The following is a 288358-nucleotide window of genomic DNA, read 5'->3' as shown; positions in this document are numbered from 1 at the left end:
TGGAAAGGCAAATCACATTTTTCAGTTAGGATAGAACAGGTTATAGTGAAGCAACAAATACACTCCCAAATCTCATTGTGTTGACACAATAAAAGTTTTCTCACTCATGTCAAAGTCCTATAAGGGTCATGCAGCTCTCGGTGACATTCCTAGTGGTGACTGGGGCACAGGCTGCTTCCTTCCTTTACCTATAACCTCCAAGACACATGTCTTCCAAGGAGACTGTAGACAAGAGAGTGAGGGCTGAAGGATCTGCAGAATGAGTTTAAGGGCCAACCTCAGACCTTGCTTATACTATATCTGCCTACGTCTAACCAGCGAGAACCTAGACATATTGCCCCAGTGCAACCATAAGTGTGGCGGGGAGATAGAGAGATACTCATGGGTATTCAGGGAATGTCGAGTCTTGCCACATCCATGGTCCAGGAGTCTGACCCAAACCTTTCCCTCATCCTCTGACTTTTGTAACAGTAGCCCCACCCTTGGCACCCTCTGTGTGAACTACACTTGCACAGAAGGCTTCCGTGAGAAGGCGCTGGCGCACACCCGACCTCTAACACTTCACGTCGCATCTCTGAAAAGAGGCAGCACGAAGTGGTTTAGTGCTGGCCTGGGACTACCACCAATCTCCCCCACCTGTCCATGACATACCCTTGAGCACGCCTCTCAATTTCTTTGAGGATCATTTTTGTCCTCTACAAAATAGCAATGATCATGCCTCCTTCGAAGGCGTTACTAAGGATAATTGAGACAATACAAGTAAATGGCTCCTTGAGGAGTTTTACACCGATTGCTAATGATGTTTGTTGTTACCTGTAACAGGTTCCTACTCTTCTACATGGATCTCACCCTCACCGTCTTCACACACCAAGAGTGAACGCCCAAAGCAAAGAGAGGATTTGCCATTGCTCCCTTGGTTGACAGAATGATACACTTTCATCGTATGTATCCATCAGCAGCACAGCAGTGAGCTTTCATTCTCAGGCCCAGGTCAGCAGAATGGTTGGAAATACTCTACTATAAATGTGTTCACGCTGGGGTCTCGACTGAAGGGGTGGTAGTTCTGTCCAAGAGCATGTTCTCTCCAGTGCGGAGGCTGGAAGCACTAGACCGTCCTCCTTATGGTCTAGGCTTGGAACTGGCCCACCGTCCATCCACCCACATCTCGGATGCCAAGGCAAACAGCAGGGTCATGTCCGTCACCAATGGGGTCGGGGGATGGAAGGGCAGGCTTGTAAGGCAAAGGCACAGGAAGGAAAATCAGAAATAATAACACAATCTACCACATACTATCATCTATTTCACCCCCAATTCCTCCTAAAAATCATTCCCAAATTTGGGAAACAATGGAAAAGCTGGAAATAATTTTAACTAAAAACTCCGTTTTATAGATAAGCAATTAAAGGCCCAGAGAAGGCATCGACCCACTCAGTCCAGTGTCTGGTCGAAAATGCCAGCTCTTGATTGTGAAAGGGCCCTAGAAGGGATAAGATGGTTGAAATCATTCCATGAAGCCTCCGAGACCATCTGTGCCAGGTGTATTGTGATCTGACAGAACAACTTTGCCATATAAGTCTTATTTTCTCCACTTTACAAACAAGGCAGGAGAATCAAATTACATGAAAAAAGTATCTGAAAGCCACTCTTTTTTTGAAAGAGAAACTGTGTTCAAACTGTATTTGCTAGTTTGCAGCACTTAGATTACAGGTTTATCTCAAATGTGTAGAATAATATATTTAATTAACACTTAAAAGTGAAGTGAAACGTGGGAGAATGACCAATAGGGACTTCTGCGGCAGGAGCCAGGCTTGGGAAGGCGTTGACAAGAAGGAAGGCAAAATGCTTTTTCCACTAACATAACAATTGGAGAGCATTTAATTATGACTTGATTTTGGTGACTGCAATTAAAACACTTTCTCTGTTTGGGGAACAGCATGTCAGAATCCCAATCTAGGTTAAGTAGACACTGTCTTTAATAAGAAGTCTGATGAAAGATAAGAATAAGATAAGAACCACCCCTACATTATAAGGAGAAGAGGCTGGAGCGGGGGGCAGTGCTATATAATCTCCTTGAGACAAAAGCTAAACCGTCTCAGTCAGCAGACTTCAATGAACAAATCTTCCCCGCTGGACAGATGAAGAAACGGGAGACCCAGAGAGGCTAAATAACTAGAATTCAGGTCACTTGAGCTCGATGCTCATTCCTCTGTTGAACAATTACTCATTGGAATTTATCTGTGCCAAGCAGTTCACTTGTCTCTAGGGCAGAGAGAAATAAACCAGAAGTCTCTGCACTCAAGGAGTTCATGGTTCCAAGAAACAGACCATCAAAATGATAGATGGTCAAAAAATACAAACACACACACATAATATTATACATAATATGTTAATATATTATATGTAATATACAAATGTTCTTCCCACTAATATAAATATCACACGGCTGTGAAGACACTCTGGCTACACAGGTGCATACGCTAAGCCACAGGCATCCCATGCCGACATAGACCCACAGACGCCACGACAGACTCAACAAAAGGCATGCTCACAGCAGCATGATTCACAGCAGCTCCAAATATAAAACTGTCCAAATACCTGTGAGCCAAAAGATACGTAAGTAAATTATAGCATCTTCACCCAACGGAACACAACACAGCAGGAAGAGTGGACAAATTACAGCACACGCAGCAACGTGGTTGAACCTCTCAAAGCCCGCTGAGTGAAAGAAGCCAGGCACAAAAGTGTGGAGGCTGCACAATGCCATTCAGAGGAAGCAGGGGACACCAACCTCTGCTGGGAGAAGCCAGGACCGCAATTACCCCTGGGGTGGCGAGAAAAGGGAAGGATGGAAAGTAAGCATTAGGATTCTGGACAGGCGGTAATGCTTGTTTTCTTGATCTGATGGTGCTGGTGACAAGGGTGACTGTAGTTTACGGAAATTTATGAAGCCAGGCCCTTAGGATATGTGTGCTTTTCGCTGTGCGTATTGTAAATTACTTGGAAGTATTTTTAGAAATGCAGTAAACGATGGCCCCATCCACTTCATCTCTTTAGTAATTCTCTGATTTGCTTTCTTTGTCCTGGGCACAGCCAGAGCTTGGATTGCTATAATATACAGTATCCTGGGTTAACAGAGCAAGTAGACATCTTTATCCCCGTAACAAATCAGCAGGCTGATAAACAAGTGTATTATCAAATGTGTGTCTGTCTTTCTGACTCTTTGATTTTTCACTCCTTTAGCATAAAGACCAACACACCCTGGGTCTTCAGATTCTGCTCCAAAGAAAGCCATCAAGTTCTGATTAGCTGCAATCCAGAATGAATCTTTTCAATGAATGAAAATGAGGTAAGATTTTATGGGCCTATTACCCGAGGGCTTCTAGTGGTATTTTTATTCTCCATATTTGACCTTAAAAATGTTTTGTAGTTTGCCAAGGATATAATTCTCACCCAGTCAGGCTGCAGGGGCAGCTAATTAAGTGGTGTTTAATGACATTTGTTCCTTAAACGAGGCCTGATTAAATGTACCATGTAATTTTTTACCAAATCAAGCAATTCACCCAATTTCCAAATGTGCTTAATAATCCAGGCCCAAGTCATTACAGCCCGCCGGCTGGGTGACTGATGTGCTCTGGCTGGAAGGACTCTCAAACGTATTTTGACTTCCTCCCTCCTTGCCTCTGTCCAGGCCATTCCTTCCACGCGGACATCCTTCTCCATTCCCCCTTACCTCTGCCAGTCTGACTCATTCTGGAGACTCCAACTGAAACCTGGCTCTTTCCCTTGGAATTTTCTCCGTCTGGAATTCTCTCCAGTGTAGCTGAGATCAGCTCTCCCTCTTCCCAACTCCTGTACCTCGTGGTATTTGCCCCTTATCTTTGAATTTGCGCCCACATCTCACACTGTTTGGTCCTCTTTCATCCATGTGCCTCTAACGCCCCCAATTAAATTATAACCAATGTGAGTTCAGAATCCATTATTCTACTTCTTCCCAGTCTCAGAGCTTTACCCGGTCCTAAGGACACAGTCAGCTCAAATTTGGGAAGAGCAGGGCAGCTGCTTTAGGAGGACATGCAGATGTCACAATCTGGCCACTGTGTGTCTATGTGGCCTTGGGCAGTTAAAGATTCTCCTCTCCCAGTCTGAGTTCCCTCACCTGTAAAAGAATATACATAAATCTCCCTAGTGCGACTCAAGTGGGAGTTAAATAAGAAAAGGCAGTGGCTCTCGGGACTTCCCTGGTGGCGCAGTGGTTAAGAATCCGCCTGCCAATGCAGGGGCACGGGTTTGAGCCCTGGTCCGGGAAGATGACACATGCCGCGGAGCAACTAAGCCGGTGCACCACAACTACTGAACCTGCGCTCTAGAGCCCGCGAGCCACAACTACTGAGCCCGTGTGCCACAACTACCGAGCCCACGCACCTAGAGCCCGTGCTCCGCAACAAGAGAAGCCACTGCAATGAGAAGCCCATGCACTGCAACGAAGAGTAGCCCCCGCTCACCGCAACAAGAGAAAGCCCGTATGCAGTAACGAAGACCCAACGCAGTCAAAAATAAACAAATTACTTACTTGCTTAATTTTTTTTTAAAAAGGCAGCGGCTTTCAAACTCTGCTTGGCCTAAGAATTATCAGAGTGGTTGTTAAAAATGAAAAATCCTAGGCCACTCTCCTTTTCCCCCCCAGAAATTCTCACTAGGGCTAGAAAAATGCTCAGGAATCTGTAAGCATCCGTACGTGCCGCTAGTGCAGGTGTTCAGAGGTATCGGCCTTTGAGAAACACTGAGATGTGAAATAATAGTAACAGTAACAATAATAATATTTACTATTATTATTATAAAGCAAGTTAATGTCAAAATTTAAAGAGCTAATCAACAGCTCTTCAACTCTCCACCCAATTTAAGGACAAATTAAGAGATAAAGAAGCAATAAATTCCTCATATAAGTGATATCATATGAGTATTTGTCCGACTTAGTTCACTCAGTATGACAATCTCTAGGTCCATCCATGTTGCTGCAAATGACATTATTTCATTCTCTTTTATGGCTGAGTGACATTCCATTGTATACAATGTACCACATCTGCTTCATCCATTCCTCTGCTGATGGACATTTGGGTTGCTTCCATGTCCCGACTAATAAGGACCTACTGTAGAGCACACGGAACTCTTACTCAATACTCTGTAATGGCCTATACAGGAAAAGAAGTGAAAACAAAAGAGTGGATATATGTATATGTATAACAGATTCACTTTGCTGTACACCTGAAACTAACACAACATTGTAAATCAACTAAATTCCAATACAAATTTTAAAAAAGAAGCAATAAAATGGATAGAGACTGCAATGCCACCCACATTTTGTGGCTTCTATCTGTGAGCAAGTGGACTAAGACTAAAGTCAGGGCTTAGAAAGTTCCTGCTTTGCCACTTTGGTTGGGCTTCTTTGGTTGCAACAGAAAAAGCCCTTGAGAAACAGCACCTTTCCAGCCCTCTCTGCCATTCACATCCCACCCTAGCACACAGGCATGACCCACCTGCCCCGTCCTGTCCTTGGCCACTATTGGCACTTGGTGCAGCCCAGCTCATCGTGCACGTGCTGTAAGCCTTAGAAATACAACAGGGAACAAGAAAGAGCCAGGCCCCAGGCCCTGCCTTGGAGCTGTCAGAGTCTGGGAGGGCTCAGAGGAGGAAGCAGTTCATGGAGGGACGTGCTCAGGGCTATGGCAGAGGCCTATACACGCCCCCTTGATGCCACAGTGTGTCAGCCTAGGCCCCGAAAGGCCTTTGTCCACTTTCATCAGAGTCTGCACGTTCAGTGCTGCTGAGGCCCCTTCCCCGGTCTGTCCTGTTCTTTGCATCCATCTCTCCTCTCCCTTTTACCCAGGATTGCACGTCCTCCTCCAGGCAACACCCTATTTTTTGTGTTTAAGGGACATGTGAGGCAGAAGCTAAAGTTTAAAAAAAAAAAAACTTAATGTTTGTTTGTTTGCTGAACAAAAGGTAAGAAAGGTGCCCCCACCTAAGACTGGGAAAGTGAAACCACCAGGACCTGGAAAGGCCTTTTGTCACGTTATCAAAAAAGCCCAGGCCAAGGCCTGTCTCTGCCGGGACCCCTCTGAGCTCTCTGATCTCCCCATCCTTTCCACCCTTCATATGGGGGCAGGAGCCTGGAACAGCTCTTTCCTTTACTGAGCAAGAAAGAGTCAAGAAAGGAAAGGGGAACACGGTGAAGGGGCGCCCTGAGCCACCCTAACCTGATGGAGGCTCGAATTTCCCACTTACTAGCTGGTAACTTAGAACAAGTCACTAACTTTTCTAAGCCTCAGTTTGCAAAGCAGGAACAATGGTCATGAGTTTAATTCAGACAAAACCATTAAAACAGGCGCTGGTATGCAGCAGGGGCTTTAAATGTGAGTTCTTGCTGCACGAGGCTTGTACCCAACTCTTTCTGAAGATGGGAGGACAGGGTGTGCCCAGGCAGACAGGCTAGGGCCTTTTGAAGTGGCTCATGGGCTCGTAGCAGAAATCAAAAAACTTTTAAGACACCATTGCATCCCTGGATGCAGAATAAAAGCTAGCCAAGCAAGAAGACATACTCGCTTCAGCGGCTCAAACACCCACTGTCGCTTTGCTTTTTACCTTTAAGAAAAAAAAAAAAAATCAACCAAACAGAACCTTTCTTCTCATTTCTTTTTTTTCATGCCTGGGTCTTTGTTCCATGCCTCCCACACCCTAAATCTCTCTCCCTCAAGATCTGTTTTCATCACCACTTGCCCCAAGAAGTACCCTCACTGGAGCGGCCGCTGGCTTCCTGACTATGACACAGAAGTGCAGCTTCCCAGCTCAGCCAGGACCACCGTGTGGGACCACCGTGTGGGAGAGCCCTGGAGGGCAGGGACTTTCTTGGGGGCAGGTGATGCCTGAGTGGACGGCTGGCAGAGGACTAAGCATTAACCAGGTCAAAGGCGGTGATGCAAGGGGGCACTCACCAGCCTGTCGTGTTCGTGGCAGGCTTCCTAGAAGAGGTGTCCATGCTTGTTAGTGAGCAGTAGCAGTGAATCAGGAGGTATTTATTGAGCACCGACTTTGTGCCAAGCCCTAGGTTCTCAAGAAGAGTTGAACATGTGAGCCTACAGCAACTGGAAGAGTGCAGGTGCGGGGGACTAAGTGACAGGTACGGGGAGCACAAGTCACTGCTGGAGCACTGCAGGCAAAAGGGGAGAAAACATGGGGGACGTGGCTGGACCAGAGCACAGAGGGCCTAGAGGTCAAGCTCGTGTCCTAAAAGAACTCAGTCCCTGTACGTACAGAGAGCCCAGGGTCACACACCCTGGATGGCAGAGCTGGGATTGAAACCCAGGTGGCCCAGCTCCCCAGCCAGAGCTTCCGGCACAGCGCACGATGGCTTCCCCGACCACTTCTTTCCGTCCTGGCAAATAACATCAACAGTAATAATAAGAACAGCACCAATTAAATATTCTGTAATAACCTAAACGGGAAAAGCATTTGGAAAAGAATAGATACATGTATATGTATAACTGAGTCGCTTTGCTGTACACCTGAAACTAACACACACTGTAAATCAGTTATACTCCAACATAAAATAAAAATTAAAAAAGAACAGCAGCACTTAATGTTTACTGGGTATTCACTGTATGCCAAGTGCTATTCTAAGCGCCTTACATGTTTTTATTTCTTGCAACAATCCTGTGAAATAGATGTTACCATTAACCCTCATTTCACAGAGGAGTCTCTGCAGGCACAGAAAGGTTAAGTAACTCAGTCAAAGCCGCACAGTTAGTAAGAGGTAGTGCTGGATTCAAACCCCAGCATTCTGGCTCCCAAATCCATGTGCTGACTGCCTATGCTCTGCCGGCAGGCGAAGCCCATGGTCCCATGGCTGCACTGATCTCAGGGCGGCTGGGGGCCATCCTGGCTCCAGACCGATCTCTGAACTTCCCATCCGCCCTTTCCTTCAAAGCCATCAGGGACACTGACTTGAGACTGGTAGCTCTGACCTCCTCCAAGACACAAGGACGATGCTCACTACAGACCTGGCCCCATGCCTGGGCAGGCGAGTTGGAAGTGATGCTCGGCTCTGGGCTGGGGGCCGCCACCTTTTGACCCCTGCATGCCTACACCACGCACCTTTCTCTCTACTGTAATCCCCAGCCGGAAACTCCTAGGCCGGTAGAAAACCATGCAAGCCATGGTGTGGGAGCGAAGGGAGAAATGGCAGGAAGATGAAAAACTCTCATGGAAAGGCAGTAGGGGCCCAAACAGCAGTCTGAGCTGTCCGTCTAGGGGCAGCACGCTGTCCTGTTATTTTGCAGGACAGACAGTACATTAGTTTCTTAAATGTGTTAATAAGCCTTTGCTTCCTGGCCTTCACAGGGGAAGAACCGAACTAAATCCCTTCCTTTCAAAGAAGGCTGTGTACAATGTCTGTGCCGGCCAGTCCAAGTGCTGAGGATGGAGAACAGGGAGTGAAAAGGGGCGCTTGCTGAGCGGGTACTGCGTGCCAGGCACCTCTCGAAGGGTCTCATGTACATTATCTTTTTTCCATCTTCTGACGTGGGTGCAATGAGTGTGCCTATTTCACAGACGAGGAAGCCAAGGCACAGGATGGTTCGGGAACTAGTGCCAGGGCACACGCTCACAGAGGTGGTGTCAGGTCGGCCCCAGAGCCCTGCTCCTACCCGCCACACCCCAGCTCTGAGCCAAGCAGGGCTTGGGTCCAGAATCTGAGAAGCTTCACTACTGTCGTGTGCTGTGACTCTGAGCCTCGTGCAGAGGTGGCCCATCTGTGTGTTCAGCACCCGTGGAGCGATGGTGGAGCACATGCCCGGGCTTGGAAATAGACAAGCGAGAGGCCCGGTTCCCACCGCGAGGAAATCACGCCAGTGGGACTACAACACAGACGTGGACAAGGGCAGCTCAGAGCAACACGTGCTGGCCAAGTCCACCCGGCCATCCCACTGACCCCCTGATGAGGCATGTCTCAGTTTACTGTCATCCCCTCCCCTGGATTCCATATTTCCAATCAATCACGACTAAACACTGAGACCAAAAAGCCAGAAAGCTAACAGCCACTCACCTCTCCCTGGACCCTCCTCTCTCAGGTGCCACCAGGGCTGCTGTTTCCAGAGCTTCCACATCTCTGCAGGGCGACCTGGCCACGCACAGAGGTGGCACCCCCACCTCTGCAGGCCCCCCACCTGCACCAATGAACTTTCCTCCACTCTGACCCAGCTTCCCTCCTACCGCCAGGACCCCTGCATCGCCCTCTGTAAAGCCCTTGGCTGGTTCTCCATCACCTACCACAGGAGGTCCACTATGATGGCAGATGTGAGACCCCTCCTTACCTCTCCGGACTCCCTCCAGGCGTCTGCCCCCGACCACCCCAGGCTGTCCACAGACAGTGCCGTCTTCCTGAAATAACGACGATACAGGTAATATCAGTAGCCGCAAGAGCGGCTCCTGACTCTGCACTGCATGCTGCAAAGGAATTACCTTGTTTAATCCTCCCCGCCACCCGACAAGGTGCATTATGCTTTGAGACCTATTCTACAGTCAAAAACGAAAGGCTCCGAGAAGTCAAATAACGTTAAGTCCACAGAGCTGTGAGAGGTGATGATGGGTCTGACCCCAGATGGTCTGCCTACAGAGCCACGTTCCTAACACAGCGACACACCCATCCAGTACTTTCTGAGCCAAGCCCGCCTCATCCTGCAGCCTCAGCTTCAATACTGCCTCTGTTTAGGAGGATCCTCTGATCCCAAGGGGACACGCACCTTCTCCACGATGGTCCTGTGCTCCATCACAGTGTCCATGAGGGAACCGAATACTCCACGGAACTGAACTCTGTGCACAGCTCTTCCTGGAGCCAGTCCCCACTAGTCTCTGAGCTCCTCGGGGACCACCCTTCTCCCATGTGCCTCATCCAATGCCAGCCAGGGCCCCGGGGCCAAATTAATTCATATTTGACAAAGGCATACATGAGCCGGGACGCCCTCTGGGCTGGTGGGGTTTGGGGGAATTCATTTCTTGCTCTCCCTCTTTCTCCTTTCTGGTTTTAGTTGTGGGTGCTTTTTCTTTGGCAGAGGGAGCAGGGACATTAGTTAAGAGGTGACCCAGAGCAAAGGAAACAGAGAAGCCGCTGCTGAGCCCTGTATGGGGCTCTGGGCTTTAAGAGAGAGAGGGAGATTCATCAAACAAGGAGACCCCTACAGCGCAGGCTGCACCGTAGCGTGGGACCCAGACTCAGAAGCCAGACTGCCTGCTTTCAGGAGGCTTGACCACGCTCACCAGCTGTGTGATCTGAAGCAGGGCAACTAACCTCAACAAGCCTCCTTTCCTGATGCATGGAACAGGGGCAGTAAAAGTACTGCCCTCATTAGGGTTGCTGCGAGGGTGAGATGAGTTAATATATGAAGCGGTCTTAGAAATATGTCTAGCTTTATTATTATTTTGAAAGTGTAGTCTCAACTCTCAAGGGCTGTAGAAAATTTGATAGCGTTTTCTCCATCCATTTAAAATAATTTCTCTACATTTTAAATAATGCAGGATGGTTTATAATAAAATAGTCATTCAGCTGGATGGATGTAACTCACATAACAGAATAACAAAGTAGGAATCAGGAGAACCGGATTTTCAACCCAATTCTGTCTCTAACCAGCCACATAACTTTAGGGCGAGTTTCTTAACCTCTCCATCTGCATCTTCTTCAACTGTAACATAGAGATCATGGTAATGGCTGGGATGCTTTTGGTAAGAATTAGAATAAAGATAGCTTAGTCGATTTTTTAGTACTTAACCCAGTTGAAGAGTGCCAAGATTATTCAATAGAGAAAAAACAAACTTTTCAACAAATGATGTTGAGACAGCTGGATACTGACGTGCAAAAAATAAAGATGAACTCTTACACCATATACAGAAAATTAACTCAACTACCATAGGACCCAGCAATTCCACTACTGGGTACAAATCCAAAAAAACCAAAACACTAATTTGAAAAGATACATGTGCGACTTCCCTGGTGACGCAGTGGTTAAGAATCTGCCTGCCATTGCAGGGGACACGGGTTCAATCCCTGGTCCGAGAAGATCCCACATGCTGTGGAGCAACTAAGCCCGTGTGCCACAACTCCTGAGCCTGCACTCTAGAGCCTGCGAGCCACAACTACTGAGCCCATGTGCCACAACTACTGAGCCCGCGCACCTACAGCCCGTGCTCCGCAACAAGAGAAGCCACCACAATGAGAAGCCTGCACACTGCAACGAAGAGTAGCCCCTGCTCACCACAACTAGAGAAAGCCCGCGTGCAGCAACGAAGTCCCAACACAGCCAAAAATAAATAAATAAATTTATTTATTTTTTAAAAAAAGAAAAGATACATTTCTATGTGTTGATTTGATACATTTACGTATTTCAATACGATCAGCACTGTAGCGTTCCCTAACACCTCTATCATGTCATATAACTATAATTTCTTTCCTGTGGTAAGAAAATGTAAGGTCTAGTCTCTGAGCAACTCCGAAGTATAAAATACAGAATTGTTGATTATAACCACTATTCTGTGCACTCCATCTCCAGAACCTATTTTTCTTCTAACTGCAAGTTTGTACCCTGTGACCGACACCTCCCCAGGTCCCCTCCAGACCCCCGGTAACCACCATTCTATCTATTCTCTGTTTCTCCAAGACTGTCTTTGTTAGATTCCACATATAAGTGATATCGGACAGTATTTGTCTATCTCTGTCTGACTTATCTTACTTAGCATCATTTCCTCGAGGTCCAGGCACACTGTCACATGCAGCAGGATTTCCTTCTTTCTCATGGCTGAATAATAGTCCAGTGTGTGCGTGTGTGTGTGTGTGTGTGTGTGTGTGTGTGTGTGTGTGTGTGTGTCCTACATCTTATTTATCCATTGGTCCATTCATCCATCGACAGACTTTTAGGTTGTTTCCATCTTATGGCTTGTGGGTGATGCCACCACGAACATGGGCGTGAGTGATGCAATTTTAAACCTAAGGGGCCACTGCTGATAGAAGGAGAAAGGCATTCACTGTTAGGGATGCCTTGGGGATCCAGTAAGGGAGTTTTCGGATGAAAGTAACACGGTACGGTACACGCTTTCTCAATAAAGATCACTGTGGTGGAGGGTGGAAAATGGGACGCAGGCTGATTGACTCTAAGCCAGGAGGCCACCAAGCAGGAGCCTACCAGCAGAGTCCAAAGACAAGCAAGAGTGAATTAAATCAGAGGCACAGCGGAGGAAGTGGACAAACACAGATGGATGCAGAAACCAGAGCGGCCAAGGACGCTTGGGTGGCATTTGTGAGTCTGCCACGTGCCAGCTGCGGGATTCTAGGACAAGCATCATTTCAACTCTCTGCTCAGTATCAACTGTTGGATCCACTCCCAAGGTGAGGTCAGGATTAAATGAGAGAGTGGATACCTCCCTGCTTTATTTTCATTGGGGTAAAATTCACCGAACATAAAATTCACCATGCCGAGGTATACAATTCAGTGTCTTCTGGTATACTCATAACGCCGTGCAAGCATTGGCACTATCTAATTCCAGAACATTCTCACTGCCCTGAACTGAAACTTTGCACCCATAACCATCACTGCCCCTTCCTTTATGCCCCTCCCCCCCAGCCCCTGGCAACCACTAAGCCACTCCCTGTCTCTACGGACTTGCCTATTCTGGACATTTCATTTGAACGTAAACATCCGATATGTGGCCTTTTATGTCTGACTTCTTTCACCTAGCATGATGTTTTCAAGGTTCCTCCACATTGCAGCGTGTATCAAGACTTCATTCCTTTTCATGTCTTGATAACAACCCATCGTGTGCCTATCCTACATGCTGTTTAGCCAGGCATCGGTTGATGGACATTTTGGGTTGTTTCCACTTTGGGGCTATTAGGAATAATGCTGCGATGAACATTTGTGTACAAGTTTTTGTTCCAATGCCTCTTTTTGAGCTAAAAGACTGCATTCACTTCACTTAATTATTCACTCAGCACGGTTCGTGTGCCAGAGGGTGTGCTAGGCTCTGGGGTTTAGAACCATGCACAGGACAGGTCAGGTGCCTGACCTTGGGGTATGTACACTTTCTTGGGGGAGAGAAGCAGTAAATGAGGAGGCAAACAAATAGACAAGATAATTGCAGGTGGTGAGAAGCCTTTTGAATGGAAACAGGGCAATGATAAAGCAGAGCAACTTGTGGAGGAAGGAGACGTGAGACCTTGGGCGGGACGGTCGGGGTATCAGTCAGGGTTCTCCAGAGAAAGAAGACCAGGAGGACGCGAAGAGAGAGAGAGAGATTTATTTTAAGAAATTGGTTCATGCCACTGTCATGCTTGGCAAGTCCAAAATCTTCAGGGAGGGCCAGCAGGCTGAAGACCCAGGGGAGAGCCCATGTTGCAGTTCAGCTCTGAAGGTTATCTACTGGCAAAACACCCCCTTGCTTTGGGAGGCCAGTCTTTGTTCCAGCAAGACCTTCGACGAATTAGATGAGGCCCACCCACATTACGGAGGGCAATCTGCTTCACTCAAAGTTCACCCATTTACGTGTTACTCTCATCCACAGAAACACCATCACAGAAACATCCAGGATAATGTTTACCACATCATCTGGGCCCCACGGCCCCACCAAGTTGACCCAGGAAATTAGCTGTCATAATCAAGAAAGGTGTCCACGGTCAATTCCGGCTGTGATGTGAGAACGAGCAGGTGCCTTCTGTGCAAAAACCTAGGGGAAAAGCGTGCCAAGAAGAGGAGCAGCAAGGGCCTCGGGTAGGCAAAGCGTGCACATTAGCTGAGGCTTGAGGGGGATGGATCGGAGGGGTGACGTCCAGAGGTGAGCAGGGCAGGTGTAAATGCTAGGACATACTTTTTAGAGAAGGAGAAGAGCCACTTTCCACTCATGGCCCCCTCCTCCATACCGCACTGCCCCTGGCAACCAAGCCACAAAGCCTCGTTCTGCTGTGGGAGATGGGCTGGAAACAATATCCCCAGGCAGCCACACGAAAAGAAATCATCAGGACTTTTGAAAGAAAACCCAGGGAAAGGTAACATCTAACATAAATATCATTTCTCATGGCTCTCTCCCGTGCTTCCAGAAACAGACAAATTTACTTCTAAGTCGTCCTGCTGAGCCGGCCTTTATTACCCGCCTTAGGAAGGCTGCATCTGGGCCAGCTGGGATGTGGGCCGCCTTCAGTAACGCTCGCGCCTCTCAGCTTACATGGCGCCAAGGCCAGCGGAAGCTTGATTTCCCCACAGATCCCAGCAGCGGCCCCGTCGCCTTGATTGCTTCTGATCAAGGCAAACTGAGAAAAACGAAACAGGGACATCTGTTCTCTTTCTGTCACTTGAAGCCGGCAAAAACCTGCAGTCAATGCGGCCACTCAAAACCAACGCAAAAGCAAATTCCCAATACAAGAAGCCCTGGTCGCAGCATTAGGAATTAAAACTTTGCTCCATCCTCTATTCAGAGGGAAAACCACAGGCTGCTTTTAGTCAGAATCCAATGCCTAGGACTTCCCTGGTGGCACAGTGGTTAAGAATCCGCCTGCCAATGCAGGGGACACGGGTTCGAGCCCTGGTCCGGGAAGACCCCACATGCCGCGGAGCAACTAAGCCCGCGAGCCACAACTACTGAGCGCACGTGCCACAACTACTGAAGTCCGTGCGCCTAGAGCCCGTGCTCCACAACAAGAGAAGCCACCACAATGAGAAGCCCGCGCACCGCAATGAAGAGCAGCCCCCGCTCGCCACAACTAGAGAAAGCCCGTGCACAGCAATGAAGACCTAACACAGCCAAAAATAAATCAATAAAAATAAATAAATTTTAAAAAAACCCACAGAATCCGATGCCTATGTGTCTTAGTCACACCCGTCTGCCAGGAGAAGCACCGGCTTGTCCTACATCCTGACCTCGTCTTTAACACTTGGCACCTGCTAACACCTTTGACAAACGCGTATCAACACCGTCTGAGCTCAGAAGCACTCTGTGCCATCACCTGTCAGCCGAGCCACCGCAGAGCCTCCTGATGGGCTCCCTGGGTGTTCCCCGGCCCCTCCATCCACTCCCCATGCTGCCCGCGGCCGTGGTCCTCTCCCGCCTCCTTTCTCTGCAGACCCCACCTCAAACACGAGGTCAATGAGGTCAAGCCTCGGGGCTGCTTTCTCTTCTTCCAGCAGGTCATACTCCCCTTCACCTCTGCACCTTTGCACGGGTGTTCCTTCTACCTGGAACATCCCTCCTCTTCAGCCCCCTACCCTAAGGGCATCGACGAGCTAACCCCGATCCCTCATCTGGTCTCAGCTTTGGGAAACCTTCCCCGACCACGCTGCCTGCATTGGAACCAAAGTCCCAGCTACGCTTTACCAGACACGAGTCCCAGGATGCTGTGACCTTCGTGTGTGTCCCCACCCCACTGGTCACCGCAGACCCCCGGGGCCCAGGAAGGTACCTAGTGAAGGCAGGTGCGTCCCGTTACTTGTTGGTTGAATGAATGAATGAATGAATGGCACAGTGACAGACTCTGAGTGTACAAGGTTATAGACAAGAAAGCTGGCGCCTTCCGGAAGCCTCCAGACAAAAGGGAAGAAACAAGAGGCAACCACAGGAAGCGATGCCACCAGAGTGGGGATACGCGTGGGGAGGACGGACGTTATCTGGTCCCTGCCAGAGGCTCAGGAGGTGTCCAGGAGGAGCCGACGCCTGACCTGAGTCTTGAAGGATGAGTACTGATGAGCAAGTGTGGGGAGACAGCCTAGGCTTTGGCATGAATCGGAGGCAGAGGGAACCCCGGAACCCTGGCGTTTGCGGGAAGCCAGTTCTGTACAAACAGAGCTTCGCGTGCGTGGGGAGTGTCAGGGGATGAGGCTGGCGTGGTCGGTGCACAGAGATCAGGGCTAGAAACACAGCTCTGACGGTCACCTGCTCATGATGAAGGCTAAATCCAGGAGAGAAGATGAGCGTGTTCAGCCAGGACATATGGCAGGAAGGACAGACTCAGAGGAACATCGACATTTCATTAAGAGACAGAATGGGGAAAGGAGGACAAACAGGGGAGAGAGAAGAGTCAATCAGAGGAAAGGAGGAGAACAAGGGCGAGGGTGTTGATGTGGACGCCAAGAGCAAAAGAAGCTGCAGGAAGAAGTGGGCACGGTTAACCGGGTCACTTGCAGCACAGAAGCCTTGCCCTAGGTGTCAGCGAAGTGCAGAGGTGAGCGGGATGGGAAGTCAGCAGATCAGACCTCAAGGCACCAAAGAAGAGATGGGAGATGAGGACACAGAAGCAGAAAGAATTCACCACTCATTCAAGAACCACCATTGCGAAGGTCAAGAGGGAGAGAGAAACTCAAAGCAAAACCTGGAAAATGTAGGGGCAAGAGAGAACATGTTTTTAGAATTGGAAATGCTTAGCCATCTTTGCAATCTAAAAAGAAAAAGGTAGGGCTTCCCTGGTGGCGCAGTGGTTGAGAGTCCGCCTGCCGATGCAGGGGACACGGGTTCGTGCCCCGGTCCGGGAAGATTCCACATGCCGCGGAGTGGCTGGGCCCATGAGCCATGGCCGCTGAGCCTGCGCATCCGGAGCCTGTGCTCCACAACGGGAAAAGTCACAACAGTGAGAGGCCCGCGTACCGCAAAAAAAAAAAGAAAATAAAAAAAGAAAAAGGTCAGGAGGAAGCAAAAGGTCAAGGACAAGGGGAGGAAGTGATTGATGAGTGATGCTGAGAACAGGCAGAACGGGCTGGGGTTAAGCCCACTGGTGAGTGGCTGGCCTTGTACAGGAGGAAAAGTGACTCAGGCTTGAAAAGAGAAAGCGTGCAGGGGTAGACAGAGGTAAGCTTTCAGGAAGGAACCAAGGTCATTCATTCCCACCTCAAGCCCTGGCTACTAATCTCCTTTGGCTCTGATTTATTTTCTCCTTTGCCAAGTGCAGAGGACGTATTCCCAGCTTGCAGTGGGTCCGGGACGGAAGAGCACCATGGGATCCTTGAGGCTCTCCTTTGCCGTGAGGATGTGAGACGCTAGTCTGTGAAGCTCGAACACACCTAGAGAAATTCCGACGCTTCACATTAACTCAAGGAAATGGGGAGACTCCATGAGACTTAATGTGGTTTTTTTTTTTTGCGGTACGCGGGCCTCTCACTGCCGTGGCCTCTTCCGTTACGGAGCACAGGCTCCGGACGCGCAGGCTCAACGGCCATGGCTCACGGGCCCAGCCGCTCCGTGGCATGTGGGATCTTCCCGGACCTGGGCACGAACCCGCGTCCCCTGCATCGGCAGGCGGACTCTCAACCACTGCGCCACCAGGGAAGCCCCCTTAATGGTTTTTAAGTCAAAAAAACCCACATTCCGTGAATCAAGTGAGTGTGAACAGGAACTCCTTCAAAGATGAAGCTCTGGCAGCACTAGGCTGCTTATAATAGGTCAGTCCTAATGAAAGTGGCATTTTTGCAAATTGAAACGCGTCAACTAGCAGCAATGTTTGACCGTTCTACCTAATGGGCCCCCTTACCACCCTGGCCTTTTCTTGCCCCAAACCTTCATCCATGCTGTGTCCCCGCTCCTTTCAATATCCTTCTCCCCAGGGCACCCCACTCACTCCTCCCTATGTGGATGGTCCCCAATATTCAATGGTTCAACGGAGGGTTTTTCGACTTTACAGTGGTGTGAGGACAATTCGCATTCAGTAGAAACCAGACCTCAAATTTTGCATTTTGAGCTTTTCCCAGGCTAACTATGCAGTAAGCTCCTCTCTCGTGATGCTGAGCAGTGGCAGGGAGCCACAGCTCCCAGGCAGCCCTGCGATCACATGGGTAAAAGACCAGCACACTGGCGACCATTCTGTACCCGGACAGCCGTCCTGTTTTCACTTTCAGTACAGTGTTCAACTGCATGCAGCAGTCAACATCGTATCATAAAACAGACTTTGTGTCAGATGATTATGCCCTACTGTAGCCTAACGTATGTGTTCCGAGCACGTTTAAGGTGGGCTGGGCTAAGCTGCGATGTTGCGTGGGTCAGGGGTAGCAGATGCATTTTTATTTTTTTTTTTTTTTTAAAGAGAGGAAAGTTGCTTTAATCAGAAAAGCTGGCAACCTGGGGAGAAGGAGCATTTACGCCCTGAGACCAACCTGGAAGATTCTGCGCAGCCGTGACGATTTTTAAAGGGAATAAGGGAAAGAAGCTCGGTGAAGCATCAGGCGGGAGGGTGGGTTCTGTATCACTGTCCACTGCACGCAGCCTGGCTGACTCTTCCTTCACACGTCATCTTGCCCATGTGACGGGAGGAGGGTGGGTTCTGTATCACTGTCCACTGCACGCAGCCTGGCTGACTCCTCCTTCACATGTTATCTTGCCCGTGTGACGGGAGGAGGGTGGGTTCTGTATCACTGTCCACTGCACGCAGTCTGGCTGACTTCTCCTTCACGTGTCATCTTGCCCGTGTGACGGGAGGAGGGTGGGTTCTGTATCACTGTCCACTGCACGCAGCCTGGCTGACTCTTCCTTCACATGTTATCTTGCCCGTGTGACGGGCCTGCGGATGGCTAAGGAAGCTGCTGAAGGTGGAGAGCTAGTCATTCGTAACTGATCAGGACCTGACCCCACCGTCAGCCAGGGGAGATCTGAGGCACCTGGCTGACTCCTACTCACCCTTCAAGGCACAGTTCAGGCGTCACTTCCTGCAGGAAGTTTTCCTCAAACACTGTGTCAGTTATCTATTGCTACATAATGGTATTACCACAACCTTAGGGGGTTAAACCGGTACACACTGTATTGCCTTACAGCTCCTGCGGGTCAGGAGCCCAGCCACAGCTTAGCTGTCTTCTACGAGGCTGCAAGTGAAGTACCTGTCGGGGCTGGGTTCTCATGCCAGCCATTCATGCGGTTGCTGGCAGAAATTCCTGACTCTGTAGGTCCATCCGTAGGGCAGTTCACATGGCCACTTCCTTCATCAAAGCCAGCAAAGGCCAGGAAGGTAGCACGATGGGCATTATACCCTTGTTTAACCTAATCAAGTGGCATCAGTCACCTTTGCTGTTTTCTACCGGATAGATGGAAATCACAGGTCCTTTGGGGGAAGGTAACTCCATAAGGACGTACGCACCAGAAGGCGGGATGACTGGGGCCATCTCAGAGTTTATCTACTACAGCCAGTAAGACTTAATCCTGGATCCTCTTGTAAGCACCCACTGCCTCAGGCATGTCTATACCGTTAGCTTTGCTACATAAACACGATGATTTTCTGTTCGTGTGCCTCCCCCGCCCCCGATAACTTGGGAGCTTTTTGCTGGACAGCATTGTGTCCTTCTTATTACATCCCTGTAAGCAGCACAACGCCTGGCGCACAGCAGATACTCAGTACACACGTGACAAGCTCACGAATTGATGCTAAACTGACAAGTCGCTGGACAACCCAGGCCAAAAGTATACTCTAGGCTGTATCCATTTTCAGTCAAGACTGGATACGCTAAACCCAATTCTTGTATTCCGCAGTTACGTTACAAAATTAAAATTGGATGAATGAAATCATTAAAGGAAATTGCTGTACGCTAATGAGCAGAGACACTAAATGAGATTGCACGACGCCACATCGAAGACTCGTTCTGGCTGCACCTGAGGTGAGTGTTGCAGAACTACATGACCCAGCAACAAGCCACTCCTCAGATGCGAGTTCTGGAGTCGGTACTTCTTTGTCATGATCATTGAAACAGAGAAAGAGCAAACACCAGGAGAAAGAGGGGATGGAAAGGGAGAACAAGAGAGGGCATAAGGGCAAGAACAAGGGAGAGAGATAGAAAAAGATTAAGGTATTTAGTGTGCAGACGCCCAAGATACTCCAAAGAAATGGGTGGGGCTTACGGAGGTAAGAAGATGGGGGAGGGTCAAAGCCTGTAAAACAAAGTGACTAAACCAGGGAGAAGCTGAAACTCACATCTCTGCCTGGGATCCAGGGTGTCCAGACCTCTGATCATTAAAACTTCTTGTTTACAGAATACCAGTAACAGGGCAGGCTCAGGCTTAGGTGCTATGGATAGAGTGGTATCAAGACATGCCCGGTCCCTGCACTCCTAGGGCGTACATGCCCCCACTGGGGAAGCCTGGTCAGAGATAACAAATGAGTGAATGACCACAACAATTTCAGCCTGGGATCTTCTACCCGATAAACGGGTATGGTGAGAAGGATAAAGGTTATGCGCTATAATCACTAGTTTTACTATCTCAGCTAGTTAGTTAATCTTCGTGACCATCAATGTTTTCATCTATAAGTTGTGGCTACCAATCCTACCTGCCAAATAAGTACTGGGATTCAGTCGGTTAATGAAGATACAAACAGCACAGCACACGGCACTGAGAAGACCTTTAACGCCACTGCTATTACCATCCAAGTTCATCGTCCACCTGCATTTCCAATTTAATTCCTACCGTTACGCTGGACTATTAGCGGGTGCTCAGTTTGCACGGGCTGAGCTCTGAGGCTGGGCTTTTTGACAGAGGATGCAGGCAGCACTGCTATTTAAACACAGATGCATGCTCCCATGAAGAAAACCATCCTATTTTTTTTATTTTACAAGCCTGGGTCGGGGGAGGAGTCATTCAAGTAAATAGTTCCCTTGCTGACAGCCGACCATGGTATCACTACCCACCAGCCAGCCGAGCTAAAATTAGTAACAACCTGATTCAGAAACCCAAACGGGTATATGGATAAATCAACAAAATAACATGTCTACATGATATTATGGTCCAAAAAGGAAAAACCAAAATCATGTCAGCAGACCTGGTTTCTAGGAATAATAATGTGCCGTTGGCTCAGTGTACGATCTTGAGAAAATCACTTTCCCTAATTAGGTCAAAGTTTGCTCCTTTTATTTATTTTATCTTTTGCTCCTTTTAAATTAAGTAAATTGGAAGACAGGATTAGATAGCTTCTTTTCTTTAACAGAAGGTTTATAGAATTCTTGCCTCTCTGGAAAGAGAAAGAAAGCTGGTGTGGTAAGAATCGCTAGGGTGTCTACCAAGTATTCCTGGCTCTTTGCTTGCAGACCTGTAGTGGGATTGCTATTCCCACCCCTGATGAAGTTAGATACATCCGTGTGCCTTGCTTTGGCCCATGAGAAGTGAGCAGAAGTGACATGTGTCACCACTAGTCGTAAGGTTCAATGACTCACACGATTCACCCCAGTCTCTTTTCCCCTCTGACAGCAACTAGCAATATTTGAGATGGTGGCTGTTCCGTCAGCCTGGCCCCTGAATGCCCACAGTGAGCAGAACCCTCCCTGCTGACCAATGAGATTGTGGAGCTGTTGTTACTGCAGCACGACCCAGCCTATCCTGACCGATAGAGGGGACTCTAATGAGGGAGGGAAGGATAATCCAATTGCAAAGCAAAGGATTCTGGTCAGAGGAGGAACCAACAAAATCAAGAGCTGAAACTGTCCTTGAATTGCATGCAGGGCCAGCTTTCAGAGCAGGTCACCAGAGAATTACCACGGGGCTGTGGAATATCTCTAGAACGTACACGAAGACCCTCATTCCCCAGGAACTTCCAGACCTGGAATATTCGGTGATGTGGTTGGTGTTTGGGGGGAATCTGGGAAGAGCTGGTAATTACCAAGGACAGGGGCTGTGGAGTATCTAAATCACGTGTGTCTCTAGTATACGGGGCAGCTGTATGTGCTCCTGGCTACACCACGCAAAGGGACAGACAGAGCTGACCGGTGGCATCTTGGTTCGTTAGAGGGAGGCCAAGACCATCTGGACTGGGGGTCCTGGCACACTTCTCTAATTCTGGCAGCCTATGAATCTGAGATTCAGTTGTGCTTGGAAAAGACAATGCAACAAAAGCCGCATGTCTGGACATCTCTCTAAACAACAAACACCACCAGGCAGAAAGGTGACTCTTTAACAAAGGAGAGGGTGACTGTGAGCGAGTTACTCATCTTTCCTCGAATGAGGCTGGTGCCGTGAGCCTGGAGGGAGTGGGCTTAACAAATGGCAGTGGGTGGAATGTAGGTTAACCCGAGAAGGAGAGCATGTCGGCAAGGGTTACGAAACACCAGAAGGAGTGACGGATGAGGTCGTGTCATCTGCTCTCCTTGAAGATGCCCGGGAAGGAGATGGAAGGCTCTCCTCCAAGTCAGATGTTGACGAACAAGCCCAGGCCCAGGCTAGTGGGAACTGGGGTTGGAGGCCTCTGACGGGGGCAGGGCACATGGTGGTTGCGAGGGGGGCATGTGGTACTAAGTCGCACTCCTGTTTCCTACCCAGGTCCTCAACAAACTGAGAAATCGGATGAATAGCAAGGCAGATGGAGGTTAGCATATCACCTGGGAGTCAGGGCCTAAGGGGCCTGTGCGATGAGCCGCAGGAGGCGGCCAGCCAGTGGAGGCCCAGGCAGCCCTCGTGCCGCGCACCAGGACAGAGTCCTGGACGGGCCCTCAGCCTTGTGTCTCTGCGTGCACAGCACCCTCTAAAGGAGAGTAAGGGCCAAGCTGAGCTGAGCATGCCCAGCGTGACCTGGTCGGTCCTCCAGTCAGAGAGGCCACTCCTGTGCCTGGGACGGAGGAAGGAAAGAAGCAAAGGGATCACGTCCAGTGGGCTCCCCAGCAAGGAAGGGGGCCCCTAGGGGAACAGGGATACCCCTTCCTGGTACCGGTCACTCCCTGCCTCTCTCCACCTCGTGACGTCCAAGTGGTGTCCAAGACCTTCGTGTTCCTGATTGCATTGAGTCTTCTGGAAACCCTGGGAGGAAGGTATCAACACCACACACAACTCACAGACGAGGAGACTGAAGCTCTGAGAGGGTATCAGCCAGTGGAGACAGGCCGGGAGCTGTACCAAAGGCTTGTGATCCCACTTTCTCTGTGATCTGTATTTTTTTTAATGCGTAAGTCCCAGCAAAGAGCAGTCCCAGATTACTCTGGGAAAATCTTACCAATAACTGGTCAGAACGTAGGCATCCATAATGATGTTAAATTTCTCTTCACCCCTAAAAGCCACCCTAACCATGAGACCCCGCCATGGTTTTATGGGGAATGGTACACAAAAGTGTCAGAGAGACACAAGAGGAGAGGAGAGGAAAGAATCTCGGATGCCCACGGTTCGGACCCCATCACTTTACAGACCAAAGACCTGCTGCTGAGAAAGGGGAAGAGACCAGCTCAGGGCCATCCAGCTGGTGAGTCTCAGAGCTGGGAGCTGGGAATCCCAGTCCTCGCTGGCTTCCTCTGCCAGCACACAGGCATCCGTGGACCCAACATGCACTCAAACGCACAAGGATGTGGTCTGAGCCACAGCTTATGGGCCCGTCACCACGTGACTTTAGGCAGATCACCTAAACCCTTTGAGTCTCGTTTCTTATACCAAAGCAAGGAACCATCCTAATACCAGGTCCACCTGCTCACGAATTCCCTTGTGAGTGAACAGCCACGAGAGGGTGTTATACAAGTAACTAAAAGATGGAAAGTAAAATTTTAAACTTGGGACTGGCTCCTGCAGAGTGGAGCAGGACCAAGGGGCTGGCACTGATTCTGCATATAGTTCTATCATCCGCGCTCCGGACCAGGGCTGAAGTGGACCAGGCCTTTGTTCCCTGTGGCCGTGTTCAGGGTTAGGGCTTGACAGCTTCTTTCCAGTTCCTTTTACTTAAAACCCCTTCTATTTTGTGACAAGATGACTTAAGCTTTAAACCCAGGCCGAGGGCTCTGGAGAGCACCTCCTCCACCTGCCTGCGGGAAAGGCCCCAGGGCCAACGAAATGGAGACAAGCGATGAAGCCTGGTGATGACTGACCTACCCTCCGCAGTCCACGTTTTGAAAACATGACTAAATACTTTTCACAGGGGGAGGGTTTCCATTTTAGGTTAATAAATCCCCTCAAGGAAGAAAATGTAGCGAAGCATACAAACAGCTCACAACTGAAACATTTTCTTCCAGAATATTTTTTTCCCCCAAACTTGGTGATAATGCAGCAGGAGGAAAAGAAAGTGTTCTTAAAGTTTATGTCACTTCTGTGAGTGGAAGATTCTATATAACACTTTCAGGCATCATCACTGGTGCTTGAAAATTCTGTAGATTCCCCCCAAGCCAGCAAATGTCCACCTACTGTGTGCATAACACCATGGGGGAAAAAGGACAATGGGAAACACAGGAATGGATAAAGAGGGAGGGAGGTCAGTGATACTGCCAGGTGGGCAGCCTGGGTATCTGACAGAAGAAATCAACCAGTCGTAAATATTTATGAAGACCCGTGAGAGGCAATGACCTCATCCGAGAGCTCATGCCTGACCCAAAGAACGAGCCCCTCTCTCACGGAGCACGTGGTCCATCTCATTCCACAAGGATGTGCTCCTCTCATTATCCGAGTTGTGTAAACAAGGAAAACTGAGAATCAAAGAAGTTAATCAACTTGTCTAACAGCTTAGAAGAAAGGGAGCCAGGACCCAATCCAGACAGTCTAACAAAAATACTACTCTCTCCACTGCACAAGACTCCCTGTGCTTTGACTGGACCCCAAAGTAAAGTCCATCCTCAAGGTTAGACTGTTTCTCATCCTTAGGCCAGATCACTTCTCTTAACATGACAGACCAGCTTCTTTGGTTTCTACAAATCCAGTTAATCTCTCATCACACAACACTGTCCTAAAGAGATTTCAAGGGAATGCTTCAAATTAAAAACAAGCTCCGCGCTTCCAGTGCAGGGGGCACAGGTTCAGTCCTGGCGGGGGAACTAAGATCCCACATACCTCGCAGCAGGGCAAAAAACAAAAACAAACAAACAAAAACAATTTAAAAAGAAATCAAACTCACAGAAACAGAGAGCAGAAAAGTGGCTGGTTGCCAGGAACTGAGGAGTGGGGGAAATAGAGAGAGGTTGGTAAAAGGGTGCATCTTTCAGCTGGAAGATGAATAAGATCAACGGATCTAACGTATAACATGGGGACCAGGGTTGGTAACACTGTATCGTGTAACTGAGATTCACCAGGAAAGGAGAACTTAAATGTTCTCACTAAAAAAAAAAAACAAAAAAAAAACAATTTAAGTAAATCAATATGTGAGGTGATGGATGTGAAAATTAACTGGATGGAGGGAATCCTTTCACAGTGTAAGAAGATATCAAATCATCATGACGTACACTTTAAATATCTTCTAATATATACCTCAATAACATTAAAGAAAAAAGAAAAAAAAAAGAACCAAGCAAACCTTGGAGAATAGTAGCAAGGGAAAAATATGAAGTCAACCACCGGGAAGCCACATCTTCTCTCTGTGTCAGCAACTCGGCATCCCTAACACATCTGCAGGGCGAGCTCATTAACCATGCCTGGAGATGAGCGCGCTCCTGGCACGGAGCATAATTTATTTCACTTCGGTTTCTTGTCTCCTGCAGATTGAGGCTTTCTTTACATATTATATTTTGCAGTTAAAAAAATATGCAAGATGATGATGGCTTTTGTGAGACTTTTTTTTTTTTTTTTCCATCAGGCTAATGTTGAGAAAACCAATCTGACTCCCTGGCCCTCTCCTCCACGGCTGTGAAATCACAAATCAGGCATAATAATAGTGTTCTCCTTAAGGATTCACCCAAGCGTTGCCGCCAGCTCGGTGTACCAATAATGAAATTTGCATTGTGCTTACAGGACTGTTTTATTGATACAAATGGACTTTTGTACCCAAATGACTGAACAGCTGGTTCCTGTGCCTTGGTGTGTATGGGATCTCTTGTTCTCTTCCTGGATCCCTGGAAGAGGCCAGCCGTGAGTGACCATGATAGCATGAGAGGACAGAGGCGGTGGGTGATGCTGTCCGTTCCAGCGAGAAAGTCATCTGGCTCTCCAGCCATGTCCTTCTTCTCTATCCTCTCTGCCTGCCCCTTTCCTTGGAGTCCACAGGCCTCAAGACATGAATTTATCCATGCTTCCCAGAGGCCTGCAATGGCTGAGCAAGTGCGAAGATGGGCCCCTGGGCACGTGGCCAGCCACGGGGGCTGGGTGGGGAGACGGTGTAGCCACAGCATATGTGGTCAAATATTCCGATGTTTCGGTCAACGGGAAGCTCAAAATTGTAAAGTCTAAAAATTCCATGTGCAGCTGCCTTGACATCTTTGAGCCCCACAGAGCCCCAAAGACCTAACCACGAGCGCCCCTGCTCTCCCCAGACATGCTCCCACCCGGCAGGAAGGCTCCCTACCCAGCGAGTCCCCCTTACTAGCCGGACCAGCTGCACCCCACCCAGTCCTCAGCACAGCAGCTCTCCCCTCCCTGCCAGCCCACGGAATCATTCCAACAAGCCGGCCACATCCTCCCTCGGGGACGAGGGGCCGGCCACCCCACCCTCTTGTCACTACAAAGCCTGTCTCCCACTGCCCCTGCCAGTTCACCTCGTCCCCAAGGTGTCCCCAAGGACACCTTGTCCCCAAGGTGTCCCCAAGGACAACCTCTGGGTGGCCCTGTGTGGCTCGAGGTATGCTCCTCTGCTGGCCTCTGAGTACACGACTCATAAACTGCTGTCAATCTCATCCGTCCGGCGTCCTGTGTTTGACCATCATGTACTATTTAGGGCAGGAAATCCATCCCTCCCCAGTGGTGTGAAGAGGAGACCATCAAAACATCTTTTCCCAAATTAAAAAAAAAAAAAACCACCCACAATTCCATTTTAGTTGCATTAACGGATGGAGAGGAAGTGGGATTATTCTGCCCTGAAGTCAACCTGATCAAAGGGCATCCCGAGCCCTCTTCAGCCCTAGGAAGCATGTGTTTAGGGAAAGCCATGAGCAAACTGGCGCATGCTCAGAGCACCCTGATCAGCTGGATGAGAGGGGACCAGGGGCCAGACTCAGACTGGCTCCTTTGCTCAGCAGTGAGACAGGCAGGATGAGGCCAGGCTGCAGATTAGGAAACTGAGGCACATTCCACGGAGGAGCTGTAGCAGAGGCTGCCAGCACTCTGCCCAGCCCCTCCCGCCCCAGCCCCCAGCTTCTACGGGCTTCTTTCCAAACGACTCGTCCCGAAACCTTATTGAAAAGACCATCTTTGTGGTCCCGGAGCTACTTCCTTTGGGCAAACTGTGAGCCAAAGCTTACAACCCTGGAGCCGTCCAATGACTGACCGGTACGGGAGTGTGGAGGATCCCCTGCCTCAAGGACGGACACACTCTGTGCAGTGCAGCTTACACTCCAGAGCTCCCCTCGGGATCCAGCCCAGGTCAGGGATGCACGGAAGTTGTTTGGCTTCTTCCCTCTCCTATCCTGTTACCCTGCTTTTATGCAGGTCCTCCCCAAAGCACTTCCTTCACGAATCTTCACCTCAGAGAGCCTGGGGGGCCTGAACTAAGTCAGCATCCAAGGGCCACGCCTCAACCAGGTAAAGAGGTAATGCATCAGAGGCTACAGGTGGCCGTGGGCAGACAGAAAGGCAGAACTCAGCGAAGATATGCCGGACAGGAAGAACAGACAGGTGACAGTCCAAATGGGTGCGTCACCAAGGATTTATGGCCCAAGGAGCTAACGCATCATCATCACAGGGAATCGGTACATCGAAGGGCCACCAGGACCCTGGGGTAGGAAACAGGCAATGACAGAAAGAGCCGTCAAAGTGGAGAAGGTAATCAGCTTGACTCATTCAAATGTATTTCCTGGGAATCCAAGCTGATTACCTTAGAAAAGAAGCAGGATAACCAACTTCTGATACTTGAATAACACCCACGAAGAAGAAATTTGAAATGTTCTCTGGGGTTCCACAGGGGTAATTTGGATCCATTACGTGGAATGAGGTAGAGATGGATTTGGGCTCGGTTTAAGGAAGATCATTCTAAGAGCCGTAACGGTTCAAAGGTGGCACGGTCCTCCCAGGAGTTAATGAGTATTTGGCCACTGGAAGCGCACCACACTTTTTAGGGACATACTTGAGCACATCAAAGCATCTCTTAGAGGGGATGTGGAATTAGATGACTTATAAGGTCCATTCCAGCCAGAACCCCCAAAATCATAGTTTGTTTCTCTACTCCCAGCCTCGCAAAGAGCCTGAGCAAACAGACCAATGTTTCCAGCTCCATTTGTTTCCCTCAGGGTTTCTTCAGCACTTACCAAAAGTTCAATAGGTTAAAAAAAAAAAATCTCCAAAAGGAAGAGTACCCTAAAACAATGGTTACGACTATTGTATATTTCAGATTTCTAAAAAATAGTAACTGAGTGATCAAGGTCAGGCAACTTAACTGACTTTGCAGTACAGATCATTAAAAACAAAACCTAAAATCAATTTTAAAAAAAGGGTTGTCTTTCCCCAAAATAGGTAAGTTGGCGATATTACACTGGCAGATACACTGTGAACAGGTGAAAACTTCATTACATACTAGTTTTGTTCCACAGACCAGTATTTGGGAACCTTTGCCCTGAAAATATATGTCTGCTAGAGTCTCACCATATCGCTGTTTCCAGTTTTCACGATTTAGAGGATATGTTTAAGTAACGCAGTCAGGTAATAAAAGGTCTCTTTCAAACTTCCATAACTGAATTCAACATTCCAGCAATAACAGAGTCAAGACTGCTAGGATTCTACGTTGTTTCATGCGACACCTCACAAATCACTTGTGCTATTGAGTTTATAAAACACTTGCACGTCCGTTATTTCACTGGGCGCGCTCAGCAGCTGCGTGTCGCTAGGTAGAACGGTGTCATTCCTGCTCAGAAATGTGCACCTGGGGTCCAGGCTGGCTATGAGCTGGGCACAGGTGTGCCACTGTGAGGGGGTGGGTTTCTCTCCTCCTGCCTAGCTGCCCGCGCTGGTGCACGGGGTGCGCTCACCCTGGAGAAGCGTCTTTACAGTGAGAACACAGCACCTGCCTGAGGAGTGGAGGGAGGGGTCCAGGAGGGAGAGGATGCTGGCGGGGGCAGGGGGCACTCCTGCTTCCTAGGCAGAGGAGTGGGGCAGTCAGGCAAGGCTTCTCTGAGGCCCCGTTAGGGAAGGAAAAACACACCAAGGATTCCGCACCAAAGGGGCAGCAGCGGGGAGGCCTACAGACAAGTGGGCCTGGGGGCTTCTGGAGTAAGAGCTGGAGAAAAGGAGAAAAAGCCGGAGGAGAGTCCTGGGAGACGAGGGAGCTCACGCTGAACACAGCGGTTCCCCCCCCTGCCGCCCCCGTCTCCATCTCCTCCGTCCCAGTGAAGGGGGTCAACCTCCCGTTTCTCAGTCAGAAGCCGGGGAGTCACCCCGACACCTCCCTTCCCGTAGCCTCTCCCTGCACCACCCTTCCAGGTCCGGTCAGTTCCAGTTCTGGTCCCACCCTGGGTGGAGCTGCCATCACCTCCCACAACTTCAGGGGCCTCCTAACTGGCTGTCCCCAGGCCAACGATCGCCCTTTTCCACAGAGCAGCCTACATGCTACTCTAAAGACACATCTGACCAGTTCACTCCCCACATAAAACCCTTCAATAGCTTCTCTTTTCATTTAGAATAAAATCCAGGTCCCTTATCGTGACCCCCAGGCGTCCGCATGGCCGACCCCTTCCCGCCCTCCCGCGTGCCTCGCGAGGTCTCTGTCCCCACGGCTCACTCACCTCCCCACAGGCTCCCCGCACCCCACACTGCATCCCATCCCAGGTCACATGGCTCCTGGTCCATCCCTCCTCTGATAGCTCTTCCCCCAGCTTCCTCAGGGGAAGCTTCTTCTGCCCCTAAACTAGGTTAGCAATCGAGTAATCCCACCCGCATCGGTCACTCTCGTAACACGGATCACTTCTCATCCTTCACTTCTATTGGAACGAAATCACTCTCTGCGTCTTTTGCCCCAACTCAGGCACGCACTCGGTTTTGTTCATTCGTCTATGCCCAGGGCTAAGCACAAGGACCGGCGCATTGTAGCAGTTTAATTAAATGTTCTCTATTAACCTTAAAAATGAGTCGAAAAATAAAATCAAGAAGAGGATGATGAAGAAAGACAGGTATGCTGAAGTGTCCAAATGGCTCACAGCTGCGAGGAGGAGGTGCTGCAGAGTTTTCAGGAGATCTGCTCAGCTTTGCCTCTCGGAGCAGAAGGCCGGGGGCAGACTGGCCGGGCGGGGAGAGAGCAGGCGGGCTGTGGTCAAGCTGCTGCAGTGAACCGGGTGGTCATTACTGAGACCTCAAACTGGACAGTGGCAACGTGCAGTAGGTGGAGGGGAAAGAGTGAAGAGCTACGAGGGGGTGGATTGGGGAGAACGCATTAGCTGGCTGGGTACCTCGGGTCCAACGGGAGCGAAGGAGTCAGGACATGGCTCGGGCTTGAACAACTGGCCAGCCGATGATGCCGTCCGAGGAGATGGGACCCAGGAGCGTGACGGGGGATGCACTTGTATTAGCTTCCTACGGCTGCTGTAACAAGTTACCACACACTAGCTGACTTACAACAACAGAGACTTATTCTTGCACAGTTCTGGAGGTCAGAAGTGTGAAAGCAAGTTGTCATCAGGGTTGGTTCTTTCTGAAGGCTCTGAGGGTTCTCCAGAGAAACAGAACCGACTAGATGAATAGAATAGAATAGAATAGGATAGAATAGTAGAAAAAAAAAGATTAAAATATACATATAAAATAGATACATGATATATCTATGGAGAATATATCTCTCTATATAGCTGACCATTGATCAACAGGAGTTTGAACAGCATGGGTCCACTTATACGCAGATTGTTTTTCCCTATAAATACGTCCTATGGTACTCTGTCCACGGTTGGTTGAATCCCGATGCAGAACCTCGGGTACCGACGCAACTGTAAAGTGATACACAGGTTTCTCTGCTGCACAGGGGTTGACACCCTTAACCCCTATGTCATTCAAGGGTCAACTATAATATTTTTATAAGTATAATATAAATAGATTTATTATGAAGAATTGGCTCACATGATTACAGAAGCTAAAAGTTCCACAGTCTCCCATCTGCAAGCTGGTGACCCAAGAAAGCCAGTGGTGTAGGTCAACCTTAGTCCAAAGGCCTGAGAACCAGGTGAGATAAGTCTCAGTCCAAGGCAGGAGAAAACCACTGTCCTGGCTCGTACAGTCAGGCAGAAGGGGTGAATCTTCCTGTCCTCTGCTTTTTGCTCTATTCAGACCCTCCGTGGATTGGCTGGTACCCACCCACACTGGGGAGGGCCGTCTGCTTTACTGAGTCAACTCTTCCAGAACCTGTCTCACGGACACACCCAGAAATAATGTTTAACCAGATATCTGGGAACCCCATAGCCTAGTCGACATGACACACAAAACCAACCATCCCAGGGAGGAGCCGTGCCATAGCGCTCTCCTAGTTTCCAGCGGCTTCTGGAAATCTTTGGCATTTCGTGCCCTGTGGACACATCTCTCCAATCTCCGCCTCTACTCTCCTCCTCTCTTCTCTCTGCTGTCTCTGTGTCCCGAACCTCCCTCGACCTTTCTCTTATTAGGCCTCATCTCATTGGACTTAGGGGCTACCCTAAATCCAGGAAGATCTTATCTCGAGATTCCTGCCTTAATTACTGATACATCTGCAAAGACCCTTTTTTCAAATAAGACCACAGTCACAGGTACCGGGAGCTGAGGATTTGGACGGATCTTTTAGGGGGGTGGGAGCCACTGCTCAACTCACTACACAGGAAATGTGGAAATGTTGACTCTCATAGGCCTGTTTTGCCACATTTTAAAGACACGAGAGAAAGAGCAAATGGTCTGGAGTCACTCACAGGGGTAGACTGACACCAAAGACGTCCTTAGCAATACATGGGGTTCAACAAAACAGATCCGGCGCTGTTTAAAATGCAGGGATCGGCACTGCGCCCATCTCTCTTTGTCCTTTTCATTTCCTAAATCACTTGATTTAATACCCAGCTTTTGCACTAACTCGCCAGAATAACTGGCATCTCAGTGCCCTCCTCTCTTTGTCGCCCGTTACTAAATGTACATTCTCTTCAGCAAAGTTTTCAGAGTGACGCTCCTGACGGGAAACACAGATTGCAACATTTACACAGAAGTTGTCTGTCAAAAAGAGAAAAAAAAAGGAATGGAAAAAAATGCCCTATTTTAGGATGTCTCTTTGCTTAAAACGCAGGAGAGAGAAGAGGGAGAAACCTCTCCCGGTGCAGAACACCAATTTATGCCAGGATGCTCAGTCTGGCTGGAGAGGTTGCTAGGCAACCACCTGGCGGTATGTCAGGGGGGCAAAGGAAGATGGAAGGTAAAAAGGCACCAAGGCCTGGGTACTACGGGACACGCAGAGACCCGCTTGGGACAACTCTCTGCCCCCTCCACTGATGGCGAGGGCGACTGGATGCGTGAGTTTGCAGCTCTGTGGCCTGGAAGCCAATAAGCTAGATTCCACACTCAAAGCCCAGCCTGGAACACAGCCACTGTCACTGGCCATCTCTTGTGCAGTGGAACAAGCTTGGGAGTCCAGCAAAGCCTGGTTTCTCCATCTGTAAAGTGGTGATTGTAACTGTAGCTGCATCACAGTACTGTGGTGAGAATCTTCCTGTACTTTCCAGGCCCCCGTACTTACCTGCCTGGCAGGATCCACTGCGTTACGTTGAGATCTCTGTTCCTGTCTGCTGTTCCCAGTGGGACTGTGGGGACCGCATCTTCCTCATCCATCATTGTCTGGTGACAAGGACATTGCCTGGAATACAACAGGGCATCATTAAATAATTTTATTTTCTCTGATCTGAATCAAGGCCTCCTAGAGTGTCTTGTAGGAGCATTCATGCTCTAGCTTCACTTAAATCTCTGCCCGCATCACAGACTGTCCTTGAATCTTCAACACACCCTCCCAACCCCAGCTTGACCTTCATTTTATCATCACACGTCTCCCTATTTCCTGAGTGAACCTTGATCTCTGAACCATGGTTCCCTCTCCCCCATTACCTTCTGGTCAACTCCTACTCATCCTCTGAAACCCAACTCACGCATGGCCTCCTCCATGAATGCCACGTGTGAATTTACTTAAGCATCTAAGCTGCAGGTGGAGAGTATGACAATAGGGAATAGAGTAGACTGTGGCACATCAGAAACCCATTCAGAGATAGACAGATAGGTAGACAGACAGATGGATAGATCTATATCTATGTAGCTATAGAGAGAGAGCTGTCCATTTTGTGATCTCTGCTATTCCAAGTCTTGGGGTTGTAATCAATATTTGACTTGCTGAAGGTCACACAGATAGTTAAGGGGTAGTCACATCTAAGACAAAACCCAATTCTATCTGGTCCCAAATGTCCTGCACACCTCTTTAAATCATGAAGTGCCTATTACATGTAATGTGAACCATCCCTTCACTGATTCAAATATGTAATCAGTTATTACGCACATATTTTGGACTAGGTGCCATGGAGGCTGCCACAATATTGTGTATTCATTTACTCATTCAATTCAGTCATTCACGCTTTCATTCAGCAAAAGGCACCATGCCAGTCCCCGGACATTCAAAGGTGAATACCGCTGCCCTCAGGCTGCAGGTGAACACTGTAACACAATTCCGGGCTGGTGTGTTTCATGTGTGTGATGGGTCTTCTCTCCATACTTGGACAGTCAGCACCTTAATGGATTCCCAGGTCTCACATCCTGCCTTCCCGCAGCTGCCGGCTTGGGGCTTGGGACGTAGGAGATGGTTTATATCTTCTTGTTGGTAGAAATGGAGCTCCTGGTATGTTTCCTTCATCTAATTTATGCAATTTGATTCCACAAAGGAAGTGAGGGAAGTAGCAACTATGGAGTACCCACCATGTGTCTCATCTTGTGAGTTCCCTACATTTAATCCTTGCAACAGCTCTTTGAACCAGGGGTCATGACTCCTGTCTTCGTCCGTGAGAAAGCTGAACTCGGGGGCAATAAACAACGTGGCCACGGCTGGTCACTGGTGGAGCCAATGCTAAAGACAGGGTTTTTCTCGAAAGTCTCTATTTCTTCCATGACAGCATGTTGCTTCACATAGGCCTCGGAAGATGGCTGAGAATTCCACAGACACAGACTAGGAAGAGGGGGATGTCAGTGGAAGAAACAAGGGCAGAGGCACGAAGGTGCATTGAGTTAGAAAATCGTGGAATGCTTGGGACAGCCAAAGCAGAGTGGGGCCACAGACGGACATGGAAAACGTGGCTGAGATCTGGGACAGAACGTGAAATGCCCCAAGAATCCTTTGCGTGCTGCCTCATGGTCGCATCCCCCCAGAAGTATTCAATGATAACAATTCCGTCTTTTCCCCGTTAAAGCCAGGCCTCATTTGCAGAGGTGGACCTAGGAAAGCGTACTTATTCTGCCGTGTTCACGAATGTTACCCTTATCAGGCCCACGGCAGAAGCTCCCTAGTTCTCAAGGCAGTGATCTCACTGCACCCCGATCGCTTTTGAATCCATCTCCCTCGGATTGAACGTGAGCTCCCTGAACGGAGACTTTATTTTGGTCGCAACTCTGTGAAGCCACCACCTTGCAGGATGCTAACCCCATGACAGGGGCTAACCCTGTGCTCTATTTAGAAGCGAGACCCGGAATCAGCGACCAAGTGAAACAAACCATTTCTCATTTCCATGTCAATAACAGCAACTCAAAATCTTGTGAGAAAGCTACCTCATACTTGAATAAGTACTTAGTACCTGGGGCTCCAGTACTTGATCAACCCCCTTTGCAAATACATGACAGAGCGCATGCGGCACTTTACTGAGTCCCACCGCGCCGGCAGCGATTTGCAGCGCACGTCTGATCTGGCTCCTCGGGAGGGATCTCCACTCCAGATCTCATGGCAAAGAGCAGGTACTCCTGCCGAGCCTGGGGATGGACAGACCCGGAGCTCTGGTTGTTAACTGGGCTGGTCTTAATCACAGTCATTCTTCATGCGAGGGAGTGGGAAGGGGAGGGAGGAAAAGCAAGGGTTTTATTTTTAATGATGCACTTTTTGTGAGGAGCGTGGCCCCCACTGACAGCAACGAATGGACGGGGCTGAATTATTAAGTGCATATAATTAGGCCCTTGGTTCCTGGAGCTGGGAAGCGAAGCGCTCTGTGCAGTGCAGGGGTGGGGAAAGGCCCATCCATTTTGAGTTTCTCATCATTTAAAAGGATAATTAGTGAGAGATAATATGCCTCCGTAGCCAATTTCGCCTCTGATTATTTACTTGAATATGGTAATTGTGTGGTTTTGTTTTGTTCCCTCTTCGACACGCTTCCTAAACTCCTTGTGATGTTTTAGGGGGCTGCGGGTTTCATTATTATCTCTGAAAGGAACCATGGAAATATATAATTAGACATTATTCAGGGTAGAATGACCCAGGGTGCAGGAAGTCTCCGTGGGCCCGTGCATTTAAGTGTGCAAGGACGCTCCTAACAGCAGCTGGGGATTCTTTTCCCGAAGCTTCAATAGTCCCAGCTCGTAGGGCTGCGGAAGGCGTCTACATCCAGGCGACAGGAGACATGCTTTCCGGTACTGGCTCTGCCCCTTTCCACAAATGGTTTTAACGTCTCTGGAAACTGGGGGGAGGGGGCCCTGCATGATTTCAAATTCAACACTAAGTACTTGCGTCTGTGTTGTTTTGTACTGCGTTTCTTTATTTCAAGTGGTAGGTCCCTGTCAGATTTCTTCTTTACATTAGAATGGTTGAGTCCATCAAATAGGGGTGGGGGGGAGTTCTGGTTTTGTTAAAATATAAATATTTATTTGGAATATCATGGATACATAAGGAGATGAAAAGGGTTAGGTTATGTCATCTGTTTGGAAATCTGAAAAGCAGCACTCAATCTAGAAAGATGGGAATTAAGAAGCTACCAAAAGGGACTTCCCTGGCGGCGCGGTGGATAAGACGTCACGCTCCCGACGCAGGGGGCGTGGGTTCGATCCCTGGTCAGAGAACTAGATCCCGAACGCACGCCGCAACTGAAGATCCCACATGCCGCGATGAATATCCCGCATGCCGCAACTAAGACCCGGAGCAGCCTAAATAAATAAATAAAAGCAGCGGCTACCAAAAGATGGGGGAGGGAGGGGCGCAGAGGAGGCAGACTGCAAGTGAGGGCTGGAACACCTGGCCAAAGTATAGTACGGACAGGGCCTGTAAGGTTTCATCGAAGGTTCAGTGTGTCACCGGGGGTGCCATTTGTGAGCGTAAGGCAAGGAATCCGTTTCAGAAGCTCAGCTCCTTTGCAGGTGAATGCCAGACCCCTGAGCACGGCACAGAGAGCTGTCTGTGACAGGAGCATGACCCACCTTCCCAAGGTCCCTGCCTCGTCCCCTCCACACCAGCCCCATGGCCGCTCCCCCCCTGCATTCCAGTCACATTAAACTTCTTGAAATTTCTAGAATGTCCTACACTTTGTATCACCTCTGAGACTTGGTCTGTGTCCTTCCTTCTGTCCAGAACGTCTGTGTTCCCTCTTTGCCTAGATAAGTATGAATCACCCTTTAAAACAAAACTCAAATATCAATTGCTCTAAGAAACCTCCCCAGTCTGGGTCAAAGGTACTCCCTCAGTACCTCCTTAATATCCTGCATCTATTCCAATATTGTCCATGCCTAGCACACAGTAGGTGCTCAGTAAGTGTTTGACTGATTAGAATTGATTAACGTAGTTCTCGGAAGACTTGTGCACGCGTGTGTGCACACATCTTGGCACCATCTGGCTCGGGCACCATTATGCTTGCAAAGCACTCTAAAAGCGGCATCAGTTGGAGGCTCGACAGACCAAAGAACTGTGCCGAGAAGGCCTTGCTCTCCAGAAACCATCCTTAGGAGAGGAATTGAAAGGGCAAAGGCAGCAGTGGAGAAAGTTAAGCGACAGGTGTGTGGAGCAAGATGGTGGAGTGGAAGGACCCTGGGCTTCTCTCCTATGACTTACGTAGGATCTCATCTCTTCACGGTGTCGGCTGAGTTGGCTACGTTGGGACTGGAATAAGAAGGAGACGAGCAGAGCGAGATCATAGGATCTGATGATGAATATTTTTTTTCTAAGGTGAAGGTGGGGAAGGTACTAATATTCTCTTTGGTGCCATGGTTTTCACAGGCTGTTTCGTTTACTTCCCACAACACTCTGATGGCAGGCAGTGCTATTCCCATTTTACGGACAGGGAAACAGAGACCTGTTTTAATTAAAAGAATCGCTTTCCACCCAGCTGCCACAGATGGAAACCTATGGTGCCGACACTTAAATCCACGTCTCCAGCCCAGATCTGTCCTGCAAGCTCCCACTTGTCTCTCGGCAAGGACGTCCCAAACATAACATGTAACAGAACTCACCGTTTCCTGCCAACCAAGCCCCCAACTCGTGCAGAAATCATGGTCATCCAGGCTACGCAACCATGAGCCAATCCTGCTGAAGCTCCGGATTGCCCCTTCTTACCACCCTCGCCCTGGGTCACATCTTCCGCAGTCCCCACCTGGACTCATTCAAGGCCTCCTACCCCCCCCCCCCCACTGTCCACCACACACTGTGGAAAGCTCTCCTACAATCGCTACCAGCTTTCTGGTAGGTGTTTTCCATCATTTATCATCTTCCCCACTGGGCTGTAAATTTCCAGAGGCAGAATCGGTGATGTCTACTCCTCTGCACCAGCTTCCTACCCAGACCTTGGTGTAGAGAAGCACCTTAACAGCGTTAGGTAAATTGAAAATGGATTGATCTGACCTCTGCTCCCTGTTTTCTCAGGTCCAGAAATAACCTTATTTTAGTGGTGGCCGTGAAAAGCTGGCAGAAAAGTCACATTAGACAGGATTAATGAGAAACAATGAACAATAATGTTGACTTGCGCACAGCTCTACCCTGCTTCTCTTTTTCCTAATCCAGTGTTCTAAGTGATCTCAAGCAACCACCTGGCAAGTGTCTTAGACGAAAACCCCAGCGTACCTGTTCAGAGTAAGGTCAGTACGATAATAACCAGTTTCCCAATTCTATTTGTAGCAAAGCCCCAAGAGAACAAATCAATTCTGTTCCTAAACAGCAGCCTATGCAAGACCTAATTCTCTCTCTCTAGCAACCATGGCTGTGTTACGTCCACTGTATTTAAATGCTTTCCATCTGGGGGAAAGAAATGTGCATCCCCCTCCCTGATTGAACTGTTAAATGCCTCTCCTGCCCCCGTATGCCCTTCTTCACCAGTTTTCCCATCTCTGGCCCACAGGGGTCTTGTGGGGTGGCAAAGGTAGACAAGGAACATTGCCATGATTGCAACAACAGAACAAGAAGAATTCTGATAGCTTCTTGATAGTTATTAGCACGAAAAAAACAATGAGGTAGCATCACCCGGGAAAGTAAGAAAGAACTGACACCCTGCCATGGAAGCCGGCACCGTGTGTATTAAACGTGGAGATGTGTCTTGTATTCGAAGGTCATGGCCTCGTTAGAGGAAGTACCTCCCTCTTCCCGAATCAGACTTCTGCCCAACATGCAGTCAGTTGGCCACTCACATCTGCCCCTTCCAAGGATGCCCTGATGTTTCCCTGGGACCACTGCAAGTCCAGGCTTGTGTGGAAGCAGCCCTGAGGCAGACACTATTTGGGGACCCCGCCCTGAACCGCTACACAGGGAGGGCTCTTCCTGGACACCCGTGACTCTGCCTGCACACAGGCAAGCTGGACAACCCTGAAAGTGGCTCTCGGCAAAGACAGAAGCAGAGAGGGTGGCTAAAACCCCAGCCCCTCACAGCCCAGGTGGATAACTCAGAAGTGTGTATTCCACCCTGGCTCCCAGAGCTCTTCAGAAGGACTGAGTTCCTGCAGCCACAGAGGTCATTTTCATGGCAACATACACTTTGCTGGCTTCCTTCTCTCCCTATATTACTCCGCCCCTCTTTTGCTAGTGTTTCTGGGAAGCATCTTTTAAGTAAGTCACCAGCACTAAAATTCTGATCTCAGGATCAGCTTCTGGGGGAGCCCAACGATGGCAGGCCCCTGCCCTGATCTGGACGAGAGTCTTGCTTCAGAGCTTCTCTCCAGAGATCTCCCTGCCCGATGGGCAAGGTCTTGGTGATCTGAGGTCTTGGTCGGTACCATTAACCTGCACAGTTAATCCGGGCATGGGACAGTTTCTCTTGCCTTCAGGGGCAGAGTTAGGAGCTGAGGAAGGGGACAATTTGTAAAAGAATGACATAGGGAAATGTCAAATCAACTTGAGGCACACATAGTAACCAAAGCATCAGCATCCACTGGGGGTGAAAACAGAATGGGGCGCTGACACCTCAAACTCAAATGCCCTAGAGGCATCTCATTCCACAGATATGTAACGAGTACCTTCTACGGGCCAAGGGTGGTACCAGCTACGTTCTGTCCTATACGAGACTCCTCCTATATGAGAGTTCTCACTACCATCTTCTTCTTTAACTGTGATCTCGTATTTTTAAAAATGAAAATAAGAAAGGCAACATTTTATACTCTTCCAGTGAAATGTAGGTAATAAGCTAAGAGAAGGCTCTCCCTTGGATAAGGTATACAGAACAGAACAGGCACCTAGGCCTTTCAAAGGAGCCTATGGTACCTGCCTTGGGAATCCAATGCCGTTGGCATGGAAACAACATCTCTCTAAAGTTCTGAAATGCCTTCAGGTCATTAACACGAGGATATAATCCAGCAGCCCATAGAGGTGACTCAGAGTCAACACATAATCCGTATGGTGCTGGAAAAAGAAAACATCCAGAAGACTCTAGAACTAAGCAAAGGGTGGAGGGAGAGTGGCTCTCACCTCCTTCTTTATCTCCTCAGCTCTGGCGTGCTTTCTCCACCACGGGGATGCTGTATACACTACTCCCACTCTTGCTGTTCCCCAGTCTAATCTACTCACCTCCTATTTACTCTCCAGATCTCAAATATTTTGTCCCTCTTTCCAGGATGTTCTCCTAGACTTTCAAGAACAAATCCTACGCCCTCTTTATGAGGGTCTCCCTGGTGCTCTATACTTTTATGTTATGCCGTCTATCATAACTGATAACCACCCATCTATCTGACGCGACTATCTTTTCTGTGAGCTCCGTGAAAGCAGGAACAAGGTCTGCTTCTGCTTGCTGTTAAATCCTCAGCATCTAGTTTAGGGTTCGACCCGTAACTGGGCTCCACAACAATCACTACATAATGAATGAAGTGAAAACGCTGCTGTTTTTTTCCCAACACCAGGGTGGGCTGCCGAGCCAGACCAGATGCATTCCTAGCTCAGGGCTCCTCGGAGTGTACTCTACAACAGGGGTCTCCAGCCCCCAGGTCCGCGGCCCGCTGGGAACCGGGCGGCACAGCAGGAGGTGAGCTGCGGGCCGGCGAGCGAAGCTTCATCTGCCGCCCCCCATCGCCCCCCATCACTCGCATCACCGCCTGAACCATCACTGCCCCTCCCCGCCCTGTCCGTGGAAAAACTGTCTTCCACGAAACCGGTCCCTGGTGCCAAGAAAAGGTTGGGGACCGCTGGTCTACAAAACACTAGCTCCAGGGGACTTCGCTGGCGGTCCAGTGGTTGGGACTTCGCCCTTCAATGCAGGAGGTGTGGGTTCGATCCCTGGTCAGGGAGCTAAGATCCTACATGCCTCTCGGCCAAAAAACCAAAACATAAAAAAAAACCTGAAGCAATACTGTAACAAATTCAATAAAGACTTTAAAAATGGTCCACACCAAAAAAAAGTCTTGAAACAAAACAAAACGTTAGCTCCAGGTTTTATGCCAAAAGGAAAAAAACTTCTTTTCAATGTGGATGAAATAAGTTCAGGAACTCAGGCTTTAACGAAACTGTGCAGGTGTCTTTAGTTCTCAGCGCACTTAAAACAGCAAGGTGCGTGGCGACCGCCAAGATGCAAGCACACTAAGGGACACGTCCCAGCCTGTCTTCTCCAGCTCCACCTGCCCTGTGTGCTCGCCCAAGGCATTTGCATCACCTGTGTCAGAGCACCTCTAGCAGAGTGTGGGCAGGAAATATGTAAGTGATAAAGGAAAAGAATGGTGGGAACAGGGAGCCTGGGAACAGGCACAGTTGACGCTTTGCCAAAACAAAAGCTTATACAATTTGGGAAACTAAGAAAAATACGGAAAAATCTTAATTGTGTGCATTTTACAAAAATATATGATTATGGGAATACATAAATAGAGATCTGCTTTGAAATCATACCCAAGCTGCCTGACCACCTCTGTGTTCTCTGGCAAGACATGCCCTCGTAAGTATTCCCAATTTACTCAAGGTGAACAGCTTCTGGAGGTAAGAACTATGCTGTTTTTTCCCCAGCTCTCTGTATGCACTGCTCTCTTCATTAACCACTTTTTTTTTTTTTTTTTTTTTTTTTGCGGTACGCGGGCCTCTCACCGTTGTGGCCTCTCCCGTTGCGGAGCACAGGCTCCGGACGCGCAGGCTCATTGGTCATGGCTCACGGGCCCAGTCGCTCCGCGGCATGTGGGATCTTCCCGGACCGGGGCACGAACCTGTGTCCCCTGCATCGGCAGGCGGACTCTCAACCACTGCGCCACCAGGGAAGCCCCACCACTTTTTTATTTGAGCAACATCCTAATATACAGTAGGCACCCAATTAATGGCTGATTGATGATAAACTGGAAGGAGGGAGGGAGGGGAGAGAGGGAGGGAAGGGAGGGAGAAACCTGACTTGGTTTATTCTCTAAGCACCAGAATCTTTAGAGTTTCTCATCACAGGAAGTTTACTTAACTTAAGCATAGAAGATTGATGAAGAATTTCTTTTTAAATTAACCAGAGCACAGCATAAAGGTCAGGAGTAAGTTACATTCTTCAAAACGCCATGATGTGCAAGAGAGATTCCAGCTTCTCTTCTTCAATGCGTCAAATCCACTCTCTTTCCCCTGCACCTTCAGGAACTCTTAACTTCTTCTGGTTCCTGCCCTGTCATGGAAAGCTAGGAAGACTCTACACTGGGGACTCACATCGGAGCCTGAAACAACCCTACCTTGACTGTTTGTTCCATCTGTGGATAATCCAACCCACAGGAGGCCTAACCGGGAAAACATGGGCTTGAGAGTCACTAGTTGCACACAGTTGGGTCACCTGGGAAGCTCATTAAAGACACATCCCCAAATCCCAGTCCAGACCAATTAAATCATACTACCTGGCAGCAAGGCCCGGGCATAAATATGTTTTAAAAGCTCCTTATGGGGCTTCCCTGGTGGCGCAGTGGTTAAGAGTCCGCCTGCCAATGAAGGGGGCACAGGTTCGAGCCCTGGTCTGGGAAGATCCCACATGCCGCGGAGCAACTAAGCCCGTGAGCCATAACTACTGAGCCTGCACTCTAGAGCCTGAGAGCCAAAGCAACTGAAGCCCACGCTCCTAGAGCCCATGCTCCACAACAAGAAAAGCCCGCGCACCGCAATGAAGACCCAGTGAAACCAAAAATAAACACAGATAAAATAAATTTATTAAAAAATAAATAAAGGGCTTCCCTGGTGGCTCAGTGGTTGAGAGTACGCCTGCCAATGCAGGGGACACGGGTTCGTGCCCCGGTCCGGGGAGATCCCACATGCCGCGGAGCGGCTAGGCCCGTGAGCCATGGCCACTGAGCCTGCGCGTCCGGAGCCTGTGCTCCGCGACGGGAGAGGCCACAACAGTGAGAGGCCCGTGTACTGCAAAATAAATAAATAAATAAATAATAAAAAAAATAAAAGCTCCTTATGTGAGTATGAAGTGTAGTCACGTTGGAAAACTTCTGGGCTACCGAAATGAATGCTGCTTCCAAAAGCTGCCCTTAATTCCTTATGTGAGCATGGGTAAATTCATTACATTTTCTACACCTCAGTTCTCTCATCTGTGAAATATGTGGGATGAATGTTATCCCTAATATCCTGTTTAGAGAGAAAATGGTTAAAGTTCCATACTTGGTGTATAACAAACACTTTTGTAGCTACAACAAAGGCAAGACGCTGGAGAGTGCAAAGATACAGGTGTGGGGCTTCCCTGGTGGCGCAGTGGTTGGGGGTCTGCCTGCCGATGCAGGGGACGCGGGTTCGTGCCCCGGTCCGGGAAGATCCCACATGCCGCGGAGTGGCTGGGCCCGTGAGCCATGGCCGCTGAGCCTGCACGTCCAGAGCCTGTGCTCCGCAACGGGAGAGGCCACAGCAGTGAGAGGCCCGCGTACCCTCCCCCCAAAAAACCAAACAAACAAACAAAAAAGATACAGGTGTGGCCCCTGCCCTCAGGCAGTTTACAAGCAAGTTTCAAATCCCTTGGTTACCTTAGAGTAAAAGGCAGAATGGCACTTGTTGGCTTGATGGATGGGTGGATAGACAGGAGAGAGAAAGGGAGGGAGGGAGGGAGGGAGGGAGGGAGGGAGGGGAAAATGTGTTTTCCTTCTGAAATATCCTACGTAGCATTTTGATTCCTTACATCCCCTTCTAAATCCCAGCACTATCCTGATGTGGATCAGAGAGAAATAAAACACACTGTCATGTAGCTTACAGGAAAATGTAAATCAAAATTTTATACTTGTGTTGTTTACTTTATGAACCTAAAGCACACAAAAGTTGTAATTCTTGGCTCAAGAAACACTATCACCAGTGGTCCATGCCTTCTATTATTTCTTAGGGTTTGATAAAATCATACCTGTTAGGTAAAGAGCATCTATATATCCATCGCCTAACCATGAAGAAGAACGTTAGTACCTAAGCCTTAATCTAAGGCTCTTCTCATCCCAGTCCCTTGCCTTCACCACCCACCCAAGTCCAGAGATAAAAATGACTTTAAATTTTGTATCTTTCAAAGTATTGTTTTAGAAAAATTTTCATCATAACAATGCCGATTGCCAGGAGGAAGTCCAGAAAGGGTCCTTTGGAATTACCAACAAAGACAATATTGGAGACCTTGGGAAATGCAATGTCAGTGGAGCAGTGAGGGCCAGGGTCTGCACATCCCAGGTTGTATAGTGAGTGATAGGTAAGGGAGAGAAAAGAATTGGTGCTAGAGACAGATGAGGGGAAGAGAGATAACCAGAGGAAGCATGGGCACAAATTAATAATCTACTTTAAAGATGCAGAGACTTAACATATTAAGATGGTGAGGGGAAGAAGCCAATGGAAAGAAAATCCGAAAACCTAAGAGCACCTTGCTGTACGGCAAGAAACTAACGCCACACTTTAAAGCAGCTATACTCCAATAAAAATTAATGAAAAACAAGAAAAGAAAATATAAGACCAGCCCTTAATTGATCAACAAAAACTTCTGATTGGGGAGAATCTGAGCCCTCCTCCCTTATAGCTGGAAGTTGGGTAATCTTTGCTTTGGAGTTAATTGGTAGTTTCCTTTGGCCCCCAGCCTATTCAAAGGAGTTATTCTAAATAATCAAGTATGATTTCTGAGCCTTTCAGATCCAATACTTATAAGTTTTACTAACACAGTCTTCCCCATTATTTCATAGAACCTGAGAATTAGAATCATCTGGTGTCCAACCATCTCATTTTACTGGAGAAAACTGCCATCTCAGAACTTTATTCCACTTAACCAAGGTGATAATAAATACTATAACGAACTAGTGATGGAAGGCTCATGAACTCTAGTTTAAAAGTAGTCCATTCAGGGAGTTCGCTGGTGGCCCTAGTGGTTAGGATTCCGGGCCTTCACTGCCATGGCCCAGATTCAATCCCTGGTCAGGGAACTGAGATCACGCAAACCGCACAGCACGGCCAGTAAAGTAAGTAAGTAAGTAAATAAATAAATAAATAAATAAATAAAAATAGGCCATTCACTCAGTACAGTCAGTACAGTTCAACATGTACTGACCACATGCAACTCAGACAAAATCTCTGTCCTGTGGCTAATACAAGATGATTTCCACTACACCAACCTGTCCTTACAGGTTTATATATACATCTCTACGAAAAATAAAACAGCACATTTCCTGGACTTCTTTAATGAAGACTAGAGTCAATTCTCACCTCTTGAAGGCACTGAGGTCTTCTGGCCCCCTTTTGCTTAAGTGGTCTCAGCTTAGTAAGACTCATAACACTGACCACTGGGCAGAGCGAAAGAGGGCACCAAGATCACCAGAACCCTTACTCCATCACAGTTCTGCCCTGTGCAGCTGTGTGACCTTGGATCTCTGCTTCCTTTCCTCTGACATATAAATATTTGTTGTAATTATACGAAGAGCCAAAAGAATAATGTACTGTCATTTTCTGGCATATAGCATACCTCCAGCACATACTGGTAGGAGATAAGTTTGAAAATTTCAGACAGAGATACAGAATGTTCAAACAAAAACAAAGAATTAAAATAGAATTTAGAGATTATTTTCCCCAACAAAACTGCTTTATGGAGGTCTGAACCCCAGGGAGGCACGGAGATCCTTCCAGAGCAGCATGACCAGTCAGTAGCCTCACTGCACCTGATCCTGGACCTTCCAGTTACTAGCCCAGAGATTTTGTTGCTGCCAAATGGTATCGTACCATGAAGGCATCTAAGTTTTGTCCTATGAACGATGGAAACTTATCAAAGATTACCAAGAAGTGACATGATGAATCACCCATCAGGGCTGGACACCAAAAGTGTGTAATAATTGGCAAGGACCAGAACTGGGAAAAGAGTTCCTGCCCTCCAGATGAGAGTCTCCATTTATCTGGTGAGCTCTATTTCTAAATTTAATAAACTGTGAAAACTCTGACTTCCAACAGACACGTTAAAATAATCAGAGTCCACAAAAATGCCAAGAGATGCACAGATTCAGTTTCCACAGGCCTGCCCACCTCCAGCGGGATCCTGAGTCCTTGAAAGCACTTGGTATGCATTGAGTTGATCAAAAACCATCAGGGAAAACATATTTCATCTATGGACATCATTTTTCTTTGGTACAGAGTGACTTTTTCACTCCTGACCAAAAAAAAAAAAAAGAAAGAAAGAAAAGCAAAGTCTTCATATCAAAGCCTTATTGATTTTTTTTTTCATTTACAAAAACTCAACCATGCCTGTCTATTAAAAATAGAATGTCTAAGGGCCTGAACTTACATCATGCCAAGATCCCAAACTTTCTGCTGACTTCAAGGAGGGTTTCTGGGTTGGAACAAAAGCAGAAGAGGCCAAAAGAGGGCTAGGAAATCAAATCCCAAACCCAGGTCTTCAAAACCTTACTTTCTTATTCTCTCCCCACACTCCACAAAGTTTTGAGTTGAAACATCACACAGGAGGTATCAAAGGGCTTTATATGAGGTGCCACGTTGTGAGTGAAAGCGAGACAGTCAACAGACATTTGAGGACCTATATTGTGCTGCACCAGCAGAGTCACAAAATATGACTTTCAAGCTACCTTTCTAGACTCATGGCCCATCACTCCCCCCATCTGCCCTCTACTCCAACCGTCCAAAGTGCGATCTGCAGTCCAGATGCAAACATGGCATTGACCATAACACCTCCAAACCTTTGCCTGTACTTTACCATCTCGTGCTTCGACGCCCAGCCTAAACATCTGAGATCAGTCTGCGCACACTGAAATTATGTTTAAAAGTCTGCTTCTTCCATAAGAATGGGAACTAACGCCACAAAGACACCAGGCCTCATTCACTTTGTACTTCCTGTACCGATCAATTGCCTTGAAAAAGTAGATGGATAATAGGTGTTTCTTAAAGAACACATGGGCAAATGAAGAAAGGAGGAGTTAAACGCAGATTCTGCCATCAATGAAGAGTCTAGAAGGGGAAGCAGTAATGGAATAATATTAACAGAAATCGTAATCAAAGTGAAAAACATGATGAGAGATGCTCAAGAAAGCCTTTAGAAGCATGAACTAGACAGTAGCTACTGCTGGGGAAGAGGGGAGGTGTGGTCAGGGTAGGCTTCATGGAGGAAGTGGCATGTGAACCAAAACTTGGAGGATGGCTGGAGACTGAACCAATTAAGCCAAGCAGGGCACTTGTAAGAATTACAGGCAGCATAAGCAAAACACCAGGTCCACAGTGAGAGCTAAATAAATGGCAGCTTATAATAATAATAATGATGATACTCTAGCTAGTCTCAAATGGGTATGTCAGTTGTTAGTGTTTCCATTTTATTTCTTTTATACTTTATCCTGACTGCAGTCTCAGGATGTATGAGTTTGAAATTGGTATGTCTTACCTATGAGGAAGTCTTCGTGTTAACGGCTTTTGCGCAGTCATGGAGGATATCGAGCTCCTGGTTCGTTCAGCCTTGAGCCTAGCGTTACTTCCTAGAATTTGGTTGAACTGGCAAGGCCACTGCCTGTGCTCATAGTCTACTCTTTATAGTCAAGAGTCAGCTCAGATTTCTATTCGCCCATCTAGATGGCCCCAAGTCGGGGCAGGCATCCCTCCTTTCAACAAAATGCTCTTGCCTCTAAAGGAGGACACCAAGGCTCAACCTTGAACTTTCATCTTGATGACCTTGATAATTAACAAACAGTGATGGAGGGCTCTTGTTCTTCAACTGAGATACATAACAGGTGTTCCGCCTGCTGCTAAAATGGTTATGGATTTTTTTCAACCCACGTATATTTCCATATATTTACAAGGGACCCGTACCGTGCTCGGTTCTGAATGCGGTTGCAGTAAACATGTACACAATTCTCCTAAACGCTCCCTGGCTCCTTCCTGCAGTCCAGCCTCACATGACACCGGTGTGGTCTTGCTGACACACAGACCTCCTCAGGCCACTCCTCTGTTCCAAAGCCCTCAGTGGCATCCTGTCCTCTGTTGCAATGGCTTTCAATATGGGCTCCACCAAGTCTTAAAATTCCTCAGTCAGCCTACGAATGACTTTTTTGAGGGAGTAAAACAGAAGGTACAGCAGAGATATGGACTCTGAAATGGCAGGTTTGCAGTTTAAAACCAGTAGCCTACTGCTAAAAAAAAAAAAGAAGTCAACAAAACTCATTCAAGATCACTCAAGACCTTCCCAACCTCGCTGCTCTTTCCTCACTGACCCGACCCGTGGCCATGCCCCGTGTATGCACTTAATGTTTCCACAAACAACTCTGTATCTTAAATGCACTCACCCAGATGCATGTCAGCAACATCTGCTAACATACATCCACCCTGCACCCTAACCCCGTCCTCCCCGGGACACTCACATTCACCCTTTAACACCCAACTCAAATGCCTCGTCCTCTGTTCATCGTTCCTTAGCTCTCCCAGCAGAGATCAGATGCTCCCTCCTCTCGACCCTCCCAGTGACCTTTATACTCATACAATAAAGAGCCTCCTCTGAGTACTGATGGCTACTCTCCACGGTTGAATAGAGAAGCACAACAATCTGAACACAAAAATAATCATGATCAGGCTTCCCTGGTGGCGCAGTGGTTGGGAGTCCACCTGCCGATGCAGGGGACACGGGTTCGTGCCCCGGTCCGGGAAGATCCCACATGCCGCGGAGCGGCTGGGCCCGTGAGACATGGCCGCTGAGCCTGCGCGTCCGGAGCCTGTGCTCCGCAATGGGAGAGGCCACAACAGTGAGAGGCCGCGAACCACAAAGAAAAAATAAATAATAATCATGATCAACTGTGGAAAAGAAAGCAGTTCTTGTGACAACACTCGCGTCTACTCCTATCATCAGCTCTGTGTTCTCGTTGATTATGCCATGCCTGGCAAACATTTCAGATGTTGTACAAACACTGTGGAAACGGTCTGCAAAATTAAATTGTAATTCTTACAAAGATACAGAATTCCATGAACTTAACAAAAGCGATACTGGAGAACTACTCAAAGCATAGGATACCCGTTGACAAGTGACGATCTGAGAGACAGTTGTCAGGTAAAAAGATAAAATCTGTAGATAAGCAACAAGGATGTACTGTAGAGCACAGGGAACTACAGTCAATATCTTGTAATAACCTATAATGGGAAAGAATCTGAAAAAGAATATATGTATGTATAACAATCACTTTGCTGTATGCTCCAAACACACACAATACTGTAAATCAACTATACTCCAATTAAAAAAAAAAAGATAAAATACGCAACCTGAACAGGCAGTTCACAAGAGATTTATGTGAGTATTACAGGACTACAAGTAGCCGCTGGTAAAACTGGTGAATCCCTTAGAAAATTGGACACTTTAAATTCATAAAGGTAAGCTAACTATTGTAACAAACAACCTCAAAATTCTCAGAGGGTTAATATGAATGCAAGTATGTTTCTCACTCAAGATGTGGTCTGATGTGGGTGGATTGGCGTGGCGTGGCGTGGCGTGGCGCGGGGTGGGATGGGATGGGAGGGAAGTTCTCCTCCAATCAGACTCCTTCCATCCATGTAGATCTGCCAACTTCTTGACCAGAGGTTGGCAATCTTTTCCCGTAAAAACTAGACAGTAAATCTTTTCAGCTTGCAGGTCACCTGGTCTCTGTCACAGCTACTTAACTCTACCATTGTAGCACAAAAACAGCCACAGACAATGCATAAATGAATGGGTTTGACTGTATTCCAATAAAAGGACATTTACAAAAATAAGCGGTGAGCCAGTTATGGCCTGCTGGCTGTGGTTTGCCGAATTCTGTTCTAGACCTTCATCCTTCTCTTTCTTCAAAAGGTAGAGAGGAAAGACAGAAGGACAAGACACACCTCATGAGGTTATTAGTGCTTATACAGTCCATGCTAGAATATCAACTCTACTAGAGATTTTTCCCGTTTTTCACCACTGATCTAAATACACCTTTGTAGGTGATTGACAAATATCTATTAAGTGAAATTACTGAATGTATTTATTACAACACAAATATTTATTTTGCTTTTCAAAATTAACCATTTTGTGCGTTCTAAAAATTAAAAATAGTAGCTAATGTTTATTGTTTAATATATGCCAGGCACTGTTCTAAATCCATTATGTGTAATATGCCATGAAGTTTCTCCCAATGGCCCTAATAAGTTCCATTATTGTAAACTTTCTTTTTCCAGATGTGAGAACTAAGGCACAGGACGGTTATCATAGTTTTAATTATAACCTAACTATGATTCATTATAAGTAAAATGCACTCACTTTCAAATTTTGAATTTTATGTTTCTAAATTAAAATATCACCATTTACTACGACATTTTCTTCTTTTAAAAGGAAAGTCTCCTAGGGTGTCTTTTTCTTGGTATTAACTATTCTCCCTTACTGAGTGCCTCCTGTGATGGTTTATAAGTGTGTCCATTATCAATTTATTGCCTCTCGACTGAAAATTAATCCTTCAATGTCAGTTCTGCAAAAAAATGGAGCTGGGCCCTCTAAACATTTTTTCCATTGTGAACTTTGCCAACAGAGGGCGCTGAAGAGACCTAGCAGAGACCTAGTAACTCCTCAGCCGGCTCCTGCAGCAAGGTGGCTGCGGGCATCACAGGGTTGTTCACAGAAGAGTCAAAAGAAAAAAAGGAATATAAACTACCTGGCACACAATTCATGCACAAGCAATCTCGTGTCCCTTTCTTAATGAGTAATTATATCTGATTTCAATACTGTGGAGGATTAGCCACAGAATGTGGGGATGAAAGAGGCATAGAAATTTTTTTCTCTCCCTTCTGTTATTTTAGGAGGAAAAATACCACTGTCTCACAAAGCAAATATTTATTTTATTTGTTAAGATCATAAGTTTACAGGTCAATGAACAAACATTCCCTATTTAGTCCTTCTGTTGGGAGAGCAAAAATAGAAACAGTATCATGTATCAGAGGCATTTTGTCCTGGAACCTTAGTTTGCTAGACCTCCATTCATCCCTGGGAAAGAAGATTCTGAGGTTGAATGTTTCTATTTTTGTTTCATTTGTTCTTTTGTTTGTTTTTATTAAGTGAACTGCTTTTATGGAATAAGAAAAACTAATGAGGTATTCAAAATATGTAACAATTATTTATCAAGCTTGCGAAGCAAATCATTTCTGATCATCAAAGTAACTACAAAAGTTAAAAGGTATAATTTACACATTACATTGAGAAAACATAGTTCAAAGAATTTATGAAATTTGCCCAACAGCACAAAGATTAAAAGTGACGTATCCAGGATTTGAACCCTAGATGTGATTGGCCCAAAACATACCTTTTACTCTGACATTGTCATACTTCTCTCAGAAACTGTCAGTGACAATAACATTTGATAAAACCAGGTTATAAGCCCAGGTCTGCCTGAGTCCATAGCAAACACATTCTCCCCTAGAAAGGGCAAGGGGATAGGAGAGGGGGGTGGGCAGGAAGTCAGAACCAAGCACAGATATTTACCATGCACCAAGTCAAGAATTTTGGTGAGGAGTGACAGAATTCTAAGGCCAACTAGTTCAGCAAGTTGCAATAAAGAGAATTTATAGACGCATGCAACTGGCAAGTCCTGAGACAAAGCTGCCTTCAGGCACAGCTCTGGATAAGGGCTCAGCAATGACAGTAGCTCTCCACCTTTCTGTCCGCTCAACGTCCTTCTCTGGTTCCCTTTGTTAACTGGATTTTCTTCCTGTAGTCAAGCTTTCTCCACATAGCAGTCGAAACAGCCATCACCAGCCCCACGCCTACATGTTTACCACCCTTGATTCAAAAGAAAAAGACAACTTCTCATCTACTGCCAATAATGGAAAATTCCAGGAAGGTCCCCAACTGGCTGAAAATCACTAGACTCTTGTAATAACTTGGAAGTGGGAGGTATCCCCAGAGTCACTTGGAGGGGGGAGGGGTACCCCAAACCATGAGATGTTGACAAGAAGTTGTCACCACCTCCCTAATACACACATGCATACAAGCCAGCATTACGCTATAATTCTAATATCCCCCAAATTGGATATTCTAAGTGATAAAACATGGCACATTTTAATATAGCACAACAGATAAAATCAGCTAAATTACAATCACATTGTTTTGTTGTAGAATAGACATCATAAATTTTTCATCAAATGAGAAATCAAATAAAATGAGAAATCAAATAAAATATAAAGTATGAACTCTATCTCATGGAGAGATCTATCATCTCTACATCAGACTGAGCCTGGCGAATAGCGATGCCTTGGCCTGTTGTGTGAGCTTGGATATTATAAAGCGTGTGAAATATTGAGGCATCTTGATGTGATGATACTTTTGCCCAACCCCCAGAGGACTTTGCTCCTATCCTGGGGAGGCTATATGCCTTTAATGCCGGATGACTCTTACCTCACGTTAACTGGCACCTAAAAGGATATCCTAAGCTCGGGTAGGTATTTGTATACGTTAAACCAACACTTCTAAAAGCATGTTCATATTCCATGGGGCACATACCCTCAGTTGATAAATTTTTAAAGGTTCAATGGCTAAAGGCATACCATAACCTTCTCTTAGATAATGATAATCTGAAATAGTGGATAAAATTCTCTGAGAACTGTAATAGAGAGGAACTATTTAGCTTTTCCTGAAACCACATCTCTTCATTTCGATTTCCCTACAGGCAAAGTCTGAGACATAGATTTGCACAGAGTTATAAAGGTGATCACAGGAATCAGGATAGAAGGAACGGCGAGACAGGGAAGGAGGAAAAGGTAATAAACGCTACACTATGGAGGTGGCCACCACTATGGTTACCTGGCGGTTGGTCTCCGGAGGGTCCCTACATGGAATAGAGGGAAATGCCCTCAGAGTTTTCTCTCCAACTTCACGAAGCTTGCATTTAACCACCACTTCTGATCCTCTATTTGTTGAGGGCTGACCCCCAAAGCATTAACTCTCTTACACCCCTGGACACCTTCACACAGGCCAAGAGATCTGCTGCAGCTTAGGGGAAACAATGAGACAAAACCACAGAGGAATATAGCATGAGATGCTACTGCAGCGGCAGAAGGTAGGACCCCAGCGGGCATGGAACCAGGTACCAAGGCTGTGTTGGGATCAAAGGTGGAGAAGAGCACGTAACACAGGAGATGTTTTTAATCTGCTTATGTATTACTTCTCAATTTTTTTTGAGCATAGAATCCTTGCTGTATGAAACAACTTTTAACATCACACACGATGTGGAAAATACTCAGTCCATTATGCAGAAAAGAACCAATGAGGACAGACTTCCAGAAGAGCAGAGGAAGAACCTCTGAAGATCTACTCCTCCACAAAGACAACAAGAGCACTGGCAAAAGAAAAAAGAAAAAAAAAAAGGTCTAATCACATTTTCCAAAATTCTGGAAATTAACAAATATCTTGCAATAATCCAAGGAGCATTTATTCAAGAAAAAAATAGCTGAATCTTGGTAAGAATCGGGAGTGTTGTGATGTTTTAACTTGCCCTATTTCCATCTCTTCCTTCCCAGCTCCATAGGGACCTTGAAAACCAGCTGCCTTGCAATCTTGATTGCTGGGCAAACAAGCAGCCTCGCAGTCACTGAAGGGTCTGGGGCTCTTCAAAAGTCCCACCCCCATCACACTGCACTATTTCTCTCGTCTGGCAACTCCCTGGAAAAGCCCCATTATTTGACCTGATTCAGAGCTCACACAATGAGAAAAGTTCTATCCCCAGGGTGTTTGTCAAAAACAATCAGTGGTCAAGAGGATGAGAAAACAAGCCACAGACTAGGGGAAAATATTTGTCAAAGACATATCTGATAAAGGACTGTTATCCAAAATACACAAAGAATACTTAAAACTCAACAGTAAAAAAAAAAAAGAATAACCCAGTTAAAAAATGGGCAACAGGAACTCTCATTCACTGCTGCTAGGAAAGCACAATGCTAGTGCCACCTTGGAAGACAGTTTGGCAGTTTCTTACAAAACTAAACCTACTCTCAGCATATCATCCAGCAGTTGTGCTCCTCCTTCCTAGGGTTCCTGTTGCTCTACACCCTCACCAACATCTGATGTTGTCAGTGCTCTGGGTTTTGCCCATTCTAATGGGTGTGCAATGGCATCTCACTGTGGCTTTAATTTGCAGTTCCCTAATGACATACGATGTTGAGCATCTTTTCACATGCTTATTTTCCATCTGTATATCTTCTTTGATGAGGTGTCTGCTCAGATCTTTTGCCCAGTTTTTAATGGGGTTATTCATTTTTTTTACTGTTGAGTTTTAAGTATTCTTTATATATTTTGGATAACAGTCCTTTATCAGATACGTCTTTGACAAATATTTTCCCCTAGTCTGTGGCTTGTTTTCTCATCCTCTTGACCACTAATTGTTTTTGACAAACACCCTGGGGATAGAACTTTTCTCATTGTGTGAGCTCTGAATCAGGTCAAATAATGGGGCTTTTCCAGGGAGTTGCCAGACGAGAGAAATAGTGCAGTGTGATGGGGGTGGGACTTTTGAAGAGCCCCAGACCCCTCAGTGTCTGCAAGGCTGCTTGTTTGCCCAGCAATCAAGATTGCAAGGCAGCTGGTTTTCAAGGTCCCTATGGAGCTGGGAAGGAAGGGATGTTGAAAGGAGTTGAAAACTTATGGTCACACAAAAACCTGCACACATACGTTTAGAGCAGCTGAAATCATAACTGCCAAAACCTAGAAGCAAACTAAGATGTCCTTCAGCAGGTCAACAGATACATAAACTGTGGTCCATCCAGACAATGGAATACCATTCAGCTCTAAAAAGAAATGAGCTATCAAGCCATGGAAAGACACGGAGGAACCTTAAATGCAATTACTACGTGAAAGAAGCCAATCTGAAAAGGCTATGGACTGTTACGATTCCAGCTACATGACATTCTGGAATCGGCAAAATATAGAAACAATAAAAAAGATCGATGGTTGCCAGGGGTCAGGGAGGAGGGGAGGAGGAACAGACGGAGCCCTGAGGACTTTTAGGGCACTGAAACTATTCTGTATGCAACTACAGCAGTAGATGCATGTCGTTATATGTTCGTGAAATCCACAGACTGTCCACCACCCAGAGTGGGCCCTAACGTAAACTCCGGACTTCGGGTGATGCGGCATCGGGGTACCACTCGGGTGGGATGCTGATGCTGAGGAAGCCTGTGTGTTCGTGGGGCCTGGGGACATACAGGGACTCCCTGTGCTTTTTGCTCAATTTTACTGTGCGCACCTAACACTGCTCTGAAGAGAAGTACACTTAAAACTGAGCGGCAACTGTCTCATACTGTGGTGCGACAGCTTGAGGTGGTGATGCTATTGGGGGCAAAAAAGAGGCGAGCCAAAACCTCTGAAAGATCTGAGGAACGCGAGGTTCACAGGGGACTTTGGAAAGCTGCAACGCATCCCTGGGATCTCACGGGCCACACACACGTGCACGGGTGTGCACGTTCCCAGGAAGGACCACTTCTGGCTCCCCTTGAGACTCTGTGCAAACAGGAAGTAATGATTAAGGCAAAGTTACAAACTGCTAGAGTAGCGAAAAGGTGTCCAAACACACTCACACAAACACAGCTCCTTGGCAAAGCAGGAGACTTATTGGTTCAAGGATTTGAGGACATCTCTGTCCAGTCTCCAACTGACCATGGAGCTAAGTGGGCACAGACCTCAGTGGCGGCACAGGACAGGACATACAGGTGTTAGAAGATTAGTCCAGAAAAGTCACGAAATAAACAAGGAGCGTCAATAACAGCAACAAAGAGTAACAACAGTCAACCCTAGCGAGAGGGGAGTCACATTTCCAGAGTAGCCACATTATATTGTTGAAACTGTACAGCTTTCAACAAAAGTGATTTCACCTGCAAAGAAAAATGTCCCATACCCAGGAAAGAAAAGAGTCAAGAGAAGCTGTCCACGCAGAAGCAGGGACATGCGTGCTGGGTCTTTCCATCAGCTCTGTAGATCGGTTATCAGACTATGTTCCGTGTGCACCGATGTAAAGCAGATCTGCGGCTGCTGGTGGATGGCAGGGTGGCAAGGAAGGATTACCAGGGAATGGGAAGACGCTCTGGAGGTGATGGATGTGTTCACAATGCCAGTCGTGGTGATGGTTTCATGGGTGTACGTGTAACAGAGAGCTTACAAACTGTTAATGTGTGCGGCTTATTAAATGTCACTATTACTCCTACACGGGGGCTGGGTTGTGTGGATGCTACTGAGTGTTAAGTCAACATTCCGAGGCCCCAAACGGATGAATCCAGGTGAGGCAGTCCCCTTCGGAGCCCCGAACGACCGTCCCCGCTCTCTCTCCCTTTGCTGCCCTGCACACAGTCCACGGCGGAACTGTGCAGGGAGCCACGCCCACTCTGGACCCCTCAGCCCCCCGAGCAGGTGAGTCTGAAGTTCTGATGCTCGGCTCCCTCCCCGCCCGCCACGAGGAGAGCCAGGCGAGGCTCTGGGCTTTTCAGCTCCTCGGAGCCCCCGGCAGGCGGGGGCGCACCCCGCCCACTCCTTCCCTGCAGCCGCAACTCCAATCTGCCGCCTCGGAAGCCTGTAACTAAAAATATACCTCGGCCTGGCTCTGGACTCTGAAACTCTGCCCCCAGGAGCTTCTATTACTTTCCTTGCTTCCTCTTGAAAAAGACAGGATGCGCCATTTCACAGTTCTGTAGAGGCCAGCAATGAGAAGACACTGGCTAAGCTGTCACCTGGAGGACCTGAGTAAGATGTGAGGAAGGTTTCCTTTCCCGGTGGCTCCGGTCAGCAACGATGTTCTCTGCACCTGCGGTGAGCCAGGCCCGCGGTGAGCCAGGCCCTTGGTCAGGCTCTGGAAGGGAAGCGTGAGCAGGGAGCCTTCCTGCCCCCTGGGAATGTGTAAAGTCGTCTCTGAAAAAATATATTGTTAAAAACGGAGGGCAGGGCTTCCCTGGTGGCGCAGTGGTTGAGAGTCCGCCTGCCGATGCAGGGGACGCGGGTTCGGGCCCGGGTCCGGGAAGATCCCACATGCCGCGGAGCGGCTGGGCCCGTGAGCCATGGCCGCTGCGCCTGCGCGTCCGGAGCCTGTGCTCCGCCACACGAGAGGCCGCAACAGTGAGGCCCACGTACCACAAAAAAAAAAAAAAAACAACCAAAAAAAAACGGAGGGCAGAGTAATATTCCATTGTATATATGTGCCACATCTTCTTTATCCATTCATCCGACGATGGACACTTAGGTTGCTTCCATCTCCTGGCTATTGTAAATAGAGCTGCAATGAACATTGTGGTACATGAGTCTTTTTGAATTATGGTTTTCTCAGGGTATATGCCCAGTAGTGGGATTGCTGGGTCGTATGGTAGTTCTATTTGTAGTTTTTTAAGGAACCTCCATACTGTTCTCCATAGTGGCTGTATCAACTTACATCCCCACCAGCAGTACAAGAGGGTTCCCTTTTCTCCACACCCTCTCCAGCATTTATTGTTTCTAGATTTTTTGATGAAACTGAGTTATTTGCAGTGAGGTGGATGGACCTAGAGTCTGTCATACAGAGTGAAATAAGTCAGAAAGAGAAAGACAAATACCGTATGCTAACACATATATATGGAATCTAAGAAAAAAAAATGTCAGGAAGAACCTAGGGGTAAGACGGGAATAAAGACACAGACCTATTAGAGAATGGACTTGAGGATATGGGGAGGGGGAAGGGTAAGCTGGGATGAAGTGAGAGAGTGGCATGGACATATATACACTACCAAATGTAAAATAGATAGCTAGTGGGAAGCAGCCGCATAGCACAGGGAGATCAGCTCTGTGCTTTGTGACCACCTAGAGGGGTGGGATAGGGAGGTTGGGGGGGAGACGCAAGAGGGAGGAGATATGGGGATATACGTATATGTACAGCTGATTCACTTTGTTATAAGGCAGAAACTAACACACCATTGTAAAGCAATTACACTCCAATAAAGATGTTAAAAACAAAAACAAAAAAAAAACAGAGGGCGAAAGTAGTGCTTCGATGGCCCAGAGCAGGAGTAGAATGCATTCTGGCTTTGCAGTTAAAAGCAGCCACGTCCCCAAACGCTGAAAGAATGACAGTAAGGGAATTCATTAAATCAAAACCTATAAAGACAAGAGAGGTGAGAGAAGAGAGGACAGCCAATGAGAGGCGCACACTGAATTTTAGACAATGGAAAGCAAGCATCTTAACCCTAACCCGCCCAGAGGGGCGCCAGCAGGAAACAAGCTGTGCTAGCTGGCCATCCAAATTCCCGCCCCCTCCGTGCTCGACAAAGAAGACAGTCTGGCTTGGAGCAGCCAAACACCCAACCCAAGGAACAGATCGTGACTGACCCCGGCCATCAGGGTACCCGTGGTCTCTCGTTTCCCAGCCTCTCTCCTAGAGAAGTATGGACATGTTCTGGTCTCTGAGGCTGAAGCAGACGTCTTCTGGGGCTGGTCCTGAGAATTGTTTGGCTTTCTTAATAAAAAAAGATGTACACATCTCTCCCCCTTCTTTCTGCCTGGAATGCAGCTGTGATGACTAGAGTTGCAACAGCTATTTTATAGCCCTGAGGGTAAGATCAAAAGGATTGCAGAGACACTGACCTGGCAGCAAGTGCCGACTTCAGATTTCCTGCCACATGATCCAGCATATATCCCACTCCTGGGCATACATCCAGAGAAAACTCTAATTCGAAAAGATACACGCACCCCGATGTTCACAGCAGTACTATTTACAATAGCCAAGACACGTACAACCTAAATGTACATCAGCAGATGTACATCAACGGATAAAGAAGATGTTGTGTATAGATACAATCGAATATTACTCAGCCATAAAAAAGAATGAAATAATGCCATTTGCAGCAACACGGATGGACCTAGAGATTGTCCTGCTGAGTGAAGTAAGTCAAACAGAGAAAGACAAATATATGGTATCACTCATACATGGAATCTAAAACAATGATACAAATGAACTTATTTACAAAACAGAAATAGACTCACAGACATAGAAAAGAAACCTATGGTTGCCAAAGGTGATAGCAGTGGGAGGGGAAGAGATAAATTAGGAGTCTGGGATTAACATATACACACTACTATATATAAAATAGATAAGCAGCAAGGACCTACTGTAGAGCACAGGGAACTATATTCACTATCTCGTAATAACCTATAATGGAAAAGAATCTGAAAAAGAATGTATATATAACTGAATCACTTTGCTGTACACCTGAAACTAACATATTGTAAATTAACTCTACTTCAATTTTTTTTAATGGTTTAAAAAAGGAATTGGCAAGGTTAACGTAAATGGACAGTAAATGATCAACCTGGCCAGTAAGTGAAGAGACAGAAACTAAAACAAGAAAATACCTTCAGCTATTACACCTGAAGGAATGGAAAAGAACGATAAAAATGAGGGTGAAACTGAAAAGAAATCAGCACTCTTACGGAGTGTTGGCGGGTGTGTAAAAAGCAAAACATTTCTGGAGACAAATTTGGCCACAGCCATAAAAACACTTTATTTTAAAAGTCAGCCCAGGAATTCTAGTTCTAGGAATGGATCATAAGGGAATCATTGGCTCGGCACAAAAGGATGTATGTGCAAAACCATTTGTTTCTGAATTGCTTGTGGTGTAAAAATTGGAGACAAACATATAACCAGTTAAGAATTATAGAACACAAAAGGAGATTCATAATATACTACTGACAGAAAAAGCATGCTGTAAATTCCTGATATGAGATTCCATTTTTGTTTTCAAAATTTTCTATTTTCTACCATATATACACATACAAAAATTAATACAAAGTTATGTATATAATTAGAGAGAGAAAGTCTCAGAAAGTTCTGGAAAGTTACACACCCAAATGTTAACAATGGATATGTTTTGACGGTGGTTCTTGCAAGAAAAATTTTAAGCCATTATTTCTGTCTTCAAATATATCCCAAATTTCACTTTTATCCTTCTGTGATCATGATGAATCTTATTATATAATCAAAAATAGTATTTTAAAAATGAAAACAAGCATTACGTTTAAAACACTCACTACAGTGTTTAGGCTGTAACGGGTGCTCGTTAAACGGCTGTTACTCTTAACAGACATTTGAAGCAAGAACACAAAACAAAATTAAGTGATTCATCTTCAGCTCAAATTTATGAACTTGATCCTATTCCCTCCATTCTCTGATCAACTTAACTAGAACCTACTAAAGAAAATATGCATTTTAATGATCTCTGAATCTCATGTAGCCCAGTACCTGGCCCACAGTCAGTACTATGTAAACACAGCGGGGAAAATGAGTAAGTGAATGAATATCCTCATAGAGAAAGAGGTCTTCACAGGAATCTAGAAAGTGAGGGGCAAAGAGATGGAGACTGTCCTGAGTACTATTCCAGGTGCTTTGTTTATGTGTCTCATTTGATCTCACAGACCTTGATGTCATCACCTCCCTCTTACAGATGAGAAAATGGGGCTCAAAGAGGTTAAGCCGCTTACAGAAGTTCATACAGCCAGCCAGTGGTGGAGAAGGGCTGCCAGCAGCTCCGTCTGACTTTCAACATCCGTTCTTTCCTCCACCCCACCAAGCTTCGTCTGCAAACGCATGCACTAGTGGGGGTTAAAAATCAGACTGGTCATCCACACGCTACTGCCTTCACGGTATCAAGCAGTACAGGTGTGGGTCCCGATGGTTCAGAGGCTCGCTGATCAGGAAACGAGCCTGCAGACACACAAACCCCTGGGTGATGGGATGGAGCGGCAGCCCTCCTCCACCGAAGAAACTGAGTGAATTTCCATCCAATCCCCTAAATTATCCTTTTCCCCTCTCAGGAGACATAGCAATTGAAGAGACGATGCAAAGAGAAGCAGTGCGCTTGGAAAGGTCAGTGGTACTAAAATGCCCAGAATCTTCCTCCATTAATGCCCTTAATTGTTTTTATCACCTAGTTTTCACTCAAACATCAAACTTAATCTCTGCCTTTCTCCTCCCCCGGGTCACAGATGTTTAATACTCCTAACCAAGACATAATGAACCTTTTTATGTCACTGTAATATTCAGTCTCTTTAAAACATGATTAGCTTCATCCATTGTGCAACGCAGGGATGACTGGAAATTTTGGAGATGGGATTCCATTAGGCGGATATTATTACCAAGTCAAGCTGAAAGGGAAATTAAGCCAGGTGGCAAAGTTCAGCGGTGATAAACTGCACTGCCAGCCTGGGTTGATTGTCTGTGAAACTCAGGTCAAAAAAAGTTGAGGACTGGGGTATTAAGGACTTGACAAGTTATGATTTTCTAATTTTGTGAAAGTCTGCTTCCCAAATGAATATATATTTTTTAATGTTGCCGTGTAGCAAGACTTTTTAAAGGATAACTTCAGTCTATGTTCTTCTGAATTGCAGTGCTCATCTTGAATGGCTCATTGGGCAAAAATAAGCTCACAAGTCAATGGGTAGGCAGTTGCTCATAAAATATCACTGAAAAATGTAGAAGTGCAAAAAAGCATGAGGATGCACCTACCATTTTCTTTTCCTTTTTCTCATTGCTCAGAATAACATGTAGCCACACGCTCACGAAAAAACACACACTATCTTTAAAGCACCCCAACGGATCACGCAATAAACTAATAAAACTGAGCCGAACGAACTCCAGGGCTCTTTGTGGCAATTACTCCAATTCTAAACATTTCATCCCAGACTTGTCACTTCAATTTCTACCTAGGAATTCACTCTTTATTTTTGTCTCCCAGTTTTCTATTCCATCAATGACCTGAAACTTGAAACACCTCTGGGAAGAAGAATTAGGATGGTATAGGACATTTCTTGTGAATTATAAGTAGTAGTAAAAGCTACAGAAACAGGGGCCACAGTTACAGAGAGGGGATCTGGGAAGCATTTTTATAATGATCAAGATACAAACACTGGCTTCTGATTTCTGTCAATTTACTAAAATAATAATAATAATTAAAATTCTAATAACCATATTAGAAGGATGAATTCTAAAGACATAGCACCAATTAGATTCTGCCCTCCAACATGGGCCAAACCAACTATCCAAACCTGGCCAACTTCACTTCTTAAATATTTTGTATCCATCTGTTCTCTATCTCTGTCATGGCTACAAGAGATGAGCCCCTCATCAGCTCTCAGCTGGACCGTTTCTACAGGAGCCTTTGAACTCGTCTCTCTGCCTCCACATTTGCCCCCAGCTCACTCGATGGCTTTATTGCCTTCAGCCCAGGGTCTTCACCCTGATGTTCAAAACCCTCCTTGAACTGGCCTTTTGCAGCCCTTTCCTCTATGTCTCCACTTCCAAGCGGGAAGCTTTCTTCTCCGCTCCGGATTTTCTACTGCTGCGCGGGCACAGACCTGCAACCTGGAAGGATGCAGGCGTGGAGTTTCATCTGAGGGGAATCTGGCCTCCTGCAGATACAGAACCTTTGGTTCCCTGCTGACATGGTTTCTGAGAAAGTGGCAGAAGGAATGCACTCGGAAACATGGAATGTAAACGAAGCTATTCACAGTCCACTGATAATTTTCTTCCTTCGTATATATCACAAGGTAATAAACAGCTTTTGGTACATAGCAGTGTATGTATGTGTATGTATATATATGCAATTAGTTTATTGATTTCTAGATATTAATTTTGAATCACACTATTTTATTAAATTATTTTTAATATTTTTGTTAATTGCCTTGTATTTTTCAGGTATATAATCATATATTTAATTATTGACTGTTTCACCTCCTCCTTCCAAGTTTGTACATATAATTTCTTTATCTTATTAACACGTCTGGTATGATGAGAAATTACGGGAGTGATGGCATCCTTGTCTTTTTCCTGAATTTAGTGGGAATGTTTCACATTCATCCTGAAAATGCCTTTGGGACAAAAGAAATACCGTTTACCAAGTTAGGAAAATATCATGAAATCCTCTTTAAGTTTTTTAAAGTTAAAAATGGATTTTCAGTGTTATCTAATGCCTACTCAGCAGCTATGAAGATTATCATAAGTTGTTTTCCTTAGAATTACCAATATGATGAATTAAACATATTGACTTATAACATACCACACTTGATTACTGGAATAAATGCCATATTGTCATGCTGTGCTTTTTTTTTTTTTTAATGTGCTGCTGAATTGTTTGTTAAGTTTTTATTTAGGATTTTCTATTATCACGTATGTCACAATTCATTGCTGGAGGATTTAAGCACATCCCGTGTGACTCCATTAGGAAAGGATGCTAGGAAGCTTGTTCCTGGTTTCCTCTGAATTTTCCCCGGGTCCCCTTTTCTTTGACTGATTGGGCCTTTTATCATTTTGCTGTGATAAATTACCCCAAGTGCTTTGGAGGTCTGGCTAAAGGGAGGTTGAGTTGGGGATATATTTAGTGGGGACTTGTTGATATTATTTATGTGATTTGCTGTCACTACCATTTATAGTTGAGTTATTGCTAGCCATCCTGGTAGAGGAAGAACTTCTAGAAGTCTCCACCTCCCTCTGTGCCAAATTACCCTGCACGGTGACTTGAAGATTCAGGGTTTGACCCTGATAGGAATCTGTGCTCTATTCCCTGGCACTGGGTCTGTGTAGCTAGTGGGAGAGAAACAAGGTTTGAAATGTACACAGCCAGAAGCCAGAATTTTCCAAGGGCTGAAAGTATTTCCAGTCATCAACTGTGAACAATTATAAGTTTGTTTCTCCTTGTCTCGTCAAAACAGAGGCCCTCTCCTGTCAGCAATATGCTCAAATATGCTCAAAATCTCAGAAGTTATGATTATAAATGGACCGTATGCGTTTTTCTTTGAAACAAAATAGAATTTATCAGAATCCCTGTGTTTGTAGAGTGGAAACCAGTATGAGAACAATAAATAGAACAATCACAGCAAGTGTGTCTGTGTGAGAAGCTGTGTGTTTCATGTATTCTAACATGTTGGATTGCATCTACCACAGCCAACACATCTTGTCCTGAGGAAGTCTGCTGGTTCCAGATTAAAGAGAACACAACATTGTCAGCGACACAGAAAAACAGCCTGAAGTAACAAGTGACAAACAAGTGACAATCTCCTACACATTCATCAGTAAGTCAATGGATGAGGAAGAAGAATAATTGGATTACACTATTAAGTAGCTCAATACAAAGTGAAAAGGCAGTTTTTAAAAGCATTTGAATTGCTCTTGTTTATGCTTTAATTTCAGAATAATTGTATACATTTTAAGAAGTATTGATCAAAGCAAAATGAAAATCTGATGGGAAATATCTTAGTAGACGTAAAAAAAAAAAATTAAGCCAAGACTGGCAGAATCTTCATGTCAAATACTCTATTGTTATATCACAACAGGAATTAAAATTCTGATGGACAAAATGAGAAAGATGCAGAAAAGGATCCTGGTAACCAAAAGGATAAAATTAAAATGACAATTGAGGGCTTCCCTGGTGGCGCAGTGGTTGAGAGTCCACCTGCCGATGCAGGGGACATGGGTTCGTGCCCTGGTCCAGGAAGATCCCACATGCCGCAGAGCGGCTAGGCCCATAAGCCATGGCCGCTGAGCCAGCATGTCCGGAGCCTGTGCTCTGCAACGAGAGAGGCCACGACAGTGAGAGGCCCACATAACGCAAAAAAAAAAAAAAAAAAAAAAAAAAAAAAATGACAATTGAAAGATAACAAAAACAGGAAAATCAGGACACTCCCAAAGAGAAAACAAAGTCAGGAGGGAGATGAAAATAAAAGCAAAGTAAGACACAAGTTGTACAAGTGACAAAACTGGCATGAAGGTCAGCAGTAGCTCCCCTTTGCTGAATTCATCAACTTCAGTAACTTCTGTGATATTTCGTGATAGACTATTACAGTGAGTGGTATTTTTATTCATATAGGTTTAACTAAAAATAACTTTTTTCTAATATCATGATCACAGTAATATGAAGCATCGTATTACAAAGAAATACAAAGAATCCAACAGAACAAAAATGGACATAAAAATGTTTCTGAAACAAGTACTTAAAAAATTAATGACCAGACTTCTGAGATCCTGGCTGTCCTATAGGATGTCCTACAGGTGTGTCCTGTATGGCTTGGTGCTGTTTTGGTTATAAATCATGTTCCATTAAGAGAGGTATTGAACATTTTGCTTTTTTGTTTATTCATTTTTTATATTCCACATTTGAGTGGGAAAAAAATAAGTGAACAAACCAAACCAAGCATAAACAAACACATAGTTACAGAGAACAGAGTAGTGGTTATGGGGGGGAGGGGCTGGGGGAGGACCATATGGGTAGGGGGGTCAACTGTATGGTGAGAGATGGAAACTAAAATTTTGGTGGTGAACACATTCTAGGGTTTATAGGAGTAGAAATATAATGCTGTACACATGAAATTTATATAATGTAATAAATCAGTGTAACTACTGAGACAATCAAAATTAATTAACATCCAGGTGGGGAAAAAGAGAGCTATATCAAATAAACCGCCCCCTAAATATTATACTACTCCATTACTGTAGGTCCTCCTTGGGATGTAACCAACACTGAGCTGGGGCTAGTACTGCGTGCTAGTTTTTTACCAAAAATCCTATGAGAAAATTTTAACTTTTTTGCAGACGGACAACTATCTATCGATGACTTCATTCAACCAAGGGAAACAAGTTTGGGACTACTGTAGCCCGCCCTTGAATGCTATTCATGGTCAGTCACATGAAAACACGGCTACTATGGAGAACAAAGGACTCCACATGCGCTTTTAAAACATTTTAAAATGGCACAATGTGTGCAGTGAGCATGTCATTGCCTTAAACCTACTGAAGAGAAAGCTGCCTCCCCGGTGCTGAGGTTGTTGATGCCTTTGGTATTTTGCTACACTAAATGTTTTCTTTTCAGATTTGAATTGTAGATGTGTTATTTTATCCACACATGCCAAGTCGGATTTTTCTTTAAAGATTTTAAGGGTGATAAAATGGCCTGGCCATTATAAAGCTATTCAAGTCTTGCACATGGACTTAAAGACATTAAAAAGACTCTGACATACACTTCTGAAGACTCAGAAGAGAAATCTGAGCACAAAGAAAATGTAAAAAAAAAAAAAAAAAAAAGAATGTATTCAAAAAGTTGATAAGGCTTCAATACACCATTTCCACTGCAATTTGAAAAGGCATTCTGGAATGTTTCAATAAAACAAATAAGAAATACAGGCTCCTGAAGTGGATGTTTATGAACATCCCATTTATCATCTTTATTTGTTAAGGAGAGGAGAGGAAATTCGATTAAAAATTAATGGAAACAAAATGAAGGAAGAAAAGCAATAGAAGTTAATCTGGCATTTAGGAGTGAATTATAACAAAAACTAAATGTGGTCATTCATTAGAAGGAAGAGTGACTCTCACAGACATAATGCATAGGCTCTTAAATTGTTTAATATTTTGATCAACCTAAAGGAAAGGATCATCTGAATATACTGGGGAGATATTCAAATGCCTGGCTGATCTGAAACAAAATGCTGACATCAATAAGGTCACACAAAACTCAAAATATACCATTACAAGAGGAAATCACTGAACCTCAGTCATTCAAAGGTGATTCAGTATTTAGTTGTTACACAAGAAAACTTCAAATGCTCTTACATGTTATAGCCCATCTAGGGAAGAAGTTAAATAGAGTTTTCCCTAAAGTTGGTAACAATCCTAAAATCTTACATGACAGGACCACCAGTAGATTGGGATACTGAAAAGAAATTTTCTAAATTATGAATAAAACTATTTTAGTCTACCATGCTAGAAGAAACACTGAATAAGCTTTCTATTCTCTCATTAAAAATTATTATGGGGCTTCCCTGGTGGCGCAGTGGTTGAGAGTCTGCCTGCCGATGCAGGGGACACGGGTTCGTGCCCCTGTCTGGGAAGATCCCACATGCCGCGGAGCGGCTAGGCCCGTGAGCCATGGCCGCTGAGCCTGTGCGTCCGGAGCCTGTGCTCCGCAACGGGAGAGGCCACAACAGTGAGAGGCCCACATACCGCAAAAAAAAAGAAAAAAAAAAGAAAAAAGAAAATTATGCAGATGTCATCCTGTGAAGAGACAATAAAAGAGTATGCGCCCAAAATCTTAGGGAAAACTTGTTATAGATGTGTGCCTGGAAGTTATTAATATCTTTTTTTAATTTAGGCTAGATTTTGTGAGATTACATTGAATTTTATAGATTTTCAATCTGTATAACTTATTTCCTTTCCAGCTCTAAATAAATATTTATTTTATATCTAATTTTCTGTTCCCAATCCTGTGGTATTTTTCTTAAAGAGAGCCCCTGTAGTTGTGCAATCTGCAGGCCTCACAAAATGTTAAGAGCAGTAATAATATCTTGTATATAAAAACAAGACCTGAGGGCTTTCCTGGTGGTGCAGTGGTTAACAATCCGCCTGCCAATGCAGGGGACACGGATTCGAGCCCTGGTCCCAGATCCCACATGCTGCGGAGCAACTAAGCCCATGTGCCACAACTACTGAGCCTGCACTCTAAAGCCCGCGAGCCACAACTACTGAGCCCACGTGCCACAACTACTGAAGCCCGCGCATCTAGAGCCCGTGCTCCGCAACAAGAGAAGCCACCACGATGAGAGGCCTGTGCACCGCAACCAAGAGTAGCCCCCGCTTGACACAACTAGAGAAAACCCACACACAGCAACAAAGACCCAATGCAGCCAAAAAAAAAAAAACAAGACCTAAGGAGAGCATTAGTGAAGATGTAAATCTGGGGTAAAAATGTTGAGCCAAAAAAAAAAAAAAAAAAAAAAAAAAAATGTTGAGCCATTATTAAACTTTAATACCTTACAAAATGCCTCTCCCATTGCTCCACTGTTCAGAATCTCTCTCCTTCCCAGATAATTTGCAATCATTGACCTACACAGGTTCTGATAGATGCTAGGTGTTGGTCAGTGGAAAAACAAGAAAAAGACAAACTGACTTCTCAGAGCTGGTTAACAAGAAAACACAATGATAAACTATGCTTTCTAATACAAGGACCACCAGAAAACACTGCATTCCTGGAGTAATGCCAAGATCTTTGTCCATCATTCAGGACCCTGAAGAGTCTGACAAGACCAGAAGAACCACCCGGCTGAGCCCAGCCACAATTGCTGACCTATGCGAGTAAAAGCACATGAAATATGTGTTGTCTTAAATCATTATATTATGAGGTGGTTTGTTACACAGCGAAGGCTGACACGCTAACAAAGCTGCCCATTTAAAAGACAGCCAGCTATAATGTTTATCAAGTTCTGCCTTCTGTCTGCTCTGAACATAACCCCGAGTCATCTAGCTGTTTTGAATGTGCTATCCCCTCTGTCTTAGATGCCTTTTTACTCCACTTTGCTGATGAACTCAAACATTTAAAATCCTTGCTAATATTGCTGTCTGCAATTTCCTTCTGTGAACCCGATAGCTAGCCATCCTCTCTATCATGTGCCTCTAGCATATGTCATCATTCAAATATCAGGTGGTTTTATTTATTTTGGTGTCTTTAGTAGCTGGCACAGTGACAGTCATGTAATGTTTTCCAAGAGAACAAACGGCATTGTGATTAATAAAATGAGCTTTCACCTAAGAAAGACCTCACTTCACATCCCAGTTCTACCACTTACTAGCAGTGGGACCTTAGGAAATCATCTTGGCTGTGCAGAACAGAAAACCTATATGATGTAGTAAATGAAACAGTAATTATTTTCCTTTCATTAAAATAAGCCTGGGGTAGGCAATCCCAGGCTGGGCTGGTGGCTCCCTAGTAATCAAGGGCTCAGACTTATTCTATCATTTTCCCCATCGCTCTTCACTTGTGATTTCCACTCTCAAGTTCCCCTCATGGTGCAAGAAGTCTGTAAGTGCTCCAGCTATCACATCCTTGTCCCAAGCAAGGAGGAAAAACAGGGAAAAGGATGCTGCTCTGAGCCAAATTATCTCCTTTTAAAGAGCTCCCCCCAAAAGTCTCAAGCAACAACTTCTTGCCACATCTCATTGGCCGTTCTCATCAGCAAGAGAGAATGTAAAATACACTTTTATAATCTGACACATTGCCACGTCCAGATATATACAGATATACAGATATATATGGCTTCTGTCATTAAAGAAGAAAGGAGAATGGATATTGAGTAGGAAACATGAAGTCTCTGTAACATTTTAAACCAATCAGTTCAAAATTCTTGAGCCTAAATTTCCTCATATGTACAATGGGACTAAGACTCTTTCTAGGTGGCTGTGAGGATTTTGTGAGCTACCTCATGTGAAGTACCTAGCAGAGAGTCTGTCCCATAGTAGATGCTCAATAAGAGGTCCTAGCACAGACACCAGTTGAACCTGACCAAGTTACAATATTCTAAGCCTAAGCTGCCCCTAGTAGGGCACCAGAAAAGTGCAGGAGACACGTTCCCAGCCTGCGAGGGACTCACCGTCCACTTGCAGAAAGAAGATGCACATCTAACAACAATCGACAAGCCACTGCCCCCACTCTGCCTTGTGTATATTTTAAAAACTGTCAGATGAAATAATGGTTACTTATTAGTGTGGTTCAAGCACTAAATTGGGAGCTCCGTGAGGACAGGACCAGGTCTAGTTTCTCCACGGACCCCCAACAGGCTCACGTGCTAATGGAGTGAGTGGTTCAGATAAGATGGGATCAGGAAGTTCAGCAGGTGGGTGGCACATACTGAGGGCCCATAACTTCATTAGATGAATGAATGAATGAATGAATATGTCACGCATTACGGTTAGGTATTATCTATCCATCTGCATGAACAGCGGTGACAGAGTCTGCGCCATGATCTAATCCCACCCCTCACTGACCATATACACTTGGGTTCAAGCACCCTGTTCTCATTTGCCTCAGTTTCCTCACTATGAAATGAGATGTTAAGTCAGAGGATTCCCACAAGAATCAGATGCCATCACTGTTCCCTCTATGAAACAAGCCACAGTCAAGCACCACAGGGCACTCACCCTGGTGACACAGGGACGGGAAGGCACTGCCCACAGCAGTAAGTGGCTCCAAGCCCAGGGCGGGTCATCTTCGTAGGTGAGACGATGACCCTGTGAGCCACACACAGCACACCCTGAGGAAGGGGGCACAGCCACAGCCAGTGGACAGGCCACAGCTGGCCAAACGCTCAACAGGGCAGACTCAAAGCGCACAGAGAATAAGGAACACTGACCTTGGTCTCCAGCTAAGCCCGCTGGGTGCCAGTGTATTTCTCCTATATTGGTTCTCATGTCTTATTTTCCACCTTTCTCTCTGTGTGCTTCTCATTTACCCTGTTCACAGTCCATGGTGTTTTCCCATTATCTTGTTTCGCAGGGCCGCCCCGAATGTTCTAACCCGTGACCCCCAGTGACCCTGACTGGATAAGGTAGTGCGTGCGAGCCTCAGACTCCAGCCGCCTGCAAATGCTGTGGGCAGAAAGTGTGGCACAGCGGACACGCAGGACAGCCACGTGTGTGCTCCCTGAGTTTTTCCATCAGCGCTGAAAGCAGGTCTAACAGTGACTGAACCTCAGCTCTGCCACTCACCTAGCTGTGTGAACGTGGACCATGTAACCTCCCCGATTCAATTTCCTCATTTGAAAAATAGAGACAGCAACACCTACATCACTGAGTTTAAGAATTAAAACCAAGTTTTACGAGTACTTCTTATAGGCCCAGTATTGTTCTAAACATTTCTAATGTTTTAACTGTTTAATTCTTATAACATCAACTATTAGCACTCCCATTTTATGGATGGAGAAAGCAAGGCAGAAGAGAGGATCATGAGAATGCAGAGCCAGCAGTGGCAAGCCAGGAGGTAACCCCAGACAGAAGATGCCAGAGCCCACACTATTAACCCCTCTTCATACATCCCGGCCTTCTGTATCAGGACTCAGCGAGCTAAGGGTATGCAGAGAGCACAGTATGTGTCCAGCACATAGTAAGTGCCCTAAAAATAGTGGTCGTTATTCAATTCCCAGGGCACATGGAAAAAAAACTGCCTGGATTCAATTTGGGTAAATCTCCAGTTTATGAACGAGTGACATGAGAAAGAAGACCAAAGATTGTGATGACCCAGGGAGCTAACTTCTAGAGCACTGGTTCTCAACTAGGGGTGTTTTTCCACAGCAGGGGACATCTGGCTATGTCTGGGGACATTCTGGTTGTCACAACTGGGATGAGGATGCTCCTGGCAGCTAATACATGTGAACCAGGTATTCTGCTAAACATCCTACAATGCACAGGACAGCCTCTCACAATCCCCCACTAGAAAAAAAAAAAAAAAAAAAAGAATTATCCAGCCTCAAATGTCAATCATGCCAAGGTTGAGGAACTCTGTCCTCAAGCATTGAGTCTGCACCATGCTCACTGATGGGGGCTCACTTCCCAGTATCCAGCCTCGCACGGAGTGTGTATGGATACATATTCCTCAGCGCTAAGATGCTGCCAGTTGAAGAATGTACTACCAGCTTAACAGACGTGGTTCAGGGGGAGAGGAAACAGCACCACAATGACTGTAAAATACACCACAGGTCAGAAATGTTCAAATGAGTGGGAGGTGGGGGAGATGTGCATCTTAGAAGTGAGTAAACGGAGAATATTTCTTATGTTTAAAAATAAACTGATCAAAGAAGAGACAATCTTTCCAATGTGGAAAGGACCACCAAAATATAACCCAAGATACCTTCTGGGCCTTGCTCAGCCCCCAGAAAGACAACACACAGACTACCAGGGTGGCGAGAAAATGTTATCTTGAGCCTCAAGTGTTTGGTAGAGGGCTGGGTTGAGAAGGATTATGAGCCAATGTCTCAATTCAGCAGGACAGACATCCATGATTGATTAGTGATGTCTGTGCAGACATGGGAGGGGAAGCAATATTATGTATGACACCAACCTGCTGTCAAAAGAAATCTACTATAGTCAAACCTACTATAGTCAAAAGAACAGTGGATTTTGAATCACACTATCTGGATGTGAACCTCAGCTCAGCCACGGAAGAGCTACTCCTTGGGGAGATCCGTCTCCTTCTCTGAAACTCCAACTATCCTTGTATAAAATGTGTATAATACATCTTAGTTCCGTTACATGGTTGTTTTGATGAGCTCCGTTGGGTATAATGAAAATGCTAATTATCCGAGATTCAAATGAGGTAATCTATTCTGGTGCTTCTTAACCTGAAGTTCCCAGGTACTATCTGGGAGCTATTCTATTTTCTGTATTTCAAAGTGTACACTGGATATCATTCTTTTTTTTTTTTTTTTTTTTTTTTTTTTGTGGTACACGGGCCTCTCACTGTTGTGGCCTCTCCCGTTGCGGAGCACAGGCTCCGGACGCACAGGCTCAGCGGCCATGGCTCACGGGCCCAGCCATTCCGCGGCATGTGGGATCTTCCCGGACCGGGGCACAAACCCGTGTCCCCTGCATCGGCAGGCGGACTCTCAACCACTGCGCCACCAGAGAAGCCCCTGGATATCATTCTTGATACAGCCTCACAGGTCATTAGTTACTCAGTGCAGTGCGTTATATAGCAGTTTGTGAGACACGTCTATATTGTTGAGGTTACGTGATTTGAAGGAATTGTTTTAGGCCATCCTTTAGGCTCATTTATGTCCTTTTTTAATCTAAATAAGATATCAGGGCTTGGCATGCTTTATGTAATAGGAAATCGACTGCAAAATAAATTACTACTCTAATAAATGCCCTTTCCTGACTCAGATTAGAGCCTTCCAGGGACAAAAGATATTCTGTCCACAGCTAAGGAGGATACACAAAGGAGCTATCATAACTAGTCTCCCCACAGGCCCTACTTAGCCAGGTCTCCCAGTACTGACACTCTTGCATAATGCTTGCCACTTGAATCTAGTCTGGTCCTTTTGCTTTAACAAATAGAATGTTTAGGAAGTGACTTTTCAGGCTGGGTCAGAAGAACACTCGCAACTTCCTCCTTGATCTCTTGGTACATTCATTCTCAGGGAAACCAGATTCCATGTAAGCAGTATGATAACCTTAATACTGCCATGATGTGAGGAAGCCCACGCTAGCCAAGAGCAGCTACGTGAAGAGAGAGACCAGCCAGCCCCCAGGATTCTATACAGCCAACCACGGCACCAGACACTGGTGAAGACATCGCCTTGGTTGTCTAGCCCAGCTGAGTCTTCAAATGACTCCACCCACAGCTGTCATCTGACTTCAACCATATGGAAGACCAAGCAAGAACCACCCAGTGAAGACCTGTGAACCCACAGAACCTAGAGAGATTGTAATAAATTATCATCTTAAGTCACTAACTTTGGGGATAGTTTGTTACCCGGTGTTAGAGACCCGAACCAGGAGCCATCTTGGATGTGGCCGGTAGGAGACAGATTGCCGTAGGAAACTACTTATCCTCTGCCCTGGAGCAGGTCACATTCTGAGGTACTGAGGGTCAGAACTTCAATATTTCTTTTTTGATTTTTTCAGGTGGGGGGACACAATTCAACCCACAAAGCAGATATTTAGATTTTTTGTGGCTGGAGTATAATATCCATTAATTATACTTAACAGGCGATGAAACTAGAAAGATAAGTATCTGTCTGATCCTGAAAGGCACGGCATGCCATGCTAAGGACTTTAGACTTTACAGTCAAAGAAACACAAAACAGCTTTAAGCAGAAAAGTCATGTGATCAGACCTGGCTTTGGAATAGACAACCGTGACTGGAGCAAAAAGTAGGATAGTTCATAATAGGAAGCCGGGGTGGGTACCAAGCAAGAGGCTATTTCAAAGTCAAGGTGAACCTCACACAGTACATAAAAAATTAATTTGACATGGTTCATAAACCTGAATGTGAAAGGTAAAGCAATGAAGCTTCTAGAAGAAAACATAAGAGAACATCTTCACGACCTTTGGGTAGGCAAAGATTTCTTAAACATGCCACAGAAAAAGCACCAGCCATAGAAAAAAAAGACTGACGAACTGGACTTCACTAAATGAAGAACTTCTGTTCATCAAAAGATACTGTTAAGAGAGTGATGAAACAAGCCACGGAGTGGGAAAAGATACCTGTCGCACATATATATGAAAAAAGACTCATATCCAGAATATATAATTCCTACAATGCAGAGACTTATAACTCAATTTCTTTAAATGGACCAAACATACACATGCACGTGTGCGTGCGCGCGCACACACACACACACACACACACACACACGAGTCTAAAGGCAAAAACAAAGTGTAGAAAATATGGAATAATTTCTACTCTCCTACATTGCTAGTGGGAGTGTAAACTGGTTCAACCACTTTGGCCAACTATTTGGCAAAATCAACTAAAGCTAAACACAGATATTCTATGACCTGGAAACTCCACTCTGGGCTTCGTCCCTAAGAGAAATGAAAACTTCTTTCCACCAAGACAGGCACAAAAATGTTCATAGCACTATTCATAGTAACAGAAAGATGGAAATTACTAAACGCCCATTAACAGCAGAAGGGATAGGGCTTCCCTGGTGGCGCAGTGGTTGAGAGTCCGCCTGCCGATGCAGGGGACACAGGTTCGTGCCCCGGTCCGGAAAGATCCCACATGCCGCGAAGTGGCTGGGCCCGTGAGCCATGGCCGCTGAGCCTGCGCGTCCGGAGCCTGTGCTCCGCAACGGCAGAGGCCACAACAGTGAGAGGCCCGCGTACCGCAAAAAAAAAAAAAAGAGTAGAAAGGATAAATCATTTGTGATATAGAGATATAAATACAGATAGATTTTCTTCCTTAGCAGATGCTACAGACTGTGTCCCTCTGAAATTCATATACTGAAATCTAAACCCCAATGTGATGGTATCAGGAGGTGGGGGGCCTTTGAAGGGGTGATTAGGAAATGAGGGTGAAGCCCTCATGAATGGTATTAGTACCCTTTATAAAAGAGACCCCTTGCTCCCTCCACCATGTGAGGTTACAGCAAAAAGACAAAAACATGGATATGAACTAGGAAGCTTCCCTTCACAAGACATTGAATCTGCTGGCACCTTGATCTTAGACTTCCAGTCCCCAGAACCGTGAGAAATACATTTCTCTTGTTTACAAGGCCCCCGGGTCTACAGTATTTTGTTAAAGCAACCCAAAAAACAAAGACAGTGGAACCCTTCGTCATAACGAAAAAAAATCTACTTCTAAATACAGTAAGTTGGATTTATCTCATGGACATAATGGTGAGAAGAAAAAAAAAACTAGACACAAAAAAGTGCATTCTGATTCTATTTAGAAGTTCAAGAACAGGTGAAAGTAACCTTGATGTAAGTGAGAAAGATAATTGAGCCTTTGGTTACCAACAAGAGGGCCCAAGGGAGCTGCAGGGGTGCTGGAAATCTGTCTCGAGCTGGAGGTTCCACAGGTGTAGACATATGTAAAAATTCATTGGAGGTTGGGGCTTCCCTGGTGGCGCAGTGGTTGAGAGTCCGCCTGCCGATGCAGGGGATGCGGGTTTGTGCCCCAGTCCGGGAAGATCCCACATGCCGCGGAGCGGCTGGGCCCGTGAGCCATAGCCGCTGAGCCTGCGTGTCCGGAGCCTGTGCTCCGCAACGGGAGAGGCCACAACAGTGAGAGGCCCGCGTACCGCAAAAAAAAAAAAAAAAAAAACACAAAAAAAATTCATTGGAGGTAGAGCCGGGGTTTGTGCACTTTGCTTATGCAGGTAATGGCTGAATGAAGAAGAAAGCAAGCGCACGTGAGCCAGGATGGAAGTGTGAGGCGACGGGGGGAGGGGCGGGGAAGCACTGGAGATGGAGAGGAAAGGCACCTGACACCTACTGGGTGCGGTGGTGACGCGCGGACATGAAACCCATTTCCCCTGCCTTCCCTAATCAAAGTGGTCTGCAAAAGACTTGCACGTCCTCCACGCCGCAAGTAAAGTAAACCAGAAGACACTTACCCGAGTGGTTTCGCGGGAACTTGGACTCAAGCTGCGTTTTGTTGGAGCTGAGCTGGTTAAGACTGAACGGGACCACGCACCCTCCCACTGGGCATGCGCGAGTGCCCCGAGTGACCTTTTGACGTCAGAGGGCAGAAAACTCCACCCTCCACTCGTGCCAAGCGCCTCCATTTTTGAACGTGCAGAGGCCCGTGGCTTAGTTACGCCTGCGCAGAAAAACGACTGCCGCACCTTTTTGCAATCCCCTCCCCCACGCGCCCCACGCGCCCCACGCAGGGACCTCCCTGCTGCGCCGGGACCTCCCTGCTGCGTTAGTCCTCAACCCATAAATACCTCAGCCCCTGGCCTGTGGGAGACTGGTTTCAGATCTATCCTCCGGTCTTCTTGTCTCTCTGTCCGTCTGTCTCAGGAAAACCTCTGTTTTGGCTTGCTGAGCTTGGGGCTAAAGCCACCCTGGGTGGGTAACAGTGGGAGAAGCAAGAGTGGGAACCAGCTGGGTGGAAAGCAGGGAAGATGAGAAAAGATTCGTCTCGTTAGTCGGGAGCGAAGGGAGGGAACAGGGAATAGCGCTCAGAGAGGCGTGCAAGAAGCCAGAGCCTGATCTGGGCCCTCAGCGAGGGGCTGGGTTTTGTCGGCGGGGATCGGTGGGCAGACGAGGGGGCTGGTCCCCGCAGCGTGAAGACCACGCACAAGGGTCACTGGAGGGGGTCGATCACAGCCTGCCCCCTGCGGGGAGCCTGTCCTTCTTGCTGGATAGAATTTTTCTAGGTTTTTGTGGTAAGGGTCGAATTTTTTTTAAGTCAGTGTTTTGGCAGAAAAAGTGACAGGAGGCCCCAGGGTAGAAAACCTCTAGTCAAGTCTTCCTCCTAGACAGGAAAAGGTGGGGGGTGACTGTACGTGAAACGCGCAGTGCTGCAGCCTTTCAGGAGAAATGCTCTCCGAATCTGAAGCCCACTTCATCACAGGTGTCGAAACGGACTCGGGCAGTACATAATGCATGATTCTGGGGTGGCAGTTGAGGGGAGGAAGCCTAAAAGATTAAATTATTTTTCTTATTAATATTTATTGGCTAAGAAACATCTCTGTCCCCACTAGACCAGAATATGGGCTTAATTTGAAGCGGACGTAACTTGATTTGCATTTCTGAACCCCCGTGGCTTGGTCCTCCAGGCTGCCTGGAGCAGAGATGGGTGGGCAACGCCACCTTCTTCACTCTGCTGCCCCGTGGCGGTGGGGACTTGAGAACACATTAGAAGTGGGTCCCTCTGATGGAGCTTGTCCACCGCAGGGACAAAGATGGGTGGAGCTGAGACTGATGCAGACAGGAAATGAAAGCCCCCAGCACAGAGCTTGGAAGAAGCAGGGAGGCCACAGCCAGCCCAGGGGTGCAGAGGAAAGCGACATGAGCTACAGGTTGGAGGGCGGGTAGGACCTAAGTGAAGTATGGGGGAAGGGTGCTCCAGGCAGAGAGAACAGCATGTGCAAAGGTCCAGCGGCATGAAGGACTGCATCTTTTCTTGGGGGCAGGGGGGCGGTTCTCTCTCCCTTTAGGAACACTAAGTGAGAAAAACTAAAGATTTCATTGATAACTGGTGTTGGAGGAGAAGGAAGCAGACAAGAAAAATTGGCAATACCTCCTTTCTAGAGAGCAGAGTGCTGAGTCAGGAATGAGGGTTTGGAAAACTGCCTGCAGGTGGGAGCCATCTCCAGCCTCCTAGTGATGGGCAAGGTATGTTGATGACACCTGGGCTTGAAATGAGGCAGGCAGACTGTAAGGCTCTGTGACTCACCTACAGCAGCCTGCACAGAGCAGGGCACAAACCCCCTGCATGATCTCACTGCAGCCCAAGAGGTGGCCAGGGCGGGTGGTCCTATCACAGCTGGTCACAGGGGAGGAAAAGAGAGCCGGACAGGGAGGCACTGCCCAGGTTTCACTCCACGCAGAGTCTGGACTTGGACTCTCGGCTCCTGACTGCAAATCCGGCGCTTTCTGCACAACGTGACCTCTGTCCATCTCTGCTCCGATCCCGAGCATAAACTCGGGTTTTACAGAGACAGGGAAGGGCTGAGGAAAAGGAGGATAGAGGAAGAAGGGGATGAGAGGGCAGGGGTGAAGCGATCAGGAACTGGGTTCTCTCCCGCCCGGCTGGGCGAGCTTGGACTAGTGACGTAACATTTGTGAGACATGTTCAAATCTGTGGAAAAGAGAATTACACCCCTTTCATCAAGCGCTCATGAAATTAAAAGGTTGCAATAAATACAACTGAGCACTTCTTATGCGCCAGGCACTGTGCTGGACACTCCTGCAACCTTATTTACTCTCTAGACCATTCTGCAGAGCGAGTGTTATTACTTCCATTTTCTGGAAGAGGAGACTGCGGCCCCAGTGACTTCGCAACTTTGCCCAAAGCCAGTGGCACAGGGTTAATAATACTCTCCCTCTCTTTAAAAAAATAGAGAAAAACCAGTCCAGACAAAAACAGAAGGGGGAGAAGTCTGCATGCCCCCCACCAGACAAGCCCTGGCCCCTCGAATCCAGCAGTTAGAATCCACCCCCAAGTGCTTCCTTCTCGGTTTATGCTCTTTCCTTTGCCTTTTTAGTTTCTTTGCCAGGAGTCAAGATGGCTAGAGGGAAGCCTTCTGTCTTTAGGTGTGGTTTTTGAGAAGAGCTTTTAGGCTGTTTTAAAAAATCTTTTCTGGGGGCTTCCCTGGCGGTGCAGTGGTTGAGCGTCTGCCTGCCGATGCAGGGGACACGGGTTCATGCCCCGGTCTGGGAAGATCCCACATGCCGCGGAGCGGCTGGGCCCGTGAGCCATGGCCGCTGAGCCTGCGCGTCCAGAGCCTGTGCTCCGCAACGGGAGAGGCCACAACAGTGAGAGGCCCGTGTACCGCAAAAAAAAAAAAAAAATCTTTTCTGGGAAAACTCACTCCCAGAGAAAAGTCTTTCCTCGGAACAAGAAAATTACAAGGGAGGTAACGGATTCTGATCTCATCAGCCTCCCCGAGAGGCTCATCAGGTGGCCTCCCAGATGGTCTCTCATCCCCTAAGCCTCAATAAAAGCCCAGCCCAGCCCCAGGACACTGTGCTGTGGCTACCAGACTAATGGGATGTCTTTCCCAGCAGAGACCCATGCAGGAAGACCCCAAAAGAAGTACCAAAGGGAGAATTAGAGTCAGGCCTGGGGTGTTTCTGGAGAGAGGGGGATATCCAGAGGACACCTGGAGGGATTCAAGGGGAGGAGGCGGGAAAGACGGGGGATGGAGGGTGTCTTCATGATGACACACACCCACAGCAGTGGGTTGAATTGTGTCCCCAAAAGAAAGAGGTCCAAGTCCCAACTCGCGACCTGTGCATTCACCTTATTTGAAAATAGAGTCTTTGTAAAAGTTTTTTTGAGATGAGATCATCCTGGATTTAAGGTGGGCCAGAAATCCAATAACTGATCCTTATAAGACAAAGCACGGGGAGATTTGAGGCAGAGAGAGACACAGGGAGAATCCACGTGAAGTTAGTGGCACTGGTTGGAGTGATGTATCTACAAGCCAAGAACACCAAGGCTTGCCAGCGGCAAGCGGAAGCCAGAGAGAGGCCTGGCGTGAGCCTCAGAGCATCCAGGAGGAGCCAAGCCTGTCGGCACCTTGATCTCAGACCGCTGGCCTCCAGAGCCGCGAGACAGATTGAATTTCTCTTGTTTTAAGATACCCAACTTTGTGGTAACTTGTTACATCTGCCCTAGGAAACTAATACACCCACCTAAGGGCCAGAGCCGCATAGCTCCCAGATTTGTAGCTGGTTTCTGACTGGCTTCCCCGGGCCTCACAGTCAGAGGGAATGATGAGGCAGTTGGGTCCTTTAGCTGTAAACTTCCCGGGCTCATTGGCCCCACGTCTCCGTGTTACATGGGGCTGCAGGAGCCAACACTCTGGGTCATGTTCTCCGCTAGCAAAGACGTGCGAGGCCAGGCCGGGCCCTCCTGCTGGTGTAGGAGCAGAGCCCAGCTACACGGCCTCTCCTGCCCCTGCATGCAGGCTGCGGGCCTTCCATCCTGTCTCCAGGGCCCGTCCCTCCCCGCTGGACTCGGCCCTGGTCCACAGCTGGGAGGAGAGCCCAGGCCTCAGGGCAAAAACCTCCATCCCCGCCCCCTTCCCCAGGCAAATTACTCCAGCAAGTCAAACACCTGAAGGGCTAAGAGCTCGTGGACTCAGCAAACCACCACATGCTGACTCCCAGCTTCTGCTTACCTTCCCCTGGGTCCCAGCTGTACGTGCTTTCCCTTGTAGGGGCCTCACGAGTCCCTTGAAGTGGGCAGGTGCTGATGGGCAAGTATCCGTGCAAGAGGTTCTCTCTTTTTTCTTCTTTTTTTAAACGTTCCATAAAGGCAGTCTCCAGCAAAGCTGATGCCACCCAGCCTGTGCCCACGCTGGTCCCTCTGCCTGGAGCCGCCTCCCTCCGTATTCACATGAGCCCCTCGACGTCAGCTCAGCCACCGCGTCCCCTCCCCCCATGCCCCGCGCTGGTTCCGGCACCTCTTTTTTCTCCGTGCTTTCTGCTGGCAGAGGAGCCCAGCTCAGAGGCTGAGGCCCTTGGCTAAAGGCACGCAGTCGAGAGTGCAGGGCCAGGAATGGAAATGCACGGCCCACGGGACAGGGTCCTGCCCTCACAGGGCTCGTGCTCTGGTGCCGTAGGAAAGGAGCGCAGACAAGTTCAGGCGACCCTTCAGACCGGGGGCCACTGCCCCAGCCCAGGTCAGAGTCCAGCCCTCCCGCAAGCTGCGCGTGAGCGCGTCCTGGGGCGGCAGGTCACACCTGCCCACCCATCAGAGGGGCCGGGGTGGGAGTCCTGAGATGCCTGGAACAGGGGGCGGCAGGGTGAGGCCCGTGGACCCGGTCTGCTCGCTCGCGAAAGAAGTTTGATTGGGAGAGAGCCACACGCACTCGCTGATGGCTTGTCGTTGCTTTCTTGCTCCAGTGGCTGAGCTGAGTAGATAGGAGGAGATCTTCTGGCCCGGCTCACAAAGTTTGAAACAGTTACTACCTGGCCCTTTACAGAAAAGGGTTTGCAACCTCTGCTTTAAAGAGCAGAGGCCCCCCGGGCACTCGGCGTCCTCGAGGTAGGGCGTTCCAGCCCCGGAGGGGGACGAGAGCCACCCAGGTGTGTGAGCCACCCAGGTGTGTGCATTTTGTTCTCTCCGGGATCAGGCAGAATGTGTTAGTCCCTGCAGGTGGAGGCTGTGGTTGGTTTTGCTCTGTATTTCGGCTTGTTTATTCCTCCTGTTTGTGTTACCGAGTCCAAGCTCGCTCTGCTCGCCGCATGACAGGCCAATGAGTCGGAGACGAGGTGTTGAGGCAGGGAAGAAGCCGGCAGACCGAGAAGCCGGCAGACTAAAATCTCAAAATAACCATCGTGTCAGGGTTTGGATGCCAGTTTCTTTTATAGCACAGAGAGGGGGAGGAGATGAGGAAGTAAAGTAAAAAGGCCCTAAGTTTTGCAAATTTCCCCTGGAATGGCCAGCCTCGGGGAGGGGATGTGCTAATTTCTTCTTTCTTGCAGCCACCTACAGGTGGACAGGGTCCGGATGTTTCCCTGAACAAAGGCACTTTGGTTTAACATTCAGGCAGAGGGGCAGGGTTCCCTGAGGCAGGCCATTGTGTATAGACAGTATCCTTTTAGTGCAGCGGGAAGCAAAGGTTAAAGTAAAAGAAACATATCCAGACTTCCCTGGTGGCCCAGTGGTTAAGCATCCACCTGCCAATGCAGGGGACACGGGTTCGAGCCCTGGTCCGCGAAGATCCCACATGCCGCGGAGCAACTAAGCCTGTGCACCACAACTACTGAGCCTGTGTTCTAGAGCCCGTGAGCCATAACTACTGAAGCTTACACACCTAGAGCCCGTGCTCTGCAACAAGAGAAGCCACTGCAATGAGAAGTCCACGCACCGCAACGAAGAGTAGCCCCTACTCGCCACAATTAGAGAAAGCCTGCGTGCAGCAATGAAGACCCAATGCAGCCAAAACAAAAAAAACCACACCACTCCAGCCCTCCTTTCTGGCTCCCTGCAGGTCACGAACTCTTGGAGTCAAGGAGGCTTCTCCTTGGAGGTGATTCAGTCTGAACTCGGCCAAGGTGGTAGATACCAGATGTGAAGACGGTGGGTGCTCTCAGGGGCAGGGCTGCCTGTGTCCAAGCATAGACCTCCTCTCTCACTGAGGTGCAGGGGTGGCCATGAGACACAGACTACCTTGCTCCAAGCTGTGTGGGTCTGCTCGTGGCCCAGTCAGTCCCTGGTAGGGAGTAGCCAGACAATTTAGACCAAGCTTCCTCTTGCAGAAAGAACCCAGTCCACTGGGAGGAAATTCATCACCAAGTGGAGAGTCTGGAATGTTATATGGATTTATTGAGCACCGACTATGTTCAGGACTATGTTCAGGATACGGTGATGGGCAAAGCAGACCCACGGAGCCCCCAAGGAGCTCATGGACTCATGGAACAAACATGCATTTGACAAGGCAGCCCCTACGTGTAAAATCATACCATGAGAATAGTGCTGTCTTTTGATTTCCCCAAAAGTAGAGCTGAGACTAGGCCTCGGGTGCACAGACTTTATTTGGGATGTGATCCCAGGAAGCAGAAGGAGGGAGGGTGGGCAGGCAGGGAAAGAAAGGAGGAGAGGACACACACAGGGATGCCTCTGGGAGGTCAGTGCAGACGAGCAGGGGCCAGTGCTCCTGGGACCCCTGAGAAGTAGGCAGAAACCCTCCTGGAAGGTCAGCCGGAGAGACGCGGTGGGAGGGAGACCGGAGCACTGTCCGCAGCTCCAGGGTGCCCCCCGCTATGAACTCGATCCCACTTCTCCAATGTGGCTGCTCTCGGGGGAGCCCTTGAGGAGAGAGACCGAGACCCCAGCCCTGGACTCAGCGCCGTGCACCAAGACCCACCTGAGTTCTGTGAACTGACGCCCAGGCTGGCGGAGGGAGGTGGGGGAGGGCAAGGAGGATGTGACATGGGCCCCAGATGTGTCGCTGTAGGTGCTCTAAAGGCAAAAGCGGGAGACAGGGAGACCCGTCCAGCTGGGGGCAGACAAGACGCGCCTGAGGAAGGGCCCAGCGGGACCGGCCCGGGAGGATCACGGGACGCAATGCAAGGATGGCTGGGGGAGGGGACAGGAGATGGGCTGGTGAGGGAGGGGGCATGGGTCCACATTCCTGCAGAGAAGATTACAAGGAAGGGAAGAACAGGAATTCGTGATTTTTGTCTCTCAAAGCTCAGATCCTCAGGCTCTGGTCTGCCTTCCTCCCTCCCTGCCACCTTCCCTTCCCTCCTTATTTTACCTTTCTCCTTCCCCCAGTGGCTTCCCCACATAAAATTAGTACCTGTGTGTTTTATAAAAGTTACGGGTGGCACGTTGTGCTGAGTACCATATCCGCTCTTTCCGAGATGGTGTAGTCAATTCATGGGCAGCCCCCGCGGAGCCGGGAGGAAGGGCAGAGTCCAGACTTGACACACACACACACACACACACACACACACACACACACACACCCCACCACCACCACCACCACCCCCCACCCCCGTGACCAGAGGGCTCTGCAGAGGCCCGGAGACCCACCTGGGGGTGGGGGTGGAGGGAGAATTCTGCCATGCTGGGTGATCTAGAACGAGATGACGATCGTCTAGGTAAGAAGAGAGAGATTCTCCTGAAAATCGTGCCTCGTCAGTCAGGATTCCAGGGGTCTTCAGTAGTCTAGTCTCATGTCCATGTGTTTTTTTATCTGTAAACATGTGAGTACTACGGATACAGATGGCTTCACATTCTGCTGACCCACAAGTCCAAAGTAAATCATTTTCTTAACATCGGTCACCAGAGAAGAAAACTATAGAGGGTGAAATATAAAAATATAAATATTTTTATACCCTACAGGCAGGTTGAAAATGAGGTAGAACAAAGGAAAATGCAGCTCCTGTGTATAAAAAGCCAAAATAAATTAAAGCAATAAATCTGGAACAGTGACAGAAGGCAATTTAATAAGGCTTTCCAACAAAAGCACAATTTGAACAAGAACACACATCACTACCACCACTGTCCCCATCACCACCATCCCCACGACTTCAGGAAGCCAGATGTGGAATGACGAGAAGCTGAGTGAGAACTCTGCGAGTTGATATGGTACTTTTGGTTTTCCTGATGGCCTCATCCTAAATCATGAAATAATGCATGGGTCGATTTTCTGACCTGTCAAATGCAGATAATAATGATTGCTTTGTGACTGTGACTGTGCAGTTAGAAAATTTGGAAGGAACCCCACTGGAAAAGCATAAATCCTCTATAAATACCAGTGTCTTCATCAGCATCTTAATCATTTTTATCAGAATTGAAGTCATAACAGCAATAATAATATATCAGTTAATTCTTAACCAATTTCTCTCGGGACTATAAAACCCCACTTTATGGGTGAAGATAACAAGGCTCAAAAACATTGCAACTCGTCAGGGTCAGAGCTGCCATACACAGTTGCACAGGTTGTGCACTGCACAGCTCTAGGCTCTAGGGATGCTGTTTTTGTTATCACAGTTTGGGACACTCTCAGCAAAGGGCAGTGAGAAGGCTTGAGCAACAGGCAACCTTTGTTAATTCTCAAAAAGGTTTAGCAGAAGGGCTGGTCAGGAGTTCGGTTTAATTGTCTGACTCGAAGATGACATCTGAAACTTAAAAGAAAGTGTGATCTTTTTTCCAAACTAAATGGTGTAGAATCTCAACATAAAGCCTTCCTTGCCCCATTCCCTGCTGTCCCCAGCTAGGGCCACCCTTGTACTGCAGCCTGGATTCTGGGACTGGGGAGAAAGTTGTGGGTCCTCCCTACCCACCATGCCACCATGGATGGGGGCAATAACAGATGTCAGCAACAGCCATCTGGGGGGGAGGTTGGAAGATAGCCACGCATGAGACACCAAACCGGAGGGTCAGCAGTCGATAACAGCAGAGGGAGGTGGGGCAGTGTTGTGCCCTGAAGGAAAGTTTGAAGAGAACTGAAACCCAGGCCCCAGTCCCCACTGCCCAAGCCATGCACCATGTGGTGAGAGGTGCACCTGCCCAACAGAAGGGCACCTTTGCTGGTTCACAAAAAGGCCTCCTGTAGGGAGCTGAGTACCCAAGGGGAAGGGAGGGGAGGGAAGGAGGAAGGGAAGTTGAGGACAGGAGAGGGGAAAGGGGAGAGGGATCCTGTATTCATCTGACAAGCATGGCTTGGTGGTTAAGAGCTTGGGCCCTGTGGTCACACTGCCTGGGGCTAAATCCTGGCCCCAACACCTACCAAGTGCATGACCTTGACAGTTACCTCCACAACTCAGTTTCCTTCTCTGTAAAGTGGGATTGATAGCTCCTTGAGGCTTAAGTGAGTTAAGCGGGGGGCAGGGAGGGTGCTGGTAGATACCCCGCATGTACTCGGTGACTGTCCACTGTTGTGATGGGCGTGCGCTGGGCTCTGGGCGCCCACGGATGAACCAAACAGATCCTGGGAGGCAGATTCATAAACGAAGATGGATCTCAGCTGTTTCCAGGGGCTGTGATCAAAGACCAGGAAGTCAGGTCAGCCTGGCAGCCAGGCCCCTCAGGACAGAGCAGATCCAAAGAACAGCAAGCTGACAATGAGGGTTGTGTTTAACTCCTGCACATTCAGGGGCAGAGACTTTACCAAGAGGAGACAGAATAAAACCCAGCTGCTCACCAAGATCTCCCCAACCCAGGCCCAAGGGAGCACCTCCCGGTCAGCGCCCTGCCCCCTCCACGTCCCCTGCCCCACCCAGCACAGCCCCTCAGAGCACTGCACTCTGCACCTCCTCTCCTCAGGGACCTCTCCCCCTCATTCTGCGCCCACCCCCAACTCGGCAGGGTTTTGAAAACAAAGAAACCAGCTCGAATCCTGGTTCCACCCTGTTCTAGTTGGTGAGCTAGAGCATTTACTGGGAAGATTCTGTCCCAGCAGGTGGGGCAGGCCAGTCCTTACTGTACACACGAAAGGAAGGATGCTCAGCTAGGAGCCGGAAGGCATGGGCCTTCCTTCGCCTAGTGGTCACTCACCGCAGGCAAACCCCGTAACTTCACTGAGCCTCAGCTTCCTCGCCTGAAAAGCAAACAAGGGTAATGATGGTTGAATGAGAAAATAGATTTAAAAACATTAGAACACTACGAGGCACACAGCTAGTGCTCAATAAATACTGTTGTAATTGTTACACCTGTTGTATAAACAATGCAACCCTCCCCAAGGTATTTCTCCTTTCTTGGTTTGCCTCTCACATGGTTATTTCAGTTCTACAAGCAAATTCTGAGCTCCGTTGTATAGCAGACCCTGGGCTGTATTCGGGGTGAGGAAGAGTATGGTCCTTGCCTTCAATATCTGTCTTAGAAGGGAAACAAACTCATAAATAACCATATTGCAATGGGGTCATTACCTCTCAGCTATTGTTACACACTGCTGTGTAACAAGCACTCCCTAAACTCTGTGGCTTACAGCAACAGTCACCTTCTCACACTGCTCAGTCCTGCAGCGTGGCCTACAGTGCTGTGTGTTTAGCCGATGTACCCTGTGCTCAGCTCCGCCACATGTCTCTCCTCCCCCCGGACCTGCAGCCACCCAGGGCACGCTCTTCTCTGCAGACACAACCTCAAGAGGCAAGTCCAACCACGCAAGCACGTTTCAAGCCTCTATCTGAGATGCGCTCACTAGCATCCCATTGGCTAAAGAAATTCACACAGGCAAGCCCAGAGTCAAGGTGTAATGATATCCACTCTGCATCCACATGGTTCTGGGCAGGGGGTGTGGGTGTAGAATGCGCGGGTGCAAAGAACTGGGCCCAATCTCCACGGGAGCCTGGACTTCAGTTCATTCTGAACACAACGGAGGTGTGAAAGAGGAATAAAGGCCCCGGGAAGATCATGCTGGTTACAGAGAGAAGGCTGCCTTAGAGGAGAGAGGGACTCGAAGCAGAAAGACCTCTTACAAGGGACCCCCTAGGAGTTCCACAACCTGACCCCTGTGAGTGACCGAGGGATGAATCTGAGAAACAGACCACACTCCCCAGTGCTGTGCGCCAGCCCCAGGCGTTTTCCAGGAAATGAAAATCACTCCCCTCGGTCACTTGATAACTTGGGGAAGATCGGTCAGGCAGGCAAGAGGATTTTTCTAAGGCTCCATTAGCGAGGATCAGACGAACGCCAGGTCCAGCTTTTGCTTTCACGTCCACCAGCGTGGGTTGCCCACACTGCATTGCCAATTTTTGGTCGCCCTTTGAGAAGTCTTAATTATCTGGACCCATTGGAAACTGTGTCAGTTATTTGAAACCAAGAGATCGATAGCTCCAATCAATGCCGGGCCATCAAGGCACAGAGAGGTCGATAGAAACAGCCCCAGCTCACACGTCAAACTCGCGGTGCCCGAGGCACCTTCATTTTCTGAAATAAGAACAGAAAACTCTTCAAGTCGGACAGTGTGGTCACTGACTCTCTGACGAGGCCATCACCGCAGCTCTCCGGAGGATACAGAATTAGATTGAGATCTTTTATTTTAGGTGGTTGAAAAGTTTTTGCCATTTTCCCCTTAGGAAACTGGTTATTTATTTTCAAATTGAGCCAGACCTGCCTGAGAAGGTTTTCTTCTCTCCTTCTCTTTCTTGTCTCCCCTGGGGTCCCACCTGATTCCAAAGGCCTCACCAGGCAGAGAAGAGCTGGGCTCCACTCATGATGCCATCATGGCTTTGCCGGGTGACCCCCGTGCCCAGAGGCACACTTGGCCTTCCCCTTGGGTGTCCTAACTTAGACATGGCATGACCAAGCCTGTGTCTCTGCGTCTCCTCTGTCTCAGAAAGTGGCATGTTGTGGGTACCATCCACAACTAAAACAGGGGGCTTCCCTGGTGGCGCAGTGGTTAAGAATCCGCCTGCAAATGCAGGGGATGCAGGTTCGAGCCCTGGTCCGGGAAGCTCCCACATGCCGGAGCAACTAAACCCGTGCACCACAACTACTGAGCCACACGCTGCAACTACTGAAGCCCTTGCGCCTAGAGCCCGTGCTCTGCAACGAGAGGCCACCGCAGTAAGAAGCCCGCGCACTGCAACAAAGAGTAGCCCCTGCTCGCCGCAACTGGAGAAAGCCCGCACGCAGCAACGAAGACCCAAAGCAACCGTAAACAAAAAAATTTTTCTTTAAAATACAGTTTTTGGTGCAAATAATTACTGAGTGAACAAATGAAGGACACTGGGGAAGTTATATAATCTCCTGGAGGCCACTTTCCCACCAGTAAAGAAATGCAACTATTTCTTATCCCTAGGAGCAGTTTAATGATTGGCCCCAAATAGGTGAGAACTTTAGCACCATGCCTGGCACACCTGGGCCTGCTCCTTCTGCCAGTGGAGACAGGAGGCAGCCATCTGTGGGCCACAGGGAGAACTGGGGCTGGGTGTTCCCAGAGCAAAGGGAGAGCAGGGAATTGAGAGGCCCAAAGTTTCTCGTGCAGGTTCAGAACCAGCCAAGGATCCTGTGGAGAGAGAAATGAGATTCTCTCGTGGAGAAAAGCCCCAGAAAAACACCAAGTTGTCAAGACTGAATGTAAGAGACCCACATGAGCAGCTAGTGATGTCAAAAAGTAAGGGGACAGCACTGCAGCTGGTGGGGGGGGGTCACAAATCGCTTATTTGCTCCATACAACATGGCTGCGGGGTTCCGGCCACTGCATCCTCATTCCAGGTAGCAGGAAGGGAAATGGGGAATGCAAGGAGCACTTCTAGAAACCTGTCCATTGGTTGAACTCAGTCCCATGGACAAACTCGTCTGCAGGGGGCGGTGAGCAAGGTAACCTCTCAGCAGGGCAGGGCTCCCTCTAACAAAATGAGAGTTTTCTTATTTTGTTGGCAGTGAGGAAGAGCAGAATACACATGGGTAGGGGACCAGTTGACTCTGCCTCAGGCGGCTTCTGCCCAGATAGCCAACATCATGCTGGGGGGTAAGGGGGGCTGAGCATCTGGGCCACCCTGGGCCAGAGAGGACTCCAGGAGGGCCTGAGCTGCAGGCTGACGGAGGAGACAGGACTCACTGTCTGCTCCCCCCGGCTGGCCCATCTCCTTAAAACAGGGCGTAGGGGGCGAGGACCAAGAGACAGCATAGAGGCCAAGAGGAGAGAGGTCTGGGAGGCCTGGGTCCCAAACAAGGGAGCTGGGTTCAGGGTCAGGGTTCCAATCCCACAGCTGGGGTCTTGGACCTTGTGTGAGCCCCCAGGGCTGGGGTGTGGAGAGCATCTGCATGGATTTATACTCCACTGTTTTCAACATAATGGAGTTCTTTCCATTTTATTAATTTTTTTTAGTTCTTTCCATTTTAAAATTAATCACAAGCACTGAAAAGTGATGTCAATGCCACTAAACACTAATTTTTAAGAATGGTGAAGAAGATGTGTTGTATATATACAATGGAATATTACTCAGCCATAAAAAAGAATGAAATAATGCCATCTGCAGCAACGAGGATGGACCTAGAGATCATTATACTGAGTGAAGTAAGTCAGACACAGAAATAGCTATGATATCGCTTGCATGCGGAACCTAAAAAGAAATTATACAAATGAACTTATTTACAAAACAGAAACAGACTGAGAAGGAACTTATGGTTACCGGGGTAGGGGGGAGGGTGGGGAAAGGGATAGTTGGGGAGTTTGGGATTGACATGAGCACCCTGCTGCTGTATTTAAAATGGATAACCAACAAGGACCTACTGTAGAGCACAGGGAACTCTGCTCAATGTTACGTGGCAGCCTGGATGGGAGGGGAGTCTGGGGGAGAATGGATACATGGATATGTATGGCTGAGCCGCTTCGCTGTGCACCTGAAACTATCATGGCGTTGTTAATCGGCTGTACTCCAATATAAAATAAAATTTTAAAAATGCAAGAACCGGCAACTCAGACACTGATACAACCAGCAACGCGGACACTGACACACTGAGCAACTCCCTTTTCCTCCTGATGGCCACTGAGTCCTGCTGGCCTGCCCTCCAAGCGTCAGCGCTCAGCCCCTCCTTCCATCCCCACAGCTCTGCCTCCATCTGACCCTCATCTCTTTGGTCCTGGACCATCTCCATCACCTCCTCACTGGTGTCCCTGCATCCCCCTTCCTTGCTCTCCGGGCCATCCTCCACCAGCTGCCAGGAGGGATGATTCTAGAGCTGTGGTCCTCGGTGCTTGTTACAAGCACAGAACCTCAGGCCCCACTGTGGACCTACAGGACACCGTCTGAACTGTCACGCTATCCCCTGGGGATTCTCACGTACAATAAGGCGTGAGAAGCCGTATTGTAACCCACACCCCAACCGTGCCACGTCACCCCGGCGTCAAGGGCACCTTCACAAGACCCTGAAAGACAGTGTTCTTAGCCCTCCCAGCTGCCTCTCCTGCAGCTCCCCTCCCTCCATGCGCCCCTAGAACCTTCCACTCCAAATACAGCGAGCTACTTACCATCCCCCAGACGCTACTGTTGTGTGTCCCCATATCTGGCCCTTTCATTCATTCATTCAGCTATCATTCATTCACTCCTTCCACAAAGATACACCGATGCTCAGGGCAAGGGACTGGGGGGCGCTCGTCCTCAGGGAGGTTAGTGTCTCCATAAGGAAGACACTAATGGGGAGAGCAGTCACTAAACATTAAGTGACTGATTATGCGACGATTAATTACGTCCATGTGAGGGCCTCGCCTGAGACGTTCTGGGTGATGCGAGCACACAACAGGGGTCTAACCTAGAAGATGCCTCTCAGAGTATGAAGACAGGCCAGACAGAGGAAGCGTGTGTATGAGGCCACGAGAAGTCCAGAGCTCCCGGAGTATGGAAGCAAAGAGGAGAGTGGCCCCAGGAGGCTCACTGGACGGTCCTATGTGTCCTCAGAGGCCACGGTAAGGGATTGGCCAGATGGAGAGATGAAGTGTGCTTAAAGAGGCCCCAGCGTCAGTTTTCCCATCTTTGGAGTGACCGGGCCAAGCTTTCTAAAGTGCCTCTCCCCAGGAAAATGTTGCAATCCTACACTATTCACAGAGGAGGTTCCAAATGCCTTGGAAGTTATCCCTGTTTTCCTACGGTGACTACAAACAGCAGCCGTTGCTCCCTGTCACTTGGGCGAAAATATGGCCACATGTGTGAAATGGATTTACTGCCAGAGAAGGGGGTATTAATCCAGCTGCAAGTTTGCTCTGCTACAACCCAAGGCAGTAAATTCCAGCTAGCCGGCAGCAGCTCTGATACAGCATGAAATACGGTGCTTATGGTGTGTGTGTGTGTGTGTGTGTGTGTGTGTGTGTGTGTTTAACAAAGGGAACTCTTTTTCAGATTCTTAATTGACAATCACATGTTCCCATCTAAAAACCAGAGCAGATGATGAGATCATAAAAACATGAGGCAAAAAAATGCCCGTTCCCTGCCCTTATTGACTCTTCAACGTACAGAGTTCATTGAGGGAGCCTTCTTGTCTGCGGTAGGGACTTTCCTGTGCTTTTGAGTATCAAAAGGAAATTAAACCAGCCAGAATAATTCATTGAACACGCAGTAAATGCAAATTGGCTTTTAAGAACAATAATAGCGAGTATTAATATTCCTGGTTATTATTGTCACTAACATTTACTGAAAGATCCCAGGACATGGTGATTATTCTAGAGCTCCCTCCTGTAGATTCTGAAATAGCCAGGAAAGGCAGGCTGCTATTATCCCCTGTTTCTGTTGACTGACGAGCACTAAGATCAGAGAGGGTAAGTGTCTGTTCCAGGCTTGCACGGGTGGGTAAGGAGCCAAATGTGAACCCAAGCTTGTACGTTTCCCACCACATCACAGAAATTAGACCCAGATCCCCAAGGTTGACACACTTCCTCATGCTCTAAAGTGGGAAGCCCCTCCACTCTCCCCAGCTGCACCTGCACCCCACCAATCCCCTATTTCCACGGGTTCCAGGGAAGATTTGATAAAAGTCCCAAATCCCCAGCTACTCCCTTGGGCTGGTTATCTGAACTGGACCTTATGGCAAATTTCTCCCCAGAACAAAGTCTGCTTCAAAAGGCATTTTCCTGGCAATGTCTGATGCTAACAGGGTTTTTCCCAGATAGCTGTCGTTTTCAGCCTCAGTTTTGTTCATTTCATCAACGTTTATTGAGCACCTACTGCATGCGATGATCTCAACCCTGGGGAGGCAATCATGTGGCTCGCACTCTAGCGAGAGGGAAGAGAGGGAACCAAGGCAGGGAGGAGCGCTCACCCATCCCCAGCCAGTGGCCCCATCAAGTGTACTTCCTTGGAGAGCCTTTCCCACGATGGGTGGAAGGGGGGTTGGCCAGCGAGCGCCGGGCACAGGAAGCTACTTGCGTCCAATAGCTACCTTTCTCACCCTCCTTCTTGACCAGCAAAACCTGCCTCTCAATGACAGAGGTTCCAAAGGCAGGTCCTCAAGTTCCCAGGCTCCCTTGCCACTAAGAGTGGTCATGTGATCAATGCCAGCCAGTGAGAGTGGAGGGCAAACCTGTGAGGCTTCCGAGGAACATTTCTCTCTGATAAGATACAGATGCAGAAATAGAAAGCCTCAGCCCTGTTTTTTCTCATCTTGACTTTTTTTTTTTTTTTTTTTTGTGGTACGCGGGCCTCTCACTGTCGTGGCCTCTCCCGTTGCGGAGCACAGGCTCCGGATGCGCAGGCTCAGCGGCCATGGCTCACGGGCCTAGTTGCTCCACGGCATGTGGGATCTTCCCGGACCGGGGCACGAACCCGCGTCCCCTGCATCAGCAGGCGGACTCTCAACCACTGCGCCACCAGGGAAGCCCCTAGTCTTGATTTTTTATTTGGCTATGTGAGGAGGTCAGAAATCCTGTGACATGGAGGACTTCAAAACGCACTAAGGAGACAGAGTAGAAAGAAGGAAAGGACCTGGGTTCTTGACAGCATCCTTAAGCTGCCTCTGGTCTGTAAAAGGAAGATGTGTCTATAAATGAAAGAATGGCAGCCTGAGCAACCTAGACGTCAAGGCAAAAATGGAGAACAGCCAAGTCAATAATAACCGTTTCTCTCCAGAAGAAAGCAAATGGATTTATCAGAGCAGAGACAATGGCCATAGGACGTAGCACCCAGTAACTGTTTGTCCTATCCCTGAGTTTTCTTTTTAAGAGATATATATATATATATATATATATATATATATATATATATATATATAATGCTTTTCTTTTTTAAAAAAAGTTTATTTATTTAATTTATTTTTGGCTGCATTGGGTCTTCGTTGCTGTGCGTGGGCTTTCTCTAGTTGTGGTGAGAGGGGGTTACTCTTTGTTGCGGTGTGTGGGCTTCTCACTGCGATGACTTCTCTTGGTGTGGAGCACGGGCTCTAGAGAGCAGGCTCAGTAGTTGTGGCGCACGGGCTTAGTTGCTCCGGGGCATGTGGGATCTTCCCGGACCAGGGCTCGAACCCGTGTCCCCTGCATTGGCAGGCGGATTCCCAACCACTGCACCACCAAGGAAGCCCCCTGAGTTTTCTTTTAAAGTGTCCACAGTCAGCCCCAAACCAGGCGGGGGCAGGATGCTGTGTAGGGTCTGAAAACAAATCCCAGGCTGTGGATCCCACCTTCACTGAACCCTACCAAGATTCCCCAGCTACTTCTAAGATTGAAAAAGAACAAAAAGAAAACCCGGCCCTGAAGAGCTTTCCTTCAGCAGCAAGTCGGTCAGGATGGAATCAAGCAATCCATCAAGGAGGAAATGAGGACACTCGGGTAGGGAATTGGAAATGAAGCCGAGACTGTACAGGAAAGTAGACGAAGTATGAAAAGCAGCTTTCCTTTTAATGCATTTATACATGAGAACATCAAAAATACCACATCTGAGAGGGCCTGCATTCCCATTTGCAGAAGGAACCTTGGGACTACAAGTCTGGGTGGAAGGGAGCAGTGGCATCGCTACTGGGCCACCTGGAGGCCCTTGGGTTTTCCGCTCTGTCCCAGCCAGTGCATCCTCGGGATCAGGGGGGCAGGGAGGCAGCCAGAGGGCTGCTTCCAGAGCGCAGAGCCGACCTGTCCCTTTCAGACCAAAAGATGCCCATGAACTCTGTTGTCCCGAGGCCTGGGAATGGCTTCTTTCCACAGAGTCCTGAGCTCTCTGTAATCTGACCTCGGCCCCCTTCCCCTGCTGCCTGTTTCTGGCTCTGCTCCCTCGGTACCGATCCACTCACTTCTTCCCTCCTTCACGCCTCTGAGCCTTGACCCATGTTCTCCTTCCTTCGTGCACCCAACAAGCATTTGCGGAGTGCCTTCTGTGTACCTGGCATTGGAACAAGTGACAGCGTATAAGGATGCATTGGATATATTCCAAGCTTTGAAGACCTGCTGAGCCCAGTGGGGAAGACAGATACATAAAAAGATCATCAAAAAGCAGTGTGCACAGGACGACCTGCACATTTGAGAGGGGAGCCTTGTGTGAGGTGTCAGAGCCCGAAAGGGGTGAGGAGGGCAGCCTGGCATGGACACGGCCAGCGTGGCGTGGAACCCAAGCTGGGGGAAGAGGACAGCCTCATGGTGGGGCAGCTTGACAGGAGAAGTCAGAGCCTGGGGGAGGTGGTGGGAATGAATAGAGGAGCTTTCACATACAGGAGGGTTGATAAATAAATGAATACGTTAAGGAGGATGGAGGGAAGTCAGGTTTCTCACCACTGGACTTACAAATACAGGAAGAGTGAAAGCTAGAATAAACTCTCTGGGGTTGGATTGGAATTGAATGTCTTGTGGGATCTTAGTTCTTAGTTCCCCGACCAGGGACTGAACCCAGGTCCTCAGCAGTGAAAGCGCTGAGTCCTAACCACTGGACCGCCAGGGAATTCCCAACTCACGGTTTTCAGTACATACAGACAGAATTAGAAATAAACATCCATGTAAATGTCTGATGCCACCAGGCAGCCATACTCCATTAACACCAGGCGCACCTCTCACCCAGCCCTTGGCTTCTAGATACCCTTGTCTTAAAGGAATCGGGCCTTCCTGAGCAACGGCTATTGACATATTTTGAATGTAATCTCCTCACAGAATTTGCTCGAAATGGGAAGTAAAGGAGACCTGGACATCCCGTCCTACCCAGATGTTCAAAATGATGGGACAAGTTGAAGCCACAAGTACGGCACCGCTTCTGTGACATTCCCGTCAAAGGGGCCTGACCCAGCCTTGAGGGAACGTCAGCCTGAAGTGAGGGATACTGACAAAATAACTGGCCTGACGTTTTCAAAGGTGTCAAGGCCATCAAAGTCAGGGAGAGATTCAGATCTGGGTCCCCCCCCATCCCCGGGGGCCCTTGGAACCCCTTGGCCTGCCCTTCCTTCTCAGCAGTTTCATGGAGAGCTCGGCTGTGGTCCCACACATCTCCCCAGAGCCCCTGAGATGCAGAATTTCATATTACTGTGGGTCACCTCATCTCCTTCTCTTATAAGTTCACCAGGGGAACAGGAGAAATTAAAGAGAGCAGCAAGGAAAATAATTACTGGGCTGAAAGACTTGATAATTGCCAAATGATTGAAGTTCGCAGAGAGCTGGAACCATGGAGACCAGCCAATTGATCTTCTTGACGAGAGTTCAGAAACGACGGCACTACCTGTAGCAATAATTGCAGAGTTTGCTAGTCCCAGGAGGGAAAAGCAAGGCCTACTTCCAAGAAAGTGATCTATATAGTTATGGAGATGTATTTATCGTGTCCCCACTCCCAGTCGGCAGCAGACCGGTGAGGAGATACGAGTCCAAGCTTGGGGTCAGGCTTTTCAGTTGTCACAGCATTCACTGGATGAGCCCTGGACAAGTTCTTATTCTATCTGAGCCCCAGTTTTCTCTTCTATAAAATGGGTTTAACAATACAAATATCATAAGGTCGTGGAAGTGCTAAATCCTACGGAAGTTGATTATCACAGTGAGAGCTCGGTGAGGGCCGGCACCTGCTGCTGTGGCTGCACTTTGCACCTCTATCTCTTTACTTTATAAGCAGCGGCGATGAGAAACAAAAACAAGGGCCAGTGAGTCCAGAGAGGAAAGAAAAGCCAACTCAACTCATAAAAGAAGGGCTTCCCTGGTGGCGCAGTGGTTGAGAGGTCCACCTGCTGATGCAGGGGACGCGGGTTCGTGCCCTGGTCTGGGAAGATCCCACATGCCACGGAGCGGCTGGGCCGCTGAGCCTGCGCGTCTGGAGCCCTGGTGAATGAGATTAGTGCCCGGTATAAAAAAGACCCCAGGGCTTCCCTGGTGGCGCAGTGGTTGGGAGTCCGCCTGCCGATGCAGGGGACGCGGGTTCGTGCCCTGGTCTGGGAAGATCCCACATGCCGCGGAGCGGCTGGGCCCGTGAGCCATGGCCGCTGAGCCTGCGCGTCCGGAGCCTGTGCTCCGCAACGGGAGAAGCCACGACAGTGAGAGGCCCGCGTACCGCAAAAAAAAAAAACAAAAAAAAAACAAAAAAATACAAAAATAAAAAACTCACAAAAGAAATCTTGCTTCCTCCAGGAAGACTTCCCAGGCTTCTCAGGGACAGGTCACTGATCCCTTCCCTCCAGGCTTGATGCAGCCAAGAAGGTCTGAGTCAGACCACACAGAACCACGCCTGCAACACAACATGAGGGGCTCCTCCAGCCCAGCACTAGCCGGGGACCCTCCCCTGGTGCCCATGCTCGCTCCAATCTGCCATCTATGCCTCCTGAGCCTGACCCTGGCCTTGCTCTTTGGACTACTAACAGGTATGGCTTCTCCAGGTTAGACTTTTGGCTCTCTCTGTCTCTTTTTGTGTCTCTGCTCCTGTGTGTGTCTCTCTCTGAGAGACCTTGCCTCTACTCCCTAGCGCTCACGACCCCCCAGCCTGAGTGCCCCCCCCTCAGTGGCGGAACAGTGGGATTGGTGGGATTCTATACCCAGGCCCCAGCGCCAGCCCGGTTCGCCTGGAAACCGCCCCTCCCCACCGCAGCTGCAGCTCCAGGGCTATCCTCAGCCCCCCTCCCTCTTCTAGGGCTGGGAAGCCAACTGGACCCAGGCCCAGCAGAGCTGTTACCCAGGAACTTCCAGCTACAGTGGACACTTCACCTGCCTCTGATGATGCAGGCCACGGGGTATGAAGCTCAGAAGCTGAAAGTGAACAGAAGCCCCCGTGTGAAGGAAGCTAACTTGCAGCAAATGAAAATTAAGCCAGAGGCCCAGGTGAGCCCTCTCGTCTGTGGTCGTCTGGCCCCTCGATCCCAGTGCCCATTCTCGCCTCCCAAAAGCCTGTGTCTACACAGCAGTCACCAGTGATCTCCTAAAGCAGAAGACAAACCATGACCCTCTTCGTTGCTTTCTCGTCACCGTCGAGGAAGGTGCCTGACTCTTCCCGTGGCCTCGAAGGCCGTCCGTGCCATGGGCCCTGCTGCCACTCTGACCTGTCCTCCCGCCACAAGCCATGCTTCCCTTCCTGCTCTCCTCTCAGGCCCTGTGCTGGGGCAAACTTCCCGGCGTTCAAGGGTCAGCTGCCCTCACACTTTGATCTCAGCTGCAAAGCCCCTGCCCTGGTGCCCTCTGTGCGGAGGCCCTACCCGTCCACTGGCCTGGCTGGGGGAAAAGGCAGCAGAACCTCCCAAGAGGGCGTAGGGCTCCCTGCTGCCCCCATGAGTCTCTGGTCAGTGCCTGCCCGAGGCGTGTTCCAGTCACGGCTGGGACCAAACTCACAAGGCCAGGGTGGCACTTTTGATTTCTGTTCTTAGCTCCCTGAGGTCCTAGTAAGATGGGAAACACCGGAGGCTGGGTTTGCAAAGGACCCGAGGAACTCGGAGAAGAACCAGTGGTCTAAGCCTTTGTGTCTGAATGAAGAAAAGGAGGCAGAGGGGAGACACTGCCGACTTAAGTCCCCAGTGAGTGAGAGACGAAGCTGTCACGCATCCCTAAAACCTGCGGATGTGAGGGCAATAGCCAAGAGAAGAGTTCCCCCACCAGCCTCTCCTTTAATCCTCCGACATGTGTGCCCTGCGCTCCGAGGAGACAGGAGACGGAGGTCAGTTCTCATCGACTAGGTCACCTGTCCAGCAGAGCGCCCTCCCCAGAGCTCAGTGGCTGAAAACATGTTTACTGTTTCTCCTCATTCTCCCTCAGCAACCAAACACACATGCACTGCAGGCCTCCTCGCCCGGGCCCGGGCCCGGGTTGGCACTTGGAACACAGAGGTCGGGGAGAAAGGGGTTCTGCTTCTGGGTTGGTGGAGCAGCTCACGCCGCTGCCTTCAGCTGAGAGCTTAGCTGGGGAGCCCTGGCTCTCCTCCACGTGGCCCGACTCTCTGTGTGCTGTCTCAACTCCTGTGGCCTCTGGGTGAATCCTTGTGTCCACCAGCCGATAGCCCGGACTTCTTAGAGCATGGCAACTGGATTCTCGGGGGCAGCCTTCCAAGAGGACAAGCCCCAACACGGAGGCAGATTTAAAGCCTTTGCTGGCATCACAGGGGCTAATGTGACCATTGGCCAAACCAAGTCATGCGGCCAAACTCAGAGTCAATGTCAGAGGGGCAGGGGATGCCAGGAAGTGGGGTTCCCTGGGGGCACTCAGGCACCTGTCTGCAACACTCATCCTCCCCGCAGACAGACATGCAGCTTCCCCAGGAGAAGGAAAATGTAGGGCCAGCCGGCGGAAAGTCTGACAGGAGAGTCTAAATGAAGCTGGAATCCCAAAGCGCTAGAATGTGTTCCATATGTGTGAAACGGGGAAAAAGAAAAAGCACACACTGCAGAGAGACAGCAGGAAACTCTGCCCACTGCTACCTGCCTCAGCACGGGGTAGAGAAAAACCTCCCCTGAGGATCCGTAGCCACCAACCAGCTCTCACACATATTTGCAGACCAAACTATTACTCCACCTGTAGTTCCAAGACCCTTTGTCTGCAAGAGCGGCCATAACAAAATGCCACAGAGCAGGGTCTTAAACAGTGGAAATTGTTTTCTCATAGTTCTGGAAGCTAGAAGCCCAAGATCAAGGTTCCTGGAGGGTTGGTTTCTGGTGAGAGGTCTCTTCTCTCTGCCTCACATGGACTTTCCTCTGTGTACACGTAGAGAGAGAGAGAGAGAGAGAGAGAGAGAGAGAGAGAGAGAGAGAGAGAGAGCGCTCTGGTGTCTCTTCCTGTTCTTATAAGGACACCAGTCCTACTGGATTCGGCGCCACACTTATGACCTCATTTCACCTTATCTCCCTAAAGACCTTATCTCCAAATATAGTCGCACTGGGGGTTAGGGCCTCAACATATGAATTTGAGGGGGACACAGTTTAGTCCATAACCAATCACAAGCTTAGAATTCATTTTAAAGTAAAGCAAATATGAACCATTTCTAGAAGAATGCAACTTCATTCCAGTACTGGAAGAATTTCTACAGATAAATATCCAAGGAACATGAATTCACAATTAAAGAAAAATCTGAAAACACTTAAGGAAACAAAACACTGTTAATGTGGAACCAGACCCACAAATAATTAGGCACAGTATCATTTATACATTTACTGTTTAAAGGAATAAAAGAAACTATCCACAGGAACATGAGATAGTAAAATTGACAAGCAGATCTAAAAAGCAGTGCTTCTCTAAATCGAAAAAATAATCACTGAAATTTAAAACTCAGCAGGTCAAATTGCAGATTGGCTACAGACGATGGGAGAATTCATGAACAGGAAGATAATTCTGAAGAAGTTGCCTCAAAATGTAGCATAAAGAGACCAAGCTGAAAAATATAAAAGCAAGATTAAAAAAACGAGAAGACGCACGTGAAAAGGCTTTTTACAACCTTATGATCAAATTTCCAGAACAGTGAATATGGGGAAGAAGAAATTTTGAAGAGAAAATCTAAGAATTTTCTAGAAATGATGAAAGACAGGTCAGGATTCAGGAAGCTCAGCCTACCACAAGAAAACACCCAGGCTGAAAGTGAAGAACACTGAAAACAAAGATTCTAGAAGCTTCCAGAGACGGAAGACAGATTCCCTCTCACGGAACCAGCACAGATTGAGAGCTGACTTCCGGGTAGCAACAGTGAAATGCAGAGGACAATAAGATAATATCACAAATGTCCTGAGAGAAAACGTTTGTCAACCTAAAACCATATTCAGCGAAAATCTTTTAAAACGGAGCATGCAGTCAAGACATTTTCCAGACAAGCGCAAACCAGGAGCATTTATGACCAGTGGCCCTTCGCTGAAGGAAATTCTGAAGGAAGAGTTTCAGGAAAAAAAAAAAAAATCCTCTGAAAGCAGAAAGTCCCTCAGAAGAGACAGTGAGCAAATAAGTTGATAAATATATAAGCAAATCTGGGCTTTCCGGGTGGTGCAGTGGTTGAGAGTCTGCCTGCTAATGCAGGGGACACGGGTTCGAGCCCTGGTCTGGGAGGATCCCACATGCCGCAGAGCAACTAGGCCCGTGAGCCACAACTACTGAGCCCCAGTAGTGGCCCTGCCGCTGCCCCTCACTTGTCATCAGCGAGAGCCAGATGCCAGGAGTGCCGCTGTGCGGCCCGCCAAGAGCGGGAGGGGACCTGCTGTCCCAGAGGTGCCCCGGCCTGACCGGATCTCGGGCCAGTCAGCATGGGGGGGGGGAGGGGAGGGAAGATCCCCCAGGAGTGGAGAGGGGACACTGTAGGGTTATGGGTGACCGAACACACCACTGTCCCAGTCGCCCAGCGCCGCCCCCAGCCCCGGGAAGTGGCCCCGAGATGAAGTCCCTTCCTTCCTCCTGGATCTCGGTCTGACCCTCTTTTCGTCAGGCTGGGCTGGCCGTGACCAGCGGACCCCTCTTCTCTACCTTTCTGGCTGAGTTTACTACAATGCTAATAAAACCGAACAAACAACTTTTACGCACCCAGTGCCCTCAAAGTGGCCCCAGAAGAGAGGGTGAGGCCCCGGAGACCGCTTGGTCCTCTCCCCACTCACTGATTTTCTTGCAGCTTTTCACTCAAGGAGAGTTTCTATCTTGGAGGCGGAGGGAGGCCCCCTCCCATCAGCCCCGCCCCCGCGCCCCGCCCACCCCGCGCCCCGCCCACCCTGCCCACCCCCGGCCCCAGCGCGGCCCATCTCTTCTGTGAAGCGTCTATTTACAAAGCAGGTCACGATCGGAGAAGCACGCTGCCGTCTAAAAATAGAAAGTCATTACGCAGCAGACAAGCGCCAGCTCCGGCCTGCAGAGCTGCGAGCTGGGGCAGCGCTGTTCCCTCCTCTTCTCCCCTTTTGCTCCTTCAGCCCCTCCTGGCCCAGCACCGCCCGCAGCTGCAGGTCACAGGCCACCTGGCCGCCCACGCGCCGCGCCACCTCCACCTGGGTCCTGGCTCAGCCCCAGAACCCAGCCCGGGCAGGACCTGGTTTCCCTTTGATTCTTTCGACAATCCCCCCGAGGCTAGTGTTCTCGTCCATTCGTCCACTGAAGGACCCGAGGCTCTGGGCGGCAGGGGACTGTCCCCAGATCAGGAGGCCAGCGGGTGGCAGAGCTGGGAGGAGTGGCAGGTCAGTCTCAGGGGATTTGTCCATCACGCCAGGGGCTCCACCTCACGTCCCCAAGGACCATTCTCTCTGGGACGAGCGCCGTGGGCCCTGACACCATGAAGAGACCCTGGGAAGTGCGGGGCCCCTCTCTGCCCGCCCCCTCCTGGGGGGCCTGCCTGGGAGGCGGGATAGGGGACCCTGATGCACCTCTTTGCCTGGGATCCACGCCGCAGGGTACCGAGTGTGCCTGCCCTGTGCCTGGGAGAGCCTTGCGGCCGCGGATCAAGGGGACAGCTCTCCAGATGGGGGATGGCCTCTGACGCCGAAGGAAAGGAGACGGGAGCCTTGGGCATGAACAAGGGCGAAGAGGAGCCCGAGACCCCGGGGCCGCTGTCTCCACGGAGGCTCTGCGCGGCGCAACCTTAAAGCAAAGTAGTAGAACGAGAGCCTGCGCGGTTGAGAGAAGCCCCCCCCCCCCCCCCGGGTGTGGGAGTGTCTGGACGTGCGGAGGCCGGTGCTGCGCGCGGCCCTGCTCGGTGGGGGGCAGGGTCAGCTTTGTGCGTTAGGCTCCTGCTCAGGTGGGGGCATGTCTCCTGGCATCTCTGGCCAGTGTGGCAGGGCCCCTCCCTTCTCACCTGCAGGGGCTGCTGCAGCCGAGGGCGGGTGGAGGATGCCCCTGACAGTCTCGCGCGCTGGGTGCCGTCTGCTCGGGGGATCCTCTCCCCTTGACCCACGGGGAACCCGGACAAGGCACTGCTTGTTTCTTGAGTCCTGCCCCTGCTGAGCTCACAGTGAGCCAGGAGGTGTAAGGAGTATGTTTTGCTTAACGGTGCAAGTCACCATCCTATTGTGACACAGAGGGAGGACTGGGTTGTGACTTTTCCGGCTAACTTGATTCCTTCATAGCACGCAGAAGAAAGAATGGAACAAAACCTTATTGCTTGGGCCATGGACTTCAAATGCAAATAGCAAATGAGGCCAAATAGTTACCAGCAAATGCCTGCAGCGGCCTGGGTGGGAGGCGATAAAGAACCGTGGGGACTGGGGCAAACCCCGGGGCCTGTGCCTCGGTTCCACGGCTCCACGCCCCAGCAGACCCAGGGCACGCGGAGCGCGGGCTGAGGTTGCAGGTCCCCTGCTTATCGTGCAATCAGAAATGTAGATAATCGTGTAGCGTTATTTGGTAGCAGATGAAAATAACCTAAAACACTGGGAAAATAATCTAACAACACTTGCTGTTGGCAAGTCAGAAGCAGAGAAAATAGGCACACCGCTTGATAGTTAATGCAAATGTGTTTCTCAGGTATCTACAGCTTGACCTAAATTATTCAGTATAATAGACGTGTAGGAAAAAAGTATCTAGGGAGGTGAATATTCTGTGATACAGTTGCACCATTTGGTTTAAGATGGAGAAGTTAAGCAAGGGAAGGACCAGCTCTCCTGGATCAAGCCTGCACAGCCTTAGGAACGACGGATAGAGCATGTGTGTTCATTATGAAAATAGTCTGTGGTTTCCCATTATGAACTCGGAATCCCTTTCAATCCAGAGAATCCAGGCGGAGAGGCCTACACAGGGCCCACGCTCCTGGGAGCTTCTTGGGCTTGGGGCTTCCCCTGCAGCTGCTCTGCAGACGGCACCGCGGCGACCACGGGGGGCCCGAGTGGCTCTGGACTCAGCTGCCCGGTGGACTTGCCCTTCGCGCCCCTCTTTGGAAGGTTTTGGATCTTGCCCCCTGCATCATCATCTTTGGAAATCATGAACTTCCTGCCCGCAAAGGGAAGCAGATCCAATCCCCTCTGCCTGCACCGTTGCGTTATGACTCGCTTTGGGTGTTGACGTTGATGTCCCCTCGACAGCCGCCGGCGGCTTCCCCAGGGGCCCGGCCTTGGGCGAGGGAATGAGCACAGCATAGCATTTTGTTTGGGGAGATCGTCCTACATTTTGCTGAGCAGAAATACCACGTGAGGCTAGCCCGGAGAGCTAAAGGGGCTCTGGTTTTTAGAAGCCCTGTGTGATCTTCCCGCCCACGTGAGGGTGGGTGCGTCCTCCCCACACCCCCGCACAGTGCAGGTACTCACCCCGCCCCCGGCCCCACCCTATCACCCCAACTGCTGGCTTCTGAGAGTCCCTCCACCGCACCCCGAGGTGGCGACAGAGAATCTCCGTCTTAGCGATGGAAGAACCGAGGCTCAGAGAGCTTCTACATGGCTCAGCTGATGGGGAAGGACAGGAACGGGGGAGCCTGGGCCTGGCTCTGGAGAAGCAGCCAGGGGTTAAGGGTGATAGGACATCGGGGGTTAACACGACACCCACGGGGCCGGGCGCCTCTGTCTGGAACCGCGGTGGTCTGCTACTGGGAGAAGTGGGTGACGAGTCACTCGGTGGGCAGCCTCTCGCTCCCGGCTGGTTAGACCGGTCGAGGCAGGGCCCAGCCGGCGGCCAGGGGGCTGGGGTCCTGGGGCGGAGGAGGCCAGGGCCTCTGGGAGTGATGGCTCTGGAACCAGCGGGGAAGCTGGGCTGAAGCCCCCTCGGGGGCCTTGAGGGTCAAGGGAAGGCTGTGACCCACACCTGAGGACTGCAGGGGCTGCACCCGGCGCGCCGAGTGCGTGCCCGGCAGCTGGGGGACCACTCGCTGGTGGGTGGAAGGGGCCCTTGCACCTGGCGGGCACTTCACGGGAGCCTGCTGTCGTGGTGAGTGTCGTGGGGAGGGCGAGTCCTTGTCCTGCCCTCAGGAGGTCACTGTCATGGAAATGAAGGCTGAGGCTCTTCACCTGGGGAGGGGCGGAGAGTGGCGTCCACGGTCCCCCTGGGAAGTGCCTCTGTGCAGGCGCGCACGTCAGTCAGGGTTCTTCCCGTCCTAGTGCACAGCTGACAGCTGCCGAGAGCTTACCACGTGCCAGGCCTCCTCCTGACGACCCGGGAGGGGGGCACGACTCTCCCCATTTTGTGCAGGAGGACACAGAGGTGTCAAGTGGCCCCCCTGGGGATGGGGGAGCCCGGAGCAGTCCCCCGGCCACACTATCCCGCGGGGGGGGGGGGGGCGGGCCAGGGTGGGGGGTAAGGACCACAAGCCTGTGGAGGAAGCGACGTGATGTGACTTCTGAAATCAGGGCCGAGCCTGTGGCCCCCTCGCTTGGGGACTCTCTCTCTTGGACCTATTGCTCTGCGGGAAGCTGGCCACCGTGTTGTGAGGACCCTCGGGCGGCCTGTGGAGGGGCCCGTGGGACAAGGGCCAGAGCCTCCCACCAGCAGCCCCGTTGAGTGAGTCGGTGAGTGGATTCTCCAGCCTCCAGGGACCGCAGCCCCTGCTGACGGTTCGCACCCTCCTGAGACTCTGAGCCAGAAACAGTCCCTGATTCTCGACCCTCAGGGAATGTGTGACATTGTAAATGTTTGTTCTGTTAAGCTGCTAAGTCCTGGGGTGGTCGGTTACACGGCAGTTGATAACAAGTGCACCCAGGTATGGGCTGCAGGGACTGCGCTGTTGCCTCCAGAGGATGCCCTGTGCTGGGTCACCTCCATGAGCCAAAGTGAGGGACAATTTGGAGGAAGAGCGTTTGGGGTGAGGGCAGAGCAAGGACAGCAAGCCATCTGGGACAGGCTGCTGGGGAAGGTGCTGTCTAAAGGCAGGAAGATGGGCGCGGATATGGGCACCGGGAGAGAGGCCAGAGCCAGGCGGCCCGGGGAGGGACTCGAAATCACCACGGAGCCGGAACACGGACAAGAAGCTCTCAGCTTCTGCACAGAAGCATCCATTTGTCGGAGCTTCCCATAATGCAATGCAAATGCACCAGGCCTGGGCCACTTTGCAAGATTTAAGTCGCACCGAAGGCAGGGCCGTCGGACTAGCAGAAAGCAGAGGTCCTTCGGCGTCGTGGTCGTGATTTTCACAACTCCACCAAAGCATCCCTTTAAAAAGCTAGCTCTAAGGGTTGAAGACAGTTAAATACACATTGAAGACACCATCAGCTGTTATTTTTAAAGCCACGGGAAGTCGCTCAGATCCTTTAAAAATCAAACACTAGAATGGCTATCTCAGCCTGCCATGCTTGAAAGCTGCTGCTGACAGACGGGCCAAGGAGGAAGCCCCGCTGAGACGGACCAAAACCAGCTTAGCTGGAGAAAAGTAAAGTGGAATTTCAAATCGAAAGACTTTTGTCCAGTTGTTCAGGGCTAGCCGCACCCTCTCACACCTCCTCCCCAGCCCGTTAGGAGCCTGGCCCGGGGCTGAGCTGGGGACACTGTCACCTGGGATGCAGTGGGGCCTGCAGAGCCCTGAAGCCAGCGCAGGACCCACGAGGAGGCCAGTGACTCTAACACAGTGTGACAACGAGTCGGGGTCTCTGGGGCAGAGCTTCCGGCACCAAGTCTTAAAGGAGGCACACGAGTTGGCAGAATCTCAGCGCTTCCAGATCCCTGTGATGCAAACGGGTCCCAGATCTCCCTCCCCGGGGGCCACGCAGTGAGGCCCTGGGGCTCTGAGCTGTGTGTATGTCATCATTTCCTTTTCCCTGCCACGTCCTGAAATGGCAGGGAGCACGGAGCAAGCAGAGAGGTGACCAGGCCGACAGGACGCGTGTGCTGAGGTGAAACGCAATGAACAGGTACCGACGGTCCGGGCGAAGGGCCTCGAGCAACCCCCCGTGAGGGGGACGCACGGGGGCACACGGTGCGCAGCGTCAGGGCGGCCGAGTGGGGAGCTAGGCCCTGCCCCCAGCTGGCGTACAGAATTAGAGCCACCTGAGGATGGTCGTCGCAGGGGGGATTTCAGGCTGGAGGGGTCGGTAGGGGCCAAATCGCGGAGGGCCTGGGCAACAATCGGAGAAGCCGCGGGCACCCAAGGGTGCTGGCCGCGCCTCTGAAAGGCGATGTCACGCAGCCCTGGCAGCAGGCGCCCCGGTGCGCGTACATGCCGAGCCGTCCCCACCTCCCCGCCCGGCCCCAGCCCTACCATCTGGCTGCTGTCGGCCACGCCCGCTCCTGTGCTCCTGTCGGGGCATCTCCCCAGCACCCTCACTCTCTCCCACGCTCTCAAATTTCTCATCTCGAGGCCACAGCCCTCTCCAGCGATACTTTAAAGCAAACTCCTTGGAAGAGTTGACTATACAGGCGGACCTTGTTTTACTACGCTTCGCAGATACTGCGCTTCTTACAGATTGAAGGTTTGTGGTAACCCTGCGTTGTCAGGTGATGGTTAGCATTTTTCAGCAATAAAGTCTTTTTAAATTAAAGTATGTATCTTGTTTTTTTAGACATGATGCTGTTGCCCACTTAACATGTTTCCGTAGTCTAACTTTTATACGCACTGGGAAGCCAAAACCTTTGTGACTCACTTTACTACTGCAGTGTTTGTTGCCTTTACTGCATGGTGTGGAAGCAAACCCCCAGTACCTCCGAGGTCTGCCTGCTCCATTCTCTCCTGAATCTGCCTAGGCCTCACTCTGAAGCAAAGCATGGTCAGCACGGCCTCTACGCAGCTACCGTGTCCAGTCTTCCTCATGTCACCTGCCCCCTGCAGCAGAGGGTCACGGCCCTCCTCCGGAAAACCCTCTCTACACATGCCGTTGAGGGCAGGACTCTTGGTTCTCTTCTTACCTCCCGGCAGCTCCTTCCTGGGCTCTGGTTCTTCGCCATCTCACTGACTTGTACGTGTCGTATGTTCCCTGGGCCTGTTCTCTCATGTCCACACTCAGGCTATACCTTTACAAGACATCTATATTCTAACGGCTCTCAAATTCCCATCTCCAGCTGAGATCTCCCCTCAAACTTCAGATCTATATCTTAAACAGTCCCTTCTGCAATCTTCCCATCTCAGAAAGAAGTTTCTATTTTCCCAATGGCTCTAGATCAAAATCTTTGCATCATCCAACCCCTTCTTTTCTGTACCTCACATCCAACCTGTAGACTAAGTGTTATCGGCTCTACTTTCTAAGTGCGTCTCAAGTCTGGCCAGTCCTCAGGACTTGCAGGGCGGCCACCCCGGGCCATGCCAGCATTCCCTCTGACCTTCACCGCAGGGGCTTCTAACAGGTCCCCCCTACCTTGCCCCACCATCGCCGCTTCTCCACATGGTTGCCGAAGTGATTCTGTTGAGATATACATCGGATGGACAGCGTTCCTCTTGGGCTCAGTGTGCCTGATAGTCCCTCTGAAGTAAAGCTCCGGACGGCCCTCCACACCCAGGCCCCGCCCCCACCCTGACTTCCTTCCTGCATCCTCGGGGCTCCTCCAGCCCTCCTGTTCCCACCTCAGGATCCTGGCACCTGTTAGCGTCTTGATGTAGCTCATTTCTTTACTTTTCTAGGTCACGGCTGAAACATCACCTTATTATTCCCCTGTGGCCCAAAGTCCAGTCTAACCCCTCTTCCCGTGACTGTGCTCTGTCGCCCCCAGCTCTGTCACTGCCTGGCGTCCTCTGGTTTGCGGGTGATGGCCTGGATCTCCCCACTGGGATGTAAGCTCCTCGAGGCAGGAGCCCCTGTGCTCTGTCCCGTGCTCTCCCACGCAGGGCGGTGCCCAGCATGCAGCAGGCTCTCAGTAAATGTGTGCTCAGGGAATTTAAGTGGTACAGGCGGCAGAGTATGAGGCCAAGACCAAGGCAGCGAGAGCGAGGCTGGGAGAAGCAGGACAGACAGGAGGTGAGGTGGACAGTTCGAATCCCTGGGATTTCACTTGCAGCTTTGTGACTGTGTCCGCAGCTCAGGAGGGGAAAAGGCTGCAAGCAGAAAGGGAGCTCAAATTCCTCCCCACTTACGACAGTCTGGCTCCCATCCTAAAGTTCCTGCTTGTTTAGGATTAATTCCACACAGGGGCACTGCTGACCGTGCTCTGGTGAGCACCCACACCCACTCACTGCAGCACTGCCGTGGCCCTCTGGGACGCGGGCCTTTATTCCTTGCACTTCTGAGAGGGAGAAACACGTATCTGACAAACGCAAAAGTGCCAACTGCAGGAGTAGAAGATCATGTCTTTAGGGTGCATCACGAGAGGATAAGGAAAAGCAAACCTATCAGAAGTTGTTCTGTGCTTTTAACACAATGCTCCCAACACGGTACCCTGTAAAAAGTGAACGCCTTGAGGGAATGTGTCTTTGAGGTAAGAAAGTGACAACTTAATGATGCACAAGACTGTTTCCGAAATTCCAAGACTAGGAAGCGTGTTGTGTGGGCTTCTAGCAGAAGGAATAAAACGCATCCTCCCGGGGCGTACTGAATTAAAATCACAAAGCACCAGTAAGTGATGAAAAGAGAAGGAACTGAATAATACTGTCCATGGGGATGATGACCTTTATGTTCCACAACAAAGTACAGAGGCATGAAAATCGGGTTTCTATTCTGACAGTGCCACTGCTTCCCGCAGAAGCCTTCATAATTAACCTTTTACGTGGCCGCTTACTTTTGGCATAACATGTTCATATTTATTGGTCCATAATTGAGTTGGATAACTCATTTTCAAAGCTGGAATTTGTGCTGAGGCTTGACTTCTTGTGAGCTGTGAGTTGCAGCCATATATGGTTCTCAAGTGTGCAGAATTTAGAGCTGGGCTGAAATAACGAGCCTTTGTTTTTCTAGGTTTATATTAAAGTAGAAGAGATTGAAATGGGCAGCCTTTGTTAAGCAATACACAAATCATTTGTTTTCTGTTATGAGGAGACAAAGAGATTGACTTTCTTTCCCTTTCTCAAACAGATTTTCCAAATTAAAAAGCATACCATTTTATAAAACATTTCATGAAACAGAGTTGTACAAAAAAAAAAAAGTGATTATTTTCAAGTTCTCAAGTGAATTCATTTACTGACTAGGCACGTTGGTGAGTTGATTATTCTTAAGCAGTCCATAATTGCAAGGAAAGTTCCTGAAAGAGAGGAAAATGATATATATTTGTATACTTCAAGTAACAAATTATTTACACTCTGGTGGGAATGGCAGGATTTAGGCAGAGGAAGCAGGCAAACTGAAATTGGACAGAAATGAGAACAACAATGCAAAAGAGAATTGTAGAGATTAAGGACATAAAATATTTGTGTTCAGTAAGGCAGATGAGTGATGAAACAGAATGGTGATGACCAGACTCCTCCCTGCTATGACATGCATGGGTAGGAGGCTTTTCACACGGAACTTCCTGTACTAAAATGTGCAGCGACTTCCTATGGATACACACTGGCACTGTCCTTGCCTTCCTGTCACCGGAGACGAGACTCAGCGTTCAGGTATATTTAAACAAAATTTTATTTACTAACACCAAACAATATATTCTGACGTGCTAATTACAACAAAAACTGTTGTTTCAAAACCCAAGGGGCAACCAGAAGGAAACAAAACACAAAACAGAACCTAATCACAAGAGAAGACGCGGCCTTCGCCATGCTTGCTCCTCACTGCTCTGGTCACAGATGCGTGGAGGAGGGGGGAGGGGGAGGGGAGGGGGACCATCCTCCAGGCTCCCTGTGATGTGACCCAGCCCCGCCCACCCCTCCCGCCTCCCCCCCCCCGCCCCCCACCGGCACCTGCCCCTCAGTTCCCAGCAACTGCTTACTCGTCCCCAGACACATGAGGCCCCTCCCTTCCTCCCCCACGACCTGCACCAGCCTGGCAACTCTGACATCTCCTCCTCCAGTGTCTGCTTCAAGATTTTGACTTTACTCTAAACCCCGCTTCAGGTTTCTCCTCCTCTGTGAAGCCTTTCCCTCCTCGCCCTTCCTCGGCCAAAGATCGTGACCTGTGCCTCTGCACCCTCTGCCTTCACCTTGCCTGTCACGACCGCTCGCGGAGCCAGGGACAGTGAGCCTTGGCCCCCGCACACGGCACCGGTGTGCCAGGACGAACCAGACACAGACAGTTATTTTAAAGGCTAATACTTAAAAAAAGGAAACAGCTAATACAGTGCATCTATTCATTAGGGTACTGTTTAATTCATCAGTGCCTGTTTCTTGAATGGCTAGATGACTGCGTGCTCTTAAGTTACACATGACGGGCTTGCTCCTGGCCCCCGAGGACTTCTCAGGGCTGCAGGACAACCCACACATCAATCAACAGATCAGAATCAGGGGTTCGCCACTTGGGTGTTACTGGCCAGTACTCTCAGAGTGAAGAGAGACAAGGGTTCTCTGGGCAGAAGGAGAGAGAGAAGATCTTGAGGAACTGGCAGGCTCTGGATACCCAGAGGAGAGGAGAAGGTGGGCAAAGATACGGCGGACGGAAGGGCCAGCTGGGGGCCGGCTTCCTCAGAAAGACCGTGGGCCCCTTAAGAGCAGAGGCCTCCCCTTCCCCGGGTACGTCCACAGTGCTGAGCACAGGGCCCGCCACTGCAGGTCGGCCTTAGAATCCATCGGCTCGTGAAAGGAGGCTCCAGGAGTGAGGAGACCAGCGGGAGCCTGAGGAAGGCTGGTCTTTCACCATCCCTGTAGGACACAGCCGAGCGCCCAGAGCTGTCCTCACTCACTTGCTCACACGGGGATCCAGCCCACCACGTGCCCACCTCCGTGGGAAGGAAAGACCACTGTGAACCCACTCTGCGCGGGTGAGTTTTGTGTGGCCGCCCCCCCCCCCAGCAGGTGCTAACAGTTGTACGTGGTGATGGAGAGTATAGCACTGAGGGTTCAAGTTTCCTTCAGAAAAGCATATTAAGATACACCATTACCTCTACGGGGAGCAATACAGTAATAACTCTAAGAAAATGTAATGACTCAATAAATCTACCTTAGAAACTTATTCTACAGATGTAAGAGAACGTGCACAAGAACAGAGATGAAGGGCTGTGCTTTCTAGCACTGTCTTTAATGAATGCAAAACACTGGAAGCAAAACTACTTGTCAACAGTTGTTTAAATTATGATGTGTTCATATAAATATTATTCAGCCAATAAAAAGAAAAACATACCTTTAGAATTTAAAATGATAGAAAACGAACTCAAAGGTATACTCTAAAGTGAAACAAGGCAGGTATAAAACAGTGTACTGTTCTGTATGTTAAAAACAGTAACCATTAGTCTGTGAAGAAGCAAAGCACATGTTTTTCTATCTCTGAAAAAAAACAAAAAAACCCCCCCAAAAAGCCAAGACCAACAGCTGCCTCTGGGTGCTTGAGGGCAGGGGTGGGAATTAAGACCAACTTTTCATTGTACCCTTTTTCCAAAGTTTTGGATTTTGTACCGAGCACATGCTATCACCTACTAAATATAGGGCATGTTTTTGTTTTCCAACTTCTCCTTTTCCACTGAAAAAGCCAATGGTTACAGAAGTCAATTATCTCATTTCCACTGATAAACCAAACTAACACTGAGAAGGGCTCAGTGTCAGTATTTTAAGAATTACAGCATCGTTTGCTCATTAATTCATTCAGTCATTCGCCCCTCAATGAGCACTGTCAGCCCCCGCTTTGCGCCAGGCACCTCGCTGGGATCTGGACGGAAAGTCAAATGAGACGTGGTTCCGTCTTTAAAGAACCTGAAGTGGTGCCGCTGGTGAGAAAGACAAACGCGTCAACAAGTGAGCAGAGATCGGCTTCAGGAGGGCACCTCCAGCCCCGCGCCCGCCACAGCGGCGTCTGCTCATCTGTTCCACCTCCGTGCTGTGAGAGCCTGTTAGGTGCTAGGAAGTGTGGCAGTGAGCAGACGTGGGGAGGTGAGGAAAGGCGTGCATCTTGCCGTGGTGGTCGGGTGAGCTCTTACATACGTCACATGCAAACAGCAACATTTAACAACCTGGTAAATTCTCTTCCAGTGGAAGAATGACTCTAACTTGACCCGATGAAGCCGGTGAAGTCCTAATCTACACTGTCCCGTACCAGGAGACACCACGCCACCTTGTTCATTTCACTCACCACCTACATGACGGCTGTGCTAAGCCATGGTACCTGCACTGAAGATGTTCACATTCGGGGGGGGGTGGGGGGTGGGGATGGAGAGGAGAGTAAACAGTCAATCGTAGGACCCCATTCTGCAGATGAGGGCCCTCCAGTAGGGATTCTGCACCCAGGGAGATGTGGAGACACGGGCCAAGGAAGACTTCCTGAGCGAGGTGACGCTTCAAGTCTCACTCCAAAGTTGGACAGACCAGTACTGACCAGCTATATCGAGAGCTGGGGAGAAGAGTAAGGAAATGTGATTTCAGGCAGACAATGGCACAGATATCCAAACACCGCGAAGGGTATTCGAGAGCAAGGCTGCAGCAGAGCAAGGCTGAGAGCGGCACGGCGGGTGGGGGAGCGGCTGGAGGCGCAGGCTGGACCAGGATGGTGCGCTGGGAGCCACGGAAGGACTCACACTAAGACGAGAAAAACAGGCACAGCAGTGGGTGCTGCTTCCTGAAAGATAACCGGATTCCTGGAACAAGAATCCCATCCAGAATCAGCTTCAACCGGAAAGGATTTTCCATTAGATAAGCGGAGGATGGAATTCAGATTTTAAAATGTTCCACAGCCTTCCTCAAAGACGGAAACAGAATCAAGCATAAAGTAGATTTTGTTATTTTAAACATAATGATGGATTTTTTCTTTTCTATTCCTACAATATAAATCAATATAAATAGTACATCACTATAAATAGTAGATATGATTTGCATATAAAATAACTAACTTTATTATTTATACTTATCACATATAACCTGTAAAGCAGCTTAATTTGGTTTATTAGATTTTTGACTACGTTTTAATTTTGTTCATCAAATCATCTGTTTTAAATTCTGGGACCTGTCTCTCTGTACACAGTGACTAGAGTCACTGTCTAATTTTGAGTTAGACTATTACTATTTACATGAGTGATTTTTTTTCTTCCTTCTTTTGGGTCTCTGTGAACTATTCCTAACCACTCCTAACACGGCCTATTAACGAATCATATTGATCGCACCGACAATGTCATTCTTTCACAGTCACTCTCTTGCTCAACGCTTTCGGCTGCCAAATCCTGTGCTAAGAGATGGAACAAAAGGATGGAAAGGTTAGGCCCCCCCCTTTTTAAGGCTCTCACCATCTGGCTATCAGATCAATAACCAGTGCAAACAGAGGTCTGTACAAAGTTCCTGCTGGAACACAGGCTGAAAAAGGCACCACCTCTGCCTAGGGGATATTTATTACATTTCAACGTGGGCTCACCGTATTTAAGCTTCTTAGCAGGACTTGCAAGATCCTTCATTATGTGTCCCTTTGCCCACACAGACAGCATCATCTACAGCTTTCTCTAATTACCTAAACAATCGAAATTTCCTAGATAACTGTGTTTTCTTATAATCCAAGTATCTGCATAAAGCAACAAGCAAGAGCACGTACCTAGCTTTGTGCCAGGCATGCTTCTAATCCTCACAGCTATACTGAGCTAGATTCCACGACTGTGTCCACTGTATGGATGGGGAAACTGCAGTGGAGACTGAAGTTCAGTAAGGTTAAGTGACAAAGCTGGTAAATGACAGAGCTGGGTACGACTGCTCCCAAGAAGACCTTCCCTACATGGTTGCCTTCTACTGGTCCTTACAGCCCTGCTGGCACCCGTCCCCCCTCTGCCACCCTGCCTGGCGTCCATGTCTCTCCCACGCTACATCTGTCGCCGCCCAGTCACTGGCGCCTGACTGGCCCACTTCACCAGCAGACTGTTGTCACCACTGCGTCTCCACTGCCTGCAGCATAGCAGATGCCCAGCCAACGTGTCTGCATGAACGCTGATACTTACTCAACTTGCAATGTCTTGAACAAAGCAAGATTCAGAACCTAACTACAGCCAAAGAATCTCTCCAGGGAGGAATGTGGGGCAGGGTGGGACAGAAGCAGAGGGGCGTCTGCCAACACTCAGTGCTGTGAGGCTTACTTCTAGGAATACAAGGCGACATAAGAATTAGCCCCTGCCCTCAAGGAGCCTTTAATCTAATGGGAGAGCGAGTGCTAGCCCAGAGAGCGGACAGTGTAACGGCACGGTTAGGACAAAGACTCTGGATCAGAGTGGATGGTCCAAAACTGTCTCTACCAGTCACAGGGCCTGGGGTCCCACACGGTGATCTCACCCCTTGAAGCCTAAGCATCCTCCTCCGCAAAATGGAGATGACACGCACCTTCTTAGCGTTGTGAGGATTCAATGAAGTCATTTACAGAAAGCGATTAAGCACAGACTTGGTCATAATGGCAACTTATAACCAATCTAAGTCATATGGTATCAATACTAAAACGCAGAAGTATAAACCAAGCACACTATTGCAGAGAGCACGGAGGGATCGTGGTTTCACTGCTAAAGACACGGAAGGGAGGGTGTGGGGCCGAGTCCTGAAGGATGGGCACGGTTTCTAGGGGCAAAGGCCCAGGGGCAGCAAGTGCTGGTGTGTCCTCTACCACCTCCATCCATGCTGAACTACTTGAGCGTAAGGTCCATGTCCTATAGATCTTTGTGTTCCTGGTGCCTCCTTTGCATCTGGGGAAGAACTCGCGCTCAGTAAACGCTGTCAAATGAAAAGATACACGAATCCCAAGGGGGTAGACAAAGGCCAGGGGAAAGATCTGGGAAGGATGCAGGGTGCGCTCAGGGACAGGAGAAGGCTGCTTGTCTGCAAGTCCTCCTACTGAAACAGGGAGAAATGAGGCTCAGTAGAGTATTTGCCGAATAAGGGAAGCCTTAGAAAGCCAAGCGGAAGAACTCCTGTCCAAGAGCATTCCTGGTGGTTCCTGACCTTTCTGGCTCACAACCCCTTTTTACAGTCCAATGGAGCTGTGGATTATTTAATAAAATGAAAATAAACATAAAATTGAACAAGTCCCATGAATTAGCTCTGAAGACTATCTGGGGATTTACCCTCCAGGGACCTGTCCAAAATTTCTGATTAAAGAAACCTACACTTACTATTCAATATGCCAATTGCTAAAAAAAAAAAAAAAAAAATTATTTATTAAATAGTGAAAAAATTTCAATATAACATCGCGAATTGAAAAAATATGTGACATACCACATTCCCTTTCTGTACAAGAAGAGAAGCACCAAAAAAAAAAAAAACCAAACCCCCAAAAACAAACAAACAAAAAAGAAACAAAAAAAACCAGAACGCTTATTTTGACTTATGAGAGTGAAGAGAACTATTTTCTTCCTAAGAGTAATTTAATTATCTCAGGTTAATTTTGGTGATTAAGGAAAAAAAAAGCTCATATATTTCCCCTTCATACGAAACATGCATGTTCAACTTCAACAATTAAACTCTGCGTTACTGTTATCACCTTCCAGGTTACAACACACTCTCACAACACTGCCTCACTTAATGCTCAGAGCAACTGCGAGAGATAAGCGAGGGCCTCCCTGGGTTGAGTCCAAAGGGGGTCTTGGCCAGCGTCACCCAGTGAGGGGCAGGGCTCAGATACACACACTCTTAAGTAAGATTCTCTGGAACGTCGGGGCCTAAGCAGTGTTTCTGACGGTGTAGGAAAAAGCAAGAATATCTAAAAAGTGAGACCTGATTAAGGACACCTTTCCTTCACAGATCCCTATTTTTAAAATTTTATGAAACAATTTTATAAAATACACCTCATCATATATATCTTATTAAAAGCAATAATCTGTTTTGCAAAACTCAAAGTAGAAAAGGACACATACACAAATCATACTTTCACAAGCTTAAGATGATTACTGTCAAAAATTTCCAGCATATCCATGTAATATTTTGCCTATGAATATATATAGAGAGAATATATACAGTCTATTTTTTAAAAATAAAATTGGGGGCTTCCCTGGTGGCACAGTGGTTGAGAATCTGCCTGCCAATGCAGGGGACACGGGTTCGAGCCTTGGTCTGGGAAGATCCCACATGCTGCAGAGCAACTAGGCCCGTGAGCCACAACTACTGAGCCTGCGTGTCTGGAGCTTGTGCTCTGCAACGAGAGGCCGTGACAGTGAGAGGCCCGTGCACCGCGATGAAGAGCGGCCCCCGCTCGCCGCAACTAGAGAAAGCCCTTGCACAGAAACAAAGACCCAAAACACAGTCAAAATTAAATAAATAAATAAAATTTAAAAAATAAAAAAATAAAATAAAATAAAATAAAATAAAATTGGGACGACAGTATTGCTAGCGGTAAACTGCTTTTTCACTTGATACTTTCGAAAAACTTTTCATGCTACCGACTAGCCTGTTACGTTTTTACTGAGGAAAGTAACGGAGTTACTTACACAGTGTGACCGGCCGAGCCTCCCACCTCTGCAGCTTACGCAGAGCTCCCTGGGTCTGACTTGCTTACATTCAGGAAGTTAGTTAGCCACGGTCACTAGTGCTGGTGGTGGGAACAGTGTGGGAAATGTTCCGCGCGACTTCAGAGAAGCACATCAAATGACTGGAACAGAGGCACTCACCTGTGTCTGCTGGACGGACACAACCTTCCTTTCACTTTCCAAGATGGCCAACACTTCCTAACAAAAGAAAAGACCTTTTTACTCAAAGAGAAGGAAACCCCTCAGGAAATAAAAATCAAACATTTTACATAATCTACAATTAAAAAAAAACTTAGCCAAATGATTAAAGAAAAACTTTATTAAATATTTGTCAGTTTTAAGAAGTGCCCTCAATTACTAACCAAAGAATGTATATTACAAACAACTAGTTATGAGGTTTTACATTTGTTTAATAGGGAATAATTGGCCCCAATTAAACTGACTAAACTAAGGCTTTTTAGATTACTAAAACAAATTAAACTTTTTAAAATGAGAATTTAGGTGATCTTAAAACCTTTCTAAAATGGATAATGAAACTTGCTAAGTTGTAACCTCCCTGGTTTTATTAGTTATATTAAGATAAATTAAGTGAGATTAAAATCTTATTTGATTTATTTACCTTTGAAAATGAAGACCGTTTAAGGGTTACACATCCTCAGCCTTGGCGAGTGCGACCTCAATTAGTCAAGTCAGAATGTCTTTAAAAGCTTTGTGCTTATTGCTTCCAGCATGGAGCGAGGTGTTCATTAAGGTACCAAAATTCTCATAAAAAATCCAAAGTTGCACTAGTGAAAAAACGCTCAACAAGATGAAAACTGATCACATCTTTTTCAGAAAATCAGTAGTTATTTTAAAACCAGTTTTTAAACAAGATTTGGTTTTGCGTAGTTTTTAACGTGCCACTCAAGCAGCTTGATACCATTTGGACTCTTTAAACAGCATTTAAATCTACGGTGAGTATATAATGGTACATTTAATTTTATACCATGTTTTAAATAAGTTGTACAATGTTTAGTGTGACCCTTTTTTGACAAGCGTTGTTAAATGAATCCTTTCCCTGTTTACGACTATTTATGAAGGCCTTTTTAAATAAGAGAGACATGAAACTGTTAGCTCACACACACAAAATTTCTTTCAAAAGTTTATTTAGTATCAAGCAAGAGGAGACTTTGCTTAACACTACAGAACATTTCAAGACTTGAGTTACAAAAGAATACCACATTATTTGCACTTGTAATTGGCTTCCCTTTTTACGCATGTTGGCAAGAGAAAAAAAAAAACTAGCATATGGCTGAAAGATAAAATAACTAAATTTCTATGGAAACCTTTAAAATGAAAGGTGAGGCTTATGTTAAAAGGATGGATTAACATATTTAGTAAACCTATCTTTTTTGTTTAACACTAGTTAATCAAAGTTATTTTTGTTCCTTTTGATGACCTATTTTTTCATATACAGACTGGAAATAACAAAATTTTACATGTCTTTTTTTTTTTCTTTTTTCTGCCCAGGTTGATGTTTCAACAAAGTAATTTTAAATTCCATCCATTCAGATGTTAAGCACTTTGATTTATTTAAAAAGGGATTGTTCATAGAAAACCATTACTTTGAACAGTATACAGGACTGGTGGAGCCTGGCTATGTCACAACATCAGACAGTACAATCAGTATCTGCTGTATGGCTGGTCTCTGTAGACGCCCTTTGCTGTCCTCGCCGAGGGTGCCTTGTGTCTTGAGTTTGTCCACTCCTCTTGCCCTAAAGTCAGTCAGATCAATCACAGTTAGACCATTGCCAGGGATCCCACTGGCTTCATTTTTCAGAATCTAACTTAGCCCTGAACCAGCGGTAGATGCCATATTGAAGGTATGTATCCCCCAAGGTCCTAAAAAAACCCAAGGGAATTCGCTTTAAAAAAAAAAAAAAAAATTACGAACACAATGGAAAATGGTCCTCTCACTAGCAAAACCTACCAGCCTGGGAAGACAAATAATTTTTGTATCTTAAATGGCAACCAACTTTGCAGGAAATTCCTTTCGGCCACTCATTTAACAAATGTAAACTCAAGCAGCAAATTGAACTGCCTCTTGCTAAACGTGAAGACATCTATGGATGGGAAAGAGAATGGGAAAAGGGTCACTTGGATTTCTTCTTCAAAAACAAAGAAAACACAGATAAAAATTTGTGAAGGCAAAAGGAGAGCAAACTGGAGCGCAAAATGGAAACGGGCAGCTTGGGAGGGGTAAATGATGCCTCGTTCTCCACAGGTCCTTCAAAGAGTCAATGAAGGTTGTACTGGGTGGAGAGTTATGCCTCAAAAATACTTCCTGGACATGAAATAATCTCAATGACAATGTCAAATTGCTTTCATCCTAGTACTAAATCCATACCGAACGATGTTATTTGTAACAGGGGGACATTCAATCAGCCCCCATCTCTGGGCCGTCAGTGAGTGATCTGCGGGTCTTTGACAACAAGCAGTTAACATGCATGCTGCAACACACTGCGCTTTAAAAGCCATGCCTCCGTGGAGACCAATTTAAAAAAGCTGTGAAGGAAAAAACGCTGAAAATGACCTCTTATTTGATACAAACATGCAATCAACGTCATTCCCTCCAGCTAACTTGCATCAATTTAAGTAGACAGCATTCAGCAAGCCAAGGTATTTCTCTGAAGCGTCTGTTACGAATAACAACAACAAAAAAAACCAAGGTGCGCTCATCAAGGCTTGGGGCAGGTGATACAACAAAATGCACTTCAAAGGGAACACTGGCAAATGGTTTTTCAGTTATGTTCAGAGAAATGTCATAACATCCATTTAACGAGAATCCTGATTCACTCGCACTGGGCACTAAGCATTCATCAGAGCTTTGCAACTGACTGAGGCTTCACATTCTCTGATCTCTGCCCCGTGGCAAAGGAGCTTCTTAGTATGGTTAAGTTGCTGCCGCCAATGCTTTTAATTAAACCTGTCGTCCTTCTGCATGTTGAGACTCTGGACATGGGTTCCCCGGCATCTCGGCCAGCTCCCACTGAAATGAGTGGGGTTTCGATGTCTCCCCGTAAGCCTGAGAGAGCGGTGCATCTCCTTCCCAGCTCAGTGCTTCCGTAACCTTTACTGAATGATTCTCACCGTAATGTTTTTAGAGGATTTGAGATTGCGAATAAATTAAAATATAAAGATGGGGGTGGTGGAATCACTGTAGGGCTGTAGTCTCAATTGCTTCATTTTCTTTACTGTCAAGAAGCAAAGACACTTCAAAGAGATCCATTCTATCAAGTGTCTGCCGTTTGGCACACTGTTCAATAGTGAGAAAATCAGCACATGGCAATCATCCCAAACAGAAAATCTAAGTTTAGAATCTGAATTCCTGTAATCTTCTGCAAGTCTTCAGTCCTCTTTAAAAATTAAATTTAAACCTTAAGGAGCTCCTGAAGATAGCTAGATAAGCACAGATGAACTGAGAGGGAGCTGCTGTCTCAGTTTCGGTCTGTATGAGATTTCCCCTGAGTTAAGATCTTCAAGCTGTTTCTATGACCTTTTCTATTTACGGCTCCACTCTGGCCATTTACTCACCGTAGGAATCGTAAGTCTCTTCACTGAGTCCGTGTCCATAATCATAGTAATCAGCACCACTGTATTGAACAAAACAAAACAAGCAGAGAAAGACGAAAACATAGTTAGGACAAACTGACTTGCCTGTGAGTTTAAATCATACTCGAGGAAGAATTCTAAAACTTAAAGATAACTAATAAAGGGCAGGGATAAACACTGAAAGGAATTCCCACAGAGAAGACAGAGGCCTGTGGCCTGAGAGGAGACGCATGCACGGTGGACAATCACAGCCTGTGCACCCGGAACCTGGGCTGGGCTCGTGTGAGGGACAGGGGACAGGAGGAAGGACAGCCACGGCTTCTTTCCAACTGATGCAAAGTCCACGGAAGGCACAAACCTACGGACCAGACAACTCAATGCTGTGTGACCCGTGGGCAGTTCACTTTACAATAAAGTAACACCATTACGGGATGAAACGTTTTACTTGCCCAGCACCATCCCGTTCCCATGGGGAGTGGCTGCCCAGCAGGAGGACTGTGTGTGACAGGGGCGGGAAAGGCCCCTGCGGTCCAGTCACCAGCCCTGGCCAAGTCTGTGAGGACAGAGGCCAGGAATCTTTCCAAAGCACAGGCACAGCTGTATTCCAAGGCACAACATCCCTGAGACACCGGGAGGGAGGGGGTCTGGCACCACGGCCATTCTGTAGACGATGCAAAACAGGCTACACACACACACACACACACACACACACACGAAGGATGTGAACTAGGCATAACCTTTCACAGGAACGAATCTGTGGAAAATCTGGATGACTCGACCACGGCGGGTATGATCCAGTTTCTAATGCTATTCTGAGCATCGGAGGAGAGCTTTCACACACTCTCTCCTGCTCTCCCCTTTCCCCCTCTTCTTAATTTTGTAGGGAAACAATCATCCTGAATTTGTTATCTTGGATTGTCCTGGAAATAAACATTCCCATTATTCCAACTTGATGCAATCAAGTAAGAAATTCTAATCAAAACGGAAAATGATCAGCTCAGCTCAGCAACACCCTAGGACGACACGGAGTGAGTAATAAAATCCATGCTGTGGGCGTCGCCTTGCACCAGCTCCGAGCAGCCGTCACCTCAGCTCCTGAGGTGAGAAAGCAGGGCTGCCATGCCCATCTTACAGGCAAGGATACTGCAGATCACAACAGCTGGGAGGCCAGCCTAAAATCTCACAGGGAACATACAGGCGACACAACCGGCGAGACCCGCACCTGGTCCTCTCCTCCCACCTTTGGTTTCTCAGGTAAATATCACCAGAGGCTAATCATCAACTCCACTGACTGCAGCCCAAGGAGGCAGGTCCTATGAGGGAAAGGGCCCGAGGCGGGGAGCTGCGAGCCCGTCTGCCTCAAGCCTGTGGGGATGGCGCCTCCTTCTGCTGGAAATGTGCCCCTTCCCTCTCCTTCCAAGCGCCTCCCACCCACTCTTTAGCCTAACTGCCACTTCCTCAGAGCACACTGCCACCTCCCAGGGTTGGGTGTGTCCCCGTCACAGCCCTTCCTCCGTGTCTCACCCCTCTCCTGGCCCCCACGGGCCCTCGCTCTCCAGGAACTGAGTGCCTGGGTACAGAGGAAGGGGCACCTCCGCCCTCTGCTGTGTCTGGACAAGACGGCGATGCCTGAGCACGTTCTGAGAGCCCCGGTGAAGCTGAAGACGGGGTGAGCGGTGGGCGTGGCGTGCCGGGCACAGAGGCGGAAGCGGGCTGCAAGCTGAGCGTCTGTAAGGAGTCGTGTTAAGCAGGGTGAATAAGCATTGATAAAAGGCCTGCGCTGGGATGTTCCTCAGCACAGAATGCTTCCTCCACGCGCAAACACAGGCCAGATTCTTGTTATCCTGGTTTCATCACGTCCTCAAAAGCTAATCAATACACTGCACCAGGCCGGTGACGGTGTGAGCTTTCTGGCCTGGAGTGTGCTGCGGGCTCCGCTGGCTGCTTTAACTGGAGCCCAGGAACAGAGCAGTCCCTCCCACGGCTGACCTATTACACAAGGCAGCGATCCGCAATTTTTCCGAGGACAGCTGAGAGCTGGCACTCACTCCTAGAGAACCCCGGGAAAAGGAAGGGAGCCTGAGAGGAGTGGACTTTCCTGAGCTGGACCCCTGCCGTCCTGACGGCTTCTCCACAGGCACGAGCCCACGGGTCTACGTGGAATCGCTGTGCTTCTACAGACGAGGCTCGGTGAGGGCGCCCCCATCCCAGAGTCACACAGCTCATGGGGCAGCAGCTGTGCTCAAGGCTCAGGACGCGCCTCTGCCCCGTGCTGAGCACCTACCCACGCTAGAAGCGGACGGCGCGCGCCGTGCCCGGCCCCCTTAATCCGGTGGTTCCTGCTTGACTCCCACCTGCTCTGCCACTCTTCCAGAATGTCCTATTCGCTCCCCTGGGGCTTACGTGATCCCTCTTCATGCTTGGAGACAGAAGTCAGGGTCCACGCGAAACCCAATGCCATACGATCACGGCAAATTCTAACTGCCTAGTTCTCTCTCTGGTCTCAAATTCCTCCTCTCCCTTTCTGTAGTCCTAATTTTCCATCCAAGTATTATACATATTTATGGCGAGAAGAAAAGAGGGACTAGCTGAAAAAGGAACAGAGAGACCTTCATATTCAAGAAGGAAAAAAATCCAGCAAAAACAAGCAACAGCAAAAAAATACGGCATCCCTACCTCTTAAGATTAAATAGCTTTCAATACGAGAACCGCTATTAAAGTAGAAGGTTTTTCTCGTCTTGCGGATAGAAATTTAGAAGCGGAACTTTTGATAAAATGTCATTGCCAAATACGGGTCAAGACATCTGAGTCTAAAACCTGGGCCTCCCAGGGCTGGGCGGACTTGGGGCAGCTGCCCACCCTCCCGCTGAGTCTGCGTGCCCCTCCCCCTGCCGAATCCCCCTGCGCTGGGCTGCCCAGACTCTGGCCAGAGCAGCCCTAACGTTCTCCATGGCTCATGTACAGCATCTGGACACAAGCAGTCAACATAAATTCTCATTTTGTTGAAAATAAATTGGCTATTGCTTCTGGAAAACTCAGCACTAAATTAAGTGAACCTCAGTCTTCTTTCCAAAGGTCAGAAGTTACATCATAATGGCTCCTTAGACAAATAAAGCTGCGATGCTCTTTAAAATTTTCTCTTCGTTGCACAGAAACAATGAGAGTGACCTCTTCATAAAGCTGAAAAGAATTCTCTTTACTGAGACAGGTCCCCACTGTTTAACTTGGAACCGTCAGTGACAGGTACTGAGACCCACAAACAGGAATCAAACAACTGCCTCCTGCCCAAACCAAGTCCTCTCTATTAAACGGAGTGAGCAGGAACGAAGAGCAGTGTCGACCGGAAATCCATCCGCGGAGTGCTCTAACGTGGTTCAGCATAAAAAAATCAGGGGTGAAGAATGTTTCCCGATGAACAGGAGAATAAAAGGTAGCATAATTTGGTCCTGCAATGGTTTGGTGATAAGACAATCTTAGTTTTGACAAGTGAAAACTTTAAACTGACATTTGCTAACATTTCACCCAGTTTCTGATTATTTATTTCAAGACTGTCATCAAACCAAGAAGCTGGGAGCAGCTGAGCCCCATTCTCGTACCTGTCAGTTCCATGTGAATTGCTTCTGCAGGATTTCATTTAGTGCACCTCAAATGTCTATTAACCAAAGACGTGTCCTATTTCCCAAGGATAAACTAAAAAACCAACATATGGCAAAGGGGAAAAATTCTAAAAATTTCTTCATTTATGTGTACAACACTTACAATATTAATAATATGCAAGAAGACACGTTAGGCTGACCATGCCTCAACTTCATCACAAGGGGTCAAGGGAAGCCCCCTCCCTCAATAGATCAAGAATGGGCTCCCCTCACTGGCACCAGGGCCACGTCTCCCCAGGCCTTCTATCTGTCCTCTGCGTTCTACCCCATATCAGGGGGTGAAGGAAGTCCAAACGTTCAGCATAATTCCTGGCTTTCCTGGAGGTTCTCGATCCCATCAACCAGAGTCAAGAAATAGGCCCGGCAGTGGACGGAAACACGGGGGGTCAAGGAGCAAACGGCAGCACTGGGACCAAGTCCACGTCTCCCCAGGCCATCATCGACAGGCGTTCAAGAGGAGGACAGAGACTCCGGGTTCCCACATCACCCTGTCTCCACGAACGGGATTAAGAAGGAACTCCTGACACGAATCTGTCCCATATCCCTTCAACCTCTTCACGCCTCTCCAGAATTTCTAGTTTGGAGTCGCTGGAACTCATCTCATTAGGCCCTTTGCTTGTATTTGTGCAGCTCAGGGAACTCTAGACCACTAGTTACTCTTTTTTTTTTTTTTTTTTAAATAAATTTATTTATTTATTTATTTATGGCTGTGTTGGGTCTTCGTTTCTGTGTGAGGGCTTTCTCCAGTTGCGGAGAGCCGGGGGCCATTCTTCATCGCCATGCGCAGGCCTCTTACTGTCGTGGCCTCTCTTGTTGCAGACCACAGGCTCCAGACGCGCAGGCTCAGTAGTTGTGGCTCACGGACCTAGTTGCTCCGCGGCATGTGGGATCTTCCCAGACCAGGGCTCGAACCCGTGTCCTTTGCATTAGCAGGCGGATTCTCAACCACTGCGCCACCAGGGAAGCCCACTAGTTACTCTTTACTTCCAGTGCTTGTAAAGTTCTGCCCACCCCCATCTGTCCTCATCTCCATCCCGACCGTGCCCTCTGGAATTCCTTCATGGCTCATCGTGGGCAAAACACTTTACATATTCTCAGCCTCCTCTTTGGACATTCTCTTACCTTCTTCCTCAATGGAAACTTGCTTCTCCTCTAATGACAGCTCTTACCTGGCAGCCCTGCCCTCTTCTTTTATGCCCCACAGCCCACATACCACTGGGAGCGCAGGAAGGGTGAGTATTCTCTTTGCGACCACCGCCGCCCTACAGACACACCACTGCCACTTCTAACCACGATGCTCCACACCTCCGCACAAACACCCAGCTCTGAACCTCCCGACAGTATCGCTGTCCTAAGTCCTGGTGCCTTCCATATGCAGGCAATCCTTCAGACAAGCTGGTCTCTCGAGCCCCTGGACCGCTCGTGTCCACTGATCCTGTCTCGAGTCTCCTTTAGCCACCACCTCCCAGGTCACATCCTAGACCTTGTCACACTGATAACGTCAGTCTTCCCCCACCTCGCTCCAATTTCGTATATTCCACTCTGACTACAATTTCCTCTCTCTAGTCTCACTCCCTCCCTCAAAAGGATTATGCTGACCATGCTTTCCAATATACTGCAATCATCCCCACTACTGTTCTTAAAATTTTCATCCCTTGTCAAGGTAACCAATGAACTCCAAGTTGCTAAATTCAATGGTCAGTTCTCAGGCCTGTCATGTGACTGGTCAGTAGATGTAACACAGCTGACCACACACAGCAGACGCCGTCTGAGGGACTGCATCCTGGGCTGGGGACTACCAAGTGCCAGGGTCCTAAGGAGGCACGTTCTTGGTCCATCTGGGACCAGGAAGGCAGCACAGCTGGAGCAGAGGGGATGAGGGGGAGGCAGGGGTGAGTCATGTAGGGTCACGCAGGCCACTGAAAGGCTTTGGTTTCTTTATCCTGAGTAAGATGGGAAGTTACTGGACGTTTCCACGGCTCCAGGGAGAAACGATGTTGCCACTTCCTGAGATGGGGAAGACTGAGGCAGAAAGCGCTCTGGGTGGGAAGCCATCAGAAGTCTGGCCTGGGAGAGGCCAGGTTTGACGGGCCTCCCAGACCTCCCAGAGGAGGCCACCGGGAGGCAGCTGGGAAGAGGAAAGGAGAGGTCAGGGGAGAGGTCTGAACTGGAAACGTGAATCTGCAGTCATCACCATATAGAAGGTACTCCAAACCATGAGGCAGGATGCGATCCCTTAGGGAACACGTGCAAAGGGACAGAGAGCTCGGATCCCGGATTAAAGGTTCACTTAGTTTTGAATCTGTTCTTCCATTTGGAAGTAGTGTGATCTTGGACAGGCGGCTTAGTCTTTTTGAGTGGCTGCTGCTACAAGCGTCTGAAACGTAAAAGGTGCTCAAGAAGAGGAGTGACAGGGACGAGTGAATGAAGTGTGTGCTGCCCGGGAGGTGAGGAGTGCAGCGGCGCCTCCCGTGACAGGGCGACAGGGAGTGAGCTGTGACTCAGTGGGCTCGCACACAGCGCCCCTCGCCGCCGGCCACTTCCTCTGCACAGAATAAACGGCGGCGACTGTTCTTAACCCTGGGGTTGTAATTCAGTTTGCAAAGCCTCATTTCAGATGGAACAATTACTTTGTCAAATAAAGAGATTTTAAATGTTAATGTAGGTCTGCCAGAGAATCAGAGACACGCGGTACGGTAGATCTTCCACCTCTACCGTGAAAAACTTCTCAATCTGACCTCACTATAAAGTGCAGGAACTTCCTGGTACTTGCCTGATCAAGGGGAGAAATCGGCCTTGAGAAGTCATGTGATCCATCCTCCGGGCTTCAGGCCAAACTGTCTCAACCATCTGAGAGAATGATTCCCTCGCGCTTTCAAAGACTTCAGAAATAGAGTCTGAATAACCTGTCACAGTAACACACGTGGACCGGCCTGCCAGAAAGTTCCATGTTTAACCTTAATCTCTCATGAGACACTCAGAATCCTTTTCTCGTATTCTGTTCTCCTCAGAGCTCGAGAGTACCACCTCCTGTGAGAGACCACTCAGGAAGACATCACACAGCAGTTTGAAGCACGTGCCTCGGTAGCGACTGGTAACTTAAAGGACCTACGTCAACTACTAGCATCGGGTGGTGGGCAGATGCATGCAAGCAAGAGCTAGCTAACATAACACTAATAACAGACACTATCAAATAGTATCTATTAGATATTATCAAATGCCTAGTAGGAGCCTTGTATTGTGCGAGGTACTCCACACAAATTCTCTCACATTTAAAACAAACTTGCAATCTGGTATCATCTCTATTTCATAAATTTAGGTTAAAACCAACATTTTCCCACCATTTAAGAGAGAAAACTCTCGCTTCTTACACTCTCTTGAGAAGGATGCTCTTGGCAGGAATTTACGAAGTTCAGATATCACCTTGTTTCAACATCCGTTCAGCAGATATTTCTGGAACACCTACCACGTGCTGGGCACTGGGGCTGCAACAGTGAACAGGATCCGGTCTTTGTGATAAAACATGTTTGGTCTAGTGGGCAAGTCAGACAACCGTCAATAGGCCAGTGGAGTGCTGTGACCCCGAGAAGCCCAGAGTTCTGGGGGAACTCGGGGTGGGGTGCCTGAACCTGTTTTGGGGTCTAAACCGCCACCTAAGAGAAGAGCCAGACAATAAGGAAGAGAAAAGCATCCCAAACAGAACAACACTTGGTCTGCCTCGGGAACGGGAAAGCAGTGCTGGCCACAGTGCCGGGGAGTCAGGATGCGAGGCTAGTTTCTCCCACTCCCCCAGGTGACTTTCACCACTGTCTAACTTAACTACCAATCACTACACTCGCCACTGTCTAACTTAACTACCAATCACTACACTCGCCACTGTCTAACTTAACTACCAATCACTACACTCGCTGGAATCGCTCTCTTGGTGACGTGGGTGTATACTCTGGAAACATTCACTCAGCTATGTGCATGCTTCAGATAAGTGTGAATTTATGCTCTTTGCTCTATGTACATCATATTTCAAAAAAGGAAAATGAATCTAAAAGAAGCAATCTAACATACATGTTAAAAGGGAAGGATCACTGTGCGGTTGTTGCCTGTTTAGTGTGCACTTTCCCTTTCTTTCTTACCAAAAGACTCCTTGTAAGACTGAGGGTGAAGTGCTAGTGATAACATATCAATCCACAAAGCCCCGTTTCTCGCCCATTTCTGCAGATGAGGCCACCAACGAGATAGGAGTGAGCTTCAGGAAGTGAAGCTTCCAGGAAACTCCCTAACAGAAGGCTGACCCGCCCAGGAGGTATGGCTTCCTCTTCCTCTTTCTTCCTGCCTGAACCCCAGCCTGGTGGCTGGGGCCGTGACAGCCACCCTGAGACCGAGGTGAGCCTAAGGACACGAGGCAAGGGTGAGGATAGTGAAAACAGAGGGAGAGGCCTGGGTCCTTAGTAACTACAAAGAGTTCTCCATTAGTCTGCAGCTGCTAACATTCTCGCACGAGAGACAAAACCTCTAATTCCTTTGAATTTATGGTTAATTCAGAGCTTATCCCAGTCCTAAAAGGTGGTGCAAGAATTCTGAAATGAGGGATGTTGAGTATCTGTATTTTTTTGCTGCAGAGATATCCAGTTATGCTTATTTTAACAGCACTCTGTAAGCTACTCTTTTCTAGCTGCAGCACTCTGTTGTGCTATTTCTATCGAAAGTTGCTTAGAAGATTGCAGATGGTTCTATACAATTTTAAAAAACTATGAATTTTGATTATATTCCAAGAAAAATGAAAGAGTAAAAGGAAAAGAGTTTTGTCTACACAAGTCTCTTCAGTTCACTCTGTGTCTTTTTCTTCTTCCCGCACACCTGAGGCAGGCACGCACGCAAAGAGGCTTCAGTGACACTCAGAGTGTGTGTTTCACAGCAACACGTACCGAGGCTGTGATGTGATGTGCATGCAATGCTAAATTGACTCTGTATACTCATCTTCACTTTTCAGCAGGTTTCTTGTCTTATTATAATAATTTTGGAAGACGATATAGAATTAATAGTTAAGAATCAGGCTCTGGAGTCAAGCAAACACATTGTCAGAATCTAGGCTCCAGCATGTACCTCTGTGCGTTAAGCTTGGGCAACGTCAACTCAGTTTTCTCATCTGTAAAACAGGTTTAAAAATAAATCTTTCATGAGATTGTTGTGAGCTTTAAATAAGATAATGTGTTACATACATATATTAAGCTCTTATTCACGGACAGCTGTTACCAATATTATTGAAGTAGAGGTTCTTTCTAAATGAGTAATATTTGTCCCACAGTCTTATTTGGATGTTATACCATCTATTTCTGCTTATTTGCTAGAGTGAGGAATGTACCTTCAGTGATACAAGTCTAACAAAAATACCAACAGGAACTAATAATTTCCTTCTATTTGCACAGTTCTCTGCAATTTCATAATTTTAACTTTCAGGAAAGTAAGTGCTATTTCGTCCACTCACTTTATTAATTAAACACAAGGACCCACTGGGTTCACTGGTGGCTGGCTCCAGTCACACGCTAAGTGACCGAGCTGCGATTCCAGGTTAGACCTGCCTTTGAGTCAAGCTTCAGTATTTCTACTATAGCTGTTACTTTCAACAATGATTTAATTTCTCTGAAACACCAACATTTAGAACAAAAATTTCTTATGAAAAACCCAGAAAGGAACAGACTTGTTTTTTATAACACTTTTCTGGCAAAAAGATCATTTAAAAATTTCCCAGTAACATATATCATCACTAGACATCCCAAGAAATTTTATTGAGAATTCTTTGCGTGAAGTATCAAAACTGCAAATTGGAACGTGACAGAACATGACTGCCACCACAGACTGCAGGGCAAGTCTTGAGAGTGGGAAGGGGGTCAGGGATGAGTCACCATTCAGAAGGAGGCTGGGAAGGCTGCTGAGAATTAATCTCTAACCAATGAAATATGTACCTACAAGTTTAAAAAACATAAAAAGATTTTTGGACAGAGAACAAAATGGACATTGGGTTCACTGGCCTATTTACTAGTACTTCTCTCTGTCAGTACTCAAGTCCAACTACACGGGGTGCCAAGGCATGTCAGCTTTCAATACTGGATTCTTAGTCCAACGACGCTGAGTGCCAAGGCGTGTCAGCTTTCAATACTGGATTCTTTGGCTCTTTGGAGAGCATTTGAAAACAGCCCATCAACACTTTATGAGCAGTTTACAGTATTTCATGGGATCATTTGTTAATGAGATTCATTTGTGGCATCTTGAATTTGTTTTTTCAGTCAACTTCTCCACCTGCTACATTGAGGTATCCTTTCTGGGAGATTTCCGATCGATCGGTTAGCTCCATTTTCAATAGTTAGATTTCAAAGCCATTGTCTATTACTCTTTAAGGATATATGACTGTGATCTACACTATTTATGTATGTGAAATACATATATGAGTGTGGAAGGAACCCATGTGACTTTGTAGGGGACGGTCAGCACCCTTGTTTCAGTGTTTCTGGAGACCCCAGTAGCACAGTAACTTGCATCAGTTTGCATATCAAATTATTCAGTCTCACTCTTCAAATAAGTAGAATTAAAACAATTTAAACTATACTACCTATAGCAACTGTATTTAAATTCCAATTCAACACTAGGAAATTCAGATAGGAACACCTACTTTGTTTTAAAATCGCTGATGTGAAGTAAAATTCTACCTCCCCATATTTATTCAACAAATATTTATTAAGCTTTTTCTATGTTTCAAGCCCTGGGATAGGAACCGAGGGTTATGACAGTAAAGAAATTTAAAGTAGACAGACATTGATCAGAGAATTACTTCAATATAAAATTGCAGTTATGAAGGGAAGTTGCTTGGTATTATGACAGCACAGAATCATAACACATTTGGGGGAAAAAATCATTCTGGCTACAGTATGAAGAAATGATAGGAAACGGCTCCAAGTGGAGATGGGGCAGGCTGCAAGCAGACTACTGGCGCTCCACGAGTTAAGGGGGTGTTGGGTGGGGCCCCATGGTGGTGGAGGGTACGGAGAGCACCCTGGTCTGTAAGGACAAACTGGCTTAGGAAACTCTTGAGCCTGGTATCAGGCTCACCCTCCTCAGGCAACCCAGACTGAGGCTATGGCCTGCGCAGGGACTAGCTAGTACCAGCACATACCAAGTCAGTTCCCTTCATAGGACCGTTCCACGTTGTTTGTTCCCTTCTCTTCCTCCTGTTTCGCCTACTAAAACGTTCATGTACTATTAGCGACAGTTACGTGGGTAACTACGAAACGATAACTCACTCACACTGAAAGCCTCGTAGGAAGTATGTTTTAAAAGTTTTCTTATGGTTTCATCTATGTTACTGCAGCGACCACGACTTTATTCATTTTTATTGCTGAGTAGCATTCCCTCACATGAATACATCACAGTTCATTCCTCTGTGGAAGGGCATCTGGGCTGTTTCCAGCTTTGGGCGGTTACACATAAAGCTACGCTGAACACTGTTACATAAAGCTTTTCCTGGATTCACAGTCTCATTTCTCCAGGATAAAATTATTAGGAGTGGAATTACTGGTTTACAGGGTAGATATATGTTTAACTTTTTTAGAGAAACTGCCAAGTTTTCCACAGTTGTGGCATTTCACGCACGTATGAGAGTTCTAGTTGCCCTGTAACTATGCCAACGTTTGGTGCTGTCGACAATTTTGTTTCAGCCATTCTAGTGGGAGGGCAGCGTGTCCTGATGAGGTTTCAACTTGCATTTGCGCTTCCTTGGTGACCAGTAATTTTGAGCACTTCTGCATATTCTTCTTGGCCGTTTGAATATATACGCTTTTATGCGTTTCTTATTGAGCTGTACAGTTTCCTTATATAGTTTACATGAAGATCATCTGTCAGATATGTGTGTCTGTGTCTGCTGCAAATATATTTTCCCTGGCTGTGGCTTATCTACGTATTTTTTCATGACGTCCTCTGATTACATGATGTTTTAACTTTTTCTTTTTTTTGAGATGTTTTAACTTTTGATGAAGTTAAATTTGTAAATTTTTTTCTTCTGTGATTTGTGTCTTTTTCAATATGTTCTTCTTGGAGCTTTATAAATTTAACTTTTAACCTGAAGTCATGAACCACCTAAATCGTGTGAGGGTGGTGCGTGTATTTGGCGGGGGGCAATCAAAGCTAACCTCACCTACACATACATCTAATTGTTACAGCATTACTTATGGAAGAGACAATTCTTCCCCCACTGAACTGCTCTGGAGCCCTTGAAAGCAATTAAGTGTGAGTCCATTTGTGGATATTCATTGACCTGTGACCTATCCTTTCATAGTACCGCAGCGTGTTGATTCCTGTGGTTTTATAAATCTGGAAGTCAGTATAGTATTCCAAATTTGTCCTTCGTCATCAAGGTTGTTTTGGCTATTCCAGGTCCTCTGAAGTTCCACATATTTTAGAACCATCTTGTCATTTTGCACCAAAAAAAAAAAGCGCGGGTGTGGGGTGGGGTGGGGGAGGGAGAGAGGGAGAGAGGGAAAGAGGGAGAGGGGGAGAGGGGGAGAGGGGGAGAGGGGGAGAGGGGGAGAGGGGGAGAGGGGGAGAGGGGGAGAGGGGGAGAGGGGGAGAGGGGGAGGGGGGGAGAGAGAGAGAGAGAGAGAGAGAGAGAGAGAGAGAGAGAGAGAGAGAGAGAGAGAGAGAGAGAGAGAAGCCTGCATGGGTCTTGATTAGAATTGTACTGAATTTACAGATAATTTTAGGGAGCATTGATATCTTTATGAATATTGAGTCTTCCAATTCAAAAACATGGGGTATTCTCCATTTAGTTTGGTCTTCACTACTTTCTATAAGCAACTTTCTTTTTTTTTAAAATTATTTATTTTTGGCTGTGTTGGGTCTTTGTTGCTGCACGTGGGCTTTCTCTAGCTGTGGTGAGTGGGGGCTACTCTTCGTTGCGGTGTGCGGGCTTCTCATTGCGGTGGCTTCTCTTGTTGTGGAGCACAGGCTCTAGGCACGTGGGCTTCGGTAGTTGTGGCTTGCACGCCGTAGAGCACAGGTTCAGTAGTTGTGGCTTGTGGGCTGTAGAGTGGAGGCTCAGTAGTTGTGGCACATGGGCTTAGCTGCTCCGCGGCATGTGGGATCTTCCCGGACCAGGGCTCGAACCCGTGTCCCCTGTGCTGGCAGGCGGATTCTTAACCACTGCGTCACCAGGGAAGCCCGCAATGTTTTATTAATAGTTGTCAATATAGAGGTCTTGAACATTTTGGTTAAAATTATCCTTAAGAATCCTCGTGCACCACTGGTGGGAATTTAAAATGGTAGAACGACTTCGAAAACCAGTTTGGGCAGTTTCTTAAAAAGTTAAACATACAATTAATATTTGACTGAGCCATTCCACTCCTAAATATCTATCTAAGGGAAGCTAAAACAAGTCCACATGAAGATCTGCACATAAATGTTCAAAGCAGCACTATTCACAATAGCCAAGCAGTGAAAAAAAAACACATACTGAACATACCAATTTTAAGACCCTGTCTGACAATTCTAATATCTGGGTTGTTTCTCTTGACTCTGGGTCATATTTTCTAACTGCATAATTTTTATTCCTAATTGAATGCTGGCTGTTCATGAAAAAGAAGAGAGAGAGAGAGAGTTAGATAAATAAGATTTACACCTGTAAAGGACATCTCTCTTCTTCTGTCAGGCTGCTGGTTGCCTATTAGTTTTCTCTTTCTGCTGTCACAGATGACCACAAACGTAGCAACTTAGGCAGCACATACTTCATAATGCTATAGTTCTATAGGACAGAGGTTGCACACAGGTCTTCCTGGGTTAAATCAAGGTACTGGCGGGCCCACATTCCCTTCTGGAGGCTACAGGGGAGAATGTGTTTTCTTACCCATCTTGGCTTCTGAAGGCGGCCCCCAGTCTTTGGCTTATGGCCCTCATCCTTCATCATCAAAGTCAGCAACACTGCATCTTTCTGTACCTTTCTTCCATAGCCACCTCTTCCTCTGACACTTCTGCCTTCCTCCCACCTCCATTTTTAAAGACCCTCGTGATTACCATGGGCCCGCTCAAAAAAGAACCTGGAGGTCCTTAACTTAATCATACCTGCAAGTCCCTTCTGCCATGTAAGAGAACATATCCACGGGTCTGGAAGATTAGTCCATGGATATTTTTGAGAGCCATTATTTTGCCTACCAAAGTTGCCACAGGCCAAGATATCAGCATGTACAGGCCACAGTCTTCTCCTGTAACTTCACAGTTTTAAGTTTGCAAGCTCCCTTAATCATACTGGGATTAACTTTAGATAGGAAAAAGTTATTACAACACATTCCTGAAATGCTAAAACATTTTCTTCCAAATTGTTCAAAAATACCTTACTCCAAAGGGAAATCTCAAGTTTTCTGTTAGGAGAAGTTGAAATTACAAATTCAAATGGAAGAAAATGGTAACTTCAAGGATTTCAGAATACACGAGACACACGCCCACCTGAGGGCTTTTGCACAGACCACTGCTCCCACAGATACACCCTTAGGCAAACTCTTTCACCTCCCGCAAGTCTTAAATCATCCTCTCAGAAGGCTGAACACGCCTGCCATATTCAAACATGACCACCACTAGAACGTAAGCTCTACAGGGGCACATTCTTTATCTGTTTTTGTTCACTGGTACTTATCAAGCACCTAGGATGGTTGCTGGCACACAGTAGGTACTCAATAGTTTGCTGAATGAACGAATGGAAGACATGTCAATAAGTTATTTATTGGGGAAACAAATATTTACTTAGCGATTATCTGCTAGGCACTCTGAAAAGTGCTTTATATATAATATCTCATTTGCATAGTACTTACTAGTCAAGAAGAGTAGTTCTCAACCTTGGTTGCTCATAAAAACTGACTGTAGAGTTTAAAAATTTTCAGATAGCTGTGCTATACAAAGACTCAGATTAAAAACAATAAACAGGAGACTGGCTTGGGCACCTACTTTTTTTTTTTTTTTTTTTTAGGCTGTATAAGTGACGCTTCCATACAGCCCAAGTTGAAGGAGGGCTACCTGCATTTTCACATTAGATGTTCAATGGTATCAGGCTTCTTTTTAGAACAGATGCAGGATTCTTGAATGCTATCAATTTAAGTGAAAAACACAGACAGGTCACTTCTCTGATTGGCACTACACTAGGTACTGGGGATAAAAGGATAAATACAAGCGGGTTTCTGCCACTGAGGGCCTCTCTGTATGAAAAGGAGAGAGAGGTTCTCCAGTCCAGCAGGTACTAGTGGCCAGCAGAGGCAAGCATACAGTATTGTGGAAACACAGAAGCCTGGCTGAGTACTTAGTAAACAAGGGAGGGGATGGGAGGGGCAGAGAGAGCATCAAGGAAGCTTGTGGGATGAGGTTAACGACCGAGCCAAGGAACCTCTGCTCTGCTGCAAGCAATCTAGCAAGCACTAAAATGGAAAGAAAAGCCAATTATCCTGTTTGCACCATTGTGGAAAAGTCTAAAAAACACTGCGTGTAATTTTTATAGAAATGTGCCGAACAACTGCAATGTCTTTAAAAGGTGTAAGTGAAGAAAATGATTGAAGGAGCCAGGAAGAATCTGACGAAATTAAATTTACTCTCATAGTTATGCCTTGAGATCTACTTTGTGTGTAACTGAGCACATTATAAATGAGTCATGACTGAACAATTCAATGTAAGGTTAGACTGTATGAGTCGGTGACTTGACATGAGGTTAGGGAAAGATCAGGGCCAGATCAACAGAGGCCCTGCTAATGGGATGGCTTCTAATAGAAGGGAGAGTCCTGTTATTAATCCTTAAATCTGTACTGTCTAAAAATTAATTGCTAGCACTAACCATTTGTTATACTTGGTAGGATTACAAACTGCAAAGGCTGAACACCAACCACCCTCCCCTTCAGAAATCCCCTTGCTTTTCAATTTGCCATATATGCTTTCCATCCCTCTGTAATCACGTTTTCCTTGATCATAAATGTCAAATAATCCAAGGGGCAATCACTGTCCTGGAGAACCACAAATAGACACCCACCCCCCGCCCAGAGTTGTATAACACGTGGAATGTAACACACTATCTTTCCAAAATTCAAAAGTTCTACGTCTAAGACACTTATAGCCCCAAGGCTTTTAGATAATATATTATAGAATTTTAATGATAGCGTATACAAAGTGCCAGGTGCTTTCCGCATATTGAATATTAACTCATTTAACATGACAACAACCTAACAGGTGGTTACTATTCTCATCATCCCCATTTTACAGATGAACAACCTGAAGCACAGGTAGAGTAACTTGACCGCAGCTGCACTGTTAGCAAGTGGCAGAGCTGTGATGCAAACCCAGGTCTTCCCGCCCATTTAACCAAGTCTGGATTCAGCCTTAATTGAGGTGCTGTTTTATCTACATTACTTTGGCCAAGATGATACGCATAGGTTGTTGTTTTTCCCCCATATCTAAAGAGCCATATTACTTTCCCTGAACTTTGCCAGAAACTGCTTATTCTTTTTAAAGAGGTCTTAAATATGTTTACACTGTCAAACACTCGTCATATACTAAGTTCAGGCACTTATTGTGCAAATATTGGGTCAAAGGTTACGAACACTTTCAAGGGTCTTGATGGACACTTGTAAATTACTTTCCAAAAGAACACATCCCTTCATGATGTCAAATAAAAGGGAAAAACACCATCCACATCACGTGCGAATTACTTCTGCTTCTGGAGTTGTGAGTCCAGCAAATGAGGTTTGACTAGATTCTGAGAAATTCAAGCACACTGACGTTCTCTACTATAAATCATTCTTCACAAGTTACTTCAAGCTTTGACCTCAAGTCTGTGCCTCCAAACATCTTAGAACTCTAAACAATCTAAATTAAAATGAAGCCTTTAATACGTTATTTCACAAATGGGGAATCAAAGTGGCATGTATAATTTTATGCAGGTTGTTTCTTTGTTGAGATTTTATTGACTGCAGTCTTCCTCAGGAAAAGACTGTACAAGTTGCTAGATGGGATAACTAAACTGATAAGAACAGGTTACACAGAGAGGCAGTACCGCAGAGGGCTTAGACTGCCCGCGTTCAATGCCAGCCCCAGCATTTACTCTCCAGTAACCTTAGGGAAATTCCATAATCTTTGTGCCTCAATTTCCTCATCTATAACGTGGGATGATAATAATAGTAACCTACTCATAAGGAAGGCTGTAAAATGCTTAGAACAGCGTGCGGCCCCCAGTACGTTATCTTTCCAAGTTTACTGAACTTCCACTATGTACATTACATCTGCTATCTCATTTAATCACAATCTCACAAGTCAAATATTCTTGCCGTCATTTTACAGATGAGAAATGAAGACTCGAAGAAGTAACCCGGCCAAAATAATACGGGTGAGAAAGCGACGCAGCTGGGATTCAAATCCAGGTTTGTGTGGTTTCATAGCCCACAAGCCTTTTTAACTACATCACGTGACTAACTGTAAGAGTCAAGAATTATACAAAAGTTCTATCATTTTCTTTCACTAGAAAGAGGGCAGAATTCGTCAGGAAAATTATTCTAGAACTAATAAAAACGCGTTTCAAGAATGTATGAAACATGGGGAAAGAAAACACAGGAGATTCACCAAGTAGATCCTTATCTAACAGAACTTAAAATTCTATAGTGAAGATTTTAAACTCGTGGTGTGATAACCAACAATCGCACTTTTTAGGAAGCCTGCCACACAATCTACACTTTGGCGAGGAGCCTCGTTTCCGGGACTGCTTACTCTACTCCCCGCAGCATCTGTCACCGCCATGAGTGGGTGATCATGAGCACCACTGTCGTCTTCTTGACAGTGGCAATTGATTTACTGCCATTAGCACGCCTTGGCCCTGCTGCTGTTTCATCCACTTGCGGAGATCATGTCTGAAGATTCCACGTGGCCAATTCAGGCGTTCTGGTATTCTCTGTATTTGTAGGGACCCCCCCACCCCCCATCTTAGTTGCCTTCAGGTTAAGCAAAAGAACTTGATCTTAAAGAGAATTGGATGTGAGGCCTGACTGCTACTTATTAGCGATGTGACTTTGGTCAAGCTCAAACTCTCTGAGCATTAGTTTCCTTATTTGTAAAACTAAAAACTGATAATCTTGCAGTTAAATAAAATGATAGGCATGAGAGCATTTAATACAGTAACTAACACTTGATGAGCACTCAATAGATATCTCATTCCTTCAAAATTTGTTAATGAATCTTAAAAACAGAAAAGTGCTGAGGGCGGTGTTTGCCCAACTTCAGCCCTTCATGGACCACTTCTGGGACTTTTCCCATCCATGTCCAGCACTCAGCCTGTTAGTGACTTCATATTACTCCCTAGACTGATTTTATTTTAACTTAAACCTACTGTAATTTATTTATAGCAATACTATTCATAAAATCACGTGCTTGATATGGTAATCGTACTTTTCCAGAAACTTTAAAATCTAATTGTTGAAACTGTAAAAAAAACAGTCGGCCATGTACCACCTGAAATCATGCTGTGAAGCCTCAGTGACAGGTGTACAACTCTTTGAGAAGCACGACAACAGGAGAAACAAAATGGACTGAGATGAGTAATGTCACTAAGTGTGTAACTCAGACCACTTACTAAACCTCTCTCTGTGTCTCAGTTTTCTCAAGAAAAAAACGGGGATGAGAACATCCACCTTTTAAAGTTAAAATTAAGACCAGAGGGGATGATACATGCTCGTGTGCACGTGCGCTCACACATACACACAGAGACATGTGCACACACACACTTATCTAGATACAACCAATGCTGCAGTAGATGTGGTCAATGCACAGTAATTATTATTAACAGCAATACTTACACATGTTAAAACTTTGGCCCTTGGGCTTTTCCCTCCCTTTTCCCTTTTAGGTTGTAGCTTCGTTTTCACTATAGCCATCTCCTCGTTTTTTCTTAGCATATGGTCCTTGACTGAGAATTTAGATATTTACAGTGTTACAGTATAATCTGGGTTGGTGTCTCTGTTATTTGGTCAATGTCTATATAATACTGTGTTAGAAGTATCTGTCTGTCAATAGCGATACGGCTTAGTTTGTGCTAAGAGACTCCTTCAGTACTTGTGCTGCAAGTAGCCAAAAACCCAGGCTAGGCAAAAGTATATTTCACAAAAATATTGCAAGGCATGGTTAATCCAGGCCAGACCATTACTGCTTTTAAAAATCCAAAACAGCCAACCCTGATACAACACAGCAATATCTTCCAAAAGACAGTTTTACTGATGTTTCAATGTTACATCCTAAACTAAACACCAGGTCATCATTTCCAAAGTGAAAATTCCAAACTATATTCAGACCTCTACAAGTCAGCTTTTGAGAAGACATTACTGCACATACAGTGCTAAGGCTGCCAACAGAAGCAACAGCAAACTAGACAGCTGGGCATACGGCAACACTAATTTCTGTCTCATTGCCTTCCTTGGAACTGGCATCTGAAAACACACCAAGAGTACTCGTAGCTTCTGACAGCTTCCATTACTCTGCCTATTTGGATGAAGGGGCTGAGGTGTTGTTTTGTCACAAAAACAAGTCAATGATTTTACATTTAAAATTTTTTTAGCTGGATAATGGTTTTTAGTGTCAGACAAAAACCTAAGCTTCAGTATTCTTCAGCAGCGTACTCTTGGGAAAGTCGCTAAACATCACATCTTCAACTTCTGTACATGGAAAAGCTTAGCACGTCGGGCCACTGTGAAAACTGGAGATAATGTATAGAAAGGATGCAGATGGCTGAGTGCTAGACTTAACAGGCTCTCCAACACCAGCAGCTATTATTTCTAATTCCCTTTTTCAGTATTTCTAAGTGTTTTCAGGAAAATCATAGAGATTCTGGAGGATGAAAGGAAATAGGCACTCAAAAATACCGTCAAGCCACAAAGTGCTATGGGAAATTAGCATGTCAACATTAAACCCGCAAGAAAATAAACTTTTTATTACAGAGTCATCCACTTATGCTCAGGGGGTTATTAGCACTTTTTGGAAACCCTTTTTTGTTCTACCTTCTTTATGACTGATCATCGGAGGAATCAAATATCTCCTTGGAGAATTTACAATTATTTGGAAACACAGATTAAAATATTGTGAAATTTGGGGGCTTCCCTGGTGGCGCAGTGGTTGAGAGTCCGCCTACCGATGCAGGGGACACGGGCTCGTGCCCCGGTCCGGGAAGATCCCACATGCCGCGGAGCGGCTGGGCCCGTGAGCCATGGCCGCTGAGCCTGCGCGTCCAGAGCCTGTGCTCCGCGACGGGAGAGGCCACAACAGTGAGAGGCCCGCGTACCGCAAAAAAAAAAAAAAAATAAGTGAAATTTGAAATAAAAGTTGTACATAAGGTACAAAAACATAGTGAAATGATTATTACAGTCAAGATAACTAACAGATTTTCTCACAGTTACCATTTTCTCGTGTGATGAGAGCACCTGAAATTTACTCTTAGCAAATTTCCAGAACTCAATACTGTATTATTAAGTATAGTCATCATGCTATGAATATCAAATGAAAACTAATTCCACTTAGTTTAGAATGAAATAGATACATTTACAAAGGGTTTCCAGGAGTCAGACTATGATTTCTGTGAAGGCTCCAGTCATGTCAGGGCAGGTGCAGGTCCCTGAGGACTGAGGCCATTCATCCCCTGCTCTTTTTTAATTCACCGCAGCTACTCCAGAGCGGTGTGCCCACAGGAATGAATCAATAACTATTTGAGCCAATGTATATTAGAATAACTCCAGTATTGTAAAGAATAGCTCATATTTCTCTTCACAGTAATAGATGACAGCTTGTTACTCATTAAATGTGTGAAGTTAGATAAACAATGCTTTGTTTTACATTTTGTTTTACATTATGTTTTACGCTTGTTACTCATTAAATGTGTGAAGTTAGATAAACAATGCTTTGTTTTACATTTTGTTTTACGCTATGGGGGCCATCACAAACATGGATGGGGAAACGTAGCTGAACTATGCTGAATTTTCTGTTTTCTATGTAGGGCGGGCACTGGGGCTCCCTCAGCGCTACGCTAACCACCTGGTGGAATGTGGAACTACGCCGGGGAAGGTCTCATTTAGTCCCTCACAGAGAAGACGCTGGGCAGCCCACCTACCTCCACGTGGTTCACTAGGGCTGTGTGTTTTCCTGTCTCGTTCAACCTTCAGGTCGATCCTCCAAAGAAAAAACCAAGTTACACATTTTACAAATGGAGGCTTAGAGAGGTGAAATGACTTGCCCACAGTCACGTAACCAGTAAGCGTTAAAAGTGGGACCTAAACCCAGCTCCGTCAGACTTACACCGTGGCCTGGGTCTGCAGACGTTTCTGGTAACACATCTGCATCACAAAGAAATGGTTTCTGAGCTTGTAACTGAAACTATTTATGGGTAACGTGTGCTACAGTGGGAGTAACATAGTACAAAACTTTAAAATAGAAGTTTCAAAAGGATCAACGTGACTGGACACTCTCTACTTCTCTTTCTGCTCCTGGTGAGCTGACCTGCTTGCCCCGAGGGTGCATCGCCCTGAACCCGAGACACAGCTCCTCTGTGCTGGTGCCAGAGACACCGCCGTCTTTTAACTCTGCGCTGTCCAAGGGAAATTTGTAATTTGGAGTTTTCTAGTAGCCACGTTTAAACAAAAAGCAAAAAGAAACAGGTGATGCTGATCTTAATCGTGTATTTATTTTGCATCCTTTATTTCCTCCACACCGCCTTTGGAATCGGGTATGTGCCTGACACCCCCAACACATCCCCCTTTGGACTAGACACCTTTCAAGTGTTCAACAGGCGCATGTGCTGGAGGCTGCCAGGGTGGACAGTGCGGTCCTAAGGACTTCTGCTCTGTGCTCTTTTCACTACGTCTTGACGTGTCAAAGAACATTTTCAGAACAGCTTGTAATCTAAAAGGAGACCAAGTAAAGAATTCGGCAGTAATGCTGAGCTATATAACTACAGCACAGACTGTACTTTCAAATTCTGAATTGAGAGAATTATTGAAGTCTGAAATAAATTTTATAGAACCTGGAGTGTAAAAACCAAGAAAATTTAGACCCCAGAATATCAAGTGTTACATGGTATTATCTGTTAGTGGATACTAGGTTGTTTGCTCCTTGAAAGTAGTGGCCGTGAATGTTCTTTGCTGAAAGGATCTCACGTAAAATTGGAAAAACCAGGTTCTTAACTTCATTCGTCTTAGCCCGCAACATTAATATGCAGGATAAATGAAATTCTTAGGTTTGATTAAGGCATTCCAGTCTGATAAGGCAACAGTTCCAGTTCAGATGAAAGCATGATTCCTACGGGATTTAAAAGCATCACAAAATATCAGATTTTTGAATACTGTATATGGAAAATATTAATAGGAACCAGTTTCAGTGACTGAAATCAAAACCATGACAAAAGGAGAGTTGAGAGGCAATGGAAGTACAAACGAGGGTGCTCGGGGCCAATGTGGATCTACCACTGCTCAGCCTTCTGAGCTTGGATAAGCGATTTAACCTCTCTGAACCTGTATGCAAGGGAATGACATGTTTAGACTTGAATTTTGCAATAGTTCAGGGCATGCTGAGAGGGGAAAGAGTCTGTGTGAAGCCCATGGTATAGTACACCAAGCACACAGCCAACATTCACTGCTGAAGATGATGTGATGGTGATTTCCTGGTCAACACCCACCACTCAATCCTGGGGATGATTTCAAAAAAATCTGCTCTCCTACCTGGTTTATACTAGATTTCTAATTATGAGATACACAGTGTTGTACTTACACCGATGTTACAATATGTGCATGTTATGGGCTGAACTGTGTTTCCCCCCAAATCAGATGTTGAAGCCCTGACCCCCAGTACCTCATAATGTGTATCTGGAGACACTCAATCATCTTTAAAGAGGTGATTAAGTTAAAATGGGGCCTTTTGTGGGCCCTAGTCCAATCTGACTGCTGTCATTACAAGGAAGGGAATTTGGACACAAAGGGAAAGCAGGGATGCACGCGCACAGAGGACACAGTGAGAAGGCGGCCAGCTGCGAGTCAAGGAGAGGGGCCTCAGAAGAAGGCAGATCTGCCAACGCCTTGATCTTGGACCTCCAGCCTCTGTAACCTTGAGAAAACAAATTTCTGTTGCTTTAAATACAGTCTGTGGTATTTTGTTATGGTAACTCTAGCAAACTAATACAGCGCCTGGAACCATTTCTTCACGCTGCTCCATAATACAGCTGCTTCACTGTGATTTACAGTAGACGGTGAAGAGGGAGACAGACAGACAGACAGACCGAGGTGCTCAGTCGAGCCCCTTCGCTTGTAAGTTGCATGATCTTAGGCAAGTTACCTAATTTTTGTAAACCAGTTTTTCTTCTTTAAAAGGACTGACACTTATTTCACAGGTTATGAGGATTAAATGAATATTAAGAGTAACCGACCAACAGTGACTCCCGCACTTGCCAGCGTGTGGCATTCTCATGCAATTCTCTGTAACTCCTTCAGGTAGCACTGAAAAGATCACTCCCGGGCAGGTGGGCTGGCTGTCATGAAAGGTGTTTCTTTCACGTGAGTCTTCCCGACATTTAAAGGGCTTATAATTCGGAACGTGCCAGCCTCCTAATGGGTCTCTGCCTCCAGGCTCGCCATCTGCCAATCTGGCCTCTCTACCGCCTTCTAATCCATTTCTCCGAATCCAGGTGTGAACACACTGCTCCCTTGGCTCCCTGCTGCTGCCCACGGTCCGGAGCCTGCACCCTGAGACTGGGGAGGATGCGGTCACTCCCTCTCCTGCCTCATCTGTCCCGTGCGGCACGTCCTCCAGCTCAGGCAGCACTTCTTGTGTCAGGCTCTGTGCCTTGCTCTGGCTTTGGGAAATGTCCTTCTCTGTTTGTACCCTGGTGACCCCTACTTGCCCTTCACTTTCTCAGTGAAATGTCCCCAGTGTTCCCAACCAGACTTGAGCACTGTCTTCTTATGGAAATACTGTGTTTTTCCTCAGACTCTCACGTGGTTACCACATTACATTGCTTTTAAATATTTGTATTTCATCCTAGCCTGTGAACTTCCCAAGGTGAGGGTCTCTGTCTCAATAATCTTTGTAATCCAACATCGAGCACAGTGCCCACATTTAATACACGTAGTGGACATTTAATACATGTTGGCTGAATGAATAAATGACCAGAGGAACGAATGCGTGTGATCAATCATATTAATACGTTATCACAGCTTAAAGTGGGAAGACTACAAGCTTTCCAAGTCTGGTTCACATTCTGGGTTAGTTATTTACTTCTCTGAGCCTCAGTTTCATCATCTGTAAAACAGGCACATTAACTCCGGCTGTTGCCGTTCAGATTAAATGAGACGTGTGAGTCTTTAAAGGATTGCACTCCATGTGTGATTTCCGGCTAATTACTTAATCTTATGCTCTGTGCTCCTTCCCTTCATCTGTATAACGGGAACAGCCCCACATACTTCGTGACATTGCCGGGACACCTGTACAGGGTGAGACACGTAAAGTCCTGTCTAACGTCCACTGTGTGCCAGTCACCCCCGGGCGTGCCAAAACCCGCAAGGATGCGAACACCATGCACAAGGCTTCCCGTAAAGAAGACCAGCTGGGAGTCAAAGTTTAAAGGCTACTTAATTGTTATAAATTATATAAGTAAAAAATCTGGCATGAACAAAAAGAGAAAAAATTATATCCCTGTCAACCTCAGTACCAGGGTGCTTGTCTGTTCAAAGCTTGCCTGGCCCCGAATGAGTTCAAAAGTGAATTTATGCTTCATCGAAATAACCATGTAGTCCATATTTATTTATGCTTCATAAAGCCAGTATTTTGGTTTGCGTCTGTCTGTCTTTGTCTACCACTCAGAATTTTAAACATAAAGCAAGAGGTTTCTAGGCATTTAGGAAAACATTCTGAACAGAACACGGATTTCATATATCAATGGACATCAAGGTCTACTATCAGAAGACGTAACTATGAAGCTGTGTTTCCCTCTAATAACCCTCATTTCTAAGTCAACACTTCTTTAGGAAACAATTAGAACTCACTCATTTTTCACAAATAGGAACTTCAAGTTGTTAGAAAACAGAAGCACTGCTGCGAAGAAACAGAAATGATCTATGAACACTGAAAAAAACTTCTGTCACTTCCATCCCCAGGCACTGACAATGCGGGATATTTACACATTTCTGATATGACTTTGGGCCTTAGGACTTGAAGAGCCACAGACTTGGTAGACACTGTTCTTCCTTAGAATATACTGAATGCTTAAGTTAAATTTTTAGAGCAAATAAAATTTCAACTTTTATTTTCCAAGACTCATTGCTTTAGCACTACAGTAAAGTTGAGAGCAATACATGCTATTCGGTAGGATAGACAGTGCTTCTCCGATTAAAACAAACAAAACCAAGCAGGCCGAGTCAAATCTCACCGTCACTGGCCAATCATCACCCTGTTCCCAGAGTACAGCAACTGTGGAAGGGCACAAGTGTCTGCTATGGGGTCTGGTCATAAAGATTGACTCTTACCTTTGGGCTGGGGCGCTATAGCTGTTATCATAGGAATCATAACTCTGTTCATCATAAGCAGCGCCATATCCATCATCATAGTCCTAAAATATAACAGGAGAAGTACAAAAAGGTTCAGAGAAATTTCTGGAAAGGAAGACGCATTCTGCTTTCAGTGAATTAATTCGGCGACCATTTAACTATATATCTAATTATAATGTAAGGAAAAATATAACAGTGACATCAGTGAAAATGATAGGGTAAGAACCTCCAAAAATTCTCCTGAAAAAGCAGAGAGAAACTGGCAAAAATTGTTAGAATCAACATTTTTAGATGCCTGGAAGTTAACCAAAGGCTTGCAGAGATCTAGGGAGCATTTGTATTTAAAAAAATTGGCGCACCTTGGAATGAAGGGTGACCTCGGTCCTATTCCCACCCCTCACCCCCGGCTGCAGAGCCGCAATCCAGCATGCAGGAAGCCAGCAGGCTGGAGGTCACTGGAGGGGGCAGGGCAGGGTGGAGGCTTTCAAAACCCCATCCCCAGAGGACTGCCTTTATTTGACCTGACCGGGAGCTCATCCAGTGCACAAAGTCTTTTCCCTCAGGGTATTTGAAGAAAATAATTAGAGGCAAATGTTTATGAGATTAGCTGCTTGAAGTGGTGGAGAAAGACTGGAGCAAATAACAGGCTAACCACAAAGCTTACAAGGAAAAGTGGGGGAATGAGATGTCCCTAGGAGCTCTGCAAAGTTCTGACATATTTCTGGAATCTCAAAGGCTACAGTGTCAGGTACTTGCCCAGGACAGACCTGAGAAGGCCCTGAGCTCTCCTCTGGCTGACCTTGAGGTTCAGTATAAGAAGGAAAGTCAAGGCTAAGCGAGTTAGTTGTAAACTGATTGGCTCAGTGTTGAAGACAAGCTCCAGCAGGTACCCACAGCCTCTTGGTAAAGACTACAGATTTCATTTCCAAGCATTTGACAAAATCTCTGTCCAATCATTAGCTGACCACTAAGGTAAGAGAGAAAAGACACTTCTGTGGCAACGCATGATAAATATCGACTTTATAATATTAGTTTGGAAAAGTAATTAAACCAAGAAAAAAAAAATCCTAGGGAGGAAGGAGAATTTGATTTTCACACGGACACACTATAGTAAATGTCCAGTTTTAAACAAACGAAAACCATTATGCAACATGCAAAGAAAAAACAAAAGTAGAGTCTGTACACGAGAAAAAAAAAGTAGTCAGTAGAAAAATACCCCTGATGAAGCTGAGACACTGAACTTACTGGACAAAGACTTTATTTATTTTTATTTTTTATTGGGGTAGAGTTGTTTTACAATGTTGTGTTAGTTTCTACCGTACAGTGGAGTTCCCTGTGCTAATACGGCAGGTTCTTATTAGTTATCTATTTTATACATATTAGTGTATATAGGTGGATCCCAATCTCCCAATTCATCCCACTAGACAAAGACTTTAAATCAGTTATTTGAAATATATTCAAGGAACTAAATGACAGCCTGTATCTAAAAAGCTAAAGAAGGGTCTTAGAACAATGCCTCACCAAAATCAAGAATATTAACGTAGATATAAGAAATACAGAAAAGAATCCAAAGAAATTCTTGAGGTGCAAAGTGTAACAACTCCAGTGAAAAATTCACTAGCCAGGTTGAACAGCAGAAACACAGGTGTAACTCTTTGTGACCTTAGTTATTAATTTCTTAGATATGCTAACAAAAGCAGGAACAACCAAAAAAATATATAAATAAAACAGACTCCAGCAAAATTAAAAACTTCTGTGTCAAAGGACATCAGCAAGAAAGTGAAAAGACAATCTACAGTACGGGAGAAAATATTTGCAAATCACATATCTGACAATGGTCTAGTGTCCAGAATATATGAAGAACTCTCATTACTCAACAATAAAAAACAACCCCAAAAGAGCTAAAGCCATTCTCCTAGTTCTATGAGGACATTTTGCAGATGTGATAACAAGTACACTATGGTTACTTTAAAGGTATTTTGAAACTGAAAAAGGTCCAGAGAGATGATCGTTCTGTAAGATCAAAGTAGATACGTTGCTCAATGACATTTATATCTATGAAAGTGTGAAGCCTACCCTACAACTGATTTCTAAGTTTCTGGGGATAATCAATTACATAGTGACTTTGGACTTACTGGTATTTACTTAATATTTAAAAGAGCCAGGAAATAATCTAAGTATTTTGGAACATCAGTTTTATCAATGGTCATCAATTTAATGATCATCACCAGAGCTTTTGAAGTGGAGAAATGTGGTCAAGGGGTAAGAGAAAAGATGTGGAGTCAGATGGGCTTCTGTGTTTTACTGTCACAGATCTCAGTCAAGGTCATCCACTTCCCCAGAACCTGTTTCTTTACCTGTAAAATGTGAATCCTTAATAAGTATCCTGAAAGGATGAGAAATTACATATACATACGTATGTATTCCAGCAAAATGCCAGATATGTATTAAGAACTTTATAAAGAATAGCTTACATTGTTAACTATCCTAGTAAAGCATTACCCTTGCCGACCTCTCTCCTGGATTTCTAAAATGATGAGACTCACAGGTGATGAACGTCAGCAGCCACTACACACAAGGGGAGGAGCCAAGTGACTGATTTTAAAGTGCTGACCTTAGTTACTCTCTTTTAAGAAGCATCTACTAAATAGTATACCTCAATTTATTTGATTTAGAAAAGCAAAAGTATCTGAATGGCAAGGTATATTGTAATGTGCTCCATTTTGTAAGACAACTATTAATCTGAAGGGATGATACTATCTTTGCAGGGGTAAGGCTTATACAATTTGTACGTGACCACCTTAAATTTTTAAAAATGTTTTCTCATAAAGGAGGAACTGAATATTTGCTGAAGAGCTATGTGTTCAGAACTTTGAACGTGGATAGAATCTAAAAGGAATACTCATTAAATAGGGGCAGAGGAAGAATAAAGGTCAAGAATATCCTTAGAACATATTGGTAAGCCATGGTGTCCCTTGCAGTAGCTGAAGGCAGGTTGCTAATATAGCTATGATCTTCCAGTGACCAACGCGAGGAGGAGAAAGCTCTCAGATAAGATTCAAACAAACAAAAATATTTGAGATGATTTTAGTTACAAGTAGCAAACTGCAGATATTACAATTCTGGTGAATTAACAAAAGCAGCTAGCATCTCAACAAAAAGAAAGTAATCTTACCGCGTTAAAAAAAAAAAAACAACCCAAAAAACAAAACCCCAAAAAAATCCTTTACTTAGCCCCTACCCTGTGGCTGGCACTCCTGCTAGACACCGTGGCGGGAAAGGGGTGTCCTGTCTAGTGAGGTCGCTGGCGGGATGGAGATGACAGGCGACTGAAGAGATCAGGCAACATGTCACACGCTGTGGCGAAGGGAAGCACCCGGCGTGGCACCGGGTAAGGGAAAGGGGAAGAAAATGTCCCAGAAGTGTTGAAAGCAGAGAAAAGCAAAAGCAGCTGGGAAAATTTATTAAAAATTCGGCGGAATGAACAGCAGGTGCAAAACAATGGAGGTACAGACACAAGAACCCTTCTCACCCAGGGTCCAGGTGAGCACCCTGTGGAATGCACACGAAAGGGGAGAGCAATGAGCCGGAGACACCCATATACCAGACCACGTGTGGCCAAGTTACGGAGTGTGGATTTAGATTCCGCACTTCGGGACTCTCTCTGGAAACTGTGTGGGCGTGGAGCCGGGAAGGTCAGTCTGGAGGGCGGGACTTGCAACTAGGTCACTGCCTTGAGCACGTGGCTTGGCGAAATGCAGAGCCCACGGCTGCTTCAGTCATTTGTTAGTAGCTTAAAAAGACTATGGCTTCACCCATGCAGAGTTCTCTTTCTCTGCTTATTTAAAAGAATCAAGATTCTTTAAACTCCAGTAAATGACTGGAATCTTCTTAAGTAACTGAAATGTAAAGTAGTAGACTATTTAAAACCTACACTTATGTCATTCATTCCTTGTTCAATTATTCTGTCAGATATTACAATGTTAGTTTATTTGAATTTTCAAATTGTTTAGGTCACTGAATTACTGACTTTCATATTTTACAGTGAAGATTAAAAATGCAATTTTCACAATATTTCTTTCATGACGATGATTTCACAGTTGGATTTGGCCTTGGGGGTGCAGCCTCTTCCATCACAAGTATTGTCTGTTCAATGGACAGGACGTGAAAAATGTAGGAAAGCATAAAAGCAGATTGGGACCGACAAAAGAAGAAAAAGGAGTGTGACTGCAGACGAATGTGTACGTTTCTGGGAGGGAGTGGAGGGGATTCTTGTTGATTACCTGCTATTTTATTTCAAGAAGGAGATGAGGTCATTGGCTAAGAACAGCTGGGGAGGTCAGCCAGCAAAGGATCAACAAATGGTTACTACAGGGAAGGACGAGGGTGGCGGGCTGCCTGAGGGCTTCTGTCTGAGGGCTGGGGGATCTGAGGCAGAGCAACCCTGTCTCTCTGTCCCTCTTCTCCTAATGCTCTTATCTTCCAGTGTCCCCAACAACTGGCTCCTTCCCTTTAAATAATTTGACATTATGAAATTCCTCTTCAGATTTTTCTGAGGCTAGTTAGAAATTTTAAACGAGAGTGAGTGCATTCTTTGTCACAAGTTCACAAATAATCGAGTGGAATCATCCATCTAGAGCAGCTCAGAATCCACCTTAAAAGGCGCCAGGACCTGGGATGGGGACTCAGGACTCCACTGTCGGCAGAGCTCAGATGTGCGGAACGATTTCTTTTTACACTTGACGTCTTTGCGTAACTTCTCGTATTTCCATTTTCTCCTAGAGAACGTTCCCCTTCACGACATGCCGCAAAGTCTCTGTGTCAGCCCCCTGCTCTGCAGTGAGTCCGGCGCTTCACGTGCAAGTTCCTTCCAGTTCACATGCTGTTCCCTGTGAGTCTCTGCACCTGCCTTCTCTGCCTAGTCAATTTTTCACGATGAGGCTCCAGTGAACCTCCTCCTCTGTTTCTCCCACAAACGCAGAGTCCACCACACCTGTTATGCCAACAATGGACCAACATATGCCGCTGTTACTGTACAGAAACGACTGACTGGCTCTGGCCTCACCTACTGTTTTTTATGAGCACGGACTGTGGGGTACTGATTCTTTTGCACAGAGTAATGGCAGGGCTGGAGCATAAGGAGGACCACTCAGCAAGTGCTCGTTAGACGGCTGGGCTGAACGCTCCTGAGGAAAGCGCGCCAAATCCCTCCTGCACCGGGTCCTCTCAGCTGCCCCGAGTTTGCCTCCGCCTGTCTACACATCTCTGGAGCCATTCCTCAGACGACCCAGAGTGAGGACGCTGGGCATGATAAACTCCTTGATTCTAAGCAACTTAACTGAATTTCCTCTGGAAGAAGCTTAACAGAGCTCCTTTATGTTGTTAAAATGCACTGCAAAGATCCCCCTTCTTTGCACTTTAAAAACAGGGTCCTGTACCTGTGAGTGAGGCAGTTCTGCAGGCACGCCTCTCTAACCAAGTGCTAGGAGACCATCAGTCTGCACGAACCTCTGAAGGACTCCTGTCCTAGACAGAATCCATGCCTCCACTTTCCCATCTCACCACCATTCCACCTGCCAATCTTTCTTTATCTCCTATTTCTCTCTCGTATCTTTCCTCTACATTCCCAACGTGACTACATTAGAATCACCCAGAAGCTGCCTAGTGCTTCTTTATCTAATCCTTTCTCCAGAATTATCTGCTAAAATGCAAACCTAAGCTTGTTGCTTCCTTGCTTACAAATCTCCACTCCTCTCTCCTGGTTCCTACGAGAGAGACAGTGCACCGTAAGCTTCATCAACACGTTAAGGACCCTGAGGAAGCCTGTCTGTTTCATGCTGCAATTTCTCCGCACATGCTGTTCCCTCTTTAGGTCTTTCGCTGGGAGACTCCAGGCTGAATTATCACTCCCTTCTCTGTGCTTCCCTGATAACTGATAACTTGCACGTACTCAGTGCCCACAATTATTTCTCTGCCTCCTTTCTCTCCCCCTGGTCTACAAGGTCCTTAAGAGGAAGGAACAGACCTTGTTCTCCTGTATTCTCAATGTCGGGAACACAGTAATGAATAAAGAAAGGAGCTAATTAAAGACCAAGTGGCAGGAAACATAGCAATAGCTTCTCTCAGGTGAATGCGACTGGAGGAGATGTGCTAGAGTAAACTGCATATTTACTCAAATGGTGTAAAAATCTGATAGGGAGACCTCGCCGGAATTCTTTTTTCAAATGTTACCTATCAATCTTACATTCCCTGCCCTCAGGAAAAAAATTCCCCCGTAAAACTCTGTATTCGGGACTTCCCTGGTGGTGCAGTGGCTAAGACCCGCGCTCCCAATGCAGGGGACCTGGGTTCGATCCCTGGTCCAGGAACTAGAGCCCACGTACGTGTCTCAAGTAAGACCTGGCACATCCAAATAGATAAATATTAAAAAAAAAAACCCTCTGTATTCTATTCCTGAAAGTCAGAACATTATTAAAAAGAGTGAACAAAGATGGACAAGAAATAAATGTATATTAATAAACATTCTTGAATCATTATAAGAGACTTATTCATCAAGATCCACTTCTGAGTTTTTGTCTTCGATAAGGAAGATGTCTAAATGGAACTGACAGGGTGACCTGGACACTCGATAGGTGTCAAGGGGGGTCACATTATGGCAAAACATGCCCTAACACAGGCAGAGGTCCTTCATCTGCCATTCCCGACCTGAAAACTCCACCGACATATGGCCCAACACCAGAGAAATCTTGCTCTGAAGAGAAAAGATTTTCTAGGATAAAGGAAACAGCGTTTAATTCTATTTCTGTCACAAGTAAAATCAAGCATAAAATTTAAGCTGGGAAAAACCATTTTAAACAGAGAATTTACAAAAGTGATTTGAAAATAATGTTTAGGTTTTGAGTCCTTTTAAAAGGAGACAATTATGCTGACTACACACCACCCCACCAGGGTGAAACCTGGTCATTTCAAAATGTAAAAAGTTTTCACATAAAATAGAGTGTTAAAAGATTATTTAAGTTTATTCTTACCATGATTATTTTGAGTTTATAAAACACACACATTAGCTAAAAATAGTCTTTTGAGAAATTCATTCTTGCTGGGGTTCTGAATAATACTAATTTCCTTGTTGAGTATCAGCAACAAGGTTGTGATGAACACATCACATAACCAAGTTATTTTATAATTAAGGACAAAACCACAACATTAATAACAATGCTAAATAAGAATCTGTCCCCCATAATCACTTAAATAAGACATCATTAATTCAACAATCAAATTGCATCCCCACGTGCTGATCTATGGCTGTGAGGAGTATATTATGCAGCTTCTAGACTCATACAACTTCTTCATCTCAGTCTTTGGAGTCTGATGCCCATGTTCAAATTCCAGCTCTGCCTCTTAACTGGCTATGTGGCTTCGGGGAAATCACCTACCCTCCTTCCCCCTCAATTTTATAATCATAATCCACATCCTGGCTGTTTCCAATGGTTGTGGGAGGATTAACCAAAAAAAAAATGTCTATGAAAGCTGTTTGGCACAGTTCTTGCCCAATAAAGCTAGTTCCATTTTGTTGAAGACCCGTTCCCTTTAACACTCTCAAGCTATTAGGCCAGAGAAACATCAGAGCTATCCAGGTATTTTTCTTTTGTTGAATGTGATAAATTCTTAAAATGTTGTCTAAACTGTGATGTCTACATTTTCATTCTGCAAATACTAGTATTAACGACCACTGTGGTTTTTAGATAAAGGAACGGCTGACCAACAGTAGTTGTAATTCTATCCACATCTGAACACAGCTTTTAAAAACACATCTACATCAATTATTCAAAGTCTTCTCTTCTCTCAGTTTGTATCTGAGATAGAACTAGATTTATCTAGATTTGACAAGAAATACAATATAATACAATACAGAAAATAACAAAGAGGTTAACCCAGAAATCCCACAAAGGGAAGGGAAAACTTGTAAATAGAAAATTAAAGAAAATAAAATTAAACCAGAAATTCCACAAAGATGAGAAAAAGGGGGATAACTAAATTTTATTAAGCTCACATTATGTAACTCGTGCTAGGGATTTTGGTATCGGTTTTGCCATCTTCCCCAGGAAGCAGGCATTTGTTGAATGCCTACTGTTCCGAGCCCTTGGGGATATCGTGTTGAACAAACAAAACAAAACGAACACCTCTGTCCTCATGGGGCTTACATTCCAGCGGGGAAGCAGACAAACATCAATGCTCACATACACAGCGCGTGACACAGGGAGAGCAAGGAGGAGCTGGAGATCTCGGACAGGCGTCCTCACAGAAAGGACCGCAGACAAACGTGAGCCAACGGAGCAGCGAGCTATGCTGGCATCTCAGGCAGAAGGAACAGCGGACACAGAGGCCTGAGCGGGGGAGCGGGGGGAGAAGTGCAGGCGCCGCATCACACCTTTGGGGCTTGAAGGGAATGAGGTGCTGCTGGAGGCTCTTGTGCCTCATGCGACCTTCTGTGTCGTCCAGGTTTCTGTTTCATTGGTTTAACCTCCAGTACACTATTTCTTCCCTTAACTGTGTCTAGTCTGCAACTAAAATCATTCCGTTTTTTTTTTCAGTTCTAAAATAGCTGTTTTCTATATTTTCCAGTTGTCTGCTTAAATCATCAACTTTATCTTCTAATTCCATGATTATAAAGAGCACAGTTATTTTAAAGTTTGCGTCTGCTCTATGAATCTATCGTGGTCTGTTTTTTACTGTCTCCTCATCTTGTATGCCTGTAATTTTTGATTAATTGCAATTACATATGAAAAATTAAGAGAAATAATTTAAGGCCTACACTGTTCTATTTCTCTAGAGAGACTGTGTATCTGCTCTTGGTGGAGGACAGAAGAATTAGCAACCTGCACCCCACACAGGACTGAGATGATAAGCCTTCCTCTGGGAGTATAGCTTTTCTGGGTTCTGATCCAAAGCCTAGGGGATTAATCAGCCCCCTAAACCCAAACTTGGGGAGCCTTAAACTCCAACTATTTTGTTTTATCCTTCCCAAATTCTGGATTTCTTTAAAGGCTCAATTCAGCTTCTCAGCTACCTCTTCAGGAATTGGTAGAAGCGTTCACAGCCTTTCTCAACCAGGGTTCCACCAGAGAGTGCAGCCCGGTGCCCTAAGGTGTCCACTCTGTATAAGGTGAGTTCACGTCTCTCCTGTGCATCTAGAACAGCAGTCGTTTGTACCACCCCTGGGAAGCTCAGGAAATAATTATGCACATCATTTTCTATGTTCTGTGGGCTCTGGAACCCCAGTTGAGAAAGGCTGCCCCAAGGGAAAATCAGCCAGAAATGCTAAAAGGGTCTGACCGCTGATTCCCATCAATACCCAATATATTTGATTATTACCTATGTCCTCCACTGGAAATGCAGTCTCCCTGAGAACAGGGGCTTCGCCTACCTTGTTTACTACTGTGTCCCCAGTGCCTGGCACAAGAAAGCATTCAATAAGCACTTCCTGAATGGATGCCTGGCTGGCAGTGACGGATTTATATGGGTTCACTCATTCTTCCAAGTGTCCTTATGTGACTGGCCAGGAGAGAGGTAGCAAGTGCTTCCAGTCCCGTGACGAAAGGGAAGGGGCTCCTGGCCCACCTAGGTGCACACCTAATTCATGGTGCAGAGGTTTCTCCACAATGAAAACATCAACTATCAGGGTTTCATAATGTTAGTATTAAGATTACTCCTTGCTCAGCTTTGAGACTCACCCAGAAACCTTCAGATTCTCATCTGGTTTAACAGCAGAGGGACCAGATGTGCTGAAGGTTTGTTCGGCTTGAACAAATCTGCTTGAAGGAAGACGTGCTGTTCTGTTATAAACAAGAGTATCTGGTCTGTCTAATACAATGTTTTTAATACACAGACCGATCACATTTTTAAACTTTTTATTCAAGCATAAAATAATTCATAGAAAGGTACAAATCCTAAGTGCACAGCTTAGTGAATTTTCACCAAGTGAGCACAACTATGTAACCAGCACCCGGATCAAGAAAGGCAACATCAACAGCCCCCAGCAGCTCCCCTTGTGCTCACCCTCAGTTATTATTATCTCCCCCACAAAGGAACGCCATCCTGACTTTCAACACCACCAGGGAGGTTAACTTGCTTTCGAGCTTCACAGAGATGGAATCAGAGTGGCTACCCCTTCGTGCCAGGTTTCTTTCCGTGAACTGCGTGCCCGTGAGATCTGTCCACGGTGCCGCAGGCAGCAACCCCTGGTTCCTTCTCGCTGTGTGAAAACTTGGTCTGTATGGTTGTACTACCACTTCTTTATCCACCCCAGTTATGAACACTTTGCTTCTCTCTAGTTTTGCCTGCATGTCTCTTCGGCACGTCTTGTCTCTGTTGAGTGGTTCCCAGAGCAGAATCCCTGGCTCTTGGGGAGGCATGTTTTCAGCTTTAACACGTGGTACAAACATTCTTCCAAAGCAGTTGTATCGACTTACATTCCCACAACAGTGGATGAGAATTCCTATAGCACCCCATTCCAGCTAACACTTGAAACTATCTTTTTAACTTTAATCTTCCTGGTGGGTGTGAATAGTACTGTATATTTTGTCTTTCATATATTAATGTTTGGCGTACAGTTAGCAAGAGTTGGCCCTGAAAGATGGAGCAATACTGGTAAACTGAAGAACTAAATATTACTTTTAATGTGCCAGGCACTATTCTAAATACTTTCCATATGTTAATTTACCTAATCTTCCTAACAACCCCATGTGATAAGCACTAATATTTCCATTTACAGATTAGGAATCGAGGCACAGAGCAGTTAAGCAATTTGCCTAAGGTCACACAGCAATTAAAGGCACAGCAAGGATTTCAAACTAGTGAGTTCGGCTCCTGACTTTGCTTTTAACCATGGATATTCTGCCTGACCCTATAAAACGGAGGGTCAGACCCTGTACCTTAATGAACTTCCCAAGATAATGTCACACTATGAGGACATATCGAGATGGCCAGCTGGTCCTCCACTTGTATCACCCAACCTGATGATGTGGCTTTGCTTTAAACTGCTTTAGTCCTAAAGTATCGTTCAAGATTCCATGTACTGTTATGTACCTCAGCTCTATTCTACCTATGAACAAACTGAATAGAATAAAAATAAAGGTATAAATAAAAAGACGCTAGTAAACCTCATCAGTACTGTACCAGCAATGTTCCGGCTGTCCCTGCACACGCCTGCACCTGCATGTGCCTATGCCTTTGAATGTCACGTGAGCCTTCATGCAAAGTGTCCCCCCCCCCCCGCCCCAGCTCTCCCTGTCTGAGTGCTGCCAGCCCCTTTTTCTGTTTGGTTTACACAGTTTCCTCTGGAAAGTCTTCCCATGTTCCATCAAGCAGTTAGCCTTCCTTCCTCCGTCCTCCCTAAACGCTCTGTATGTAAGTCAATCGCAGGTGTTCCTCTCCTGAATAATCACTGGGCTTTGTTTCTGAATCAAGAAATCAAACATTGATTACTTACTCAATTCTGGGCTCTGTGGATAAAAAGGGATGGCCTCTATCATCAGCTTAAAATATAATGGGAAACAGTAAGACAAATAAAGGTGCGATCACATCACTCTAAGGTAAGTACCCTAAATAGGATGTACACACGTGGGTCCAAATAATGACCACCTGACGTTTCCAGGGGATTGTGAAAGGCTTCAAAGTGAGGGTGATAACTGTTCCTTCGTAGACTCTGGTCTGCTTGCAGGCGAGGACTGAGTTCTACACATGCTGGTGAAAAGCTCAAGGAACACAATAAAACGAAGATGGCAGGTTCTTGTGGGAAATCCACTGTAACAGAGGACTAGTCTAGTGGTTCTCAAGTTCCTCCCGGCCTCTGCCCTGATCCACCCAAGGGATGTGACACGCCCCTCACATTAGCTCAACTACGATCGCTCGCTCACCTTACTTGGATGGGCAAGCCTAGTTAGGGAGGCAGAATCTGCTTTCCATGCCTTAGAGACATTGCCACTTCAGAGTCCTCTACTCCCTTATTAATAAAGCACATTTTGGGGGGTTGTTTTTGCTTAAAGGAGGAAAAACAAAAACAAAATCCCTTCATATTCACAACTTTAAAATCTGAAATTATTTCCTAAAGTTTTACATTTCTATAAAAGAGGTCAACTTTTCAAGAGATAGACTCGTGAAGCTCCTGATAGACATTTCAAGTAAATTGCACACTGCTCTTATTCTTGCTTCTGGTAAAATGGATACAAAAAATTACAGAACCTTCATCTTTTTATCTAAAATAAAAATTTTAGATAAATTTTTATCTAGGCTTTTCAATCCACATTTAAAATGCATTTTCATAAATAACCTTTTCACAATCTGTAACTCTGTTTTAATTAAATTTCTCACTGTGGAAAACAAGATAATTGAAGCAGTTTAGAGATTACTTGTCAAAAAAATTACGCCAGCAGTCACTGCAATGGGAAAATTTGCCGTTAGTACAACTCTCATCTGGACCGAAACTCCCAGACTAGTCATACAATTAAAACTTCAGGTGAGCTCTCAGAAGAATGACAAGGAACGTGACTTCCCTGAGTCTTTAAGCAAAGTCTACATTACAGAATTACGTGTACATTTTAAAGATATATTTTCCCCTACAGGCTTTCACTGATGTTCCTAGTTGACAAAATTTCAGAAGAGTTTATTCTTAGCGCTGACGGAGAAATGGTGGTCCCCGCGGAGCCATTTTATAGACAAGGACACTGTTGATGGTGGTAGCAGCGTTTTTCTTGAGACAAGTTTCTTTTCCTACAGCTTTAATGAGTCTGATGCTAGAGAACAGGCAGGAAAGGCATGTCTTTGTGTACAAACACAAGGTACAGATTTCTGCTCCCATTTAAACTGTCTCTTTGACCCTTCACACTTGCGTTAGGTTAACCAATGGCAGAAGTCCTATGAGGACACACCCTCCAGTAGTTGCAGAAGGACTAGTAAAACCAGCTACTAACCAATCATGGGCCTCGTGCTCTAAGTTTCGCATAGGAACCCTCATGTCTGAAGTGATTAAATAATTTTTCCCATTCACCTGTCAGTTTCTCTGTCCACAAACAGAGTTTTAAATTAGATGAAACTGACTTGTCCAGGAAGCACCAGATCTTGGTTAAGAGCGTGGGCTCTGGAGCCAGACTGCTGGGCCTTAAATCCTAGCTCTGCCCCAATCAGTTGTATGACTTCTAGAAAGTATTGATATCTCATGTGGTGTTTTAAGGATATGACAGATCCACGTAAAGCGCTGAGGAAAGTGCTGGTTAAGAAAAATAAGGGCATGTGGGTTTCATTACTTACTAGAAGTGTGATTTGGGAAAAATTAGTTCATCTCTCTAAACGGTCTGGTGATCATGTTTACCTCACAGGACTGAAGTGAGGATTAAATAAGATGATACAGGAGGAGTGCGCGGCACACTAATATGTTCTATAAAGTAAATACCCAACAAGCGGCAGCTGCCTTTTCTTCCATCAGCTTCTAGAAGTTGCAGAGTGCACTGTTTTCCTGTGGTTACGGAATCAGAAAAATATGAGAGGACTAAAACAGTCAGGAGAACACTGCCCTACACTCTTGTGATCGCTTCCAAATGAAGCCATCTCCTTCAGATACTGTCCTTCCAAACATATAATAAATTAAAGCAGCAACTTCTGACCTTAAGACTGAAGTTGATGATTTTACAAAGAAGCACCTAGAAAGCTCAGGATCCTCTTCAGTCAGTCAGACAGACCAGATAAGGGCATCAACCTGGAAGAAAGGTCCATGGCTAGGGATGCCTCCGCTATACGGTTATGATTGTGTCTCCGGCTCTGGTTCTTATACTCTTTCCTCACTTATTTTCTCACTTCTTCTAGGTCATAAACACTACACAAGCTAGAATATTGTGAATAAAAGCTTTAGACCCCGGGTTAGGGAACCTGGGATCCAATCTCAGTTCACCCACTTCTCATCCCGCAGGCCACTGGACGGGATGTCCACCCTTGCACAGTGCAGGCTGGGTCATCCCGTGTGTCTGTGGCTTACTGACCTTCCTTCCTTCCTCCTGTCTGGGAGAAGACACCACCCAGCAGCACTGTGAGGGCTGGGGCAGCAGCGTATGGGGGACCACGTGCTCCACTGCACACCACATCCCCCGTGGGGAGGCCCTGATCAGAGGATCTGAAGAGAAAAGCGCCTGGTGCTCTAGTCAGATGTACTTGGCTCTGCTTCTTCCTACGGCCCAGCAGCCTCAAGGAGCCTGCACATCCTTCTCTAAAACGTGTAAAAGTCCTTCGTGTGCCCAGCCATCCCCTGCCTCGCTCAAGTAGGCACTGCCACACCAGATGGGGTGGTTTCAGGACAATTCCACATTCTGTTCAGTAAACATCATACAGCTGGATAATCAGAGCATTTTAAGTACCTGAGAGAGCTTTCATATTCTGATGAACTCCTACGACTTCATCTAGAACGCCCCACTGTACATATGTTTAAAGGTGATTAACCCATCAGCTCAGGCTCAAAAGCTTAGAATGATTACACAATATTAAGATATCAAGGGATATTAGTGAATGGTAAATACCTCCCATGAATAGAAGGCTGATGCAACCATAATTAAATGAGTTAAAAAATAATATGATTAAAATTTCTAAGACAATTCTAGTTTATACATCTTGAAAGGTGAGTTTGCATTTAAAAAAGGATCTCACTTTTAAAATTATTTTTCAAAACTTGTTTCAGAATTCAAAACATTCAGAGCCACTCACCTTTAGCTTGTTTCTCTCATTAGAATGTTTGCTTTGTTTATATTGTGACTTTCCTTTCAATATCAAGATTTCTATTTGATGAAAATACAATTTCTTATTAAAAGAACATGTTTAGGGAGAGTGGAAACTAGGTAAGTTTCAGAAAACAACCAATTATAGAATTTTAAAGTTGGAAAAGAGGTTAGAACAGCATCTGGTCTAACCTGCTGATTTATAGGTAAAGTACCATCACCTGCACTTTGCAGATGAAGAAACTAAAAAGGTTAAATAGTTTACAAAAGAAAAAAAGTAGACATCACACAGACAATAAGGAGGATTAGAAACCAAGTATTTTACATCTCAGAATAATAACCTCTTTATTAAACAGCATTGTCTTTCCTATTTATTAGGTCACTAAACGTCTGCTAAAATTGGCTTTAATTTTATTTCACTAAGTATGTTTAACAAGGCACACGACACACGGAATGACAGAATGAGTTGGCATTAATAAAAGCCATCCTCCATATGTTTATTTAGTATCTCCAAAATGTCAGGCCCTGTGATAGGCTCTGGGCAAACTAAGATTTAAAAAAAAAAAAAAATGACATAGTTCCTGCCCTGAAGAAATCCAGCCTACAGGGGACAAAGACAAGTAAGCAGACACTGAGGCAGGCACCACGTGCACCCAGGGGTGCCTGAGTAGGACCAGGAAGGCCTCACAGCTGAAGAATAAATAGTAAAAAGAATTGGTAGGGACAGAACTAAAAAAGGCATTAGAAGAGAAGCAATAGTACATACACAGATAGCCACACAGTCCTGGTATGTTTAAGGAACTGCAGTATAGGTACTGATTGAAATAAAATGATGATGTGGGGAGAGCAGGGGGTTAAGAGGCTGAAGAGGGCAGTCAAGAAACCCTTCAGACATCACTCAGCAGAATCTCGACTTTATCCTCCTAAACTTCTCAACTAGCTCTTACGTTCTGGGGCTGGCGGGGCAGTAGCATCATCAGACTTTAGATACCAGAAAGTATACCAGAAGTAATATGAGTAATACATCATTTAAGGGAAGGACCCAGGGTTAGGGCAGGACAACAAGTAAAGGTGGGACTAGGGAGGCTAAGGCAATCATCTGTCTGTGTGTCTGTCCATCCATCTAAACAACCAGCGTTAGAGGGCAGACAGCAGAAGCAAGAAGAACTACAATCCTGCAGCCTGTGGAAAAAAACCCACGTTCACAGAAAGACAGACAAGATGAAAAGGCAGAGGGCTACGTACCAGATGAAGGAACAAGATAAAACCCCAGAAAAACAATCAAATGAAGTGGAGACAGGCTACCTTCCAGAAAAAGAATTCAGAATAATGATAGCGAAGATGATCCAGGACCTCAGAAAAAGAATGGAGGCAAAGATCGAGAAGATGCAAGAAATGTTTAACAAAGACCTAGAAGAATTACAGAACAAACAAACAGAGATGAACAATACAATAACCGAAATGAAAACTACACTAGAAGGAATCAACAGCAGAATAACTGAGGCAGAAGAACGGATAAGTGACCTGGAAGACAGAATGGTGGAATTCACTGCTGTGGAACAGAATAAAGAAAAAAGAATGAAAAGAAATGAAGACAGCCTAAGAGACCTCTGGGACAACATTAAATGCAACAACATTCGCATTATAGGGGTCCCAGAAGGAGAAAAGAGAGAGAGAGGACCTGAGAAAATATCTGAAGAGATTATACTAGAAAACTTCCCTAACATGGGAAAGGAAACGGCCAGCCAAGTCCAGGAAGTGCAGAGAGTCCGATACAGGAATAAACCCAAGGAGAAACACGCCGAGACACATAGTAATCAAACTGGCAAAAATTAAAGACAAAGAAAAATTATTGAAAGCAGCAAGGGAAAAACAACATATAACATACAAGGGAACTCCCATAAGGTTAACAGCTGATTTCTCAGCAGAAACTCTACAAGCCAGAAGGGAGTGGCATGATATACTTAAAGTGATGAAAGGGAAGAACCTACAACCAAGACTACTCTACCCGGCAAGGATTTCATTCAGATTCGATGGAGAAATCAAAAGCTTTACAAGCAAAAGCTTTACAAGCAAAAGCTTTACAAGCAAAAGCTAAGAGAATTCAGCACCACCAAACCAGCTCTACAACAAACAAATGCTAAAGGAGCTTCTCTAAGTGGGAAACACAAGAGTAGAAAAGGACCTACAAAAACAAACCCAAAACAATTAAGAAAATGGTCATAGGAGCATACATATCAATAATTACCTTAAACGTGAATGAACTAAATGCTCCAACCAAAAGACACAGGCTTGCTGAATGGATACAAAAACAAGACCCATATATATGCTGTCTACAAGAGACCCACTTCAGACCTAGGGACACATACTGACTGTAAGTGAGGAGATGGAAAAAGATATTCCATGCAAATGGAAATCAAAAGAAAGCTGGAGTAGCAATACTCATATCAGATAAAATAGACTTTAAAATAAAGAACGTTACAAGAGATAAGGAAGGACGCTACATAATGATCAAGGGATCAATCCAAGAAGAAGATATAACGATTATAAATATATATGCACCCAACACAGGAGCACCTCAATATATAAGGCAACTGCTAACAGCTATAAAAGAGGAAATCGAAAGCAACACAGTAATACTGGGGGACTTTAACACCTCACTTACACCAATGGACAGATCATCCAAAGTGAAAATAAATAAGGAAACAGAAGCTTTAAATGACACAATAGACCAGAGAGATTTAATTGATATTTATAGGACATTCCATCCAAAAACAGCAGATTACACTTTCTTCTCAAGTGCGCATGGAACATTCTCCAGGATAGATCACATCTTAGGTCACAAATCAAGCCTCAGTAAATTTAAGAAAATTGAAATCATATCAAGCATCTTTTCTGACCACAAGGCTATGAGACTAGAAATGAATTACAGGGAAAAAAATGTAAGAAAGACAAACACATGGAAGCTAAACAATACATTACTAAATAACCAAGAGGTCACTGAAGAAATCAAAGAGGAAATCAAAAAATACCGAGAGACAAATGACAATGAAAACACGACAACGCAAAACCTATGGGATGCAGCAAGAGCAGTTCTAAGAGGGAAGTTTATAGCTATACAAGCCTACCTCAAGAAACAAGTCTTAAATAAACAATCTAACCTTACACCTAAAGGAACCAGAGAAAGAAGAACAAACAAAACCCGAAGTTGGAAGAAGGAAAGAAATCATAAAGATCAGAGCAGAAATAAATGACATAGAAACAAAGAAAACAATAGCAAAGATCAATAAAACTAAAAGCTGGTTCTTTGAGAAGATAAACAAAATTGATAAACCATTAGCCAGACTCATGAAGAAAAAGAGGGAGAGGACTCAAATCAATAAAATTAGAAATGAAAAAGGAGAAGTTATAATGGACACCACAGAAATACAAAGCATCCTAAGAGACTACTACAAGCAACTCTATGCCAATAAAATGGACAACCTGGAAGAAATGGACAGATTCTTAGAAAGGTATAACCTTCCAAGATTGAACCAGGAAGAAATAGAAAATATGAACAGACCAATCACAAGTAATGAAATTGCAACCGTGATTAAAAATCTTCCAACAAAAGTCCAGGACCATATGGCTTCACAGGTGAATTCTTCAAACATTTAGAGAAGAGCTAACACCCAACCTTCTCAAACTCTTCCAAAAAACTGCAGAGGAAGGACACTCCTACACTCATTCTATGAGGCCACCATCACCCCGATACCAAAACCAGACAAAGATACCACAAAAAAAGAAAGTTACAGACCAGGATCACTGATGAACATAGATGCAAAAATCCTCAACAGAATACTAGTAAACAGAATCCAACAACACATTAAAAGGATCATACACCATGATCAAGTGGGATTTATCCCAGGGATGCAACGATTCTTCAATATACGCAAATCAATCGATGTGATACACCATATTAACAAACTGAAGAATAAAAACCATGGGACCATCTCAATGGATGCAGAAAAAGCTGTTGACAAAATTCAACACCCATTTATAATAAAAACTCTCCAGAAAGTGGGCACAGAGGGAACCTAGCTCAACATAATAAAGGCCATATATGACAAACCCACAGCAAACATCATTCTCAAGGGTGAGAAACTGAAAGCATTTCCTCTAAGATCACGAACAAGACAAGGATGTCCACTCTCACCACTATTATTCAACATAGTTTTGGAAGTCCTAGCCACGGCAATCAGAGAAGAAAAAGAAATAAAAGGAATACAAATTGGAAAAGAAGAAGTAAAACTGTCACTGTTTGCAGATGACGTGATACTATACACAGGGAATCCTAACGATGCCACCAGAAACCTACTAGAGCTAATCAATGAATCTGGTAAAGTTGCGGGATACAAAATTAATGCACAGAAATCTCTTGCATTCCTATACACTACTGATGAAAAATCTGAAAGGGAAATTAAGGAAACACTCCCATTTACCATTGCAACAAAAGGAATAAGATACCTAGGAATAAAGCTACCTAGGGAGACAAAAGACCTGTATGCAGAAAACTATAAGACACTGATGAAAGAAATTAAAGATGATACCAGTAGATGGAGAGATATACCATGTTCTTGGACTGGAAGAATCAATATTGTGAAAATGACTATACTACCCAAAGCAATCTACAGATTCAAGGCAATCTCCATCAACTTACCAATGGCATTTTTTACGGAACTAGAACAAAAAATCTTAAAATTTGTATGTAGACACAAGAGACACCGAATAGCCAAAGCAGTCTTGGGGGAAAAAAACGGAGCTGGAGGAATCAAACTCCCTGACTTCAGGCTATACTACAAAGCTACAGTAATCAAGACAATATGGTACTGGCACAAAAACAGAAACATAGATCAGTGGAACAAGATAGAAAGCCCAGAGATAAACCCACGCACCTATGGTCAACTAATCTATGACAAAGGAGGCAAGGATATACAATGGAGAAAAGACAGTCTCTTCAATAAGTGGTGCTGGGAAAACTGGACAGCTACATGTAAAAGCATGAAATTAGAACACTCCGTAACAGCATACACAAAAATAAACTCAAAACGGATTAGAGACCTAAATTTAAGACCGGATACTATAAAACTCTTAGAGGAAAACATATGAAGAACACTCTTTGACCTAAATCACAGCAAGATCTTTTTTGATCCACCTCCTAGAGTAATGGAAATGAAAACAAAAATAAACAAATGGGACCTAATGAAACTTCAAAGCTTTTGCAAAGCAAAGCAAACCATAAACAAGACAAAAAGACAACCCTCAGAATGGGAGAAAATATTTGCAAACAAATCAACTGACAAAGGATTAATCTCCAAAATATATAAACCGCTCATGCAGCTCAATATGAAAAAAGCAGACAACCTAATCCGAAAATGGGCAGAAGACCTAAACAGATATCTCTCCAAAGAAGACATACAGATGGCCAAGAAGCACATGAAAAGCTGCTCAACATCACTAATTATTAGAGAAATGCAAATCAAAACTAAAATGAGGTATCAACTCACACCAGTCAGAATGGGCATCATCAGAAAATCTACAAACAACAGATGCTGGAGGGGGTGTGGAGAAAAGGGAACCCTCTTGCACTGTTGGTGGGAATGTAAATTGATATGGCCACTATGGAGAACAGCATGGAGGTTCCTTAAAAAACTAATAATAGAATTACCATATGACCCAACAATCCCACTACTGGGCATATACCCAGAGAAAACCGTAACTCAAAAAGACAGATGCACCCCAATGTTCACTGCAGCACTATTTACAATAGCCAGGTCATGGAAGCAACCTAAATGCCCATCGACAGACGAACGGATAAAGAAGATGTGGTACATATATACAATGGAATATTACTCAGCCATAAAAAGGAACGAAATTGGGTCATTTGTAGAGACATGGATGGATCTAGAGACTGTCATATAGAGTGAAGTAAGTCATAAAGAGAAAAACAAGTATCGTATATTAACACATATATGTGGAACCTAGAAAAATGGTACAGATGATCTGGTTTGCAGGGCAGAAATTGAGACACAGATGCAGAGAACAAACGTATGGACACCAAGGGGGGAAAGCGGCGGGGGTGGGGGGTGGTGGTGGTGGTGGTGGTGTGCTGAATTGGGAGATTGGGACTGACATGTAGACACTGATGTGTATAAAACGGATGGCTAATAAGAACGTGCTGTATAAAAAAATAAATAAAATTAAATTTAAAAATTAATAAAAAGAAATAAACAACGAGCATTTACTGAGGGACTACTATATGTTAGGTGGTAGTATAAAAGAATAAACAAAGACTTAAAGTTAGCGAGAAGTCTGACGTGAAAACGATATACAAACAAGTAACTACCAATTGTGGAAAGTGCAGGCACTATGAGAGGCCATCATCAGAGCACAGGAGTTGGACACGGGGAGGTTGGCAAGAATGTTTTCTAAGACGCAGGAGGACAAGTGTCTTCCCTAAAGCAGCTGTGACGTAGACTAACTGGAGATCAAACAGTTATTCATGAAGAAGTGAGCTGTGTTTACCGTGTGAATGCAGGGAATGACGATAAACGAAAGAGATCCTGGGCGCCTGGGTTCATGGAGATGCTGCTCCCTCAACAAGGGCCCTGGGAGGAACAAGCCCCCTGCAGGCCACACCACAGCCTGCACGGAGCTGCGGGCCTGTACGGAGGGACTCAGGAAGGGGCCCTAGAGAGAGCTCGGAGGAGCGACAGATCTAGTAGTCACTAACACACAAATGTCACGTGAAATGACGGCAATGGACAAGATTTTTCAGAGACGGTAAAATAAAACAACCAGACTGAGTGTTTGGGGAACACGCAGCTACAGTCGTCCCTCGGTATACACGAGCGATTGGTTCCAGGACCCCCTCGGAACCAAAATCCACAGACGCTCAAGTTCCTATATAAACCGGATATGTAGTTATATCTGCATATAACCTACGCATCCTCCCTTGTATTCTAAATCATCTCCAGATTATTTATAATAACTAATACAATGTAAATACTATTTAAATAGTTGTAAATACAATGTAAATACTATGTAAATAGTGGCCTGCATGGGGCAAATTCAAGTTTTGCTTCAATTTTGGAACTTTATGGAACTCTTTAAAAAAAATATTTTCCGTTTATGGTTGGTTGAATCCGCAGATGCCCAACTTGCAGATAATGGAGGGCGGAGTGTACTTTGCTTGTGTGTTTTCTTTGTATGTGGAGCCTAAAGCAATTTATAAAAAATGACTTCACTTTAGAAATTCATATGTAAGTTGGGCTCGGCCAGCAAGCATCAAACATGTCCTTTTGTGTAATTACAACGACGTTTTGAATTGCTAAAGTGCTCTCATTGCATATATTCTGGGTTACACTAATTATTTGTCAGCTATTTAATTATTTGGACGTAAGTAATGAATGAATGTCATTCTGGGAAAGAGGTGCTTCTTATTCTCGAAAAAGAGATGTGAAGTTACTGTAATTATATCCAATTTTACTAAGTTAAAAGTGGAGCAGAAGGTCCCAGTTTGTACTCAAATGGTTGAAAACACATCCATTATCTGTTTTCTTCCTTTTTGGAAAAAAGCTAATCGTGTTGAATTGCCTTGTATTCTTAGAGTTATTCTCAGAAGCCTAGTGTTCATGGAGCGGTGGTGAGCCTATACTATTCACATGGCTACTGTGTGTTACATGTACTTTTGTGATACTAACGTTTCTCACAGTGGAACAGATTTGCTAACAGATGTTCTTTTCAATGACACATACTCAGGGAATATTCTGTGACAGTGACTCCGATGAAGAACAGCTGGCTCAGATGACATTGTAAATGATCAAGTTATCTTCACCAACTCACCTTGAGAAAAATCAGTCCAATTTCAATAGGCACAACATTCCAACAAGAAAATACCTTTAAGTTATCAGGCTTTCTTGCTTGGGCTAATAGGGAACATTTTTATAATGGGCAGATTATAACTATTTACTAAAAATAATATTAACATATACCATACACTGAGTTTTTTCTTGGGCCTAAAACTGTATTGAAATACCTTCATTTTAGTATACATAATCTGAAGAACACTGAGTATTTTAAGGGCTGAAATGTATACTTTCTCAAAAAAGCACCAGTTGTGGCAGGATTTGAAAGAACAGGTTTCATCCCCTTTTTTGTTTAAATAAGTAACTGATATGATTTCTTTGCATCTTTTATTCTGGAAATAATGGCCTCAGATACTAAATGTTAAATCAGAGTTAAAATAAGTAAACTGAATTGGTTAGATATAACCAACAAGTTCTATAGAAAAAGCACATTTATTATGACAAATGTATTTCAAGGAAATCATTAAAGATTATATTTTTGAGTTCCAAAGGAATGACAAGCCTTTTTTAGAGATATGGATGCTCGGAAATTCTTAAACAGTGAAAGCGCTATTTCATTTTTTTTTTCTTTTTGCCTATCAATGTAATAATGCTTTGCTTATTATTATTTTTAAAATCCTAACCCATCCCATTCTTCCTAATGGTTCTCAGTTTCCATTTCCCTACTTAAGGTAGCTTTTAACCAGAGAATTATTAAACTGCAAGGGACCACAGTGGTTACATAATCTCCTGCCATCCTTTGCTGCACTCCTGATGACAGCAGGGTACAGGATCTGCTGCACTTTCCCCAAAGGTGAGGAGATCTTATCATCTCAGCTCGCAGAGCGCTGGTTTCAAACAAGCACAGGCTGTTCAAGATAGAATACAGGCCTTGCATCGTGAATCCCGCATCTGCCCCTTCTGTATCACCCTTGTGACGTGAGGAAAGACACTAACTTCCCACACCTGAAATTCTCACCTGTACAATAGGATCACAATACCTCCTCTCTGAGTGGCTGTGGGAACAACATGACATGACATATAAGAAAGTGCCTCATGGAGAGCAGTTTCTCATTAAATGTTACGTCCTTCTTGAAAGTTCATTCTCATACTGAGATCAGACTTATAACACACGACTCCGTTATTTTCAGGAGCTACACAGAATCGGTCTTACGTCTTTGTAACCTGCAACTGCCCTCTGAGCACAAGAATAAGGAAGGGAAGATCTTTGTTCAAATGCCAACTACCATATTCTTCCCACGGGATGGTTACAGTAACTCACTTAGAAAAGATCAATGGCAACCTTCGTTAGGAAAACTTACCTGGTCCCAACTTTACTGGGTTGTCTAGTCCAGTAAACATTTACTAAGTGCTTGCAATGTGCCAGAAACTAGGCTAGTGGCTAGAGACTAATTACGAGACACAGTGCCTTTCCTGACAAGTCTACAATCTTCTGAGAAACAGACGTATACTAAGTGAAGATTGCACTACGCAGCGACATGCTAATAAGTTAGATATAAACCGCTAAGTGACTGAAAACGACAAAGCACGCAGGAGGCATTTGGGGTGGGTTCTCCACAGGCGGCAATTTTTAAAAACTCGGTCTTGAGAATATTCATCCATTCAGCAAACATGTACTAAGGACCGACTGTGTGCTAGACGTTATACTAGGTGCTGAGAATATAAAGGTGGGTGCAGGGGTGGGGTCGGGGGTCCCTACTCCCATGGAGTTTAGAGTCTAATTTATGATTATTCCAGTCCAATGGAATAGGTATTTTAGTAGACTCTAAGAAGACCAGCTTCAACTTTCCCACTTGCCACGTGAATGAGTAACCATTTTTGGGGGGGGGGGGGGTTCCAGGACCCAGGCTAAGTTGGATATTTTGTAGTATACCCACATGATCTAAAATCCTAGAAATAAGCAAATAAACAAAGTAATTTTTTAAAGGTTTTCTTTCCCCTTCCCATGCTGCAAAGCTAAGCATACAGTGCGAGTAATCTTTAGAATCTCAAACAGTTAAGACGAATGGCAAATGCTAAGCAAGACAGCCAACGTGGCCGTCTGTGATTTGAAGGCAACGCTGTGGTGTGGCAGAATGAGTACGAGCTGTGCTGGAAATGCAGCCTCAGGGACAACGCGCGCCTGGGAAGGGCCAGGCGTGAGTGTGGGCTCACGCGATGCAGGCTGCCTTTCTGCTTACAGCCCTCCAGCCCTCGTCTGCTAATGACAGGACACATATTCTTCTGCACGGCCACCATCCCACTAGCCGTGGTAGTGGATGGGAAGGGGTGTTATTAACTCAACAGAATACTTTGCAAATCGACTGTTTTCAGGCCTTTGCCATCACATATCAATAAAACTCAGAGCTAAACACAGAAAAACCAAGTGCCTTGAATTTCTCTTCCTTTTGCTCCCCTCGACTTTAACCTTTCAAGAAAGTTTCATTTGTATTCATCTAATTTCATTCAAGACTCACCGGGGTATACACACTGAGACAGAGGATGTGTGTGTCTGGCTCACACTGTAGGAATTCGATCGATCTTTGCTGAGTGGGAAGATGAATTAATGTATGGAAAGAAGGCACTAGCTCTTTCTGAGACGGGTGGATTGGTGGACTTAGCCAAAAAAAGCTAAGTACCTTGCCTGACCCGTACCATGTTCATAGCACAGGGGGGCCTAGGATCCAGGTTTCCCACACCCCCTGCCTTGGCGATTACGGCGACACCATCCAGCCACATCTACAGCACCCAAACCTGAGAGAACTCAAGGCAGGCCGAGGTGGGAAAAAGCAGACACCGGGCCACCTCAGAGGAATTTCACAACGTTTCCTTTCCCTCAGTCTCTGCTACTCTCAGGAGACTCAGCCTTTGTGGATGAATCTGAGGCACCACCGCCAGCTTGCTAAGAACACTAGTAAACAGGACCACGTCCAGCTGTAGAGAACACAGAGCCGAGACACAGACACGGCCTTCCCCAAGCGAACAGCCCAATGGTGAAGCTGCCCACATGGCACTGATTTTCAGAATATAATTCGCTGAGCTCCCAGCGTGCGCTCTGCCAGTGCAAAGGGGTGCAGCTCTCCGTCCCTGCCCCGCCAGCGGCCACAGTCAGGTGGGAGACTGCGGTGATGCTCAACAGGCCAGCTCTTGCCTCCCATGAGTTGCCCTAGTAACAGCTGACCTAAGTCTGCAAGGACAGACAGGAACAGTCGGATGAGGGGGAGGAGGACTCGAGGCCGAGGCTGCTACATGAGGAAAGTTCTGGACGCCTAAGAGGACGCAGTACATTTAGGGAATTATAAGAAGTGCAGTACGACCAGGACGAAGACTCAGCTCCTTCGGTGGCTGCAGATGACACTGAAGAAGTTGTCTGTGGCCCAGGGATTACTGCAAGTTCCAGAAACTATGCAAAGAGGTGCTGAGTTCCTAGCAAGAGACCTCCATTAAAGGGAGACATGGAAACCTACTGGGTCTGGCATTTTAGGCCTGTCACCTCTTCCCCCTTCTTTGACAACAGTTCATATACTTTCTTTAATACTTTCAATTACTAATACGAAACATCTATCCAGTACTCCTCTTCCTCATTTATGTTAACCAGAAAGTTACAGTAAGAATCCCAGGGGTTCTGTATTCCTGGTAAAGATTCCGCCCTCCCCACCCCCTGCCGCCCATTTTCCATGGATGTATTTTCTTTCTCTTATGCTAAATAAGTCTATGAACCATATCAAAGGATTATGGAATGATAAATGGAAAAACTGGTAATCCATTAATTAAAAAAACTGGGAACTTTTATTTTCTTCACTGAAAAGAATTTCCACTAAGAATCGGTATTCAGGAGCACAGCTTAAGAGGAAACGCTTAAGGGTAAAAACAGCTTGGTGTACGTAGGCAACTGCTTTTTGAATGACTGCATCACTCAGAGGCAACCTGCAGAGGACGGTGGCCGAATGCTACGCTACACGCCTGGTGGGCTTGCCCGCATGCCTCCTTGACCCTGGTTCTGAACCTCGCCACCACCCAAACTCATCTTCCATATCTGAGGTTTAAGTTATTTGACGAAACAGGTTACTTCTTTCACATTTTCTGTGCCTGTGGTACCAAGTACTTATTTAGCACTCAATAAACGTTTGCTAAAGAGCTAAAGCAACGTGAGGGATATCGGTCACAACACCTGACGCTATGTCTGGGTCACAGATCATCAGAACACCTCCACTTACATAATCTCCATAGGTCTCTTGTGTTGGGGGTGGCGGTGGAGGTCTGTACCCAGTTGGGGGGACGCCTCTTGCTCTGGGAGTGAGAAGTCCTCTTCCTCGACTCACTGGCCCTCGGGTGGAAAGGATTCCTCTGGAAGTCGGCGTCCCTCGCGGTACCCCGACTCCCACTGGCCGGGCCGCGACTCCTCCCCTTCCCCTGCAAGCAAGAGGGTCAAATTAGCAATACTCGTGGTATTCTCTAGCATTCCACTGTGCGCATGCATTTATACCTCACAAAAATCGGTGTCCCGTAATTCTGTAAAAAGAAATAAGGAAACCACGTGCAAAGTGAAAACTAAAAGCAAATGAGAAACAGGCACCTACCTAAAGGGAGGAAATTAAGTCATTTAGGCAGCTCGTCCAGCAACAATAAAGATGGTAACATCAAAGAAACCCCAGGAGTCAGGGTCTGTCTGGGACACAGGATAGGAAACTGACATCTGGGGAGGCTGCATCTACTGAGCACTCCTCCATCACGTCCTGCCGGGGTCACAGCCAACCCTCACTCCAACACTGTGACCTGGGCCTTACCTGGCTTGTCTGCGGACAAGGAAACGGAGGCCTAAACAGATCTTAAGACTGTCTGAGAACACAGAGCTGGCACACCTGGGACCAAAACATATCAGATTCCACGAGAGAGGGAATAAAATGAACCTTCCCAAAGGGTGTAGCTACTACCTAGGGACTGAAAGCATCACTCTTAGGTTAAATAAACACATATATTTTCTGAAGTAGGATTCAACATATTCATGTATTTCTAACATAAAATATGAGACTTCCGGGCTTCCCTGGTGGCGCAGTGGTTGAGAGTCCGCCTGCCGATGCAGGGGACACGGGTTCGTGCCCCTGTCCGGGAAGATCCCACATGCCGCGGAGCGGCTGGGCCCGTGAGCCATGGCCGCTGAGCCTGTGCGTCCGGAGCCTGTGCTCCGCAACGGGAGAGGCCACAACAGTGAGAGGCCTGCGTACCGCAAAAAAAAAAAAAAAAAAAAATTAAAATATGAGACTTCCAAGTCAGAGAGGAAGGCAGGAGGCAGAAGAGCCCAACATAAGGTAAAACTTGAGGAAGTGTGCAAGTCCCATGAAGAAATGAGGAGAGAAGTTCGGCTCCGCCAGAAAATAAAGGCATAGCCTGACCCACCTCCTGTGGACAATGTCCTCCAAACAAGGAGAACCAAGCAGACAATGAGGCTGCCTACAGACCAGTTATCTCTTCTTCTCTTGTTTGATTGGGATAGCAAATACACAGCTGAAAGCTCCAATTCCACAAACAACAGAGAAAATGAACAAAACCAAAAGCTCGTTCTTTGAAAGGATCAATAAAATTAATAAACCTCTAGACAGGCTGAACAAGAAAAAAACAACAATATCATAAATGAAAGAGGGGTCATCACTACTGACCTCAAGGACATTAAAAGATAAAAAAGGAAGATGATGAACAAGTCTAGGCCCACAAATTTGTTAACTCTGATGAACTGGACTAATTCCTTGAAATATACAAATGACCAAATCTCCTACAAAGAGAATTAAATAATCTGACTAAACCTATGTTTATTAAAGAAATTTAATCAATAATTAATAATCTTCCAAAAAAGAAAGCACCAGATCCAGAGGTTTCACTGGCGAATTCTATCAAATATTAAAGGAAAGAATGATATCAGTTTTCCACTCTCTTCCAGAAAATCAAATCAGAGGAAACATTTCCTAACTCATTCTCTGAGGGTGGCCACCAGACGTGCCTCCTGAAAATTATTTCTACATTACTAGTCAGAGGCTGAGACTGGCCTGGGCCACCGGGGAAGACAGAAGTGACCGGCTTCCACTTGGTCTTGAGCCCTTATGGGGACCTGTCACAGGAGGTGCCTCCCAAGATTTTTTTTCTAAGTCCACCTGTGGAAACCACAACTGGTCAAGGGGCTGGGAGACAGAGAGGCCGAGGAAGGGTGGCAGGGAGCTGAGCGAGGTGGTCTCTGACATCCCGAGGAAGAGACATGTGGTCCAAGGGGAGGCAAAAGGCATTAAAGACATTATACAATGAAACAAACAAGCAAGCGGACCATAAATCAGTATCTCCCATGAACAAAGACGTAAAAATCTTCAAAAGCAGCAGCAAATTGAATTTAATAATGTATTAAACACGTCACGACCACATGGGATTTGTTCCAGGTATGAAAGGCTGCTTCAGCATTAGTGAAAATCCATGTGACCAGCCTGCCAAGAAGGCTTACGAAGAAGAATCGTAAGGTCACATAAAGCAGAAAAGGCGTTTAATGAAATGCAACATCATTCATGATAAAAACTCGGCAAACTAGGAACGGAGGTAAATTTACTCAAGTTAAAAAAGAACATCTACAAAAACCTACAACTAACATCATATTGAACGGTGAGAGACTGAATGCTTTCCCCTTAAGATGGGGAACAAGGCAAGGATGCCCAGCCTTACCACTCCAATTAAAACTGTACTAGAAGTCCTACCTAATTCAATAGGACAAGAAAAGGAAACAAAACTTTTAAGATTGTGCAGGAAGAAACAAAACTTTGTCTGCAGGTGACATTTCCATGTAAGAATTCCCAAAGAATCAACCAGATCAAAACAAAACAAAGCAACCATACGAACAAACAATAAACTAGAACTAATAAGCACATGAAACAGGTCTTGGAATACGAAGTTAATAAGTCAACTGCTGTCCTACACAGCTGCAATGAATACCTGAAATCTGAAATTCTGAAATTAGTCACTAAAACCACCAAGATGCCCTCTGTTCAATAGGTGAACAGATAAGCAAGCTGGGGTACATTCATATAATGGAATATGATTCAGCAACAAAAAGCAATGAGCTAATAGTGGTAAGTCATGTGAACAGTATGTTCCCATGATATGATGTAATAAAAATAGCATTTTATTTTTTACCTCTGCGGTTTTTGTTCCCCAAACCTATAACCCTGGGCTAATCGTGAGAAAAATATTAGACAAATCCCAAAGGAGGGACATCTTACCAAAAACCTGACTGGTACTTCTCAAAACTGTCAAAATCCATGACTCTCACCTTTAGGCAACTTGTGTTATCCCTTTTTTGAGCACTGTAAGTTAGATCTTTTTTGTGTGTGTTTTCATACTAGGTCATAAAAATCGGTGCGATAAAACTGGTGGTCTAGAGCAAGGACACTGGATTCAGATCGATTTCCTGACTGTACTTATTTACCTCTGCCTTCCAATTAACATTCAAACTAATCAAGAGTCTGACCTTTCCAAGACAGTCTCCTCAGTTGTGAAATGGGATACAGAACCCATTTCTTAGTGTTATGGTGAAGGAAAAATGGCAGGACATACACGGTATTTAGCCCATTGGCTACTCAATGAATAGCAGCAACTTAGATAAATTTCAGTCTCTCTGAGCTGTACTGATAGACACTGTAATAGCTATAGTCTTCCTCACCTTTTTGTCTCTGCTATACATCTAGAAAAATCTTCAATGTGATTAGAGAAAAGAGTAGTTTCTACCTATGGTACCTCTAACTCATCTGTGATATTTCAGTCAATCTGTGTGTATTCAAACTCAATAAGCCTCCGGCTTCTTTATCTAATACCCCATCTCTGCCGTCCAAGGTACTATATCGATCACAAAATATTCAGCATTTCAATAAATTCATGTCTTTTACCACACGGAAAGACATTATATTTAAGAAGCTCACCATTCTTTCTTATCATCATCGACATTGTTAGGTTATGTGCCCACTGGGTATATGGAATCATACTAAAGAATCCGTTACAGGATTTTAGACAAGTCATTTGATATATGTAGCTCGGGATACTTGTCTACAAAAGACACTTTGAAGATTCGTTTTTAAGAGTTTCAAATCCCACGGGAATGGTGTCGAGCAGCACGGTCTTAGTACTGCCGTTAAGTGGTCTCTGGTGAGAGGAAGGCGCGACGCAGTGACAGGCCAACGTGAAGGTCCCGCTGCACTGCCTCGTGCTCACTCAACGCTACAAATGAAGTTCAGGGTAGAGCTGAACAGCAGGGCTCATAACATGGGATGAGAACAGAAAAGTGTCTGGGAGATGACATTTATAACGACAATCAATGGGAACGTACTTATTTTTTACTTGAAAGGTTGATTCAAATTGATAGGATTGGGTGCTACACCGCTCAGAACGGGGATAAGGGAAAAGCAGAAACATAACACATCTGACTAGAAAGTTTCATAAGCGAAGGGGTGTAACCGTAATGGTTCTTTCTGTTTGCATTTTTCAGCAGGGTGACCTTGGTTTCTGGTTTTGAAACTCAGATGTGAAAATAATTGAGAAAAGTTTTTTCCATGGAAAGAGTGCTTTGGATGATCAATAACTTCTTGCGTTCAGTCAATTAGGAACTAATTATTCAGTTTATATATTAATAGGAGGTTTTAGGCTATGACGAAAAGGCATGTGATGTGGGTTCCAGCACACCCACACTCAAACTCAAATCTAGTCCTGTCGTCACTGGGCTGCTGAGCCTTGGTTTTCCCATCGACAAGTCCAGTTAATAACATCTGGCTCTTGCAGAACGGCTGTGAGGTTTCCAACCACATCAAGTGCCTAAGCTAAAACAGGCGCTCAGCAAGTGGTAATTACCATGTGGATTTCTACCTGGACTCTGTCCTGACGCTGTCCTTTTGGCTGCTAACCGAAGGGTGAGGAGAGAGAGGAGACAGAAGGTGCATCTCGCGTTTGTGCTCATGTCGTCCATTCAGCAGCAGCGCATTTACGTACGTTTCATACATGTAGCAACAGCGACGCAGTGTGGTACAGAGTAAGGGTATATATACCACATTGTCTGGCCTTTGTCTATATATATATTTTTTTGCGGTACGCAGGCCTCTCACTGTTGTGGCCCCTCCCGTTGCGGAGCACAGGCTCCGGACACGCAGGCTCAGCGGCCATGGCTCACGGGCCCAGCTGCTCCGCTGCATGTGGGATCCTCCCAGACCGGGGCACGAACCCGTGTCCCTAGGCGGACTCTCAACCACTGTGCCACCAGGGAAGCCCTGTCTATATATTTTATGAGAAGCAAAAGTATATGATAAAACAATGAATTTCGTGGAATTAGCTCAAGCTAGCTCCAGCATTATCAGCTGGGTGGCCCTGGGAAACACAGGGGATGCCTGGGCCTCAGGAAGAGAAAGGCCTACAGCTGGTCACAGAGGGGGTGCCTGCCGGATCCAGTGTCAAGGTCTAGCCGGTCTCACAGTAAGAATAAGCTTTCCCAGAGATCCATCCGAGGACCCATGCTTGATGCGCTAATGACCTGAGGGCTAATTTATTTTCCTGTAGGATCCCTGAGACTTGTGACAACTTTCCTTCACCTCTCTGAAAGCTTAATCACTGAGGTATTTTTTTTTTTTCTTGACAGAGGTTGACAAGGGAACGAGAAGCTGGACAGAAGGGAAAGGTAAACGCAGCCTATGGTCATAATCCCTCAGAACAAACGTAAGAAGCCATGGGGTTGATGGAGACTAGATGTTCTGAATAGAGGACTCTGGCAGCTCTCTGTCTCACCACCTTTACAGATCATCTGAAGCGCGGTGCTAGGGCCGTGCTTCTCCTCTCACACGTTACTGTGCACGCACATCACCTGGGGCCTGGTTTCGGGGCAGAGTCTGCATCAGTACATCTAGGCTGGGGACTGAGACTCTGCATTTCAAGTGCTGCCTTGGGTAGCTTGGATCCAGAGGTTATAGACTTGTTATGAAACCTGTCGGTTATCTCTTTTCTTTATTCTGCGAACCATCCAACCTTCAATGCAATTAAAAAAAAAAAAAGACTAAGTGTTACGTTATCCTACATTGTACACAGTCTGTAAGAAATCCAATGCGATCTGTTTCTTCTCCAACAAGTTACAAACTGGTTACTAGTAAAACTGTTGACCACATAAGACAGTATGAGAGAGTCCACCCTCTTAAAAGTACAAGAAACTTACCGTTTCATCCAGGGACGTAGCCCCTGAAAAGAGACAGCTCGCTCCGTACTCTGAAGCCTGTCACTGTCTTCCAATTCTGATTGTTAGCATGTTTTTACTTTTTTTCCTTATAAACAAAAATAGCAAAAACCTTTATCATTTCTAAGTATCAGCCTTACTTCTGCCTTCTGGGACTATGCCGCACAAGTCTTCTGTCTCTGTGATGATGGTGAAATTGATAATAAAGGAGTGAAGAAGAGATGTGCAATTTGCCCAAGGACTGATCAAATATCTGTGCTACAGGAATTCTATTTTTAGTGAGGGATCATTTTGAGTAATCAGAAAAGGAATCATGCCACAGTCTGGGCTCCGATGGGACATTTAAAAAATTAAGTAGGATATGGATTAATGTGGCTCAACGTCCTATCTCCATTTTACAGACGAAGAAACTAGGCTTAGAGAGGGAAGTTCCCTGAGACCACGCAGCTAGGAGGGGCTGGGGGTGACTCTGATTTTCCCATAGCCACACCCTAACTCCAGGCAGATGGCCCCATTTTTCCTGCTTTCAAGCCTTTGCCCCTCTGCGCAGGATGACTTCCCTCTGGCACTACCCTGCCTTATTACTTTACCTTCATCCTAAGTGTGTTTGTACCCACGCTCCCCATTCAGGATGATCTGTGCTATCGTTTCTGCTTCCGCTTCACTTTTCCTCATAACCCTCGTGCTCTGTTTCAGCCATTCTGCCATAACTACTTATTTCTCTGACTTTCCCCTTAAAAATCTCAGAATGGCAGGACAATGACTTGGTCATCATCTCTGCAACTTCAATTTGTCAGGGAAAGAGCTCAGGAAAATGTGTGACATTAAATGACCTAACACCAGAAACTGACTGATGGCCAAAGAGGAAAAAAATTGATTAAAACTTCTGAAGAGCCAGGGTGGGGAGGGGAGGGGAGGGGAGGAGACGCCCACTGCACCGGAAACACTCACTGGGCTCCTTCCACCCTCCAGGGCTGCAGCCTGACAGCGGCGCTTGCTTGACATTATTCTAGGAAAAGTCAGTTGGCCTGATGGGTATCCAAGCCTTCCTTCAGCCGGCACTGGAGTCGACAGGAGGACCGGGAACCCACACCCGGCTTCGGGCTGCGTGGATGCACCGTAAGCAGGAGAACCGTGCTCAGCGGCTTTTCTCACGTGTCTGTTCCAGGCTGCACTTAAGTTACAAGTTCTTGTCAGAAGTCTTCTCGCTGTTTGGCACGTTATTTGCCTCAGTTATTGCCTTCCCAAAGCCTACTAAGGTGATTTTAAAAGAAAGCACACGTTTTTCTCCTTTTGCCTCCCGTTAATCAGCCCCAGCGTGGCTGCACTAACACGCACTCAGAGAGCACGTGGACCCAAGGGAGTGAATGCTGAGGACTGAGGGGCAGTCCAGGTCCCACGGCAAGAGAAGCAGAGAAGCTCGTGTCCAAGGAAAGTCCTCTAGTGTCTGCCCGGGGCGCGGGGCACGTGTGTGGTCAACCACTGTCAGGGTTTTAAGAAAGGCACGGACAGTGGACACAGAGCTGGAAGGAAGGAGAGGAGAGTGACTGTTCTGACAGGTCAGGTGGTACAAGGTCCTCAGAAGGTAAATCCAGGAGGCAATCATATAGTTTACATAACATCCCAAATTAATGGGTTTTTAAAATTGGAAATTCTTATAATTTTGGCTAGTAGAAAAAGAAATACCATTTTCCTATATCCAGCCTTCCCTTAATGATAAAGAAGGACTTTTTAATAGAGATTGGTAGAATAATATAAATCATATCATATGCTGGTGAAATATTTATGGCCCATATATTAACTATTCAGCTTTCCCGATAACACTTCTCACATACTGCGGAGAAGAATGGATCACTTTCTGTCATTAACACAATCTTTAGCGTCTGTGATACTATTCATAATCCATTTTAAAAAGAGAGCAGGTGCCGTGTGAAAATCTGTGCGGATGAGAAAATGAGAGTGACCGAGTCCCATCTGATCGCCTGGTCTGGGGAAGTCACGTGCTCTGCCCAACAGGCAGAGCAACTGTGGCTACCTAATATTTATCACAGCAGCTGCTGAGATGCCGGTTTTACAAAGATACGATGTCACTGAAATCAGTGGGGCATGACCTAGTGTTAAAACAATAAATGATTAACTTAAGCTGATAGTTTCATGCAGTGTCTGAAAGCTGCCGGTTACTGCAGTGGTCCCATGAAATTTTAAACTCTCCACGGCAGCCCTGTGAGCGTGAGGCAGCATCCCAGCGCCCTGGCATACAGTCTGGGAAGTGCAATCATAAGATCTAACATGGGGTTGCAGTCCAAGAAAAGAAGAGATAAGGGGAAGGCAAACTCTTTAAAGAAACTGTAGCTGAAAATTTTCCCCATCTGATGAAAGCTGATAAAAGCCGCGTGAATGGGTCAGCCTCATGTCCTAGGTTGAAACAAAACCACCACGTTCGGCACCCAACGCTGGTGAATGCGTACGTACTACTTAGAAAGACAGGCTTCATCTGCTTTGTTCACTTTTTCTTCCTGCTCTTTCTGGTAACACATGCAGGGAGAGAACACTGCCTGCTACTTGGGGAAAGGGCCAGATGGGCCAGACAAGGCCAGTGGAGAAGCAACACAGAACTAGCCAGCTGTTCTGAAGAGGGGAAAGGAAGGGAGCATCCTGGAGGGCTCAAAACTGTCCAGCCCAGACCACCAGGGCAGCAGGCAATATATGCGGTGGAGACCCTACGGGGAAAACCACAGAGCTAAACAGAGAGTTTGCTTGGAGTGGCGTCAGTCCTAATCTTCCCTGATGTGTTCTCTGCTGGGGTCCGTGCGGGGAGTTAGGGAGGTGACGTACCACAGGGCTGCACAGGGCAGAACGGAAGTAAAGAAACTTCCTTATCTCCTAAGTTAAAAAGGAGTAAGTTTAGTCCTCTCATTTGAAACTGAATGAAAAGGTTTTATTAAAATACTTATTTCTCCCTTCTGCAGGATTTACTTTTAGATCATTTACATCTTTCAGCAGAAAGCTACCCTGAAGTGATACCAGTGGGGAACATTCATGAAGATTCCAGTAATGACTTGTTCTGCTGTGAAATTCCAAAGTGGTGCTGTCCATGTGACCATTCCCAAAAAGCTGATCCCCTGGTAATCTAGTCACGTGACAGACAAGAACTACACTAACAAAAAATGTTGTAAATGGTCCACACTTGATCAGAAGAGTCTAAAGAATTTGCGATTGTACTGTATTCACTCAACATGTATTTACTGAGTGATTCCTATATGCCAAACATTATGGACACAAGTGCCTTTCAGGCTTTACATAATACTGAGGAGTAACCAATGAAAAACTGAACAAGTCAGAAAGGTAAATTCAGTTTGATAAGTGCTACCATGTAACCAAGAAGGGTGCTGTGGGCTGGCTTCCGGGTTATGGGAGCGGCCACTTCAAACAAGGCAACCAGCAAAGGCTTCTCTGACATGGTGCCTGTGTGTGTTGAGAACAGGATGCTGAGGGGCAGGCAGGCAACTGCAGACAGGCCTTCCAAGGAGGAGGAGTGAAGGCAAAGGACAGGGAAAGGAACGAGCTCGGCCTGTTCAAGGAACAGAAGGGAGACCAGTCTGGCTGGAGTGCAGGGTGGAAAAGGTGATCAAAGAAAAACAGGTTTAAGGCTTATTTCAGAGCTAAAATCAAAATGACTTACTGAGGGACTGAGTGTAGCGAGGACCTACCTATGACCGTCCAGTGGTCCCAGGACTAGAAAGCGCTAGGCTGCAATAAGTGCATTTGCCTTTTGTTTTATGACTGTTTTCAGCCATTTAGATGCTGTGAATTCTAAAACCATATTTTCCTCCGCTTTGGCCACTAGAAAGCTCAAAGCGTAATCTGAAGACCAATTTTGCCAACCCTACAAAATAACATGTACCTTTTTGTGTATTAATCTCACCCTTAGGATTTTTGTAATTTTCTATCCTAATTATTTTCCATATTAATTTATTTTTCTTCTGGTAGATGGACATTAACTTAGCAAGTTACTATATGTGATCTGATGAGAAAAAGTAGTAAAAATATGTCTTTTCATCATAGTTTGTATTAATTGTGCTGTAATTAATATATAAGAAAAGTGACAGAATGAAAATTCTATGGAAAAACTGCAAGAGGAGAATGAGTGGAAGAAAAAAAAAAAAAGATTCTGGATAAAAACAGAAGGGAAGGATCAAAGAGAGGGAGAGGCATGGTTTCTGGAACCAGACTGCCTGCATTCCAGCCAGGCTCTAAAAATCCCCAGCGGAGTGACTGGAGCAAGTAACTGACTCCTCTGGCCTTGGTTTCCTCATCTGTGAAATGGTGACTTTAGCAAAACAGTGCCCGCCTCACAGGGCTGTTATGAGGCTTAACCTAGTTAATATCTGTAATGTGCGCGGAAAGCACTCAGTCAGTAGTAGGCACGATGTGAGTGTCTGTTAAAGGAAGTTTCAGTTCGGGATGTAAAGACAAGTAGGACTTAAACAGGTGAGAGGGTTAGAGAGCGGAACCACAGACACAGGAGCAGTGTGAACAAAGGTTTGGAAGGGCAGAGCACACCCTTTAACCCAGTGGCGGTGTCGGGGGGAGGCAGGCGCTAAAGCAGGAAACCTGGCAAAGTAATGAACAAAGACCAACTGGGAGAGAGGTCTTAAGAGAAAGTACAGAAGGGCAACTGAATGCCTCTTAGAGGAACATGAATTTCACACTGTAGAAAACAGAGTATTTGAACGATCTGGTGCCACGCAAGCCCACAACCACATGGAGGGAAGGTGGCGGTGCCTGGCTCCCTGGCACGTGGGGAGCGGAAGTGCCCCGCATCAGGTGTTGGATCAGCACGAACCAGCCACTGCTCCACAGGCGAACCACTGCGTCTGAAGTGTGACCTGAACGGTAATTCCATCCCAAAATACCCACTACCAAGGCAATGGAAAAGCTCAAAATGGCAAGCAGGGTATAGGCTGCCACCAAGAGGAATAATTTTTCACCTGGGCAGATGGAGGTTATCTCTCCAGATACTACACTCCCTCAGAACAGAAAGTTTCTGCCTTCCTTGTCGATTCATAACATAACATTTTCAACTGAAGTGAAAATGAGACAACTAGATTAGAAATTACCTTCAGCAAAAATGGAAGACCTGGTCTAAGGAACAGGGCATCCCCTAAATGACGGCACTGCACGTGCTCTATTATCTATATTCTCTATCCAAGGGATATCCGTTCTGTGGATGTTGCCTGATTTAGAGAAAAGGGCCTTTGCAGATGTGACATTAGGTCGAGAATCCTGAGATGGAAACACTACCCTGGATCACCCAGGTGGACTCTAAATACAGTCCCATGCATCCCTATGTGAGGGAGGCAACTGGAGATGCGAGAAGGCAGCGCTAAGAAGGAGACAGAGCAGAGTGTGATGGCCTCAAGTCAAGGACCGCCTACAGGCACCAGAAGCTGGGAGGGTCACCACGACGATTCCCCCCTACAGCCTCCAGGGGGAGAGCGGTCAGTACCTTGATTTTAGCCTAGTAAAGCTGATTTCAGACATCTAGCCTCCAGAACTATGACCAATTTCTATTGCTTAAAGCCACCAAATTTGTGGTAATTCATTGTAACAGCCACTGGAAACAAATATAGCAAATACGTAATTTCCTATGATTGCAAGTAAATTATTTAACAGGAGAAATGGAAATGATAGAGATTTACCGTTTACTGAACAGCTACATAAATTATTTCATTAAATCATCAGCAGCAATCCTATTATTATTAGCCTGTTTTTTACAGAGAAAACCCACCTGGTACCATGCCCAGATCTGTGTTCCTTTTACATTGCAATAACACCTGTCTGTAACTGCTCTGACAGCGTGTCGATCAGCACTCAGCAGGGGGACTCACTTTTTATTCCTCCAAAGGAACTTGGATAAATGGAAGAAACCTATTTTAAATTATTTCATGCAAAACTCTACCTGAAAAAATATATACAGTCACCAGTGAAAAAAAGTCTGTGTTACTAATTTCCACTGAGTTCTTCTGGGGGCAAAAATGCAAAAATTAAAAATAATTTTCAAATAAGTTTGAGAGTCACGTCTCAATTTATAGTTTGCTTCAATTGACTTACGAATTCATTATCATATTTTTCATGATAAAAGCAGTCGTGATTCCGAGACAGAAATAAAAATTCGGTGTGCCTGGACAAGCTTCGGAGTTTCAGATACCACAGAGCATTTACACGGCATAAAAGGACAACGAGCATCGGGACACTCACCTGGTACCTGACACTGCTCAACACTGGAGGTGCGGCAATGAACCAGCCTGGTACTGTCTGCGCTCACTGGGAAAACACAAGCTTCCACTATCTCCATTTGTGCATCAAAGCTATGACTTACATTCAAAGAATTAGGGGATTAATAACGTGAGGGTGATTAAATAAACTTATCTACAGTCATTAGCTAGTAAGTGGTACAGGTTATATTTAAGCCCAGGAATACCTCAGTCCACAGTGAATCCTCTTAATACGACACCATATTGCCTGAATGTATTCCTATAGGCTTTGTACCAATACACTGGTAAAGTCGCTTGCCCGCTAAAAAAGGAAACATTAAAACTGTTGCCATGGTACCCTATTCTAACAACAAACAGGTAAGTCAATAAATCACACCTACCTGGTTATTGCTGGGGTCGGTACACCTCTTGTACGCAAGGTAGGTTTCCCTCGAACAACTGGTACATCTGCATTTTCTGAACCACCATTCAAATATGTTAATTCCTGGAGCTGTGCTTGCCTGATTTCATCATTATAGTCCTACACAAAAGACAGAAGATAACAAAGAATTCAGGACATGAAGCAAATAATTTTTAATAGGAAAAAAAAAGGTAAGGAAAATAGTTAAATTCATAAAACAAGACTTGAGTTTGTTGAAATGAAAATTTATCAATAAATTGTTGTAAAAAGAAAAAAAAACCCAGTATTTTTCCCCTAAACTAGAATTTTCTACAGTCAGCCATATCTCCTTCTGCTGTGCATACTTTCCAAGTGAAATATTTATAATAAAATTAAAATGGCACGTAACTGATATATGGCATTATTATTTACAACTCAATCAACTAGTAGTTACAGAGAGCCTAGTTTAGCCAGAACTATCTCAAGAAAGAAGAACGAAGTTGGAAGACTGGTATGTTCTCATTTCAAAACTTACTATAAAGCTACAGTAATGGAGAATGTATGGTACTGTCTTAAAAGATAGACATAAAGATCAATGAAATAGAATTGAGAGCCCAGTTATCCATTATAGTCAATTGATTTTCAAATAGTCTCTAACAAATGGTGCTGTAACAAATGAATATCCACATCAAAAAAATAAGATGGGCCCTTTACTTTTTGCCACACACAAAAATTATATCAAAATGGATCAGAGACCTAAATGTAAGAGCTAAAACTGTAAAACTCTTGAAAGAAAATGTGAAAGTAAATCTTCATGATCCTGTATTACATAATGATTTCTTAGCTAAGATACCAAAAGCACAAATGAAAAAACAGTCAAATTGGACCAAGTCAAAGTTTAAAACTATTGTGCCACAAAAATATCATCAAAAAAGTGAAAATACAGCCCACAAAACAGAAGAAAATATTTTGAAATCCTATTACCTGATAAGCAACTTGTATTCATAATACATGAAGAACTCTCACAGCTCAATAATAAAAGGACACATAACCTAATTTTGAAAGGATAAAGGATTTGAATAGGCATTTCTCTCTAAGAAAAACAGAAAGTAAGCCCAAGAAAAGAAGCTCGACATTATTAGTTATTATGGAAATGCAAACAAAAACGACAATGAAATACCACGAACATACTCCCTAGGATAGCAGTAATCAAAGAGATAAGCAATATCAAGTGTTGGTAAGATTGCAGAGATATTGAAACCCTTACAACTTTCTGGTGGCAATGTAAAATGGTCCAGCCACTTCGGAAAACCACGTAGTAGCTCCTCAAAAATGCTGAACAAAGAGTTACCATATGACCTGGCAAATCCATTCCTAGGTAATACCCAAGAAAACGAAAACATATATTCATGCAAAAATGTGGGCATGAATGTTCACAGCAGCATTATTCATAATAGCCCAAAAGTAGAAACAACCCCAAAGTCCTCAACTGAGGAGTGGACATATAAAATGTGGTATATTGTAAAATGGAATATTATTCAGCAATAAAAAGCAACTTGAATGAACCTTGATAACAGTATGTTAAGTGAAAGAAGTCAGGGCAAAAGACTACACATACTGTACGTGTTTTATATGAAATGTCAAAAAAACCCAGGGAAATCTAGAGAGAGAAGTTAGTGGCGATGTAAGCCAGAGGAGTGTGAGAAGGTAGGGGAGCCAAGTGGGAGGGACTGCTAATGGCTAGGGAGTTCCTTTGGGGGATGATAAAAATCTAAACCAGTTGGTAGTCATGGTTACAAAACTGTGAATATACAATAATCCAGTGAACTGTATACCTTATGGGTAAACTGTATGGTATCTGAATTACATCTCCATAAAAGCTGTGTAAAAAGAACAAAAACTAATTAGTGGTTGCCGAAGGTGGGAGAAGAATGGGGAGTGACGGCTGTTGGTTACAAGGTTCATTTTGGGAGGTAATACAAATGGCCCAGCTGAGATTAGGGGGACAGCTGCAGAACTCTGCGAATACACTAAAAGGCACTGAACTGTATACTTTATATGAGTGAATTTTATGCCGTGTGATTTATATCTCAATAAAGATATTAAAAGGAAAAAACAACACACTGGAGGCAGAAACACCAGATGGAAGCACTTAAGTAATCCCAGTACGTGGTAAAGATGGCCTGGAGTAGGGAAGTGGCAGGAAGGATGGTGACAGGTAGATATGGAGTTATTTATAATGCCTAATTTTATTAGAAATGGTAAAATATTGGATATGGGGGTATATGAGCAAAGTCAAGAAGTTTGACTGGTTTCTGGAAGGTAAGGAGAGTAACAAAGTGACATCATGATTTAATCAATTTTGTACAGGTCGAGTCTGCAATGGTCTGTAGCACACAAAAATTGAGCTGTTGTAGAGCAATCAGACATAGGAACTGCAAATTCAGAAGTTAAAGATATGGATACAGAAGTGGGAAGGAAGGCCCCACACATTACAGAGAAGGGTGTGTCATCCCAGCTGGCCCTTGGCAGGCTCCTGGCAGATAACCTCTGAATCCGTGGTGGGTTCTGCCTACTAACAGTATGCTCCTTACCATTTTACTAAAAACGTGTGATTAATAAATTATTTTTAAAGCACATTCTAAATAAAATGTGCTACCTAAATGCTGAATATTGGCCCTGTTGAAAAGTGTTAGGAGGCAGGACATAAAATTGTATGTGGTTAAAAATTGATTCATGGGAAAAGAAGACAACTGAGGCCCTATTCAAAAATACAATTAAAAATTTAAAAAGAAAAATAAAAAAAAGAAAAGCATTGCTCTAAGTAAAGTTAGGTGATTTACAATGGTCCCACGAAAATTAGAATTAAAGCCTATTTTAAACATCATCTGTGTAAAAATACATTACAGCAGATAGTGTAGTTAGGAGGGAAAAAAAAAAACCCAAAAAGCAAAAAAACGGAATCTGAGTCAATCACATCTGAGGTTAAGCCTGAATTTACCCAATCGGGCTGACCAGCTATGTGATTTTAGACAACTTCTTTAAATGTGAGGTAACTGTTTCTTCTAAGGTCAGATAGACACTATTGACATACACACTGTAGTTACAATTTTATTGGTCTTTGAAATAATGTTTTTAGATCAGTAGGGAAACCAAATCACATATGGTAGCTTATAGATTAAATTATTTTTACAATTTTACATTTTAAACTAGTCACTAGTAAATTATCACTTCAACTCCCCACCTGAAAAGTGAAACTATTATAACATTAACATTAACACCAACACTATCACCAATTGTGAAGAGTAGAAAATTGACTAGAATTCTAATTAAATATGTGTAAATGGGATTTCTCTAGCCAGTAAGTTTAGGATCTATCTAAATGTGTTAGCCTGGAGAATAGGAAAAAAGTCTTAAAATAAAATCATTAAAAGTAATTTATTAAAAATTCAGTGGGTTCTCTAACTAGCCAGAGATGTACTCTTCAGACATATTTGCCCAAATATGCTAATATTTATGTCCAAGGTTAATCCTGGGATCACTGTTTGAATTATAATCTATAAGAAGTAAGTGTCCATTATTTGAAGACTAATTAAATAAATTCTGGAACACGCATATAATGAAACATTATGCAGACATTAAAAAGGATGAAGTGAAACTTTACATATGCTCGTATGGACAGAGATCCAAAACAACCTAAGTTAAAAAAAAAAAAAAATGAAAGGTTATGAGAGAGCACAGGACTTTCAGGATAACTAAGCAAGGAGCTCAGCAAAGCCTTTCCATAAAAAGCAACAATAAAGGCTGACCAAATAGTTAAAAACGACCACTTCGGGACTCTGGAAAGGAGAGTGGGAGTCTGTGGCAATCTTGTGCTCCCACCCCTCCTCCCCAGCCCAGATGACGCAGAAGTTCCACTAGGATGGGGAAAGCCGTGAAAACCAGTGACGGATGTTCACGTAATTTTGAAGAAAGTGTGAAATGACTCCATGCCCAGCAGCACTGTCAACATCAGTAGCAATTCTGATAGCAAATGAATAGAGAAGACCAGTCAATCAGCAAGCCGAATAATCACGTTCTGGGTGGGGCAAGCAACAAATAGACTGGCCAAGTAGCCAGAAACTTAACAGCCTGGAGAGCCTCGATAAGCTCTCTGCACGTCTCCGCCTGCTGAAGGGAGGGCTATGCACACGTACAGCAGAGAACGGAGAAAGCTAAAGTGCCCCGCACCTCCTCGCCTGTGTACGTACAAAGGAGACACAAGGATTCCTGGCAGAAAGGAGAAGCCAGGGCAGACTGGAAAACTGAGTAGCCTTTGGATGTACTCCCCAATGCACACCCAGTTCCATCAGCAGACGGGGGAAGCCTTACTGACACAGGTGTTTGAGCACACCCTCTGACCAACCACTGGCTGATCTTTCAGCAATGCTGACCCAGAGAAAAATCCTAGCAGGCCAGGCTTCAAAATAAAAGTGACAAGGAAAAAAATTAACAAAACTTTAAACCATGAAGGAGACAGACTTTGCAGATTTAGTCCAACTAAATTATTAAAGAAAAAAAAAAAAACCTGCAACAATAACCCTCTGGGAATAAAGTGAATCAGAATCCGATTTACTACAATACATTACTTAAAATGTAGTGTTCTCAACAAAAACCTAAGAGACATGCAAAGAAACAGGAAAATGTCACCTATACCCAGGGCAGGAAGAAACTGCCTAGGAGAGGGCCCAAATCTGGACCAGCAAAGAAAAAAAGAGATTAAAAAAATCCACAATAACTACAATGTAAAGTTAATCAGAGGAGCTCAACAGCAGATTTAAGATGGCAGAAGAATGAATCAGTGAACTTGAAGTTAATTAAAAGTATTCAGTCTGAAAAACACAGAGAAAAATGGATGAAGAAAAATGAGCCTCAGAGATCTGTGGGGCACCATCAAATGTACCAACATACATATAATGGGAATCCAGGGGTTGGGGGTGGTGGAGGAGGAAGAGAAAGGCAGAGAAATTTTAAAGAAACAATGGTTGAAAACTACCCACACATTTGAAGAAAAACATAAACCCACATATTCGCTTGAGATAAACATGCACACCACAGTCAAATAGTGGAAAATCAAAGATAAAAAGAAAGTCTGAGCAACAGCAAGAGAAAAACAACAGATTACATACAAAACCACAAAATAATTAATGACTCTTCACATCAAAAATAGTAGAGGCCAGAAAATAGAAGAATGGCCTCCTACCACATAAAAGAAAAAACCGTCGACCAAGAATTATACACAGGTATACTTCGGAGGTATTGCAGATTTGGTTCCAGACCACCGCAATAAGGCAAATATTGAAATAAAGCCAGTCGTACGAATTTTTTAGCTTCCCAGTGCATATAAAAGTTATGGTTAACACTACACTGTAGTCTATTAGTGTGCAATACCATTATGTCTTAAAAAAAAAGTACTTACCTTAATTAAAAAATACTGCTAAAAAATGCTAACCATTACTTGAGCCTTCAGTTGAGTCACAGTAGTAACATCAAAGATCACTGATCACCATAACAGATATAAAATTAGTAAAAACATTTGAGATATTGTGAGAATTACCAAAATGTGACACAGAGACACAACGGGAACAAATGCTATTGGAAAAATGATGCCAACAGACTTGCCTGACACAGGGTTGCCATAAACCTTCAATTTGTTAAAAAAAACAAACACAAAACAAACACAGTATCTCTGAAGCACAATAAAGTGAAGCGCAATAAAAAGAGGTACGTTTGTAAGCTAAACTTTAGGATATAGGTGAAATAGACAGGCCGAGAAAAAAACTTTTTTTGCTAGCAGACCTATGTTACAAAAAAGACTAAAGGAAGTCCTTCAGGCTGAAAACAAGTAACACCATATGTCAACTCTATCCGCATAAAGAAACAAAGAGCACCAGAAATGCTAGATGTGTGCTTTAACAGAAACGTCTATAAAAATACTGTACTACAAGCCAATATCCCTCATGATTATAGATGTAATAATCATTAAACTATTAGGGTTTTTTATATGTTTCCAGCAACATATAAAAGGGATTACATATCACGACCAAGTAGAGTTACACCTGGGACTGCAAAGCTGGCCTGACATCTGAAATCACAAATGCAATACGCCGTTATTAACAGAATGAAGAAGAAAAGCCACATGAGGGGCTCAATGGACAGAAGAGCAGTTAGCACAGCCCAACACCCATTTGTGACTAAAACAAACCAACAAACCCAAACCTCTTACCACCAGGCACAGAAGAGAACTTCTTCAACGTGATAAAGGGCAGCAAAAGAAACCCCACAGTTAACATCACACTTCACGGTAAAAGACTGAAAACTAGGAAAGGGTGTCTATCCTCACTTCTACTCAACTGAAAGTTCTAGTCAGTGTAATAAGGAAGAAAATAAAATTAAATAAAAAATTAAAGGCATCAGATATGAAAGGAAGAAGTAAAGCTTTCTTTATTCACAGATCACATGATTCTGTATGTAGAAAATCCTGATAATTCCATTAAACACACACACACTGAAACTAGTAAACACATTCAGCAAAGTCACAAGGTACAAACAAGATCAACTGCATTTCTATACACAAGTAACCACCTGAAAATGAAATTTAAAAAAAAAATTCCGTTCACAATACCATCAAAAAGTATATAATACTTAGAAATAAATTTAAGAAAAGAAATGCAAGCCTGGTATCCTGAAAACTATAAAACACTGCTGAGAAAAAATTTTAATATCTCTTAAAAAAATGGAGAGACATTTCGTGTTCATGGACAAGAAGGTGCAATATTGCTAGGATGGAAAATTACCCCCAAATTGACTTACAAGTTCAACGCACTATCAAAACCCTAGCAAGGTTTTTTTTGTTGTATTTTTTGGTAGAAATTGACAAGCTGAATGTAAAATATACATAAAAATGCGAAGGAGCCAGAATAGCCAAAACAATTTTGAAAAAGAAGAACAAAGTTGCAGAACTTACACAACCTGGATTTCAAAATTTGCTATAAGGCTGAAGTAATTAAGAGTATCGTACTGGCATAAGGACAGGTATATAAATCAATGGAACAGAACTGAGAATTCTGAAATAAATTCATACATTTATATTCAGTTAATCTTCAACAATAGTGCCAAGGCAATTCAATAGGGACAGAATTGTCTTTAACATATGGTGCTGGGACAACTGGATATCTACAGAGAAAAAGATACATTTAGATCCTAATCTAACACCATACACAAGAAGTAACTTCAAGTGGATCACAGAGTTCAATGCAAGAGCTAATACCATAAAACATTAAGAAGAAAACACAGCAGAAATTCTTGGCGACCTTGGGTTAGGCAAAGAGTTTTCTGGCCAGCTCAGATTCAAGGTGAAAGAAGTTCGAGCCTACCTCTTGGTGGAAGAGTGAGAAGTGATGGGGTGGGAGGACAGCTGCTGCTACCTTTGGAGAACAGAGTCTGTCCTACTTGGCTAAGCCGGCACTCCCTCGTCCACACTGAATGACCACAAGGACATTAAACCTCTCCTTGGTCTTGTCAGTTACAATTTTAAAGTCATTTATATAAATATCTGATTCTTACCTGTCTCTCCCATTATATAAACTCCATAAGGGCAGGGGCCATGTCTTTTATTAGTCCACATGTGTCTATCAAATAGAGAGCACTCAAAAGCTCTGTTTTTAAACTAAATGAATAATAGGATCATCACACTGGCTTGAGGGAACTAATGAAAACTCTGTTAAGCTCCCAAATTAAAATACTTAATATGGTCTTATGCCCTGGCTTTTCCAAGACAATCATGATTTAAAACGTCCTTTCCCTATAAATGTGACAGTCTTCCTCACAGATAACATAATCGTGACACATGCTACAGTAGGTAAGTCAATCTACTACACCACTGGGAATCGCTGAACACAGTCTTATCCCAGACAGCTGTTTGGCAGATGTGACAGTTTCTCTAAAATAAACTGTCTGAAGAACCAATGTGTTCAAGTTTTTGTTTTTTAAATCTAGAACATGCAAATTATACAAAAGACCAAAATTAACTTTTGTAATGGAAATAGGGACAAATTCTCTTCAAATTATCACATTCTCAGCAATGTCAGGGTGTCTGAAAAGGATTAAAAAAGACCATCAACTGTTAACAAAAACATAAACACCCACACAGTGCCTTCCTCTCTGTGCCCGCCGCTCAGACACCATCAAGCATTCCTCACGCTGCACAGAAACCACGTGCTTCTCCCCTAAACCACACAAGCCTCCTGTGGGGCTGCGCTCACTCACGCGACACACCACCGAGCACAGCGCTTGGCACGTGGACCGCACCAACGAGCTGGCGCTCGAGAGCAACGAATTTGTGAAGTGACTGAGTGTCACAGCAAGGCTCAGGGCCTGAGATCCCAAAGGCACACCAGTGACTGTGCTCTTCAACTTTCTTGCAGTATTACCTAATCTCTTTAAAAATCCCTGGCCTCACAGGTAAAGAAGGAATGAAGCCAAGTAATTCACAGGGACACTGTAACAGACAAAGCGCTATGCAAATAACAATTACTGATAAGAACTGTCAAGGATTAAAACAAAGGGAGGACTTTAAAATACAAATTAACTATCAAGAAAAACTGTACTCACCGGAATGAGGAACTTTTTGATTTCCTCCAGAGCATGTCCCATCCGGGCATAGGCTTCTGCTGGCGGGGCAAACACTTCAATCAGAACATGGAGATCATCATTGAGGTGGAAGTACTTTGCTTCTCCACTTTTCCTCAACTCTTCTTCCTGAAAAAAGAAAAATCATGTTTAAAAGGGTGTCACTGTAAGAAAAGAAAAAGAAAAGAAAAACTACCCGAGCTTATCTGGCACGTGGTTATCACAAGAGGTTCACCCAACAGCAAACACCACCTAAGGAAGAAAGTTTCAAACATAAATCTGATCTTGCTGTCCCCAGGCCTTTATGGAGACCCCAAAGGCTTCCTGCTGCTGTGGGAGGGGTCTCAAGTCCTGCCTCTGGCCCAGGAGTCCTCCGGCCATCTCCCCAAGGCCACGCGCTCTGCAGCCTGCCCGGCCCAACCCCTCCAGGCACTGCAGAGAACCGCTTCGTGTTCCTCAGACTGGCCAAGCAACCAAGCTCACTTCTGCACTGGCTACCCTGTGTGCCCCTGAGCTGTCACAAAGCATTTACCACTATCTAAAATGCCTTACTTTTTGCTCGTCCATTTTCTAATTTTTCTCACTTAAGGTGATCACCATGGAGCAGAACCCATGATTGTCTTGTTTGGGGCTGCATGCTCCTTGTCTAGAAAAGTGCTTGGTAGATAGTAGATGCTCAACAAATATTTTTGAATGAATAGGTAAATATTATTTATTCATTTCTATGTTCATTTGCTCATTCATACAAAAAACCATTTCTACATGCCAGGCACTATATCTGAGAATACAACAATGAATAAAATAAATGAAAAATTTTGTTATAGGATTTTATATGATTATGAGAAACATTTAAAAAAATTTTGGTGGATATAATGAAATTCAGGGGGGAAAAAACCCCAGATCATTAAGAGACCACTAACTTTGCTCCATTATCTTTTTCTAACAAGACCTTTGTTAGAGTAGCAATTACAGAATCGGGTTCTTTTAATAGTCTTTGTTCTCAACATTAAAATCAGACAGAGAGATTAAGATTAGTAGGAACCTACACCTAGAGTGATTTCTAAACGGCAGGAAACCTTCCTAGCCGCTCCAAAACCCACCCCGTAAGAGAGAGAACCCATGAATTCCTGGCAACAGCACCTGTTGATTCCAAAATTAGCCAAGAGGATGAGGAGGCACACAGGCCCTTGACTTCACCCCTTAAGGCTTCAACTTTTGTTACTTAACTAATCTGAATTTTTACAAAGAAAAGACATATCAAAATAAAGAGCATGAAAAGGGCAGGGGATTTAGAGTTAGATAAACCTGAATTTTAGCCATGGTGGTCACCAGGTATGTGTGCGAGTTTGAACAAGTTATATGTAATCCAACACTTAGTTTGCAAAATCAATTTGGGGTTAACACATGTATATTAATGTAGGTCCACTGAGAAGACTACAAAGGCAGCTTGAGTAAAGGCCTGGCCCAGGAGACAGTGTATATATAGTGCCCAGGACACTGCCTTCTACGTGTCAGGCACTCAGTAAATGCTAGTTTCCTTCACATTTATGGAAAGTGGGCCAGAAACTGAAAGAAAAGAAGAAAAATATTTTTGAAGGGAGAGCAAACATAAGCTACCATAATATCCTACGCCTTTCCTTCAAAATTTGTCAAGTATGAAAAGGACTATTGGGACTTCCCTGGTGGCGCAGTGGTTAAGAATCCGCCTGCCAATGCAGGCAGGGGACACGGGTTTGAGCCCTGGTCCGGGAAGATCCCACATGCCGCGGAGCAACTAAGCCCAAGCGCCACAAGTACTGAGCCGGCACTCTAGAGCCCGCAAGCCACAACTACTGAGCCCGTGCGCCACAACTACTGAAGCCTGCATGCCTAGAGCCCGTGCTCCACAGTAAGGGAAGCCACCGCAATGAGAAGCCCGCGCACCGCAACAAGAGTAGACTCCGCTCGCCACAACTAGAGAAAGCCCACGCACAGCAATGAAGACCCAACGCAGCCAAAAATAAATAAATTTAAAAAAAAAAAAGAAAAGGACTATGCTTTCATGCCAACGGTGGACTAGTTCTTGTTCTAATCGGAACATTTTCAATCATTTGATCTGACTCTGCCTTTCACAGCTGAAGTTTTAGAAACTGGATTCTATGCACAGTAGTTCATCTTTGAAAGCATGAACTACTGAAATGAACATTTCTTATCTTTTTCTAATATGGCACCAAACTAATGCTTTTAATGAGAGGTTATAATTGTTGATTCATAGGCAAACATTCTCATTGCTATTACAAACCTAAGCTGGAACAGGAAGGCCTTCTTACCATAACCACAGCTGTCACGCAGCTCCATAGACTGAGCAGTTATGAATGGGTTACTTCTTGGGTTAATGATGAGAGGCAATGCAGTGTTTGGGGAAGAACACAGACTGTGTTTGAAGTGCTGCTTTCAAACCCCAAATCCAATGACTGGTGACGTTACTTTATCCCCATCTTGAAGAGGTGATTTTAAAATGGATAATAATAGCGTGGTACCTACTGCTCAAAGGGTGGTTGTAGTAATAAAGGAGTGATTATAACAGTCATTAGGAGTTATTAGTAATAAAGGAATTGTAGTAATTCAAAAGACACAGGAAGTCTTTAGAATTATGCCTACCACGTAATAAGCACTCAAATGATAAATATAGTAATGATAACTATTATTACATAACAACAGTATTAATTATTCTATTATTCTGTAATATAGATGAGGTGGGCAAAACGTCTAGCATGTTTGGCACAAACTGAAGGCTCCACAGACCGCAGCATTATAGTGATTATTGTGCTACGTAACCACCTGATACCTGTCAGCAATGACTCCTACAATATCGTCAATGTAGCAAATACAAGAAGAAAATGATTATGTTCACATTAGAATTTAAATGGTGAACACTGAAAATCTAAAAGGATGAGATTTTAGTACTAAGGAATGGAAATCTCTTTAGAAATAAACACTGTTAACTGAGAATTTTCTGTAGACTAAAAATTAGTAAAAAGGATCAACTGAAATCAGTATTCAAGAGTTCAGGCAGTGAGGATCTGATTACGATACAGCAGATGGGACACCTGTCTACTTAAATTATCACCTGTGGTTACTGTCAGTGAAATGCTTTTGAAGGTGTAACTGATGGACCACCTGGCACAGCATGACGGGCGAGGAGGAGACACGGTGGGCCGGGTGGGGTGAAAGGGGCTGTTCCTACTGTACTGAAGAACTTAAAGAAGGACATGACAGACTCAGCACGCGGCATTATCAGTCCAAGACCCACAGAGCCAGAAGCATCCCGGAAGATTCTACTGCTTATGGCCACAGGCTGGTGGAGTCAACAGACCAGGCAGAGTTCAGGCGTGTGCTAACGACCAGCACGTTGCCTGGTCATCGCTATGGGAGGCTTAGGACGGTGTCCGGAGGACAGTGAAAATCTGGGAGCTGGACTGGCAACATTTGGAAAGATTCAAATAACTCTGAGTATACAAACGCTAAAGTCCCACTGAGCCTTCCACACTGGCAGAAGCCTGTCTCGAACAGCCAAGGTAGTTCCTTGAAAGGAGATGACAATTCTCATGCTTTACTACTGCTACCCTTTATCACCTCCTGGCCTAAGATCAGATCCCTGCTTGCCCCAGAGATGCAGAGAACAAAAGAGCTAAGCTAAATCTAGAGGAGAAGGCTGCGTGAGTATAGTAACTGTAACGTCTCCTGGTGTGTATGCACTGGACGCTTCCTCCCAGTCTTCCCAGTAAGGATCTGGGAGCTTTTACTAGAATGACTGCACACTGAGATGAAGAAACACTCATGCAGTTTGAGGATTCACAGACTAGGCTCTGAGCAACTGCTGCCCCGCTGAAGGCCGCCGATGGAAGTGGGGTTTAGGGGCCGAGAGGTGAAGGGCTTCTGCTCCTAGGCCGTTGACCGTGGGCCCAATGGACTACGCTACTTCCTCAGTTTCTAGGTGTCTTGATGGAACGTAAATGATCAGCCGCTTGCAGAATCCCCCTGTTGACTTGCTGACCCCTGTGGTCAAGGACACAGAAATGAGAGGATTAGTGAAGGGGTGATAAGTGGTCTGGGAAGAGGCCCAAGTGTGTAAGAACAGGGAGCCCCACGTGAGGCAGAGCATGCACTCGGTGACCAGGCAGCCAAGGGGACCCACTGCTGCAGACGTCAAAGCACCTCATTCCCCAGCCACCTCAATGCTACTCAAAGGACTCGTGAACAAAGTACCTATGGTGACAGGGAAAGAGGTCTTGTTTTTGTTTGTTTGTTTTAATTTTTATTGGGGTACAGTTGCTTCACAATGTTGTGTTTGTTTCTGCTGTACAGCAAAGTGAATCAGTTATATGTATACATATATCCACTCTTTTTTAGGTTTCCTTCCCATTTAGGTCACCACAGAGCACTGAGTAGAGTTCCCTGTGCTATACAGTAGGTTCTCATTAGTTATCTATTTTATATGTAGTAGCGTGTATACGTCAATCCCAATCTCCCAGTTCATCCCACCCTCACAGGGAGAGCGGTTATGCATTACTCCACAACACGGATTCCCCTCAAAAAGGATTCCAGGCTACTGCCACTGCTGACTGTCTAATATGCCAGCAGCAGAGAACCACCACCAGCCCTTAAAATGGCAATATGGCCTGGGAGGACCACCCAGCCCTGCTATGCTATTTAGCATCCTTTTCATTAAACGCACAGCCAGGCACTTGCTAGTTTTGGACATATAATCTGGCTAAAGACTTGCCTTCCCTGCTTCCCTTCTACCTGTAAAAGGATCTTTGGGGGCCCTGATCACTGCCGCCAGAGCACAAAATGTTGCTTCTCACCAAGGAACTCCCTTAATAACAAACAAGAGCAGCACAAAGTCTATGGGCTTCACTGGTCATATCATGGACCTCATTACCAGATGGCCTTCCTGAAAACTTAATTAAGATATCAGCAAGGATGGGATGCTTTCCAACAAGATACACATAATTTCTGACCAACTGACCAATATACAGTTCCACTTGCTCCTACTGCCAGAATAGATGAGTCAGGGAACCAGAGTAACATCATTTGAGACAGTGATGTTTAGTGAGCAGTCAACCTAACCTGGCCATGCATTAGAATCTTTTAAACACCTACTGGAAATTCATTTTGAGGTTTCACCCTAAACAGGTTGGTGCATGGGACTCTCTCTCTCTCTCTCTCTCTCTCTCTCTCCACACACACACACACACACACACACACACACACACACATAATTTTGGCCACGCTGCGCAGCATGGAGGATCTTAGTTCCCCGACCAGGGACTGAACCCATGCCCCCTGCAGTGGAAGTGCAGAATCTTAACCACTGGACCACCAGGGAAGTCCGGGACTCTATATTTTTAAACAGCATCCCATATGAGTCTGACATATAGCCATGTTTTAATCAAATAATATAATGAACTTCCCTGATTAATCCAATAATATATTTAGTTTCTCTGAATCTCACTTTTCTTGCATAAAATAAGGAAACTATTATGTATCTGTCACCATTTTTCCAAGGGTAACATGGAATAATGCACGTAAAATGTCTCACAGAGTACCTGACTCACAGTGGCTGCTCAATAAACAAATGGTGGCTTTTTTTTTTAATTATAAAAGCTACTGTTAAATGGACTTTTTTGTGAGGAGGCTGGATTTTGTCTAAATAACTTTTTTTCTAACACAATCATTTCATGGAAAGTGATCACTCAATGTGGATTTTGTTCTCTGTAGTATAAATCTTTTTAATAATGAGAGAACAACAAAGTAATAATAGAACTACATAAGCGACAGCACATTATGAAATGTGAAAATTTCTTTCAGAATTGGTATATTTAAGAAAGTGATCAATAAAAATAACTCAGTAATTTTAGCTTATTTAGAAGAGGAGGCAGTTATGTGAATACATGCACGAAGAACTATGTGTTAGAACAGGAAGTAATTATTAAAACATTTACAATCAATTTTAACTTGGTAAAATGCATAGCATATCAAAAGAAAGGCAAAAAGGGCAAATAAAAGCATATACTTTATAAAGTCAACAATATGAAACACAGGCGTAGAAAATAGACCTGAAAGAACTAATCTAAAATGCAAATAGTAATGGTGAGACTACAGATAACTTTCATTTCTCTTCATGATAATTTCAATACCACTGTACTTTCTAGAAGGTATTGCTTCTAGAATCAAAAGCACAGGTGCTACAATTTCACTCTATAAATAAAAATAATAGTTACAGATTTGGTTTAAGGTACTACATATTCTGAAACTGGCCAGAGTGACCGAATTTTCTAAATAGTATCACAAATATATCACTATATATAGCATTTTCACATAATTTCATTTGAGGTCCTAGTTAGCTTTTATATCATATGTACTAATACCATGGATGATCTCAAAGTACATTATATAACTTGACTAAAAAAGTAGCCATTGTTTATGATAAGTATTACCTTTGCCTTGTCTCTCATGGAGCCTTTTCCAAGGATGGACATTTTTGTCAAGGTTTCTTCTTGCAAGCGCTTCAGAGAATTGCCACGTGGCCCCAGAAGTTTTCCCACAAAGTTGAACTAGGAGAAACAAAAGGACAAATTTGTAACATTCGTATCTGAGGAAAATAATTTATTTCTTGAATTTTAGGAAACACTGCAGTCAGTATGCTACACATCATTGACTAACGACAAGTATTTAAGTTACTGCTACATGCATCACCCTATAATGTTTCCCACAAACCACATAAAACAGGGCTAAAACAAACAAACAAAGGATGTATTTCTTTCTACCAAATCACTTCAGTGATGGCTGTATTTTACAAATTGTATCAATAAATGAAGTTAATTCCCAGAATTCCTTAGTTGCCATCCTGACAATTTCAGCACACATTCAACATTAACCACGAACAGTGCTGGAATTAGATTGCTGGTGAGGAAAAACGACACCAAGTGTCCTGTAATGTGCACTAAACTGGTCACCATGGAGTGTCTGGGTTCTTCTACCTGGTCAGCACTTAAGCCTCAGTTAATCAACCACTGAGTGCACTGGCCTAGAGGAGTGCTACGCCTTCAGTGGCTGACCAAGGCTTTATGACAAAATCCACCTGTCTGTCTGTCTGTCTGTCTATCTATCTATCTATCTATCTATTTAGCCTAGATGCGGAGGGTTCTTTAGTCAGCATGCAGAGTAGCAGTGAATTAATTAAGGGTACTACGGACTCTGAGGATAGACTGCCATGGTTGTAAAACCTGGCTTTTCCATTTTCTTGCCGAGTGACCCTGGGCTCGGGGTCACTAGGCCTTGGTTTCCTCATCTGTAAAGTGGGAATAATGAACGGCAATAGGACCTACCCTTGCAGGGTATTTTGAGGATTAAATGGGTCAACAGAAACAAATCATTTAGAACAATGTTTAGCACATTAATAGAGAATAAATACATACAACTGAATGAAATAATTATTGATAGGAATTTCACACAACTTCTAAAAGCCTTACAATAATTATGAATTCTTCTTGCTTCCAAATAGAAAGTCAGCCCTATTTACCACGAGAGAAACTGTTCTCTTTGGCAGGATTCTTGATCACAAACTCACGTAGTTGCTGCTGTGATATCAGCCACCTTCCATGAGCCATGCCACTGCTGTGCTGTTGCTGTTTTTAAGACAAAATCGTTCCTCGTGTCTCTAACTATGGTAATTAAAGTAATTTTCCTGAAATATGTACTTTTAAAAAGTCAAAATGGTATTTTTTCCTTGCCCATTTTCAATTTTATTGGTCTTCAACAAAAACTAAATTGTCTATTTTTAACCTTTACATGTCATCTTTTTTTCTGCTTTTTAAAATTTAAGTTTAAGTAAATTACTTTAAAAAATATAGAAGTGAGGTCTACAGAGTTTAAAATATCAAATACTACTACAAGGGGTGGGGGGGCGGGGAATCAATGTCTCAACCCACCCTCCCTCATTCTTGTTCCCTGTTTTCTCTGCTTTATCTTTCTGGAAATCCTACTATCGGATATTGGGCCTCCTGAGTTGGATCTCTAAGTTTCTCTGATTTTTCCTCCCTCCTTCACCTCCCTCTGTCTTACTTTCTGGGAGATTTAATTACGTTTCCTACATTTCTACTGATTCTCTCATTTCTGCTATCACATGTTTCACTACTAACAGCAGTTTCTTATATCTGTCCCTTCCTTATGGCACTTTGGAAGTAATACAAATTCTTATCCTCCTGAGGCGTCAAAGGCGGTGGCTGTCCCCTCCCTGACGCCGTGGAGCTCACAGAGCCTGCTTCTTCCCACAGATTCCCCTTACCCTCCACGTTCTGAGAATCTGTTTCTTGCTACACTATGGCCTTTCCTCGCATGACTGGTAATCCTCTGCTATTTGTTCCTAAAAATCTTAGATTGAGGCTCCAACAGGTTAACTGGATGTTCTGCTTTCATACGTGCAACCTGACAACTGGACATGACAATGCACTGCAACACAGCAGCCCAGTCTTTTCACCCAAAGCTACTCAAATATCAGTATCTGTATTTCTTTTTCCTTGTGCTAGGCATTTCCCCGAATAGGAATTCCCCAACTTCCTAGGAGGAGGTATATAAGCCTGGCTGCCAGAATACGAAGAATCCCATTATGAAGCACACACACCTCTATTTAAAGGAAATAATTCCCACATCTTCAGTGTGGCATCTCACTGCAGCCCTCAGCCGTTATCCATCTGGGTCTTAGAACCTAAAGTTTCTCTTATTCAAACTCTTCAGGAAATCTCTCGTCTGTTGCTAGGTTAAGAAGGGCAGACGCCCGCTTTTCTCAGCTGGGGAGAGGATCCAGGGGTCTAACTACTTTCATGCACACTTTCCACCAAGTTCCCTCTTGTCAGTTCCACCCCATAAATTCACATGCAGCTAACTGGTATCTACAATGCCCGAGTCTTCTCGAGGTTTTCCCACACTAATAGGCATGTTTCTGGTTGGCTTTCTCTTGCCCTGCAAGCTCAGGATTCTGCTTTCTCTGGTCTTTACCAGAGAAGGTCATTACCATTTATCCATGTATTTTGCAGCCACCAAAAATTTTTTTCTTTTTTTTAAACATCTTTATTGCAGTATAATTGCTTTACAATGGTGTGTTGTAGCGCATCCAGCGCTGAGGGCTGGGACCTGCTGAAAGTCACCTAAGCCCACGCACCCTCTGCACTCCTGGGAACGGCTCACTGCAGAGAACTACTCTTCCCCAGACGCGGGCGACCCCCTTGCTTCTCTAGGCTGGACACAGACCCTCTTTTCTTTGCGCCATAAAAGATTAGCTGTTCTTTTTGTCTCCAGTGATCAGTCAGAGAATGTCCCTTAACCTGACGTGATCGAACTCCAGTTAAGCTTCTGTCCTTTCCTCACACAGGCAACCTGGGCTGGCACAGGCCTCTGCGACAGGCCCTCTGCTCCCAGGGACCAGCCTTGGGCGAGACGCTCTCTGCCGCCTGTCCCTTCCTGCCCCCCGTCCTGTCCTCCCCCCACGTCCCTGCACCTTCCCGACCTCGTCCACTCTCTCTCTGTGTGGTCTGACCTCTGAGACACCGACAGGCCTCAGGCTCAGAGCTCTCCCTATCACAAGAGCAGCCCCTTTCCCTGATCTTCCAGAAACCCTTCCAAATACAAAGTCTGTCCTTCCTTAAGCCAGGATTTGTTTTCTATTTGATGAGTGTATTGGCAAGACAGACAGTAAGAACCTAATACATTTCAGCCTTCATTTTTACTAATGATTTCATTTGTGCGCAGATTTGAATCGCAGGTAAAAGTGTTATTTCCAAGACCAATGATTTTTCTCCAGATGCCAATTATTATATGACAAATATACTATCGTATTACAAGTGTTACAACTGTAAATAGGAAACTTTTCAAAGGATTATGAAGATGGTAAACCAACACACAGTATATTTGAGCTTTACCACATAACGGATAAGATCCAATAATGATGTTCTTCCCCAGTAAAGATCAAGGAAGAACTCGCTTTAATTGATCTAAACTACATTTGTGACATGACACTGTTCCATGGGGACAATTAAAGTTAAGCTGTCATTTCATAAACAACTAAGCCTCAATCAAGGACATGTCACTGTCTCCATTAAAGCGTTTCCCTTAATTGGGTGCTCACCAAAAAGTGGATTAGTCTAACAAAGGGATGCTTTACCGACCTCTTACTCAACACTAAAACTGAACTTGTAATCTCTGCCAACGTAGCAGCAGCAGATACGTTATTCTTCCCAGCAAATGGCACTACCGTCCATGCAGCAACTCAAGCCAGAAACCTGACATTCATTCCATGAGGGCAGTGACGAGGCCTTTTGCCGTCACTGATCCAACACCTGTGCGGCGAGGGCATTCAGTCAATGTCCAGTGAATCAGTGAATTGTATCGTAACAATGTGAACTCCTAGAGCTCTCTTAAACTTGCCCATTTTCCTGTAGCCTCACCACACCCACTAGTCCCGCCATCACCATCCCTCACCTTGCCCACTGCAGAATTCCATCTCTGCATCCACTTCTATCTCCCTGGATCAGCAGAGAGGTCTTAACCCAAAGGGGACCTTGTTACATCTCTGTTGCAAACAGGACTGTCCGACTCCCCTTCGAGGAGTCCTCATGCCCCGGAACTGCCGTGCAAGGCCCTCTCCAGCACCGCCCTTGCTCACCTCCCCAGTCTCACCACTCTCCTGCTTTTGACTTTAGCCATTCTGGACCCATTGCAGCTTCTCAAAATTACCGTGTTCCAAGAACTACCCATTTCAGCTCAGATGTAGAGCTTGTAAAGAACGTCACTCTCACCCTTAAAACAGGAAGAAAACGGAACAGAATACAAACTAATGCTGAAGTGCCACGGCAAACACTAACCACACGGCTGGAGAGAGTACAGACACCTGCGGGGAGAGATAAGACTCAAGCACCTGCTTCTCTGGACGGGAGACGAGCATGAGAGCAGAGAAGACCAAAAGCCCAGAATTTAGAGAGCTGACACCTTCTCAAAGGTTTTTCCTGCAGGAACTCACCCCCACCCGCACCCCCAACCCCCAAGTGCTCACAGGCAAGATCAGGGAAGAATCCTGAGACCACCTGCCTTGGCTAGTGGGGGAGAGGAAAACAGCCTCTACTGAAATCTGCTCAGAGCCACATCCCCTATATCTCCCCTCCTAATCTGCAGGAGGAAGGGCAACAAAACCCACTTTGCTTTGTTTCTTTAAATATTGACAAAATCAACAACACAGGTACTGACATCAGTGTCCAGCCCTCAGGAAGTGTTATTCTCGCTACAACACTGGTGAAGCGCAGACACGTTCTAGGTGCTGGGTGAGGAACCGAAACAAGCAATGGCCGCGTCCGTACTGAGCCCCATCTGCTCACAGAAGAGCCGGATGACAAACAAGAAAAACAGAAGCGCAGACACAACGTCTGTTAATTACTGCTAAGCGTCTATGGAGGTGGGCAGAAGCCAACTACTGAGAGCGTGGGTAGTCATGGAAGGCTGGGCAACGTCAGACCAGGCTGGCCTGCGATGGTCAGCTCAGCTGCAACCTATGCAAGGATCTGGAAACAGAGACTTTCCTGCACTGTGAGTAGCAAGTGCAAAAGCCCTCAGGCACTACGGACCTTCTCCGAAATAAGAAGATGGCCAGCCTGATGGAGCAGAGCAGCCAGGGTGGGGAAGGAAGGGGCAGAGTCATCCATCCAGGCTAAGAGCTTGGACTTAATCTGGGGTCTAAGGGGGTTTCAGTTTTTCTGTGTAAAGGACAAACGCAACACAGCCAGCCCTTCCCGGGCTCAGCAGAGTCTGGCAGGCCTGGGCGGCTCCTCCAGGCACCTCGACCCTCTTAGCCCCCCCGCACTCCCTCTCCTCCTGCCTTCTTTTCTCCCACTTACCAAACTACGGTTTAAAACATCTCCTTTCAGGTTATACTCCTTGGACAAGAGGAAATGTGTTTTACTCAACTGTGGAATCGTCACATCTTAACCCCCGTCATCAGTCTTAATACACACAGTAATACTCAGAAAAAGAAAACTTGTACTGGATCAACAAAAGCAAAAGAACAGGTTAATAAATTCTGGGTCCAGGAACCTAGTCTTCTGCCTATCGTTGCTTTATTTTAAAAAGGCCACGGCTGTATCAGCAGTAACATAAAGTGAAAACACTCTTTGGCACAAAAGGAAAGGAATTTCAAAACATAAAGGTCCTCTCAATGGTAGAATCCCTCCTGTTCACTATGGCAAAAATGCTCAAAAGCGCTACGGTATCGTTCCTGACTATAACATGAACTACTTAATGCTCCTGGTATATTAGTTATTTTTCTTAAATGTACTTCACTATTTCATCGACAGAAGAGTCTGGGATAAATCTCATATGCGCTAAAAGCAGCTTCTTTTGGTCCATTACAGTCCCTTCTCCCCCTCAGCGTCCTCCCACCTGACCCTAAAACCCCGGTCCAGCCGACATACACACAGCCGCACCTGCCTTGGTAATTAGAAAATGAGGGACTAGGTTATGCTTTAATGACATCTTGGGCATCTACTGTTGCATAACAAACTAACCCAAAATGTAATGGCCTTGAACAACCACCGTTTTATTTATTTGCTCACAGTTCAGCAATCTGAGCCCTGGGGGGAGCTCTATGTGGCAACAGCCAGACCAACTGCAGCTGGAGGACCCACTTCCAAGACGGCTTATCCCCATGTCTCTTAAGTCGGTGGTGGCTGTCAGATGGGGACCTCAGTTCTTATTGGTTTGATTCTCCTCCACCTGGGTATCCCAAGCTTCCACCTCCCGTGGTGGCCTTGGGGTGAGAGGACCTTTGCATGGTATATGTCTTCCAAGGTCAGCAAAGCAGAAGCTGTCAGGCTCCCTTAAAGCTCCAGCCTGGAAGTTCACATCTTGTCAGTTAAAGGGAGCTGCAGGGTCAGGACAGACTCAGGGGAAGGGCACGCACGATACAGGTCAGGAACGCAGGGAGTGGCCACTGGGGGGCGCACTGCCCCAGACAAAAAACGATGAAGCAGTCATTTATCAAAAAGTTTTAAGAGCCTCAAACATCACGGTCTTTTCTAGGCCTAGCAATCACCTGACTGCCTTCCCTCCCTTAAGAGGGGATGGAGGTGGCACTCTCTGAGGGCAGGGACCCTGACTCACCCCCCGTGTGCCTCAGCCACAGACGAGAGCCGCACTAGCTCCCAACAGGAAGCAGCATTTCATGCGCTGTGAGTGACTGATGAGTACCAACCAAAATCAACGTCCAAAATGTACCAATCGCTACCCAAGATTTAATTAAAACGAACCCTAAAGTATACCACACAGGCACAGATGGAGGGAGGCGTATTTTGGGTACATGGTCCTAACTGTCCAACATCTTGTAATCGAGCGTCGTATAAAATCTACGTGTTTATTAAAAATGATTAAAAAGGCATCTGACAAAGACTAAAATAAGGAGGTACTGTAATACATAAACAATGTAATTCATTTCTGTAGAGGCAGGTCTGAAGTAGGATGTGAGAAACGAGAGGATATAAAGAAATAAAAAAACCTTTGTTTGCATACAGTGTATGTCTCAAGTTTAATGAAGAGCTAATAAATTGTGAGAAAGGAAGGAGGTGAAAGGAAGCAGGTCCACCGGTGCAGTCCATGGCGACTAAGTGTTCCCCACAGACTATCACGCCCAGTGTTCCAGATCTTAAGTTAGGCAGCCAAGAAGGATCCCTGGCCCCTGCACTACAGTTTATATGCACATAAAACGGATGTGAGTGTGTGTGCATATACATGTATGTATACATTTATTTTAAAATGCTACACCTGATCTACCATTGGGTAATAATATTTCGATCCTTACTTAGGTCAAGAGATTCATCATTAACGATACTGGATGTAAAAAAACAGTCCCAATTTGAAAAGACTGTTCTTCTTATACCCATCTGGACAGGAGCTGCTCTCCCCCTGTCCCTGTGCCGAGCCTGCGCTGGGCACGGGGACGGAGCGGCTCTGCAGTTTTCCTGCTCATTTCGACTGCATCTACAGTGGCCCTGAAGTCGCAGTCTCTCTTGCAACAATCTTTGTCCACTGAAAAAGGTAAGTGAACTAAAACTAGTAGATGCAATCCAAGAATCCATACGCAGGCACATTCACAGCTATCTGCCCCAATTACTGAAAGCAAGTGAGCGATTAAAACCTGGGAGCTTCTGCCTCGGAGAATCCCCTCTTCTACTCCAGCATCCTGTCCCACTGTGCACACAACTGTCCTGGACTCACATGTGCCAGGTAATAGGACTAGTGTTAACCTGTGTAATAAATATTAATAAAGCTTAATCTCTTGAACAGGAGCATGGGCTCTGGAGCCAGATTTCTGGGGTTCAAATGCCTGTTACTGTGTAATAACATTTAGCAAGTTACTTAACGTCTCTGTTTTTTAGTTTTTCATAAGTGAACAGGAGATAATCATTCCTTCCTCCTAAAACTGTAAAGATTAACACGTGAAAAGTTAACACATGTAAGGCCCTTAGAACAGGGCCTGAGATGCAGAAACCATACGCTACATACATACATTGAAACAGAAGTTCTAGCATGTTCTTCTAGCACCCAAATGTAAGGTTGGACATCACATCCCTCTTTGGAAAACGTCACCCCATATTCTCTTTCTAGACCTTACTGGAGAGAAAGAATTAAACTGTCAGGAAACACACTTGGTTCATCACCTCCACATTCACCTAATTCCTGCCCAAGGGCAAGAATGAAAAGAAAATAAACGAGGCTTGTTTTACCTATCTTCTTCTCTTGAAAGGAAAAGACCAGATCACTACTTTCACTAGCTTTACGAGCCATTTTAGGTTCCAATAATTTAACCACTCACACAATGATTAATTAAATAAATCCACCTCTTAGTTGGTATTCAGAATACGGATCTCATTTGAATTAAGCCAATGTCATAAATGCAAAACTCCAAACAGTAGTAAACCTAACAACAAGCTTGGGACCGTGGCATTCATAGGAAATGGAGCAGCCTCTTTGGTAATAGAACACTTGTTTCTTAGGATCGTTAGTAACTGAGTCAAGCTTTGGATTACTGACAATAATTTTCACGATTCTGATAATCACCTCTAACAATAACAATCACTTTTACATGAGAACTTGAATTTCTAGGGAATAAAAGTCACTCCAACTTGTGTTTAAATCAATCATTCCTAAATGTTGAGGACTCAAAAAAAAAAAAAAGGTAAGATCTTTTATAATGCAGAATATTTCCTACTATATATTCTACTTGTTTATTTGTATCTCTCATAAATCTTTCAGGGCTCCCTAGGCCGTATAAAAATCTAATGCGCAAGTACAGCACTTGAAGGCTTTCCACGCTAGCCATCACCATTCCAACGAATGCTACAAACTACCATTCCCCATAATTAAATCACTCTGGCCCAAGAGTTACTCTGTCTTTCCCCCTGATCTCTGCTTGTTAACATCCTGAATTTATACTTAAGGACTACATTTAATTCCACCTGTAATTCTTTCTCCAGAAATAACTCTTCCTCACTCTTTTAAAATCTTGCAGTGTCCATCTATTTCTCTTATGTTAGTTCAGTCTTTACCCTATATTATTTAGTAAAATTTACTGTGGTTCTCCTGTTAGACTATAAATCCCTGGAGAGTAATTAGGACCCGTATTTTATTCATCATCTTTCCTGCATAATGATTTCTCAATACATACTTGTGAAACTAAAGTTTATTTTGCCCCAAACCAAATGGCATTAGTCAACATAGTTTTTATTGATTTTCTTGGCTGCAGAAATTATTGCAACATATTAGAGCTATATAAATACTATTATTTAAATTTATTAATTTGGCAACCAGAAATCACTAAGCATTATTGGTAGTGGTTGAGATTATTTGCTATTGCTCCACTGACTGTAATTTTAACACAGTTGTCTACTTTAAAATGGTAAACAACCCTACTTACTTAGACATCAGCAACCCTGAAAATCAATCAAGTAAAGTACACAAGTAACTTCTTCAGGAGATGACATGGGCAAAATCACACACACAGTGACACACCATCTGAAATCATCTACTTTATGTACTTTGTAATCTCTATATGCTCAAAGCTGGATTGTAGTCTTTGGGCGGGGGTGGGGGACTGGGTGGACAGCAAAACAAATAAAACAAGCAATGTAGCCCATATATACTTAAGTTTGAAACTGTTAATCCAGAAAATCCCAGACTGCAATAGTTTGGCTTCAAGTGTGGAGAATGGGATAGAGGATTTGAAACTGGATAAGAGGCTATTACAAAAGACCGGGTGACGGATGACAGTGGTCTAAAGTAAGGAGTGGCAGTGGAATGCAGAGATAGAAATAGATGTGAATTACTTTAAAAGTAGAAGTAATAAAGTGTATATGTCATTGTACTTCAAGAATGGAGGGGGAGAGGTAAATGAAGGAGAAATTAGTAGACAGAAATGATATGCTAGTTTTAGGCATGGGCTCTTAGATACAGGGGCTGTCTGTCATTCACTAAAATAGGAGCACAGGGAAAGGTCCAGGTTTGCCAAGAAGAGGTATGAAGTTCACTTATGGACACATCAAAGATAAGAAGTCTGCAGGATATCCAAGTGGAGGTGGTCCAGTAAGTGTTTAGCCTGATGAGATGGAGGGGGGGAGGGGGGGGAGAGAGAGAGAGAGAGAAAGAAAAGAAAGAAAGAAAAAAAGAAAGAGAGAGAGAGAGAAAGGAAGGGAGGGAGGAAGGGAGGGAAAGGAAGATGTGACACATCTGGTGTCAGAAAGCTAGTAAATGGCAGAGCTAGTAGGCATAACAAAGAGGGGCTGACTTCTAAACCTGACTGCTTTCCCCTCTGTAAGTGTCTCAGAATCAATGTATATACTGTGCCCTCTGTTTCATGTAATTGTGTGTCAATTACTCGTTTTGATAAAAGTTCACAGTTTGGGCCATTTAATGAATTTCTGCCATTTTACTCCACTGCGGGGGTGGGGGGTGGAGGTGAGGTGGGTGGAATCCCAGAAGAGAGGGGTTAAGCTTTGTTAAAATTTCCTGTGTCCAACAGTACAGCTGTGCAATTTTCAGGTGATCCAACTGGGAGGTCTTCATGGGGCCCAGAGCCAAAATAAGCCGTCCAATAACACTTAACACATCTAAGCCAGTAACATATCGCTAAGCACTAAAGTTGTTTTACCTTTTGGCTCAGCAACACACTTAAGAGACCGATCCTCCATCACCTCTCAAAAATAAGCAGTGATGCAACAAAAGATTTACACAGAACAATATTCATCACGGACTTTAATTTCTAAATGCACTGCATTGTGACCAAAGCACATATAATGGTAGCATTTCTACTCTTTTAAATGTAATGAGGTTTTGGGGGACCTATAGATAACCAAATTTTCATTTGACTCAATAAAACAGTAATAACAATAACACCCCCTCCAAAAAAAACGTGAGTAAATTCTGTCACAAGCCCCTTAATATATGCATTGCTGTTTCTGAAGTCCACTTAACAACTTTAAGTTCAAGGGCTGCTTTCTGGGTCAATAATCAAGCATTTTAAAGGAGAAGAAGGGAAAAGTCACAGCATAAGATTTGAAATTCCTTCACAGTGTTTTTTGAAAGCTATCACATTCACAAATACCAACTTAACTTTCTAATTCTCATGACATAGGGGCGTGTATCGCAAGACCTCAAGGGTCCAGAGAAGACCTCTGAGAAAAGAACGAAAGTAGCCTCGAAGAGGCTCATCTCTACTTACAGCTGCGCTTTCCTCCCGCTCCCACTGTAAGACACGGGTCGTCAAGGTGGGAGAGGGCTGGCCTGGAAGGGGACTTGCGCTCAGTGAAGCAACAGACTGCGAGCCAAGACATTTTCCTAAGGCTCTGTGTTCCAGAGTGGCCTTTCTGCTTCCCCAGAGGGTCCAAGATGTAATGGATACCAGGAGGGACACTGACCATGACTTGTCATAAACACATGTGTCTTTAAGTGATGATTTTTATTATCAGGCTTCCTCGACACCAACAAGTTTCAAAATCCCCCCTAGACAGCATTGTGGATTTCAGTAATGGCACGTAAGGACTAACAAACAAGTGCATTATCATTTTATTTCTACAGGTAAAGTATCAACTGGACACCAAAAATAAAAAGGATTTTCACATGAATCCTCTTGAAAAAACATTATTTGCCTCCAAAAATTAATTAGGAGTCACAGAAAAGGCAACTTTTAACATACCGATATGACTGTCAAATATTTACCATTCTAGGAAAATTCTGATAGCCATGATGATTTCTATGGAATAGGCTTCCTTCCGCCCAGTAGTAAATCCGTGGGTTTTTCACTGTCTGCAATTCACCACAGGGGAAAATGCGAGCCAACTTTAAAAAGAAAGCTTCTCGAGCTTTAATTCAATAAATACTTCGCTCTTCTCTCTCAAAGACTCTTAACCAAAGAACTTCTGTGAGACAGCAAATATATCAAATTTAAAATATGCACATAATAGGAAAATATTTAATGTAAGATGTATATTAGGCAATGTATATTGCCTAATATAAAGTTACTGAAAATAATATGTAAGCATTAGAATGCTGAGAGATTAGACAATTACCAAATTATGAAAATGAATACATCTAATTTAAACCTGTAGAATCTAACTCAGTACACTAAATCTTAAAAACCATAATCAAAGTACACAGGTATCTCTTAAGTTAACAATCTCGGGCACTTTTTTTCCCCCAAAATGGGAATTTTTTTTTTATACTAATTATAAAAGTGACACCAAGTTATTATTAAAACATTAAAGTACAGAAACATGTAAAGTAGAAAAGAGCACATGATCCTTACCCTCCAGAAAATAACTGCTAGTAAGATTCAAGTTAGTTTTTCTTAAAATAAATGTTCAACTAGGGTTTTATCTGTCCTACATGTTGCTTTTCTTTCTTTTATTTAACAGTACAATAAAGACAATCTTACCATAGCAGTAGAGCATGTATGCATAATGATATATACAGATATAATTCAATTTCATATGACAATTGACTTTTTAAAATGGTGCATAAGCCTTCTTTTACCCTAGCGTGACTTTACATGTGGCATTCCATTTCCTGAAATAGTTTCCAATAATTAAACACCTGGAGAAACCCACCTCATACTCCAAAGCAGCTCAAAGGTCACTTCCTGTTCTAACTTCACAGCCCCCCCCTTGGCCAACCCTACCTTATATAAGTAAAGTGATGAGGGATCAGCCTCCATTCACTGCTCCCTTATCACTTTATTTATAAATCCTCAATAAAAACCTGCACATCTTATTGAAATTAACCTGCTTAGCCAAGTACAATGGCTGGTAGTTTCTCAGATGCCCTCTGCCCTGTATCCCCCTGTCGTGGCCATCCCTCCATCTCACCCTGTCTTACTTCTGACCCCTACCCAGCCAGCTCCTTCAGAGCCTTAGGGAAGACTTCTCTGACACTGTCAGCATGATCCTCTGTCTTTCTAGAGCACCCCAACATTGAACGCCTCACATTGTATTATACTAAATTAAGTTATTCATCTGTATTCCCCACAAAACGGAGAGCTTCTTGTGACAAAAGGACATGTCTTAATCAGTTTTGTTTTCCAGGCACAATTCCTGGCTCAGAGAAGACCCTTAATAAATGTTAGTATATGAATGGATAGATGGGATCAATGATGAAGGAAACAGTGAATTAAAGAAAAAAATCAATGTAAAATCTAAACCGCAAGGCATTTAAGGTCCTCACAGACAGGGTGCCGTGTTCCAATGTTGATTTGGCACTTAGATTAACTCTGTTACATCGAGTCACTGCCCAGAACCAAGGGTTAGGGTTTACCCACGGGGAAACTTTGGAGGACAATTTCTATAGCTTAAAGTCGTTAAAAAAAAAAATCATGAAACAGTGTTTATTTGCGTTTCACACTTTGCAAGCTCGCACATATGCTCAAGAGAGCAAATATATTTTGGGTTTGAATACTTAAAGACTCATGTTCGGTGTTTTACCATTGAAAGAGTGCTGAAATGGTTCATTGAGAGAAATTACTCAATTAATGGAAATCATTTTATTAGTTGGAGTTTCACAAACAGTGCTTCTTTCTTGCCCCAGAAGCTGAAAGTGTACAATAGCCTCAATTCCACACCAAGCTGCCTCTGCCCATTGCTATTCCAGAGGGGCAAGTACTGCCAGCTTCCTCCATCTCAGACTATTAACGGATACCAGCATGAAAGCTTTTTCTTAGAACTGATGCAAGTCCTGTATTAGCCTTTCCACAAGGCTGGCTTGAAACTCAAATGCTCAATTTGCTAAGCAGAAATATCCTTTTCAGCATTCTGAAAGCAGATTTCTAAGCAGCCTACTTCAGACATTATGAGGACTTCACATGGACTCTGCTCTCTGTGAGACACAGAAATTATAATTCGTCTTCCCCTACTCTCATCAAAGCTGACACTGAAAAACAACATTTGAGGTTTTATTTCACATACTTAACTCATACACAACAGAGTATTAACTTCAGATTAATTATCTACCAGACTATGAACTCTTTCAAGTTGGGGATGGTGTCTGCGCATCTTTCTACCTAATTGCATATTGAGCACATCAAGCCTGGTGAATCAATTTTTAAAAGTTTCCATAATCCATGCTGTGTTTAGTCATGAGTGTGTCTATAAAATGCTCATAACAGTTTTCTGTTTACTAAAGTGTATTATATATCTTCAGTTTTGTAAGTATGGTTGAGTAAGTTCCTAACAGGCTGACTGTCTCTAGGTAAACAACTAAAAATTCTCAAACGCTGAACAAAATACACAAAGCAAACATCTAAAGCCTCTGCAGAATGCTCAAAAGCAAGGAGGTTCTACAAGGGAGTCAAGACTTGGAAGAAGGGAATGGCTGGGTGAATTCACTGATTGTAGAGCTTTTAGCTGCGTAGCAGAGTTTGAGGCAACCATAGTGCTGAAATGTGTGGGAGGAATACTAGAAATGAGAGTTAGACTTGAGGAGCCCCAAATTTTGTGTATAAAATCTGTCAGTCATGTATGCCAAAAATAAACGCAAAAGTCAGACTGAGAAGTAAACTGAGTTCTGCACTCCTATCCGACAGAGTCTGCATCTGAATCCAAAAATATCAACATCCCTCAAAGAAACATAACAGAATCCAATTTCCACAGTATAACACAATGTCCAGTATACAATCCAAAATTACTCAACATATAAAAAATAGGAAATATATGACATTATCAAGATAAAAGAGTATCAATTCACATCAAATCTAAGATGACTAAGATTTTAGAATTAGAGACTTTAAAGCACCTATTTTAACTGTGCTCAATTACACAAAATATAACACCTGCAATAACTGGAAAATCCCGGCAAAGAAAAAAACATGTTTCCAAATACATATATTTATATATGAATCACATATAAATTCTGAAACAGATAAGTACAATACGTGATACAAAAATTTTATCTGATAGGCTTTACCAAAAAAATAAAGATGACATAGGAAAGAGTCAATGAGTTTAAGATACAGCAGCAGAAATGATCCAAACTGAAGAAGAGGGGGAAAAAACTAATAACAAAAGTGAACAGAGTCACAGGAATCTTTTCGAGAATATCAACAGGTTGAAAGTACCTGTAATTAGAGTCTCAAAGGGCGGGGAGTGAAAGGATCAGAAAAAGTATTTAAAGAAGCAATGCCTGAAATATTATGATGAAATAGACAAATCCTTTGAAAAACACAAAACAATTTTCACAAAAGATGAAATAGAAAATCTGATTAGTGCCTTGTCAATTAAAGACATTGAAGAACTTATATTTGATTCATATATAAATATATGTATTCGAAAAGAGTTTTTCACCACCAAACTCCAGGCCCCAGACAGCTTCACTAGTGAATTCTATCTAATAATAAAGAAAACAACAGCACCAAACTGACATGCATTTTTTTTTGGGGGGGGGGGAGGAGGGAAAGAACACTTCTATATGTGTGTGTGTGTGTGTGTGTGTGTATAAATTATAGGCCACTATCACTCATGAATACAGATGCATTTGAATCCAACAATGTATAAAAAGGATAATACATCATTAAGTAGGGTTTAACCCAAGAATGCAAAACTGGTTTAATTTAGCCAAATCAATCAATAAAATTCACTATATTAACAGTATAAAGGAGAAACATCCTGTGTTCATTTCAATAGATGCAGAAAAGGTATTCACCAAAATTCATCACCCAGTCAGGATCAAATCTCTCAGCAAAACTAAAATAGAAGAAAACTTCCTCTACCAGATACAGGTCACCTACAAAAAAAACCTCACAGCTTTATCATGCTTAATGGTAAAATACTGAATGTTTTCCACATTGCCTGAGAACAAGAGAAAACTGCCTAACGTCACCACTTGTATTCAAGCATTATACTAGAGATCCTAGCCAATACAATAATAAGATAATAAAAAGCATAAAAATTGGGAAGAAAGAAGTAAACTGTTTATGCAGATGATATGATTATGTACATAGCATATTCTAAGGAATCTATAAAACAACTTGCTAGAACAAGTGAATTTATTAGCAAGGTAGCAGAATACAAGGTTTATACTAGAGGCAAAAGGTTATAGTAGAGGCAAAAAAATTGGAAAACAAGATTTCGAAATACTTTACAAAAGTGTTCAAAAAACATGAAACACTTAGGAATAAGTTCAACAAAAGACAAGACCTCTACCCTAAAAAGTACAAAACACTACTGACAGAAATTAAAAATCTAAATGGAAAGATATACCATGTTCAAGGAAGGGAAGACTTAATATTGTTAAGATGTCAGAACTCCCTAAACTGATCAACAGATTCAATGCAACTGCAATCATAATCCCAGCAGAATGTTTTGTGAAAATAAAACAATAAATTTATATAGAATTGCAAAGGATCTATATGCAAGCAATCCTGAAAAAGGACAAAGTTGAAGGGACTACATTACCTAACTTCACGTCTTACTATAAAAAGCAACAGTAATGAAGATGGTATGGTACTGGCATAATGATCCATAAATAGATCAATGAAGCAAAACAGAAAGTACAGAAATAGACCCTCACTTAACACAGTCATCCAGTTTCCAACAAAGATGCCAACACAATCCGTGGGAGGAAAATATCTTTCAGCAAATGGTACTGAAAAAACTGGATATCCATATGAAGAAAAAATGAATTTTGACTGTCTTTCTCACACCATACACAAAAACTAATTTGAGATGGATCACAGACGTAAAATTAAAAGCTATAATGGTAAAGCTTTTAGGGGAAACACAGGAGACTATAACTTATAAAGGACTCTAACATTTCCTTGAGGTTGGCAAAGATTTCTTGGTTGACAGAAGGTAAAATCATAAAAGAAAAACTTGATACATTAGACGTCATCAAAATTTAAAACTTCTGCTTATCAAAAAACTCTGTTAAGAAAATAATAGGCAAGCCACAGACTGAGTCAAATATTCACAAAACGTATATCCAACAAAAGATCCGTAGCCAGGATATATTAAAAAAAAGCTCCTACAACTCAATGATAAGAAGACATACAGCCCACTCAGGGAGCGGCAAAAGATCTAAAAAGAGACTTCAAAATTGAAGATATATAAATGGTCAATAAGTGCATGAAAAAGTACACAAAATCATTAATCAACAGGGAAATGCAAATTAACACCACAAGAAAATACCAATACCCTGTCAGAATGGCTACAATTAAGGAGACTGACAACATCAAATATGGATTTAGATATATGGAGCAACCACAACTGTGCATGCACTGTTCTAGGAAGGCCACAAATACAACCACTTTGGGAAAACAATCATGGCGATTCATTATAAAACTAAATACACAGCAATTTAAACCCTAAATAGTTACTAAAAATAAATGAAAACGTATGGTCACAAAACGTACGAAAAGGTTCCCAGAAATTTAATTATAATAACCCCGAACTGAAAACTGCCCAGGCAAATGGATAAATACATTGTGGTATCGTCAGGTACTGGATTATTGTGCTGCAATCAAAAGAAATTAACTACTAATATATACAACAGTATGCATAAATCATGTACATGGACACTCAGAGGAAAGAAAAAAGAAAAGCAGAGTAAAAAGAAGATCAATTTAGGCCAAATCTGAGATGATCAAGATTTTAGAATTAGACTTTAAAGCACCTATTGTAACTGTGCCAAATGTCATAAAATAACACTTACAGTGAATAAAAATCAAACTTTTTTCTAGAATAATTAGGGAATATTTTAAGCATTTATGTGCCAAACCCTATGGCCAAGCATTTAACATGGATAACCTTATTTCTTATCAATCCAACCTTATCTTACAAACGAAGAAACTACAGCAGGAAGAAGTTGAACAGGCTGTCCAAAGTCCAAAATGTAACTCAGAAGAATAAATTTTAGAGTTCCGCAACTCACGCCAAACAGGAGGGACAGAATCACCAAATAAGGTTTCACCTGATTGTAAAAGTATGTGTGTTGGGGCGTCGTGCTAAGGGAGAACACCTCAAGAACACACCAAACAGAACGTAAACGGAGCGTGCGCTCCCCTGTGATAAGCTCTGACACACCTGCAGTGCAGGCTCACGGTCTTACCTTAGGGAACTGTTTTACAGGAATCAACACTTTCTGTCCCAGCTTCATGTTCTTATTAATCACCACATCAATGTACTTTTCTTCGTCCTTGCCTTCTCCTTTGTGAAACTTTTCTATTTCTGTGGAAGAAAAACAGACAACTGTGAAGTGTCTGACTTAGAACTCCAGAGGCTGGGGGTTCTCCTTGGCTCTACGGTGGCAAGAAACCCAGTACAGAATATGGACTTCAGATGGCTACAGTTTTTTCAGGTAATGACATATGTCCCATTGTCTGGATGATTCTCCACCAGTACAGCGGGAAAACGCACACACCAGGGCACTACAACGTGAAATCTCAATCGCCCAAGCTAATGGAAGGGAACAAACACAAACATAAAAATAGATTTTTTGGGGCCTTTTGGAATCCTAGGAAAAGGCCGATCAAATGGCAAAGAAAAGCCAGAGACTATTCTCAGCTCACCGTTACCAAGCACCGACATCCCTATTTATCAAACCCCGCCTGGCTCTCCAAGGCGTTTCCCATCAAGAATGGGTTCTCCAAGATGGCCTTAAAAGCCCTGGACAACCTTCTGTCAGTCGACCTCCCCAACCAAATCCTCCCTCCTCACAAGTGACAAGCCCAATCACAAGCTCATGGCTTTGTTAATGCTCTTTTCTCTTCTTGTGATGTTATTCTGATGATTTCAATGTCACACATCTCCTTCGAGATTCAACCACATTAAATACTACCTTTTATGTGTTACGGTCCCTTTCCTCAACTGGGCAGCAGCAGCAGCAGTGGGAAACTCAGTCCCTCCCACCACGATACTCACAAAGCACTTCATGCACAATGCTACTACCATTTCTAGCTTAGCTCTGCAGCTTCCGACCAAAGCTTCTAAAAATAAAGATAATTACTAAGTCTCCAAATGAGCTGATCATTTTGTTTCCTTTCTTGTATTATCCTAAGTTTTGATCCTGTAACACTGATCATTCTATATAGAATCTGCATGGGAACAATATACACTGAAACAGAAGTATGTGAAATGTAAACGTTTACATAGATGATTCTTGTTATTGTTGCTGGAAAAAAATTCTTCCAGGGTACTTTTAATTTTGACATTTTTCTATAAAAATAAAATATACATATGGTGAAAAGTTAAAACAGTATCACAGAATATAAAAGTAAAAGAAAGCTTCTCCTATACCCATACTCCAGAGGTAATAATAAAGAATGTTATATACTCTTTCAGAAATTTTCCATGAATAAATCAGCACACAGGCATGCACATATACAATCTGTTTGAAAATTGTAGAACTAACGGTGGATATGAGCTAAATTAGCTTTGTTTTCCTCAGTAAAAAGCAATAAGTCACATGTCACCTGCTCCACTGACTTCAGCTTTAATCAGTAGAAGAAAATAAGTTCCACATTTTATTTTTATTTATCCATTTATGCTATAATTGGGAGTACCTTTAGCGAGTTAGAAGATTTAACAGAATTAGGTACACTGAAACTTACCAGAAAAAAGGATTTTTAATGTTATGTATACATTTGTCAAAATATTTAACTACCTATCTTCTTTTTAAATAACAAAGCATTTTTATAATTTTGAGAACTTAGATGCATAATTTAATATTTAATTCCCTAATCAGCACTCAAAATGTTATTCCTTGCATCAGTGACGTTTAACATTTGAAGTAACATGGAAAGTCATAAAGGTAAGATTAAAAAATTAGAAAAAAATATATATTTTACCATATATTAAAGGTTGAGATATATCTATGATTTTAAAGAGGAAAGTAAAATTTAAAAGAAAAAATATATAAAATACCTCATTTCCTCTCCAGTCAACTTTGCAAATCTTATATTGCTAAAATACCTAGTTGTTACATTAAGTAAGCTTTGAAATATGATGAAATATAATATTTCACTGTTTAAGATTTATTTAAGAAAAAAGTTTAAAGCCCGATGTCCTGTTAAAGCATGTAGGTCTGCATGTACTGGACCTAACACACCACATAGCAATGGAAAGAGCCCCATTCCTGTCACTGGCATCAAACAGATCTGGTTTTCAGCACAGCTCAGGCCCCTGTGACCTCCTGTGGTAACATTCAGAACTGCTCAAAACTTCTGTTTTTTTAGGCGTTGTTCAATCAACAATTTTGCATTTTCTGCTTGATTGAAGATTATAAGTAGGTTGATGTTTTTATGAAGTCCAATAAAGTAATATGCAAAGTAACAGAAGTGTACAAGATGATTTAATGAAATCTTGAAACTGTCCCTAACTGGGAGTTTCATATTCTAAAACTCAGGCTACTACCCCTCCGGTCTTCCTTAGGGAAGGGAAGGCACTGGACACCTACCAAGGTGGATTTAACCTTTTAGTAAATTGGAGCATATGAAGGTCAACCACAGAAAATCCAGCCAAATGTTCAAGGTGGAACACATAGGGGATCTGACTTTCACTAATCCCTAGATTACATTTGTTACATACAGTTTAATGTACCAATGCCATCTCCCAGTGCAGAAATAATAAGCAAATGTGTGATTAGGTTTTAGATGATGGAGGGGATTAAAATGCTATGCTTTCAAATCATGGACACCAAATTTCTGTCAACCTGGGAATCTAGTGTCAGTTGTGTCTTTTTTGGCTTTTGTTTTTCCATTTCTTTTTGTTTTTGTCTTGGTCCCGTACGGAGCCTCCCTAAGCAATGGCCACTTACATTTTAGCCTACCAAATATACTAAAATCCACTAATCCTCTAAAACACAGCAAAATAATCTTTGAATTTAAATAAGTTAAATTTCCAATGTAAGAAAAACTAGTGAATTTTCATTAAAACTGCTTAAGGGCTTCCCTGGTGGCACAGTGGTTGAGAGTTCGTCTGCTGATGCAGGGGACGCGGGTTTGTGCCCCGGTCCGGGAGGATCTCGCTGGGCCCGTGAGCCATGGCCGCTGAGCCTGCGCGTCTGGAGCCTGTGCTCCGCAATGGGAGAGGCCACGACAGTGAGAGGCCCGCGTACCGCAAAAAAACAAAAACAAAAACAAAAAAAACAAAAAAAAACCTGCTTAAATTCTCTCACAGAATCAAACACATCTAAATTGACATTTTCCTTTGTCCCAGCAACTCCATTTCTACAAATTTACCCTACAAATATACTTGGATAGATTATAAAATATTACATACAAAGTTATCCATTTAAAGCACTGTCTTTAATAGCAAAGCACTGGAAATCACCTAAATGTCTATAATTAAGAACCTGGTTACTAAGCTAGGGCGCAGCCATACAACGAAATCACATACAGCCACTTTACAACGTCAGGAAACTCTTTATGTTCTGATAGGAAAAGGTCTCCACCAAATAACTGTTTAGTACACGTACACACACAGTGTAAAACAGTGTAAGAATATATGTTCATATTCATTTGTATATGCACAGAAAATAGCTCACTTCTTCTATATAAGAAACGAGTAACAGTGATTAACTGTCAAGGGGGAAATGCAGTGGATAAGAAACAGGAATAGGTCTTTCGCGGTATCTCTCTTTTACATTGTTTTAAAATTTTGAATTATGTGAATATTTTACCCTTCAAATTTTAAATCTTTAAACACTTTGGCAGAATTTTTTTTTAATATTGGAACAGAATAAAATAAGAATGTATACAGAGATTGCCATGTTTATATTTTGTGTCTTGGCTGAAAATCCAGAGCTTGACTCTCTCTTGATCATTCATTTAAGCGCTTCATTAAAATATTCTTTCACTGAAACTGTGATGAGGAATTTACCTGGACTGCCTATCCCACTTGAAGCAACAGATGTGTTTCTGGAAACTACATGCACAATATTTTATCTTGAGAATCCAATAATACTTCCAATGCAATGGGGTTCACATAGTGAGGGAGAGAGGAACAGGTATCTATCCAAAAAACACTGACTGAGGTCTGATACATTGGAGAAACTGTACTGGGTGCTGGGAAGAAAATACACAGAATCTGTGGCATGTAAACAAACGAATTTAATATAATGTACACAGTGTTGCAGAAAAGGGACTAACAGCTTTGGAACTTGGAAAATTATTCAAAAAGCTAGCAAATGCGTGCTAAGTTCTTAAAGGATGAGGAACAGAGTTTGCCAGGCAAAGAGCCGATGAGTTCTTCAGTGAAATAAAGTAACCCTGGGTAACACCAGTTCACATTCCCTCATCTGACCAGTTAGACGGTGCAGCTGATACACGGAGTTTTACTCCCCCCCACTTTTTCTCCTTTAACAGTACAAAATAGAATAAATCACACAAGTAATCATGACGAGCTCCTGCCACTGTAGAGCCAGTCAGTGAACAAGCTGAGACATGGACTCCATTTCCTCACCCCACATCCTGGGTTCCTGCAGAAAGAACCAGGGTGAGAAGAGGGGGTAGTTCTCTGCGGCCAACACAGAGGAGAAATGAGGACAAAAGCATGAAAAGGCAGGCCAGGTTCTTAAGGTCAACACTGATTACTAAGGGTCCAGTAACAACAGGGAGATACTGAGAGCTGTCAGCTAAGGAGTGAGGTGATGGGCACCAGCCTCAAGGAAAGGGGGGCCTGAGCAGAAATGGAATGGATGGAGTGTGGAGAGAGAGCGCAGATGACATCACAGCTGGATGATAAGACAATCTGTCCCATGAACAGCGCATGAGGGATGCAACTAGAGGGCTTATTTCTATTTGGACAGAAAGCCATCAGAGAGGCAAACCCTTCGTATTCAGAGGAGGCATCAAGCCCACAGGACATCCGGGCTGGAGCAAACACACAGGCGTGCCTGCACACCTCTCCCCTCCCTTGCCCTCTACCCCTAACCTAATGCCCAGCTTTTCACGGCTTCTAAAGCACCAGCTCACCGAGGTTCAGGCTTCTGCACTTGTTCCCCAAGACTGGAACACTTCTGGGGACTTTTCCTGGAATAACAGCCTTCTCTTTGGTGCCTCGGCCTAGATTCCACTTCCTAGAAAGACTGTCTTTGAATTCCCAGACTAGTTACCCAAAACAACGCAGCGTTCCAGCATGATACTCACCACAGGTGTTAACTTCCTACTAAATGTCTGTCTTCTCCAACAGACTGCCAGTCCCCTCCCCACACTTAACTCCTTTCGTGGTCCCAACAAAGCTGGGAGGCAGGAAGGGGCAAGGAAAGGGAACGAGAGACTGCACGGAGAGGGCAGCCTGGCAGGGCTTGCAACTTCCCCAGAGGAAGCAGCCAGCCTGTGCTAACCTAACAGGGGGGAAGCCAAAGAGAACACACACTGGGATCTCACTTCCTCCTGCAGACCTGCTGCTGGTGGCTCCACGGGGGAGGGGCAACCCAAGCAGAAGCCAGAGGGTGACAGTGTCTGCTGATGCAGCCCTCAGGCACCCACATCAGCCCCGGGCACAGAGCGGAGGAGGGTGAAAGAGGAACTGGTGAGGCAAAAATCAGCAGTCCAGCCCCACATCTTTGGTAACTGAAGGAAGCTTTAAACAGTGTCTGATGCCTCCGATACATACAAAAGTTTCCTTTTGGGCTTACACCACATATAATATTACACAGCAAAATACTGAAAAGTAACGAAAATCATTTTAGAGATCACTTATTACGACAGTACTAAGTAAATAATAATTATCATGACTTTGTTGACAATGGTTCACCAGGTTAAGGGCTGCATGTTTGACTTAAGGTCTCTCTTTATTCTAATGAACTTATGATCTATCACCTTCATTTTACAGAATAAGACCCTGAGGATTCAAATGGGTTCGAAGCTTGCCAAAGGTTGGACAGTTCGTAAGTACCAAGGCAGGATTCACGCTAAGATTCAGCTAACGTTAAAGCCTGTTTCATTAGCTGTTTAAAAGCTATGTAATAAAAATTCATGAAAGGTTCAGATAAGTATAAATAATGCAAATCAGCCTGCACAATTAACTACTAGGGCAGACAGTAATATGGTCAAAAGCTGCCCCCCGCCCTTTCCCAAGGACCTTAACTATGTGTGAACTTACTAAAGGACAGGGGTTAGCCTGGATCTATAATGAAACAAGAAGTCCACATAAGCAGAATGATAATACCTACATGCTCCACATTCAGACAGCTATTTCAAAATAATACAAGAGCCTAGTTGGAGGATTTAAAATGATCTTAAAATATATATAGTGTTCACAGCCATTGTAAATTCTGTTTGACAGATTACTAAAATGTTATTATGCCTTCTGGTCAGAAAAGATATTCCTTAACCTCCAACATGACAAATGTTTTCACAACGGAATTATTTTATTTAAGCAAACCAAACCTAACAGAACACCTATTAGATTCAAACCAGAGTTTAGTACACTAAAACCTGCCCAGACTAGACTGATTCATACAGCTCATGATCTTGCAAATAATCTTCCATAAACAGAAATAAACGGCACAGCAGAATAGAGATGCATATCACTATCTGGTAAGAATAAGCTCATCATAAATACACAAAAATATACCATCCGGGGAGCAAAAAACAGTCAATACTTTAAATATTAAAATGCTTGGAAGTAAACCTCTTTTTATGAAGACAAGACAGTGTTAATAGTTGTACGCAAAGTCTCCTTAAATACATACACAAGGCGTAAGATTAAAACATACACACAAGGAAATGACAGTCAAATTCCTCCAGGGAGGAAAAGTAAGATTGATAAGGAGGGAGGGAGAGAGGAGGGAATTACAGCTGACCCTAGAACAAGGAGGGGTCGAGGGCGCTGATCCTCCCCACAGTCCAAACTCCGTATGTAACTTATAGTTGGCCCTCCGTACCCACAGTTCCTCTGTATCCACGGTTCCGCACCTGCGGAGAAAACCATTATTTTCTATTCTTAAAAAAATCTGCGTAAAAGCGGACCTGCACAGTCCAAACCCATGTTGTTCAATAGTCAACTGTAATTCTACCCATCATGGATAATTAACAAGAATATAACAATAATACTGGCAGCTGGAATTTATTTACTGACTATTGTCCAGGTATTTAATCCTTGTAACCATGCAGCAGAGTAGATGTAATCTTCATTTTACAGAAAGGAAACAGCTGCTTACAGAATCCAGTGATTTAGCTAAGATCCCAGAGCAGGCCCGGATCTAGGATTCCAACCCCAGTGTACCTGATTTCTAAAGCCATGCTCCCCTCCAGTTTCTTAGTATCACTGTAGTAAAGGGATCTTGATTTTGAGTGAGAAAAAATTCTTTGGATTATTACTTAGTTCTGGGGGAAACTAACCAAGTTATTACAAGTATCAAAAGAAATGATGTTTATCAAAGTGCTTTGAAAACTATAACACATAATGCAAATACAGGTTATTCTTGTTTACTCAATACAAAGCCTAAATTGTGATGACTGATTTACACGTATCTCACTGTAGAACGGATTTCAAGAAGAATTTGTGAAAGCAATATGATTCTACAAATTCAAATCAAGGTTAACTAAAAAACTCTGAGCACTACTCAGAATTATTGTAACAAATTTTACCAAATTATTTTTAAGAGAGAAAACATGCTTCCAGTGTACTGGCCCCTTTTCATCCCCTTAAATATATGCAGTCATTCACCAAAAAAAAGGCATCATGGCAGAAAAAAAATACAAAGATAAGACATGTTGATCATTCAATGCCCCAGTGAAATGTAAATTTATCATCTAAACAAGGGGAAAGACTCAAAGACCTTCAGAAATGAGGAGGTCACTGGATTTTGGTACTAAAGTCTAACAATTTTCAAAATAAACTTCTGATTGCAAAGGTTTGTGTGTGTGTGTGTGTGTGTGTTTTTAAGAGAGTTTGAGCCTTATTAGTAATGGCAATGGGAAAGCTTAAGGATTTTTTTTTTTAATTAATTTATTTTTTGTTGTGCTGGGTCTTCATTTCTGTGCGAGGGCTTTCTCTAGTTGCGGCAAGCGGGGGCCACTCTTCATCGCGGTGCGCGGGCCTCTCCCTATCACGGCCTCTCTTGTTGTGGAGCACAAGCTCCGGACGCGCAGGCTCAGTAGTTGTGGCTCACGGGCCCAGTTGCTCCGCGGCATGTGGGATCCTCCCAGACCAGGGCTCGAACCCGTGTCCCCTGCATTAGCAGGCAGATTCTCAGCCACTGCACCACCAGGGAAGCCCGCAAAGGGTTTTTATAATTTTAAAACCATAAACACCAAGGAATGTACATCAGAGGTGAGATGTTCCTCAAAATTGGTAGAAGGAATCTAACAAGTTGAACAATTACAGTATTCTAGACACTACCCTGGTTGCACACACGAAGGCCACAGAACTTCTCAGAGCGCTGGGACAGGAATTACCACCCCCTTTTCTCCTGTACACCTAGTAAGTGGCAGAGCTAAAGTCTGACTGCAGGATTCTCTGACTCTCAAAAGGTTTGCTTCTCCCTCAAAATACTCACAACTGGCTTCTGTGAAATAAAATTCATATTTTATGGCAAGAAAAGAAAACTTGAAACATAGAAAGGTTTCTCTGCCCTTTGGCCTCCTGTCTCCCCTCTACTGTGCATTGTGGAACTGCATTAGGCATCAACCAAACCTCCCCACTGGCAGAAATACCTGCTCAACCATGAGGAGCAACATTCTAGAATCCACAGGACAACTCCTTAAAAGATACCCTTCCTTCTGAATCTTGTAAGGGGTCACGCTGACCCGTGGCCCACTACCTGCTTTGTAAGCTGAGATCTGGATTGTGTAAACTGTCAATAATACATCATTTAGAATACAGCCCTCTGTCTCAAACACGTATATAACTGCGCTTTGGTTTATATACGTGACCTCTGGAGCCTGACCGGCAGAACAGTTCCCAGAACTTTCTGAGAGGTTGTTCCTGGGTTATAACCCTCAATTTGGCTCAAATAAAATTTCAGATTGACTGATTAATTTCTGTCGACACTTCAAAACAAAACAAAACCTCCTGAGCCAACAGGTAACATAACAGATTAAATTCCACCTCCAATATACGAACAGAATTTTATAGGAATAGTCAGTCAACTGCATTCACTGAATACCCGCTGTTTACTGAGAAACATAACAGGAGCAACAGAGGAAGACAAAGACATAATAAAAGTACAACAGCGCAAACTAATTTCCAGGATGCTTCTAGGCACAACAAAAGATCAGGGCTCAGGGTCCCCCAGTTTTACCAGTCCTAATGGTTAACACTGGCAAATTTCTCTCTTGACTCACTTTCATCTGGTAGTAAGGAAAGTTCTGAAATAAGTATTTATTGAAACTGGTTGCAAGGAAATGTCTCAGCTTCTACTTAAATCACCCAAAAAAGGCAGAAAGATGAACCTAGACAACAGAGAAAGAAGAGGCTAGGAGTTCTTGCCAACACAAACTGACCAATTCCAAAAGATTCAGGATTACTCTTTTTTATTTTATTTTATTTATTTTTGGCTGCATTGTGTCTTCTTTGCTGAGCATGGGTTTTTCTCTAGTTGCGGCGAGCAGGGGCTACTCTTCATTGCGGTGCGCGGGCCTCTCACTGCGGTGGCTTCTCTTGTTGCGGAGCACGGGATCTAGGCCCGTGGGCTTCAGCAGTTGTGGCCCGCGGGCTCTAGAGCACAGCCGCAGGGTCAGTAGTTGTGGCGAAGGGGCTTGGTTGCTCCGCGGCATGTGGGATCTTCCCGGGCCAGGGCTCGAACCCATGTCCCCTGCGTTAGCAGGCGGATTCTTAACTACTGCACCACCAGGGAAGCCCAGGATTATTCTTACTGTATCCCAATGCATTTGTCAAATGAAGATTCGGTAAACCCACAGACTAAATGAAGACAACAATACATCAGGTTAATTGAAGTCAATAATGACTTAAGTCAGTAACTATTGGGAGGAGGAATGGGATTAACTACTAAAGACAAGAAAAGGAAAATCTACTGTTTAGTTTTACCTGCCTAAGGGTTAAACCACATTTCTCACTTTTAATTGCAAACATCATTAAGTATACTGCAAAAGACCAGCTATCTTAAACAATTATCAGGCTCCAGAGGTCACCAATTAGAGCCCTGCAAGGATTTGAATTAAAAAAAGGTTTTATGATTAGGTGAAGTAATGATCCAAGAAAGAGATTAGTTCTGTTCAGACTGCACTCGCTATAAAACCCATTTCCTTTGTGTGAAGAGTCAATGTCTTTCTCATTTATCCCGCAGGCATTATCACACTTTGGGATAGAAATATGACTGTACTAATGATATTCTATAACAGCCATATAATACAAGCATTTTGCTCTCCTTTACTTTCATATCTAATAAGATTACCAATGAATATTTTCTATTGGTTAGATATACAATAATACAAACTCTGTGGGTGTGACAGACTGTTCAAAATAAATTCAAAGTAGGATACGATCATGCTTTGGCTCTACATTTTTAGGTCAGTTTCAGAATCATAGCCAGTCTCTATTTATGCAGCAAAGAGTTAGAATAACTGGGGGAAAATAATCCTTAAGACATGAAATCCTATTTTTTCATATAATGATTACTTACAGGTTCACCTTTATAAAAATAATTCTAAAAATAAATAGCATGATCAAGGATTACAACCAGATCCCCAAGAACACTGACTCTGATGCTGTTTAAAAGGCATATTGACGAAATCATGAGAGATATGCTAGAGTAATAAACGTCACTAAAAAAAAAATGCAGCTTAATATTAGTACAAAACATACAAGAGGGCTTCCCTGGTGGCGCAGTGCTTGAGAGTCCGCCTGCCGATGCAGGGGACACGGGTTCGTGCCCCGGACCGAGAGGATCCCACATGCCGCGGAGCGGCTGGGCCCGTGAGCCATGGCCGCTGAGCCTGCGCATCCGGAGCCTGTGCTCCGCAACGGGAGAGGCCACAACAGTGAGAGGCCCGCGTACCGCAAAAAAACCCCACAAAAACATACAAGATGCCTAGAATACTATATTTCCCTCACAACTCAATGCTTTTCTAAGCTACCTAAAAACTGCCGAACAAGCATAAAACACTTTTTAAAAACAAAATACAATTACAGCAGAAACAATTTTGTCACTTAGATTTAATCATCATAGAAAGTTAAAACACTGATAAACAATCCAGCTGTACACACTATTTAATAGTCACAGCCTCTGAGGACAGGATATATCTCTACACAGATACATACAAGTATTGAAAATGAGGACACCTTCCCACATCAATTTAAAGCCAGGATGTGTTACCCGTACTAGGTCTTTCTCCAGTCACATTTCATATTTTCCTTCTCCTTATGAGTCAGATGCTATCTCTCCACGGTGGACATTCCCACTGGGGGTTTTCTTAAAGGGATTTGTCAAGTTACATATAGATCTTCACGTTCTAGACCAAGCTGTACATTAAAATCATCTAGGGTCTTACAGAAAGATAACTACACTGAGGCCAGTAAACAGCATTCTTCTGTTTTCATTTTGTCCTTCAACCATGAAGTATCTGGTTAAGCAATCATGCACTCTAGTGGGTTCCACCTGTCAAATCTACTGACAACTGGGCCATCTATTTTGAGGCTGAAAATACAGATAACTTTTAACTTCACAGAACTGCACTGCACGGCCTACCCAGGTAAATGAGACACAATCAAAGGATAAATACAGAGCATTACTTTGACGAAAACTAACAACTAGCATGTTAGGTTAACGTCTGACTGTCCTCTATTCTCTTTTCTTAAAACACAGAGGTGGGATAACTTATTGATCTATTCTATGAACGAGTAACAAACTAAGATGAGAACACAGAGACTAATAACATGGACAGGAATCCAGAGAAGTGTTCCCCTAGACTTTCAAGAATCTACCAATTTTCACAGCAACAATGGTTACTGGCTCACCAAATGGTCCCCATACATAATCAGATATACAGTACATGTAAAGTATCACTATTTCATCGGGGAAGGGGGATGACAGGAGGAGGACGATTAGAGGAAAAAAAGAAGTCTAAAAGGCTCTATAAGGGAGGAAATAATGGGAAAAATTGAAAAGTACTATCTAAAAAAACCAACTGAAATAACTGAAATGCTTATCCTAAAGGATAAATGATTCAGGAGAGAATCATTAACTTATATACAATTATTTCTGCATGTCATACCAAAGAGAGATTAGATTTGGTCGGTAAGAAGGCCAGTGGCATAGAATTAAAACTAAAAGGCAGAGATAGAGAAAGGAGCTACCACTCATTTTAGAGATGAAGATTCTAAAAACAGCATTTTCTGAAGAGGGAACTAGCTACCCTGAAGAGATTTTAAGTTCATCTATAGAGGCCTGACCAGCACAGGCTGGACCCACTTGGCAGGAATGTTCTAGAGAGGATTCAAACGCCTGATGGCAAGCTGAACTTGAAGGTTCCTCTCGACCCTGAGATTTATACACGTCCCTGTCATCTGTCTCACTGACTAGCTCTTATACAAATAACACTGTGTTATTAATCATCACATGCCCAGTACCTGGCTCTTCATCATTAATATAACATGCATTCAAAAAATACTTGTTGAGTGAGAATGAATGATGATATTCTTCACGGAAAGGCCCAGTAAGACTTGATGAACTTTTAAGAACACCCAAGGTTCAAATTAAGCAAAACGGAAGTCACCTATCTTTCATTTCCATAAGCAAACCATCTATGCCAGTTACTAAGCTATCATCTCAGCTCCATACACCCCATCGGGAAGGCTGGGCAGGGAATCTACCAGCCCCGTTTCTCCGCTGCCGGCGCTTCCCTATGGCTCCTGCATCTGGGGTGCCAGAGGAGGGAGGCAGGGGCACCATCCCTTCCGTTTTGCTCCAGGCTCCTGGCAGCATACAGAACAGGGCTTCCAAATTCTGGCATGACTGATTTCCACATTTCCCCCACATTCTCTGCACCTCCTCAGCAAGCCGGGACCCTCTCCTCAGAGGCCCGAGTCCCAGCCCTCTGAGCTCCTTTACAAGCTCCTGAGTAGCCAGACTCAACGGGCCTTGGCCCCAGCTCCACAGAACACTTCCTCCTACGCGTCTTCTCTTTGTGTCTCCAGCCCTGATGGCGCTGGCTCGCGGCACAGCCTGTGTTACTATTTCTGTTACTTCAGTATTCCTCATTTGCTTTTTCAGTCTTCTAGCACCTCCCTAACCAATCCTCTACATTAAATCTCCTTTGTTACAATGCCTGCTGTGATTCCTGTTTACCTGACTAGATGCTGACGGACACACCACCTTGGTAAGCTCCTGGAAGTACAGTGGAGAGTCCCTGGACTCCACAGGCTGGACGTCTCAGTACTACGTGGCAGGCACCACGCTGGGCCCCCATCAGCCACAAACCAGGCAGGCAGTGAAGTGGTGAGGAGGACACAGGGGTCGGGGGGCAGCCCCAGCCTGACCACAGGAGAGTCTCTGGCAAGTCACTAGCTTCGCTGAGCCCTCCTTTCTGCGTGTGTAAAATTGGGGGGAAACCTAGGTTTGTGTGACCTATCCCCAAGTCTGGGGGGTGGAAGTCACTAATCTAATGGCATCAGCACCTTCCAATTTGATGCTTCTAGTTCATTATTACTTGGAAACCCAATAAACATTTTCAGACCAGTGATTTATGAATGGTAAGAAGGCCTTCCTGGGCAGCATCTCTTTCACCTGCTGAGAGCGCATCCTCGCTTGCTTCCTGGGTCTCAGCCACATCTTGGAGAGCTGAGAACAGGAGGTAACTCAAGCACTGTGGGAGTGGTGTGCCTGTTACTCCCCACTCCCCCTGCAGCATATACCACCATGATCATCAGTGTGTGGGAAAACGGCACCTACGTAATGACATTAGCATAGACGGTCTCCATTCAGGGTAATGTAATGAATATCCTGGAGGCTGAATTATCTGAGCTACATCTCTGACTTCCCTTGTGAAAAGCACAGGAAGACAATGTAATCTGGGACTAGGCAACTGCAGGTGATGTTTACCTTGAGAAGCAGACCTATCGGTACCCTAATTTGAGACGCATAGAGTAAACTTGCACGAATATATAACCATTCAACACATTATTCAGAGGGAAAGTGTTTATCATCTTCAAAACATTTGCTATTCCAAGAACTAATTAAGTTTACAAACTAATTAAGTCTGGTACTGTGAATACCAGAAGGCAGGAGATGTACAAATCATATTGTTAATTATGCCTCTGACAAAGAGACTGTATTACAGGTATTACATACAAATGCTACAACCAGCCAAGTCCTTTAAATTCCATGATCTCAAGCTTGGGAACAAATGAAGCCAAAACATGAGCATAAAATGAATGTAAAATTAAGCTGCTCAGAGGAGAGTTCAAAAATAGCCCGAAGTGAATGCTTAATCGAGTTATTCTCTCACCTGTTTTTGCTCATGGCACTCCCAGAGCAGCCCATTAACCCACAGCCTGCAGACAGGCACGACTGTCTAGCTCTTTGACACCTGCATTGAGAGTGTATAATTTAATGATGATATGGAAAGAAGAGCTTAATTTAGTGAGACTTGAAGTAATAAAAACATGGGTTCAAATCACAGACCAGCACTTACTTACACTATGACACTGGGAAAAACTAAGCGAGTCAGCGGGCTCTCAGTCCCCTGGACTATCAATTAGGGATACTGAGACCTACGGCTGGAGCTGCGGGGATTGATGATACACCTCAAGTGCCCTGCCTCGACGCCACACACAACAAATTCTCGCCTCCTGCACACTCCAGATTTCTGTATATTAATTCAAGCAGAGGCATATATGAAGAGAAGGCTAATACAAATTTAATGAAAATTTAAATATTGATATAATTAAAGCAAAGATCATCAGAAGAAATCATAGTCACAGTCATCTAGATCCTCTTGTAGTGAGAAATCTGGTCACTCGTGGTCGTGCCGCCCCTGGGCAGGGTCTGGGCACCAACGGTCAAATCAGGAGCTCTCTGAACATGAGGTCGGAGGGCCTTAAGTCCTCTGTCCTAACTCACTCCTTGCTTAGGATTCACTTGGGTGAGTTGCTTATCCTCTCTCTGAAACTCAGTTTCATTGCCTGTCAAATGAGGACTCCCTATTACCTCACACAGTTGAGGTGGAAATAGAGACCACCGGAAAGAGCTACGCAAACATCAGGGGGACCACACAGCAAGGGCCCCGAGGTGATTCCTGTGTGGGAGGGAGGGTCCCTCTAAGTGGGATAAGTAAGCAAGCTGCAGGGCCATCGGTCCTTACAGGGAAGCTTTCCAACTGCAGTTAACAGAGGGATGGCAGGTTAGACCTTCCCTTTGCCCTTCAGGGCTCGGCCGGCTCTCTAAACTCAGGGCTCTGTAGGAAAAGCAGATCTGCTCCCTCCGCAGAGCAGTGAGGGTGGTGTGCTGGGTAAAGGACACTTTCCCTGCTACAGCTCACAGAACCGTGCATTTGCACAAGGTGTGCAGAAAACTGTGCTTCTGGGATGACTCTGACACAGGACACTGGTCTGCCACGTGACTCCCAGGCTAGAAGCACAGCACACAGTCATTCCACATGTGCGCAGGGACCACTCAGACGGGAGTCAGACCCACCTGGACCAGCGCCGTCCTGGGGGAACCTCTGTGAGGGTGGAAACGGCTCCCGAGCACCCGAGGTGCAGCTTGTGTGGCTGGAGAACCGAATGTTCACTTCTGTTTCATTGTAATGAATGAATGAATTAAAATTTAAATGTAAATAGCCCCAAGTGGCTAGAAGCCACCCCAGCACAGATCTAGAATACAGCTAAACCTAGACAGGAAGTGAAAAGGCCTGTGACTGCAGAAAGAGGTGCCACGAAGTTCGGACACTTCTTGGTCATTCAACAACCAGTTCCTGAGTGCGGACAACATGCCAGCCGCGCTCCCTAGCAAACACCTACCGTCCGTGGGCAGCAGCTGGAGAAGCGCACACGGACTCTGGAGCCAGGCCGCCAGGCTCAGTAAGCGCTGGGCACGCTACTGTGTAACACAATGATACCGACTCTACTCTCAGGAAATACATACTCTAGGAAAGCCTACACGTGGCTACTCACAGTGTGAAGTTTGCATTTTAAGTACAAATGAAGTATTACAAAACTTAAGGGACACAGCAAACACTTCCAGGTCAGCAGATCAAGGGGAACTTCCGGACAGGCGGTCCCGCAGCTGGCCCTGAACGAACGGGCCTGGCTCCGTGCAGGGGAGCCCTATGCAGGGGGGCACACGAGCCGCCCCATGCACACAGGGCCGTGGTGATGTCTGCAAAGCCACCGAGCAGCAGAGTGCAACAAACCCACGTGGTGCAAAGGCGGGAGCACCTGGTGATGCGGCTGAGAAGGCGGGGAGACTGCAGACAGACTCCCAGCGCTCTGCTGGGTGAGCAGCTCTCCCGTCAGGACTGGAGCCTCGGGAGGCACTGACACGGGGCAGGAGCAGGAAGGCCTTCACGGTCCAGAAGAAGAGAAGCGGCCTCGGACGGCAGCGCCCCACAGCGACTGTGTCGGAACTGGTGCTTTAGTGTCCGCAGCTGTTTGCGCTAAGGTTAAGCTACTTTCACAAACAAAGATGTCCCATAAAAGCTGCACAGGAATGAAAAAACATGATACAGAAAACGTGGGTCTTGAGACCCTCTACAGGCCCTTGTAACTACCTACATCAGAAGAGTGAAGCAAATTTTCAAACTTCAATAATTCATGCAAAAAGTGTAAGATGTGCTGGTATGAACTTCAGTGAAAAAACTCACACATTATATGTTAAACCTGAGGCCATGGGCGGAACACCAAAAAAAGTGAGAATTACTACACAATAGCACCCGCAATGCCTTCTTGTAAATACAAGGTCATTTTACTGAGACTAAAAAATAAGATATTAAAGAAAATGCTGTTATATAACATCTCTGAGAGAACAACCAAAAAATCCCTACACTACAACTTTTCTACACGACAGGAAGAAAAGGAGTGATAAGCAACATGTCTGGTAAACATGATAAGCTATAACTAACTGGTAAAACAGATACAAATCGTACTGAAGGATGGGTAAAAACGTGTGACTTCATTTTTCTTTTCCTCTAATCTACTTCTAGCTTAAATCTGTTGAATTCATGCCTATTTCCTTCAAACGCATTCAGATCTCCTAAACATTCTCTGATACCTTTTAAGTTTCTTGCTCAATTGCTACACCTGATTCTTCCAGAAATGATTTTTACAAGTCATAGAAAAAACATGTTAAAAGAAAAAAACTTTGCGTGAAACAAGAACCAACAATGCCAAGAATCATGACTGATATTATACATGGGCTTTCAAAAGTCTGAATGCCAAGGAATCACACCTTTACGTAGCCCTTTGTTCATGTTTGAGGCTAAGTCTCACCTGCCTTAGCTGCAGTGATTTTTCAGGATCAATGATATAGTAATAAAAGAGATATAGTAACATTAAGTATGAGAATATGATTTTCTATTAAAAAATCCTGAAAGTCATTGTAGCCATTAAATAATAGTCTTAATTCTATCATAGAACTAACAAAGGAAAACTTTAAGTGTAACAATTCTTTTTCATTTAACTTTTTGGCAGCATAAAGGGGATAAGAACTCTAGCATGAGCTCTATTTACAATAGCCAGGACATGGAAGCAACCTAAGTGTCCACTGACAGATGAATGGATAAAGAAGAGGTGGCACATATATACAATGGAATATTACTCAGCCGTAAAAAAGAAACAAAACTGAGTTATTTGTAGTGAGGTGGATGGACCAAGAGACTGTCATACAGAGTGAAGTAAGTCAGAAAGAGAAAAACAAATACCGTATGCTAACACATATATATGGAAGCTAAAAAAAAAAAAAGGTTCTGAAGAACCTAGGAGCAGGACAGGAATAAAGATGCAGACATTGAGAATGGACTTGAGGACACGGGGAGGGGGAAGGGTAAGCTGGGACGAAGTGAGAGAGTGGCATGGACTTATATATACTACCAAGTGTAAAACAGATATCTAGTGGGAAGCAGCCGCATAGCACAGGGAGATCAGCTTCGTGCTTTGTGACCACCTAGAGGGGTGGGATAGGGTTAGGGTGGGAGGGAGACACAAGAGGGAGGACATATGGGGATATACGTATATGTACAGCTGATTCACTTTGTTATATAGCAGAAACTAACACACCATTGTAAAGCAATTATACTCCAATAAAGATGTTAAGAAAAAGAAAAAGAACTCTAGCATGGGAGGAGAACAAGATAAAAGGAAACTATTTAAAAAATATTTTTTCCTTGCCACCTAATATAAAAAGTCTCTTTGATCAAATAAAATCCAGAGTAAATCTCCTCCTGCCAGGCAAGCTTAAAAACTCAGGAAGAGAAAGTAAGTAAGATAAATGAGTTTAAGGCACTCTGATGTGTCTCTGGAGTAAAAATTAATACTTTTTAAAAACTAAGATGTGTAGACACTATGCCATAACAAAAAGATGACCTGCTGGCCATATCCTGTATCTAAAATTTTGTATCTTCAGAAACGGGAAATTATAATGAAAGACAAAGTTAGAGGTAAGAACTGCAATTTCCTTTTTGTATAGATAAACACATACATAAATAGCCAGGAATTCAGGAATTTTAATAGCAAGAAAGTGGACCAGTAGAAAAATCAACTTAACAATAAGCGTTAAGTGGACTTGAATTATATCTCCAACACAGAAAGCTGCATGACTGTGGTTAAATTACTTAATCTCTGACAGTCTATCTTTTAATTGGCAAAATGTAGATAATAATGTCTAATATGCACACTGTGGTGCGCAACTAAAACAGAAAACAAATGTAAACAACGCCCGACAGGCAGCAGATACTTACTATTTATATTGCTATTATATTTCATTTAGGCACATCTAAGGTGATAGCCCTCTCCCCCCAAAAAAGACACTAAATATCGACCCTTCCCAAACACAGAGCTCTTTGCCATCTTCCAACTCTTTCTTCCAGCACAGTCAGGTGCCCGCCTGCTAGAATAGGCACCAAAACTGACCTGTGGGTTGTAGGGTAAGAGAAATAGGAAAAGCAAGTCAATTCTAAGAGTAAAGCACAATGAACAGAACCACTCTGAAACAAAACTACCCCAAGTTTATGATAATGAGGATTCTTTCAAATACCCTGGCCCATCCAGCACAGAGGGAAACAGGTGCGCCGGAGCCCCCGCTGTGATGGCACTCCCAGTAGCGTATCTTCTCCCAGCTCCAGACCCTGCACCTGGGGACAGGTTAATAATGTCTTTCTTACCTCTTCCATATGCTCTACACCTCAGAGTAAGTGCTCAATGTATTTTAGACTACTAAATGAAGAAATGATTAATACATGTGTACTTATATTCAAAAGAAACAACAGCGGAAGAAAACAAGTATAATCGTTACCTACTCCCTCAAAACCATTTCCATTCACCTATGTATGGAATGCCTGTTGCATGCCAGGGGCTCTGCTGGCTGCGGAGTTCTTCCAGAAACAAGACAGAGATTCGGTGATCCCGAAACTTAAGGCAGAGCAGGGAAGGCAGGCATCAGGGAGACAATTACAGCAAAGGCGATGAGTGTTCTGGCTGGGGGTCCACAGGCTGTGAAAGACAAGCCCAAAAGCTCAGTTGAGACCGCTGCAGGGTCAGCGATGGACAGGCAAGTTAAGACTTGCTGAGAGGTTTTCAGCACAAGAATTATATGCTCAGGTCTGGATGTTAGGAGATCACTCTGGCCGCCCTAGAGAGGAGGGTCTGCCAGGGAGGAACAACTCCGTAGGGCGGATGAACCACTTAGGAGATGGCTGCTGAGACATTTCTTAATGACCAAAAGCTCTCTTTATCATCCCCCCAAAACTCCCAAAGAAAGCGTGTTTTATGTACTACGGCTTCAGTGCCGCAGAGCAATCCAATATGGATACAACACAACCAGGTTTTTTTCATCTTTGAGTTTGTGAACATCTTGAAGCCCATTCATTCCCTTCATAGAGACATGAAATATCCTTAAATGAACACATTAGCCTTAAATGAACTTAAATATCCTTAAATGAACACATTTCATTAGAATGAAACCACAAACCACAGCGCAGCATAAAGAAAAGGCACACAGTTTACACGGTGCCATGGTGATTCTGTGGATTTACCATCACATGTAAATCATCTGACAATGACCTGATTACTAACAGAATAATAATATATTTTTGAGGAGCTGGATAGGATAGTACAAAATGGATGGCCAATTTCTACCCTCATGACCTCAGGTAAGTTAGTTATTCACTTGGTTACAACTTTACTCACTTTTAAAAATAGAGAAAATACTACCTACTTTTCATGATTATTGAAAAAAATAAGTTCAGTGTATAAAGGAATATCTACTATTTGGGGGAAAAAACAACTACTAAGCACAGTATCTGACACACAGCAGATGTTAATGACTGTTGCTTTCATATGCGTTTCCATTAAAACATCATCAGTTTCTTCCGATGGGTCACTTCATCTGTATAGACTTGGCCTAATAAACTTACAGGATGTATGCCTTTCATTCCCTCTCCCAGCCCAAGAAAGGAGCTTTCACATATGTTGCTTCCTATTAGTAACAGACCACAAGATGCTTATACTGAAGGTAATAAGGTTGAATTCATGCAGAAAGCAAACATTTACAAACCTTGAAAGCCTCCAAAACAGCCATTAAAATGTAGCAACAAAGACGAGGAAAAGGCATGCAGAAGGGTTGCTGCTAAGGTCTTGAGAAATACTGTCCTCTCAGAAATACCCTTACAAATCGACCATTAGGACATATGGAACACTTCTGCCACATCCACTGGTGACAGCACAACCGATTTTCTGAAGCCCCCAAAGGGCGCTCAGAGCTAAGTATGAGAGTGAAGGAGGAAAACCCTAACTGGACCGTGCCGTGTGCTCTAGAGAGCAGCGTGTCCTGTAAAATGCTGAAACCTTGTTCGTGCTCATCCCAGTTCAAATAACACAGATGACCGCGGTATCTCTGCTACTCCCCCCATGGGGAGATGGGGGGCTAATTCGTTCCTCTTCAATCTGGGCTCACTTCAGTGACTTAGTCAACCAACGGAATGCAGCAGAAGTGGCACCCCGGGACCTCCCAGTCTAGTTGTAAGGAGCGCTGCAGGTCCTGCCCGGCCTCTTGAAGCGCTCACACTCCCTCTGGCAACCCCGTCCGGAGCTCTAAGAAGCCCGAGCCACGCACGGCGAGGCTGTAAGTAGGCTAGATGGCCGACAACTCGGGCTAAGCTCTCTCTCAGCTGAGGTCCCAGCCACCAACAGCTGGCGTCGCCTGCCAGCTGCGGGAGGGAAGCACCTGGATGTCCAGCCTTCAGATGACCGCAGCCCAGCCACTCTACCTGCCACGACATGAGACGCTCCACGGGAGAGCTGTTCGGCCAAACCCCGCCACTCACACAACTGTGCGAGTCCACAACACGCTGTTCTAAATCACTTTAAGTTTGGGGTGGCGTATGACACGGCCTGAGATAACACACGTATCTATCAGGGTGTGCGGGTGTGAAGTTGGGGACTATTCCCCCCGCAGTCCCTGGCTGCAGTATGAACTCGCCTCTGCCAAGTTCAACATGGCAGACATTTACTTTTTTTTAAACCCTGGTACTTGTTTTAAAAAATGCTTCTGAAGAGTTTCCTTCAATTCCTTTGATCTATCTTCTTGAGGAGCTTTTTTTCTTTTTCAGCTTGACCTTTCCATTTCCCTGCAGTTTTCCTCCAATTCCTGCTAATAGAGATCAGTGGTTAAACGCACCCCTCAGTTGGAGATTGCCAGCTCTGTCCCCAACCTGGCCCTTAGCTTCTCTGCAGAGTCTACTTTTATTTCCCTAGGAAGGAACACAATTCTCCATAGCACATATTTACATTTCAAAAGGAATATTTACTTGCTTAAACTATACATTCTAAAATATTAAAAATACCACACATCTGCACTTAAAACACAAGTAACTACTTCTGTATCACAGTGACTCATTCCCCAAATTCTCTTAATCACCTCCCTAGAGGCAAGAATAGGCTTTTCGCACACGGCCCTTCTCCCCATCACTCACATGTTCAGTTGCCCATTCATCCCGCTACAGTGACTGCCCAGGTGCCAGGTCTGTGCTCCAGCCAGGGAAACAGAGCTTAATGAAACAACCCCTCACCTTAAGGAATTCAACCCTGGTAAAACAAACAAGACTTGTAAAGGCAAAGTCATGTTACAATATAAGGGAAAATACGGAATCACAAAGGACCCACCAACACCATAAAGAAAAGGGAGTATAACTGCTGTTTATCGGCCCAAATTCAGCAAGGAGACAATACCGCCTTTCTGACTGATATCATGTACTAATCCTAAAGAGCTGGTATCAGTAAAATTCCAAACATAAAACTATAGAGAAAAAAAATCAACAAAACCAAAAGCTAGTTCTTTGAAAAGCTCAATAAAATTGATAAGCCCCTAGCCAAAGTGACCGAGAAAAAGAGTGAAGACATAACTACTAACTTCAGTAATAACAGTGACATCACCACAGATCCTACAATTATTACCCAACAGTTTTATATTAATAAATTGGATATTTCAGATGAAATGGACAATTTCCTTAAAAGACACAAACTACCAAAGATCACTCAAGAAGAAAAAGACAACACGAATAAGCCTCTATCTATTAAAGAAACTGAATTCACAGCTTACAAAATTTTCTCAAAGAAAACCCCAGGCCCAGATGGCTTCACTGGTGAATTCGACCAAACGCATAAGGCATAAATAATACCACCAATTCTAAAAAAACTCTTCCAGAATAGAGAGAAGAGGTGAACACTTCCAAAATCATTTCATTAGCCTAATATAAAAGTGAGACAAAGATTTTAGAAGAAAAGAAAACTATATCTCAATATCCCTCCTGAACAAGGATGAAACAGTCCTTAACAAAATATTAACAAATTGAATTTAGCAATATCTAAACAAGAGTAGACAAGATCACCAAGTATGGATCGTCCCAAGAAGGTAAGTGGCTTATTTAACATTTGAAAGTTATTCAATGTTATTCACTACATTAACAGGCTACAAAAGAAAAACCTTGTGATCGATCATCTGAATAAATGTTGAAAAGGCATTTAAAAATATTAAACCTTCATTATGATAAAAACTCTCAGCAAATAAGAATAAAATGAAACTTTCTCAATCTGATAAAGAACATCTATGAAAAATCTACAGATAACATCACAATTAAAAGACTGTATCTGGTTGAGAGTCCGCCTGCCGATGCAGGGGACGCGGGTTCGTGCCCCGGTCCGGGAGGATCCCACGTGCCGCGGAGCGGCTGGGCCCGTGAGCCGTGGCCGCTGGGCCTGCGCGTCCGGAGCCTGTGCTCCGCAATGGGAGAGGCCACAGCGGTGAGAAGCCTGCGTACCGCCAAAAAAAAAAAAAAAAAGGACTGTATCATTTCTCCCCCATAACCAGGAACATCTACTTACTGACATGGATGGACAGAGCCAGGACAATTAAGAGAAGAAAATTAAAATAATTCAGATTGGAAAAGGAAAAGTACCTTTATTTAAAGAAAAAATAATCTAGAAAATCCCAAGGAATCTACAACAAAGCCACCAGAAGTAACAAGTGAATTTAGCAAAATTGCTGGATATAAGTACTACACAACAATCAACTATATTTCTAAGAGCACATGCGTTAAAAAAAAAAAAAGAAACTTCAAAAATAACATTTCATTAGCATCAAAAAATATGAAATACTGAGGGATAAGGTGAACAAAATATGAGTAAAACCTATACATTAAAAACTACAAAACATTGCTGGTAGAAATTTTTAAAGATCTGAATAAATTAAGACAGAATCATGTCCATGGATCAGAAGACTCAATATTGTTAAGATGTCAATTCTCCCAATACTGATTTATAAATTTAATGTAATTCCCTGTCAAAGACCAGTAAACTTTCTTGTAGAAATTGATAAAAGCTGATTTTAAAGTGTATATGCATGTTCAAAGCACCTTGCATGTATAAGGTCCTTATAAGTATAGGGAAGAAAATTCTGAAAAAGAACAAGTTGAAGGACTCATTTGATTTCAGCAACTTAGTATGAAGCTCCAATAAGTAATACAGTTGTGGTGTTGGCTCAAGGAAAGACATACAGAACAAAAGAACAGCGTCCTACATGTACACTAGGTAAGCCATACATATGGTTAACTGATTTTTGAAAATGATTCAAAGACAATTCAGTAGAGAAAGGATAGTCATTTCAACAAGTTGTGCTAGAACAATTAGATATACATATGCAAACAAATTAATCTCGAGCTCTACCATATACGAGAAATAACCTGAAATGGAACACAGACCTGAATATTCCCTTTTTGCTTCCTGTTTTCTTTGATGCTTAACTCTTTCTCCATACATAGAGCTTTCTCTAACTGGATTAGTTCAACAGATACACAAGTATTTTAATTGCTGTCAGAAAGTAAATGAGAAATGCATTTTGCTTTAAGATACAAAAAGTTCAGGTGAAAAAATATAAAATGGAGCAAAGTATTACAACCCACAAGTGTAGTGCTAATAATCCCATATATTTGTTCAGCCTAATCTACTACTCAAAGTGCTCCTGTATCCATTACATCGTATGACTGCATCATAGAAATCCCTGACTTTTGGCAAATGGTTATCAGCATTTCATTTGCTACTGCCAGTCTTGAGGCTTATTTATCTGGTTACCAATCTATATGCTTGTCAAATAATCATAAATTGGTGATTGTGGGTAGGGAAAGTATACAGTAGGTACTAAAACATATCCTTAAAAAATTAGTGACTTTTCCTGTTATCAAAATTCTCAAATGTGCAAAAGAATTTTAAGAACAGTCTACTTTATCACATTAGAATAGCAGTTTATAGAGTAAGCAGTTACTAAATAGACAACCATAACAACATCAAACAACGTGTTAATAGCTACTGGTCAAGAAACACTTTACTCATGGAACAAAGTTTTCTACATTTCCCTGCAAAAGTACAAAGCATTATTGTAGATGTGAACCATGATCTCACAAACCCAAGAGTTTTCCAGCATTTCAGTCTCAGGAGCCCCTTCGACTTAAGACTCATACAAAATTTTAAGAAGCCCAGAGAACTTTTTGTTTATGTGTTACAATCTATCAGTATTTACCATATTGTAAATTAAAACTGAGAAATTTAAAAACATTAATTTAAAAATAATTATTTGGTTCTAAAATGTCGTTCAAAATAAGTATGTGGGGCTTCCCTGGTGGCGCAGTGGTTGAGAGTCCGCCTGCCGATGCAGGGGACACGAGTTCGTGGGCCGGTCCGGGAAGATCCCACATGCCGCGGAGCGCCTGGGCCCGTGAGCCATGGCCGCTGAGCCTGCGCGTCCGGAGCCTGTGTTCTGCAACGGGAGAGGCCACAGCAGAGAGACGCCCGCGTACCGCAAAAAAAAAAAAAAAAAAGTATGTGTACCAAGTGGCATATAACATATACTAGATAAATATCGGACACATAGAGTCAAATGCTAATCGCCATTTTTCAATGCTATTATTGTCACTGCCTGTTTTAACAATCTGCATTTAAACCTAAAGGTGTTAAACAAAGAAGTGGTTTTTTTAAATATCCAATTAAAAAAAACAAAGAACAATTCTCCATCATTCACTAGTACTAACGTTGACAGACAGTGAAGTCCAGAATTTCAAGCTCCGGTGACACAGCCTTTTCTAAACAACATACCCTCGGTCTGCTCCTTGGCTTTCCTCTTAACACCTGACTACACAATGCATTGTATTAGTCACTCACTTTCATATTATTAATCTTTTCAAACCTTATTATATAAAAGATGTTGACTCCCACACCTGTGTTTTAATAACTCTAATAATAACAGTGATGGCAGTAATGATAATACTCTGGCTTTGTGTTGCAGCTTACAAGCCTTTCAGATTTTTCCAGTTTATCTCAACCTACAGCTCTATGGGGGTGAGAAAGCTAGACACCACTATCTCCACTTTACTTTTTTTTTTTTGCGGTACGCGGGCCTCTCACCGTTGTGGCCTCTCACATTGAGGAGGACAGGCTCCAGACGCGCAGGCTCAGCAGCCATGGCTCACGGGCCCAGCCGCTCCGCGGCATGTGGGATCCTCCCGGACCGGGGCACAAACCCGCGTCCCCTGCATCGGCAGGCAGACTCTCAACCGCTGAGCCACCAGGGAAGCCCCTATCTCCACTTTAAAGATGAGGAAGCAGAGCAGGGCAGGGAAGTCATTTGTCTGTGGTCACAGGGCTCCAAGAAGGGCACTACACCATCAGACATCCATGTAGGTGTGGAGCGAGGAAGGGCAGGCCTAACACCTCTTGAACCAGAACACTGCACTTAACAAAGTGTAGTCAATTTTCTACGGTAAAAAGCTACAAACCCAAACTGTAGACAACATATGTCAAAAGTAAGTGACGCTGGGTAGACGTGTCCTTTTTCAGAGCTGGAGGGGTCATCAAAACAGTCATTGGCCTTGGATTATAAGGCACTTTCCCTCCACGTATAGATACAGATCCATGGCTTCTCTTTTCCAAGTAAGAACCCCAGTCTCTCCCAGACACAAGGGGCCCATCTGGAGGGATCAGGACTGTGACAAGTGCTCTGTAACGAGGAAATGCTAAAGTGTTTCTGTAGCTATAACACAAATGTCATTTATTCCACAAACATTTGAAGCCCACTATGTGCTAGGAAATCAACAGTGAGCAGAAAGAGACATATCACATGCCCTGTTGGACCTTAAGTGTTAATGTTAAATATATTAACCACCACTGACAAATGATGTCAAATGATAAATATACTCAGACATTATATAAAAATATTTAAATAATTTAAAATATTGAGAAAAATTAAAGAGAAACATAAAGAATATTGAAAGAAAATTTGTTTTACATAGGTCTAAAGGTTCAAGGTCAAAATACCAGAGAGAAGAGAAAAATCATTTTGTCCAAACAGATGAGCTCGAATTACCCTCTTCTAGAAAAAGAGAGAACATAAAAGAGAAGAATCAAACTGCTGTCTTTCATCAGAGATGCTTGTGAAAATGAGTATTTTTGTGCAGTATTATTGATGTTTGATCAGATCTGATAACAGTATTTCCACGAATCAAGTTCTGTCACAATTAAGCATGCCAACTTATAAATGAATATACACTGTATAAGAATGGGTTTTGCTACACAGGTAAACGTGATTGTCTTTATGAGTATATGCTCATATACTGGGAACATCTGGGAGACAAAACACAAGACATACATACCTAAATATGCACATATTATATAATAAACTATTACTATTCCTTTCTAATGGAGCTGAGAAAGCCATTCAATTGCTTTGGAGGGACCTGTGTTTGAGTAGTTTCTGCCACCTGCCTACCATATAACCCAAGGCAAGTTATTTAACCTCTCTAAGCCTCCGTCTCGTCACTCAGAAAATGGAGGTAACATCCGCCCTGACTACTAACAAACCTCTAATTTCCGGGAGGAGTCTAGACTTCCCCAATCTCCCCCTGACCCACTAACAGGAGCTCAGACAAGGGCCAGGAACAAAACGGACTTCTGGTAGACAATACGAGGCCACCGCCCATTTACTATTCACCCATCCAAAATGTTTACTGAGCATTTTCTATGTACCGAGCACTGCTTTGACTGTTCGGCATCAGGAGTGAATAACAAAGACCCTGCCCTCATAAAGCTCACATTCTGTGGAAGGGATGATGCCTTTGGAGAGAAAAATTAAGGATTATAATACTGGAGAGGGGCTTGGGCTCATCAGCCACAGTCTCACTGACCTCTTCTTTGGCCTTGCTTCTCACACTCAAGGTCCACATGCTGGCAATGAGCCCTGGAGTCCCTCGGGACCATGAGCATCCCCACCCTTGGAAAGTTTAGGGCGACACCAAATGGAGCACATGGACCAGGCTTCTGGGACACGTTGCTCTTTACCCCCGGGGGCCCGGGTCCAGGACTGCAAAGGTGAAGCAAAGACAACACATAGCACTAGGAGCTAAGGCCTCTGGTAATAATAAAAGGATGTATTTCAAAGGCCTAGGCAGATGAAAAAAACATACAGATCAAGGATGCTACTCAATCTTGCACACCTCATCGTGCTATCAAGAGGCTCAGTGAAGTAACACGTAAAAGTCTTTGGTAGAAGCACTGTAAAGTGACCTGCAAATGCCATCACCATCATCATCTCCATTACCTTTACCAGCATTACTTCGTCCTATTTGTGCTCGGCTGTATCACTAAGGAATAGCTAATATTCTAGAAATTAACTTCACCCGAAAAGATGAAGCTACCATATGAAATCTTACAAAAACAATTTCCTACAATAAGCAAAGGAAGAGTTTAGTACTGAAAACTAAGTAACCAAACAGAAAATGAATTCCTATAATCTCCATGCAAACTACCCATCAGAGCATCCAATGTGACAACAGGTGTGAGTCATTCCTCTCATTAACACACCAGAGACTTTCCTATCTTTAAACCCCTGCTCTTCTGGCTGCAATGCCCTTCTCTGCAGTACCTGTAGACAGCTGGCAAACTCTTGCTCGCCCTTCAACACCCAACGTAAAAAGTATCATCTCTGTAGTTTTCCTTGTCCCATCCATACTAATGCACTGCTTTCTCATCAGGGCTCCCAGGGCACTTTTGGCATTCATTCATCCTGTATCTTTTACTGAATACCTACTATGTGTCAGTCACCATTACAGGTGCTGAGGATACAGCCACAAGTAGGCAACATGCTGTTTACAAGTTTACACTCTAGATCGTAAATGTATCAGTTGCCAGAAGGTAAAGGAGGGCTCTGAAGAGAAGTGAACTAAGTGAGGAAGATAACTGGGATGGGCGGAGGGTATTTCTGTGCACAGCTTTTATCACGCTGCGCATATTCTAGCAGACTGTAGCTCCTTCTTTCTTATTCATCGCCACCTCCCCAGCAGTTAGCTCAGGGCTGGACAAATACACATTGTAAAAATAACAATAATAGCAGCTGACATTAATTGAATGTTACCACCTACCATGTAATGAAAGCTTTACGTATGTTAGCCTATCTTCACAACAGTCCTTTAAGGTAGAATTTTTACAGTATTCCACATTTCACCTCACTGAGGAAACTGAGGTACTGAAGGGTTAAATTACTTTCCCCAGGCATAGAGTCAGCAAGTAGGAGTGACAAGACAGACTTAAACCTAAGCCATCTGATTCTAGAGGCCTCATTCTTAGTCACAATCCACGACTGTCTTCCAAAATACTGGACGTTCAAAGTCATCTCACATCCAAACAGATTGGAATTGTACATTTGTGCTCTGTAATATATCTAAAATGTCCTGTACTGGCCCAGAAACAGAGTCCTCACATCCCTGGCCAGGGACGAGAATGGGCAGGTCCCGACTGGACCCCAGCGCTCCGAGGTCTGGATGTGGGAGAGTGAGCGCGGCCCCGCAGGAGCCAGTGGGCGAGCAGCGGGCTCTGGGCGAGGCAGCGCCAGGCGCCTGCACACGACGGCCTCGTGGCACGGTGCCCTGATAATGGCGAGGGACAGAATCATGTAAATTCAGAGTATGAATCTGATTCACATACTTTATACCTTTTAGTTCCAAAGACTAATTAGCTTCAAAGGTTCTAAAGTACAGAAAATGCCCCCCACTTCCCCTCACCACTGCCATGACAACGCCGCACTAGCCACAATGTGACAGCACTTAGGAGCCAGTGTGGGCAGCTGCAAACCACAAGCACACGCGCTAAGCGCAGCCGCATGTGTTTCCTCGCCACAGTCCATCATCTTCGGGCTGGGTGCTGTGCGACAATGCAACTATAACATAATCATTACTGGATTGAGAAGATGACGTTTTCAGACAGGTCTGACCATTGTGCCACATGTTTAATGTGGGAAAAAAAAAAAGAGTCCATAAAATATAATCAGCAACTTTCAAACATGAGCCAGGCGCAGAGAGGATTTGATTAGTAAATACAATGTTTCAATAGGGAAAACCCAATAGTCTTGACCTTTTTTTTTTAATGGACTGACTTACAGAGAGAGGGAGACAGAGAAACAAAGGGACGAAAGAGACTTGACGTCTAGGAATGCCACGGGAGAAGGAAAAATGCTGTCATCCCCAGGGATAAGCACAACAACAGTAACAAAGCAACACCTATTGTTTAATGCACTGGGTTCTTTTCTGGATGTTCTGATGGGAAAAGCCTCATGAGAAAGAAGGGAATAAACTAAACGCTGGCTGGGCACCTGCTATGTGCCAGGCACTGGTTAGACCCCTCACGAATAGTTCCTTTCCCTCCCTGATCTTCACACGCATCTTGTGACAACTCGGCTGGCTGGGTGGTGTTTACCCCTTTCACAGAGGAGGGCAGTGCTGCAGGGAATATACCTGCCCACATCCTCGTGGCTAATAGCTGGCCCAGAGCCCATCTGCTGTGCGTCAGACTACTTATTCAAACAGTGAAATCGGAATCTCACATAGCAAGCTTTTCCCAGGCCCTACAGGCACTTCCCACCCATCCCAACACACAAACACCCGATCAAAAACTTAGAGAAAGAAATAGTGAAGGAGAAAAAAGACGGCACCGGTTACATTTGGGACTGTGGAGGTATACGGACAATGGACATATAACTGATAGAGAATATTCTTCCACAAACTGGTCTGGTAACCAAGAGCTCGGTTCCACCACCCCTTTTCTGTAGTATTAACCCTTATAGACCTAACCATTTCCTATTTCCCAAAGCAGCACTGTGAAATGCTTTGTAATTCTATTGTGGATTTTATCAGATGCAAATCTAAATGCTATACACATCATTGCTAATTATTTTTCTCTCTGCCCTATGGACAACTTTTAGCCACTATAAGTTCATCAGCCCAACCAGCAGTTCTGAACCTATATATTAATATAATACTCAACGATACCATAACACTTTTTTGTAACTCTGAAAAACCATAGGGAGATCAGACAAAAGTGCTTCTCCAAGAGTTTCTCCAAATTCTGAAAAAGCATTAATCCTGGCAGTGTGCCTATTACTGTTTTGATCATTACACTGAGTGTCAAAGAAAGCTCTCTGCCTGTCTACAATATCAAGGAGCAACAAATTACATCTGAAAGGCAACCATACAGCAGAATGGGAAATGGAAAACCAAATACCCAGCTTTCCAGTTTAGTACATTATGCCCCCATTACCAATTACTCATAAAAGGTGACAGGCTGAGAGCCTGCCAAATAACACTTTCTACTTAGTATCTCCCTAAACAACCATGCCTAAGCAGAAACAACACAAACTATCCAACATATCTTACCTCAAAATAGGATTCAGAAGGTCCCATTTAAGTACATTCACAAACACTACTGGCAGAAAGTTTAACTGGTACATCTCACCTATAAATCAATTTGACAACGAGGGTTGTCAATATTGATGAACTCTGACCTAGTTATTAAACTTGTGGGAGGCTATGCTAAAGAAATTATCTGAATGGCCAGTGCAGACTGATGTGCAAAGAGGTTCCCTGCAGCATTCACTGAGTCCCTGTTGTGTTCCAGGCACAGTGGATACAGCCCCTGCCTTCAAGGAGCTTACCCTATTAAGGGGAAACATAAGGAGATGACAATCCAGGGTGATAAAGGCTATGACAGAGTTATGCAGAGCGCTCTAAAAGATGAGAACAGAAGGGGGTACCCAATCGAAAATTGAGAGTGGGTAGCAAATTGGTTCCTTCTGGGTGGTGACACCTGAGTTGAATCCCTAAGAACATAAGTGGATTAAGCACATAAGGGGGGAGGAGGGCATTTGTGTTACACAAAACAGAACGGAAGAGCAAACAAAAGTCCTTACAGAAAAGAACAACTGGCTTTCATGAATCAGACAAGAAATCCAGCATCACTGTAACCTCAGGATCAAAGAGGGGACTGACAGATACAAGACTGGAGAGGTAAGTAGGAGAGTGAACACCATCCTGAGAAAGATCTTGAGGATACAAGTTACCTTGAGGATATGATATACTAGTGAAAACTTTAAATAAAGGAATGACTTTATTGGATTTGCATGTTTAAAAAGATTTGCATTTTGTACTGCTTCTTTTTAAAACGCATATCTTGAAAGAGAGAAGAACACTAGTGGTAAGGAACAAATTCAGGCTCTTGCAGAGATCTAGGTAAGGGCAGCAATGTACAGAATGTAAGGACACAGAAGAGACGAATCAGAGTTACCAATAATTCAAAGAGTTGGAAATGCTCATTAGTGAGGAATCAGCTAAGTACAGGATGACATACATACCATGGAGTACTACTAAGCCATGAAAAACAGTATTTCCAACATTCTGACGATCTAAGAAAATGATAACGACAAAACATTAAGCTAAATGGGAGAAAATATTTGCAAATGAAGCAACTGACAAAGGATTAATCTCCAAGATTTACAAGCAGCTCATGCAGCTCAATAATAAAAAAACAAACAACCCAATCCAAAAATGGGCAGAAGACCTAAATAGGCATTTCTCCAAAGAAGATATACAGACTGCCAACACATGAAAGAATGCTCAACTTCATTAATCATTAGAGAAATGCAAATCAAAACTACAATGAGATATCATCTCACACCAGTCAGAATGGCCATCATCAAAAAATCTACAAACAATAAATGCTGGAGAGGGTGTGGAGAAAAGGGAACCCTCTTGCACTGTTGGTGGGAATGTAAATTGATACAGCCACTATGGAGAACAGTATGGAGGTTCCTTAAAAAACCAAATAGAACTACCATACGACCCAGCAATCCCACTACAGGGCATATACCCTGAGAAAACCATAATTCAAAAAGAGTCATGTACCAAAATGTTCACTGCAGCTCTATTTACAATAGCCAGGACACGGAAGCAACCTAAGTGTCCATCATCGGATGAATGGATAAAGAAGATGTGGCACATATATACAATGGAATATTACTCAGCCATAAAAAGAAATGAAATTGAGCTATCTGTAGTGAGGTGGATGGACCTAGAGTCTGTCATACAGAGTGAAGTAAGTCAGAAAGAGAAAAACAAATACTGTATGCTAACACATATATATGGAATCTAAGGGAAAAAAAAAAAAAAGGTCATGAAGAACCTAGGGGTAAGACAGGAATAAAGACACAGACCTACTAGAGAATGGACTTGAGGATATGGGGAGGGGGAAGGGTAAGCTGTGACAAAGTGAGAGAGTGGCATGGACACATATACACTACCAAACATAGAACAGATAGCTAGTGGGAAGCAGCCGCATAGCACAGGGAGATCAGCTCGGTGGTTTGTGACCACCTAGAGGGGTGGGATAGGGAGGATGGGAGGGAGGGAGACGCACGAGGGAAGAGATATGGGAACATATGTATATGTATAACTGATTCACTTTGTTATAAAGCAGAAACTAACACACCATTGTAAAGCAATTATACTCCAATAAAGATGTTAAAAATAAATAAAAATAAAGATCCAGCACTAAAAAAAAAAAAATTAAGCTAAAAAAATGAAATTATGAAATTTTCTATGGAGAAGTCAACTGTCTAAAATATTAACAATGACTGTCTCCAAATGGTTGGTTTATGGTGAGTACAACTGTTTTTTATTTTTTATACTTTCTATTTTTTCCAAGCATTCATTTATCAAGTATGTAAAGAACACTTTCTATGGACAAGGCATGTGTGCAGGTGCTAGGTACACAATGGTCTACAAAACAGATATGAATCTTGGCCTCGTGAAACTTATAGTCCAGTAAAGTTTGTACTATACGTATTATCAGAAGAAATATTCAATTTTAAATACAAAAGGGAAGGGAGATAGGAACTCATTTGTTAGTTTTAACAGATTTTTAGTGGATCCCTTATGCTTTTCCATATATGAGATCATGTCATCTACGAATAGTTAACTGTAATTCTTCCTTCCCAATCTGGATGTTTTACTCCATTTTCTTGCCCAAACCCTCCAGAACAATGATGAGTACAAGGGGCAAAAGCTGACATCTTTGCTTATCCCTGATTTAGGGCAAAAGTCTTTTAAAATTAAGTATGATGTCTCCTGTGGGTTTTTCACAGATCGCACTTTATCGGGTTTTGGGAAGTTGTCTTCTATTCCTAGTTTGTTGAGCATTTTTCTCACCAAAGGGTGTTAGAATCCATGAAATGTTTTTACTGTGACTGCTGAGATGATTATGTGGTTTCTGTCCTTTATTCTATTAGCACAGATATGAAATTAATTGAGTTTCAGATGCTAAACCAACCTTGCATTCCTGGGATAAATCCTATGTGATCAAGGTGTATCCTTCTTATATGCTAACTGGATTTGGTTTGCTAGTATTTCACTGAGGATTTCTGTGTCTATATTCATAAGAGATACTGGTCTGTAGTTTTCTTGTGATGTCTTTGTCTGATTTTTGGAATCAGGGTAATACTGGTCTCATACAATGAATTGGTAAATATTCCTTCCTCTTCTAATTTTTGGAAGAGTTTGTCAAGAATTAGTACTAATTAGTTTTTTGAATGTTTGATAGGATTCACAAGTGAAGCCATCTGGACCTGAGCTTTTCTTACTGAGTAGTTTGGTTATTTATTTATTTATTTAAACAATTCAATCTCTTTACCATTATATTCAGATTTTCTATTTCTTGAGTCGGTTTCAGTAGTCTGTATCTTTTTAGGAATCTGCCCATTTCACCTAAGTCATCTAATTTACGAGTACACAATTGTTCACAGTATTCCCTTACATTTTCATTTCTGTAAAGTCAGCAGTTATGTACCTTTTTCATCCCTGATTTTTGTCATGAGTCTTCTCTCTTTTCTTTTAGTCAATGTAGCTAAAATTTTGGCAATTCCGTTGATCTTTTCAAAGAACCAATTTTTTTTTTTAACATCTTTACTGGAGTATAATTGCTTTACACTGTTGTGCTAGCTTCTGCTGTACAACAAAGTGAATCAGCTATACGTATACATATATCCCCATATCCCCTCCCTCTTGCGTCACCCTCCCACCCTCCCTATCCCACCCCTCTAGGTGGTCACAAAGCACCGAGCTGATCTCCCTGTGCTACGCAGCTGCTTCCCACTAGCTATCTGTTTTACATTTGGTAGTGTATATATGTCCATGCCACTCTCTCACTTTGTCCCAGCTTACCCTTCCCCCTCCCTGTGTCCTCAAGTCCATTTCTAAGAACCAATTTTCAGTTTGTTGATTTTCTCTACTGTTTTTCTATTCTCTTTTTCATTAATTTCCACTCTAATCTGTATTACTTCCTTCATTCTGCCTCTTTTAGATTTAATTTGCTCTTCTTTTCCCAGTGTCTTAAGATCGAAGGTTAGGTAACTGATTTGAGATTTATCTTCATTTTTAATATAAGGTTTATATCTATATGTTTGTCTCCAAGTACTGCTTTAGCTGCATTCCATAAGTTTTGAAATGTTGTGCCTTTATTTTCCTTCATCTCAAAATATTTTCTAATTTCCCTTGTGATTTCTTATTTGGCTCATTGGTTACTTAGGAGTCTGTTAATTTCCACATATTTGTGAACTCCCCAAGTCTCTCTCTGTTATTGATTTCCAATCTCATTTCATTGTGGTCAGAGAACATCCTTTACATGATTTTAATCCTTTAAAATGTACTGAGGTTTGTTTTATGGACCAGCATATGGTTTGTCCTGGAGAATGTTCCATGTGCACCTGAGAAAAATGTAGTTTCTGCATGTTCTATAAATGTTCCTTAAGTCTAGTCAACTTATAGTGTTGTTCACGTCTTCTATTTCCTTACCAATTTTCTACCTAGTTGTTGCCTCCATTATTTAAACAAGGGTACTGAAGTCCCCAACTATGACTTTGTTAAGCGGCTCATGATTATTTAAGGACATTGTATTAGTTTCCTATTGCCACTGTAACAAATTACTACAAGCTTAGTGGCTTAAAACAACAACATAAACGTATTATTACCTTACAGCAGCGGTCCCCAACCTTTTTGGCACCAGGGACCAGTTTCGTGGAAGACAATTTTTCTACGGACCAGTGGCAGGGGGAAGGGGGGATGGTTCAGGCGGTAATGAGAGCGACGGGGAGCGGCAGATGAAGCCTCGCTTGCTTGCTTGCTGCCCACCTCCTGCTGTGTGGCCCAGTTCCTAACAGGCCGCGGACCGCTACAGGTCCGTGGCCTGGGGGTTGGGGGCCCCTGCCCTATAGTCCTGCAAGTCAGAAGTCTAAAATGGGCACATAAAGGCAGCATTTCTTCTAGAGACTCCAAGGGAGAATCCTTTTCCTTGTCCTTCCCATCTTCTAGAGGCTGCTAGCATTCTCTGGCTTGTGGCCACATCACTCCAATCTGTTTCCACTGTCACACTGTCTTCTGTCCGACTCTGACTCTTCCTCCACATTCCTCTTATAAGGACCAGCGTGGTTATACTGGGCCCACCCAGATGATCAGGGATACTTTCTCCATCTCAAGATCTTTAACTTAATCATATCTATAAAGTCTCTTTTGCCATATAAGATAGCATTCACCAGTTCTAAAGCTTAGGATATAGACAAATTTGGGGGCCACTCTTCGGCCTACCACAAACATTAATTGAAGCACACTGCTGAATCAAGTCCTAGTTTATTCCATGTCACTGAGCTCATCAGGGTCAATATAAACCAGGCACTTTTTAGCCCTACTTTTGATATATAAACTTGTGCTCTTCGGGCATTCTTTACCTATTTAATTACTACTACATCAGTCATTTTTAGTTTTTTCTATCTATATTTTCCTCATATTTTATGAAATTATTTCAAGTGATCATGTTGAATATGTAGGACTGAAGCAAAAAACTGTAAGTAAGATACACCTTTTTATAGCACAGGCTTTTAAGTCAAAACAGAGCTTGGTTTTAATCTTTGTCAGGCTGTTTCATTATCTATAAAATAGGAGTATTAATAGTTATCTGTAGAAGGCTGCTGCAAAGATTAAATAAAATAATGTATGAAACAATATGGAAAATCGATGGGAAGAATGGTAACCGAGGAGGAGCTCAATAAATACTTACAAAAGGCTGTTATGGTCTAACAAAGGGATAAAAAGTTGGAGTGTAGAGGAAAGGAAAGAGAAGTTGTCAAGTCAGTCAATTAACTACCTGGTCATTGTGATATGTGACACCAAATAATCTTTGACAAATACCCTAAGAGGTACTCTGAATGTTATCCAGACAAAAACTTCAATATGAGGTGGGATGCAAGAGAAGTCAGCTCCATAAGGCCCTTTTATCTTAACCCATCGTAACTTAACAGAAAGAGTATGGACTTGGGAGTCAGACTGACAAAGTCCAAAGCATTCAGTTACCAGCTTGCCATGTGACACTGAGCCAATCATAGTTCCACGAAAGCCTGTTTTCTCGCCTATAAAGTAGAATTTATGTCATTCATCTCAGAAGGCTGTACGGAGAATTGAGAAAAATATGCTCTGTAAATCTCCTGACACAGTGTATGACACTTAGCAAGAACTCAACAAAATACCTCATTATTATTGATAATTACATGACACGAACAAGTTATTTTAACATCTCTAAAACCTCTGCTGTATAGTTTGAGATAATGTCCTAATATATGAAAATCCCTGAAACCAGGCTGAAGATACACTCGGTACTCGATGAACATCAGTTTCTCCTGCCTCCCCAATCCCTCTGTGCTTGACACAACAGTGGCTCCCCAAAGATGCCCACATCCTGACTTCCAAAACCGGAGAATGTTAAGTTGCAGGCAGAGGAGAATTAGTGGTTGCAGAGAAAACCAAGTTTCCTGATCAGCCGACCTTAAAATGGGGAGATCATCCTGGATTATCCAGGCGAGCCCAATATCATCACAAAGGACCTTACAAATGGATGAGAAAAGTAGGAGAGAGAGAACCACAGAGAAGGCAGCGTGAACAGATACACCCAGTCTGATGCTGCTGGCTCAGAAGCCTTGAGTCTGGTTACACACAGTCTCAGTGTTTGTCACTGAAACCTCACAGGAAGTCTGGGTCATAGGTAGTTTCATGCCTGTCTTAACAAACTAAAGCACTGGTGTTTAGAGAGGTGAAGGCATGTGCCCAGATCCAGAAACTCTTAAGCAGCCCAGGGAGACTTGCCACAGGTCTGACTGAGTCCCACACCCCCGGGATGTACACGCCTGGCACACCTGCCTGAGAAATGGAGGATCTCCCCTGAAAACCAGCAGCCAGAAACTCAAGCAAAAGGAGAGCAGCCTTTCTCGGTTTCCCTTCACCAAAGCGTCCTGAGATGATGAATTCATTGCCCTAATGCACAGAAGAAGAAACTGAGACCAGCTGACCCTTCGTTCTACAGACATCTCCTGGGCACCAACCATCTCCCAGGCACTGCGCTCGGCACTAGAGAAGGAATTGAAGCTAAGAAGGCAGGTCTCCTGTCTGTAGGGAACTGGGACTCTTGTGGGAAAAGTAACTCCCAACAAATCACTGTAATCTAGAGTGTGACAAACACAACCAAGGCTGCAAAGAGGAGGGGCTGTACTGGGCACTGGGAATGAACACGGAGGGGGAGGAGGGGGAGGGGGACGGGCACAGGGACCACACACCAGGCAGCCAGGCCTGTGCTCCGCAGCGTGGCCTCGGTCTGGCACACTCTGCAGCCCGGCCCCCTCCTCCTCCACCACCACCACCACGTCAGGACCCCGCCCCCACCCCGGGAACGCCGCGGGGCTCCTGGGCTTCCGCAGAGCCCTGCGTGACCGTCGTGGTACAGCGCTCCCCACCTCACAATGTAAATGTCTTCTAATTTGGCTGCTTCCCCACTGGGCTGAAAACTCTTTAAGCAGGAATGAAGGATTACCGGCCCTGTGTCCCAGCACCGAGCCCAGCCTAAGAACTCGATCCTTGATGAAAAAGAACTGAACACCCTCCAGGGTCCAGCGGGGACAACTGCGGAGAAATACACACCCTACGAGCCTCCTCGTAAGGGTTTTCCCTGGAAGCTGGGCAGTGGTTTCCGAGAGTCTGAGAGTCTGCAGTGCGATGAGCAGACTGTGCTATTCCTGCCAGGATGCTGACTCCCAAAGCCGACAGCACTGCTTTCTGTCGTGCACCCTTTGTGGAAAGGAACGTGGGGCCCGGTACCACAAGGACCGGCAGCCAGGAATGCACACACTGTCCAGGGGTCGGCTCCGCGCCGTGTCCCCGCCTCCCACGCTGGGCTCCACGGGGACAGGCACAAGGTGCAGCACTCTGCTGGCCAAGGGCCCCGGAGCAGAGCGGACTGACTGTGAGGACCTGCAACCTGCCAGGCGCGGGACACAGATTCTCTCGTGCTCACTTTATACATGAAGAAACCGAAGCCCAGAGAGCTTACTGTTACCAAAAGGAGTGCACCCATTTAGCAGGTAAGGAGCACAGCCCTAACGGGGGTGAAAAGGAAACTAGAAGAAAGTACAATACAGAAAATAACCAATTACTGTGTTAAGCTACATGACCTGGATGTTTCTGCCCCCTTGCCCCCTGCGCCACCGCAGGCCACATAAACAGGGCGTGCAGCCCCGGCTCCGCAGCTGCTCCGCACTGATGGCCTCAGCGCACTAAGGGAGGGGCCGTGAGCCACAGAGTGGACAGAGCCCGGGCTCTGGCCGAGAGTCCGTCACTGAGGTACAACTTCCTCGACAGCACTTTTCTCACTTAAAACAACAACAAAAAGTAAAATTCATTAAGCAAATCAAAATCGTATGAGGCACCTCAGGACCTGGAAGACAAAAGCCCAGGGGGAAGGAGATGTGCTCGCCTTCCCCTTTCTCACCAGACCAGGACTCCCCGCAGAACCGTGAACTGCTCTGAGACATAGAACTTTAAAACCACTTTTTTGGATTCTAGAGAAAGGATGGAGCAAAACTTTGTGCTGCTTCTGATAAACAATGACATGGTTTGGTGACAAACAGAGAAACTGCTCACCAGCAAGCTTACAACTGACGGAACTAAAGTCTGATTGACTTAGTCATCAGAGACACTTAACCTGATTTAATCTGCACCTTTATGCCAGCGCCACTGCTCTCTGCCGTGACGCGTGTGGTTTCCTTCCCAGTGTCCACACCACCTTGACCACAGTCAGGTGGTCTTTCCTAACGACACAGTCTTCCTGAGAAAGGGCTCACTCTCTCATAAAACCCATTTGTCACTGCTGTAATGAAGTCTCTTTTGGAATAAATTCAAGCAATAAATTACATAAAGAAAACTGCAAAGAAATAAATCAGCTCTGAGACAATCAAAGGAGTATAATTTCAAGGTTTTTCGCCCACCTGACTGGTGCTGGAGTTCTGCCTTGTAGCTGAGACTACAGGGGTGACCGTGACGTCAGAGCAGAGCAGGGCCTGTGCTAACGCCTGCATGTGAAGGCTCTGCCTTGACATGCTTTCATCAAGAAAAAGGTAACTTTTTTACCATGACAAGAAAAACACCCTCAGGAGTTCTACAAAATTATTTTTTCTCAGTACTACTTTGTATATTGTGCATATTATGTTTTAAAGACTCTCATCTTGCAAATAAGGACCTCAACAAATTGGCAAGTCATGAGAGATTGACATCCAAAAGATCTGTAAGAGAAATAAATAGTCTGTGATACAAAGAGCTAACAGTCATGAATGCGTTCATCAAAGAGCTTTGTGCGGGTATGTGGACAGCACTGGTAAGTGGAGGTGAGGCCCGGTCCCTACTCTCTAGTAGCTGAGAGGAGGGAAGGGCAGCAGGTTACAGCCCAGGGCCAGAGCCAGCACACTGCCTGTTTCTACAAACCGTGTTGTCAGAACACTACCACACTCGCTCACTTACATATTGTGTACGGCTGCTTTTCTGCTACAACAGCAGGGTTGAGTAGAACAGAGAGCCCACAAAATATTTACTATTGAGCATTTTACAGAAAAAGTTTGCTAGCCCTAGGCTTAGAGTTTAACATGAAGACAATGGTGACACACCTACAGAAACATATCCATTTTCTGGCTCTGTCTGGTGAAAGGCCTAGAAGCCACGACACGCCAACAGCCCAGATTGTGGTTTTTAAACACCATTCCACACTAAGAGAAACCAGGGAACCTCGGAAGAAATGGCCAATTCCAGAGCTGGGGCAGAGCAAGTACAAGATGAGCCTGGAACAAAATGCTGTTAGAAAGTGTAAAAAAAAAAAAAAAAAAAAAAACTCAAAAAATGTGTGGATCGAGCCTGTCAATAGGACCCAGGAGTCAGGGTAAAGGGCTCCCAATGGCCAAATCTGGAACGAATTAAGCATCAACTTATATAGTGATAGTAAAGGACTACAACCAATTGAATTAAAGAAGAATCCCTGAATGCAGACCGACAGCTGACGGAGGGAAGGAGAGAGGTAAAGAAAGAAGGAAAGAAAAAAATGAAAATGTTCCCTTTCAGCAGAATGTCAACCAATAAATGTAGATGGAATATCTCAGTTAGAAAATTACAATTTTACAACCATCATGGTAATAATTCAGATAAGAAACATTAATGGATACTAAAATTTGTGAGGGAGAGTTTAATAAGGAGCATTTATTTACATAGTCTCAAAGCATCTCCCCACAAAAGTACTAATTAATTACAAAAGGAAAATGGTAACTTTACAGTGCAGAAAACTGGCACCGCCTACACCAGTGATCAAGCTTCATGTCCTCAATAATGGGATAAAGTGACACCAACCCTGTGTGCCTCCTGATACGATGTATTGAGGAGGACACACCATCACCTCAGTGGAACTCCTGCCTAAAGAGTGCACAACATGGGGCTTCCCTGGTGGCACAGTGGTTGAGAGTCCGCCTGCCGATGCAGGGGACACCGGTTCGTGCCCCGGTCCGGGAAGATCCCACATGCCGTGGAGCGGCTGGGCCCGTGAGCCGTGGCCGCTGAGCCTGCGTGTCCGGAGCCTGTGCTCCGCAACGGGAGAGGCCACGGCAGTGGGAGGCCCGCATACCGCAAAAAAAAAAAAAAAAAAAGAGTGCCCAACATGAAGCTAAATTTAAGGAAACATCAGACAACCCAAAATGAGAGATATTCCACAAAGTCCTCGCCTGTGCAATATTCAAACGCGCATGCCACAAGAAGCAACGGAAGGCGGAGGAGCTGTTCCAAATTAAGAAGCTAAAAGGCTGGACAACTAAAAGCAATGTGTGGTCTTGAACTGGGTCCTATAAAAGAGAGGTCCCCAACCCCCGGGCCAGGGACCAGTAGCGGTCCATGGCCTGTTAGGAACCAGGCTGCACAGCAGGAGGTGAGCGGCGGTCGGGTGAACGAGTGAAGCTCCATCTGTATTTACAGCCGCTCCCCATCACTTACATTATCGCCTGAGCACCGCCTCCTGTCAGATCAGCAGCAGCATTAGACTCTCATAGGAGAGAGACCCTACTGTGAACTGCGCATGTGAGGGATCTAGGCTGCTCACTCCTTATGAGAATCTATCTAATGCCTGATGATCTGAGGTGGAGTCGAGTGGCTGCAAATACAGATGATCATGAGCAGAGACGTTTGACTGCACAGAGACCATAATAAACAAGTGCTTGCAGACTCGTATCAGTGAATGGCAAGTGACAGTTAAGCTGCATCTTACAGAGTAGACTGGACATAAGCAACACACTTCGGGTGTCACTGTCTCCCATCACCCCCAAATGGGACCATCTAGTTGCAGGAAAACAAGCTCAGGGCTCCCACTGATTCTGCATTATGGTGAGCTGTAAAATTATTTCATTATATATTACAATGTAATAATAATAGAAGTAAAGTGCACAGTAAATGTAACGTGGTTGAATCATCCCAAAACCATCCCCCGCACCCCAGGTCCGTGGAAAACTTGTCTTCATGAAACCAGTCCCTGGTACCAAAAAGGTTGGGGACCGCTGCTATAAAAGACAAAATGGGAACAACCAGCAAGAGTAGCACATGGACTGCAGGTTAGATAATAAAAGTACCGAAACGATAACTAACTTCTGTCATCACTGTTATCTGCAACTGCAGTTATGTAAGAGACAGCCCTTAGTCTCAGGAAATACACACCAAGGTACTCAAGTATTTAGGGGTGAAGGGGAGATAACACACACACCTTACTCTCAAATGAGTCATGAAAATACACAGACACAGAGAGAATGGCAAAGCCAATGTGGGAAAATGTAAACAACTGGTGAATCCAGACAAGTGAGTACACAGGGCTTCTTAGCACTACTCTTTTAACTCTTCTGTAAGTTTAAAGTTGTTTCGAAATAAAAATTTTAATGCCAGGAAAAAAAAAATAACGGGAAGGGGAGAGGAAAGGAGAAGACAGATCAATACCTACAACATGCCATGGCACGCAGGAATATGAAGAAGTTATGGAAACATGGGAGACGGAAATGAATAACCTGGAGGAGTTAGACGGTTTATCCATCCCTGCCCAAGTCCTTCGCCCGGCCTTCGCAACGACGTCTGCATCCAGATAGTCCTCTCTGAAAAAGCCTCCTCCATAAAGCCTATCTTGGTCCTGAGTGAGAGAGGCGGCCTTCTTTTATCACAGCGCTTAACACACTCTTAAAATTGTTCCCCCACATGTTTATCTCCCCCGTTGGATTACAAATTCCTTGATAAAAAATGAGGACGGGGAGGATGATGGCGGGAACAGCAGCTACTCGCCCTGTTCTTACTAAACGTCAGGTACGACACTAAACAGCTCTTAACACGTATCTCATTTAAACCTCAAAAAACTTCAAAGGGGATTTATTAATTTTTTATCGCCATTTCTCCATCACAGAAACTGAGGCTGAGAGGGGTCCACGTATCCAAAGTCACAGCCCAGAGAAGGAGAAGTGGCAGAGCTCAGATGTGAACTCAGTCTGTCTGATTTAAAATTATGTCCTTAGCCACTCTCGCCTGAGTCTTTAGTTAGCTGTGGCTTGCACATAGGAAGCAAACAAAAGGTGAGAGGGATTTTTCTAAGCATTTGTGTTCGCTGAGCACACCCAACCAGAGAGCAAGCGACAAGGGTGGCAAAAGGTGGCAGGAGAAAGCCAGCCCTCAGAAAATTACTGGCAGATAGTCCACTGCACTGGTAGGCGACCAAGAGTTGATGTATGAAATTCAGATAGAAAAAAATAACATATATTGGATGTAAGAACATATTCTAATTTAAAAAATTTTAGTAAAATTAAACAAATACATAATCACTGTCATTTCACCCTAATGACATGTGCAGAGGGGAACACAGGCTCAGAGAAGTAACTGGCCCAGAACAAACGGTTCAATATAGCAGTGCAGATATTCAACAAATATTAAATAAATGAATGGAGTGAAGGAAACCTCAGTATAAATTTCTGAATTCCTATGGACTCAATCCAGTATTCAGCTCTGCTAAAATTACTAAAAGTAGAATCATGGCCTTGTCCAAATTTCCCCATGGTTTTGTTCCTGGTACTGATCAAGTTCCTTGGCCCACTCAAGTCAGTAGACAAGGGAAGGCAAGAGGAAGCAGCAATTTCCACACCAGCTGACAAAGCTTTTGTTACTATTGCTTGCTTCTTTACACAAATCAAAGAATTTGACTTTTATACTCCAATGCAAATAACTGTCAGGACTATAATTTTCCCCAACAAAATAAACAGATTACAATGGCCGGTAGCCATAAATCAGATGACCCTAATACTTTCCTTAAAAACAATTTCAATTCAAAGCTTCTGAAATATTTTTTCTTTAGGGCACAGTAAACCTTATAATGTAAGTAAACCCTATAACGTAAGATAGCTGCATGACCTTGAACAAGCTATGCATCTCCCTCACCTCCATGTCTTTAGCTGTAGAATGAGAACCACCGCACGACTTCCCGAGGCCCCAGGATTAAAGGAGGTATCGTGTGGAAAAGAACCTGCAGCAGTGCCAGGCACAACTTAGGCACAAAACAGAAAGAGGCCATAATGGTTCACAAGCGCTGGCTACAGAGTATGCCTCTTAAAATGTCAGAAATATGAAAGGTTAATATCAGTACGTGAATTTCAAAAGCCATGCAAGCTTGTTGATGGATCAAGACTAACACTGATTCAGGAGAAGCTACCTGTGTGGAGGAAGAGGGTGACCTGGCTATGTGGAGCGCCATCTAGTGGAAGAAGAATAGAGCACAAGTGGCATAAGTAACTGAAGTAGAGTGGGGAGAGTAAGGAAAAATGACGAGGATGCAAACTGTCCCTTCTCCCTCCTCCTCTCCATTACAATTTCTCCATGGGAGCTTGAACCAACAGTGACCCCAAGTGTAAGATTCATATCAAACACAGAGATCAAAAAGGGTGCTCTCACACACTCACACTCTTTATCATACCAAGGAAGAACATCAATAATATGCCAGGAACACCTTTTAAAGTCCTTAAAATAGCAGCAGGGGCTGATGGGTGAAAAATTATGGAAATGTAAAAAATTATGGAAATTTAAAGCTTACCAATTCAGAGTAAGATACCTTGTGCTTGTGGAGAGAGGCTGCTGAGTGCCCAGACATGTTTTAAGATGTGCAGTCATAAATCTGTTTATGGAAACCTCATTTGTTAATGGAAGCTTCAGGTGCTGCGTCGTGAATAGCATAATAAAAATCAGTCAGAGCTGCTGCTAATTTTGTACATGATATTAATGAAAGAGGCTTCCTAAAGAATGAGTTTCCCCTTCAGTATCTCCAGGATTGGAAAACTAAAATCATTCTAAGACATAAAATTAACCTGAGGAATGAAACTGGATAATTTATGTATTAAGTTCTTATTATATACTTTACTCTGCAAAGTGCCGCCAGTACGCACACACCTGTCTCAGGCAGTTCTGTGAAATGAGCAGGTAATGTCTGTCTAGCACTCATGGCATGTCAGACACTGTACTTACCTCACGCCTAACACAACCACCCCACAAGGCAGGTATAAGGTCTCCAACTTTACAAATGAGAAGCTGAGGCTCCGAGAAGTTAAGTAACTGGCACAGGGTTACAGACTAGAAAGTTGTCTCCTCCCATAATCCCACGGCCCTTTTAGAAGCTCTTCCCTGTGAAGTAACGCCGCTCCCCATCGAAACGCATCCACCAGACATTCCGCGCTGCCCATGGTCACACAGCTCGTACCCCACGTGGTCGCACCACTGTCTGCCCCTCTGTGCAGTCGGCTCTGCTCACGGATGACCAGTCCCATGCCAGGCAGTGCATTTTAAGAGCTGCATGACAGAGATCTTCCCAGGGGAGTCAACATGAAAACCCGGCCACGAAGAAAGTTCCCACCTCTGCCTGGAGCTCGCAGGTAAGCTTGCGGTACAGCGCCCTGGAGGTGGGCAGATACAGATCTGAATCCCGGCTTACCACTTGTTAGCTGTCTGACCTTAGGCAAATTATTTAACCTTCCTGCCCTCAGTTTTCTCACCTATAAAATAAGGTAAAATGATTTACTCTTTTAAGGCAACTGTTAGAAGAATTAAATGAAATAATGTACACAAAGCATCTAATCCAGAAAAGGTTCTTGATTAACAGTAACTATGATTATTAACAATTGCAATCAAGTATATTCAAACCCCACGCCCCTTCAGAAGGCCAAAACCATTATCTGCAGGAATATGTTCTTGTATGTTCTAGCACTTCTTTTTTCCTTTTATGGACCTATTTTTAGAAGATGGAGAATTTTTAAACATACCATAAACTGACTATAAATCCCTGATATCATACCAATTGTGTCTGTGATAGAGTATTAAAATACCAACACAAAGAGCCCTGTGTCCCTGAGAGATTCCCTCAAGAGACACTGAACTTTATCAAGAGACACTTGATTAATTTCAATACAGGAAGTTTTCCATTTCCTCCGTGACTACTGAAATATACATAATTAAAAATGCTTACCTTGAATGCTTACTGAACACTGAAAAGTACTGCCGGAGAACACAGAAAAAAAAGGAGCTTGCCTTTTTTGGTAAAACACATTTTCAGGAATCTCTTTTAAAAATTCATCATCACAAATGGAAATTCCAAACTGGCTTCTACTACAATGAAACTCTTATTTAAAAACAAACAACAATGTTGGGTTCCACCCCTCTGCCTCTTAAAGTATCCTATCAAAACACTGCAGACTTGATTTAAAACTTCAGCCTGACTACTTAAAGCTGCATACCTAGACTGGGCAAGTTACTTCACCCTTTTGAGCCTCAGATGCCTCACTGGAAAAAATAAACGAAGTGGGCAGGGGATAAAACCACCTACCTTGCAAGACCTCGTGGGGATGAGAGACGATGCACAGGAAGCACCTGGCACAGAGGCCCTCATTATAATCATTATTCCAAAGCTAAGGAACACGCTACTTCTATTTTCTGATGAAACATGAAAACCATTCCATCTCCACTCAGGGGGAGCCATGACAACAAGCAAAGGGTCTTGTGACGTCCAAGTTGCTGCTGGCATTGCATCTGTGACCCCAATTGCTCCTTGGGCTTTGGGGGTCTATCTGGCATCTGAGATTGAAGATTAACTCCTTCAGGTAAGAAGGCTTATTCGGCAAGTGAGGAGGGCCTCCAAATTTCTGGTTCAATCCTGCCATAAGAAATCTCATTAGGAGTTTAGGGAAGGAGAGCTAATTGTATTACAGTGCACTGGCTAACAAGTTCCTCAAGAAAGAATAAAAGTAAATAAGCATCTGATTCAAAGCAGATCTGATAACATCTTCTCATTACCTCCTGAGAAGGACCCCTACTGTTCCACCAGGGGCACAGAGCCCTAGGATGTTCTTCTGCTTGTTTAACGCTGCATTTCACTTAGAACTTCCCTTCATTTCTGTCTGCAGAGCTGCTGGTGACCTCCTCCTACCCACGACTCAGGGGCTCTGAAGTGGCAAAGAGTCAAGCCTTTAATGACTGCCAAACTCCAAATATACTTTCTAACTCTTCTACCGTTATGAGAATTAAAACACAACACTGAAACGAAGACTAGAGTTTGCCAGGGATATGTACCAAGAATTATATGAGGTGCTGAAGACACAAAGATGTGTAAGACCAAGCCCTGCCTCCCAAGCACCCCACACTCTCCCAGGGAAGACAAAGAGATCCAATCAGTACAGTGATGACTGTGACCCCATCAGAGACTTAGGCAGCGGCTGCTTCGGGACCAGAAAACAGGCACTCTAACCCACTTGGGGGGGAGGTAAGTGGTCAGAGGAGATACCTACAGCAGAAATCGGAAGGATAAAGTATAACAACAGATGCTACATAACCCATATTTCAACTCCGGCACAGGCCAGGGAGAAAAGAACAAACTGCGCCTAAGAGGCCAGGGTACGAATCCCCCTTCTGTCATTACTAACTGTACCATCAGAGCTTGACCCTTTATACGTCCAAGGCTCAGTGTGATACGGTAAAGAACAATGGGCTTGGAGAAGAACAAAGCCTGAACCTCCACTTGGACATTTTATAAGTATGTCACTCTGGGTGACTCAACTTTATTGTTGGAGTCTTGGTTTCTACAAGTGAAATATTAGGCTAATAGCCTCTACATTTCTGGGCCGTTCCCAGGATTGAGATTATAGACCTAACCGGGCACAGAGAAGCACCTCGAAAATGTTCCTAGACTGAGAGTTAAATCTAAACTGCCTGTCACTAAATATTTCAAAAGAATAGCTGAAGGCTAATAAGACATTCCTTAGGAAAGGAGAGGGCATCTATAAACTTAAAACTCACTCTCAGTCTAATGCAGAGAGAGCCGACGTTCCTCAAGAGCAGAGACTCTTTTTCCCTCTCCACCTTCAGGACCAGCACAAATGCCCCGCGTGGCAGGTTCTCAATAAACCTGCTACTAACGTCCAGATACCAAAACACGGTAACTGACAGTCACTGGATCCCTTTGAATCATAACACACTATAAAAAATTCAGAAATGGTTTATCTAAAAATGTGAGTCATGCATCCATTTTCTTACAAAAAACAAAACCTGATAACCCTAAGAAAAACTATGAAAAACGTAAGTAACCACATCCTTCTCTAGATGAAGCAGAGAATCTCACACTGTGGCGTGAAGGCACCACAGCTAAATATAACTCTGTAATTTTCGTTCTCATTCTTCTCTCTTACTTTAAATGCCTGACAACACGCAAGCGATCAAAAACATTTACAAAAAGGATCCCCCAAAATGAAACTCTTAAGCCATTGAGTTTTGTTGAACAAAGAGATGCACTTAAGGCAAAATAATGATCCTTCCTTTATACATGTTTACCCCTCACACATATCCTGAGTAATGCTAAGAGTCCTATTATTAGAGACATTTATGTAATACGAAAAACACTTATTTATCTCGACATGAATAGACCACCATAATCTGGAATCCTTTGCTCCACTTCCTCTTGTAACCAACCGCTAAATATAACTTGGCAGTGAACCAGCCACCAATCCATATATTATATCAGATAATTAAAAATACAGGGTTATGTAATCTTATTTAATGGTTAGTTGGCTTGGATTGAAAAACATCCAAAGCAATACCAGAGAACTGGATTAAATTATAAGCGTAAGACATTTCTGAAGATGTTTTTTAGTAAGAGGCAGCACACCCCCTACCAGCAAATATAATATTAAACATGCAATGCTACTTTCATCTCCAATTAACCTCCTTGGCAAGAAACTGCAATGTCAACTCACTCTATAGGCAGTGGTGTTTGGGGGGAGGCAGAGAGGCGATTAAAAAAAGTCTATTTTATTTGATTCGGTTTAACATCAAGTAAACATTACCCATTACTATTGGCAAAGAAACAAAAACATTCGATATTCGACGGGTGGGGGGAAGGAAAATCAGTTATCCTGAGAAAACAGAAATAAAAGTCAGGAACTAATGTCCACTACGAAACACAAGCCTGGAAAGTGTAAAAGCCAGCCTATGTTAGCAGAGAAGCACACATCTTGATGTGATCCCAGCTCAAGTTCTTACTTAAGCATTATTAGGAAAAAAAGTAATTCAGCTAGGAAGTTGAAAAATGCTGAATTTTTAAAAAGAATGACCAAACCTCATTTATCAACTGTTTCATTATCATAGTGTGTTGATTACTGAAATCATATATTGGTCTCCAGAGAGCTTTAATTCAAAAATGCCCCTTGACCTGAGCACTAAAATCCTGTAGCATAAATCTACCGTGAATGTTTGTTTCTTCAAAGAAGATCACTAGACAAGCACAGAAACAAACTTTTTAACAAAATCAACAGGAAGCCGACAGGAGTCGACAGGAAACAAGCATATTAGTTATATCGATTTCTGCAGGTAAATTAGCATGTGTGAAGTGTTTCAGAGCCGTCTTTTGAGGAAGGCATAAGTAGGGAGAACAAGGGCCTTATGAGACCAAACACCTGAGTTCAGATTAACCTATCTCAGTTACCTACGAGCTCCCATAGCTGAGGTCCCCAGCTCCCTCCCCTGAAAAATGGAGACATCAAAGGCTGCCTCACCAGCGTGCAAGTGTGAGAACACAAGTAGACAGCATGTGCCTGAAAGAGCCTCAGAAACTTTAGAACACTATGCACACAAAGGTACTGTTAGCATCTGGAGGTGTTAACCATCATGTCTATCTATTACATGTCACTCCATAATAAAACAGAGGTGTGCACTGCTGACTCATCAGCACTGAACAAGTTAGTGTCCGGATCTGGATTCCAGTATCGAGATTCAGAATAACATCTGAAAAACCAGGTGCCTCCTTTAGATGCAAACAGTCAAAAATACAGGTAAAAAAGAATAAAAATGCTCTCAACAGCCACTCACAAGATGATCATCAGATTTAAAATCAATTTCCTAATAGCCAATTCAGATTTAAGACACTGTTTTAGCAATGCACTTGTAATTCTGAAGTTACGTAACAGAGCGTAATTAATATTTTAAATGACAGGGTTCTGCATTCCAGACACCAGCCTGTGATTTAAGGGGGAAACATTTTAGTCTGAAATAATCTAAATTAACAGTAATAAGAGCACCTGAGCAGTATCTCTTTCTTCCTCCACATAACTGTTCGGTGTGAGAAGCGTACTTCTTACAAGAACTACATTTTTGATGGAAAAGTAAGGTAATCCGGTTTAAGGTCTTAAAAAAAACACTAAATGGCAACACTGTCCAAGATCTGTTTCAAATAACTGGAGGCAGTTACCACAGGTACAAACTCAGAAACCAAAAGAACTTTGAATGTATGAGAATGAATGTACTGCAGCAACCTGGCACAGAAAAATAATTCTGACTTTTAAAATAAAATAACTTACTACACTTTTGTTAAACTGCTTCCTTAATTGAGTACAACGTAACTTTGATTCAGCTTCTTTATTAAGAAAAGTGCACTCATTCTACAATCCAGAATATTTCTAACGCCAGTGATCTCACACAACGTACAAAGAAATATCTTTCAAAGAGATGACAGCCCAGCAGGCAACAAAAGATATATGTAAATCACAAAGAGCAAGGAGTACAAACCTGACTGTAGGGCTGCTCGGAAGAGCACGGCAATAAAACTTAAAATTCTCTTACTTTAATGCATGCCCATTACTTCTTCACAAGCCCATGTTATTAAAGAAATAAAAATAAGCCTACAATTAAAATAAAATGGGGAAGCTCTGTGAACCAATCTCCGTTCAACAAATTAAATATCAAGCTGGAATTCCTGGAGACAGTGAGTCTCTCCACCACCACCCTCAGTCAACAACACGCACACCCTACTCGGAAGAACTGGTTGCAACACGCAAATACCGGAGGTCGCTGTTTTAAAATATAGATATCTATACACAAGCAGAATATGTCTGCCTCATCTTTCACTTCCAACAATAAAAGAGCCAGGGCCAGCATTAAGACCAGCAGACCCGCCTAAGTCAGGAAGCACAGACTGTCAAGGCACAGTGAGTGATTCAGGCAAAAGGTAACAGATCCGACCAGATAATGTTTCTGCCATCACCCAGAGAAACAGCAGACCAGCGGCTCCCAAACCCAGCTTTCTCTGAGACACGTATTCCAGATCCAGGAGGAATAAAGGGCTGGTCCCGGGAAGGCAGGCTTAATTTACCGTCCATCCCAGAAGATTACTCCGGAAACCTGAGGAGGAACAAGCCTGGGAACACTGTCCTGGGCCCGCACGCCTCCTGTACCCCCTGCACCCCCTGTACCCCGTGGCCTGCATTCCCCAGGGCTGCTCACACCCTGAGCTGGCCGGAGTAGTGCTAAGATGGCACAGGCAGCAGAGGTTCCGCGGCCGGCGTTCCGAATCCCCAGCCAGCCCCCAAGGAGGGCGGCCCAGCCAGAGCCTCCCAAAGAGAGGACAGGCAAGCCAAGAAGCGGGCTCCCGTGTGGGCCTCTTCTCCCCTAATGGCCCTCGAGGGCCAGCCTGCAAGGCTTGGCATGAGCTGCCCACCCCCAGGGAGGGCGGCTAGAGCCTGGACCCGGGACAAAGAGGGGATGCGACAGGAGACGGGTCTCTGCCACTGGGACCGCTGGCCCTGTTCCTCCAAAGTGCTTGAGGTCTGACCCCAAACCTCCTCCAAAGGTCCTCAAACTTCACCAACAATCCAAGCACCTGCTCCCTTCACCTCTTCTGCATTCGATCCCCTCAAATCCTTCCATTTCCCTCCAGCTTGCTCCAGTTCCTTCCCTCCAGACAAGCCAAACGCACTAGTTCCCCGAGTCCCCCGCCCCACTCTCTCCCTCCAATGAGATCATTCAACCCCGCCCTGACGAAGCCCCCAGATGTTCACCGTCCCCCACTCATAAGTTTCCCTTGGGTACCTCGAGGCCCCAAAGGTTTCCTTCAAGTCCCAGCCAAACGCCTCAGCCTCCTTCCTTCCCGAGTCTCCCCAACATGCACACACACCTCGGCGCTCCCCAGGTGTCCGGTACGCTCCCAGGTCCCTACCCGAACGCCCCCAGGTTGCGACCTGGGTCCCCTCCAGTCGCCCCAAGGGCGACGGCCAGCCAGCCCCACGCTCCCGCCTTGCCCGCCGGTCCCGACCCTCCCGGTCCCCGGCCCCCTGGCCCGCCGCTCCCGGGTCTCCAACGGCCGCGGGCCGGCGCGCGCCCCTACCTTGGTTCACCAGCCGCAGGGCGTGCGTGAAGGAGGGGTCCAGGGAGTCCTTCTCCGCCATCAGCTCCGGCAGGTACTTCTCCTCCATGCTCGCCGGCCGCCAGGGCCCGGGACGCGGACTCGAGGCGGGCGAGCAGCGCCGGCCACGCAACCCCTGACCCCGCCCGCGCCCTAGCGGCGCGGAACCCGGGCCGGACGCCGCGGCCGGGGCGCGGCGGAGCCAAGCCGGGCGGTCGGCCTGGCGGCGGCGGCGGCGGCGCCGGCGGCGACGGCGGCGCCGCGAGGCGGGAAGCGGCCGCGCAGCCCCGGTCCCCAGGGGGTGGCCGCCGACTGCCCCGCGCTGGCGGCCACTGCCTCCCGGACGCGGTCCCCGAGCTCCCGCCACGGGCCGGCGCGGTCAGGCGGGCCCTCCTGCCGGGCCGGCGGCACACTCTGCGAGCCTGAGGCAGTCCCGGGCGAACCCCGCCAGCCGGCGCCAGCGCCAGCGCCGGCTCAGCCGCCACCCGCACGCCGCGCGCCGCCCCGCGTTCTCCGAGCTGCCCCGCCGAGCGCCCCGCCCCGCCTTCCGCGGCCCCGCCCGCCGCGCCTGCGCGTTGCGCCCGCGCCCCGCCGCCCGCCGCGGCGCGCCGCCAGGGGGGGCCGCTCCCGGCTGCGCGGACGGGCCGGGGAGGGGCGTCCCGCCGCCTCCCGCTCGCCCCGCGCTCTCCCACGGCCCGCGGGACGCGCGGGGAGCCCCACGGCTCGGCTACCGCGTGGCCAGACGCAAAGACCGGGAAACTGAGGCCCAGAGAGGTGAAGCGGCTCGCCCAAGGTCACCCAGCGAGGGATTCCGGGAGGAGGGCTGCGCGCTCGGCCCCCGGGTCGGGTCAGGGGCCGGGCGGGGAGAGAGGACGCCGAGCAGCGTCCGCGCTCGGCGCAGCGGGCTCTGGGGAAAGGCGAAGGGGCAAGCCGCCCTGCTCTTTAAGCTCCCTAACTTATCTCGCGTTGCTGTGCCCTACTATGTGCTAGGAAATAACTTGGGCACGCCGTCCTCCCTCGGCGCCTCCCGCGCTCAGCGCCGACCCCCGAGACCCTCGGTACCGAGGTCGATTACATAAAAGCGTGTGCCCTTCAGGTCGGCCTTGTCATCCCGACTTGCCGCCGGGTTGTCATTCTCTTCGCGCAGAAACCTACTGTGCCCAGATGCGGAGGAGGGAGCTGCGCCCCAGGCCCGTCCCCTGGACACACGTGGGTACTGATGTCCTCCGTCCATACACGCCCCGACCCCCATCCCCGATAAATCCTCCATCAGGCCGTTTTCAGATTTCCCGTGTAGAGTCAGTGTCCCCCAGCAGGCCAAAGACTCCGCATCTGTCCTGCCTTTGCCTCACCAAATCCCCACTTCAAGTCCTGACCTCAATGTCACTGTCCCTGGACAGCCTTCCCGGACTTCCCCAGCAAAGCTGGTTACTGTTCTGTGTCCCACCAGCGCTGATCAAGCCTCGCTCACAGAGAGCTGTAACTCTGTTTCCATCAGACCACGAGCATCTCAGGGACAGGGCTAGAGTTTTGTTTTATGGGGAAAGTTCCCAGCGCTTAGTGCACTAGGACAGATGGAGAGGCACCAGAAATATCTGATGAAGGAATAAGCCATGGGCATGCCACTCCTCCGGGAGTGACACTCCTCCGGGAGTGAATCTTCCTCCCAGCCCCCTAGGCAACCTCCTGTACTCCTGATATAAACAGAGGCAGCTCTACACCCAAAGATGCTGGGAGTGGAAATCAAGGACCTCTAAGCTGCCCCTAAGTCCCAGCCGAACTTCCCTCATTCTTAAGCTCCACCCCTACACAGGCCTGGCTCCAGGTGCGGTGCCATTTCAGAGTCCCCGGTAAGAATCTTCTTCAGGTCTTTCTTTGGGCTAAACTTGCAAGAGCCAGTCAGGTGCAACAGTTAAATGTGTGGCCTCTGGGCCCAGACAGCCTGCATTTAGAATCATGGCTTAGCTGCTCACTAGCTGTGTTATCTTGGGCAAGTTACTTCACCTCTTGATTTCCTCATCTGTAAAGTGGAAATGATAATAGAACCTATTTTCTAAGAGAATTGTGAGGATTAAGCGTATCAACTCTCAGTGAAATCCCCAGTCTCCAGCACATAGAAAGTGCTTAGTCGTTCTTCGTCGAGTTTTTCCCCTATGCATGGCTGCTCTCTGGGTTTTCTGAACCAGCTTTAGCTCCTGGGGGCACTTGCATCGCCCCAGCAGACTGAATGAAGGACCTGGGACCACACGTCTCTGTTTCGGACCAGGAGCCCAGAGTGTAGCTGGGCAGACACTCTGCAGTCCCAGATCTTCCAGGACCCACTGTGCACCCTCAGTCAAATAACCTGTCTGAGCTTCGGAGCCCACCTCTCCAAAACCCAACTTACGCCGGCAGTCCTGGAGGGCAGTTGGAAGGGTCTGAGGGGAAATGTTTTCTCCTTTAACACTAGAGTGGAATGCACAGACCTTTGGCTTCCATGCCTTACAACACAGGATTTACATTCTAGGGTGTGATTCCCTGGCAGCCACTTTTCGAGGGAGGAAGGAAGAAGGAGAGAGTCTGGGATCCGTAAAGGGGACCAGATGCTCAGCTGCTCCCCTCACCACTTTGTCTAAGACCCTCCTTTCCATTCCAGCCTTCTGCCCCAGTGACAGTCCAGCCCTGGAGTAGTTGCTGTTTTTATTAAGCATTTACTATGTGCTAGGTGGGAGGCCAGGGGCTTTGTACCCACTACTTTCAGTTCTCTCAACACCCTGTAGGGAAGATACTGTTTATCAGCACTTACAAATGAGGAAACCGAGGCTTAGAGCAGTTTAATACCTTGCTTAAGTGCCACCACTGTCAGCAAGGGATCCCAGGCCCATGGGACTCCAAAGCCTCCTCTGCCTGCCCTCCCTGTCCTGCCCTCCCAGGTAGCAGTCTGGGACACCCCACCCCTCCCGCATCCAAATAGTTGGCAGACATGTCTCGCCAGCAGCTGGGGAGGAGGGCTGTACACTGGGAAGCTGACAGCAAAGCACTGAATCTTCTGCTCCGGCCCCTCCTTCTCACAGAACCTTCCAAGAGGGCAGGTGCCCAGCACCGCAAGTATCCACGTGGGGCTCTCCAGGGAGAAGGGAGACAAATGTCTTTGTGACATGCTCATGAAATGATCCCCAGCCACCAACCTGGCCAAGCTGTTGGCTGTGGGGCACCTCCACGCCTTACTGACCAGACTCTGCTGGTCTTCCTGAGATGGCCATCCTGCAGGCACTAACCCTCTGATCCCTTTGAAGATGAGAAAATCAGGTCTTGGGAAAGGTCGTGGATTTTCTTCAAGCAACTATAGGTAATGCTCCAAGTCAGGTCTAATGACTGCTGGGCCAGACAGAGATCTCTCCAGGCGCACACCAGGACTCGCTGGGCACAGGCTTGGTGCACGCACCACTCTGGGTACAAAGGACTAGCCGTGCACAAAACAGGCTTCTCCAAAGCCGCTTCAAGCCAGAGGCACTGGGCCACTTACTCCATCTGCATGGTTTGTGTCTGCCCTGGACCGTAGGCCCAAAGCTGCAGTAAGAAACTCCAGCTGCCCTTTCTCCTCACATCCACAAGTCAGGAGACAACCTCTCGGCGTCAGAGACAGAGGGGCACTTCCCAAATCAACCTCGCCAGGTGACACTAGGCCATCTCAGGCACTGCACTGCTCCCACAGCAAGTCCCTCCATCTCCAGCCAGCCACCACATGGCAGCGTGTGCCAGAGTCCCCGCCTGTCACCCTCTCCACCACCACGCCCACCTCTGGAGAAAGATGGCCAACACTTCCCTGGCCTCTGTGACACTAACAGCAGTGGGTCAGACACAGCCAAAGAAACTCCATGTCATCAGAGGATAACAAACGTGAAGAGAGTCTGTGAGGTCACTGTCATGTTTGTACTGAATTGCTGCTCACACTACAAGCTTCCTATTCCTTTTGTTTAAAAAAGGTGAATCCTATCCCAGTTACCACGAGACCCGGCAGGGCCATGGGTGATGGTGTCCAAATCTGACTGGCCTGAGGGATCTCGATTTGGCCCCCGGTTCTCCTGCTTACTCGCTGTGTGACCTTGAGCCAACTACTTGATGTCTCTGAGCACAGGGAGAGGAAATACCAACCTCCCAGGATTCTGTGAGGTTTCAACTGAAGCATTAAGCTTGTCATATGCACTGATGGCATTTAAAGCGTTTTGGGCCTCACTCCTCTGCGCTTCGCCAGCATTTAAGCAGTCAAGGGCTCCTGTTCACACTTAACACATCAGTTTCTGGGCACCTGTGGACCGCTCTTGCCACCACGCTGTCCTCGGAGCCTGCTCACCTCCACAGCCCCAGCGCCCAGCCGGGCGGTCAGTTCACAGCCAGTACTCAACACTTGTTCAAGTCCACTTCTCCTGAAATGCAGTCCCCCAACAGCACCGCTTCCCAGCGACCAGAGATAAATGAGTTTGTCGTGTAAGACAAGCACCAGAACATGGCACAGCCTTACCTAGAAATCAGTCATTCATGTGTCAGGGAGAAAGGCGCCACAAATGTTCACTGTGATCCCGGCTCCAGTCAGCTACAGCAGGAAATGCATTTTCAAACCTTGAGAATGACTGAAAAGGCTTAGCACACGTGGAGTAGGGCACAGAGAAACTCTTCAAAGTTGGGAGCCTTTGCAAAGTTCAAAGTCCATCCATAAATCAGGAACGCCTTCACCGAGGACTGGCTAGTCTGTTGGTGGCTCTCTCCTACTTTATTCAACCAACTTTCCATAACCTCCTGCATTCAAGATATAGAAATACAACTAGAAGGAACCACAGAGGTCTGCTAGCTCACAAGTCACCAGTTTTTAGAGATGAAGAAACAGTTGCTCAGAACATTTAAGTGACCCAAAAGTATTCAGTGGAGAATTGGACACACAGACACACACACACACACACACACACACACACACACACACACCCTCCAGCCATGTCTAAGGATGAATGGGATCAAACCTTTCAGCCCAGTCACTCACATACCTGAAGAGTCCTATCCTGTCTCTGTGTCCATGTTCTCTACAAGCCTGTTTCCTTCTCTTGCTAGTTGGTGGATGGAAAATCCAGTTCCTCTAGCGGCTAGAGTCCAGCCACTTTCTTCTTTCTCCAGGAAGGGAGCCATCCTGGTACTTTCTTGCAGGAGCTAATAAAACCACAGATATTGCGCAGGCCCCCCCTAGTGGCTAAGTGTGAAAGCACATGCCCCCCAAAGTTAGTGTTGAACCAGATTGACAACCCCCGCGTTGAACCTGGTCTCCACCAAAAGGGAACCTCACATAGGATTTTAATTCGTTTCCAGCAAAGGGGACAGAGAAGTATGATCTTAGGTGAAAGAGAGTGAAAAAGATAGGAGGTAAAGAAAAAGGGGAAAGGAGAGGGGAAAAGGGAGAAAAAGAAGATGAAGAGAACAAAAAGAAAAAAGAGAAAGCAGAAGACACATAGAATAGGAGACAGAGCAAGAGAATAAGGAAGGCTTAAAGGAGGGACGTTTCTCTGTGCTCAGCCTTTCTCTATTTCGAAGATAAACACTCAAGAAAATAGTAATGGAAAATAAGAATTGACATGCCTAGGGTCAGCTGGCTGCCCTGTGGCACCGTCAGGCGGGGACAGAGGAGCCAGGGAGAAGAAGGGACAGGGACAATGTAGTTGACCCCATCACAGCCTGACTTGGCAATCTTTTCAAAATCCAAATCTTTCTCTGTCTCTATGTTTGAGCTTCTAAAAGGTGCGCTAATAGCAGCTGTTCTCTTCCTGTTTTACTGAGATCTGATGAGAACAATAAAGATTTGCAGAGAAAACCCCAAAAAGTGCTCTGAAAAATTCCCAGATATAACCATCACAGGAATGTGTTTTATTGTTTTCCTCTATGCAACAGCAGCCCTCTATCCTCTACTTCCTGGACCAAAAGTGTGATATGTGATGCTGGACTGCCAAATCACTTGCTATATTTCAACAATGCATCAAGTTATCACGACCTCTGGTACTTTATAAGATGCCATGATTTGAAAGGCGCTGTTTAAATGTAAAACATTACTGCCACAGTAGTAAAAAGATCTATGTCCATCTCCTAACCCACTCTTTCTTCTCAGTATGCATAGAGATACACGCAAAACAATTCCGTCCACATTAGCAGAATACTTTGCAATAAAACTGCACGTCTGAGTTCGGCAAAATGATCACAAAACAAAATATTTTTGGAAGTGTCAAGGTACCTTTAGTGTCCAAACAGCTACCAAGGGGGTGATGACATTTTTAGAGTCCACTGCAAAAGTAAACACATCCTGGTCTCATATAAAAATGCCAGCTTGTGTTTGTGTTTTTCTGTAGCTAAAAAATGGAGAGACAATCTTATCAAAAAATGGCTGTGGAAGAAAAACGGACATAAAGTTGAAGTTGTGTACTCATGTACATGGAATTACATGAGAAAACATCTCTTCTCAAAACAAATGTGGACTTTTGTCAGTATCCCGTCTGCGGACTTCCTAAGTGTCTCTGGATTTTTTTCTTTGGGTTCTGTGTAACATGGCACTAGCCTTCCCACAAATCTCATCCCTCATTGCTACCCTGTCTGGGTTTATACCGGGGTGATATGGAACACCTCCAAATCTCTTATTTGCTCTTGATAGGGGAGGGGAGTAGGGTGCCAGGTGTACTCAGGCAATCTGGGTGGACTTGATCCAGCCTCAGATGGCAGCTGGTATGTGGGGAAGTTCCAGCTTCCTCTGTCAGATCTTATCCTGGTAATCAATTTTCTCCTGGTCTTCCTAGCCACACTCACTGGTAACAGGTCTGCCAACCTGCAGCAACTTAGATGTACAAACCACAGTGATCCATGCCCAGTTCGACCTGGCAAGTTACCCCTGAGCAGGTAATGGTTGGAGCCACCAGCTGAGCAACCAGAGGCTTGGGCCTGCCCTTAGTCAGCTGGGTGCTCTGGGCAAAGCTGCCTCTTCCAGCCTCTCTTTCCCCACTTGTAAAATGAAGGGAATACCTCTCGTCACAAAGAGTTCCTTTAGGATCTCCTTGAGATAAATGTACGTAAAGCGCTTAGCAGAGAGCTGGCACTCAGTGGGCACAGAATGGATGGAATAGCCATAGAGCAGAAATATAACATGAGCCACAGGCATAACTGTAAATTTCCTAGCAGCCACATTAGCAAAGTGAAAAGAGACAGGTGGAATTTATTTTAATAAGATGGTTTAACCATACATATCCAGAATACTATTTCAACATGTAATCAATAATTTTTAAAATATTAATGAGATATTTCACATTAAAAATTTTTATACTTTGAAAATGTGTGTATTTGCACCTACAGCACATCTCAATCCAGAAGCAGAGTTCTCAGCAGTTAAAGTAAAACGTGGTCCTACATTTTAATGAAGAGTTGTGTTTAATGGAAAAACATTTAACACTGCTTGCATTTTTAAATTCAAATTCAATTAATTAAAATTAAATAACATTAACACTGGTTCTTCATAATGCTAGCCTTAATTCATGTGCTTGTTGGCCACATGTGACTAGTAGCTATGGTATCAGGCAGTGCAGATCAGAGGAAGGGATTCAGGGGCATGGAATAGAAAACGCAGCTGTCAACTGCTTAACCAAAGAGATGTGTCCTGGTCTCACCCCACGTGAAGCCTAAAATAGGCTGCCCGGGGCTGGTGCAATGGCTACAAAATGTCATCAGTGAGCCAGGCTCCTTCAGTCTTTCTGCTCCACCCACCTTAGGATGGCAGGATGGGTTATCCCCATGACACCCTGGGCATCTGACCTCACTCCAGGCAGGGAAAAGGGGGGGGAGCAAAGGGGCTAAAGGGAAAATGACCATCACCTGTCGAGTCTGCTCAGCTGTTAAGGAGTTTTCTTGGAAGCCCCAACTAATGGCTTTTGCTTAAGTGTCATTAACCAGAACTGTATCACACACGGACACCCTTATCTGCACAGGGCAGAGCTGGTAAACATAGTGTTTTACCTGGGCACATTGGCACCTCCAACAAAAGTGGAGTTCCTCAGTACGGAATGGGGGACAATGGATATTTGGTAGGCATTTGACAGTCTCTACCCGAAGCGGCACCTGCAATTATTATTACTCATGCCACCAGACTCCAAGGGGCACTCACAAAGAATCCTTAAAGAAAATAATAGAGTTGTGTATTTTTTTTTTTTTTGGCTGAATAACGAAAACAGAAATACCCTTACTGCATCACATCTTAGAATGCAGCTGGGTAAGGTCCAGGGAATCAGGATAGACAGGGCAGGGAAGGCAGGAGGACTGGCCGCTTCCCTGGGTGGGCAGAACGAGGGGTGGCGTGGGCAGAAAACAACTCCTTTGTGCAGGTGAGGCAGATGCTACAGCTCAAGAGAGTGTTGGAAGGAAATGTGCCTTAAGCAACCGGGAGGGTCACTTTATGGAAAGCAAGTGTAGTTCCTGTTGAGGGTCCTTCTCACGGACACTAAAGGTGCTTCTGTGGGCTCAGCTGCAGCTTGGAGGGCTTTCTTGGGAAGCTGAATTCCTATCCCCCGGACTCCGCACCACACCCCTGCTCATCGCTGAGCAGGAAAAGATACACTACCAACCTCAGTGTCACCAACGTGATGACCTTGTTTGTTCTTGGAGAGTTACTTAAAATCTAAGCCTCCCTTTCATCCTAAGCCTCCCTTTCATCCTAAAATGGGGGCAGTAATAGGACCACTTAATAGTCCAGTTGTGAGGATGAAATGAGCTAATGCATTCCAAATGTTTAGCTCAGCCCTTACCACATAGAAAGTGCTCAATAAATGATTATTCTGAGTTTTCTCTTACCATGCTAGAGTGAGTTTTGTGTTTCCTTTTGTCCACCCTATCATGTTGTATATTGGTTAGAAGCCTGGCAAGAAACAAACAGTGCTCTCAGAAGGAGTCATAAAGAGAGCTTCATAAAGGGGCTCTTTACAAGGTATGTGCAGGGCAAAGGGAAGCTAAGAAGGAGGCGTTAAGCAGTCTGGGTAACCTTGCCAATCTACGCCTGGGGAGGCAAGAGAGAGGACAGGTCCCAGACCTGCAAGAGCTGTAGAAGTAGGAGAAGACTTGCAGTAGGAGCAACAGCTGCAGACAGAGAGCACAACCCCTGCCAGACGGTGATGTGACCCGGAAGGAGCCAGGGAACCTCACACCTTGACCTCAGTCTTCTACCCGCTCATGTCCTGCAGGTGCCCCTCACCGACTGAGTCCAAACTGAAGCCAGAGACTGGGGAAGCCCAACTGATGCATCCCCTAGATACCAGCCTCCCAGGGCAGAGAGCTGCGTTGAAAGGGGTGGAGAATGGATCCAGACGCGCAGAAGGAGAAGGACCCAGTTACTTTGCAATGTGCTACAGTAAAAGGTCTCACCTTAACTATCTGGAACTGACTTGCTGGATTTGCGCTCCGGTTAATTCTCTTTTCTGCTTGAGGTGTTTGGTATCCACGTTCAGGTTATGTGAACACATGGTTTCTGTTGAGAGTCCAGAGGCAGAGAGGCATCATGGTGTTAAAGGTCTAGAGCCCCTTACCCAGAATTTTACACCATGCCTCTCCCACTCACTAGCCAGTGACCTAGTGCAAGCTAACAGGCCACTCTGAACCAAGCTCTCTAATCCATATCACGGGAGGAAAAACAGCTGTCTCACTGGCTAGTTACGAACATGAGCTGAAACGACACAAGATTCCTACGCCTTTACTACTCTGTGGAAGCACAGTGGGCTGAGAGTGCAGGTTCTGGAAATGGAATGACTGGATTCAGATCCCAGCTCTGCTATTTAAAACTCTGTGCCCTTGGACTAGTTACTTAACCTTTTAGCATCTCAGATTTCTCATCCACACTGCAGAGGAAAATTGTCCCCACTGTATAAGGTTGTTGTGAGAATTAAATGAGCTATTACATGAAAAGTGATTAGAACAACATGTGACTCTTACCATCAACACTCTGTTATAAGTAAAGCACTGAGATGCAGTTGTGCGCTTAATACATACTGAGCTCCCTTCCGCAGCCTTCCTACATGATCAGCACCGAGAGCATGGACAGCGCCCTCCCTGGACTCCTCCAAAGGGAGGGTGGGAATTTCCTCCTTTACCCTGTTAGGCTAGATACAACAGAGCATCTGACCAGGAACAAAGTATATGACAGGTTTCATGAGGGGTGGCTCCCTGTTCTTCAGGAAAAGGAAAATGAATACAGAAGCCACTGCTCCCTGCTTCTGCCCAAGAAATATCCAAGCCTAGTTCAAGTACAGGGCTGTTTAGTATAGTGGTTAAGACCATAATATAAAGAGCCAGCTCCTCTCTAGCTGTGTGACTTTGAATTAGTTACTTGACATCTCTGTGCCTGAGTTTCCTCACTTGTAGAAAGGGGATTACAATAGTGCCTACCTCTTCGGATTGTTATGAAGGTGAAATTACTTAATATTTGTAAGTGCTTAGAACAGAGCCAGGTACATAGTATGTGCTTTATAAAGGCTTCTTGAATAAATAGAATAATCTCAGTTCTGTAAACAAATTTTGACCAATTGATTTCCTTTGTGATCAGTACTGGTCTGAGACACTGTTCTCCCTTGGGAGCTAAGAGCAAATCAAAACTGTGTTTGTTCAGGGGAAAAGATAGAAAATGCTTAAGTCAGCAAAATCAAGAGGTCCATTCATTGATACAAGTCACTGACATCACTCTTTGGCATTCGACAGCCTGAGAATGCTTTGATTTTTCATCTTGTGAACAAAACAAAGCTCTGCCAATACTTCCTGATCACCAACAACAGATTTAGCAGACAGGAAATGAAATTCTCACTCCTTCCCTTACTACCTTGTGTGTATGACTTGGTCAAGTTATTTCATCTTTCTTTGAGCCTCCATTTTCTCATCTGTAAAATGGGGATGTTAATTCCTATATCCAATATTCCTTCAGTTACACAATAGTTACTCAGTCAATGGAAGAGTTTTCCTTCTACCTTTCTTTTTTAACAGTTGATTTTTTAAAAATTAATTTATTTTTTGGCTACACTGGGTCTTCGTTGCTGCATGCGAACTTTCTCTAGTTGCGGCGAGCGGGGGCTGCTCTTCGTTGCTGTGCGCAGGCTGCTCATTGCCACGGCTTCTCTTGTTGCAGAGCACCAGCTCTAGGTGCGCCGGCTTCAGTAGTTATGGCGTGCGGGCTCAGCAGTTGTGACTCGTGGGCTCTAGAGCGCAGGCTCAGTAGTTGTGGCGAATGGGCTTAGTTGCTCCGTGGCGTGTGGGATCTTCCGGGACCAGGGCTCGAACCCGTGTCCCCTGCATTGGCAGGCGGATTCTTAACCACTGCGTCACCAGGGAAGTCCCCCTTCTACCTTTTGTATCTCTAAGTCTATAAACGATGAGAAAGTCTGAGAGAGAACTAGTTTGGGAGACTGAATTTCACAGATGGTACCAGCTAATTAAGTGTTAACAAATTTGAAACCAAGTGTACAGCAGGGTTTGTCTTTTTTTTTAACTAAGCAATGCACAATGATACTTCTTGCCTGTGCTAATCTGAAGAAGGCTCTGGCTCTGTTGTTCTACTTTGAATGAAAGAAGGGCTGATGCCTCAGAGGCATAGTAGGAAGAACATAGACTTTGGAACCCAGCTTTTCAACTCCCTGATGTGTCGTAGCCTGTAGCAAGTGACTTAAATTTTCTTCTTTTTTCCTTCTTTTTATCATTAAAGAGTCTTTTAATTTCTGAAGAGTCAAGACCGCTGACAACTTTTCTAAGTCTCAGTTTCCTTGACTGTAAATACCTACCTTACAGAAATACTGAGATTGATTAACTAATATTATGCACACACACACGCACACACTCTTACACACCACTCCCCAGACTATAGCACCTAAACCAGTGCCTGGACTCAGTGTGGTCAGAGACAAAGCAGCTATTTCTGAGCAGAGAGGAAATGCCTCCTCACCACTTAATAACTCATCTATGTTCTTTTTCCTTAGTATTCATCTCTTTATTGACTCCGTGTTTGCTGACTGTATATTATGTGTCTGCTTCAGGCTTTGGAACAGGGTCTCTGCCTTCATAAAGCACAGAGTTTAGTGGAGGAGACGGACATGCTACTTATCTGCTCTATGACCTTGAGTAAGTTACTTAACCTCCCCGTATCCCAGTTCCATTATCTGTACAATGAAAATATTAATGTCGCCTTTACAGCACTGTTATGGAATAAGGTAAAATAGCATATGTCAATTGCTTAGTGCTGGCTTCATAAAACTAATGTGAGAGATAATGAGATAATATAAGAAAAGTGCTTAGAATCGTATCAGGATAATATTTCTTCCATAAATGATGGATTCATCTTATTATTGCGTGAACAGAGGAACACAGAATTGCAGACTGTGATCAGCTCCCTGAAGGGAGAAGAGCCGGCACCGTGACAAAGAATGACGCAGGGGACTTACGTAGGAGGAGTGGCCGGGGAAGGCCCCTCTGAAGAGGTAACTGCTAGGACGTAAGGAATCAGCCTTGAGGGTCAGCAGAGGCAGAACCAGTGCGGGCCTCCTAGATGCCCAGATGTGGTTCAAGCGCCTTCTCTGTGGCTCTCCAGCCCTGTGTCCTCAGGAGAGCCTCGTCGCTTCCCTGAGGCTCAGTCTTCTCATCTGCAAAATGAAAATTACAACGTCAATAATAAAGAGAATGAAGGTAATAGGAATGAAGAAGATAAAGTCAGCGTGGTAGATTTTAAAGAAGAACTCACGTCAGTCACCACGCTGAGAGCTTACGCATCAGAGGCAATTTAGTAAACGCCGGATTGCATCTGCTGCCTGGTGCTAGGCATGCTCCAAAATTTAAAGTTGCCTCCTTGGGGTCATTCACACAACCGGTCAGCCAGGCTTCAAAGCCCAGCAAACCCCGGGTCCTTCCCACCTCACCACTCGGTCACATCCAGAACAATCACAGTAGCTACCACATGAGTGGAGCACCTGCCCTAACCCGGGCCTTTTTTGTGAACGCTCTCTTTACCCCTCACGGTGTCTCGGTAGAGGGGATTCTATTCTCTGCCCTCATTTTACAGGGCAGAGGGGCCCTGAGGATGGGCGGCGTGTCCAGCAGTATGTCGCCCAGGCGTCCGCAGCCTGTTTTCCAAGCCCCTGCCCCCCTGACAGACCTCCTTCTGGAAGGGTGTTCTCCCGTGTCCTTAGGCTCCCTCCACCTATCAAGATATCCTACTCCCGATTAGTTCGCCTCTTTCCTTCCTTCCTCCCTTTTCATTCTTGTTCTCCTCCATCTCCTTTTGTGCATTGCACGGGTCTGGGGATTTGCTACGTTGGCAAGTCTGGATATGATGTTGGATAAGAGGCGAGGGGGAACGAGGAGAGAAAAATGATTCCCGTGATTCTGGCATGTGTGAATTGCTCTATTCTTCACAGCCAGAAGTAATGTCTGAATAATCTCGGAATTAAAACAGTACTTTTCCAGAGGAGGCCGTATTTTCTGGAATAAGAATCAGGATGCATTTCAGAGCAGGAAGGTTAGGAGATGGCCAAAATGTGGGGATTCTTCGGATTGAGGTGGGGGAGCAGTTGAAATTAGTTTTTGTGGAGTAGCTACCAAAGGGTGTTATCATTCCTATTTCACAGAGACAGAAATTGAGGCCAAAAGTCATTTAGCTTCTAAGCTGCTGGAGGTGTTGAACTAAATGGTGAAGCCCTCCTCCTGAGAATTATTCGCTCTGTGTGTTCACATCTTGTCCTGCGAGGTCCATTGTAAGCCTTCCGTGGTCCACAGAACTGATGATGTGAGCCTCGGTCTACATATGGCCATGACTTCTCATCCCATTTCAGAGCCCATCCCAGGCTCTGACCTCCCCCATCAAAGCATTCATCTTGTCTACTTACTTGTCCCTATCCCCTTGGACCGTGAGCCCATGACAGATTGTCTGTCTCATGTTTGTGCTCCGGGATCCGGGACAGCCACGTCCTCCTGCCCTTGTTCTATATTCTAAAGAATCACTTCTCCTGTTTCCCAGTCCTCCTCCCTCCGCTGGCTCCTCGCTTTCATCCTCGAGAAGTCCTCTGGATAGCACGCCCTTTCTGGGGAGGTGTCCCTCCCCTGGGCTCCCAGAGTGAGGGGCTTCCACATTGTAGAGCGACCTCCTCCAAACACTCATCCTTCTCCCACCTGGGCCGTGTTTTCCTGCTCCGTACACGTGAGCTGGATAAACAGACAAATGACCCATTACTGTTGTAGCCATGCGTCTGGGGCAAGTCTTTCCAATGTAATCGGTTAAAAAACACTTTTTAATGTGTGCTACTTAAGCGATCTGCATACATTTCATATCCAACAGATTTGTACTAGGCTGATTTGTTCTGTGATGTGGCAGCTTCAAATACAAAAGGAAAAGATACTGCTTATGGATAACCAGTTTCAGCATTTAGAAAAAAAAATTCCTCTAGGTATTATCTAGAAAATTCCTCTAGGTATTATCTAGAAAATTTTCAAGGAGGTGGAGGTGGGGAGGGCTTCAAATACAGAGCATTTTCCCCTGTACTTATGAGAAGCATCAAGTTTCTGTGTTTTTAGCAGCTAAGAGTGTAAAAAAGAGTGTTAAATTACTTAATAGTTTGTTACATATCAGGTCTAGAAAGCCAATTATGTAAAAAAAAGTCCACATGTATTTTAATAACATTGGATTCTATGTGAGCCAAAACAGCTTGCTTTTCTTTTTCCTTTAACAGCTATTCAGGAAATTCAGGTTATAGTCTCTACCTCCATAATGATTAGAACATTTTTCAATTGTCCATTCGCTTATCCATTCAGTACATCAATGGGTACCATATGCTGAGCACTGGGGAGCACCAGGGAGATGGCTGCATCCTTATCGAGTTATGGTCTCTGCTCGTCCCCTGAGGAAGACATGTATTAAATAAGCTCACACATCGATATGGAAATTACAAATGGTGATAAGTGCCCTGAATGAAGAACAGCAGGTGACCCACTTAAACCAGGTGGTTAGGGAAGTGACAGGCTAGAAGGAGAGCACTTTGTCCCGTCCTCGTTTTACAGTTGGGGAGATAGAGACCCAAGGGTTTAAGACTGTTGTACAAGGCAAGGGACAGAGATGAGGGAAAACTCAGGCCTCCTCTTTCCAAAGCTGAGCTTTCTCCACTAGTCATGGTCCTCCCTTACCTAACTGATTCATCTTCACAAACACAGCATAAGGCTTGGTTATTTCTAAGATCTGTCCACCTCTAGCGGTCAGTGATCTTATTCAATTAAATCCACTCAGATAGACACCCTTTGACTATTTCCCTTTTTTTCTGATCCTATTATGAACCACTGACAATAAAACAATCATAGTAATTCCATTATGGGATTATGTTTATTCCCACCCTCCTTTTAAAAAATGTTTTCTCATAATATCTGGAAACTGTTCTCTTCTTACACAACTTAACTCTAACTTTGTGTTAACAGGTACAGACACAAAACAACTGAATGAAGATCCACAAAGGTGAAATTAGGGGAAGGAAAGATATAACCAGGGAACCCATGCTTGTTCTGATATCTATGTAATCAGACTGTATATGCAGAAGACATTTTCTAAAATAGTCTGAAATAATCTATATTTCATTAGATGGTAGTGTTCATAGAACAAAGTCTTGTTACAAAATAAGTTCTCTGCAATCTGCAATTAATTAAGCAAAGGGACAAACTGTATTTAAAGATCTGTTGAAAGGATAACAACACCATTATTTTTCTGATACAAAGTGCTTTTTCCCATAATGCATCTGACCCCTCTTTTTTTTCTCTCTCTCTTTAGTACTTGACTGCAGTGAAATTCTTAAAATAGGCAGAGTTCTCATCAGAGTATTTTCGTTATCTTTGGAGTGTGTCTCAGATCCCCAAATACCATCTTCTTCCACTAACTGTTCTCTGAGATTTCACCACGGTGGTTTCATTCTTTCTAGCTAAGGCTTTGTTTTAAATTGAACAGAAATGCCCTGGTAGAGGTAACTCACATTTTCCTGCCTTCCTCCCTTTCTTCCTCTCTTCCTCCCCTTCTCCTAACCCTACATCTTTCCATCCTTATCTCCATTCCACCCAAATATCAAAATATCTCAGCATTCCTGGTCGAAATGGAAACTGAATCTCCTCTAGCACCCTTGCCCAGACCTTGCCCACTCAAAGCCAGCAAAGCACCTATAGGCTCAGGATGAGTCCAGGGCTCCCAGCTTGCCTAGACCACATGGCAGCCCCAGAGGAGGGTCTTCCTCGCCTCTGCACAGTGCACGGAACAGCATCTGACACCCTCTAGTTGCTCAAACAATGACGCTATTGAACCGAATTCAATCTAGACTGGCTGGCTGCGAATTATAGAATTTGAATCTGGTTCTACTGTGCTCAGCTGGCTGATGAGAAAATATTTATTCAAGTGGGAACAAGTCTTTTCTTTTCATGGTGTGATTAAAAGTGTTGGACAGACTGGGGTTCAAGTCCTGACTCTGATTCACAGCAGTGGTAAAACTTAAGTCAAATCATCGAACACTGGTAGGCTCAGTGTCTTTATCTTAAAACAGGGATAATAATACTTCATTGGATCACTGGGAGAATTAGGGAGAAGGTCGTAACCAGGTCTGTTATAGGGTCTGACACCTAATAGGTTTCCAATGCGTGTTTACAATCAGAGCCTCAGCACCTCTACCACCTGGAGGGTAGAGCTGTGAGGTGTAACTTGAGGCTCCGCCTTGTTCTGTTTGCTGAACAAACAAAATTCTACTGGCGTATTGCACCTGCTCTACCTACACAGGTGTGCTGCTATGAGGGATAAAACAAAAAAACTAACACAGGGCTCTAGCCATCAAGGAAGTAATCATTATGTTTGACTCGATCATTTAATTCATCTCATTACTTGGTAACAAACTGGGCCAGCAGCAAACTCCCCTGGATGCAAATGGAAAGAAGGGTTTAAATAATTGACTCCAACAAACTGCCTTCTCTCTGTCTGAAACATTAGATGAGAAACAAGAACAGTAGCTGCCTTGTCTTTCTGGCCCATCGCCAAGCTAGACAGGACAAGAAACTCACCAGCTACTTTCCCATTTTCTTACAGGTTTAAAATCTCCATCAAAGTGATGCATCTTTGGGGGCTTCCCTGGTGGCGCAGTGGTTGAGAGTCCGCCTGCCGATGCACGGGACACAGGTTTGTGCCCCGGTCCGGGAAGATCCCACATGCCGCGGAGGGGATGGGCCCGTGAGCCATGGCCGCTGAGCCTGCGCATCTGGAGCCTGTGCTCCGCAACGGGAGAGGCTGCAACAGTGAGAGGCCCGTGTACTGCAAAAAAAAAAAAAAAAGTGATGCACCTTTGGGTGGATTATGGGATGAACTAGGAATCAAAGTTTTCTACGAGTCCCAGTGTTTTTAAATGCATACTAAAAAGTGAATGAGTGAACATACAGTGTCCATAATTCTGACCTTTCCTACTTAATTATCAAGCCCACAGGTATTTCACTTGTTCG

The 288358-nt window shown here is 45.0% G+C and overlaps 1 protein-coding gene across 13 annotated transcripts; it reads right to left on the bottom strand.

Moving 5' to 3' along the window:
• Positions 1-83558: 83558 nt before the first annotated feature.
• On the bottom strand, positions 83559-288112 carry KHDRBS3 (KH RNA binding domain containing, signal transduction associated 3). Of its 13 annotated transcripts, XM_019931972.3 has the most exons (12): positions 287927-288112; positions 285611-285747; positions 283303-283500; positions 280250-280352; positions 217848-217966; positions 199664-199780; positions 193164-193310; positions 184513-184652; positions 171838-172033; positions 144958-145040; positions 119736-119794; positions 117277-117916 (listed from the first exon to the last, which is right to left on the bottom strand). In XM_019931972.3, exons 5-12 carry the CDS (start codon positions 217893-217895, stop codon positions 117825-117827), a joined length of 882 nt encoding a protein of 293 aa, XP_019787531.1. In that variant the 5' UTR covers positions 217896-217966; positions 280250-280352; positions 283303-283500; positions 285611-285747; positions 287927-288112; the 3' UTR covers positions 117277-117824. The 13 variants fall into 13 exon arrangements, 11 of the variants coding, with proteins under 11 accessions (XP_033698708.1, XP_019787527.1, XP_019787536.1 ...); XR_002175724.3 differs by lacking the exons at positions 280250-280352; positions 283303-283500; positions 285611-285747; positions 287927-288112 and adding exons at positions 108556-108851; positions 116304-116360; positions 270824-271355 and having other exon boundaries at positions 117767-117916; XM_019931975.3 differs by lacking the exon at positions 280250-280352.
• Positions 288113-288358: the final 246 nt, after the last annotated feature.

Source organism: Tursiops truncatus, chromosome 17 (assembly GCF_011762595.2).
Source record: "Tursiops truncatus isolate mTurTru1 chromosome 17, mTurTru1.mat.Y, whole genome shotgun sequence".
NCBI classification, from domain to species: domain Eukaryota; kingdom Metazoa; phylum Chordata; class Mammalia; order Artiodactyla; family Delphinidae; genus Tursiops; species Tursiops truncatus.
The sequence above is the reverse complement of the archived record's forward strand: the minus strand, read 5'-3'. Positions and strand labels throughout refer to the sequence as shown.

Coding starts and splice junctions, on each gene's coding strand:
- KHDRBS3 (XM_019931967.3), bottom strand. CDS start 270,911: ATGGAGGAGAAGTACCTGCCGGAGCTGATGGCGGAGAAGGACTCCCTG. Junction 217,967..270,823: donor CCTGCGGCTGGTGAACCAAG/GTAGGGGCGCGC, acceptor TTTCTTCCACAG/AAATAGAAAAGTTTCACAAA. Junction 117,917..119,735: donor AGAGACTTACGATTCCTACG/GTGAGTAAATGG, acceptor GACTGACTTTAG/GGCAAGAGGAGTGGACAAAC.